At 42.1% G+C, this 263,699-nt stretch overlaps 5 long non-coding RNA genes across 8 annotated transcripts; 2 read left to right on the forward strand and 3 right to left on the reverse strand.

Annotated features, from left to right (window-relative positions):
• Nucleotides 1-26,449: 26,449 nt before the first annotated feature.
• Nucleotides 26,450-196,061, reverse strand: LOC136790746 (uncharacterized). 2 transcript variants are annotated; one of them, XR_010831256.1, is made up of 5 exons: nucleotides 195,512-196,061; nucleotides 188,331-188,457; nucleotides 68,055-68,272; nucleotides 36,554-36,661; nucleotides 26,450-28,603 (listed from the first exon to the last, which is right to left on the reverse strand). It is a non-coding gene; the product is annotated as an uncharacterized lncRNA (long non-coding RNA). The 2 variants fall into 2 exon arrangements; XR_010831255.1 differs by lacking the exon at nucleotides 26,450-28,603 and adding an exon at nucleotides 36,018-36,144 and having other exon boundaries at nucleotides 195,512-196,060.
• On the reverse strand, nucleotides 117,293-123,054 carry LOC136790745 (uncharacterized). 2 transcript variants are annotated; one of them, XR_010831254.1, is made up of 3 exons: nucleotides 122,951-123,044; nucleotides 117,862-118,005; nucleotides 117,293-117,416 (listed from the first exon to the last, which is right to left on the reverse strand). It is a non-coding gene; the product is annotated as an uncharacterized lncRNA (long non-coding RNA). The 2 variants fall into 2 exon arrangements; XR_010831253.1 differs by lacking the exon at nucleotides 117,862-118,005 and having other exon boundaries at nucleotides 122,951-123,054.
• Nucleotides 123,057-128,574, forward strand: LOC106047361 (uncharacterized). Its single transcript, XR_001213727.3, has 3 exons — nucleotides 123,057-124,471; nucleotides 127,074-127,135; nucleotides 127,857-128,574. It is a non-coding gene; the product is annotated as an uncharacterized lncRNA (long non-coding RNA).
• Nucleotides 188,820-219,730, forward strand: LOC125183214 (uncharacterized). Its single transcript, XR_010831257.1, has 5 exons — nucleotides 188,820-189,791; nucleotides 214,078-214,250; nucleotides 215,645-215,842; nucleotides 216,645-216,832; nucleotides 219,599-219,730. It is a non-coding gene; the product is annotated as an uncharacterized lncRNA (long non-coding RNA).
• Nucleotides 217,216-241,493, reverse strand: LOC106047353 (uncharacterized). Of its 2 annotated transcripts, XR_010831251.1 has the most exons (10): nucleotides 240,223-241,493; nucleotides 230,606-230,681; nucleotides 225,816-227,843; nucleotides 225,605-225,682; nucleotides 225,432-225,507; nucleotides 222,258-222,385; nucleotides 220,834-221,103; nucleotides 219,581-219,734; nucleotides 217,672-217,835; nucleotides 217,216-217,448 (listed from the first exon to the last, which is right to left on the reverse strand). It is a non-coding gene; the product is annotated as an uncharacterized lncRNA (long non-coding RNA). The 2 variants fall into 2 exon arrangements; XR_010831252.1 differs by lacking the exon at nucleotides 225,432-225,507 and having other exon boundaries at nucleotides 227,667-227,843; nucleotides 240,223-241,476.
• Nucleotides 241,494-263,699: the final 22,206 nt, after the last annotated feature.

The following is a 263,699-nucleotide window of genomic DNA, read 5'->3' on the forward strand; positions in this document are numbered from 1 at the left end:
ACTGAAAGATACAATGGTTAATATTTGTGTTTGATACAGTTCTTTTTTCTAAATTAAAGAACAGGTTGTTGATTACAATTTCAAACTCTGCAAGTAAAATGCTACACCACTGTGAATATATTTTCAGCTATTATAAAATTACATCATTAATACATTATACACATAATAACCAGACATTTGATAATGAAAATTTAGTACCCAGTGCTAACTCAGAAAATCAGCCAAAAAAAGATTAGATTTCTAACACAGTTAAAAGCATTACATCAGATATGTTAAAGTTCACTGAACCTGTGTGTGCACACGTGTGTTTAACCATTGAAAATATAAGTGTTTTACAATATTGTAAATGAAGTGTCTTTATTGGGTGAGCTAAGATACTGTTAAGATCACTGGAGATAGCCTAAATTGCCAATCCCCTGGTTAGATACCTAAACGTAGGCTTGGGCTACCCTGTCCAGAAAAAAGTCCACCACACGTTTTTGCTTTTTTGTAACAAGCTGCACAGCAGGCCTATCTCTTGGCAGGTGTCAGAAGAAATTTGACCTCCTCAGGCTCTGATCATGCAGTGAACTTTACTTACCTGTACCAAGCCCTCCACCTCCAGCCTCTGGCTAGGAATGAGATTCTAATGAAGCCTGAGCCCCTCTGTATGACATGCTGTAGATTACTTGACAAACATCATTTGGAGTGCTGTGGATTGCATTCCTTAAATTACATGACAAAACTAGGGAGGGAGATGGTCATATCTGCCAATACGCATAGGTACATTTGATTCAATACCACTGCTTTTGAAAATCTTTTGTTCTGATGGCAAAGAGAAGAACCTGAGAGCAGTAAACATCCGTTTGTCTTGTATAACTCATTGTGTGAAAAAAACACAACACCAAAGAGTGAACAAATTCATTCCATATTTGGGTGGCTAGATAATGTACATTAAAAGAGCCTTTATTCTAAATCCTTTAGTTCAATGGATGACATACATTGTTTAGGCTGTAATTAGATTGGAATTGTACCTCCTATTCCCCTGACTATTCACTCAAAAACAGCATTTGCTGTGGTTGCATTCACATTCTTGTTCTGCTCCCTCTCTACAGCTATTTCTGGCAAGTGAGTTTCCTGGCAGGGATGTTAATGGAAGCAGCAAGTTTTAAATTAACATTGGAGAACACAGACAGAAAGTGGATTTTAAAACTCATAAACACAACTATTCATAGTAGAAACTTACTTTTAAGAATTACTCTCATTATAGTCTGAATTCAGTAAAGTGCTTAGGAACATACTTACCTTTACGCATTTTCTGAAGTCCCTTTGAAATTTCTGCTTTAATATTTCCCTGAAATGGAACCTCTGTCTGGGGAGAGAAACAATACCTTGTTATAAGTGATATGTCTAATAAAAATGAATCAGCACAGCTTGCATTTTGATTGCCAATTACTTGCAATCAACTGCTCACAAAAACTCGCTGATCAAGAAAATACTTCTAGAAATATTCATTACAAAAATTGAGAACTTCAAGTGCATATAGGATAGATTATCTGTGAACAAGTTCAACTGAATGTAGGAAAGAAAACAAATATTGCTTCCTAAGCAGTGAGGTGAAACTTAAGGTACTTTAACAAACTGTTTTGTATCAATGATTTATTTGGCTGTTATTATAAGGCTCTACAAACCAAACATTCAGTTCGCTGTTTGAATCACTAACGGTGCAATTAATACCCCTGGTAAGTTTTTAGAATATGTTACAATAAAATGTTTTATTTGAATGCATCTATACTCACCATCAAAAACCGTCATTAAGTCTCAGTTACGACAACTGCTCAGAAGTGAAGTCAGACAAGAATATATCATAAATACTGAAGGAAAAATTAAGCCTATAAAAAGCATGGCAAGTAATTGGAAAGGGAAGCAAGATAAATATTCAAATCCATTTCCATTTCATGCACATTTCTGAATAACTATGAGAATGGAAACTATCAGAAAGGCTCAAATGGCCATTAAAAAAGTAACTCTGACCCTAAAATGTAGCCCAGAATTGAGCTGAAAGAATATGCTTATTCAGCAACTTTGTTATGAGAGGATGTTCAAAAGATTCAAAGTCAGAAACATTCAAGTTCCAGTGAAAGCTGAGAAGCTTTGCAAACCCAATTCTCATTTGGGTACTAAAATCTTTGACTGCTTCTTGAGAAGGTGGATAAAATACCAAACGCAAATTAAAAGTTAAATTTTTCCTTTTTTCCAGATTTTTTTTTTTTCTGAAGAGTGGTTTTCAAACAAATAAAAGTTTTTAAGGGAAATTTCCCATTTTAGTAGAATCTTTTCAAGCATTTGCTGAAGGATAACAAAATGGAGAATATTTTCATTTGAGGAAATGGAAGTTGTGGTGGGCTTTCTGAAGTCTGAAAAATAGGACCTTTTTCATAGAAAGCACGTACTGCTCTGTGCAGAGATACTAGATCACCTATTAAAAACACTGAGTAAACAGCTACTACATGGAAGTTTAATTCAGTGGCATCTCCATCTGAAAGCTATAGCATTGCCTAGACCACCTCTGTCCAGGATCCTCACTCTTCTGGATAATTTGGAGGTTAAGCAACATGTACGAAATCACTAACTTCCAAGAGCAAAAATGTTAGGTGACCACAAGGATGCACCTCCTTTCTCTCATCTACTAACAGAGTCAAACTCAACACCTAGCACACCATCTACACAAAGAGAGCAGCCCTTTAGTAAATGTAGGATTATGAGAGCGGTGTCACTGTTTCAGGAAGTATTTCTGAATGGATGCATATGACAGCAGTACATTCAGACATTTCTTACTCAATTATAAAGGAAAACAAGCACAAGTGTAGATGTGAGCACGAGTAGAAAAAGCAACAAAGAGGTTTTACTGCTGACTCCAAATCTTGCCATTGTCTGCTAAGTGTAGCAGGTCATGGCACATTACACTTTATCATCATGCTGAAACCATGGCAAAATGCAAGGCAGTTATTACTGCAGAAGACAAAAGCCTTGTACCACTGCTCCCAGTGACATTCCCACTGTTGTCTTACGGTGTGACACCATTTATCGTTCTATTATTTCCTTCCTAAGAGTAAAATATCATTTGTATTAAGTAGGTGACAAAAGCTTTAACTTCTTCTAAGAAGGAGAATGAAATTAAGAAGAAGGGGAATTGGATAATGGCTGTATTATTCATAGGAACGCATACCTAATTTATATAGTGCTGCTAGTACGCCATCTAAAATTGCTGTAACTCCAATTAAGCCCATTTAAGTAATGAAAAGGACTACTCTACTGTGTCTGAATATTAATTTCATGGTCTGATTTTCATATTAGAAAGTAAAAACATATTCCTAACTCATACAGTGATTTTACAACAATTACTAGCAAGACTTTCCAAGGTGCAAAGGTCCTTCCAAACAATATTATTCTTAGTTTCTGTGACTAGACTTCTAAATACTGGACAGCATATTGGCAAAAACATCAAAGAGATATTAAATCTGCATGAAGGTACATAGATGCCTGACTTTGTGAGGAGGGGGCAGTTTTAGCCACTTTAAATAGCCCACAAAGACCCAGAATTATCTGCAAAATACAACCTGCAAGTGTATCTAGGTTGGAAATTCATGAAGTTAGGTAATAGCTTTGAAAGACTTGGGCAAGAGAAACCCTTTAGAAAATGAAATACATAACAGTAAATAAACAAAAGCTGACTTCAAGCTTTACACAGAATTCTGTTTTTCTACAAGGATGCTAAGGAACATTAGACAATTTCAGTTCAAGAGAAAAAAATACCATTTATGTTGGGAACCAGATTTGGATACGGGGTAACCTGCGTGTTTCCGAAACACAGTATTTAAATTGGAATTCATTGCATGATATATTAAAAAAGTATTTATTTCTGCTTCTTAACCAACCCCAGAATTTGTATCACATTACTCTAAAATGGCCTGGATGCCCCACCGAATGGTGTGCACACTCAGCTTTAAACAAGCAACTCCCACATTCTTAACCCAACTGGGTGCACGCATAAGCATGTGCGGGATGGAGTCCCGTTTCAGCAGGGACACAGCACAACTTACACACCCACGGAAGGAGTGGTAACTGCAAGGAGCTCTTTGGGCAGCTAATGACTCCTGCTGCTGTACATCACATGGCAACACAAGTAGGAACTAAAGCAGACGCTGTCTGTATCATTAGAAGTATTCACACACTTAAATGCATTTGCACCTTTTTTTTTTCCCTTTTTTTTTTTTTTTCTTTTTCCCAGTCCATTAGTTCCCTGGTAAGTCATATGCAAGTAATTTTCTTTTGCTTTCTCAGTTTCTTATCCCTAATGCTACCTCTCACAGGCCATTTCTCCTTCTTTTTAGCTAGCAACAGATAAAAGAAAGCTATCGAATACAGTTACGGTGACATTTTAGAAAGCTTGAAACTTCTGAAAGTAGAGTAACACTGAATACATCGCAACAGTAAAATGTGGCATCCAGTAAGCAAGTACAGAAGGAATCTGGAGATAAGATGGATGCAGTGGGAGTTAGTTAACGCAAGGAGTTAGGGATGCCATCATCTGCACTGCTGGTGTAACACAAACCGTCCGACTCACCTTACACAGCCCAAATCCGACTGGAAGTTTCACAACGAAGTGACGTGATTTGGGGACCAGCGCTGACACACTGCCTGCTCTTATGTGCCCTAGGGAAATGAAGTCACAGACTCAAGAGAGACAGATATGCTCCTCACTGTTTAAGAACCAACTCTTTTTTTGTTCCTGGATTTGTACTTTCAGTTGATGGTCAAGAGAGTAACTGCTAGGTGTATAAATACTTCTGGTCATGAATAGAAATAAAAGAGCAAGGATGAGCAACTTCCTATGAATTTTGGTGCCTCAGAACATGCCATTGTGCCTCACATTCTGCTATCAAAAAGAAACTGACAGCACAAGAACTTGCCACAGCATACCAGACAAGACTGCACAGACCCAGCTCTACATACAAGGAAATGAAGAAACAAAGAGGGAAATAGCATACATGCCACATTTTTCTTGATCTTCTAGTGCATAACAAGGGCTCAAGCTGTCTGGTCAGCCTTGAATCTTTCCCACTGCCTTCAGAAACACACACCTTTGCACAAGGCATATCTACGTGCCTGGCTTTCTGTGATTAAGATCCCTCTTCCATACCTCATACCTCCCCTGTCATAAATCCTTCAGCTTCATTTTCTCTTGTTCCCTTCAATTACCACTTGCGTATGGATGCAATTCTCTTCCTGCTTAGGCAGGCAATTATGAAAAAGTAGCTTTTTTTTTCTAAATTGGAGTAAGCATCGCGAGCCACGAACTCCCACCGGCCAGGCTGTACAGCCTCCAGCTTGTTTTTCTTGGAGCAAGGGCAGCCTCCAATATTCTGCAGCCCAGCTGCACCCAGGGGGGTGTTGTTCCAGCCCTCCTTTCAGATTCCCAGGTTGAGAGGCTGGGCTTTTGATGGAAGCAGCAATGTCAGAGGGGCCCCTCCAAAGGAGGATTTACAGCAACAAAGTCTAGCTCCTGCTCTACCCCAAGGCTGGCTTCATACCAAGGTTGCCAAGCTGCAGGAGTGAGGCATCTCTGTCTTGCCTTTTTTTTTTTTTTTCCAGAAATTATCTTGACTGTTTTTTTCCCCTACTTGGGTAAGGCAGAAAAGCAATTTTTCTAATAATCATAGGACAGAAGAGCCAGCATGGAAGAGTACAGGATGACAAACATGTCTTAGAACAACATGGTCACACACATAAATCTCCCAGTTTCCAAAGGAAAAGCTGAGGCAGGGCAGCTAAACACATGAACACAAGGCAGAAAATGGCCTTAATTAGGAGGAAATATTTGAATGTGATGCCCAGACACATATTTCAAGGATCTAAACCCCCTTCCTTGCCCATCTTGGATGTTTAAGCCTCTGCTGTTCCTTCTGCTAGCACTGCTCCTGCTTTGCTACCTACCTTCGGTACCTTCAGTACCTTCGGTACCTTCACAATTAGCTACCAGAGCTAGCAGGTTTAAAACAGAGCAATGACTATCAGATACCTTCCTTTAGGCACCTAGGTATAAAAAAAACACAGCAGTTTAAGAAGGAGCTAACAGGGTTATGCCCATACTGAAAAACCTCCAAGCCCTCCTAGTCATTCCCCAGATATTGCAGCACAAGGCTTGTGAAAAGAAGAAGTATAGAGAAACAAAAAAAAATTAGCAAGAAATAGATATGTATTAAATACCCATTAAAGCTCACATTTTAGAAGTACAGGAGTGAACAGTTAAGGTCAGTCAAGCTGTTAAGAAATGTGAATGTCTAGCATTTGTGCCAAGAAAACTTTAAACTAAGTAACACTGCTTTGTACAGTATCAAAGAGAGGTCGAGAATGAGATGCACACATTCATCTTGTGATGAATGGATTATAAATAGACTTTTAAGATGGCAATAAAATCATTCATTACACTTTTTAAATGAAAAGTTGGAGCGAAAAAAGCAGTCGGTGTAATATTCACCCTGAATAGCCACAGCTGGCAAGCAGCTGGATTTCAAATGGGCTTTCTCTCCCAAATGCCAAAAGCACTAATTCATTGCTGTGACTCTGCCTATGTGAATTACAGCTTTTGCAAACACTGTCTGTTAGCATGATATACACAGCCCCTACGTGTTCTGTGCACAGCGCACTGCATTAATCTGTGAAATGGCAAAACACAGGGGGAGAGTGTGACCTACGTCAAAGCCATCACTACAAACATGGCATTGACAAAACTTCCTACCCAAGACAAGCCCTGATTTCTGAAATTGTCCTGCTGGAAACAGGAGCTTCGGAAAGAGGAGGTAACCTCTAGTAAAATCAAACCACTGCATCCACACTTAGGGAATAATACCTTACTATTGAAGACTATTTTTCAGATATATAGAGAGTCAAGCACAAGCCCAGACTCCCAGCCAACCAACATAATCAACTCAAAGTGGCAAAGCTGCAATGATTTACACTGAAGTTTTCTCTCCTTACACTGAACTTCTTTCTACAATTACTTCTGGAATTAGTTATCAGATTCCGTAAAAGTGAGTAGTACCCAAAACGTATCACCATCCTGCCTTGAAAAAATAAAAATAAAATATGCACAAAATGAGCTGTGAGTCTCCACTGGCAAAGAACAAGGTTGTAAGAGCCGTTACAGCATCTACAAGAGCAAATTTCCACCGAGTATTCTGGATAAGCAATGGAATAGATTGCTTTGGGCTTCTCTAGACCTAAGGGGTCTTCAGGATCTTCTGCCATAAATAACTTCACAATAATGCTGCTGCAGTTGCAGTCCTCTAAGAACACAAGAACATGATAAAGTTTGCAATTACAGATCTGAAGATCTATGTCTATCCTTTCAAAAAGAAGAAAAAAACAAAACTACTATATTCTTTTCAGCTATAAAGGATAATAAATAAAGCTGGCCCTGCATCACTTCAGTGCAAAGAGACTAGAGGAAGGACCTCTTGCAGTTCCTTCCAGTCCTGATTTCTGTGAACCTTTGACTCTGAGATCACAACACAGAATACATCCTTACCATTCAAGACGAAAAGGGACTAATAAGGACTGTGAGTCAAAGGATCTGAGGAAAAGGGAGCACAGATCAAAGAACTACAACCTCCTATCGTGCTAAGTCCCTGTGGACAGAGGTATGCAGTAAAGTTACTGCAGCTGCTGAGATCATAACTGAAAGGCAGGGCAGATGTATCCTTGCTGTGCCTCTGTAACATCAACCACAGTAGGGCTTGGGCATCCATGCCCCACTGCAAATAGCAGTGACAACAGCAGCTGTGTTAAAAGCTTTATTTAAAAATAGAGCATATGGACATGCTCATACTGTGGCAGCACAGTATGTTCAGGAAGGCTGCCAAACAAAGATATGTTTGAGGAAAAAAGCCCCCAAAACAAAAAGGAATAAAAGCAGTCAAGCAACAGACTTATAACTGGCATCTTCTGAAATGATGGTATGAGTTCACACTTGGCCAAGACCCTGGAAAAAGCCTTCCTTTGATTGTTACAAGCTGCCCTAAAAACATTCCTTTGGGGCTTGTCAGTGAAGTCTGCTAACTAGTGTATTAGCCCATCTCGCTAAAACAATGTTCATTTATCACAATTAAACTCAACTGGTAACCTTTGCCCTAAACCTACTGAGTGAAATAACAAGCACAAAGAAGAAATTACTGCGAGTTCAATAAAGAATACCATCCCTACAGGTATTAAACACATTTCTTAGACAGCATACTCTGCATACCAGGGACATAAGAGCCTTGTACTGCTGCCTAGTGCTGCCTGTTGTACTTACGCATCCATTAGCATAGTATTAGGGCATCCTGCGGTCTTTAGCCCGTTTCTTGGTTTCCTGCATGATTCCTGATGCTTGTATCCCCAGGCTACGACTGAAAGAGCTAAAGTACAGGCAGGTTGACTTACCCACATTAAAACGAGATCGCTGCCAGAGTGTGGAGTTAAAGCTACATCTCCCACTGCAGACAAGCCTGCTAGCACTGGCTAGCCTCCTTCCGCAGCAACAGAAGTGCTCGTATAAAATTTTGTCACTAGGCTGGGGTGGTGACGGGAATTCCTGCAGTATTTACATAAACCTTGGGCTATCACAGTTTCCCCATCTGGCCATCTAATCCATTATCCAGGGTAAGAAACGGTTTAGCAGCTGTTCTGTGGCAGAGACAAAAGCTCACAAATAAGCACAAGGTACATGCCTGGGTGACACCAAGAGCTGTATCGGGCTACCCAGAGAAGAAGGAAACGCTTTGTCTAGAACACAACGCCCAAGGAATGAGCATCAGTAGAACAAAAACCAGGCCTGTTTTTAATTTGTACAGCATTAAGCTAAATGAGGAATGGAACAGGGTCCCAGACAGTACGACCCATCAGAGGTCAGCTGATCCTACTCACAAGGAGCCCTGCACCAACACCAGGTGGTCCTTATGGGCACTTCCACATCACGGCCCTTCAAGGTTAGCTCGGGCATGGCTCAGCCTCTTCCCTAGCCAAGTTCCCCACAACATACTCTCAGTCTCACAGCATCTGCAATTCAGTCTTCCTGAGCCAGAGCTCCACGTACTGGACTTAGAAATTTCTTTAGTTGTTTTTTAAAATCATGTCAATTTTCAGCATTTGTGTTGAGGCAATTGTTTCACGGGAACCTGGGTAACATATACCACATGGTATACGAGAATCATGACGGGGAGAGGAAACATTGTTTTCATTCAGCTGTATTTGTAGCCTCCAAGTTCCAAACAAACCCTTGAAGATGTTACTAAAGAGGCTATTTAGCTAACTTTAAAAGAACTCATATATACTCTACAGTAAAACATTACCCTTCCCTGATTTTTTAATTATTTGGAGCTTTTAGACTTGAGTCACTCCTGCTTGTTTTGTTTATTTTTTAATTTATTATTTTTACTATTTTTTAAAATTTGTTTTTATTTTATTCCTGCAGTTTCTAGCACAGTCCAAGATGTATATCCTAGGCAAAAACAGACAGACGTTATTCTTAATTTTGTTTCTTAACTCTGCTCATCCAGGTTTATACCCTGTGCTGTAACGTAGGAAGAGCAGACAAATCATTTCAAGGCTGGAAATAGTTTAAAAGCCTTATAGAGCCACAGGACAGACAGAAATCAGGAGTCCAATGAATCATATTTATTGTCAGAATTTTCTTTTCGGACAAGCTTTGGAGACCTGAATTGAGATGAGACACTGATACCTGAACATGAGGCACAACTTGCAAAATCTGCCTTCTAAAGACAGTGGAAAGTATGTAATCTGTGTTTCAGGATAAGATTTTTTCCTGTTAATCAACAAGGACTTTCTACATATTTCTCACAGTATTTCTTTTTTGTGTTTGTCTTGATACCTGACCTCAAAAGTGAAATAAACCTGCTTGGTGCTTATGTGACCCAAATTTAGGTATTTTCTCTTCATGCATTTGGCATCGAAACTGTTCCCTCTCTTCAAATATTAAATGTAAGCAAATACAGAACTAAAGGAAAAACACATGCATTTCTATGCTTCCTTTTTATCATTTTCACAACAGAATTTCTTTTAGAGGCGAAGATATCTTGCACCCAAACAAATCAATGTCACAACACAGACCTTCGAACAACAGACAGCTTGAACTCACGCTTCACGCTCAGATACTTTTTTGTTTCCCCACTGAAGAAAATTCAAGACTGAACGCTCTGATGTTGGAAAAGACATTCTGTAATGTTCTGCTGTAACTCAAGCTGGCAGCACACATATATCCATGGCGTGAGGTACAGGTAAGCAGCTGAGACAGCTGTCTGGTTGGTTGGGCGGGTTTGGGATTTGCAAGAATAGCTGCCAGGACAATTTTAGTCTCAGGGCCTTGTCACAGCAGTTGCAAGGTGCGGAGCACACAGACATTTCTCTGCTGGGTTCTTTTGGAGAACAATAGATGATGGAATTTGGAATAGATGATGGAAATTAGCACCGCAGCAAGTTCACAGTGGAAAATGGAGGTGAGCAAAGCAAGCTGAGCCCAAGGGGTAGATCAAACAGTAATACAAGACATTCAGAGTTGCAAAAACACAGGTATTGTGTCAGCTTGCAAGCCAGATGTGTGCATCTTGTGAACCTACCACTGCATGAAAAAAATGTTAGAATTGAGGAGATGTGTTGCTTTGGGCAGGTAATGGCGTGAATAAATAAGGAAAATGAGCATGCATTTGCTTGTATTTATATTCTTAAACTTCGTATTTCCTGAGTTACAAGAGAAGTCCATTTATCCATCTCTGCCTCATCCCAAACGGATTTAAACAATAGCGTGCTTTGAGCTGGAGTGCAACCAGTGAGGTCGAGCATACCTCCATGGGAACGGAGCATGGACCAAGGCTGATGTTTGTTCTTTCAGGCAACGGAATCTCCTGCAACAAGATGTAAAGCACCTCTGGGAGGTTACAAACACCTTCTCTGCACTTTCACCCTAGGAATGCAAGAACCTCGCAACCTATCCCCCTGCCATTCAAATGTAAATCCCCTTAGCTCCCTTTTATAACACAAACAGCATATACTTAATAATAATAATAATAATAATAAAATACCCTAAATAAAGCCCCTGTATGTGAAATTCCGTTCAGGGAAAGGATAAGCCGTAAGTGAGAGATACTAGAAACATGACTTACTGCAGTATTAGAGGGTGCAAAAGTACAAGACTTCGGAAGGAAGAACACAAGGAGAAGCTCCTAACTATTCAGGACAGCACCTGATGACAAAACCAAGGGCACATCAGCATTATGCAGATTGCAGAGACTTTCTTCACTTGGAGCCCCCAGAAAACAGGTTATTCTAGGACAGGACAGTAAGGGAAACAGTGTAAGTAATGCCAAGCATTTGACACCTGAAATATCAAATGTAGGAAGTTAGACATCTGAGAAGGCAATCTTGCTCAACAGTTTCCAGAAAGTGGTATGGAAGATGGTCCAAGCAAGAGATACACTCCAGCCCTGTGAAAAAGGATCTGGAGGGTTTTGGTCAACAGAAAATTGATTATGAGCCAGCAGTGTGCCCTGGCAGCAAAAAGGGCTAACTGTCTCCTGGGGTGCATCAAGCACAGCATTGCTGGGCAGTTGAGGGAAGGGACTGTCCCACTCTGCTCTGCACTGATGTTTCCTCACCTCGAGTACTGTGTGCAGTTCTGGGTGCCACAATATGAGAAAGAAAGAAAACTGTTAGAGAGTGTCCAAAGGAAGGCTACAAAGACGGTGAAGGGCCTAGAGGGAAAGACGTATGAGGAGCTGCTGAAGTCGCTTGTTTTGTTCGGCCTAGAGAAGAGGAGACCGAGGAGAGATCTCATTGAGGTCTACAGCTTCCTCACAAGCAGAGGGGAGGAGCGGGTGCTGATCTCTTTGGTGACCACTCATAGGACCCAAGGGAAGGGCATGAAGCTGTGATGGGGAGGTTCAGGCTGGATGTTAGGAAGAGGTTCTTCACTGAGGGGGTGGTCGGGCACTGGAACAGGCTCTCCAGGGAAGCGGTCACAGCACCGAACCTGCCTGAGCTCAAGAAGCATTTGGACAACGCTCTCATGCATATGGTTTGATTTTGGGGTGGTCACGTTTGGAGCCAGGAGTTGGTATCAATGATTCTTGTGGGTCCCTTCCAACTCAGTTTATTCTATGATTCTATTCTACATCAAAATAAAGAGGAACTTCAAACACTTGGTTTATTTGCCTGCCTTTTCACTGTACAGTTCTCCCCTCTATACCTTTTCAGACAGAATAGAGAAGGTGAAATTGTACAGTTCTGCTGGTCTCCAGCTGAAGCGTATAATTCTCTTCTCCATATCAGCATCCAGCTCTGGTGGCTCGTGTATAATAAGTAATTGCCACTTCACATTCATAGGAACCATTCAGGAAAAGAGACATTATCTGTTTAGGAGCTGGAGAGAAGTTGTCAGGGAAGCGACTGCACTTCCCAAACATTCATCATTTGTTACCCCTCATTTTCTGTCCCCTCTCTATCCCAGTTTCACCATTTGCTCTGTCTGCATCTGTCACAGACAAGTGACTGATCTCCCTGCCTTACATGAGGCATCACAGGCTTCCTTGTGCCAGGCTTTCTCCCTTGAGCGGGAACACAACACAGAATACAAATCACTTTTTGCAGCTGTACTTCCTTACCCTCAGAAATGTCTCTCCAGGGTCAAATCCAAGCATGTTTGAGAAGCTGCGCTAATAAAAGCATGGTCAGCAACAGTGCAGTACTTGACTTCGCAAGACACAAAACAAACGGGGTCCTACTGAAAAAATGTGTGTAACTCAAAGTAAGAAGCCACCTCTTTGGGGAGCACGGGGACCGTTGATGAACAAGAGTTTTGCTAAGTCCTAATCAGGGCTTACTTCCAGGACCAAGTCCATAATTCCTCTAAGAAAATTAAACAGGGTGCAATTACCTGCATGTCCTTTAAGACTTACGAGGATTACCTTTAGCACACTAAGATACAGGTTGAGATGACTACAGAGAAAATATTTCTCTTTTCCTCTTGCAAGGTTGCTCATTTTGACTGTAGAATCATTCAAACATGGATAGTTGAGCCCAGCTTTCATTAAGCAATCTGTGGGACAACTGCCCAATACTTGCTAGCGTATTTAGCTTTCCTTAGTACTGAAGACCTGGGAAGGCTCAAGCAAGTCATGTTATCTGTGATAACATGTGATAACAACTACATTCATGTCCTGTCAGAATCAAAGCCAATCACCTGCAGCACATACTCATCACTCCACGTGCCTGTATCAATTACATGTCATCAACTCACACATTTAACTACCTTGAGACAGAAACTTTCATCCCAAAATGTGGACACAGAGGTAGCAAAACGGGAAAGTCAGCCCCTTATTTCAAATGGGATTATAGACCAGCTGGGAACAGAAATGGTTCCCAAACTCAAAGGCATCCCATAATTTATTTGTAATTTATTTATGAGCCTGTAGGAAGAGTGTCCCAATATGTAGGTTTTGAAGGAAACATGTTAAACAAACTCCCTAGAGGACCCTTGTAAAGAGACAGGGAATAAGACTTAGCTTGTCCCGACAGAGAGGGTTCACTAAATGAAATGCAGGGCAGACTAGAAGATCAAGCTCCTGACCATCAGTCAGCTGTATCACAGGATTTGAACTGCGCACACAACAAAATCATTCACAAAAGAAAAGTGAGTGATGGGAGAAAAAAAAAACAAACAGGAGGCAAAAATCCAAAATGTCAACTTAAATCTTCACTCAGTTCTAATCTAAAGCTAGTTTAACAACACAGGGATGAAGATTACAAAGAGATGTTAGGCAGATCTTTGGTTTAATAAACACACAAACAGCAACAACAAAAATCAATATTGGGAAGGACTGGCCTGGAAAAAGAACGTTGCACCAAGGGGAACTCAGCAATTATCTAAACTTCACTAATGGCAGGTCTTCCCATCCAATTCCATTTTTTGTATTTTTCAGTTGTTTTGGTCTCTGAGGTTGCTCTTCTTTTTAAAACTAGGGAGCCCTGTCTCATTGCAGACTCCAGACCCTACCACAATAAACTGATTATATTCATATTAATAAGAAACTGTCTGTATTATCTCCCTGTAATCAGTGCACTAAGGGCCATGGCCCATGCCTGCTGTCACCTACACTGAATTAATGAAGCAGATGTACTCAGTTTTCAAGGTAAGAACTTAAAAAGTGAGAAAGCAGAAGTATGATTTTGTCAATGTAATCAGGAAGCTGCAATGGAAACAAGGGAAATATCAATTATGCAGAGCAAGTTGGTAATTATTTATGCTGCATTATTAAAGAGACACTACAGATTGCAGAGATTTCTGGAATCAGATGGACTGCTACCCCACTGAATACAAGCAAGAGCAAAGTCCCAGCAGCTTATGCAGATAGAAAACGGTTTAGAAACCCAAAGAAAGTTTCAGAATCAAAGTAGATGAAAATCACTCCTGCAGTTGGTTTACCTTGATTTTTTTTCCCTTAACTTCAAAGAACAACCACATAAAGAGGTGACAACTAAGACGAGATTGAGAAATAAAGGATCAATCTGAACTGCCCACATATTAATGATGAATTAGCTAGGGCCATTTCAAGAGATAAGATCACTGACCAGAGCACAGGATTGTCCGAGATCAACATCACCTGAAAAATCCTATTATGATCCTACATCATAAATACAAATGAAATAATTTCCTTCAAATAGATTTGCCATGAATAAACGTTTCATTTGAAATAAGATCTTGTCTCTTTCTCACGAGCCAAAAAATGTATTTGTAATAGCTAGGTACTCACTTCAGTTTGCTAATTTAAGCAAGAAAAACATTTACTTTACTTTTGGTAGCCACTTTAACAAACAACATTGCACTTCTGCAAAAGAGGTCAGTGTGCCAGCTGAACTAGACCACAATTTCTAAGGAAGCCAGGGGAAGTTCAGCACTCCTACTCTAGCAGCCTGTGACTTGGTACTGTGGTTGAAGAGACCTTTATCCTCAGATGGACCCTTCTTCACAACTTTCTTGATAACAGTGTTTTTTTTCTTTCAACAGTCTTTTGACATTGGCAACTCCTCAAATGCATTCATTCAAAATTACAGTGTGCATTTTTCTGCAATTCCTATGAAGGAGCCTACAGGATGCTCTGAGCAGGTGCCCAGTAGTCTGAAACCTTCGGTTTGTGTATCACAAATTTGTGGTGCCATCCATTACTTCCTTCAGGGTAGCTTACTAGGCTTGCTTTACTGGGAAACCACTGCAGCCACTGCAGTCTCCTGGAGAGACCTGAGTTACCTAATATCAAGCCTTAAGGGCTGTCTCTTCTGCTAGACAGAAACACTCCCTCTTTTTGGTTCAACAGAAGCCTGCTAGTTTTCCCTTTTCCTTCACTGCACACTCTTGCTTGCACACTTGAGGTTAAACAACCTGCAAAATTTGGTGTTCTCCTCTGCTCAGAACACAAAACATTATTAGTTGGCTTGTATTCTTTTGCAGCTTGTGGCATTTTCCATTGCCTGGACCAGGTAAGTAGTTTTGAACCAGGTACGATCCACAGGGATCCGTGTTTCTGGTAGTGCTCATACATTTTCATACCCTCTCACAGTGGTACATTGTTGTTGGCAAGGCGAGAAGATATGTGGACACTTTCAGATGAAAGATGTAAAGACACCATGCTTGATGGAAAAATTTATATGCAAGGTGCTTAAGAGGAGTCCACAACGTGGGCAGGTTCTATTGTTCTGGGATTTCTCTTAACATCTACAAAGTTTTTAAAAGCGTTCAGGAAATAGAAGCGAGCAATTATATTGCACATAAAAAGCCGTGACAGTCTCCTCCTGCCTTTGACAGTGTGGCAAGCTTAGCAGAATTCAATTAAAGTTTATAGTGCATTTTACCAGGAGGGTAATTTTGATGTAATCATAAACAAAATCAGATAGGAAGGTTGTCATAATGGCATCAAAGTATTCAGAGACGGTATATAGGGTCTTCTCTGTGCATTTCATGTCTAAAACACATTTCAGGTTATCCCTGAAGGCCTCTGCTTTGGCCTGTTGGCCAGATAAAGCCAGCTTCGATAGCAGGAGGAAGAATTTTACCCAGACTCCAATTTCTGGTGCTTTCTCAAAATGAGAGACAGTTTCACTTCACTTTTTCCCCATCAGGTTCTCTAAATGAGCTTCAGGATTCAGAGGTTAAAGATTTTAATTAAAGACGTTCAAATTAAAATCTAACAACTCACTGTCACTTTTGTTAAGTTGCATTAAAAATCTGAGTCTGCCCTTTGTCATCATTACCACCTGGTTTTCTTTGGAGTCACTGCCAGAGGACCTAAGGAGAGGAGTATCCCTCAGTATTTTTTACCCCAAATCAAGGTGTAAAATATCTATTCCGCTTTTTCCAGGGACTTCTGCAGGCCCAAGAATAGCAAGCTCACAGCCATATGCAAATGATGCACACACTTCAACAGCGAGGACTAAAAACACCACTGTCATTTATGGATTATTTTCAAAAGCAAAAATTACACCACCACCCCCAGCAACATAAAGGCAAAGCACAACTGAAGGACGTGATGTTGCACATCCTGGTAACACTGCTTCACCACAGCGCCTAGGCCTAAGGGCCCGTGGATAAAACACCCACTTGCTTACCAAGACGTGAAAGAGCTGTGCACCTGCACAAAGAGCCCCGACGGGAGACGGTGGGCTCCGGGGCAGCGGTGTGCTGCAGTGGAGCTGGGGATGGCGGCGGGCAGGGCTTTTCGTTTTTTTAGGGCTTTCTTCCTTCCCCGAGGCCCCTTGAGGCAGCCGAGGGAGCCGCCAGGGCCCGGCAGCCCTCGTGAGGGCGGCTGAGGAGGCGCGGGCGGGGCCGGCAGGGCCCCCTGCCCGGCCATACACAGCCGGGCCCTGGGGAGGCGGGGATCTCACCGCTGGTTTCCGCCGGTGTTTGTAACCTGCTCGTGAGGAGCCCAGGATGTAGGATGCCATGATTCCTCCCTAGGTGCAGGACCCTGCATTTGCCTCTGTTGCGCTTCGTGAGGTTCCTCTCTGCCCTGCTCTCCAGGCTGTCCAGGTCTCTCTGAACGGCAGCACAGCCTTGCGGTGGATCAGCCGCTCCTCCCAGTTTTGTGCCACCAGCAGCCTTGCTGCAGGACTGGAAGCAGGGCACGTGCGTGCAGAGTTAAGAAGCCAGTAGTGCCAGCACGCTGCTATGCCACCGCTGCTCAGGGCGCTCGGCTGGTATCTCTGCGTGGCACGTGGCTACACTGCGCACGCACAGCAGGTTGTTCCAAACCAGCCCCGCTTGTGGGAAAGGAAACGTGTGAGCCTGGGGCTCTTTCTTCTGCAGAGCTGCATGGCAGTGCACAGAGAGCAGCAGCAGATCCCTCAAAAGGGTGACGCAGAGAGCTGTTCCTCGGAAGTAGCAGAAGTCTACAGGTCTTGTGAACCCCTGTTGGCTGGGACCAATGACACCAAAGAAGAGAGGAAAGTGGTTTTACTGGTTGTTGTTTATTATTATTATTGTTCTTGTTGTTGTTCGTGTTGTGGCTTCATCTTGAAGTACCTGTTGGGCAGCCTTCCCGTCCTCAGACCGAGACACCCCTTGGGGCTGGGGGCACAAGAGATGGCACCTCCTCATGCTCCAAGGGCAGGGGCAGGTGCTGGGGACGGCAAGGAAGGGCTGGCACACCACTCGAACACCAGCAAGGCTTTGATCGACTGCTGGCAGACCTAGCGCAGGCCGGCCGTGCCACCCTTTCCCACAGGTGGGATATCTGCATGCTTCGCCCCATCCCAGCTCCTGTCAGGCATGGGGGGCTGCACCTCTTGCAGGGAGCCACGTCTGTGAGAGGTTGGGGGTAATGGAAGACCCCCAACCCTCCCAAAACATTGTTGCCAACCTCTGGTAGTACATGGACCCCAGGAATGAGATGAGGAGGGGGCTGGAGGCCAGGGCACAGGAGGGGAGGCAGAGGGCAGTCCCTGTGCCCAAGGGGCAGCCTGTCTCTCTGGCAAGCAAAACGTCCCAAGAGAGGCACCCTCAGGAAAGGGGCCCTCAGCCCCCCTGACCCTCCTCCTCCTTCCACGCGAGGGCCTCTTTCAGGCCGCACAAGCCCCCTCCCAACACGGCCATGTTGGGCCTGGGGCGTGGCGCGCCATCACAGCGGCCATCACAGAGGCCTCCTGATGTCACAGTGGCATCTGCCCCCCCCCCCCCCCTTTGTCCTGGGGCCTATAAAAGCCTCTGCGCCTGGCCCCCCCTCACTCATCTCCCAGGTCCTCTGGCGAGCACCAACCATGGTTGGTATGAAGAGGTCCTGGGTTGATGGTTGCCCACCCCTTTGTGGGAGCAAGTGGTTCGCAGAACCAGAGAAGAAGTGGAGGCGGAGGAGCGCTGGCCGAGAAGGAGCAGCCGCGGCGGATGGTGTGGAGCCCATGGAGGTGGATCCACCTGCGGAGGAAGAGCTGATGGAGGTGGATCCACCTCCATCCTATCTGACATGGCACAGCGTCATCGTGCCAGGGCTCCCACCAGCGAGACCATACCATCGTCTTCGCAGAAGCGCCCGGACTGCTCCATATTCCCGGCCCTGCCTCCGCCTCCGCAAATAGGGGGGAGAGGCCATCCAGTTACCATCATGCAGGCTTGCCTGTAGGATGGCCTCTTCCCCCCCCCCCCCCCGTCCCTTCCCCCATCCCCACCTCTCCTGTAGAGGTGTCACCTCTTCTGCACGGAGTCCCAAGCAGTGGGCAAGAGCGCACTCGGCTTCCTCTGGGCTGCTGCACCTGGGCGACAGGAGAACCCTTCCGAAGGCCACGCTGGGCATGGGGTGTCTCGGCCTGAGGACGAGAAGGCTGCCCAAGAGGTGCCTGAAGACGAAGCCGCGCCCTGCAAGGCGGTGCACAGAGAAGAGCAGCAGATCCCTCAAAACAGTGACACAGACAGCTGCTCCTCTGAAGAAGCAGAAGTCTTCAGGTCTGCCTGGAAGAAGCGCAGGAGTGCAGCATAAAGGCCCTTCAAGATGCTTGGTTACCAGTTCTTCCCAAGACGGGGCAACAAACTGATAGAATAATCATAAGAAAAATAATAAATAAATACATTACAACAACAACAAGAACAATAATAATAAACAACAATCATTAAAACCACTTTCTTCTCTTCTTTGGTGTTATTGGTCCCAGCCACCAGGGGTTCACAAGGGGTAGGACCTGTTAAACAAATTTGATTTCCTTTTATGATAAGATCACCCATCTAGTCGATCAAGGGGAAACAGCTGATGTGATCTTTTTGGATTTCAGTAAAGCTTTTGACACAGCTTCCCATAGGATCCTACTGGACCAACTTCCCACTGGACCAAACGTCCAGCATCCAGCTGGACAAAAACATCATACGATGTGTGAATAACTGGCTGACGGGTAGGGCTCAAAGGGTTATGGTAAATGGGGCCGCATCAGGCTGGCGGACGGTCACCAGTGGGGTCCTCCAAGGTCCATTTTAGGGCCAGTTCTCTTTAACGTTTTTATAAATGTTTTGGATGTAGGACTAGAAGGTGTTGTGAGCAAATTTGCTGATGATACCAAACTGGGAGGAGTTGTTGACTCTGTTGAGGGTGGAAAGGCCTTGCAGAGAGATCTGGACAGACCGGAGAGCTGGGCGATCACCAACCGCATGAAGTTTAACAAGAGCAAGTGCCGGGTCCTGCACCTGGGACGGGGCAACCCTGGCTACACGTACAGACTGGGCGACGAGACGCTGGAGAGCAGCCCCGCAGAGAGGGATCTGGGGGCTGTGGTTGACAGCAAGCTGAACATGAGCCAGCAGTGTGCCCTGGCAGCCAGGAGGGCCAACCGTACCCTGGGGTGCACCAAGCACGGCATTGCTAGTCGGTCGAGGGAAGGGATTGTCCTGCTCTGCTCTGCGCTGGTGCGGCCTCACCTCGAGCACTGTGGGCAGTTCTGGGCACCACAGTACAAAAAGGATGTGAAACTGCTGGAGAGTGTCCAGAGGAAGGCTACAAGGATGGTGAAGGGCCTAGAGGGGAAGACGTATGAGGAGTGGCTGAGGTGACTGGGCCTGTTCAGCCTGGAAAAGAGGAGGCTGAGGGGAGACCTCATGGCGGCCTACAGCTTCCTCACGAGGGGCAGTGGAGGGGCAGGCGCCGATCTGTTCTCTGTAGTGACCAGTGACAGGACCCGAGGGAATGGTGTCAGGCTGTGACAGGGGAGGTTCAGGCTGGATATCAGGAAGAGGTTCTTCACTGAGAGGGCTGTCGCGCACTGGAACAGGCTCCCCAGGGATGCAGTCACGGCACCAAGCCTGTTGGAGTTTAAGAAGCATCTGGACTGTGCTTTTAGTCATAGGTCTGAATTTTTGTGTAGATCTGTGTGGAGCCAGGAGTTGGACTCAATGATCCTTGTGGGTCCCTTCCAACTCGGGATATTCTATGACTCTATGATTTTTACCCACAATTTGAGTTGATTTCAGCTTTCCAATGTGAAACGAGCTTCATCAAACTCCCCTGTAAAAGAAGGAGATCAGTATATGCCCCTGTTACAACAGACAAAAAGAAGCCCTGAAGAAACACCCAGAGTATCACTACTGAGTGAGAAAAGCCTTGCTAAATTGCATGCTGTAGGCTCTTGCCATCTATGTGCTGTTGGCAGTGAAAGTTCTTAGCCAGTTTATCTATATGTTACTTCAGTGTACAGACTTCAAACTTTTCTAGAAGCCTTTAAACAATGTAATTATCATTTGGGGAGGACAGAAGAAGGAAGAAGATGGAAATTATATTTCTTGCCCTCAGTTTCTGAGGTAGTAAGAATTTATAAATACGAGAGTGACCACGTGGTCTCTTATGTTCAGAACATAAGGGTAGCACACTGGGTCAGGCCAAAAGTCCATCTGAGCCAATATTCTTTCATTGACAACTACCAAAAGCAGATGCCTAGGGGAACAGGTAAGAACTGATCCACTGCATTTGGTACTTTCACCTCTGAAGAACGTCCCCAGGACTCTGGGCAACCATTTACTCCTTGCATGTACTCATTATCCAGTGTTTCACAGAAACCAGGACATTTTTAGCATTCATGACAGGCTGTTACAAAGACTTCTACAGTGTAATTAAATTTCATGTGAAGAATAGTTTTGTTTCTTTGGAATCTGGCCCACAGTTCTGGTATTGAAGGAATACTTAATTTATGATCCTTGCCTTATCATTCAGCGTTTTTAACCTCCATCGTACTTCCTCAAGGTTGCCTTCTTCCCAGAGAAGAGGCATGGAAGCCACTTCACAACTCTGCTGGGTTGCTACTGTTCTCTGAATCTTTTCCACACTCCACTATGTCCTTTTTGAGATGAGGGGACCAGAGTCATGCCATGTTTTCAAGATACAAGCAGGCCTCAGCCTCTTACAGCACCATGATGATGTATTTTATATTCCCTTCTATTCTAATTTTAATATTCCCAATATTCCCAGAGGCTAATGGCTTGTCCAGAGTCTCATAAGGTCCTTTCATAATTTTTCAGGCAGCCTTCATCTTTGCTGTTAAGAGTAACATTTGGTGATAGTACTAATGCACATTCGTAATAGCAATTCACACCTTTTCCAGCTCATTTATGTATATACTAAGAATGAATAGATGAATATGAATGAATATCAGCATTGATTCCAGCACAAACCCTCTGGAAGTCCACTGGCAATCTTCTACTACTGTGAAAACGGATCACGGAGTCCTGCGCCTGTTTTCTACCTTTTAGGAGTTCTCTTTGCATGGCTAAATGAATGGTTGTATATGCAACTCTCATATGCTGTAAATACCCTGTTTTCTTAAAAGGCTTCAGGCTTGAAGTCTTGTTGAAAGTTCTACTAAAGTGTAATTTCTCTCTGCCTTCATGTTTCTTAAGAAACTTATAGCAACAGACAGAGAAGTTTCCAATCATTATATGCACAGGGAACTAGAATTTTTTCTCTACTTGTGTAACTGGGGTTGGTTTTAGGTTGTGTTCCTAAACAAATTAATATGATCTAAGAAAAAAAAAAAAAGTTCTAACTCAAATAGAAACCTTACTTAAAACTTCTGTAAACTTTTTTTTAACAGAAATTAAATCTACCGTCTTGCACACACATCTCAGTGTGCGCCCAAATCTTAAAGCATGTTAAGCATCATGACTCCTGAACAATTTCCATGTGGTAAACAACAGCAGCACCAGAAGGACAAATGGCTGTGATGATAGACAACCAGGTTAGCTACTGTCCTGGGTGACAGGAATAGCAGCCCAGTGCAGTGCTGCTGCAGTCTCACTCAGTCATGCAGAATGCAGAAAATGGGACGTTCAGAGTAATTTTTTGGAAGCTGGGTGCCAGGAAGTGTTCGGCACTTGAGAACAAGATTATAAATTCCTCCCTAACTTCCGTCCTGAGGCCCCTGCCAGCTAGCAAAACAAGATTATCAGCTTGGAGTCTGTATTGCCAGACTGAACTGCTGGCTGTGCCAACCTCACCCCATTTTGAAGCACTCAAAGCCATCTTGGGTATTTCAGCCAGTAGTGTGGCAATTTAGACGTGCTTAAACCTTGTATTTCACTGACTTCAACACTAAACATCTTGCCTTTTCATTCAGGAACTTTGACCATAAAATCAAAAAGAAGTGCAAATAACTCTTTGTATGGAGTTATGTTTGAGACAGATAATGTGGAATTACAATTTCATAACTGAAATCTGAAAAAAATACTAATTCATAAGTTCTCCGGCAGTTGCTTACTCTAAGGAAATTGGGTTCAATTTTCCTCTCACTGACACTACTCTGAAGTGTCAAGTAACTATTAAAGTCAATGGAGCTATACTTAAATACATCCTCTGGGAACAAATTAGATATACAGTTTTCATACCATGCAAATTTCCAATCTATTTCTACACCATTAATTGTATTTTTGACATCTGCCAATGATCTGTTTAATCCAAAACTACCATCTTTGCAGTGGCTATTACTGCACTCTTACAAACAGATTTCAGGCAGGTTTTTCACCTACATCTCATCACTGGGGGAGGCCAGGTATCACAGGCTTCCATGGAATCTGAGCTCCTGAGCCTTTCAACTCTGAAAACCTTTTACTGAAGAAAATGCGCCTTAAATTAATGAAAAGTAGCAGTCATTCTCTTAAGGTTTTTCTTCAGCCCATCACTGTCAGTTTTTTAATATTTTAAAAGGAAAACCAGAAAATTGCAAGTCAAGTCTCAAAACTGTAATTAACAGGAAATGCTTTGGCTATTTATAGCTGGCTATTCCCACTTAGCAGGCTATATTAATTTGCTTTTTATTACACCAATCTCTTTTTTGTATGGAAGGAAAAGAGAAAGTTAATCTTGGCATTAATGTTATCAGATACCGGGGAGGGGAACAGTCATAATAGCTGCATCTCTGAAGATGGAAGTAATATTCAACACAGCCATGCAAATCCACAGAGCAAATTAAAGTCTGCTGGCTACCTTCAGCACGGCAAGGATCTATACTTAGTTACCGTTACGTGCTTATATTGCACAATCTGCAATCCTGGTAAAACACTCAAGAAAGCTTTGTTTTGATTAGGAAAAAACACCCTTTATAAGGCCTGCATTACGTGGTACTATAGACTGCACCATTACCTTGAAAAACATCCAAAAGCAAACCCACAACAAACCATCAAAATATTTTTTCTCTTTTTCCCCTAAAAGAAATAACTCATGATAACTCCTTCCCCCTCCATTTATATTCTTTCTGCCCTTACACATCTAATATCCATACTAATCCTTTAGGAAAACGAGAGCATAAATAATAACAGCAGCAACAACAAAATCCAAACAAAACAAACAAAAAACAGAAGAACTAGTCTCAGAGCATCTCCATAGACCTTTCCACCTACACTCTCAACCACCAGGAGAAGAAGAAAAAGAAAAATGCCTGAGATTAATTCTTATCACCAGCTCTGCAGGGCTGTCATGTTAGGGGCTTCTGAAGCAATCTCTTCTGCCTCTTCCACCTGCAGACACTGGAGGTGGCAACAAGGGAAAAAAAAGAAAAAAGAAAATAAAAGTTAAAGCTTTATCTACCAAACAGCAATTAAATGCAAAGTGGCAGTGCCTGCCTTTACTTGCAACACTTGGCAGCAAGAGCTGAGACTACAGCAGGACAGAGGCTTGCTTTCGAGTTCCTAATTGCTCTCTGCAAGACAGAAGACTGAGCAGTGGCTCTTACCTTAACCCCTTCCTTCTAGCCGTATTTCTCATCCCTCTTAGCTTTCCCATCCTCTGCTGCTTTCTGTCCCCAGCTTTCCTGGCTTGTGCAGCTCGCCCCTTCTGCACCATCCTACAGCTCAGGCAGCTGGTGGCCTTCCACAGGAGGACAGGCTGTAACCAGCCCTGCTCCAGAACTGCAATTACGTGTGCTCACGGAAGCTCAGCAGGAGCCTCAAGATGCCTCTGCTGAAGGCAAAATGACCCTGACCTCTGCCACAAGAACCAATTCAAAGCCACTGCATTGAACACTTCATGTTAGCCTAGCTGCTTTCCATATACACCCTAATCCCTTGTCATTAGATCCTGTCTGCGTGTTTAGGGTTGCTGTTCTAGGCCAGGCAGGTGAGAGCTGAGATTTGTCTCACACACCTTCCACTTCACTCCTGAAGCAGACGAACGGGTCTGAGGTTTCATTTGGTCATCAGCCAGCTCCTGAGAGTCAGACACTGGGAGGGACAAGTAAATGGAGTTACTTCTTTTGGAGTAAACAGACCCAAAATAGGCAAGTGGGACTACTTGTGCTGGGCACTGCTATTAAGACAAGAAATCTTGGAGGGGAGTGGCAGCATGATACAAGTCTTATTCAATGGCAGCTATCTTATCCCCCAGGAAATATCTGTTAATAAGCAGGACTGCCTGGCTTTGGGAACATTCAGAAACCCACTTTGGATGCATCTGAGAGGAAGTCCACGGCAAAGGAAGGCAGGACTCCATGTGAGAGCCAAGCACGGGAATAAGGCTAAACCACAGCCAGGAAGCTCCAACAGAAATTTTCTTGGACTAACAGATCGAGAAGTCAGCCTGCCTTGGTTACCAGAATGTCCACGTAGGTTCACACACTTGCACAAACACACACACACATTATCTCTTCACAGACAGTTTACTCAGCATCTATACATTAAGATAAACTTCCAGACACTATCATTACTTTGCTGTTATTTCTGAGCAGCACACTCAGGCTTTATACTATCCCTGGCTCCTAATCAGAAGCAAAAAATCTGCTGCATGACGCAATTATATTTCGCTTTCTGAGCACACATTTCCTTCAGCATTACTGACATAGAAAATTCTAGCTGGAGAGTTACCCTAAGTAAGGCATAGATAAAAATTCTCAGTCTACGCCAAAGTGTCTTTTTATTTGTTTTGTTGGTTTTGTTTGTTTTCTAGAACTTCAAAACCATATGGGTGGCTCATATGCCACTTTGGAAAGGTTAAATGAATAGGGGAGTTTTAAACATCTTGAACTTCTTTCATTTAATCTCATCTCCTTTATCATCATTTCTGCAATGACTCCAAAATCCCCCTGGCACTCAGCAAGTGTTCAAAAGGGCAAGAAGTGTTTTAAGACATCACTCCTTGAAAATCAATTGAAACCACGGAACAAATGCCTTACTTTAGCTTGGACAGTTGTTCAGAAATGTTCCTGGGCATGACTCTACTTACAGATTTATAATTTGCTGTGTTCCCAAGAACTAACATAAGCAGCTGGAGAAATGAGATTCATCAGGCTCACACCCCTGCTTCTTATTCTCATGGCATCACTTGGCCATGACCCCTAGGCTGGAGATAAGAGCCCTCATTCAGCCAAACAATCCAGATGTGCAAGATGACCTGAAGGACCAAATCCTCTGGAATTTATTAGCCAGAAGATGCTAGCTCTGTGCCATCTTCCTTTCTCATGCAATTTCTGGCAAACCTGACACTATCTCAGGCAGTTCAGAGAAGCAGAATACGCCACTGTGTCCTTCTTTGGATTATCTATACAGATTTCAGTTTCTAACTACGAAGTCTCATGACCTAATGGATGACTTAGAGGCAGTTTTGGGGGCTGGGAAGAAGGTTGGGAGGGTGACCAAAACAAGCATGAGCGACAGAAATATGGTTATTTACAGGCAGGCAAAAACCACTCAAGACCAAGACAGATGTGTTCATGTTTCACATACTATATTAAAAAAAAAAAGAAAAAAAAAGACAAAGCATCTTAAAGAGTTTAACAATTTGAGCTAACAGCTAAACAACTAAAAATCACGTGCATACATAGTCAATTCATTAAAATAAGCCATTACAGCCAAGCATTTCCTAATCAGATAATTAGCAGCCTCTAATGCAATTAAGTTTACACAGCCAGCAAGCATAATTAAAAGACATCACTGAAACAGAACCATTATCAAAGGATAAGGGTCTTTTGTCTGATTTTCATTTTTCTTTACAAAGCTCTAGCCAAAACTCTATGTCCAAGGAAAACATGTAGATTCCATTTAGATGCTAGATGCATTTCCACAGATGATCAGAGGTTATTTTCAAAGTGTAAGATGAAAAAAAAAATCCATGTAAGTGATACTGGAATATTTTAAAACATTATTATAATTACGCTACTGTACAGTTTTGTCACAGCTGTTGGCTGGATTTACCACCTATCAGCTCTACCAAAAGCTGGCTCCTACTCTTAGGTCCTACACCAGGAACAGTGCTAGGCTGCAGCTCAGGAAGACTTAAAAGAGCAGCTCCTCCAGCCACGGGATCTGCAAATGCAGGAGATGTGTGTTTAAATAGAGAACACACAACATAAGCCTTGCTTTCAGTGCTAAAGAGTTTACCAGCAAGCATCTCCCCACAGTAACAGCATCTAGGAGGAAGCAGGCAGTTTCTGCCACTGGACTCGTTGAGTACATCTTTATTCAATACCTGGACAGGCAAGTAGCTGCCACTGGGATCTAGAAGAAGCAATGAACTCTGCAGAAAGCCTTAGGGCTTATTAAAGTTTCAAGTCCCACAGTTTCCTGCTCTTAGCTTTGTCACATGCTCACCACTTCCACTCTAGTGGAACCTTTGCAAATAACAACACCAGATCCCTGCTGCCCCTTGAAGCTTAGGTTGCAGTTGGATCCAAGAATACCCCTGGTCACTGTTTTAACAGTTTGTTCTGGATTATATTTCCTTTTTCTTCCTGGACAAGGAGATCACATGTATTTTCAGGCTTTGCTACAAGTGTCCGTCTCATATGTTGTTTCCCGTTGCATCAGCACAACCCACTTACCTCTGACTGAGCACATGAAGAGAGGAACGTGTGAGAGCCTCCTTGTTGTACAGAAAGTTTTCTTTAAAAGCCAAATCTTGCAAGGTCCCAGGGCAATCCAAATCCTTGTACAGAAGAATAATACCTGTATAATAACAGTTCCTGAACAGTCCCAGCCTCTTTCATTCAGTAGATTTTTTCTTAATAAGAGTCTATGTCTGAACTGGAACTCACTTGCGTACCATCAAAATAAAGATATGGGGAGATGGATCCTATCCTACCTGCTAAAGCTGCTGGAGAGAAATCTGACCCATTCTCCAAGCTTGCTGTCCAGGCTTATTCTCTGTAGATACAGGCCCAGAAGTTATGATGACCTCTACAAAACACCGAAGCCATGACACCTAGCTTAGAACAGACGCCACACTAGTAGGAGCTGAGGTTGGGTGACTTGCACACTCTGCTCTGACACAGAAGGACTCGAAGACTGAATTAGGGCAACTGGGTGAAAGCACCTATGCTACAGAGGAAAAGCTGTAAATTCGTACAGGTATCTTTGCACTGTGATAAATAAACATGGCTGTTGTCTTGCCTATTTGTGCAAAAATAGTAATACAATTTTTACTCTATTGAAATATGGAGGTTTATTTACAGTCACTTAGAATTGAATCAGGTCCAGCTGCCACCTGTGATAGTGCAATTTAAAGCTGCAGTGCTCTATGTAATGCAAAAGGAAATAAAAGGGACCTCGATAAATATGCAGTGCTCAAAAGGAACCACAAAAGCCATGAATTCTCACCAGAGGAAGGAGAACTTGAGGAAGAAAATAAATAAAAATCACTGTTCTTAGCATTTGCAAGTCACTCAACACCAACAACCAGGTTTCGCAAACCCAAAAGAGGCAAGTTTGACTGATGGACAGTGTCACATTTTAGGACTGTTCTGTCACTCGTGTAACCAAAGAACTAAAAAGAAACAAAGAAAATTGCATGGCAGCCACAGCAAAGCACAGGACAAAAGCTGAAGTGACTAGAACATCTGTGAACTTTTAAACTTACACGAAAATAAAATAAATTCAGCGACATGTGATGACATTTAATAACTTTCAAATAGTTTTTAATGTAGGGTCTTTAAAACTTGAAAGGTTTTAAAGAGATATGTCATACAAACCCTGACACATACAGACACCCTATTCATTTCTCACTCCAGGCTGGCACAAAAGGCTGTCTGCATGGAGGCTCGCTCATAGTTGACTAAGTTAATCATCTTTTCTTCCCTGTAAAATAAATATCTACAGTTAGACCTGAGAAGTCTCAACAGCACAACAGCAATCCTACTTCACACTGTGTGGAGAAAATATAAGCACTATTTACCTTTTTTTGTATAATTAGAGCCCTTATGAATGGAGGGTAGAATACTATGATGATGTAAAGCAAGCACCCAAGCCTTTGTCCAGTTCATGGTTTCCTTTAACACCGTGGTGACTGCAAATCACAAGCAAAGCTCCTCTGACCACTTACTAGCGTCACGGGACAGCATGTGTGCTCTCATCAGCTCTTTCATCACTTATTACATTTCCCACTGCTGAGTGCAGAGAAAGCAGTGATTCATCTTGCAAAAGCTAACATCTTTCTTCCCAGAAAGGGAGCTTGATCTGAACACAGCTTCACAGGCCTGGTGGCTTTCTGGTCCCCTCAGGCAGGCCTTGTATGCTTAAGAGAAAAACAGAGCTGATGTAACAACCAGGGTCTCGGGAAACTGGCTGTGGTAGTTAAAAAGAGCAGGGGCCCACACTCTGCGCTATTTCTTTATCTGGGAGTTCTTTGCTAAACTTTTTCACCTGAAACCATTAAACCTTGAAAGAACATGCACATCTGATCTGCTCAAGTGAGTAATACAGACCTTATATGCCTCCACCACCACCACCCCCATTTTTACAGGTGAAGACGCACATCGGGTGGAAAATATCCAATCTCAACTCAAGATTAAATAGAGAGATTGCAGGGAAAAGAAACCAGCCATGCAGGACAAGAGAGAAGGCTGTCCATCGCTCAGTGGGAATGTAGGCTTTCTTCCGATTTCCTCCTGCCTGAAAAGGGAACGCATGGGTTTTTGAAGCTCTTCCCCTCTTTCAGCTTTCTTTCCATTGGCCTCCCCAGGACAAAATCCCGAGCAATGAGAATGTGGAGCAGTCCTCCCTTCCGTTATCCATTAACACACTGATTTTCTGAACCATTATTTCCCATACAGCTTTCTCATTTTGCAGCCTGCTGCACACAGTGATAGTGTTTTACATTTTTCCATGCTGCTGGAGCAGTGGCATTTACTACTGCTTTCTAATTACCTCTTTCCGCTAAGCAGTGTTCTCTAGTCTTAAACAGCATAACCTCCTACCGAATAAAGACCTCTTTGAAGTCCAGCTCCTGACTTCTCCCAAAGAGTTCCACAAAATCGTGTTATTCTTCGCTGGAGTATACAGCAACTAATGCTGGTAGCAGAGTTCTGATATTGATCTTCTCTGTCTAGTTAAATTTGTGAGTAATAGGCCGTAAATTTAAGATTTTAATGGGTGGAAGTCAGCTCTCTGCATACTGTACTTGGTTCTTGTCTTTTCTCTCATCTAGCAAAGCATCTGACAAGGGATTTTTAAGTATTTTTTTAAAGTATTTTTCTGCTTCAGCTCAGCATATGGCAAACTTCGAAACAGGAGCCGAAGTTTCATGTAAGAAAGTGTAAGCAATGTTTCAAACACATGTTATGTCAACACCTTTCTCTGTCTCGGCAAACCTGGGAGAAAGCACTCAATGCAAATCATCCCTCGAGCTGCTCCCAGAACTTTAACATGTTGACTTCAGCGCAGGCTTCCTCAGGTTTGTAAATACAGATTTATTATTCTTTGTGTGCTTCAGAGCGAGTGTGCCCACACACCTGCTAAATAAATACTGCTGTTCCCTCTCATACAAACACAGAGCTTAAAATTATTTGTTTCATCCAAAAGGATCACAGAAGCCTGCATGACTGATTACCCTCTACACATTCAAATCCCTCCCCTTTTTTTTTCTTTTATATGGGTGTATATAAATTTATTTATATATATATATATATACACACACACACACATATATATATATATATATAAGGAACTCTACAGCCTAAGGGCAGCAGGATCTTTTACCTACCAAGGTTTTGCTCACACATCTTTCCCCATCGGATTGGGAATTCTGAGGTTCCCAAGCAAAATGAACTGTTTTGTTCTGTCTTTTTCGCAGGAGCGTGTGTGACCCACACAATTCATAGGAAATTAGTTTCAGGTCAGAAAAAAAGGAAAAGAAGGCAAGGTTAGGAGAAGAATGGAGGCCAGGACTCTGTTTTGAGCATAGACTAGTCCTAGCAAAGAGTTAAATATGATTTCTAAACCCCATCCAGACTTCCCTTATGGCAGAGTAGGAAAATGTGCTGCATTATAAACAAACTTCTGCTGCAAGCCCAGGGCCCCTGCAGGCTACCCTGTTAATAACAAGTAGCCTGAACTACGCAGCCTGGTTTCCTACAGTGTGCTCTGGTAACAGATTCTCCAGTGCCTAATTAAAGTGGCTGAGCTCCTGCTGCCCTCTTTGCCACTGCGGAGGCATCAATTTGGATGTCATTCTCCTCTACCCCATCACAAGTTCTCAGGTATGCTTTAGGAACATTTTATTTTACAATCCCTGCCCTTCAGCCAACTTTTGTTCTAAGCGGCGAGTAAATGCAAATGCTGCTCAGGAAGCAGAGAGGCAAGCAGTCTTCCTAGCCCCATGAACTTTGTGTCCTTGGGAAACTGCCTGCCACCTTCTGCTTTCACAGCAGTCTATGGCCCCGTGGTACCAATTGCTGAACGTGTAAGATATTGGCAAGGATGTTCTTCTATGGCTCAAGGAGCAGATGGGCACATGCTGCCATGATACATTTGTCACTGGGAAGAAATGTATCACGGACTGCACGAGAACCATTATTACTATTATTATTTTAAATCACCTTTTTTTCAGTACCTTTACTCTGAGATGGAGACATTGCACAGTGTTCCCACGTCCCCACCACCCCCTGAATGGCAGTAAAGCCAAGTGTTGGCTGAAGTCTGGATCTGACAGCGACAACAAAATATCAGCAGTGCTTTAGGAGGAGCACGGCTCTCACTTCACAAAAGGGTACAGGCCTGCATCTTACCTGTCACCTACAGCTTCATGCAACAAACTGCACGTGCAGTAGTCCACTGAAAACTATGAGATCTTCTGTTTGAAATTCCTTAACGTGCTTTTCACAGAAATACTGTTTGATGTGGCCACAAGTCAAGGTTTGCAGTTCCCAAGAAAGGAGAGCTCTATCACAGTTGGAGCTGATTTTTCAAGTTTTTCCCTCTCTGGCAAATCTCCCCCCTCCCCACCCCAAGTCCAAAAAGTTTACCTGTAGCTATCTGACTAATCAGAGGAATGAAGCCTACTGCACACACTCACCTTGAAAGCTCACTTCAGTCCAGAGAGAGAAACACCACTGCAAGCCTACGAGTAGGCTCCTCTGGCTGTTTCTAGGTTAGAGTTATTAATTTATAACTTAGGGTTTCAACTTAATGAATTGCTGTGGTACAGTTAAAAGGGTGTTTTGTGATGGTCATAACTTCACATCCACAAAGTGTTCCTCCCCTGCCAATAAATATAAATTGCTCTATCATTGCGGACAGTGTCAGGAAATGAACAGGAGATGATCAAATTGACTTGCTTTGCTCTTTTCCCCTGCAGCTGTATGTGGTATCCATTCAAAAAGTAAACAAACAAGAGTACAAACTGGTTTGATTGAATTACCTGTGATTGGAAGGATGTGCCTTTAGCCCTCCAGCTCAGTGCTGCCCAGCTGCTTTAATTGCAGCCAGTGGAAAAACTCCCTTTGATTTTAATGGGAAGTAGCACAACACTGATGCTGTGCAAATCTTGTCCTGGACATTGTAATATAGCGATTGCAAATCATTTGTGATCTCCATATTCAATACCAGGGACTGTGCTACGTAACGCAGACTTTCATGACACGTTTACTATGCCCAAGCACCAATATTATATTTACAGTCCATGAGTTTCTGTTAACCTCTCTAAGTTATATGACACAAAATCATTATTTAGAAATCACACAGCAATTTGACACGGGTAGGAGGGGGCCCAGTGTCCGCCTAATGATCTCAAACAGCATGAACAAGGCTAGATGAATAGGGATCGTTAGCCTATTATTTACACAGCATTTCTCAAAGCACCACAGAACTCTACCAAGTAAATGAAGAACATAGGCTGCAACACAAGGAAAGGGGAAATAATGAGTTTTGGGAAGAAATTTAAATTATTCACAGAAATCTCAATCCTGCTTCCTGCAGAGAGCAGCAATTACTACTGCTTTACATGCACACAGCACACATATTCCTGTACTGAAACAAAACACGACTCTCTAAATCTTTGCCATCTTCCTCGTTTAATAATACCTTACTCTGTAACACCTCAATATGTCCTCAAAATTACTGGTACACTGAATCGCATGGCTGGGTAGGAATTCAGACTTCAAAAGAGAGATTTAGCCTGTGAGATGATCTCAGTGCTTTGCAAATAAAGACATTCTGGAGTAGGAAGATGTGTCAGGTCTATAAAACCTCTTTTTGCATAATACATCCCCCCCAAGTGAAACATACTTCTGAAATCAAAAAGAGGATGTTATTTACCTTTTTTGGACTGCAGCCTGCAAGTTTATAACGCTGCATTGTAAGAAAATTGTTTCCAGCTGTCTGCAGGAACTGTTGAGTCTTGGTGGAAAACTCAAAACAGAAGCCAGCTTGTGGGCCAAGGTGGCAGGGCTCTGTCACAACAGGGAAAAATGCAATTGCCCCAGATTATAGACAGTATAGGGACATTCAACCCACCACACCACAGCTGCCTCAAGCCAGATCTCTATTCTCAGCTTCTTGCTACCAACCTTCCACAGGCAGCAAGGACAGAAACACACACTGTCCTCACGTCCCTTGCCCTGAGATAGTTGCTGTCAGCTAGCCAGTAGGTAGCGTAGATTGCTTATCCTCCAATGCTTTGTGGCAGGAGCGATGAATGCATATTCCCTATGCCATGTGCCAGGGGGAACGATGCTAAGAAGAAAGTCTGATGAGCAATTTAGCAGATGCACAAGTAAAGGAGGGCCTCCCTGCCAGGAAGGGGAGGTACAGACCTAGCGGGGCCTCTGTGCTCCTGCGGTAGGTACCTGGCCTCAAGGAGTGAGCCAAGATCGAAGCAAGAACGGAAAGAAACAAGCAAAGCCATGAAAGCTGTGCCTCCTAGCAAGGGCTCTGCTAGTAATTTATTTATTTATTTATTTATTAGGGGGTTCTTGGACTGAAAACCTCTGACAATGTTGGTTTATGGTGACACTTCTATTTCTGACAGCCCAGGAACACTATGATTTTACATAACAAAAACCAGTATGGTTTTTCAAAACAAAACCAACCAAAACAAAGAAAGAAAAAACTATCTAAAACAGCTAATTTAGTTGTCCTAGTTCAGCTTCACACTTAACACAGCATCAAATACAACAGGTAGGCTGCGGGAGACATCCTAAAGAGCCTGCAAGCTGAGCAGACACAGCAAGAGGCTGTCTGGGATCCGTCAAGTCAAGATGCCCTGTTGTAATACATCTGCCAGTGCCCAGCTTCCAGTCCCTTCGCTCCTGTTGTCTGTGATAATAGCATCAGCGATGCAGCAGTGACATCGACAAAGGAGAGGTAACCTGCCCAGTATAGGGAGGAATGTTAATTACAGGTAAAGTTTTGAGCATCTAAATAAAGCTGAGCACGTGCTTCATGGTCACAGCCTTAATACAACGGTCATCCTCATCTCTCATAAATAGCCTAAGCACTTTTTTCTCTCAGAAATGTACCAAAGACTATAAAACGAGGTGCTAGAACACTTAACTGCTAGCGCCCAAGCAAACAATATTATTACAGTGTATGTAAAAGTCTCCTGGGGGATAGGTTGGGCATAAAAATTCAGCTGGATCATTAGGAGCCGATGATTTAACTGAGAAAGCAATATAAGTCTCCAAGTTGGCAAGAGAAAGACATAAACTGAGTTGGAGAAATTATTTAAGGACTAGCAGACCAGTAAGGGGGGTATTTCATTGCACTGCAAGATACTCTGTATCATAGGAAAACTGCAATTTATTAAATGCAAGTTGTTAGGGTTTCACAGCTAATTCTTGTCATGCCAGTGACATTAGTATTTTTTATAAAAATCCCGAGACAAACAAGCATGAGCAAGAGTCAGAGGAAGCCAGGAGCTCCGAGTACTGACCCTCCCTCTGCTCTCAGACAGAGCAGGCAGCTTTGGGGCCTACGAACACTGTACACAATTTTGTATGTGTGGGAAACAACCTCCTTGCACTCCACACAGCCTGAGGATGCAAAGGATACTGCACTTGGGTGCCAGACGGCTGCATTTGAGTCACTGGCAGGAATGGGATGAAAAATTTTTCTTCGGCACATGCATATCAGAGTCCAAAATCTCATTCATTCGCATCCCAGAATATCTGATTTAACTTCTTGACACAGCTTCCTAGGGTTGGCACCACACAGATGGGCAGCCTGCACTGTCAGCCCTCTTCCCCCTAGCCCCAGAAGACAGGGGGTGCCTCCACCCTTCACCCCCAGCTTCCCAATTCCACTGCTCAGACAAAACTGCCAATACCGCAGAGCACTGACAGGAGATCTGAAGGAAATGCATCACACCCGTTATGTTTAGGTAAGATAAAACAATAAAACCTTAACTCTTCTTAAACAGCTGCAGACATCAGACTCTCAGCAAGCTCCTGCTGGCTCTCAAGGAGAGCTTAAGTCCAAATGTCACCAGAAGGCTTTGAGAATGCCATCCCAGAAGCAAACAGCATGTATATAACGTACACAAAAGAAACAGTTTATTTTTCTACTGATCCATATATCTAAAATCAGCATGAGATGGGAACATGTTTGGCTTCTTTCCATCTTCTCTTTGGCCTGGAGGACTGAGGCAGAAGACACAAACACAGCAGTGAGAGTTCCTGGGTGGCAAGGCAGAAGAGAACACCCTTGCTGCTGCCCACAGCAGAGTATGAAAAGGAGCGTGCTGCAAGAAACAGGATTGCTTTTGGCCATGAGAGCCAAACCCTATACCCTGACCTGGCTGCAGAAAACAGCACTGAAGGCCTTGGGTTTGGAGTTCACTGGAGCTCCACAGTGACTTCCTACTGCCAGTGATGCTGTTGGACTTTTGCAAGGCCCTTCTTGAGCCAAGTCACTCTCTGTGTTCCTTTCTGATTTACAGCAATGGGAGTCAAAATGGGACAATTAAACATCACCTAGCAGTGTCAACGGGGAGTTAGAAAAATGGCCAGCATTTGTGCACTGAGTCCTGCTGGAGGTGGTTCGAATTTCAGAATCAACTTTTCAGTGAGATGACTGAAAGCAAAATGGGAAAATGGTACCTGGGTAGACACAGGATTGTCAGACTGCTATGAAGCAGAGCACGGTCACTTCTGAGCTACATTTTTCCCTGCTCTGGTCAGGGAGGATTCTTGGAAAAAATAAAATGTTCCTAAAAAGCTTAAGGGAAAAATATATATATATATGTATATATATTTGATACATATTCTTTCAGCCATGGAAACATTTAAGGAGTTCTGTGAAATCTTTATTTCTGTCATCTTGATGCTAGCAGAAACACATGGTCTTGGTAACTGCATTATGGTTTAGATTCCCAGAACTCTGTGTTGAAATGGGAAACATGAGCCCTAGAAAGACCAATAACATTTGTAAGTATACACAACACAAAATCCATCATCAAAATATTACCAGCTCTAACTATGTGACAAATACAGGCCTTGGAAGACTGGATTTGAGCATCTCCATGCTGTTCATAGACAGTAAGGAGTTGACAAGTTTAAGCAGAAGGGCTTATTTCTGACATGGTCCCTTATGTTAAAGGTGTGTGCTTTGGAGTTTACTCAGTACATGTTCGCAGAGTTACCCTTCTGATTTGTAAGCTTAAAGCATATCATCAATATTCACTGTACAGTTTTCATTTTCTGCTGAGGATTGAGATTCTGTTTACTGCCACTCAAAACACAGATGAGCTAAAGCAAGAAAAAACGATGGGCATTTGATTTTTCAATATCAGTGAAAATACTGATATGTGCCTACCTTACAAAAACATCTTTCTGGATTGGGCTTTCAGGATGTTTGCAGCTTCAGGGACGGGCACGCAGCTATTCATCAGAGGTGCATTCTTCCAGAGAACTTTCCTGGTTTCTGCAATTAAAATTGTTATTAATCAAAATCTGTTCAGTTAAAAAAAAAAAAAAAGTTAAGTACTTAAAAAATTATTTTTAATATGCTTAAAGGAGTACACAAGAGGAAGTGGCATAGGAAAAAAGGTTATATAAAAAAAATTCAGAGAAGAGTAATTATGTTTATGTTCATTCAGAACATCCCAAACCGAAAGAACTGTTTAGCAATGAAATAAAAAATTTTGCTTCAACACTTTGATACAATTTTGCTTACCGAGGTTGAATGGTCTAACACTTCACAGCAATGACTTATAAATATTTGGAAAAATCATTCATTTTCTTGTTTAAAAATCTTAAAACAATTAAATTAAACATCACTTTTCAAGTATATAAATGGAAGTTAAAACTATCTTTAGCTGGAAAACATATTTAAGAAATGAAACACTGTGCTTCTGCTACCCAGTGTAATTTCATCTATATTTCAAAAATGAATTTGTCCCTGTTCCCTCAGTCATGCATGTGTTACTACTGTCACAAATTGGGATCACGTTACTATCCCAAAACTCCCATTCAAGAGCAGGCCTACTGTTATAGACTTAAAACACAGAATTGTACATGATTCAAGGAAAGAATGTATGATTACTTCCCCCACACACGCACTGCAAGGTCCACAGGTTCCTTGGGTTTGTATAACCAAGAGGAAAAAGCAAATTAACTCAGTACCCAACTGGAGTCAAAAACCCTCTACTCACCTGTTGTTTCCTATGTACCTGGGCTACTCCATTATATAGCAATTTCTTCCTAAAACAGCACTAAATCATTCTTGTACTATTGAAAGATGTAATGGAAATGTCTTCAAAATAACAGGAAATCTCACAACTGAAGGACATGTCCAGTAATTAGGATTATACTTCGGGATCTTGGGCACCAGGGAAAACAGCTAATACTTTAGTCCTTGCGTGGTCTGGCTATGTTCTTATGGTCTGACATCACCATCAATTAGTGAATGAGTTTGAGTGAAAGGAGAAGTTATTTCACTTCTCTGCCTGCTGGATGAAGCCAACAGGTACCAGATTTCAGATTTTGAAAGTGTGTTGATTTTTTTTCCTTTATAACAAAGGCAAATGCTTTAATTTGGGCTGGATTTTTCACAATTATGCACCTAGTATTCCCGTTTTCTTTTGCTTTAGCAAATCTTAGCAGAAAATAAAATCAAAATATTATTAAGTGTAGTGAATTCTTCTGGTGTAGCTCTTATAGCTATCAAATATTTACCATTCTGATACCAAATCAAGCATTTTTGCTGCAAGGAAAGATCAGGCATTACTGGTGTGAGGTTGTTGTTGCTGATGATGATACATACTGATGCAGCGTAACTAGTTATTTTTATTAAGAAGGAAAAAACAGACTTGGAGCTTTCCGAGTGTCCAGACAGAAGAAAGCACATACAGAAATAGTTCCACTATTACAGCGTTTACAGACCCCAGTGGGAATGAGTGTGCCATTATGCCAAAGGTTCACTAACAGGGTGAAAGACAGCTTCCCATCTAAAAAGCTAACAGAGGGCACTGAAAGGTGAAGAAAAAGAAGAACAGACATATATACTGGTGCCACAGAGAGATGGGCCAGAAGCCAGTAAGCACTGCTGCCCTACAAATACAGATGACTGTTTTCAAAGCTACTTCAATGAGCTCCTGCTTGCAAGAGGACACAGGAGCTATCATCTCACTGAAAAGCAATGCATTTTGCAGCATAGAAACTTCAAATAATGAGGGTAAGGAGGAGGAAGTTCAAGCAGTTTTAAGCACCCTTGTCCCCCTCTCAGAGCTAGAGGGCCCAGTGTCAGCCAACAGCCCCTGGGGCAAGGCAGCATCTGCCATTCTAATCTTCCCCATGGGCAGAGGGATTTACCAGAGCATCTGCAGCACTCGGAGCATGTCCCTTTGATGGTACAGGGAGAATCTCTGGAGATGGGTTGCACAGTGGGTTCCTGGACACTTGGTTTGGAGCTATTAGAAACCCTCAGTGGTCCTGTGGTCTTTTAATACAGTCAACATAAAGCATCCAGATCAAGACCATGAGACCCAAGCGGTTTCTGTAGGTAGGAGAGTTGAAGGCATAGCTCTACAGTGCCTGTATCTTATGATGACCACAAGCCAACTCCACCTGTGTCAAACCAAAAGCCGATGAACCATCAGTTTGTCTCAGTAGCAGTGCTGCTCACCTACAGTAATGTTATAACGCATGCAGCATGTGGTCCTGAAATGACAACACAGATACATTTCCTTCTTCATTCTGTGAAACATTCTATTATCAACTCATGTTTTTCCTATACATTTTAATCCAGAACAATCATTTTTCAACTGAGATATCAGAAACCCAAGTAGCCAAGATGTCCATGAAATGAAAGTTTATGCCTGCTAGATATACTGTGCTTAGCTTTTCCATGATGCCTGCCTTCCTCCACTGATGACAGAGATCTCAGATCAAATCCAACAGGATGCACGCCATCCCCACCTCCCTTTCCCCTTTGACTATCAAATCACTTGACTCTCAAGTCCAAATAACCCCTTTCCAGACTTGAAAAATCATAATCCATTTGCCCTGCTGGAATTCAAACATGCAATGCTGGCAGAAATAAGAGAAAAAAATAACTCAAGCTGCACGACAGAAAGCATAATAACCATACAACCACAATGTGTAAATGGGGCACGGGGCGTGCTGCTCGTTCTCCCATTCATATTTACCACAAGCTTCTCACATCTCTCCATCCTGTTTCGATTAAAAAAGTTTTCAGAACAGTTCTCCTTGCATTTGTAAATGAATCCTTCAAATATACAAATAGCTCACTGATGCCAACAGTCCAGTTATGTGCTTCTCCCCTGTGGGATGTGGAATACTTCCTGAACTCAGAAACAACCAACAGCCATCATAACACAGACAAAAAAAATATAATAACAATAATAATAAATAATATTAAAAAATAAATAATATATATATATATATATATATAAACCCACCAACAACCCACACCACAAGATGCCTCTTTTTCAGGCTGTTTTGGGACTAAACAAAGGATTAGGTAGAATAATAACCTTTTAGAGAGTTAATGGAAAAACAGAATAGGAAGTTCCCCATCAGGGAAGATTAATTGGGTTATGTCCAGATTATACGGCTGATTGCTGGGTAGAAAATAAATGTGCTGACACACGTGCTTGAACATTTCTCCTGTTTTGGCTTCTGGAACCAGATGCAGGCAACTCTTAAAAATATTTCTACAGTTTTTTTAAGAGTTGGATCTCCAGGTCTGAGTACAAGGTCAGTTCCAGAAATGAGCTGATGAAGACAGAAAATTTAATAACTCAACTACATGAAATTCTCTTCTGGAGTAGATAACTAAAAATATAAACAAGAAGGGTATGGCCCCTGAGAGAACAGAGCTGACTGCAGCGCATGGGTAGCAAGATACATGCAGCCTCACCTGGAACTACAACCAAGAGAGGACTTTGGCACCACAGAGGACTGCAGCACAATTACCTACATCTGCAACTTAGATTGAAATTACATGAACTGCTTGACTGGCACCTAGTTCAGGAGGTGCCACAGTTCAGTTGTTGCCTACCTGACAGCTGAAGCTGTCCTGTTGTAGACTCCTGGGGTATGTCCACCCAGCACGGTGAGGTGCCAGATTAGGCTCACCATCCCAAAATGACCTCGTCATGCACCAGGAGGCAACATATATAAAAGATAGGTGTGTCACCGAGTTAAATCTCTTTGAGCACTCTTCAGAGACAATGAGCACCTTGGTCGTGGTTCTCAAATACATTCTAAAAGCCACACAGATTTTTAAGGCACTTACATCCTTTGGATTGATCTTGAAATGCAAGGGAAGACTTGTCCCAGGTGTGAGCCCACATATTTGTATATCCATAAATCAGACTGGAAGTTCTGAAACCACCAGATAGCCTGAACAGTGTTGTGAAGTTGTTAGTATCCTAACAAAATGGACAGCTACGTGGCAAAGTTCAGGGTGCCAAGACAGGAACACATTGCACTTCTTGTGCTCTTTTAGAGAGAAAATTAGCTTTCAAATTGGTTGAAAGCTGATTTTGCTGGAGGCTAAGAAAGTACATATAGCAAAGTTGTCCCACAAAATGCATCATGTAGAAGTTTATACAGTAGCTGCACTAGAATGGACAAATAATAGGAAATTCCAAGGAAGAGTTGGTGGAGAAAAGGCTTGTTTTCATACACAGAAATTCTGAGCGCACTCAAATGTGCAACACAAAGCAGGTCCTTGATGCAGAAACACCAATCATGTAAGTATCCAGCGATGCAGAAATAACAAACAATCCATGGAGAACTTGGGTAGAAAATCCAAAAACACCTTATAATTATTTTTTTCTAAGTTTCCTTAAACCTACAAAATACTGACAAAATTTAATCACTTAGATTAGGTGTTCCAGCCACTTAGGAAAATACAACTGTATTCTTCCGTTGCAAGCATGGGTACTTCTTGGTGAGCAAAGGACTCACAGTAAGGGAACCTTGTTTTGTTGGAGTCATGCAGGGGCTGGAAAGCACCAGCAGAAACCATTTTTCTGTCTGAGTGACATACTGACATACCAGAGCAGAAGACAGACCCAGCATTCCCTCCACAGCAAGTTTCTCATCCCAACATTGAATATTCTAGTGGAATTTCAACTGGCTAAAAATCATGGCTACTGATTCTCTGGAAATTGTCTTTTTTTTTTCCCCATCAAAATTTTGTTTTCAATTTCATTAATTCAAAGCTGAAAATAAAAATAATAATAATAATAAAATAAAAAAGAGAAAGAAAAAAAAGTGGTTAGAAGTAGCTCTCTAGGATCTTGCAATTGATCAGCAAAACGGATTTTCCTCTTCCCACTAATTCCAACCACAAAACAAAGAAGCAGAGCTTTCCACCAAGTAGCTGTAAGAAGGTATGATAGGAAGGATGCCACAAATTCTTCCTGATATATCCCTGTGCTGTTAGCTATCATACACACAAGGACTCCTTGCCAAAAGTCCAAGATTCCAAATGCTTTTGATTCAAGCAAAATTTCAGTGACTACCAGACATTTAAAACTTAAGGAATCAGCTCTTCACAATAAAATGCCATTTTGCTTTGGAGATTATGACTGCAGAACCACTCTAAGAACATTACGAAATGGCCCTGCAATGCTGATCAGAGAAAACTGACTGGTGGATACTTCTTACTGAGACCCCCACAAGGAACATTATCAAAATTCATTCCAACAGCTACAGCCTCAGCAGAGAGATTAAGGGCTAAGTAAATGGCCCACAATCTCCCCCAGCTTTCTTTTACAGATAGCTGCAGTAATGCAGCAGCTGTGTTGTCCTCACTTGCACACTGTCTCTGTTGTTTGGATGAAAGCAGAGCTTGAGCCTGTAGGACTGTCATCACATTTTCCTCTGGGAAGAGTTTTGTGCAGACTCTCTCTCCTTCTCTTCTCTTCTCTTCTCTTCTCTTCTCTTCTCTTCTCTTCTCTTCTCTTCTCTTCTCTTCTCTTCTCTTCTCTTCTCTTCTCTTCTCTTCTCTTCTCTTCTCTTCTCTTCTCTTCTCTTCTCTTCTCTCTTCTCTTCTCTTCTCTTCTCTTCTCTTCTCTCTTGATAATACTGCTAAGTACTGTTAGTAGGGTATTAATCTATTGTCTGTCATTCACACTCTGCTCCTCTCAATTCAATACACTATTAACCCTGACGATTAAAACAAGAAGTCAAGAGTTGCCTGGCTCAAGCGGTGGTCTTAGCCAGCCAGCCTTTGTGAGATGTTTTCCAGATGTATGTTAGGACTGAAAGAGTAGGAAAATTAATGACATAAAAGTCTATGTTGTCCCTTTTAAGCAGCATTCCAAAAAGGCACAGTGACGTGCCTCAGAGATGAAGTGATTAGATTATCACTGGAGAATATGGTATTAGTTTGGGGAGTTGTGCAGACATTATTATTTCTTTTATGACAGCAGTTAAAGAACCCATATCATGCACCGTGAGACCTGAGATGGTGATTATACAGAGAGAAGGAAAAAGAAAAATCCCCACCTAGGGAGTTTACATTTGAAATGATACTCAGGTACACTAATTATTATGTTGCCTGACATTTAATCAATCGCTGAACAATTTAAATGCCTGACAGAAATGAAATATCTCTGTTTTATTTATGTATGAGCAAGTTTCTAGCAGCAAAAACTTAAAACCCTATAAACCAATTATTATTCCCATTACCTCATCCTGAGTGACTCTCTGGGATGATAAAACCCATCTTATTTGGACTTATTGCTGAGAAATAGACTTCTAAGGCATAAGGTTCTCTAGATGGATGCTTTTGGGGAATTAGTTGAACAAGAGAGATTTAATCCATCCAAAAGTCGGTATACTTAAATACATGATGAACATAAAAAACTTATTGCTAATCCAAAGTGACAGGTACTAATAGGGTACTTAGTGGATTAATAGCTAGCATGCTATGCTGCTAGGACCATGCTGTTTATTTCAATCGTGTGCTTGAACGATGCAAAAAATAAACTCAGTCCCTTAGGCACATTTAATTTAAGTGGACAAAATGCATGGTTGTACATCTACACAGGCAATTGAACCTGTAAGTTTATCTTTAAGATGCCATGTTACTTCAAGCTCTTGAGGAAAGAGTCATAAACCAATTCTGGAAGAACTATCAAGCAGCTTCATGTGGAGGTTTTGCTGGTTTTCATAGCACTACCTTTTGGCAAAGAGAATTTTTCAGCTTTATAGCACTGTCTCCCCAGGTCTTAATTAATACCATGCACAGGTGGCATGCAGGATAACCACAGTAAATCACACAAAGGGTTATGATTCTCTGAAGAACTGTTACTGAAGAGAGTCACATCATAAAACAATAGGCTAGAAGGATGAAACTGTCACACACTACCCATTTCAGTCGTGGTTTTTCACGTCTGCAATCTTTCCTTCTACAGAAGAAATCAGACATACTTAGCCAGAGGTCCAACCCACTAAAAAAGGGGAAAGAAAGAAAAACACACCGTAAGGTTCTGTCTCACTAATGCTTTCTGTGATGCAAGGTGCTGAAAACAGTTCACATGATGAGCAGATGATATCCCTCATACTCCTGGTGTATTTTTGCAACCGCTGTCTTGATGAAGGTAGTGTCACGCTACTAACAGCTCGCCTCTGAAACCCCCTGACTATGTAGCACCAGAAGCTACACAGGCCTGATGAGTAAAAAGTAGAAGGCAGTCATTCTCTGTGATTGACAAATAACAATCCTCCTTTTTTTCCTGTGACAATGCATTAGATAAGGTTGCAAATTTAACCTTCATGACTTAGGTTGCATGTTTTTCTATGGTCACATACACAAAGTCAGCAAAAACCTTCACTTTTCTGAGTACCATTTCAGAGTTTCTGTTCTCAAGGGATTTTTTTTCATTCTGCTAAGAAGTTCTGTCCTTGAAATCCAACTAATGGACTTCCATGCAGTGGGAATTCCCATTTCAGCACACTCTGAGCAGTAACAGTGAAGGATGCATATTGTGGCGGTTTTACTCGGGTGGGCGACCGAGCTCCACCACAACCGCTCTCTCATTCCCCCTCCTCAAAGAGGAATGGGGAGAAAATACGATGAAAAGGGCTCAAGGGTTGAGATAAGGACAGGGAGATCACGCAGTAATTATCGTGACGGGCAAAACAGACTCAGCATAGGGAGGTAGTAAGATTTATTGCCTATTACTAACAAGCTAGAGAGTGAGAAACAAAGGAAAGAAAACAAAAGCACCTTCCCCCCCATCTACCCTCTTCCACCTCCTCCCCCCAAGTGGCACAGGGGAACGGGGGAATGGGGGTTATGGTCAGTCTATAGTGCTTCTTCGCTGCTGCTCCTTCTCGGTCACTCTCGTCCCCTGTGCTGTGGGGTCCCTCCCACGGGATGCAGTCCTTGCTGAACTGATCCGGTGTGGGCTTCCCACAGGCAGCAGCTCTTCAAGAACTGCTCCAGATATGGGTCCGTACCACGGGGTCCATCCCTCAGAAGCAAACTGCTCCAACCTGGATCCCCCACAGGCAGCAGCTCCTGCCAGGTCACCTGCTCCTGCATGGTCTCCTCTCCACAGGCTACAGGTCCGGCCCAGAATCTGCTCCGGCAGGGGTCTTCCACAAGCCACAGCCTCTGTCGGTGCAGGTCCACCTGCTCCCACCGTGGTCTCCTCCACGGGCTGCAGGGTGGAACCCCGCTCCATCGTGGTACTCCATGGGCTGCAGGGGGACAGCCTGCTTCACCATGGTCCTCACCACAGGCTGCAGGGGACTTCTGCTCTGGCGTCTGGAGCATCTCTCCCCCTCCTTCTTCATTGACCTTGGTGCCTGCAAGGCTGTTCCTCACTCCTCTCACTCTCCCAGCTGCTGTGTGTGGCAGCATTTTTTTTTTCCCTGTCTTAAATATGCTCTCACAGAGGCGCAAAACAACATCACTTATTAGCTCAGCTCTGGTTAACAGTGGGGCCCTTACCAAACATGGGGCAGCTTCTAGATCCTTCTCACAGAAGCCACCCCTATGGCCCCCTGCTAGCAAAACCTTGCCACGTAAACCCACTACACATACACAGAAGACTGAAGCAGAAACGCTGATGACAATGGCCAACAAATTCTGCCCTCAAAAGCCACTGTTGTAAGCAGATGCAGCATTCACAGCAACACACTGAAGGTTCATCTAGCTCAGTTTTCTGTATCTAGCAGTAGGAAGACAGTAGAAAAATCACAAACATATAGCAGTCCTTTTACCAGTTACTTTCCCATATTCTAGCAATCAGCAGATTCTGGACTTCCTGAGCCAGAGTTTGTACCTATGTCTAATGTGCTCAGAGTTTTCTAATTTGTTTAATCATTCACAATGTTTTACTTCGCACTGAAGAAACTGAACTGTAAGAAGTAAAGGCCACATTTACATTAGGATTTCCTCCACTTGTAACAATCTTTAGTACAATTGTTGCATTTTGCCACTGGTACCTTTCTAAATGAATATACTTTGGAGGAGCTTCCAAAGTCTTCTGGAGCAGCTACACAAGAGGCTTCCTACATACAGACAACACATTTGATTTGCCAATGGTCATGTTGGAGATTTATAATGGATTAAGGAATTGGTTGAATACTGCTGGTCAGTTTTTGTTTTTTAAGCTAAAAAGTATATAAATTAAGAAAAAAAAAAGAAAAAAAGAAATTATCTGCAGACTTCACAGAATCAAACAATTATTTTCAGTGAGAAAACTGAGAAGATAACTAAATGGGTAGAAAAGGTTTTAAGACAGTATCATCATGGTTCATGTACAAACAACAGGAAAGAAAGCTCACATTATAGGCCAGAAAAAAAAAAAAGAAGTAATTTCTCACTATACAGAGAAATAGCCATGCAAAGATATTAAAAAACGTAATGTCTGCTTACAGAAAACTCAAGTAAGTGTACCAAAAACAAACCAAAACAAAACAACCACCCACAAAGCTGTTCATGAAAGTTTTGTATCAGCTAGCCATAAAGTTAATAGAAAGTAGCAGAAAATGCTAGTAAAAGGAAAAATACACTGTCAAAAACCTCAGAGACTGAAAACCTCTTTGACTGTGAGTCTATGATTTCACATTTTTAGCAGATACTGTATTTTACTCATTCCAGAAGAAAACCAACTTCAGCAATTTGTGTACTAAGATTTTTGAGCAGGAACAAACATACTGCTAAGCAGATTTTAGCAGAACTATGCCCAGATATTTATAATCAAAGGAATCTGGAAGCAAACTCAACTGCTGAGAGTACTAGATAAAAAATCCCATCTCTGCAGCAGATTTCATTCTCCTTGGGCCTTGGAAGACTCTCTCTAGAAAGAATAAAGTGATCATCTGACCCAGCAGTCATTGCCCAAGCCAAAAGCTGAGCTGTTGAGAATCCCCCTTCCTTAACTTGAAAGCTAAGTAAGACTGATTTTCCAATAATTTTTTCATTTTCATCGAGAACCTCCAAAGGAAAACATACTTGGTATTTAGAACTTACTAACTGGAAGTTCCGAGGTAAAATTATGACAAACTGCAAGCAAGCACTTGATATTTATTTATTTATTTATTTTTGCTGCTGCCCTGTGTTCTGGTGAAAATCATAGTACTAACTGAACACAGAAGCATGACTTTGCAATTTCAGGTTAATAAACAAATACTTTATGTTTCAGTAAAATTTTCAGAGAAAATCCTTTATAGTGCTACTTCAGAGTCCATTGCTACTTGTTACCCATGGACTATGTGATAGTTCTTACCGTATAACTTGCACCCACCCTACTGCACAACCAGGCATGGTGCAAGGATGCTAAGAGCACTCTCAAGGAGAAGGATGACATGGAAAACAACTACATTACAGCTCTGACTCCTGTCAACCCAGCACAGACAAATATACTTGGAGATTGAAGAGACTGGCGTAAGGACCGTCTCCTGCTGCCCCTTAGCACAAGCTGTTACTTTGCTGGTTCTGTCTGAAAGAGTGCCTTCCTTAGGAAACTTGCTGGCATTACCTCGGGCAGCCTGTTTCTTGATGTTTGCGTAATATCTCAAACAAAATAACTTCATAACTCCATGCGAAAATCCAGATGCAGTGTGAGGTACAGCAGTACACAAGCCATAACCAAAATTTCTAGAGTCCCAAATGTGGACAGTCCTATACCACTGCCAATCCGCCCAACTGCATTCATCACAAAAGGTTTTTAGAAGGAGAAGATCTGTAGTTTGATCGGGCATCTGCTTCTGCAAATCAAATCTTGTTGCAACTGTTTTGCAAGATTTTTTTTGTTGTTTATTATTCTTGTTCCCTAAATGAACTCACAAAAGAAGAGATAATCCTTTGTCCATCCCACCACTGCTCCCTCTTTTATTTGTACGGGCACATACACAGTTTTTGCTAGATCAAAATCATCCCCTTCCTCCCAAGAAGCTATTTGGTGAAGTGACACAGAATCAGCTCTACCATCACACCGTCTCAGAAAGAAAATCGGCAGGTACAGCTGTTCCCAAATGATAATCTACTCACACAAGGATTACACACTAATTAGAAAGGGTTGAATAGATTTCTAAAGAAACTGTCCAAAATGTCAATTAAACACAGCCTGAGTTTATTATGATTTTCACAAAACTAGGGTGAATTGGTTTCATCAGCATTGTTCATTCTCACAGTCCTTCTTCTGTTTTGAGTTCTGGCCAAGGATGAGAAACAAAAGCACCAAAAATGTCATTAAGGGCCAAAATGGTGTTCTTGTTGAATCTGTAATACAAACTTGTTCATTATCTAGGCCACTCTCATTCTCTGAATGAACCTGATCTCTACCATGCCACGTCAACCTCCTCTCTAATTCAGAATTCAAGAAAAGCTGCAGGGACAGAGTACCAAACTATGGCTCCAAGGTTCCCTCTACACAAGGAAAAAAAATGTTCTAGTAATTCCTGAAAGCTTTTAAAAAACAGTTTAAAGCACTGAATAGTATCTATTACTTATTCCCACAGAGAAGAAGGAAGTACTGGGGTTACAGCTGTCCTCTCTCCTCTTTAGTAGAGAAGCACAGGTCATAAGGGCAATTATGGATCCCTAACCCTAAGTGGGTTAGACAACACTTAAACCTCTGTTGTATAAATGAGCGGAGCAACAGTCCACTTTGAAAACATCTTTAGATTTCAAGGCTGTAGGGATGGTGAGCTCATGAGAGCTGCTGTAGCATTGTGGGATTTCACTCACTGAACACATAACCCATAAGTGATTCAGGAAATACTTCACTGCAAAATATCTGATCTTGATTTGAGATATTTTTTTTCCAAATGAGAATGTTTAATCACCCTTCCATAAGTGCTTCTGTTGCCAAACACCCTCACATTCCTCAGGCTCTCTCCCTCCACCTCAGCTGGATTTCTCTAACATGAACTCCTAGTTGCTCCCTGAATACTGGCTGACCTGTGCCTTGGCAGAGGTGTCATTTCATCTCCACAGTGCAATTCCACTCAGGAATTCTTCCAGTGGCACCAAGATAGAAGCTTTGCAAGCTGGAAACAATACTGCTCTCTTCTATCTAGAAAAAATAGTAATGGACCGGAAACCGGACTGACGCAAAACACACTGAATTCTGGCATATGGAAGTAGCAAACTAATTAGATCACAATAGCTTAAATGTTCCTTTTACTAGACTGTAAATTTGTTTATTATTTGATTTATTACAGACAATCTGTTGAGGAAAAAATTCAATCGCTAAGCGTTCAGTGAACCTTGTGTGGTCAATTATCTGCTATTTCCCTTCATTACTGTCTGTTGTATTCTGTTTGACTGTCTTCAAAAATAAATACCCCTAATAAAATAACTGTTTTCTTAAACGCACAAAAAACCCTAGCTGCTCAGATGTCTATGAGTGACTTTAAAACAGCCTGGAAATCATAACTGCATGAATCCTACAATGGGACCTGAGGTTTAAGAGTAATAAGAATCAGAGAATCACAGAACGGCTCGGGTTGAAAAGGACCTTAAAGACCGTCTAGTTCCATCCACATATCTAGCTCTCCATCAGAACATAATACATGAAAGGATGTAAGACATTTATTAATAATGGTCACATTCTGATGCTAAATGCAGCCCTTTACTGAAAGCTGTGAGGAATCCGGACGCTTTATATAATGGGATCCACTTCTTTGATTGTTTGCAGTGAAATCTGGGAGCACTTGTTTCCTGGTTCAGAGGTTTTATGAGTGGGATTAAAAAATCCTTCCCAGTGGGAAAAGTTTGTGATAATGTCATCATTCTGTGTATGTGCTAAATGACCAATGCCATGAATACACTTCCTAAACATGTTCCTGTGCCTGAATCCTGAACTTTGTCAAGAACTAAGACACATTTACAGACCTCTGATGAGTATAGAATCATAGAATCATTAAGGCTGGAAAAGATCTCCAAGACCCAACCATTCCCCTACCACCAATGTCACCCACTAAACCATGTCCCTAAGCACCATGTCCAGCCTTTCCTTGAACAACCCCAGGGACGGTGACTCCACCACCCCCCTGGGCAACCCGTTCCAATGCCTAACTGCTCTTTGTGAGAAGAAATGTCTCCTCATTTCCAACCTAAACCTCCCCTAGCGCAACTTGAGGCCATTCCCTCTAGTCAGGCCCCTCACCAGCTTCGTAGCCCTTCTCTGGGCACACTCCAGGGTCTCGATGTCCTTCTTGTAGTGAGGAGCCCAAAGCTGAACACAGTGCTCGAGGTGCGGCCTCACCAGAGCAGAGCACAGGGGGACGATCACCTCCCTGCTCCTGCTGGCTGCACTATTCCTGACACAAGCCAGGATGCCGTTGGCCTTCTTGGCCACCTGGGCACACTGCTGGCTCACGTTCAGGCGAGCATCGACCAACACCCCCAGATCCTTTTCCTCTGCACAGCTTTCCAGCCACTCTGCCCCAAGCCTGTAGCACTGCATGGGGTTGTTGTGGCCAAAGTGCAGGACCCGGCACTTGGCCATGTTGAACCTCATCCCACTGGCCTCTGCCCATCGACTCAACCTGTCCAGGTCCCTCTGCAGGGCCTTCCTACCCTCCGGCAGATCAACACGTCTCCCCAGCTTGGTGTCCTGCAGACTTAATGAGGGTGCACTCAATTCCCTCATCCAAGTCATCAATAAAGATATTAAAACAGGATGGGCCCCAACACCGACCCCTGGGGAACACCACTTGTGACTGGTTGCCAGCTGGATTTCACTCCGTTCACCACCACTCTCTGGGCCCGGCCATCCAGCCAGTTTTTAACCCGGCAAAGAGTGTGCCTGTCCAAGCCATGGGCTGCCAGCTTCTCCAGAAGAATACTGTGGGAGACCGTGTCAAAGGCCTTGCTGACGTCTAGGCAGACTACATCAACAGGCTTTCCCCTCACCCACCAGGCAGGTCACCTGGTCACAGAAGGAGATGAGGTTGGTCAGGCAGGACTTGCCTTTCATGAACCCATGCTGACTGGCATGATCCCCCAGGTTGTCCCCCACATGCTGCATGACTGCATTCAAGATGACCTGTTCCATCACCTTTCCTGGCACCAAGGTCAGGCTGACAGACTTGTAGATCCCCACGTCCTCCTTACAACCCTTCTTATAGATGGGTGTCATGTTAGCAAGTCTCCAGTCATCCAGGACCTCCCCAGATGACCATGACTACTGACAGATGATGGAAAGCAGGCCAGCAATCCCATCTGCCAACTCCCTCAGCACCCTCGGGTGGATCCTATCTGGCCCCATGGACTTGTGACAGTCCAAGTGGAGCAGCAGGTCTCCAACTGTTTCCACCTGAATTGTGGGGACTTTCTCCTGCTCCCCATCCCAGACTTCCAGTTCAGGAGGCTGAGTACCCCTAGGATAAGTGGAGATGAGGTCCATCCAGAAAGTCAGAAATGCCCCACTTGCTAAAAAACAGGATTTTTTCCTGTTTCATGAAAGATTTTACATTCCTAAAGACAACCTTGTGCAGACTCATTGCAAATCAAACAAAAACACTGAATTTAAGTAGTCCTCAAAGTGATTATTACTTTTTTTTTTTTTTCTAATTGCAATTCCACAGCTGGAAATCTTACCAAGGTCACCTTGGTTAAATTATATTGACTGACAAGAAAAACAAATAGCTAACTACAATAACTCCAAAAACTGTGTAACAGTTCAATCTGCTTGAGACACTTAAAAGAGACGAGGGCTTCAGGATCTTGGAAGGCAGAAAAACAATACAGTCTGAAGGGAGAGACTCAACGCAATAGAAACTGGCAGGTGACACCAGCTTCATTATAGAAGCTGTTAATTTGGATGCAACACTGTCAATAAGAATTATACTAATGAAACTGTCCTCCAAAATGTCAGTCAGTGACTCTGGTAAGGTTTGTGTATGATTTTCTAAGCTGGCCTAATGTTTACAGTTTGATTCACTCCCTACGTAATTTCAGATGCCTTTCTAATTATTCCCTTCTGTAAGAGTATACCGTACAGAGACAAAAGCAGATGGAAAAAAAAATACAATGCAGAGAATAACTGAACATTTTTTTTTTTCTGTACTGTGAGTGCATTTCCTTGGAGCACTGGTAACAAGATCCGTTTAAGCACAAAAGTGATGTGAATGTACTACAGAAAAATAACATATTATCCTTGCACAGAAAAATAGCTGTTTTATTACATTTTAAACTGTATACAAAACAGCACTGTTTATTAAAAAAATCCTCAAAAGTTGAAGAGCACAGAGAGCAAAAATTGCACATCCTCTTAGCACAGCAGTTTTGTGGCAGAGCTGGAAATGCATAACAGGCACACAGGAACTAGCATTTATGTTTCAAAGAAGAGGCCTTCAATCTGGACTCTGGATAGCACTGTATCTTACATTAAGATTGTTTTACATGATCAGGATTGCACATTGCTTTCCGTTAAGCATCCTTGAAGTCAGTGCAAGTCTTTGCTTTTAACTCAAAGAGACAGTGGGTAAGGCTGCAGGATGCATTTATTTGTAAACAGGAATAGAACTTTGGTAGTAATAATGGAAGTTGAAAGCTCTGTTTTGATGGATAAAAAATATTTTAGCCATTTTACAATGTGAACACCACCCCATTGTTTTACACTACATATCACTTTCCACCAGGATTACCATGTGATGATTATTATGAGGAGAATGAGAATGGTTTCCAAGTGGCTGTTACAGTGAAATCAGGATATGGGTGAACCGTTTCTTGGAACTTGCAAACTGCATCTCAGGCAGGGACACAAAAAAAATACACATACGGTTGCTGTGGAGAATCCTTTGCTGACTGCCATAGTTTGGAAAAGATTTAGTTTACACCTGATCTAACTGCTTCTCCATTCAGGTTCACCACTGACTTTAGCACAATTAAGATAGGCCCAGGTCAAACTGTCTGGGAAGTCGTACTGCTCCAGCACAAGCATGCCTTGCTCACAACATGTACATTCAGTTCCTTTATCTTATTTGTTCATTCTATTCAGAATCGTTTTGATCCTAATTACTCTCTGGAGATACCCAATATACATCCTAAAAAAAACCAACCAGTTTCCCTAAGAATTTAAGTCTACCCCAATCAGATGTCAAGTGATTTTTGAATGAATTGAGCAAATCTGTCCATGTTCATTCCAGCTGAGATACAGTTCTCACATGAGAATGAGACTAGTTTGATCCTTGGGGTCATCGGGGTTGCTTGGAAGAAGCCTCCCTTGTGCTTCTCACTGCAAATTAAGGTTTGATTCCCTCTCACCACCACCCCCATGACGTCCTTTTATTTACCCTTCTCTCAAGTCTACTTACAATTAAAATATTAAACAAGCAACACTTCATTACTTTGGTCTCACTCACTCAAAAAAAAAATTAATAAGAAAACCTCAGGGGGAAGGAGAGAGGGAGAGGAAAGCCCAACTCTTTGTCTAGACAGAACACATTTCTGTGTTTCACACACACTTTCTCGACAATAACTCACAGCAAAGAACATGCATTCGGTGACATTTGGAAAACAATGCGATTTTAATTCACAAACCAAGCAGCTTTGAAACCTACCATTTAAAGTCTATTAAGTCTGTAGAATCCAAATGAGTTACTGGACAATGTTCAAGCCTCATATGAGATTAGGACTTCTTATTTTACAGTTCCATAAATGCACAAGAAGAAACTTTCTCTGATCCCTGGAGCAGGTATGACCTATAAAGGAGTGATAAGAGATGGGCCAACTGCCCAACATCTCACAACCGTTTCCTGCTTATTTGTATAAGCTGCTTCGTGGATCAGGCATCCTCCTGCAGGAACTTTGTTAACCAAGGCCAGCTTTTGGAGACTGGGAGCACCCTGAGGACCACTCAGCTCATCATGCTGTCATAGGCATGACCAGCATACCATCTGATGCTGACTTCTTCCAGAAAGCTCAGGTCCAGGCTCTCAGGCCCTACTGGGAGGTGCACCCATACAGCATTTGGCACTTACTCTGCTTTAGAAGATGGAGCTAGGACTCAGTGACAGGATCTAGGCCTCTAAAGGGAAGAAAGGGAGCCCTAGCACAGACACTCAGCCATCCAAACTGTGCCGTTGTTGGAATAATTTTCACATCAATTTTGCCAGGTCAGTTAGGATTATTCCAAATAGTATTAGGACACAGCAAGGGGATTTTCAGGGCTCGTTCCCATTTGGTAGATTGGATGAGGCTATCATCTGCGGAGAGAAGAATTTAGGAAAAATTGATGTGAGCTGAGTCATGCCACTCTTGCTTAACTCTTACAGCTAGGAAATACACCCTGGTATGGTTTATTTAACAGAAAAGGCAGCAACTTAGTATAGTTGGTTGTCGCAAGTTGTCAGGGCCCAAGCAAGAGCCCATGTGGTATGCCTGAAGTCAGCCCTGCTGCTGCTGCTCTTCACGCTTCTGCACTGATAGCAGTCCTTGCTGGTGCCAGGCTGGACATACTCACCCATAGCTTCCCAAGCAAAATGTTGCCATGTGAATGGCCCCATGGCCTGTCGTAGACTGGTAAGACTTCACTCCCCCAAGCACAGCCAGCTAGATTCCTTGTGCACTGGGTCTCAGCATAGAGGCTGCTGGGCAGCAGTCAGAGCGAGAATGAATCCTGCCCTTGTTGTCCTGTGATGGATGGGGAGTGCCCAGGTGCAACCCAGAAGCTTCACAGCCGTGGTAGAGCCAGGACCCGGGCATTTCCTAGGGCAACTGGGAGGTCCATGAACCAGTCCAGAACATTTCCCTGCACCCACCCACACCCTTAAGCCCTGCAATCTTGGCTGTGCTTCCAACCCTAACTCATGTCTTCGCCTTGCAAATACAATACACTCAGCAGCACAGTCTGCTGCAGGAATAGCAGGGTCCGGGATCATTTCTGACCCATGTTCATTTTTCTTCAGGGAGATGCTGGACTATAAACATCATTCAACAAGAGCAGCGTTTTCTTTCCTTTCCACAAAGAGGCATTTAGCTAGGCTTGGCAGAAGGAGGTAAGCCTCCGGGAAGACATTATCCTGACAGCAAACACTGGTGGCTGGCTTTGTGTGTATGAATGTGTGTATTTGGCAGGCTCTAGATGCTAAATAAATATGGGTTATTAATAAAGCGCTAGCTGGAGATGGAAAATAAGATTGAATGCTTCATCTTCCCAGAGCTGTTTCAGGATCTTAGGGGGGAAATAAAGAACAAAGACAATGGAAAATGGAGAGCCATGGGGGAGGGGTTGGGGGGAAGGGAATCCAATAAAGAAGAAAATAGCAGCAAGGAGGAGGCAGTAAATTTGTTTGGCTGTAAAAGAGGCTCAAGAAAACAAAGGGTAACAAAACAGCACTGGTAAAAACAAAACAATGCCAACCACCTCCTGCCTCCCAAGACTGAAGCCAAGATGTGAAATCACACTGCCTTAGCCAAGAACGCTTGCAAAAGACTGAGAAGGAATGAGAGACGAGGAAGTAATCTGAAAGTGGAAAAACAAAATGCAAGAAAATAAGGCATAACATGTACAGAGAAAGACATCCTAGCAGAGGGACTTTGAAGTGCTGCCAGGATCTACAGAAATGGCACTGAGACCAAGGGGCTCTGCTCCGGTGTTCACCCATGTCGACATCCTAGCCAGCACAGCTGTAGGCTGCACCTGCTGTCCTCTACGGGAAGTCAAAAGCCTGAGCTTGAAAGAGCAGTACCAGTGGATTTTCTCCTCACTGTGCCATTTCCGTAACCTTTTCCAACTCACAAAGTAAACAGATCATGGATCCACATTTTTGTATCCTCCTTCCTATGAACTAACCATTCCCCATGTGCACTATTTCTGTGTCAGTATGATAGTGTCCTACCGTGACACTATGATAATCTAGCTTTCCAAACATTTAGTACTACAACAGTTTTTAAATTTAGTCTACATGTATTTTAGCCTAAGAAGTCTTTACTTTCTTATACTTTTCAACTAACAGAGGGCTACATTTATGGGTCAAATGGCAAACTGCTACATCTACCTTTATACAGCTATATTTCATTTATTTTTGCCAAGCAACAAAGGACCTCATTAATTAGGTCTCTTGGGCCTAGTTCTCTTCTACTTGTGCCACAATGTTCCTAAAGCTGTCATACAATTAATAAAGGCTACAGCTTAGAGTTGCTGCCCTATGTTTGACCAAGGCTACAGAGTGCTTCAGATTGGAGTGCCTGGACTTAATGGTCCAATTCTCTAGGCAGATGTCCTAGGATGCAGTCTGATTTTCAGAGACAGTATCCACAACTCCACTGGTTTTAATGCCAGGATTGCCCACATAAGAGGTTCGAAATTTGGATAATTTATATTTCTTTCATGCGGAAGTGGAGTCCCTTACCCCCAGGGTTCCTGAAGCTTAACCTGATGCTAATTCTTTTACTCTGCCACACACATAAACACATCATCCAGGCTTTGACAGATTACCTCTGTGCTCCAAGATGAGGAGCAAACTATCTTTCAGGACAACAACATAAGAAAAAGTCTGCCATGCAAAATTGCCTTACTAGTTCCATAGAATCATAGAATCGTTTTGGAGCAAAAAACCTCTAAGATCATCAAGTCCGACCATTAATCCAGCACTGCCAAGCCTACCACTAAACCATGTACCTAAGAACCACATGTACACATCTTCTAAATATCTCTAGGGATGGTGTCACAACCACCTTCCTGGGCAGCCTGTTCCAATTGCTTATTGCCTGGGAGAAGAGACCGACCCCACGTCATTGCAACCTCCTGCCAGATAGTTGCAGAGAGCACTAAGGTCTCCCCCGAGCCTCCTTTTCTGTAGGCTAAATAACCCCAGCTCCCCCAGCCGCTTCTCACAAGATTTGTTCTCTAGACCCTTCCCCAGAGTCCACACCCGTGTAACACAGATGGGCTCACTGTCTCGTTTTGCAGAAATCCAGCTGTGCTGCTCGCTATGCCAGGGCACAAAGCACATGCACGCAGCTGCTCCAACAGTCCACGCAGGTCTGATGGCCCATGAAAAATTGATACGTACAGACACATAGAGGCCAGGACACGCGGGAGGCATTGATCTTGCCTCACACATCCAGGTCAGCTATGTACGAGGAAAATGCAGCAAACCTACCTCAACCATCAGAATACCAATTATTCACCAGCACCCAGCAAGGACCTCCGTGGGAGGGAAGGAAAAAAGGTAGGACAGCTGAAAACCTGGCTACTGCCAGCCTTACCGTGGAACACTGCTACCAGAAGCAGGTTATTGAAAAACAGTTCACATTCCTACAAGTGTTGTTCAGGCAGAGACAATGTACAATTCCTTTGCCTTCCTCCTCACAGAAGGAATACCTGATACTCCTGTAAAGGTCAATGCAAAACGTTCAATATGAGGCATTTTAGGTGGCTCTCAGCCTTTGATGTTATTTTAGCACTCATTTCTACCCCCATATTTTCTACTCAGGTCACTAGCTCCACCGTTCCATGAAAACACTAATTAAACTTTGCAAACATTGCATGATGGTGCATGTACTTCATGGGCCTTCACACAGTTCTCAGCTGAAAACACAGGAACGGGTGCTTCTAGTAGGGCTATATCAGTACAGAAAAATGAACTGATTTCACAGAACTCTGTGACTTTGCATGTTTTTTCATAAGTATGCCTACTGAAATAAAATATACTTATGTGGCTAGCACTCATTATCCACTGCCAGCTAATTAAGTGGAGGTCATTTGTATCTTCAACTAGCTGTATATACTGTGTATCACTCAGAAATCAGTTTTACACAACAGTTCTGTTTTAAAGGTGACTTCAGAAAAACAGAAATCAAGGCATTGCTACATACAGTGTGAAAACAACAATGGCAATTTCACTTTGTTTTATTATTCAAAGAAAGAATTTCCAAGAAAAACACCACTGGAGACTAAAACACTATTAGAGATGTCTAGCATACGAAAAGCTCAGTACAGTGAATGCTAAGCAAGAGCCTCTGCAAAAAGTTACTGTAAGCTGCAGAGGTGGTTTCAATTTTTCAGGCAGAACATTTGAAACATCTTTTCCACAAAAAGCAAGGAAACAAACAAAAAAGAAAGGTCTTGACAAAGGTTCTCTTCTGCAAACTTTACACTCCCTTTGCTCTTTAGTTTGTACCACAAAAGGACAATTTGTCTCTTTAGCAGACAAGGGAAGATTAGCTCAAAGCCCACTGAAAAAAAACACACCAAAAACAAAACCCGAAGAAACAAACAAAATAACCCACCTTCCTCTCTTATCAGTTAACTATCAGTGTATTTCAGCATCAGTATGCATATAAGCATTTTTGAACCCTTCTAGTAAATAGGCAAGCGCCAGCTGAAATCCTTCATGCTAACAGCTTTACTTTGAGCCTCCTCCCCCCTAAGGCCATCCGTATTCCCAACGGGGAGAAGCCCACTTGCTCACTGTGCTCCCACAGGTGGCTTTGCTTGGGGTCCCGCTCTTGTTTTCCAGGGTGCCACAGAGAGGACCCTGGGCTGTGATTCTGCCTCATGCTTATCCTCATTTCAGCCAGTTTGCTCTCTGGGAAGGAAAAGCAAGGTCAGTTGTCTCTTTCTGCACCCAGCACAGGCAGCAAAGCAGAGAGGTGCTATCCTGCAAGGTCCTTGCCATGGCACTTGGGGCAAGAGTGGTGGGGGCTCTCTGTGCCCCCTAGCACTTCTGAGCTACATGCTTTCCTGAATCCAGCTCAGCACCAACACACCAAGTGAAGGGCCTGATCCAGGCAAGCAATCAGCCCCACTTGCAGGATAAGCCCTGCTACAACAAAGGGATTACTCACATAAGTATAGGCTGCTCCAGTGACAAAGAGCTTGCAAGATACAGGTTGCAAAGAGAAGAAGTGTATCTGAAAGCACCCTGCACTCCACACGTAGCCATTCGCAATTACTCTCACACCTGAGGACATGCTGCTACCACCAAACTCTGTTTGACATCTGATGTTACGTTCTCTGCTTGTCAAATGTTTCCTGCAGCCTAAGATGGGAGAAGGATTTTCTTTTTCCCTTCAATTAATCTGGTTACTATCAAAGACACACATATCACACAGAGTGACACGCAAGGCAAAAATTAAGAAGACTGGTGATGAATCCCCTGAGACACCTCTCTGCCAGGTATTCCACCCTTCTTTCAGCCAAGATTTCAGAAATCTTGTAGTGCACGCTGCCTACAACAGAGAGCAAACCTTCAGATGATTCGTGGCTGGGGATTTCTGTCTGCCACTGCCTGTCACCATATTGCTCAGCGGAGCTTATAAGCTTGCTGAAGGCAATAAATAGCTTCCTAAACCCAGCTCATTCATATAGCTCATGCTTTGATTTCACGAAACAGCAGAATCCATAGCCAACATAACCCAAATAGAACAAAACTCTAAATGCACTTTAACAAAAGCCTTTTAGCTGCAGGAATTAAAAATGTATACAAGGTGATGTCCCTGTGGGTTAGGATCCGTGGGAAGGCCGGCAAGGCTAGCATCCTGGTGGGGGTCTGCTATAGACCGCCGAACCAGGATGAGGAGACGGATGAGGAGTTTTATAGGCAACTGACAGAAGTTGCAAAATCGTCGGCGCTTGTCCTCGTGGGGGACTTCAACTTCCCGGTCATATCCTGGAAACACAACACGGCACAGAGAAAGCAGTCTAGGAGGTTTCTGGAGAGCGTGGGAGATAGCTTCCTGACGCAGCTGGTCAGTGAACCTACCAGGGGTGGTGCCCCGCTAGACCTTCTCTTCACAAACAGAGAAGGACTGGTGGGAGATGTGGTGGTCGGAAGCTGTCTGGGGCAGAGTGACCACGAAATGGTAGAGTTCTCTATTCTTGGCGAGGCCAGGAAGGGGACCAGTAAAACTGCTGTCTTGGACTTCCGGAGGGCTGACTTTGAGCTGCTCAGGACGCTGGTTGGCTGAGTCCCTTGGGAGGCGGTTCTGAAGGGCAGAGGAGTCCAGGAAGGCTGGGCGCTCCTCAAGAAGGAAATCGTGATGGCACAGGAGCGGTCCGTCCCCACGTGCCCAAAGATGAGCCGGCGTGGAAGAAGACCGGCCTGGCTCAACAGAGAGTTGCGGCTGGAGCTTAGCAGAAAAAAGAGGGTTTATAATCTTTGGAAAAAAGGGCGGGCCACTGAGGAGGACTACAAGGATGTAGCGAGGCTGTGCAGGGAGAAAATTAGAAAGGCCAAAGCTCATCTGGAGCTCAATCTGGCTACTGCCGTTAAAGACAACAAAAAATCCTTTTACAAATACATCAACGCGAAACGGAGGACTAGGGAGAATCTCCATCCTTTACTGGATGCGAGGGGAAACCTAGTTACTAAGGATGAGGAAAAGGCTGAGGTGCTTAATGCCGCCTTTGCCTCAGTCTTTAGCGGCAATACCGGTTGTTCTCCGGACACCCAGTGCCCTGAGCTGGTGGAAGGGGATGGGGAGCAGGATGTGGCCTTCGCTATCCATGAGGAAATGGTTGGCGACCTGCTACGGAGCTTGGATGTGCGCAAGTCGATGGGGCCGGATGGGATCCACCCAAGGGTACTGAGAGAACTGGCGGAGGAGCTGGCCGAGCCGCTTTCCATCATTTATCGGCAGTCCTGGCTATCGGGGGAGGTCCCGGTTGACTGGCGGCTAGCCAATGTGACGCCCATCTATAAGAAGGGCCGGAGGGCAGACCCGGGGAACTATAGGCCTGTCAGTTTGACCTCAGTGCCGGGGAAGCTCATGGAGCAGATTATCTTGAGGGTCATCACGCGGCACTTGCAGGGCAAGCAGGCGATCAGGCCCAGTCAGCATGGGTTTATGAAAGGCAGGTCCTGCTTGACGAACCTGATCTCCTTCTATGACCAAGTGACGCGCTTGGTGGATGAGGGAAAGGCTGTGGACGTGGTCTACCTTGACCTCAGTAAGGCTTTTGACACCGTTCCCCACAACATTCTCCTCAAGAAACTGGCTGCTCGGGGCTTGGACTGGCGTACGCTTCGCTGGGTTAGAAACTGGCTGGATGGCCGGGCCCGGAGAGTTGTGGTGAATGGAGTCAAATCTGGTTGGAGGCTGGTCACTAGTGGAGTCCCCCAGGGCTCGGTACTGGGGCCGGTCCTCTTTAATATCTTTATTGATGATCTGGATGAGGGCGTCCAGTGCACCCTCAGTAAGTTTGCAGATGACACCAAGCTAAGTGCGTGTGTCGATCTGCTCGAGGGCAGGAAGGCTCTGCAGGAGGATCTGGATAGGCTGGAGCGATGGGCTGAGGTCAACTGCATGAAGTTCAACAAGGCCAAGTGCCGGGTCCTGCACCTGGGCTGCAACAACCCCAAGCAGAGCTACAGGCTGGGAGATGAGTGGCTGGAAAGCTGCCTGGCCGAGAAGGACCTGGGAGTATTGGTGGATAGTCGGCTGAATATGAGCCAGCAGTGTGCTCAGGTGGCCAAGAAGGCCAACGGCATCCTGGCCTGTATAAGAAGCAGTGTGGCCAGCAGGTCGAGGGAAGTGATTGTGCCCCTGTACTCGGCTCTGGTGAGGCCGCACCTTGAGTACTGTGTTCAGTTTTGGGCCCCTCGCTACAGGAAGGACATGGACGTGCTCGAGCGAGTCCAGAGAAGGGCGACCAAGCTGGTGAGGGGTCTGGAGAACAAGTCTTACGAGGAGCGGCTGAGGGAGCTGGGCTTGTTCAGCCTGGAGAAGAGGAGGCTCAGGGGCGACCTCATCGCTCTCTACAGTTACCTGAAAGGAGGCTGTAGAGAGGTGGGGGTTGGTCTATTCTCCCACGTGCCTAGTGACAGGACGAGGGGGAATGGGCTAAAGTTGCGACAGGGGAGTTTTAGGTTGGATGTTAGGAAGTACTTCTTTACCGAAAGGGTTATTAAGCATTGGAACGGGCTGCCCAGGGAGGTGGTGGAGTCACCATCCCTGGAGGTCTTTAAAAGACGTTTAGATGTAGAGCTTAGGGATATGGTTTAGTGGAGTACTTAGTGTTAGGTCGGAGGTTGGACTCGATGATCTTGAGGTCTCTTCCAACCTAGAGAAATCTGTGAATCTGTGAATCTGTGAATCTGTGATAAAACTTGGTAATTGGTCAAAAGGCTTCCCTGTCTGTGATGTATGGGCTTGGATTTGTTTCTCAAATCCATTCTAGCTGATACACTGTGGCCAAATATTGTTATAAGGGATGTGTGGTGGTAAGTAAGAACATGTTGTGATGTTAAAAAATTCTACCTATGCCGGTGAACGAAGCATTGTTAGAGGAAAGCTTGTGAAAGAATTCTAAAAGAGGTGTCATGCATAGCACAGAAACCCCAACCCAGCTAAACTAAGACAGGGATTAAATTTGCACCCTGCAAGAGGTTCCACAGAGATCAACAGGTTGCTGCAGGATTTTACTGTCATGAATTCATTAGTCAGAAGTTCATCTATCTGAAAGATGGAGCATATTAATGATAATTGCCAAGCAAAACAGAAAAACAAAGATTTGAATTGTATAGTTTCTGTCTATTCTACTTCCAATGATTTTCAGATCATTTGTTCTGTCCTACAGAGTCAAATGGATGCTTGATAGATTGAACCAATTAGTACAGGCTTTTTGTTGACAAAGAGAACAAAGCAGCAGCAAAAAATAGTCTGCTAAGAAAGGAGGGGTTTCACCCAAAGAAATATGCACGCAGACTCCTGTAAGTACATCTAGCACCATTTGCAGCAGTTACTCATGCAAGCAGTGCAGCAATACCCAGGGGAGCAGGACTCACGGGCACCAGCGGAAATTGAGTGATACTGAACAGCCCCCGTGGTTGACAGAGGGTCCTGTGAGAGCTGTCCTTCAAAAAAACATAAAGCCCCCAGCCCCTGCCTGAAAGAACTGTTACTTACGTTGCTTTGCACATCTCGGGAATCCGACCCAAAGCGAATGGGAAAGCAAGAACACCAACTGCCTTTGTAAAACAGTATTATTTTAGCCTCCTTGGGGAAAAATTTATTTATCCCCTAAGTACAGATCTCAGTAGATAACTATAAGTGCAGCTGTTCCTGTTTAATCCTCCCCACTCTTACAGATAAACTGAAGCCTCTCCAAGCATCTGGCTCCTCGCTATTGATAGGAATATTCATGCTATGAAAATTACCTTACAAAAGTAGGGCTGGACATGAGAGGCAGAGGAACAGCAGCACATCAAAAACCTAACTCCTGGAAAGAGCAGCACAGGCTCTATGTATACAGAAGGTTTTGCAGCATGAAGCTATATCTCAGAATAAAGAACACCTTGGAGACACAGAGACCATATGCTCAAACTCAGTCAGAAGTTAGAGCAGACGTAAAGGCCAGGCTCTTCTAACAGCACAGGAGAGCACCGCTCAGCCCAAGCTCAGGACTCTCAAATGCAAAAGATTCGCTGCTACATCATCACAACATTGCTTTCCTTCCCACCTTCAACCACCTGATAGATTCCCATTCTTTCTCCCTCAGTCTACCCTGTACTAAAATGACGACCTCCCCTTTTCCTACTGCTACTCTTAAGCAGTCTTTGAGCCCGCAGCAGACATTCTGCAACTACAGCCTCTCTTTTTCCATGCTCCTTTCTGCTCCACACCATCAGCCAGACTGATGGACTACCAGCTCTCCTTGCCCTGGCCCACAAAGCTCCCCATCAGGGCTAAACCCTGAACTGCCAAACACACTAATGCAATTTGTTTATGTCTATATCTGGGTGCCACATACACAAAAACCCTACCTCGGGTCCCTGCCATAACAGTTTTCCATGAGAAGGTTCACCAGAAAGGTGGGATGCAAAGGTGAACCAAGTGGTCTCTGAGGCAGAGTCCCTGTGCATGGTTATCACAAGGATGATACCACCACCTCTTACCACGCCAGCAAATATAAATCAAGCTACAAAGACTCAGCAGAAAAGTGTGCCAAATGTACCCGCACTCGAAGCAGCAACGCTAGTGATTTGTACAAGAAATCAGATAAGTTGAGAAGAGTTTATTTTCTGTTTATGCTACTGATCTCAGTCTCCGGGCTTATCTCTGCAGTATCAGATGAAGTGACTGTTAAATAACCCAAGCTGACAATACGGGCTCATGAGAACACTTTTTCTTGGTCTGGAAGTGTTAAAGTAATCTCTAAATATGAATTTCAATAATGAAGGGCACATGCCCAGTACAGACCTATTATTTAAGGCATAGCAGATCCCTGCACTAAATCAGGCCTACTTACATCTGATAAATACCAGGGAAAAACACTTCAGAGGAGGAAGCAACAAACTAACCCTTACATATTGCTCCTTGTTAGCAGTTCCTAAAGCAGTTAACAAAATGCAGTCTAGTCTGTGCTACCAAGGAGGGAAGTAGAAGCATAAAGAAAGGGAAATGGCTTGTAATCAGGAAATTAGATCTTCTGAACCACCCACAGTCAGTCAGCTGTTTTCTCCACTAGGATGCTCTTCTAGGCAAGCACATCTCTAAATGTGATGCCATCTTCTTCCACAAATAGATAGAAGAAAGATCCCCAAGGTCACTTTAAGAATATGAAAAATATCTTCATTAGCAAAAGTCAAAATATTCTGATTAACCATGCAAATGAAATCCTGTCTGAAAGAACACAAAATGATTAAACAGTATTAAAATATCAATGGGGCACTAATCTGGTAAACATTTTCAGTATGCAGAAAAAAGCATTCAGGTCAAAAACAAAGTTAAGACTTCCCCTTACCACCGTGTCACTCAGGGAACTTGAAGCAGAGCTGAGCGACTGGCTTTGGAAACAAACATCCAACACCTTGCTCAAGTCTCCTCCTGTGAAGACACGGGGAAGCATTTATTCTGTTTGTGGAATCAGTGAGGCTTTTTTCCCCCTCACAATTTGGCACCGGTGTTTGGTTGTGCAATGATTTCCATATGGTTATCACATCTAAACAGGAACGAATCAGTATGGTACCAACTGGTTCTGCTTACTTTATGATTTAGCCATGACATTGCTTTTCGGAGAAGATGTTTGGCAGGGGCAAACTAATGCTTTTCAGAATAGTTTTCAGCCTGTCACTGAAATCAAAGGCCCTGTCAGTAGGAAAGGGAAAAATCTGGATTCATTAAAAAGAAGCAAGGTCAGAACAGCATGGAGAGAACGCTGGATCATATAGATGGAACTGGCAGCAACCCTAACATTTAAAGTTGTCTGACATGTCTCATTATAAGACCTTGTTTTCAATTACTTACAGCTTTGCCAAATTAACTGTTTTGCCAGCAATTTCCTTTGCTAGGTGTATACCTCAGACTGTTTTTTTTTTTTTTTTTTTTTTTTTTTTTTTGGGGGGGGGGATGGAGATGAGGCTTCAGAAGAAAATGTTCCATTGTTTTGGAAAATTGGAAACAGACTTTATTACACAAAACACATTTGTTGTCCCCCTTTTAAAAATAAATAAGCAAATCAAATTTGAACATTTTTTTTTTCACTGAGTGGCAGTCCTGTTCTGGAATGCAGCTCACAATTTTGCAGTAGTTTAGAACTGAGGAAGTTTCCATTTTCCTCACAGACAAATAAATAAATAAAAATCCTGGAATGCAACATGGATAGTGAAGTGTTAGAAGAAATTAGCAACTCTGCAGCAGTGTCTTGTGAAGGAGAAGACTGGGCAGTGGGATTCACTCCTGAGAAGTAAAGGAGGCTGTTAAAAGGAAGCATCTGAAAAGAGGAAGAGATGTTTGCAAAAAACAAAGCCAGATGAGAAACTCCAAGAAAACTGATGCAATCAGCTGTAACTGAAGACTCAAGAGAGCAGAAAAACTGGTGAACTGAAGAGGAAGCATATGATAATGAGGAGAAACCACGGGGCTCAGAGGGAAGACTGCTATGAAAATTGCACCACTTGGAAAGAATAACTGGGGGGAAAACCAGCAAGGAGGATCCCAACATACATCTGAAACAGGAATTGGGGCTGCTTTTGCATTCACAAGCTATGACAGACAAAGGTCTGTGCTGCTCATCCAGCAATTTCTGTGTAGCACTGTACAGTAGAATTTCAGCTATTTTATACTGTTACAAATAATCATAATAAAGAAAGCTGAAGAAATGACACGGTTTTGTTAGAGTCAAGCACTCAAAATCTAGGCAATGCAATGTCCATATAAACTTGATACGGACCGTTCAAGACACTGCCTTTGCTGCAGAAGGTGCTACTAGAGCTGATCTCTGTTCATCAGCGAGTACCACTAGCAATGTGTGCCCTCATGGCAAACACTGGGGACTTCAGTCAGTCCAGAAGCTGTGCTTTAGGAAGGAACAGGAATTACTGACAACAGCTTAATGGCACCACAATAGCTCAATTCCAGAAAGACACTGTTTTTGAACTAACCCAAAATGCATCCTTTCCTTTTGATCTTTTCAATAATCAAAATATCTTTTAAATGGATGCTTTCCCCAATGAATATACTCACTTAAACAGCATACTTCTCAGCAAGAGTCTGATTCTTAGCACTAAAAAGCATGTAAGTATGATTGTCTAGACCCTGAAGAGCCAAATCTAAAAATAAAAGCAGAACCAGAACCAGAGAAGTGTTTCTGTACTATGGGGCTTAGCTCTGGCCAGTGACAGCTGGGGGGCATGCTCAGGAAACATGGTGTCTCAAAGCACAGAAGAAAAATCAAATAAATAATAACAATAATAATATAAAAAAAATAATAAAAGGTATAGGACAAGCAGTACTAGTTACTGCAGTTACTGCAGACAACACTGATGTGGCCATTGCACCCCAGAGCATCCACAAGACAAATTCTTTAGATAAACCCGCATGACACAGGCTAAAGAACATATGCTGCCGCCCCCTATAATAAACTTTAGACCTCTGACAGAACAGATCAACATCCACAGAAACCATAACATGCTTTTTGCAGAAATGTGGTATGGACTATCTCACTATATAAACTATATCACCAGATATCACTAGATAAACTATATCACCAGTTTCCTAGAGGTGGGCAACAGCGGTGGACTTCTCAGATGAAAATGCCTAGTTTTTCTTCTGATCATCTCAGGCTGACAAAGGTATCCAGGAGCACTTAATAGGGTAAATCTGGCATAATGTGAGGAGAGGTTCAGAGCATAAGACATGTTTTCTCCAGCTTTCACACACCTGGGACGGCCACAACAGCACAAGGCACTTACCCCTGACAGAGCACACCTAGATGTGGCAGAACTGGAAGAAGCAGCAGACAGACACAGCTGTGAATAAACTCCCTACCTACGCTTTGCTCTCTTAGCATCACCAGCAAGAATTTCTGGAAAGGATTAGAAGTGTTTGCAAAATGTTTTACACCTATTGGCATGCTTTTCCTGCAGCAGCCCTTGAGCTACAAGGGGAAATAAGCATAAAACCAAAATTCTGTTCATCAGTTTCCGTAGCTTCTCTAAGAAAACATTTTCCAGTTTGAAAGGGGAAGATCATGTTGTCACTGGAAGCACAACACACATATTTTCTCTTTTAAAGGGCAGCACACATTCCTAAGGCAGTTCTCATCATTGCACATAAAGAAGCAGGCTGAATCCAGCACTGCTGGTGCTGGGAACTATGCAAACATTTAGGGTTTTTCATTTTTCCCAAGCAAAAATACCTAATTATGGCAGCAGAGGTAATGAAGAAAAGAAAACCCACTATCAGAAGGCTGATATTTACTCAACTGGGGTCCACACCTGCACTGGAAAATTTCCAAAGATCTGTGAATTGAGAAGACTGAAACTCAATGGTCTAGAAAAAAAAAGCACTGGTGTAGAAGTCATGCATAACGTGGGAAACAAGCAGCTCCCTCTGGAAGCCTCGCTGCAGTATAAACTACCTCTCAAAAGCCCCTGTTGTCTCCCCTTTGGCTTTCCAAGCTTCATAGCATACCATACATCTTGCCAAGTCTAGATCATGGGTAGGTAATTAAATCCTGGTAGGGCAAGTGGCAGACATGTCTTACCTGCCTCTCTTGCTGATGCAATGAAAGATTTCACATTGGGGTTATGCATCACCAAAAGTCCACACACCAGTACTTCTATTTCAGGACCAAATAAACAACTCTGAACAGTTGTGGTGAGGATATTAAACGTCTTGCTTGAAGGCTTAAGTCATAAGAGAACCAAAGGAGAAGTGTGGGACAGCAGGTTATACCCCAAATGCATCCTGCAGAAGGACAGCCACCTTCCTCTGATACATCTGGTGCTGGCCACTACCACAGCCAATGACCACAAGTAGACAGGCCTCGGGTCTCATTTGTACCAGTCATATCTGTGCTTTTCCTTTGCAATAAATGCTATTTTTATCTTTACTCTTCTGTTTTCTCTACACCGTACATTGATATGCTTTGGCAAAGCATGTAAAACTGGCTTTATGTAACAAGAAATTAACATACCTGTTCATCTGAGAGCACAGCTGATCAAGAAACCAACTCCGATCCTTCCTGGTCATTGCTCCAAAGAGAAAGAACCTGCTAACATCATCTCTGAAGGCAGTCTGCTACTTTGCTTGGTTCCAACTTCACAGAGCTTCCTCAGGAGGTTACTGACTTCACAACCGTTCTGGACACAAAACACATTTCATGTCCTGGAGCTCAGAGACATCCAGGAAGTCCTGAAAGACAAAGGTGTTACCCCATGAGCTGGACTACAAACTTCTGCCATATCATCACGATCTATAACTTCCTCATGGAGGGAAGCAGAGGGAGAGGTGCTGCTCTCTTCTCTCTGGTGACCAGTGTTTGGACCTGAAGGAATGGCATGAACCTGCATCAGGGGAGGTTCAGGCTGGGTGTTAGGAAAAGGTTCTGCACCCAGAGGGTAGTCGGGCACTGGGACAGGCTCCCCAGGGCAGTGGTCACGGCACCGAGCCTGTCAGAGTTCAAGAAGCATTTGGAGAACGCTCTCAGACATGTGGTCTGATTTTTAGGCAGTCCTGTGTGGAGCCAAGAGCTGGACTTGATGATCCTTGTCCTTTCCAACTTGAGATGTTCTGTCCTAAAAAACATGCTCCAAAAGTTTACTAACTTGTGCATGACTTAAAAATGATATTGTAAGTGAGAAAGACATCTAGCTGAAGATATAAATACATCTTATGAGTATAGGTACCAGCAAGAGATAAAAAACACCACTAAGCTCCTTGGTCAGGTTGATGGTTGGACATCATGATCTTGATGGTCAGTGCCAATCTAAATGATTCTACGATTCTGTAATCATTTGGCTAGACCCAGAAATGCTGCTCAACATCTGTGAAGATTTTTTTTTTTTTTGTAACTTTTCAATTCATGGTCAAACAATAAGTAGAGCATGAACCTTTGGCATTTTAAGAGGGAACGTTGTCTGAACCTTCCCACACAACTTCTGCAGTGTGCAAAAACAGTAGTGTTCAACATCCTATTAAGAACAGTAGCCAGAAAACTATAGGGCAAATTTTATAATCACTAACATTTCATTTACTTGTGCATTCACCCATTTCATTTTCTTTCAGAAATCATCTTCCAAGGAGAAAATTTGCAGTAATTTTTATGTGCAATGAATTACTCACACCTTCTAGGACAATAAAAATCAATCACCGCATTGTTCAAATTCCTGTTGATTCGTGTTCCCACTAGAATACTTACTTTCACTTTTATTTTAGACAAAAAGAGAATTTACCCTAGTAGTTCCAATCACTGGCACCTGAGAAAGCTGCTAAGATCTACCAAAGTAATAAGAAAACTCACTATAATACAAAACCAAATAAAAATCACATGTTGACAGCTGACACCCTCAATACAAGTCTTTTCGTCTCAGGGCTCAGTTGTATTCTACAAAGGAGCAAACTAAAAACAAACAAGGGGCCTAGTTGCTACATCCTTCCTGCTGATGGAAGGTCCATTTAGTCCACCAAGAGAGTGCAGGGTTCATGGCTTAATTATATTTGATAGTTTTTATTCTCAATCTTAATTAAAAAAAAAAATCAAGAAAGAGAAGAACAGGCAAAGCCTGGAAACAATGGTCACAGCTATGTCATATTTAAATAAGAACCAAAACAGCTCACCCAAGGCAGACAGACCTCAGTTACGGCCATGTTTTGTTTGACCATGCATTTCTATGGAAATCAGCACTCATGATGCTACAAATTTAGTTCTCTAGAAATTGGAAGAAACCTGATGCAGGGAGAGAGAAAAAAAAAATTAAGAAACAGAGACTCAACTTTTTTTTCCCATCCAGAACTTTCCTTTTCAATCAAACTCCAGTGGGAAGTGCATGATGAAACCCTGCTGCCAGCTAGAGCTCTGCCACACACACCACTCCAAGACTGCAAACTCATCTCCTGAGGACCCCAGAGCCCTCAGGACCACACTTTGCACTACTTTGATGACTGCAGTTATGGCTAACATTCCCTGTTCAATGTCAGATATTCTGCTGCTTTCTTAGCTAGATAGTCTCCTTAACCCTCTTTAGTTTAATATTAATTTTTGTGTAAATGTTTGTTTTTCCTAAAACAAACAAATAAAATATATGTGTGTGTGTGTATACACATATTTAAAAAATTTCCAGTGAACACCGAATGAAAGAGCATTTCAGTTTTGCAAGAACAAAGATAATCCTACAGAACAAAATTCCAGGGAATTTCCAGTTCAGTTTAAAAAATTAATATTTTCTATAAAACATTCAATTTAATGCCTGTAGTTCTCTTCACCTTTTTTGGCACCTAACTTTGCCACAGGTTATTAGGTTTCTGTAAACTGCCTTTACAAACCAATCAAAGCAGGCACGAGAAAGAGCACTTCCTGACACAACATGCCGAATTCTTACACTCAATTACTTCCAAGTAAATTTTTCACCAAAGATTTTAACAAATTGATGGTTAAATCTGTTAATTGCAATAAAACGTATTATAGGAATTTCAGCACAATACAGTAAATAAGTTTGCAGCTATATTTATCTCCTCTGATGTTTTGAAAAATGGCACAGTGAATCAGCCCTGGAATAAGTGATATAGTTATAAAACCTGACAGGTCACACAAATGATTTGAGAATGTAAGTTACACTTTCATGTATGACTTAAATTTACTTTGAAAGGTTATTCGAAGCACAACAATGTGAATATATACCTAGTAAGTCAGATTACCAAGAAGAGTCCCAAAGAGGTGTTTCTTACTCCAGCATTGTCCACTGACAGCCTGGACAAAGGGATACGAAGTACTCTTCCAAAATTCACAGATGATCTGTACGTGGTTCGGGGTCATGAGCAGGCAGAATGACAGAATCCAAGTAAAAACAACCTTGACGAACAGAAAATTGGTACTTTCAATGTATGAGATTCAGTCTGCATGGGAAGGTTTCTGCTCTGGGAAAGTGATGCACAAGTTCAAGATTGTGGAACAAGCTGGCTGAGGAGCACCTACAGCAGAAAATCCCTGGGGGGCTATCAGGTAGCATAAGGTCTCCACAGACTAGCCCTCAGCAAGTCAAAATAATCTGTCACAGGTAAGACAAATGTTTTGGCAGGAGATGTAAAAAGAGTAACCTAAGCAACAACAGACTGCTCCTAGTCTCAACAGCAGCGAGCTCACGGAAGAAATGTTCGGCATGGTTTGACAATTCACATAGGACATGGACAGGGCAAGAGAAGGCCAGAGGAGGACAACAAAAGTCAACTACAAAACATGTAAGGAAGGACTAGAAGACAGGCTATGACCTGCGAGGTCACTGCTAAAAGTTTGTTAAATACACAAAAGGTTGTTGCAAAGGGAATGATCTGTTTACCACAGCCATGAGAAAAAGGTCAAGAAATCACGGTCTAACACTTCACAGATACATCAGACTTTGGGGAAAATATTCCATCAAGAGTGAACTAAAATTGCTTAATAGGGATGCCAGGCTTTCAGCTCTGGGAGTTTGGAAGGATGGATCCTACTAAGCTAGCTGTGCAGAAGCAGCAGCAAAATTAGGCTAAGACTCCTCTTCTGCAGCTTCTTAACTACAGGGAAGTAGCAGAACAGCTTCAGCAAGAGTGGGTGTTCCTGCCCACGTCAGGAGGCTTGGAATTAGGTGATCTTTAAGGTCCCTTCCAACCCAAACCATTCTGTGACTGTGTGACAAGGCACATAAAAACCAGAGTTAGAATTCAATAGCTCATACTCAGTGACACAGCCTTCTCCCTTTCCACTGCCATATTCCCACCAAGGCAACAAACACCAGGCTTGCTTGTGCCAGTGGCCTGAGATGCTCTGACCTGTGCTCTTAAGCCATTCAGTAACATAAGTTATGGAGGAATCACCACGGGATGTAAGGAGGCAAGGAGTCCTGATGAATGTTCACGAAGGGCTACAGGTTTACAGAGATCCCGGTGAAGATTAGAATCCCCTGTCTTTTGTTCTCTCCCAAATACGTCATGCTGCTCATTTCTCTGCCTACAAATACACAAAGGATTCCTCAGAGAGGCTTACATACTGTCCGTACATACACAGCTATACTTCTTCCCTGCTCCTTCACATCACGGGAATAAACAAGCGGCTTACTCCAGGATTGCACCTTCCTTTTTCATCTGTGTTTTGCATCAGCTTACTAGCCAAGGACCAAATGTCTACATCTGAGCACCTAGTGATTTTATTTGCCATTTCAGACAGCACCTGCTTAGTTAATCTCATCTCCTTCGCACTTCATTTTGCTAATGGGCACCTAAACCTTTCCAAAATGTGCAGTATCTTCAAATATTAGTACACAAATGAATAGTGCTGGCACACAAAAAACATTTTGCTGAGCACAGGGCATGAATTCTGGCAAGCTAATACACATATACTGTAATTTTAGCTTGATGACATATGGATATTTCAGACTAGTTTTCAGCAATGGCAGTGCTATACACACAAAATATTGATATAATATTTTCCCAGATACCAAAAAATCCAGAACACTACTAAAAATGCAATTAATTGACTCCTTAATCCAGATTAAGGAGTAATTCAGGCAGTGCTCTGAAACACCGGTCAGGACACAAACATGGGACTCGTTCTTTCATTATACAGAGTACCTTACATATTAATAGGTTTCCAACCTCAGACTGACCAGAGAGACTCAGAAATGCATCCAGGCAGATGCCACAAACGCTCTATTTGCCAAATACAGAACAGAAAATGTCAGGGAGTTCAGGCCATTCACAGCTTCTCTTGCTGGAGCCATGTAAACTGCAGCAGCAGGGTGTGGAGAGGCTGTCAGAGACCACTTACATAAGGCACAGGTCTTCATGCTGGACAGTACATGTAGGTTCCTCCATCCCCTGTGTGAACATCTCTCCTCTTCCACAAGGCTCTTTACATTACGGTAGGGTTTGGCAAAGCACCAGTCAGCATGATTTAGATTTCTCACCCAACTATTTTTCACGAGCATGTTAATTTTAAGTGCTCTAAACATCTTTTAAAAATCAAGTTTGTTTATTTAGAAACATGAGTAAGACATGAGGATCCAAACTGGGGCCTTGAGGAATGTTTTCTGGATCCTACCTAAGCTTCTGGAAAGGTATCTGTAGACTGGCTCTAGGCTGCTTTCTGTTCAGTATCTTACTTAAACTGTTAGACTCACTCCGTTGAAGTCTACAAGGGCATTGAGCTTCCTTTACTGGCTATGCAAAAGGTAATCAGACTACCAGAATATGGTCCACAGCTTTCAAACCTTCACCTTCTTTCTCATTTGGTGATAAGAAAAAAGGGAGGTACTGAAAACTCAGGAGCTCTGTGTAATATCCAGTGCTGTATTCAAACAGCAACCAAAACAATGAAAACCATATTTCAATGAATGAAGAGCTAAAGGTTACAATCCAGATATATTCTCTTTAGTAGCATCTGATTTTTATCCAGTGAAAGATACAATAAAAAAACCATTGTTTTTACCGCTGTTATTTCTCCTTATAGAGAAGCATGCCTGGAAAAACAGTCCAAATCACTGCATCATCTTATAGGGATGCTACATTTATTGAAAGATTACTCAGAAGTCTGGTAACACTTCTGTAGTAAGGGTCATTCCTTTACATACAACAGGTATTAATCACCTACTTCAACTTCATCATGTTCAGCAAAATCACAGCTGGGTAAGCCCTGAGCTGCTAAAGCTCTTCTATAACAAGATGTTAATTACTTTACTTTGTTGAGGGGTGAAAGCTTAATTATTATGGATTTGTAACCCCCGTTTGGCACTTTGGAACAGAATTTATAGTATTTCTTTCAATCATCAGGTAGTCAGGCTGTGTCATACACAAGGGGGTAGTATAGCACAAAGGCATAATCCTAGTTACATCATGTTGTAAGGCATGCAGAAATAGAAAAGCAATGCAGAAAACATTGGAGGTAGCAATTCCTTCAGCTTTCTTCTCTTCCCTCTCGCAAAAATAATCCATACCAAATCTGGATGCACATTTTGGATTACATTCTCCACAGTTGTAAACCAGTCTTTCAGTGACTTCATGGAGCTCTGCCAGCTTATGTCTGCTCCAAGCCTGAGCCAAATGGAAGTACGAAATGCTGTCTGTATTTTACCCTTATAGAATGTTCTCCCTTCACCTAGGTAAACATCCTCTAAAAGAACACACAAACTACCTCATTCCAAAAACAGAATTATTTCTGCTTCTTTTGCAGTTATCTCTTATCAGTTCCACTAGCAGCAAAGCAGAAGTTACCTGTTATTAGCCATTGGGCCTCAACAGAAGGCTGTTCTGTCTGATCATGTCATATATAAATTCTGGAGGATCAACTTGGAATGAAACCATAACAACTTCCTTACTGGGTTTAATGGTAATCTTTACGTTGTCATCTTCACATGTTTAGTATAAAACTCATTTTCCAACATAAGGAGATTAGAGTTATAAGGAAATAAAGTACAGAGAAGAAGATAACATTGCTCTTTGGCATGAAGTAAAGTGAAGAATTTCCATGCAAGGCACACATCTCAAGAGGAAACCTTTACTGGCCAAACTACTTGTAAATATTTTTGTTCCAGTCTCTTGCTGTACACTCTCGAGATCCTCAAGTTGATTCCCCAACCAACCACAAGACTTGAGGCATGGCTAACATGGTGAACACTGTTGGTTTGAAGTCAAGTGGCACACGTGTAAAAGAATACAGCTGCGCTACATCCAGGCAGCCTGGCAACGCCAAAAATGCTTATTTTCACCTGGTAAACTTGTTAATTGTGTTTGCAGAGTCTGTAGCAACTTTTCTCATCTTCAGTGCTAAAATGCATGTGAAATATTATTTTAATTTGCTGTTTTACAGACTCTGAGGGCTTCTGCTCCTCCATATGGGAAAGCTGTGCTATACTTCAAAATGATGACCAGAGACCAAATGGAGACTCCACTCCCCACAAAATGGGTAGCCTTATTTCCTGCTATCTGCAGCTGGCACCGCGCAAGTTCAGCCCCTGAAGGACTCCTTGGTATGAAGAGAAGGGAGGAGGCTTTCCCTCTGCATACTAAATTAACTCTAGAGAATGGGGCAAATGATACTGAATGAAGAGAAAGCGGCACTGACCCAAATGCCTTCCTCATTTGTAGCCTAAAGGATTTAACACAGGGTTTCTGTCGTTCCCTTGAGAGACTAGTGAACCTCATTGTTAGGAAATCTTACTTGACATTTTCTTTAATTCTCCTTCAGCCTATTTCTCTTAGTTACTTTGCCTTAGCACAGCCCAAAAAGCAATTCTTGACCTTTTCTCTGCATTAAACTCTTGAATTTCACTTTAGAAACACTTCTTCAGAGGGAAGTTGACCTCTGACAAACATGCACACAGAATCAAACCTAAAAACCTCACAAAAACAAACAAACCATTCCGTGTGAAAGCATTGTACGTGCCTGACTGTGGCTTTAGTTCGGCAAGCCCCTGTCCCCACCAACAGCTCAGGTTCCTCGAGGCACCACAACCCTTCCTCACCAAACGTCCTGGCAGCACACTGGGGCGAGTCTCTGAACTGTGGGGTTTGCAGGGAGGATTTACAGAAGAAAACAGATGGGCAAGTCACCTGCACAGCAACTTCCATTGCAACAGATGTATGAAAACCTGTTCAGGACTGCAGTAAGATACACACACAAATCCTCTGAAAACAAGGTACTTAAATGTACAATACATATACTGAGAAATAAGATAGGTGTTTTGAGCTTTTCCATCTAAAATGAGCCCAAAAACTTGTGGCTCTGAACTATACAGCTAGGTTATTTAGCAAAAATGCAGTTGTATGGGATCACAAAGTCTGAACAGAGTGTGATTCAGAACACCTGTGTCATCGCAATTAGCATGGCAAGATCTAACATCTACACAATGAGGGAGTCAGTCCCTTTCATTTTAAGGGTTCCTTTTCCTCAAGTCTTTTGTCCTTTCTTTGCAAGAGACAATTTATCACATTTGCTGAATAGAACATTATAAGCTATATCACGAGATAGCAAATGCAGCACAAACTACTTCTGAACATGACCTTTCTTATACAGGTACAATTTATAATGCATATACAATTTACAAAGTTTTCTGGAACTCATGCTTCAAAAACTAAAGGTGAAAAGTGTTACCATGGCTAGCAATTCTGTTATTTTTAAAGGATGTATTTCCTACAACAGAAATGTTTGACCTTAACTGAACAAGCTCTGGTTTTAACAAGGAGTCCACACTTTTAGATATTTATATTAAAAATAATTTAAAAAATATCTTTACAATATCCTGCATTTCCTAGGAATCTTCCTAGGAATCGTCAACATTTTAGGATGAAGACTGTGATTTTGTCATGTGTTTATATATAGTGTCACTAAGAGGCATCCTTGTCACCAGTCAGGTCTCCTAAACAGGTAATATGAACAATGAATTTGTAGAATTCTTGTCCCATAACTAGACATAGCAACTGCTTTCAGACAGTCTCTGAAAGTTTCCTTTTAAGGAGCTTTCTCATTTCTGTTTTAAAGTTAAACCCCAAATTGGTGAATATTGGTGTATGGCTGTCCCCAGCTCCTCTCCTCACTCCCCCTCCTCATGGGAAAATGACCACTGAAGGATGTTGTCTTCAGGTATACATTATGAGCACTACTGCTCGAGGATATATCAAGGAAGTTTTCTCCCTTCCCATCCGGAAGAGTAGTTACTTCAGATAATTATGAACTGAGTTTAAAATACTGTCTTGCTGTCACTCCCCATATATCTCATGGAGGTTTCCACTGCCATGGTATTTCATCTTCATGGACTCTTTGATCTATGTATCGCACAACTACTGCAGCTAGCCAAATTGATTGGTTGATACGATGGTTTTAACAAGGATTTCTCTCCATTCTCAAAGAGAATTTTAATCCACATTGATAGTCTGCTTCCTGCACTGGGTGCTTCCATTAGCATGTAACTTCACTTCCAAGGAACTAATACTGTCATTTGTATAGACTTTGTATCCAAATACAGAAGAGTCCATTTTTTTTTTTTAACATTTCACCAAGTTTCTAAGATAGATGTTGTATCAGCATCTTCAATTATATCAGACATTTCCATTTGTTATGGCTACTTCCTAGTCTTCTCAGGAAGGTTGCACACATTTGGAGTCAGGCTGGATGTCTCCATGGCCTGATAATTTGTGACTTCACATTTTTCAAACTTTGCTGTTGTTGTTGTTATTCCCCATCTTATTCTTATCAGTTCTTGTCCTGCTTATTGTCTAATAAAATATTTTTGTAACTTCTCCCTGAAACGATGCTTCGCCCATCACCATCTCCCCTCAACACGTCTACATTGCTTAGCTTTCCCACACCTTTCTTTTGAAAAAAAGATCTAAATGAGCTTTAAATTTCAAACAGCACCTGGCTGGTTCAACATAGGTTCTCTCTCCCCATACAGCCTCCATCTATCCCAATTTTTCCTCTTTTTTTTTTTTCTCTAAAGGGTATGATGTCCTTTCCCTATGTTATTTTCCTTTACTCCGCAACCTGAGATTTCCCAACTCCATCTGTCCCTGCATGTGGCACTGGCAGCATTTCAGAGAATGCTATCACATACTCTCGTCTCAAATCTTCTACCTCAGGCCTTGCTATTGGATTCTGTAACTCATCTTTTTCCTTTCCACTTGATGGGAACATGCATGCAGAGACCACAAGTAACTCCACTACAACATGACAAAGGCTGTGCTTGCCAGACACACACACACACACACACACATCCAACTAGTCTCTACACAGCTCGCACTGGCGTAAAAAGTCTTTCTATCTACATGTGTTATAGTCAAATTCCCAGTTTGATAACCTACCTCCTTCCAACAGCTGAGATATAAGTCCCACCTACATTATTTTTCTTAGCTATCATCCTTGTCAGGTCCTGTTACTTCCCCACATACCATCAGCTCTGTTTCCCCCTCAAAGAATTTGGTTTCTGCATTGGCGCTGTCTTTCCTAACACCATCACTTTTAAGGGATAACACATGACCTTGAAACCAGGACTGAAATGAAGTGAAAATTTCTGAGCTACATACAGTTCTGGTCTCCACAGCAACAGAGTGATCAGATCCATGCCCCCTGCTGTATTTCAAAAGCAAGACATAAATATTGCTTAAATAATACAGGGCTGTGGAATCAACAACCACACATACTTTTAGTTTGAAATAAACACGTTCTTTACCTCCTTTTTTAAAAGAATTAGTCCTACCAGTGGCGATACCAAAACTAGACCTCCTTCAGCTTTGCCTTTCCTTTGGTTTCACTGCTCAGTTCAGACTCTCCCTCGGGTATTAATGCAATTCTTCCATAAAGTGTAACATGCACAGGGAATACAAACTTCTCTTAAATATGTCAGGACTCTCCGAAGAAGAAAGAGCTTTTGAGGTCTGGCTCATCTCCTCTAACGTTTTCCAACATCTAAATACAATGACATCTTGAATTAAATTAGAAAGCACATAATGGGTCAGGTAACATTAAGAGGTGAACTTTGGAGGTGGATATGGCGTTGGGTTCTTATGACAAACATTTATTTCACCAGGGAGATGACTGATAAAATTTTGGCTTAATCTTCCTTATCTGCTAAAAGAATAGCAGGTTGTAGAGGTAGTAGAGGTTGGCCAATCAAAAGAATAAAGAGACCCCAAAACAACAGCCCCTCTATCAATGCAGATTTTAAATACTAAAGGCATGTCAGTAGTAGGAAAGCAGACTGTGTGTGCAAGTAAGCGGTCTGATTTAGAAGCTAATAAACAAACAAAAAAAAATAAATCTTTGCATGTAATGAGGAACACTTCTAAAATTACCCCTTTCAGACATCAATAGCAGTACTGCAGGGCCTTGCTAATCTCTCCCTCCCCAAATCACAGTCACCTACTTTAGATCATTACAATTAGCACCAGCACCAGATGTTCATTTACACCTTCAGAGATCCAGGTTTGTAAACTGAACGCTTCTGTGTTATGCTAATGTGATTTTAACACTCTCAACAGGCTTCTTGTTTCTTTCTCCTCCGTTTTAGAATCTACTGATAATTTTAATCTAAGAATATTACTCCTGGCTCTAGAATAAACTTCAGTTTTGGTATCATTTACTGGGGTGACCCAGGTGCCTTGTTGGGGGTGTTTGTCAGCACACACTGGGTGCCAAGGACATCTACACGCAGATGACAAATATAACAGAAACTGTGGGGAACCTTCAACTTTCTGGATAACAAAGGTATTCAGATAACACAGTTATCTGTTACATACTTCAAACTTTCCTCTAGAATCTTTGATAACTATAAGGCTGAACAATATTAATTTTTCAAGTGACAAGTAGGAGGCTGAAACCTTAGTTCAAAGCCAGAATCACATTTTGCCGAGCACATACGTATTAGGATTTCCAAATTTCCTGCAGCCCGTGTCCCTGTGCACCCCAGCACTTCTGAATATTTTAGGTTAACCTCCTTTCTGTAGGCAAAGTTCTACTCTGTTTAAAATGTAGGCACTGTGATGCTTGACCAATCTCCATAACTTTACCTTCCAAAATCCGTTTGTCCTGGTTCCAGTTAGGACAGAGTTAAGTAGCTCATAGTAGCTGGTAGGGTGCTATGTTTTGGATTAGGATGAGAAGAGTGCTGATAACATGCTGATGTTTTAATTGTTGCAGAGCAGTGTTTACACCAGGCCAAGGACTTTTCGGCTTCTCGCTCTGTCCTGCCAGCGAGCAGGCTGGGGGTGCAGCAGGAGCTGGGAGGGGACAGACCCAGGACAGCTGACCCAAACTGGCCAAAGGGGTATTCCATACCATCTGGCGTCATGCTAAACAATATATAGGGGTGGCTGGCCGGGGTGGGGGGCCGGCTGCTCGGGGATACGCTGGGCATCGGTCAGCGGGTGGTGAGCAATTGCATTGTGCATCACTTGTTTTCTTACACATTATTATTTTTAATACTATTATCATTATCACTATTATTATTATTATTATTGTTATTATTATATTCCTTATATTCCTTATATTCCTGTCTTAATAAACTGTCTTTATCTCAACTCACCGGCTTCACTTTCCCGTTTCTCTCCCCCATCCCAGAGAGGGAGGGGGGAGGGTGAGCGAACGGCTGTGTGGTGTTTAGCTGCCAGCCGGGTTAAACCACAACACCGTTTGATCCAAAATCCACTCAAAACCAAGATGTATCCCTCTGATTGAGTCAGTCCTGGACAGGTATTGAGACTGCAGCATCCCCTGAAAGCCACTGCATTCTGGTGATTACTCAAGTTCCAGAGTCAGAAATACCTCTTTAAAAACACGACAGCTCTTCCATCCACGAGTTTTCTAGGATGAGTGTTTCAGATTCTCTTTACTGGAAATTGAGGATGTTGGCCCAGTCTCACACTACCTCAGGAGGTGTTATCATGGTCTTATTAATAACAAATCAAGCCACTTCTTCACTTCAAAAAATTAAGGGGAGAAGTTTTTTTTTTTTAATTTTTTTTATTTTTTTTGGGTGTGTGGTCTTTCCCAATACCTCGTTTTCCCTACCTCTTCAGTCATTCTGTGTCCCAAAAAGCCCTCAGCTACTCAGCCACTTCTTATTTTAACTCAGCAGAGGTTAATGTTGGACAGCAAAGCGTGGACGTGAGCTCCTTTTAGCTCACCGTCAAGTATAAGATTATTGGCAAAAGCCAAGATCTTCATTAGAGGTCTAGCCAAACAGTTCATCAAGATATTTACTTCTAAAATCAACATGTAAAATGACACACACCTTAATATAAGCTTTAGGGCATGAGAGGCAACCTTGCTGACCTTAAAATAATCAGCCAAACCAAGCTTCACCACATAAGGCAAATACCTGGCATCCCCAAGAGGAGTTTTTAGACCAGTTTGCAGATGGGCATGACAAGACTTCCAATAGCCCCAGCTTTGCACTGAGATGTATGACCGGGGTGGGCATTCAGGCGAGCCTGGGGACACCTCAGCATGCACAGCATTCACCTCCCCTGTCCTCACTCAAACTACCTCTGTGGGAATCAGAAGCAACTTTACTCAAGCATGGACAGGAGATAAACCATTGCTGAAAAATGAACAAGCTGAATGAGTTCCTAGAGGAGCCCCAGAGAGTTACTAACCTGGAAAGATGGTCATCAAATAAAAAGATGCTTGCGTATTTCTGAATCACAAAAGAGACAAAGATGCAAGAGGAGCAGAGAGATGATAATCAACAGCACTGCTTGAAAGGTACTAATGCCCGATAGCTAAAGAAACTGTTCAGTGTAAAAAAAGTTTTTGCTACATATAACGGGTGATTTGAAGGTAGGGAAGACATAAGGTGAACATCACAGTGGAGGACTAATGCTATGTAACAATTTGACAAAGGAAGCAGAAGTTTCTTGACCGGCACTCCTATTATTAGACCAAATCATAACTTTACAAAGAACCAACTCTTCAAACAAGCTCAGCAACCTGAAGCTCCCAGCTGATCTCCTGAAAGCCAGAACAGCCAATTCTGAAATTTCTGTCACTTTATTTACTCGGTGCTCTCAGCAGGAGCTACAGTACAGAGATCTGGCCCCAAACTCCCATTATCCAGCCCACGTAAGACTCCCTTCTCCACCCAGAGTTTTACCTCTAACACTATTAAAAGGAAAAACAAAGCACTCAATGAATTGCAGTGGCTTTTTCTTTTCTCCCCTCCTGTAAAGATGTTGACTAAGAAGAATCAAAAGGAGTGTGATAGAGAAAAACAGCTGCTGCTGTTTTAGATTAGCCTTACAAAAACCTGTTTAGTCTGAACACGATGATGATGAATTAGATAATTAAACTGCACTCAAATTATAATTGGAAATATCTTTTCAATTACAGCCAACCCTGAATATGTATTCCTGATATCTGTTCTTTCATGGCTTATACTGATGGCGATCTCTAACACGCACCTTCTCAGTTAAGTTGGTTGGATGCATTAGACATTGCTCTCGTGCCTACACGAGAGGTACACATGCAGAGGTAAAAGGACACAGAAAGGATTATTATTATAGCCAACATGTCTCAAAAGCTTCACTAAAAATATCAGCCACTGGAGTGGATTAAACCCATGAGTACTGAGTCTCATACCCAAGCACTGACAGTGGTTAATGCCAGATACCTCAAAAGAAGATGCACGGAAGACTTTTGGACCAAGATACAGAATGGCATCCTCCCAACTTTGAATATGCAGATGGTGATCCCTGTTGAAGTATGTTTTGTTTTAATCTCTTCCAAAATTCTCTCTTTTGTTTAGTATTTTCTCTTGCCAGTACATAATCTAGTTATCACTGTAGTATCCAAGTTTATCTTTAATTCTGTTAAGATTTTCACCTGAAATGAGTTTCATAGGTGGCAGAGTGCAGAAAAAAAATCACTGCCTTTATACAGGTTTTTACCATGTTTGTTATCATGGCTACCTTTATCTAGAATTCTTCTGGCCTACCTACAGCCTAAAGACAAAGTACAAAAATCACTGTAGGGATGGGTAAACCCTTCCTGGGGACATCCTGGGCATTTCAGCAGTCAGCTGTTAGGTTGCCATGAACTTTCTTCCTGGTATACTGACGAGTCTATGAAAAAAGAAATTAGGCTGCAATATTCCTTTTGACATTGGAAAAAGCTGAGACTGAGCAGTTCCTGAGGTCACCAGGCTTTCTTTTTTTTTTTTTTTTTTTTTTTTGAGGGTGGCTTTTTCCACAGATGGGAGAGGAAGGAGTTTTCGTTTATAACAAAACCCCACAATGCTGGACCATGAAAGGGTTTTAATAGCTTGCTACTTTGCATTTATCAGGAGTGTACTGAACATGTATCACACAGGTGCTAATGAAAAAGAGAGGCAGAAAGACCAGGCATTCTTCGGATAAATAGTTAGCTATTTGAAGTAACAAAACAAAGAAATAACTGAAAGGCTTCGGCAATAAACGCTTAACAGATGATGCACTGACAAACCACTACAATTACAAAACGTATTTTCAGAATAGTATGGTTAGCATAATGTACCCTGCATGCATTAATGTATTATCAAGGCACTTGTAAATCACTTTATCAATTATTGAACTGCAATAAAATATTTATAAATGGGCCCTTAATATCAAATGCAACCATGACAATTTGTAACTGTGGAAAATGTAAGGGAATGTGTTTATCTTTTCATTAACAGAAACTTGTGGAGTGTTAATAAATGGCTTTGCTTTAACTCATGCTTCGCATGCTTCTATCTTCAGTAGTTCTGACTTCTAATGAAATACAAGTGAACAGTTTTGCCATGGTGTACCCAATAAAATAACCCATTTACAAGAGCATTTTGATATTGTCATGAATTACAGCCACTACTAGGTAAAGAAACTACCTAGTTTAAGTGGGTAAAACTGTAAGGAGATCTCCTATGAACTCTTTTTGGACTTGTTACTCGCTGTAAGAACTGGTTTGAAACCATTGCATTTTTTCCATTTGATTTTGAGGCAATCAGCAGAACACGTAAGAACATTTTCGATGAAATGTGTGTGTGCAGAAATACTCTGTTCAAGATAAATCAAAAAGTTTTCACCAAGGAGAAAGAAGTTTGATGACTGTCATCCCGAAAAGCCTGAGGAGATCCAAGGTGCTTCCCCTGCCTCCTTCCCTCCTCTTCCTTAAAGAAAAACAAGTAAACAAGACCATGAAATACCTAGGGCAAAACCTGGCCTTTCATTCCGAAAAGGTGATTTGGCCAGATGTATGTCACCCAAGAAGCCTTCTCAAAGGTTCTGTTTAAACTCCAGTGAAAGTGGACATTGCTGTTGAAACAACCTCAAGAGTCATCACCATTGTCCAGCTTCCATAAAAATAAAACTTAAAATTGCAAAAGCCAAGCGACAATTATAATAGAAACAGTTTATAAGGTGTCTTCTGGATCCCTGAATGAAAATCGTATGCTTGCTTTTTATTTTTACAAGGTTAAAATTTCCAAGATATTCTTCCATAACAAAACTGGAACAAAGTAGTCAGGCTACTATTAAATCCCACCTTGGTGGCACAGGCAACAGGGCAAAAGTGAATAAAATCTTCCCAGCAAGACATGACTGACTGCATTTTTAAGTGGGAATCTGCTGGTTTGCTCAGCACAGTGGACATGACAGGGCTTTAGTCATCCTGCCCTCGGGTTAATAAAAGAGAAGGCAAGGGTATACAAGAAAGGAGGACTCGACTACCATTGACAAGGGACTGTAGGCAGATATGTGTCTGACAAACTTCCACCGTCACCGACAGACTGTACAGGATGAAGCATACAGCCAGCTGCACAAATTCTTCTGCCAAGCCCTCTGGCCAAAACTCAGAGGCTCTTTGCAAGATCACTGTCAGAAAAGGAGTTTCTGAGAACCGTCTTTGCTCCCATCACCACAGCCACAAAATTGCAGCTGTCAGAGAGATTCTGTATTGTAAACCAGCTAATCACAACCTGATTGCAGAGTCCAAACATCATCTGGAAGCCTTAAAGTGCTGCAGAGAGCATCATTTTACATTGTAAAACAAATTGGTAAATACGGGTATGCTTGATGGGGGTGAAACTACCAAACAAAAGTCTGTGTTAAACTCCTCCTGTCCCATCTCACGGGGCAGGTTCGGGAAGCTCTCAGAAGCAGGGGGATGCTCTGACACTCATTGACGTGCATGTGGCTCTTCAGAAAATACTAATACTTGCTTATTTTCAATGTTTCCCTCAGAGAATAAAACCTTAGAAAGCCACAGTGGATGAAAATGGATGCATCTTGTTAATCTCAGCCTAGGAGATCTAGCCCTCTCTCTCCAACACAGGTTGCCAACTGCTCCCTTTCTGAAGGCCTTCTCTGGTTCATCTTGCTGTGAGCAAAAGCCTTTGGGTAGAGTAGCTAAGACACAGCTGGTAGAACTGCCACTGCAAGCTCTTTCCTGCAGGGACAGCAGCAGCGTATCACAAAGCCTGAAGGAGTCGAGTGCTTGGATGAAGGGCAGCCTGGCCAGATCCACCGCACTGCTTTGTCTGCCGCTTTCCTGAAGGGTGTCCAACCTACTGAGTATGGCTTGCACTGGGAAGTGCCAAGACACGGTGGGTGAGTAGACCAAACCTCCATGTATCTTGCCCTTTGGGAAGATTTCTACTGTTCTTTTCAAGTCAGTCTCCAGCCATTTTTAAAGGAGATAGACAAGGGAGGAAGAGAAAACACATTTATGACCACTTCTTCTGGTCTCTTGAATATCTCGGCTGACCCTTCAGTTTTTCATGCTGGGCGACAGTGTTTATTGCCCGAATACTCCTTCATCCTGATCAAAAATGTGGAGAACTACCCATGTTCCTAGGTAAGGTGTTCGGTGGTTAATTACCTTTACACATACCGTTCCTAACAATGTTTAGCGTTGGCATCCATGCCCTGAACTCTTATCAAATTTAAACAGCATTTTGAAAACCTGCAGTAACGAATTAACCTTGAATTAACTTTGCTTCCACTGAAATTAATCCTGAGCCTCTAAGACTACACAGCTATGTTCCCCACATACTACTGGTGGCACACATAAATTACACACTCCCCAACACCATGCTGACTGCTTTACTGCATACAAAGAGTACTAGACTTTCTAGTTCACCATGAAAAGCATTTAAAGTGTCTTAGCTCCCCTTTGCCACATATCAGATACACAACCACAGCAAATTTAGTAAGAATGATGGAGTAAAGTTAGATGCCACTGGTAGCTGGAGCAGTTGCTGACCCTACCCACAGCAAATTCTGCCTTCAGAAATTACTTGGCCTCCTACGAAGAAGCTCCACAGTGGTTTGCAGCCCAATGTATTATGGTAAATCAAAAACAGTGCTGATTTACTTTAATGCACTAAACAGTAAACTCCAAAATTTTTTTCGGAAAAAAAAAAAAAAAGCTACTTCTTTTTGGGTGGCTTTCCAAGAGCTGTAGCTTCCCTGCAGTGGCACAGAGTGGCACGACCTCAAGGTAAGAAACGTAATGGCATGGGACAGACAAACAAGTATAATACATATATGTTGCAAGCCCAGATGTGCCCTGCCACTTTGCGTGAGAACTTTAATTCAAGCCACCTGACAGCTGAGCAGTTATAAGAAAAGCCCAATTCATCCATGTTCAATGTCTGCCTGGTTTTAATAAATGGGCAGAAGGCACTGAAAAATGTCAGTATGCATATGAAAGGTCTACAGCTGAGATAGCCGTAACTGAAAAAATGTCTTGCAGGCATCTGTCTCCCTTGTCATTATTTTCCCTAGCCAACACATGGTTGACTGGGGGCAGAGCTGATGCACATCAGAGTCAATAGCACTCTGATCATAAGCCCCAGTAAGAGCCTGAGCTGCCCCATAATCTTTTGATAACTAACTCGCTACTTTGGCATCTTCATGTTTGTTGTGCACAAAAACCAGGATGAACAAGGAGTATGCTGCCTACTGCCACAAGACCAGCACCCACGCAGGCTTCATCTTGTAGGAAGGAAGAGATTCCTTTTAGAAGCTGAAGAGGTAGGAAATGACTACCCTGGCTACCCAGCACCCTTTTTTATTATTTATTTTTTAATTAAAGCTCTAGTCTGAGATCCAGTTCTTTTTCTAATAAAGCATTATTGTTTCACTAGCACCACAAAAGTAACTGTCTGCAATTTCCTAAGTGGAACAAAGGGTTCCTCTATTTTCCTCTAGCAATTTCTGCAACCTTTGTTAAAGAACTCATTACAGAAACACTTCTGAATGAATGACAGCACCTAATGATATTCTTCTTACGGCAGCAATACACAAGTGGGACTATTTTACCTAATTTTTCTGCAATGGCAGAACACCCCTGCCACAGTTATGCTAACTCAGGCTACCCTCATCTTCCCTAGTTATTACAATGACATTTAAAAAGCAGATCTTAAATAGACCCAGCAATTATCTGGGGTTTAGCTAACAATGCCTACATGATAGTTATGCTACACAGCAAAGATTGTGCATCCTTTACATTGCAGAACAGTCTCTACCTCACAAGACAATAATTGAGTTAGAAAAAGGGCTTTGTGTACCTAATGAAAGTATGGGGGAAATAATGGTCAAATTTGGTATTAAAATAACCCTAACCTAATAACTTTTTGGATTTTCTTATTTTACTTTTTTTTTTTTATGACAATTAAAACCTGATTTTTTTATTGAAAGTGTTTTTTTTATTTTTTTCTCCTTACTCTGACCAATTCTATACACTGTCTGCAAGTCCTGTTGTAAGCCTAGACTAACTACCACAAGTTTGGAACTCACTGTGTCATCTTTGCAAGTCTTAGATTAGAAAGACACTGTGAGTCTTTAAAAAGTAAATCCCATAATATTTAAAATTTACCAGTAAGAAGCTTTATTTTCTCAACCTCCCTTCTCAACCTTCCCCAGAATACTATCAACTCCTCATTAACAAGTTTTTAATCCAGTTCATCTCATATTCTGCCCTCAACATATTCATCCTGCTTTATTAGGTATCTGCTGCTTTTATGATTTACCAGGACCCAAACCAACACTTCAGAGAGGAATAGAAAAAGTACCTCCATTAACAAACAAAAAAGTATCTGTACAATCCCAGTGTCCCATACAAACAACAAGAGTCTGCCTACCTTGAGGGTTAACCAACCTAAATCTCTCTGGGCTCAGTGGCATTTTTTTTTTCAACTGTCATTTATGCACTGCTATGGCATGACATTCATTAAAAAAAGCAGCATGACTGAAGTTCAGCAACAGATAGCGGTGTCACAGGATAGATCAAATGTTCCAATATTCAGCACTTGAGATGGGATGCAAACAGCTAGCTCATTAAACCCAAGCTAACAAAATTGTTGTCGTGTCTTCTGTTTTCCATCTGCTGCTGAAGGCTTCATTGCAAAGTTGGGCTGATAACTCAACTCTCCTGTTTTGCCACAGTTTAGATTTGCATTTCTGCTCAGGTGTAATGCTCCTATTCAAGAGAAAATGTCATCTCTACAAATTTTGAAGGGAAAGTCTGATCTCTCTCCAGGTTACAAGACACCTCCAACACAACCACCAGCACAAGAATGATATTAAAGACATTCGCTATTTCTTGTGGGTCACACAGAAGTTATCCATGTTCAAATTCCCCTCCTGTTCCTAAGCTGACAGATCACAAACACATCAGGGCAGAGGTCTCAATCTTTGAAATTATGAATGAGTTCTTTTATAATCTGTCTTTATGCCTTGAACTAGCACTGGCATTTGGAAATCAGAGAAGCTATAACATAAACAAACGTTCACTCTCAGTGCACTGAATGTACACTTGCAGTACACATTCAAATGCACTGGTCCAAATATACAATATGTAATTCTCGACAATCAAAATAGTCATTAAATTGGCTTATGAAGAAAGGAGCTTTAGAAAATGCAGCTTTGGTTTACTGTTAAAAACAGGTCTGCATGAATAGAGAATTCTTCATAGAAAACAGCACGTTACTGGAAAGGAAGCAAATAGCTGACACACCGTCAGGAATCATACCCTACTTTCCCTGCTTGGATTGTGTCTCACAGCTGGAGAGAAGTCTTATGCAATAAAGATAATTGCCCACCAGCAAAGACGTAAGACCTATACAGGCAGCCTCTACTAGCCCTAAACAAATAACTGCTGACTTCTCCTTCTCTCACCATGCAAAAACAGATGGAATTTGCCAAAACTCTGAATTCAAAGAAGGTACCAGAAAAGGAGAGAAAGCAGGACTGGACAGAAAGCTGTGGACATATTAATGTGTTAACCTTTGAAAACTCAAGCTGCTTTTGTTTTTAAAAAGCTCTGAGTTCTGAACATGGGTTATTAGAAGTAAAGCAATGCCAGCTCAAGCAGAGGCACACTTACCCTACGGTAATTTCGGAGTCACTTGCTCACAACCTGAAATACATACAAAGTCTGGTTCTACATGCTTGCCTGTTACACCACAACCTGCCTCAGGCTAAGGCACGTGGCACTTACAAACATACTTGCCCACAGTTTTGGACATATGAAGGTCAGCTTGGGACGACAGGGACAGAAGAAACTCTGCAACTGGAGGTTTAGGATGCTATCAGAGACTTAAAAAGGTGAGTCCAAGGAAAGCTCCTCTAGAATAGGAAACAGAAAAACATGACATTTAAGAGAAAAATACTGTCTCATAAAAGCCATGTAGGCTATTTTAAGTATTTCAGTAAATACTCTCAGCGATATGGGCATTGTCACTATCTCACTGAGTTTGTTCTTAACATTTAGACTGATCCAATGAGGCAAAGGACAGAAATATAGACAACAGAGGAGGAAGTTAAACATCTGGCCTCTCTTGAGGACATTTTCACTCGTAAAGCATTTCTTAGCCATTTCTTATGTTTTTAAACCTTTCTGATCTGAGCTTTAAAGGGCTTTTTCGTTTTTCTAGCTACATGCTCCTCATCACCAGAGAAGCTGTCACTGTACAGTCACTAAAGCAGATATAGCCCCAATACTTTTAAAGCAGAGAAGTATACATACCTGTATTTTACTGTTTTCTAGAATAACCACCGCTTTGCATCTTTCACTGAGATGGGGGACCCCACTTCACTCAAGATCACCTCCACTGCTATGAACTGCTTTGCTTACAACAGTAATAATATCTGTGCTTTTCAGAATACTTCGGCACTGCTGTTACTGAGCCCATGTAAAGCTTTAGCTATATTTTCTGGAGATTCAGATCTTATTTCAGACATCAGAACCTAAAAGCCCCCATTTTGTACAGGCTCCTTCTACCTTCCTTTTTGAAAAGGCTTTGAAACAGAAATGAAATCCAGTCCTCTCCCCTATATATTGACCATCACAGCAGTACTTCGGAATCCCTTCTAAATTTATTTATCATAAAAGGCTGATCAAGTAGCACAATTTCTCCTGATTTATGGGGTGGGGCAACAACTGCAGAACACAGTCTTCGGGGACACCCTCAGCTCCTCTGGAACCAAGCAGTCAGTCAGTCATTCCAGCTATACCAAGGTGCTCGGTGGTGCACACACTCCCAAACCCAAAAAATCTCAGACAGGAGCACTGACCACAAGCACAGCTGCAGACCTTCCAGTCTGCTGATTCTGTCCAGAGATGCAAAAGCATAAGATGGAAGTACTCCTTCTAGAAATTATCCTTCTATTTAGTGCAGCTCTGGTCTCCCAGACAAGTTAGGGTGTGCCTAAAACACAAAGCTAACAAGCCTTGATGTGAATCCTGTAACAGGGCAACAGGATGCCAGTGTGTTTTCTTAAGGCTGTTTAAGAGCAATAGCTGAGCTGCACTATACAACAAATATGTTTATACACACCTTTTTTTCTTGGGTAACAGAAGGAGACCAATTATCATCAGCTATTGAAATGAAACTGAGAAAGAATGTGAAAGAAAACTGCTAGGAAAGGATGAAGATCCCTACTACACTAAAGTTTAAAAAAAAAAAAGACACACCTCCTGAAACCTCCTGTAACTACTTGGCAATCCTGGAGACAACCACTTTAAAGCCAAGTTGACAAACTTCAATAGGAGATGAGTTTTGACATTCAGAAGGAGGAAGATAACTTGGAGCAACCTAACCAAACCAAACCAAACCGAACCAAAGCGAACCAACAGCTTTCCACAGCAAGATGGGAATAAAATAAAGGGCTACAGGCATAAAGAAAAATTCCTGCCACATCTTTGACCTGCACTCCCAAGGAAAAAATCTCGGCAATCTGGAGAGCAACCATCTTGGGTAGTCTCCAAAAGAATACAAAAGAAAGGAAAAATGCTTAAGGAAGGAGAAATGCCAGGGGTGATTCCAGTAGGATTAGACCTCAGGTACTCACCCTCTTTCTAATATGATATTCCTTTCTTGTTATTATTTAAGAAAAAATTGAGTTTCATTTAAAATAAACAAAACCCACAAACATTTCCAGAGATTTCATTTCAGTTGCAAAGCTCTTTAAACTGGCCCATGGTCTCACAGCAAGTTTATTTTAATGCAAATTCCAAATGAAATGCATGTGATGATGCAAAGGGTATTTATTTCTGAATAGTTTCCAGCACTGTTTTGCATTGAAAACAAATTCTATAAATAAGAAGAAACTACTGTATCATTTTGCTTCAATCTGATCTGGATTCTCATTCAAGATAAACAGGCACAAATTTACCAAGGCAGTGGAGCTGAACCCACTTACACTGCCTGATACTCAGCTCCTTATACGTACCTTAACCATGTGCAATATAAAATGCAGGCTTCAGAGTGGTAGTTAGGAGGAAACATGATTCTGCTGTAAAGCCCAATTTGTCAGGGCACTAATGCTCCTCACTACCACATCTATGAAAGACTTGCTGAGGATTCCCTGATGACGTCACTGATGTAAACTGATATTTATCATTTACGCCAACCCTTTTCCTGAAGCATAAACATTGTAGAGAACCAAGGAAGTCAGGGCATTAGGAGCTTGGGTTTATTGATTTTTAAGCACCAAGGGTTGCAGGCACTAATAAACAGAAATATTTGCAACAGAAGAATTATTTGGGGCAAATACAGAAAACTGAGCAGTCCACTGATGCCCTGCTCAGTAACGATACCACCAGTTTTGGAGCTATTGTTTATTTTATCTGCAGTGCCAATGTATTTGTCTTGCAAAGCGATTCCCTCTGGATTGAGCTAGCAAAGCTCAGCACTATGGACAACAGTGATCAAAAAGGAAAGTCAGATATACCATGTGACTAAAAAACCCACACTTTCAAACTGCTTGATTGTAGATACCCAAATTTTACTGCTCTGCAATGGCCACGGGGCACTTGATTCCCTTAGGTTCCTTGAAAAATTCCAGAGCATATTGCTTCAGCCAAATCAGTTGGCATATTTCACTTTAATGTTGCAATTCTGAGGAAGTCCTTCACTCATTCCTTTAATCCTTTACAGTGTGAGAAACATCATGACTGCAAGTGGGCAAAACAGAAAGTTTGGGTCTACAGAGATTTGAAACTCCTTCCTGCTAGCAACAAAACTGCCTTAGCTCAAAGTCCTTCGAGCTGCAAAACCTACCCAGCACAGAGGGTAACGTCACGTGCAGTCAGCCCAGGCTGATCCTGCACTGTCATCCCTTCTTTGCTGAATAAAACCATTCATAGCCACTTGAGTTCCACCAGACTGGTGTAACTAAAGTCAAAATATTCATTGTGTTTCAATGTACAAGGTTTCAAGAACATAAATTCAAATACAGAACAGAGTTCCTTTATTTTGGGCTACCCTAACACACCATTTCCTTTTGGAATATCTTTCCCTAGGGAGAAGAAAATCATCATACATCAGCAGAACCTGCAAAACCAAGAACCATTCCTTGTGTGCTGTAATGAGAAACAGGATTAATCTGTTCTAACTCGGAGTGTCAAAAGGGAAAATTCATAATTCATAAATTCTCATTAAAAATCATCATCCTATAACGGTAGTTAGTTTACAGATGACAAACCTTATTGCTCAAAACCCTCCCGTAATGAGACAAAGTTGATATATCCAGATCCAAATCTATCCTGTTTTGCATGCACTACTTTTTACATTAAATAACTAAATTTGCTGACAGCATTCTCCCAAGAATTGGTCTTTGTTCTTCACAGAATGTTGCACCTTTCTGTTTTATACAAACACCATGTAATTTTTATTTACTCCTGTTCTCATAGACGCTCCATTCTTGGTTAGAGCTGATTATGTGATATACACCCAAATGCTTCCTGCTAGGTCGATCAATATTTTATTTACAAGTTAACTGCCTTATTTACATTGGGGCAGAAGCAAAATGTTTGCTGAAACACTGGTGCATAAATAAAATGCTAAAGAAGAAGCCTGAATAGGAAATTTTATCTAAAGAACGCTGTCTGTCCCACATAGAGTACAACTGGTACCTTGAGTAAACAAAATCACAGGGCTAGCATTACATCATGTTATAACATCTGCTTCAGGGGCCTCACAGACAGCCGCCTACATCAGAAGTACTGAAAGCCTGCTAATTACAAGGCAAAAATCAGCACGAAGAGCTGCCCTCGCATTTTCACTAGCTATGCAGGGAACAGTTTCCCTTTCTTGGGACTCTCTTGTGTTCAAGGATCTTCTGTCCTGTATCCGGGCAGCATGGGTATTTTTTGAAAGGCTGCTTTTGTTTTGGGAAATTCTGTTTTTGTGAGGAAGTAGTATTGATGAGGAAGGGGGAGGTCAAAATAGAAAAGGAGAGGAAGAAGATATAAGGAAAAAGAAAGAGGAAGGGAAAAAAAGGAAAAAAAAGAAAGGCATTTCCCAGAACAGCAGGTATCTCAGCTGATTAAACACTCCCTTCCATAATGTGGCAGGAGAACTCGTATGAATTATGTTCTATGACAGCACATAACTTCGCTTTCCACGCCCCACACATTTACCTTTCTTCTCTTGGCCTTCCTAAAGACTCTTGGCTTGAAGCTCTATCCAGAGCCTGAGAAGCCTTTTCCATAAAAGCTATTCTCAAAAATGGCGCCTTCTGGTTTCGATTCAAAACCAGCTCATTCAAAAATTCCCAGTCAGTTGTAATTCTACAACTGAACGGTCCTGAGAAGACATGATGTAGATACCTCTAAGATCAATTCTGTGTGATCAGAGTCCTTTTACTGCCTAGTTTCTTCTTCCTGTAAAGGTCCTTCAACAGCAATCAGGTCACCTCCCAGTCTCCTTCCTGATAAGCCAAACAGATGGAGTTCTTTAAACCTTTCACCCACCACGTATTTTCTCCAGCCCTCAGCACATTTTTATGGTTGTTTCCTGCACCTACGCCATTCTTCTAACAATTTTCGTATTATATTTAGGTATCTAAATAAAAGCTTGAGCCTACCTTCTAGGCATCTCTTATCAGAGAAATTGAACACTGTCCACCTTCAGTGATTATAATTAACATAGTCTCACATTCTGTACCGCTCAAATTAAGCCTTCTAACATGTATGGCACTACAGTGCATTACTCATCCTACAAATACATCACTACATTTTTCAGCGTTGACTGTTTTCATTGTATCACCCAGTCAGTGTGTTTTATTAGCTTACACAGGAGCTCTTAGCACTTTTTTGACACAGTGTTGACTACTGTGAATGCTTTACATTTTGGCAATCCACTTCCTCCAGATTTTAATTTCAGGTTTGTTTGTTTGTTTTTTAAGTCACGTTCTATTTTTCCTCAAATGTAGTATCTGCACACTTGTGTTGAGGTAAACACTGAGATTTCCTGTTTTAAATATATTTTTTATTTTTTAAATATTTTCTTTCAGGCAGGGTAACATAAAAATCACAGAAACATTTATGCATCTGCCTAAGGAAAAGAGACTAAATAAAGAAATTTCATAGCATCACAGAATGGTTTGGGTTGGAAGGGACCTTAAAGATCATTTAGTCCCTACCCCCCTGCCATGGGCAGGGATACCTCCCACTAGACCAAGTTGCTCAAAGTCCCATCGAACCTGGCCTTGAGCACCTCCAGGGATGAGGCAGCCACAGCTTCTCTGGGCAGCCTGTGCCGGTGCCTCAGCACCCACATAAGAAAGAATTTGTTCTGAATATCTAATCTAAACCTACTCTCTGTGAGTTAAAAACTGTTGACCCTTATGTCAACGCTAAGACTTTTCCAGGTAAAAAGTCTCTGTCTTTCTGATAAACCACTTTATATACTGAAAGGCTGCAGTAATGTCTTCCCAGAGCTCACCTCATTTTAGAGGTGGGACTTCATCTCAGAAAGGAGATGAATAGAAGTAGAACACAAACAGCATCACAAACAGAAGGTCAGGTAGGAAGTTCCCATTCTCCTCAGCACAAAACCCAGAATCACAGCTAGCGACAGGAAAGCAAGGGGACAGACATCACGTCTCACGTGCTAGGACCGATTTCAGCCCTTTCTCATGTGGGAACAGGCAGACATGGCTGCAGGTTCCAGCCCACTCCCTCCCCAGAGCCCCCCCGGGCACAGCAGCTGCCCAAATCCACCAGCAATATCGGGTGCTCCCCTCAGGCTGGCAGTCAGAGGACCAGGGCAGCCTGAGGGATGAAGGTCCCCCCTTCACCACTGCTCTCCTGACTATTACCATGGTGTCTCCAAACAACAAAATACGCTTTCTGTCTTAAACTGGTGCCCACCTATTCCATGACATGAGTCTTTACAGCAAGACCTCTTCACATCCAGACCAGACTTTCTGGAAGAAACACTCTAGCCAGATGCTGGCTTCTGCTTGGAAATAAGTGGACGAACAGGATTGTAACAGAACATTTCAGGAACCATAAAAGTGCTGTTATATAGTACCATTTTCCATGGTGAACTAGTATAGGCAAACAAAGAGTTTTGAGATATAAAAACTTATGTACTAGGAGCAGCAGGTCAGGAGAAGGAACAAGGATAGGTTTCTTATGCTTACTGTAACATGACAGCTTCCCGGATCCCCTGTTTTTTGTGTGAAATGTCATAAAAATCCTGCATTGCTTCCTAGCAGCTCAGTTTCTCTTGGAAGAAAGTAATTAAATAAGGAATAATGCTACTTGTCTACTCCATGTAACATTTGCTGATATCAAGGGGCAACTGGATAATGAACTGCATTACACTGTGGCACCTGTGCAGTTCTGCAGCTTGTTCTCAGTAGCTGACCTATCTTTTGTTCTAGAAATCAATAAACAATGATCAAGAAAAGGGTGAAGACTGGGTTTGTCGCTTATATTCTGCAGAAAACTGAGAAGACAGCGCCTTAAAATAGCCAACTGCCCATCCCACTAGCTCCACTCCTGAGATCCCAACCAGAACAGGAGAAGAAGATTGTGGAAGTATCCTCACTTGACTTGCTAAAAATATTTGCAAAATAAAGATTTGCAAACTGCCTGGAGTTTTTCTTTGCTTTAAGTTCCTACTTCTGCTTATCCACTACAAGCAGTATGTTTCACTTCTCAGTGCTTTGATAAGAGAGTAATTCTGGTGGCAGTTTCAAGCTTGCCAATGGAAGGGAATATTTACAGAGGCACTTCTGTTATTCTAGTTGGCCACCCTGTCTTCCCAATGTTCTGTGAACACTGTGCAAGGTCCTGGGCAGTGATCCACAGCAGCTTGTCTGTGGAAGCACTAATCTCATTACAAATCTTCATGGTTAGGGGGCCAAATATGATTCTATGAAATATTTTGGGGCAATTTTGAATAAACCCGACTGAAAACAGAGGGAGACAAGGACTTGGGAAGGAAGGCCACAGGACTCTGCAGATGGTGCACAGAATACCAGCAGGAGTGCAATGACTGTTTATGTAAACAGCCTGTGCCGAGGTCACATGAATATTCAAGAGCCTGATGAAGCCATAGAAATCTATGAGCGGGCCTTGAAGAAAAATCCAAAATATCCAGCTTCAGCAAGCAAAATTGGAAAAGCCCTAACCAAAACTCGTAACTATTCAAAGGTATTCTATAAATACTCAGACTAATTAAACATTGATTTCATTATTGTGAACATGTGGGCTTTGCCAGCTTTTGTTTTGTTTTCAGGTTGAGTAGAAGAAACCTTTAATTTTATAGTAGTAAACAGACTTGTTATCCTGAAAGTAAGTTTGCCACGTAATACGTATCTGGCCAAAGTCACAGATACTGGTGGGTATAAACCTGACGAATTGTAGTTCTGGTGACACGCAGTTGGTATGGGCTTGGGCCAAGCACTCAAAACCATGGTTAGATACTTCTCCATTGGCCTAGCTTTGGCTTATTGTTGGAAAAATAGAAGACAGTTTTGGGGAAAACTTGTAAGGTTTTGTTTTTAGTGTTAAAGTCCTTGCCTCCGTTCATGTTATTGTTATGATCAGCTCAGTATGATTCCTGTCTTGTGCCATGGTATTCCAGATCTGTGTGGAATAATCTAATGTACGGTGATTAAGGTTGGACCAGATGATCTTAGAGGTCTGTTCAAACTTAAACGATTCTATGATTCTATAAAAGGGAGGACACTCAAACCCAGACTTGCCCCATCTGACTCATGGTGCATAGCTGAACCACTTCAAGAATCAATGCAGACAAAGAGAGAAAAAGGTGTGCTGGATCACCCTCTGCAGAGGCCAGAGATTTGAACTGCTTTCCACATCTTGTTTTTCTCTGTTAACAGAGGTATAAGACGAGCAACGTGGAAGCACTCCCGGAACTAGCTAATGCACTCCCAGTTAAGCACGCAGCAATGGATGGGATAAGCCTCAGCACACTGCCCCATCCTCCACAGGCACCCCAGTAAGAGATAAATTTGCTGCGTAGGCACAGAGGACTTGAGCAGCAGGGTCTATAAAGCTCAAAAGTATCAGCCTTAGAACCCAGGGGAAAAATAAAGGATCAAGATACTCGTGTCAAGACTTACATTCGTAGAGTAACCTGACTGCATGATAGAGGCTCAACGTATTTTTCTTCCACAGCTCAAGAGCTGAATCTCAGGGAAAGATTCCATTAAGCCAATCCCTTCTCATCTTCTCCACTGCTGCAGTAAGTGGCTGTGAAAAATTAAGCACAAATGGTAAGTTCCTCTTCAGGACTTACTCCACTGAAGGCCATACTCCCTTATGAAGGGAGCTTCTCTTTGACATCTGCAGCCAGAAGTGTTTGCATCTTTTTCTGTCATTCACAGGACAAAGTGCCCTGTAAATTTTAAAGGGGTTGCAAATGGACTTCTCTTGTTAATGCCCTGTCTTTAACCATACAGGAAAATGCAGGCCACAGTATCACAGTGAAATGACCTTTAAAATCATCTTATGCTGCAGTGGAAATGGGCATGATGCCCCAGGGCAGGGCTGAGAAGCCTCTGGGTCAACCACTGAAAGTTAACCGTGACAGAGAGAAAAAAAAAAGATGGAAAAAGAATTGGGGATCTGTGGGGAGGCTAGGATAAACAATTAATCTGTCAGTAAGTTTGATGTGGGTGTCCCCCCCACCCCCAATATGAAAAAATAAATTAAAAAATATATATATTTTAAGTGGCTTTGGGCTGAGAGTATTTCAAACTTCCTGGCAAACTGAAAAATGTGTCTGTATTACATTCTTGGTTCTCAAGCCTTTCTACGTAAGAAATTTTGTCATCAAATGTGTTTCAACAAAACACTCAAATTCTGACAAAAAACTTTCTGAAAAGACTGAGAAAACATTGTAGCACTGTAAAAACGTTCCTAAAGAACTTGGATACCCCAGAAGTTTTCCATTAAGTATTTGAGTTGATCTAAAATTGCATCTGTGGGTGGAATGAATCTACTGAAGAATGCCACTTGGCTTTTGCAGAGGAGGAGGAATGGAGTGCCTGAATCTCACCCCAGGCAGGTACACTACAGGAGCACAGGGAATGGAATAGGCTGGGAAATGTGACCTAGCAAAGTGCAGAAGCAATAGAGCAACAGAGGGAAGCAGTTCTGTGGTCGGACACGTAAGCTACATTTGGTCAGAAAATGCCCGCTGCAGCACACAGCAGAGAAGGCAGTGATTCTCGCTGTCCTACAGGAATTGAGGACAGAAAGCAGTGTAAGATTTGCAAAAGGAACTAAGGTCCAGGCTCTCACCAGTGCTTCTGTTCATACTCACCCCCTAAATAATACAAAACAGGCATAGAAACACAGGGCAGCCAACCTGACACCGAACATAATACTTGGCAACCACAGCACCCTGAAGAGTGACTAGCAAAAATCACACACCTGAGATGCAGTCCTGAGAAACCCGCACCCTTGGCAAACGTTGCCAGCAGGAAATACTAAACACAGCTCACCTGAACTCGCATCCCTCTCAGGGGTGATGAGCCCTACATCCCCAACCAAATAATCCCTGCAAAGGATAACCTATATATCTCTTTTTTTTTCCAGGCAGTGGGAAAAGCTGTGGTTTCAAAGTGCAGTAACCAGGGGAAGTCCAATCCACATCACTTTGTGTATCTTACGGACTCATCTCCTTGCTCTCACTGGTTGTCAGCCCCACTGTTTCCTTCCTGCATGACTGAAGATGAAGAAACTTTAGACAACAGCCGAGTCATCAACGCATTTTCCAGAATGGCAATAAAAGGGATTTAAATGGGATTTAGATCCCCTTTAAGCTGAGGAAGAACTGTCTGGAGGTTTCCCAGTCACCTAGTGAGTGCTGTGCACATGAAGCCCCTCAGGAAACCTGGAAAGAATTTAATAGAGCTAAGGGTGGAGCAATGACAGTTATTGAACTGGGTCAGTCCTGGACGTAAGACAAGTCCCAGCTACGTTTCCCTTAAGACCCTAGGGAAAAAGAAAGATGATAACTTGCAATACCTTTGGTCCTTGCATCCAGCTTGCAGCTTTTTCTAATGACATTTTGGGATTCTGATCCCTAAATTGCTGTGAAGTTTTGCTTTCAGCACCTAAACATATTAGGAGGCTATTTCTGAGACACGAGGAAACTCAAGGCTCCAGGAAGGACAGCAGTACTTCAGATTGATTGGTACAAAAATCACTCTTCAAAATAGGACACGGGCTTCTAAATAGCCCCAGGCAATCAGATAGTTTTAGCCACTACAGATGTTCTCTATATTAAGCCCTCAACAAAGGTTTCAATCAGCAGAAACCAAGGTTCAATGAAGGGCTGAACCAAAGGCCTAACCCTTTAAACAGTCAATTTAGTGCCATGAAAGATGACATTTATTGAACTCCTATTTCTATCCCAGCAATCCTATGGTGCTTGAATCTTAATCCATTGTTCAAAGGCTGATTGGAGCAAGCCTGAAATAAAATGTTTGAATAAAACAGAAATATCAGTCATAAAATCTGCTTTCAAGTTTTCTGGCAGCCAGTGCAACCACAATAAAGCAGAGGGCTACGTAAGAGTACACTGGAATGGTTAAGACCATTCTTGCTTGAACTGTAGCCATGCCAGTTGTAAGCAGTCTTCTCTAAAGAGACCTCAACATGGATAAACATGCAGGTTTTTTTCAGCTTACAGTGGGCAGTTTCAGAGCACTGATGCAGTAAGGTAGCTTTTGTTCCCTTCCTCTCCTGTGAAGCCCCGTTCATGACAGCCAAGCTTACAGACCATTTTCTAGTGAGCACTGTGGGGTCTCTGCAGCTGACAGGAATTAACACCTGTGAGTAAGACCCCATCAGCAATGCAGGAGTACAGAAGCTTCGGAGAGATGGGGCAAAATCTGGCATCTTCCTTGCTCACCTAGAGCCAAAGAGACGCCGCAAGCTCCTAGGGATGGTCACTGCAGCCTACAGTAATGCTGCACAGACTCACGTGCAAATCAAAATCTAGTGACCCGTCACCACATCTGGAGAGCTAACCCAGGCCCGCCGAGGTTAGCAGCAGCAATTGGATGAAACCAGCAGTGACAGCCTATTGCAGGCACGCACTGAGGGACCTCAGTTCAATTACATGCCACTGCTACATCCTCCTACCCCTCCACACCATACGCTCACAAATCACAGCCTTCAAGCATTTCTTGCACGCAAATAATGAAATACCACTGTCTATAGTAATAGCTCATGTAAAGACAGAGTCTTCTGAGGTAAACCTTGGCACTGAACAGCAAAACTTTCGTTTCTCTTTGGGAAGTTTGTGAAAATTTGTACTTAGGAATGACCTAGCAAAGCCCAGTTCTCCTTTGTGCTGCTCAATCCCAAAGAGAGGAACAAAGAGAGTAAACGTGTATTCTTCCAGGACGGGAGACAAAACAAGGCCCAGCAGCAGCTACCAGGCTGGACAAGCCCAATGGAGGTAACTGCCTGGCCGAAACACAAAATGGCACACACTCATGCCCCTTCCTCAGCTGCGCAGGAAGATCAGAGGGTAACGACCCCATTTCAGGAATGCCACCAGCAGTTACCCGTTTGACATCGCTGACAAATCAGACTCCTGAATTTTAAAGGCAGCACCAATTACCCAACCCTTTTGTGTATCATTAACAACCTGGAAGCTATTCATCTACCTAATTGCAACAGTAGCTTTGTGTCTGAGGACAGGACTTCAATCGTTAATATCTGACAGCCACAGACTTCTAATTACTATGTTTTGGAGTTAAATGGAAGTGGGGAAAATTGACAGGCAATCCTTCAGCTATCTCCACCTCAACCTAAGAGAGCTCTTACTCGCCATCCAACCTTAATACCCCCTCTTCTATTTTTCATCCTGGAACAGCACCCCTGTGCTAATCTAGCACGAGATCAATATTCCAGTAATCATTCGCAGAAATATTCTTGCCTGTTAACTGCAGGGGAGAAAAAAAAAGTCAGTTCAACTCTGCTATCACAAAATATACGTAGGATGAATAAGATTCAATTTTCAAACTCTAGACAGTAAGAAAATTAAGGATAGATATGAACTGAGATGAAAATTGAAGCACAATGTAGATTTGTGTTAATGAAGAATCAGTTAATAGGAAAATAGTGAAGGAATAAATTGTGAGCAGGTGTTAACAGGCTAAGGCTTACACGAAACTAAAGGAAAAGGTCATGAAAGACCACCAATGACCACACTGTAGCCCATGAGATTCATTCAGAGACCTGAAAAAGCAAAAGAATCATACAGCAGGAAAACCTACAAGTGTGCTTTTGAGCTCTCCGAGATTGCAGTTCTAACAGGGGAAGAAGTTGCAGTTTGCTTTTCCGATGAAGAACCAGTTTTCGTATGGGAATAAGAAAGTTCTCACATGAAATATGAGAAACAAAATGGAGGTCTGAAGCTATATTGCAAAAGTTAGCAGCAGAACCAGGACCCAAACCTTAAGGATATATTTGTCATTATATTACCTAGTAATTGGGATATAGTGATATACTATTGTATTTATAATACATAGACACACACACACAATTTATATATTGGCAAGTTTGCCAATATATTAAAGGGTGAAAGTCTTCCCTTTCCCAGTAACCATCACAAGACCACAAGAGGTGAAGAAAACATGATTTTTTATCTTCTTTCTTTGAGTGTAATGGCCACCTGACTTCCAACTTGCTTGAAAGAACCATTACTTTCTGCATTTATTATCACTTTATTATTTTACTGCACCACATGGCTGCACACATAATTAAGGATTTAAATAATGAATAGATATTAGCATTACGTAAATCATCATAATTTTCCATTAATGTGAACTGGTGGTAACTGCCTGTGAATCACAAGCATTAGAAGTCAGACAGTCATACATTTTTAAATTTGAAACTATATACCTGTTATAAATTACAATCAAAGCAGCTCTTTTGACTACTCTTAGATTGTTCCCAACTCAATCTGTTGCACATCTGTTAGCAAAACTTTATATCCGAGGCCCTCAAGAGAATATGGAATATATTAGTGTCTTGAATTAAGACAGCATGGAATGTTCAAACCATGATTATCCCAACCAAAATTAAATCCTCTGAGTTAACATTATGTATGTCTATTCAAATTACATTTAGCTAAGGTCAGTTATGAAAAACAATTGCCATCTCACCACTTACTGCTCTCATCCATCTTTTTTAATAAACTCATTACTGAGATATAATTGGAGAGGTTCGCTTAGCGGAGCACTGGAAAGCATTACATTTCTTAATTCTTCTTGCACTTCTTGCTCTATTTCCACTGTGGCTTGGGGCTTAGCCTGCTGACACCCCAAATAATGAGTGCAACAGGCAGGCAAGACAACAGAATCTATTCTGGACAGTACACTGCACAGTTTTCTTGTTCTACATATATATTTTATCTATATGTATTGTCGGTTTTTATATATTTTACCAGTTTCAGTGAAAGATACTGAATGAGCAGCAAAGGCTAGTGGACACCCTTTTAAACCACTCTGTAGCGCTCAGGATTCAGTGATAAGGTTCACTATGCTAGCTTCACAGTTATCCATACGCAAGCTGTATCACTCATCAGGAATGAGGTCCTTAAACTGTATTTCTTATGACATAACCTCTTTTTACATTCGAAGAGACCAGAAAATCCAGTGCTAACAAGACTAGTTCGATGATCATGCGAGGATTTGTAGAACAGGGTCTGGAACTGGAGTCTAGGGACTTAATCTCTTCTCTCTCTTTTGCTTCTGCCAGCACAATAAGAACTACAACAAAATAGTTTTGCAGTCTACAGTGTTCTACCTGATCCTACCCTGTTCGGCAGGGTAGGACTGGCTGTGTAAAAGTCTGCTGAGGGAAGTTCCACGTACCATTGTTTTACAACAAGATCACCCATCTAGTTGGCCAAAGGAAGCCAGTTGGTGTAATCTTTACGGATTTCAGAAGAGCTTTTGATACTGTCTCTCACAGTATCCTTCTGGACAAAATGACCAAACAGGTCATATCATATTTGTCTAATTGTGCCATGGTTTCCAACTCCTCCTGCTTGTTTCCCATGCTGTGTGTGTTGGTGTAGAGGCACTTCAGCTGGCTATTGGTCATGTCACATTTTCAGAACCCTTCCTGATTACACTGGGACAGTTCACAAGTATTTCCCTGTTGTTACCTGGAGTGATAGCGTTCACTAGTATTCTTTCTTCACTCAGAGGTGCATCCCATTCCCCCACATCTAGTTTAAAGCCCTCCTGATAACGGAAGAAACACTGAAAAGCATCTGTATCCACCCTTAAGCTATTTATAATTATATAGCCCTACTGTATATTCTGCAAAATTATGCTTTCCAGAAACAAATACACACAACTTGGTAAACTATTCCTTATTCAGAATCCTATCCATGCCTCTGATCTTTGCTGCTTGTCTGAAACTTCCTAACTCTCCAAAATGGTTTCTGAGATCAGAGGACAAAACCTGCGCACATTTCTCAAGGTATAGCACAATGACGTTTTCTGTACCGCTATTTTTTTCATAGCACCCAACTCTTCCTCCCCTCCCCACCACTTCCCAGCTCTGAGGTGATGTTTTCATGCAATTAGTTTTCATAGCTGCAAGACTGCTGCTTGGCAGTAATGATTCACTCAGAGGCCATTATTGTGTTGTTCTCCCCCAGCGCATCCTTCTGCTTTTGTCTACACTGAATTTCATCTGCGATTTTAATGCCCATTCACTCAGTTTTATAAGATCATTCTGTAAACCTTCAGACAGCCTTTGTCCTTGCAAACCCAAGTAACTTCATATGAGAAGCCAGCTTTATCACTTTAATGCTCACACCCTTTTCCAAGTTGTTTATGAACATCACAGACCTAGCAGAGAATCCAGAGATTGCTAACCTTTCACCAGAAGAGCCAAGCATTTACTGATGCTTTACCTTGCCCACGCATCCAAGTGCGCAGACTGCACGCCGAGGATTAATCACAAATGACAGGGATGCAGCTGATTTATGTGATGAAAAGCCCTAGCACCAACACTCTGAGTAAGGCAATAGTTTTAATTACAGTGGATTATAATGTTTGTAACTTAGAATCACAGAATCATGATCAATCAAACTTGTAGTCGCAGATCACCACTCAAGGGATGGTAGCCTGCTTTGGCAGTGGAAGTGAAACCTCTTCATTAGTCTCTGGGTTTGTCAGACTGGTCTTAAGCAGTTCAGGTGCCCAGATCGCCTTCCACCAGTTTCCTAAGCAGAAGCACTAGCATTTGCACTGCACTAGAACCAGCCTATCCAACTATATCTTAACTGGTCTTCATGTAGATATTTCAGATCGAGGTTCAGCATGTCTTAAGATGCTCTGGAAAATCATGGGAGGTTCGGGTTTTCTGCACATGCACTGTAAAGCTGATCTGCATAGGTGCAGGGCATTTTTGTGTGATTTCTATCAGGCAGGAACCTCTTTAAATCAACTGCCTGGCCTGAACTGCTCAGCATCCATGAGCACTTAGCAAACAACCCTAAGCTCTTTCTTGCCCTCACCAACACAAGATTTCTGTGTGAGATGGACAAGATGTTTGCAGGAAACCAGACAGACTGCAGCAATACACTGAAATAGCGACCCTCCTAAGTACTCTATGTTAGTCCCACAAGGTGTTGTCTTTTCTCAGATACAGAATAGAACGCTTGATAAAGTAGTGACATTTTGTAATGAAGCCCATGAGAACTGACAAAACAGCGCTGAATGTTATCTGTATTGCTTGCTTGTGCTGAAAGTGCTGCCCAGTAACCCGATGCTACTACTTAGTATTACAGGTTGGCTTTACCTTCTAATGGATGAACTTGACTACATCAGAAAAAGAAGTAACGCCCAGAGAAATTATCAGGTTGAGCTAACGAAAGGCAGGCATTAGATACTGGCTCACAACTCCGACTGCTTCTTTTCCTGGCACAACTCCCATAGATGATGCACAACAAAATACCAGAGGGAAGTTATGTGATCATGCTCCAACTGCAACACAGGGTTGACTGCCAATAATATGCTAATTCTAATTAGGAATATCAAAACAAACATTTGCAAAACGTCATTCAATGAGCCAGTGCTCCACAAGTCCCTGCTGCTAGTTAGAAGCTAGGGAGTTAAAAACGAAGCCTTTTCATCTCTCAGCCCTGCTTTAGCTATTATTGTCACTCTGATAAGTTTCAGCACACACAAAAAGCAGACAAGTTGTTGATCAATAAATTTATGTATTTTTAAAACAACCACAGAATTTTCATGACTGATTTTCACTAACTGGGAATTCTACTAATAGCTGCACTCCTTTCCAGTCTGCCAACCTCATACAGCTAGACAAGTACGTAATAATATGGGTGAACAATTGGCAGACAGAGCTCAAAGATTTACAGTAAATGGGGTTACATCAGGCTGGTGGCCAGTCCCTGGTGAGGTTCCCCAGGGCTCCATTTCAGGGCCGGCTCTCAATGTTTCTATAAATGATCTGAATGCAGGACTTGAAGGCACGCTACGTTTCTGGATGATACTAAACGAGGAGCTGTTGAGTCCCTCAGGGGTGGAGAGGCCTTGTAAAGAGGTCTTTACAAATTAGAGGGCTGGACTACCACCAGCAATATGAAGTTTAATAAGAGCTAGGGCTGGATTCTGCACCTGGGACAGGGCAATCCTGGATATATGTACATACTGTGGGATGAGAGGCTGGAGAGCATAGGGAGACTAATGTAATTTATTGCCTATTATTAACGAGTTAGACCTGTGAGAAATTCAAAACAAACTAAAAACACCTTCCCCTCCATCCACACTCTTCTACATCCTACCTCCGAGTATTGCAGGGGAACAGAGAATGGGGGCTGCAGTCAGTCCATTGCACTTTGTCTCCCACTGCTCCTTCACGGTCACTTTCTGCCCCTGCTCCACGCGGGGTCCCTCCCACGGGATGCCGTCCTTCCCCAACTGAGCCTGCGGGGGCTGCCCACAGGCAGCAGCTCTCCAAGAACTGCTCCCACACGGCTCCATACCACGGGGTCCATCCCCCAGGAGCAAACTGCTCCAGCACGGGTCCCCCACGGGTGGGCGGCAGCTCCCCCCAGACCCCCTGCTCCTGCGTGGGCTCCTCTCCACGGGCTGCAGCTCCGGCCCGGGGCCTGCTCCTGCGGGGGCTCTCCATGGGCCGCAGCCTCCTCCAGGCCACATCCACCTGCTCCACCGGGGGCTCCTCCACGGGCTGCAGCGTGGAGATCTGCTCCGTGTGGGACCCGTGGGCTGCAGGGGGACAGCCTGCTCCACCAGGGGCCTCTCCACAGGCCGCAGGGAAACTGCTGCTGCCTGCCTGGAGCACCTCCTGCCCTCCTGCTGCACTCACCTTGGGGGCTGCAGGGATGGTTCTCCTCACTCTCCCAGCTGCTGTTGCACAGTTTTTCCTCTTTCTTAAATATGGTCTCACGGAGCTGCAAACAAAATCACGTATTGGCTTGGCTCTGGGCACTGGCAGGTCCCTTTTGGAGCCAGCAGAAAACTGGCCCTTATCTAACATGGAGCAGTTTCTGGACTCTTCTCATGGAGACCACCCCTGCAGCACCGCACTACCAAAACCTTGCCACGTAAACCCAGTACAGGGTGCCACAATATGAGAAAGACATAAAACTGTTAGAGTGTCCAAAGGAAAGCTAAAAAGGTGATGAAAAATCTAGAGGGAAAGACATGAGCAGCAGCTGAGGCCCCTTGGTTTGTTCAGCCCAGAGCAGAGCAGGCTGAGGGGAGGCCTCATGGCGGCCTGCAGCTCCCTCACGAGGGGAGCGGAGGGGCAGGCGCTGAGCTCTGCTCTCTGGGCACAGCGACAGGACCCGAGGGAACGGCATGGAGCTGGGACAGGGGAGGGTCAGGCTGGGGGTTAGGGAAAGGTTCTGCACCCAGAGGGTGGTCAGGCACTGGGACAGGCCCCCCAGGGCAGTGGTCACAGCACTGAGTCTGTCAGAGTTCAAGAAGCATTCTGTCAATGCTCTCGGACGTGGTGTGATTTTTGACTGGGGCCACAAGTTGCACTCGATGATCCTTGTGGGTCCCTTGCAATTTGGGATATTCTATGAAAAATATATCTTCTAGAAACTAAAGGTGCAAGTGACTGAGTTGTAAATGAATCCCTGCCCAAATCAAGTTTCACAGTGTCTTTGCTCTGCAAGAGCAGCAAGATCAATAAGTGGCCAGTCTTTTCAAAACTGCCCTTTTGAGATCAGCCATTGCCCTGGGCACTGCTGCCAAATCAAACAATCCTCTGCAAAGCAATTCTGAAAGCCACTTCAGCTCCAGAGAAAAGAGAAAAACTTGTAACAAGGATCATCAGACACACACAGGCAGTATGGAAAGTTTCACTTCTCACACAGAGGAGACCTAAGGAACCTGCCCTAAGGGTCTCCTGAGCTCTCTTGAGCACCAGTAATACTGATGCAAAGCCTGACGGAGTTTAAGAAGCATTTGGCTGAAAAAGAGCATTAAGAAGCTCTTAGTCATATGGTCTGAATTTTTGTGTAGACCTGTGTGGTGCCAGGAGTTGGACTGGATGATCCCTATGGATCCCTTCCAACTCAGGATATTCTATTCTATGATTCTACTCACAGCCTTAGCACCTCACTCAGAGGGAGTTCCAGTATTTCTCCTTCTAGACCTGGAAGGAACCTGTCACAGCAGAAATGGAAAAGACAATGACAGGAAGGCTGTCATCAACACAACAAGATGCGTTACCAAGTTCAGGGAGTCCCACACCAGCAGCAACAGTTATCCTTCTCCCCAACATCATAAAACAAACTTGCAATCATTCCACATAAAAAGGCAAGGTCTCAAAAACTACAGCATGCAGCAGAAAGAGCAAAAGAGATCAAAAGTATACACCAATGTTAAGATCCGTGAATAGCAGGGGAGTTGTTAAATGAAAATACTCAAACAGTCTGACAAGCAGTCTCAGATACCACTATACAGACAAAAGAAAAAGTTTGGACCACCATTCAGCTGAGACATTAGCAATATTGAATGGGAGTAATAGTCTTCTGTATGAATTTTTATTATTCCCTTTGAGTCATGGAAAGAATAAATATGAGGTTTCATTTCACTTTAATGATTTTCAGAATGAGGCTCTGAAGATAAAGTCAGAAAATAAACTGTTTGGGTATCTATTTTAGCTTTACTGTCATACTGCCTCTAATCCCCAGTCCTGGATGAGGAGATCTCAGCCTGGCGAAGAAAAGGGCCTGCCCCACATGTAATCTATTAGGTAAGAAATGGACAGGCAACAAAACACAAGGAAACAAACTTGTCAGCAACATTTGTTGGACTGAGCACACCAAGGGGAATAATTAGACCACTTTATTTTAAAGTACTTAGTTAAGAGCCTTGGAGAAGTACAGTGGGAAAAGTAATGGTATTTAAGTGCTTCAGAGTAATAAAATTAGGATATAACTAGACCAGAAATTAGTGGATTCAGGGAATTTTCCTACCACTGCCCAGGCACTGCATAACTACCAAAATGAGCCTAAGTCCAGACTGCAACAGAAATATTAACTTCCTGGTTGTGTATCATAAGTATCCATGAGGTCAAAACATAGTCTAAAAAATTCCAGTCAAATATCTTTATCATGGATGAACATTTATCTGAGCACCCCTAGATAGCATACACTATCAGATGAGTATTCAGCCCCAGTCCTTTCAGCTGAATATGTGAGTGGTGGGTGGAGAACTCAGAGCAAAGAACTGTCCCTTAAACATTGTGAGAACTGCAGCTACTGTCAGCAGATGGTGCCAGTCAATGCTGAGGAGAATCTTTCTGATTTAGGCCAGCTTGAACATTGGGCCATTAAAGTTTCATTGAAGAGGCTGAAATTCAATACATTACACTGAATTTTAGCCACAAGTTTGGTGACTTTTAGAAACATAATACCTTTAGAAAATGCACTGATTTTCCTTTTTTCTTAGCATTATCAAAAAAGAAACCTTATCTATGCATTCTGATTCACATCTCACCTAAAAACAGCTGTAGCTTGCTATTTTTTATTAAGGAAATATTTTGCATAAGGCTGACATTCCTAAGAATTAGAAGCTATAATTTCTGCAGAAGTGCAATGCCTTGAAATCTCTCAGAACCTTCTCATCCATGAGTTCGAAGCAAGGAGCATTTTGTATCCCATGACACATAAAGGAGCAATCTTATCTGGATAGCTAACATCTCTGTGACTATTTGCTCAAGTTCAGACCAGATTATTTTCCTGATCTTGTCAGGCCACACAAATCCATGAAATAAGCAGAGACAACAACTCACATAAAAATTGCAGTTGGGTCTTTGCGTAGCTGCTAACCTGTGATTAAAGATGGCCTAAACATATCTTTGTCATCATGTGTATTCAATTTTAAGCATTTTTCCATAAACAGGCCTTGTTTCCATCTTCTCTTCCCCCCCCTCTTTTTTTTTTTCTTTTTTTAATTAAAGCTTTTCTTTAAGACACTTCCTCAAATGATCCGAGGAGTATTCCCCAATGATATTTTACTGTTGAGCAATAAACTACTCTTGGTGCTTTCCAAGATCTCTTGCCAATGTAACCATGGAGACCTTGCCAGCTGCTAGAACATCTTGAGGAATTTTGTATCTGTCTCAGTAGCTTCCCCAATGACAAAATCATTATTCAAAAATGGAGTCGCAATGGCTGCAGGATTTTTTGTTGTTGTTTTTACAACATTTACTAGCTTACATGCATATTTTGCCAACTGTTGCATTCATTGCACATTATTAAATAACACTATTTGCTATTTGCGTAAGAACAGCATCAAGGGGAAATGTACAGAGGTTACCAGGTAAAATGCATGCATTCTAAACTGTCAAAGGTAAAAGGCTCCAACACAATTCATGATATAAAATAGTACATAAAAACGATGAATTAGCTGAAACAAAAACCTGTATTCATCTGCCTTCAGATGGTGTTAGAATACAGCTACTGAATTAGAGCAGCGTGAACTTTCAAGTCAAAGAATCTAGAAGCACATGCCAAAAATTAAACTTAACTGCTGAAACTATAAATGTAAAAACAGGTTCTGTTTTTCATCACCTCCTTCCAGCATCCTTCATGTGGAACAGGTCAGGAAGCATAATTCAAGCAGGATGCCAAGAGAAAAAGTGGGTGGGGGGAGCACAATTACCACCATTTTCTTAGACCTTAATTGCGATGTTTTTCCACTCATGCTGTTACTGATGCTTCACTGAGATTCTGATTCCATAACAAGGCAGAGAAAAAGACCCTTCTAAGTCCTTTCCTTTCCCCTTCTTCATTTATTTATTTTTATCACACTTCTCTTTCCTCCACAGGGCATGGCTTGCGCAAACAAGGCAGAATCTTTTGCAGCACTGCTACATACCAATAGATAAAAGCACAGTGAAAATCAAAGCCTTAAACATCCTATAACAAAGTAGCCCAAACCAAGCTAGTACAAACTAGCCATGACGAACAATGAGCCACGTCCATTTCTACAGCACTTAGGCTACTGGTAATGCCAACGCCAGGTGTAGTTTGTTTATTTTGCTCTTGTTTCCTCAACCCTCTGAGAAGTATTCATTCCTAATTCCTTTCAAGGAAACCTGATCACACTTCAGGAACAAGAACTCCAGCAGTTTTAGCCCATCTCACCTATTTTGTGCTCTTTTTCAATCTTTTAATACCAACAAAAGGCTTCAAAAGTATTCCTCCTTTCAATCACTCTGAAGAAAAAAAAATAAACAATATTTGCTAACTACGTCTTACTGTTTAACCCTTTACATTTCTAACGCTGCAATCATATATATATATATATTGACTTTCCCTATTGCATGTATAAATGAAACGTGGCAACTACTTTTAACAGGCATTTTTGCCTATGCACTAAGAGAGTTCAGGCACATACAAGGCTCCCCTACTTCTGACCCTATTAATTCACCGGTGTTGTGTCCACACACAGCAATAGGCAGCCTCCATCACAAACAGCTTGCATAAGCTAGAGACGCACAGATTGGGTTCATGGAGAAAAAATATCTCTCCCCAAAACTCTCTGCAAAACTGTCTCATAGATCCTGTCCACAGCAAGGCACGTTTCCTGACATGGTCTGGGGCAACTGATCCTGCTGGTCTGTGGTACAAGATCCAAGAGAACACTGACATCTTCAGACCATTTTAAACGACATAAGAGTGTGTCAGGAAAGGGACAGAGCAATGCAAACACCATGAACCTGCCTGTGGTCAATGGCAAAGCACAGCTTGGCATTGCTGTGGTCATGGATATTGATTGAGAACGAGGAATGTTGAATGGACTGTAAAGAGAAGGCCTGTCATGAGATGCTGAGACCCTGCCAAAGAGCCTGTCAGGATTGTAGCGACTCTTTGAGAAGAAAAAAGAGGGACAAATCTGCCTAAGTGAGCCCTACCACAACCAGTTTTCCACCACCACCTCCAATGAGCTATGTCACAGGGTTTACCGGAACTGCAAAACACTCCTGATAGTTTAAGGTACTACAGCTTCTAGGTTATGTTTCTTTCTAGACTTCCCTCCATTCCTAAAATTGGTTTGAGACCGAGTAGGAGCTGCACAGCTTCTGGGGCTTTTGTAGCAAAGACGAGTCATTCCCACACCACGCTGTCAGGGAATGTCACTGCCTCTTCACAGCCTAAAAAGATAGGGCTTGAGATCTATTACAGGTAGCAGAGCATTTGCCAGAGCTCTAACTTTACTTCCACAGTATGCGAAGGCACCCAGTTATTACCTTTTTTTTTTTTTTTTGCTGTAAGGTTAGAATCTATTCTAATATGAGATATATAGTTCTCATGCTGTACTAACATGCTGCAGCGATGTAGAGCTGTCCAACTTAACAGCTACTCTTGTTCTACTTCAAAGGTCTCAAAGGAAGCTGAAGCATATCTGTTAAGTGCACAGCAGCTTGTTAAGCATGGGTGATCTTTGCTGAAGTAGCTCTCTCCCTGCATTTTACTAAGATATATTTGTCAGTCAAGAAAAAGTTGGATACTGCACCTTTTTGAAAGCTTGTAAGGAGAGGATGCTAAACACCAACAGCTCAGAAATACCCAAATCTGTGCTAGCCAAGCATTTCACTCATTTATTAGCCAACAGTTTTCACATAGATGATGTGAGCAGGCCCTTCGTATGAATTGGTCAATGGACTCTACAGCAGTAGCCCTCACAAATTTTGAGCTATTTCCCCCCCCCAAAAAACTTCTCCCCATCCCATCCACCTGAGCTATCATAGGACCTAGTCAGAAGTCGTAAGTGAGCCTCACATGCATACTTGCCATAAACATTAGATAAAATTAGGTTGCTTATTTATTTTGATGGGAATCACAAGACTTAGGGTAGGAAAAGACTTCATACTTGAAGTCTAACCATTGCTTTACAAGTGGAAGAGAGCAGGCAAACAGCTTCCTAACAGTTCAGTCATGTGCAGAATACATGTATACCAGGGCAGCCAGCCTTCCAGGTGTCCAGATGACATGCAGTACTGGAGAAGGGCAGGAGGTATCAAAAGTATGGGCTGAGAAAGGATTAATAATCTGGAGTAGAAAATGAGAAATTGAACAAACCCCCTACTACAGCTCCTTGAGCATGTTCTCTTGCTCTAGCAAAATGTCTGCTAAAGGGACAAGGATAGAGGATTCTGTAGGAGCAAGCTTCCTGCCCTAGGTAGTCTGGTATTAGACCCAGTTTGCCATGTGAGAGAAACAGAGGAGAGAGAGATTTAACACAAGGAGAGACAGATTTAACACAAATACCTTTCAAAGATGATCTGGCAGCAAGTAAGCATGTTCTTTCTTTTCCTTTTCTTCACTTTTGTCACTATAATAAACTTATTTGCATTGACTTTGCCTATTTTGTATTTCGTTAATATCTTTAACTTGACCTGAGTTAACTTAACCTGACTTTAAACTGCATAACAACACAGCAATCCATTCTTCTGTGCTGATAAATTTTCAAAGAAGAAATATCTTCTAGTGAGAGGTGTAAATCAGGACAACCCTAGCAGAGTGGGGCAGCAGGTAGAAAAAGCCAAAAAATAGAGTCTTGGGAGAGCACATAACACCCTGAAATCATGTACTTATTTTTAGCTTAAAGGGCAAAAGCCGTACCTTCTCTATAGGGGAGGAAAAAAAAACAGTCCTCTCAGCCCTACATAGATATCTTAGCTTTAAAAGGACAGTGAAGCAATCCACGTTTTTTGCAAGTGTTAGCTGTGAAGGTAAACTCTTCATTTTAAACTCACCCTGCTAATTCATGAGAAGATTAAAAACTGCTCTGGCATGACTAAGACTTTAATTGAAGTTCATTACCTTGAATTAAAGAACATCCTTTCTTCTCCACCACACCCCCCACCCCTCTCTGTGGCAGCAGTGGCAAGAAGCCATCCTATTCTGAGAGCATGTGTAAACAGGCTCCTCAAAGTGCCCGTCAGCAGCCTGCCAAAATTGCTAATCCCAGTAACTTCAGCAACAGGAAAGCAAGCCCAAGGCTGACCACTTCTGAAAAGCCTCCTTGGTTCAAGTATGTACAAAATTGTTCATCGTGATTTAGGTAAGTCTGCACCTTTCCTATTGCCCTCCACTCTTAGATGTGGTCCCTGTAACTCAGAATTTTAGGACAGCCTGGAAAGTTTTTCTCCTCCATTCACATATGACACTGACTTCAGCTTAAGCTAGAATTACTACAACAGATTTAGGCTAAAATGTTAAATTTTGATGCTTCCTTGTGAAAACGTCAATTGGATGATGCCAAAATGTTTAGAAGTGTTTACACATAATATGAATATTAAAGAATTTTAAAGAATTTGAAAAAAATAGATTTCAAAGGCTTTTCATTTCAAATGCCCTGTTGGTGTGTGTTTGGTTGGTTGGTTTTGGGGTTTTTCTCCCCAGCAACAGCAGGAATAGTAGCAGAGAATGATACCAAGGCCATCTGAGCTTTCTTAAGTAAACACCAGCTATGTAAAACATATTCACAACGTATAAGATTTTTAAATTCGCAATACATAAAGAACTTTTAATCAGACTTCCAGAGGAAAATGTAAAGCTGAGGCCCAGATCAAAAGGGTAGATACCATGGGAAAACATATCCCGAAAAAAGAATTAGCAATCTCTCCTTCCACAAACTACTGATTTTAGATCACTTTCAGCCATGTAGCCTCCAGGTGATTATCGCTGGATTCACAGCAAATGAACCCCTCACAGCTCTCTTCAATTTCCAATCCTATTTTCTACCTGTAGGCTTTACCCCAGTGATTGCTGGGCTCTAAACACCACAGCGCTTCAGTTTAATGGCACTCTAGCTTAGCAAAACTCTTCATGGTCATTAAGAGAAAATGATTGAATTAATTCAGGAACTCAAGAGCATTCAGCTGAACTGATATTAAACCTCAAGAATACATGAGCCAAAGTCCATTTAGGAAAAGAGAAGGTAAAAATGGATAATAAGAAATAGGCACAATTCAGTTTTAATCGAACCAAAGCATCTTAAGATGAAAACACTCTAATGAAGCACTTAATGACTACTTAAAATTATTTTAACAACTGATGACTTCAGAGAGTTTAAGAGATAATTTCCCATCAAAAAGCTTTATGCAAAGTCACACCACATATCCATTAAGTCTAGGAATTTAGGTTGAGTAACCCTACATAGCTACTTCACAGAAAAAGGACATGCGTGTCTTCTAAAGGAGATGGTAGTGTTCTGTGTTTTATTTATTTACATACACACAATGAACTAATGGGATTACTTTCACAGGAACATAAATTCATCAGATATAAGAAATTAAGCCCGGTTCTTTACAGTCTGCACAATACTTACCAAGTCCAGTAGAGCCCACAGTAGCAATACGTCCAGACTCCCCCAGACTAAATTTCACAAGCAAGAAACTACTCTCAATGTGATATATAAAAATTTTAAGTCCTTCAGTAGCAAACAGGTCAAGACTTCAAGAATCAGAATGTGATATAAAAAGAAGGATCGTGAATGCCTAAAATCCTTTAAATGCCATGGACATTGTCAGATAGAAATACTAAGCTAGTTCTAGTAGTGAACCAGGCTCCATGTTATAGAGAAATCTGTCAACTGGTTTAAAACAGAGCTTGTAGCTCCCTGGGGGTTCTGAGTATGGTAGGTGTCCATCCTGTCTGCCCCCACTCCCCATTTTTCCAGGTTGTGTCAATATCAAATTCTTACCAGGAAGGTGGATATGGGAAGGAAAAAATAAAACACCACCACCACCAACAACAAAACTTTAATGATACCTTCATTTAGGAGACTGCAGTATGCTCAAAATAATTAGTCCATTTGCTCAAATAAACTCACACCCTTTCATTCTGGCCTAAGCTGTAGGTAGCAAAATCCTATTTATTACCTCCTCCTATATACGTTTTATTCCCTCCCATTCCTCTAGTAGCTTAAAAAAGTAGAATGAGGAGAGGTCAAAGGTATACCCACACCTACTTGGTCCACTGGGTTAGCTAAGTTATTTGTTTCCATAGCAATGGCACAAACAGGTGAAATCTGGCCAGCATTACAGTTCATCTTCGATCCCCTACCCCAAATGCTTTTCTACTCAATTTACAGCTATACCAACTGCACGCAGTTTTCAGCAGGAGCAAAGATCAAAGTCACGCGAGCTCCTCAGCAGAAGACATTGCCCCACCAGACCCCATGAGACTGCAAGTCCCAGACAGCTGTTCCAGATTTCTCCCTGTCAGCCTAAAGTAAGGAAAACTTGTTCCTCAGCTGGTCCAATCTTTGCATTTTTCTCCACTGCAACGTATTCTCTTTTTGTTCCTCCTAGAAGTCAGACAATCCCACCAACCTTCAAATATAAATGCCCTCACTCTTCTCTGTGACCCTTCTGACGTTACAAGGACTGTAACTGTTACAAAGACCGTAGGAAGATGACTATAAGTCGTCATCTTATTAACCACAGGGCTTGGAATTTTCCTGTATGTGGTAAGCCTTGCTCTACTCAGGCAAGCATCCAAGAATCTGGACTCTAGGCATCATAAAGCTGGCCCTCAGCTAATGTGTCTGCATTAGAATTATGTTATATTACCTCACAGTATGAGGAGTGCTGCTCAGCAATTCAGCTTTTCATCTAAGCTAGTCATGTACTAAAGTGGCAATTCTTATACCTGATTCTCAGCAAGACAATTCCTTTACAGATGTTTTCATGGCAAACTGATTTCCCTTGTGTTTCACTGTAGTTACAGTCAGCACTGTTAATTTATTTTTCCTTCTACAAGGCAATAAACTGTTGCACGTTTTCCCTGGAAGGGAGAGATATTACTGATTTATGTTGCATAACAGGAAAGTCTGATACCAACCATTGATACAGATGAGCAAAGGCCACTGCAGAATCTTGATGGAGTCAACACAACCTACTGAAAAATATCACTAGCTTAGCAGGTGACAATGACATCTTCTGCCTTAACGTTTATCTTCACTATCTTCAGAGCAATTTATTTGCAGTATATTACTATACTTAAGCTGTATCTTTAGGGAAGTTATGATGCTTAATGTTTCATGCTTGCCAACTGTCTGGAATTCAGCTCAAAAATTTCCAGGTTATAGCAGCCATTCGCAGTACAGCTCCACGAGCAGTAGGATTTGTCATGGTTGCAGCAGCTTGCAGATATCACGGACATGTACAGCACTTGCAAAGAAGAACCCCTCTCCCAAGTATCAATGCAGAAAGGCAAGGCTTCCCATGGTCTTGAAAGTGAACAGGAAGAGATGATCTTTCAGGACTTTTCACTTCAGACATGTCAGACTGCTCAGAGAAGAAGCACTCATCACCGACTGTCTTGAAAAGCCTAGAGGAGGTTCTGTTTGAAGTTTGGACATCTCTGGTATCTCACAAAAAAATTACAACTCCAGATTGCCTCAACCCACACACCATGTTTAGGTCTGCCTTTATTTATTTATAATACCCCATGATCTCCCACTGAGTAATGCAGGCATAGCAAAAGGACTGGAGTGGCATTGCTTCCTGTCACAGCACTTCCAAGTAGCCTTGCCACTAGGAAAAAAAAAAAAACAAAAACATTGTTATGTGATGACACAGGGTTAACTCTGCATTCACGGGTTCATCGTAAGCCTACTAGGAGGCAGTCAAGAAGGCAATGCAATGGTTCCAGATAAAGAACCTCCCAATAAGCAGGGCAGGAGACTAGTAAACAATGCCTGCAGTCAGTTGAAGAGACTGCTTTCCCAGAGCCATGCTGCTCTTATGCCAAGCTTAGGAAAGAAGAGATCTAATCGACCTGGCCCATGGGGATTGGGACCCAACCTACATGAACAGGGAGACTGAAACAGGACAACAGATTCCTGCTCAGGTCTAAGACAACACTAGTGTTTTCCTAAGTTTCCAGGAGATAGCAAGCCTTAGAACAGATGGAAGTATACACGTAGTCTGTTTTTTATTTTTATTTTTTATTTTGCAGGTTCCTCTCTGTCAGTCTTACCTGTTTCCCTTGTTATGAAGATTTCACAATGCTTTGGTTCAGTTATGTTGCCGTATTGCACAATCGATAGCCTTTGCAGCTCTCTTGAGAAAACCTGTGTGTTGCCCACTGAGAAGTCATTGCTGATCCACACAACACACTGCTCTAGGAAAGAATCCACCACAGGGCTTTACCCTTGGGTAGGGGAGAGTAAAGGGTTACCCTACTGTACGCCTGTGCCCAGAAGGCAGGCAAGGTCACCACTGCACTTTGCTTGGCTGATTAACCAAAACACATGGGATGGAGAGGATATAAGCTATGTTTCATTATTAGACCAGTTACAAATGTTTAAAGTTTTTTTCTTTGAAAATAAGTCAGAAAGACATTTGTTTTTGACCAAAAAAAAAAAGGAAAGAAAAAAATGTTTTGGAATATAATACAACAAAGACTATTTCTTCCAGACTTCCCTCTTTTGATTATTTTCATTAAGAAAAGAAAGTAACAACAGCAAAAAAAAAGCAGAGATGACAGATGACTGAAGCCAAAATATTAATCTGCCAACATTTACAGCTTTGTCAAATTATTTGTTAAAAAAATCTTACAGAACAGTCAATTGCCTCACAAATTTAACTACCTACAGAAATAATTTTTCAGATAAGGAGAGCCTCACCACTAAAGGAAGATGTATTCTGCATAAGATGGTAACAGTGAAATTACTTGTATGTAGGCACAGAGATTGTACAGTTACAGTGAAGAATTCAGTGTCTGAAAGACAGTAAGCAAGTAGAGGCCTTAAGGCTGATTCTATCTGTTGAACACATGGCAAGCTCAACTGAAAGGCAACTCCTTACACCTTCCATTTGTGAAGAAGTCAGCTATGCTTTGTCTGTGCATTCACCCAAAATGCTCAGTCTGCTTCTTGTCAAAGTAATACCAGAGTCGTAGCCTCACATGTGCCCTGAGACTTTGGTAGAATTAAAAAAAAAAAAGAAAATCATAAAAATTTGTACCCCTTAGGAATTAGAGTCACTGAAACCAGCACATCATAAAAGAAGCATGCGAAGAACAAAATATATTTTGTTCTAGTTTTATAACAATAATGCTTCAAAACTTTTGATTTTGTAAATTTTTTGTTTTTGTAAATTTACCATTTGTATGCTATAAGCCAAAGAAGTTGACTGATCTCGTTATAATGTATTATCTTCTTGCGCTGTGTCTTAAGGAGCAGAAAAGTATACAATCACCGTATGTGTCCCTATTATGCCAAATAATGTCTCAGACCATAAGACACATTAAACAAGATCTGAGAAAGGTTTCAGATATGGATTTTCAAGGCCTATGAGGGAAGTGGCATGTAAATAGAGAAAAACAGGACCAGTGGTTCCATGAAGAGTAAGGCTAGTCATTCATGCCAGGGAATCCACAAAGGTGAGAGCAATAAGGAAGTAGATTCCATTCATTCTGCTGCTCAGAGTAAATGGCTGGTCCTGCAGTAGCTTTTACACTTGAACTTGCTGAGGTGAGGTCCTCTGTTACCAGAAATAAAGCACTGCCTTCAGAAGAGCTTGATGATTATTTCTTCGGGGGTGTATTTGGATTTGCATTTTTGAATTATTTTAAAAGTCTGGGTGCACCTCTCAAATAAGCACTTCCTCTTAGATACCTAAGAGACAGATGAAATAAGAACATAAATATCTGTCCCACAGTGTCCCCATACAGATCAAGGATTTTGTTTTATCAGCATTTCACAAAACAATACTGAAGGAGAGGGGGAAGCAATGTCTAGTGCTATAAATTTCTCCTCTTAAAGAGGGAAATTAAAGAAGAAAAGAACAAGGTAAGTGAGCAAGATCAGAGATTTAGCAGTGGAAGAAGGCAGAAGTTCAATGTTTCCTACCAGGAACATGTTGGGATATCTCCAGACTCTGCTATGAAGTAGGGACATGGACATCGTGTATCAGGTATATACCAGATCCATCAGTGGATGTTATCATCTCTACAAAAATTGTTAAGGGCAATGACTTGTCCACAGAATACCCTTAGAGAGGTAATATTTTGTGCAAAAGAAGTATATAAGATCTTCCAGCTGCCTGCACATTGCATTTAATGTGGCTTTTCATTGCAATTAACAATTTACCCAAGTAATTTCTTTTCTCTGTGGAAAGTAGGATAACTCAGAGTTCACTGAATTGACTCAGCCCATAGCTGAGTCAGAGGTGAAGTTTTACAAAGCAGTGAGAACACATTCAGGCAGTTAGTAACAGCCTGGGGAAAAATAAAAATAATAATAAAAAAGCCTTAATCAATAAGAAGTTAGGAGACTGGGAGGATTTCCTCATTTCTGTTTCAGTGTTTGTTATTCACCACATCCACCACCACTTCACACTGCCATTTCCCCAGCAGTGCTATTTCTATTTGTTCAATATGCTGATTAAGCCTCCCACAGTGCTTGCAAAGGTCTAACTGCTATACCTATTTTCTAAGAATGCTCAGTAAAAATTAACAGAAAACTGTTAATTTTTTTGTTAATAATCTGCTATCATAGACTGTGGTGAAACTAGGATCAGCTTTAGTAAACTGTATGTGAGGCAACCAGTAGGCTTAATAATTCAAAATCAGGTAGAAGAAAAAGGACCAAATAACTTCCACTAAGTAACACAGTACGCCTTCTAATAATTTTTTGTTGTTGTTTTTCCTGAAAAAAAGGGGAAAGCTTGAGAACATGAAATCCTCTGGCTGCTTTAATTTATGAATGCTAGTCTGATAGTGGTGTTTTTTTCCCTGACTACAGGGAAAAAAAAAAAAAGGAAAAAAAAAAGTTTTATCTTTTGTGTCTTGCACACTTTTACTTGCACAACAGGGTGCCTGACAGCACAGTGCTGAGCCAAGAAAAATAAACTCTGTCTCCTGGCTAGGCTAATTGACAACAGGTTTAGTTCTATGTTGACATGGTTATACTGCCTCCAGACTTCGTGACAGGTCTGTCAAATGTAACTTGTTATTTCTGCCTCACTACTTCTGCACAGAGAAGACATGTCCAGTGTCTTCCTACACACACTCAGTTGCACCAGTTTAATTTTACTTCTGATGAAAGTGGGTGCAAAAAAAGTGGGTGTCCAGGCACAAGTAAGAAATCAGCTCTAAATATGTCTTTTAAACTGAAACCAACTGCCTTTGACCAAAATGCATGTAATCATAGAATCATTTAAGCTGGAAAAGACCTTCAAGATCAAGTCCAACCATCAACCTGACCTACTGAGTCCCATCACTAAGCTATGCCCCTTACTGCCACACGGGCAAATTCCTCTAAGCTGACTTAAGTGACTGAATTAAAGATTTGTGTAGATCCCAGGGCTACTGCCTGTCAGCTCCTTCCCCTTTTCCTCATGCTCTAGTGTGGTTATTATTTCATGATGGTTTACAACAGAAACAAATGTCCCCACTTGATAACTTGCTCAGGCAGAGAGTGGCTAGTGCACTGGCTACACTCAAGGCAGATAGCAACCACAATATCAACTCAAGCTAGGTGCTGAGAAACTGACAGAGGTCTTGCTCAGCAGCTGAGGGCCAACGGAGCATGTGCCAAAAAACAATATGACTATTAGTCCATCATCTTACCCCATAAATAGTGAGCAGACCAAGAGTCCTCTCAGCTCTTCTGCATGACATCTGGCTGCATGGCAGGATCTCCCCTTGACTAGAATCATTAAGGTTGGAAAGGACCTCCAAGATCCTCTGGTCCAACCATCCCCCTACCACCACTGTCACCCACTAAACCATGTCCCTAAGCACCACGTCCAACCTTTCCTTGAACAACCCCAGGGACGGTGACTCCACCACCTCCCTGGGCAACCCATTCCAATGCCTGACTACTCTTTCTGAGAAGAAATGTCTCCTCATTTCCAACCTGAACCTCCCCTGGTGCAACTTGAGGCCATTCCCTCTAGTCCTATCACTGGTTCCCTGTGAGAAGAGGCCAACCCCCAGCTCCCCACACCTTCCTTTCAGGTAGCTGTAGAGAGCAATGAGGTCTCCCCTGAGCCTCCTCTTCTCCAGACTAAACAACCCCAGCTCCCTCAGCCGTTCCTCACAGGACCTGTGCTCCAGGTCCTTCACCAGCTTCGTAGCCCTTCTCTGGGCATGCTTCAGGGCCTCGATGTCCTTCTTGTAGTGAGGGGCCCAAAGCTGAACACAGTGCTCGAGGTGCGTCCTCACCAGAGCAGAGCACAGGGGGACGATCACCTCCCTGCTCCTGCTGGCTGCACTATTCCTGACACAAGCCAGGATGCCGTTGGCCTTCTTGGCCACCTGGGCACACTGCCGGCTCACGTTCAGGCGAGCATCAACCAACACTCCCAGATCCTTTTCCTCTGCACAGCTTTCCAGCCACTCTGCCCCAAGCCTGTAGCGCTGCATGGGGTTGTTGTGGCCAAAGTGCAGGACCCGGCACTTGGCCTTGTTGCCTCTCAAGGTCCTGCCTGCTGCAGAGATCCCTTCTTCCTTGTGAGAGATTCCTTGTCACAATAGATACTCAGAAACTGATTAATAGCCTTCTAAACCTCGTAAGTTTCAATAAGATAAGTATTTTCAATATATTAAGCTAGTAAAAATATATTTTTTTCCAGTGTAAAAAGTTAGTGATTTTTTTCACTAAAAACTTAATAAACTATTATATATTCTGTTGCCCCAAGACTATGTTTTCCAAGTCACATGAAATTAAGAAAAATATGATTTTACTGAGAATTCATTCTGTCCCAAGCAACTTTGCTTTTGAAGAAGTCTGGGTTTTGATACAGAACTAATTTTTTGATCTAAAACCAGCTCACCAGCACTCAGTGCTTCCACATATCCATCAGTTTGCATCAAAGAAACTGAGAATTATACTTGGAAGGGATAAGGAAGAGTTAAAAATATGTACCATTTTCCAAGGAAAAAGTGTAAAATTTCTTTAGAGAAACAAGTATAATTGCCAGGCATTGATAAATTGTGTAAGGAACGCTATCGATGATTCATACCAGTAGAACTTGCTGCTAAATAAACTCTGACCTTGATACTCAAGAGACCCACTTAGAACATCCTGCAAGACAATGATATATTTCTCCCCACTAACCTTTGCAAGCAGTCTGCCTCTTCAGCTCCTTGAAACAAGCTAGTTCCAATTAAAGAGGAGAAGTGGAACTGTTTCATACATTTGTTTCAGTGACAGGATACGCAGGGGTTATGATGTCATAGTGCCAAGAATATCGGGCAGGAAAAGCTGGGTATGGGCTTTTTTTCAAATTTCAAATATGTATTGTTGCAACACTGCAGAAAATATTTCCTTCTTTATGAAAAAACCTGAGCTGTCAGAAGGAAGGTGAGGGAGAGAAAACGATTCAGAAGATAAAGCCTAGAGCTGAAGGGAGGTAGTTGTGTCCACATTCCTGTCCCATGCTCACTGTGCAGAAACAGGCAAGTTATTTCACCTTCCTGCCATTCAGGTTCTCAGCTGCAGTGTGGAGAGAATAATAAAAACTTTCTACAACTTCTACAGTGCTAGGCCCTACCTTCTGTACGGTGCACTCACAAACAACACAATTTGGTTTTATGTTACCAAAGGGATAACTCCCGGTAAAGGAATACTCAACAGAGAAGACAACCACGAGATGGCACAGTCTTCAAGGACAACTATCTCTATGAGAAAATGGAAGTACTTCCCACTAAAGGCAAGAAAGACACTGGGGAGAACAAGAACAGAAAGAGATCAGTAAGCTTCGGACCCCTTGGTCTCAGTGTCTGAACCTGAGTGAATCAAAATTTTGGAAGGGAGCCTGCAGCAGCCTAGAGGGAAGGACCCCACACTGCTACTCTGTTGGCCATGCTCTTCTGTCCCAGTTGCATTATTTATGCCAAAATATTGAAAACAGGTCCAAACAGCAGAACAAGTAGAAATCACTACCTGTGAATCTAGTTACTGAACAAGTTGTCTGAATTTCTATCGAATGGATAAGGAAATGTTTAGGGTGGCATCTGTGTCCAGAGTCACTTTTCCTTCACAACTGGAAAATTAGCCTGTAAAATCTTACCAGGTGTATTTAAGGCTTTCAGTAAGAAGCTGCTGAGCATCCAAGCCACAAAACGTGGCCTTGATCCTAGACCTTCAGGCAGTCCAGGCTTAGGATTCAAAGAGCAGCTGGGATGGACTTACTCAGCGTTGAGCAGCAAGTTCACACAGCAAGAGGAAGACAGGTGCAAATGTACTCCTGGAAAAGAGTAGCCAAGAAGCTGGCACAGTTTGCTTAAGGAGTTGAAGCACGGAAAGAGGCAGGAACATAAGAATAGGTGACAGTGATGGAAGTGAATAGGATGTAGGGGATGTTTCATAACATAACATTAGAGAGGCATTAGCATGTTTGAAAGCAAAAAGACAGTGACTGATGCAGAGCAGCAGTGGAAGGATGTAGGAAATAGCACGGCTGGTGAGGACAGGGAATAAGCAGAGTCAAGGGATTTGTTTTCATCCTGATGTATGCTGAAAGGAAGTCTCAAAACATTTATTTTCTCCTGTGAAGGAAACTCTATTCTCCAATCGCATTCAAAAGGAAAAACAAGGCTGGTGAGGACTCAGTTCTGAACTTCCCCAGGATGGAAGGTGATTGATTCAGGCTTGCTTCTCTTTGTTTTTTAAGTGTGAGTGGCATCCAGCTATGCCTATTACTATCAGTTAATGATAACAGAAATCAAACCGTAAGTTAAAGCCAGAAAAATCCTTTGCATCATGGCATTTCCTCTGTGAGTCATTGTTGCCTGCAAATGAGGACTTCTTACCATACTCCCAATGTACATCAAGTCATTAACATTTCTGCTTTTGCCTCAGCTGTAGAGGAATAGAAAAAGGATAATTTCAGATCATTCTCAGAGTTTCAGAAATATATTTTAAGAGATTAAGGTAACAAACTTTTTTTTCCAATTACCATGCTATTTTTCTCTAAGATCAGTCTTGTTGTGCCATTAAAAACAAACAGCAATTTCAGGTATTTGTGGTGGATCCCACTGTTACTGTACTTGTTCAAGTTAACAAAGTGACATTCTCTTTCTCCTGCAAGCAATGACAAGGACCATTTAAAAACACTGATTGCTAATCTTACAAGTAGAAATGCAGTATACATAAGCAATAACAAGCAGTAAATAAAATTTTCTTCCTGTCTCCATCCTTACTTGTACAGAAAAAGTAATTTCAGCTGGTTGAATGCTGGATCCCTGTCCTCCATCTCAGAAGTTTTGTGTTTGTTAAAGACACTGCAGAAAGTTTCATTATTAAATGAAATTGGTAAATGAAAGTCCAAGCTATTAGTTTCACTAGAAGAAGAATGGTCCTACTGATCTGTTCGAACCTAAAGGCTGTTACTACAGACACTAATTGTTGTAGGCTGTTTCCTCCTGCCTTCCAGGTCTGATGCTACTATTCTCAGAAGATTCAAATTAATTCACTTGATTTGTTGCTAACCCTTACCAGAACAGACTTTTATACATTGCTGGTGCTTTAAAAACTCACATAGCAGGTTTCCACAGTAAATTTTATATCCTAAAAAAATAAATAAATACAAAAAAAAAAAGAAAAGTAGTACATATAATGCACAGAAACTTAGTATTTAACACAGACTTTTGGGTAATCATCTGTTTACTTGAAGGGGTTGTGCATTTTCCGTTTCTCTATAGCAGAGGCTTCATTTCCTACATGCTGAAGACTTTTGTGTTCACATGCATAGATATTTCAAATCTAGAACCAAGCCAAGACCAAAGACATGTCTCTGGTTCATAGCAGTCCTGTAAAAACTCCATTTTCAGTTTAATATGCAACGTTAAAAGTGTCCTTTTTAAATAGGGTATACATTATGTTTCTATTTTCATAATAATGATAGTCTCCACTTTACTACCTACAGGATATATCATCTCATATAATATTAGCAACATAAACAATCTGGGCCTGATCTATGGAAGTTAATGGGAGTTCTTCCCACTTTGAAAAAGATGCAGTGAAATCAAAATAGAAAATGACCTACTTTGAAACTAAAGATGCGATGGCAAATGTTTATGTGCAGCATAAACATTTTAATATGAAAATAAAGAAAGACCAAATTTACTATTATAAAACTCTTTGTGGCATAGGAAAGGGTATGTACAAAGAATGAAAAAGTGGTAGTAAATTAAAAACGAAACCAAAAAAAACACAGAATTCTTATTGTCTCTAAAGCAAAATCTTTGTTACAGCAGATCTGATTACAAAATAGAAGCCCTTCAAACTAGATGCCCTTTCCAAAGGAAATATCGATGTATAACAGTGTTTAGGAGGAAAACAAAACAAAACAACAACAACAACAACAAAAAGCCAGTTTCTCGTTCCAGTCCCAAGAATCCAATCAGAAAAAAATGGGAATTTGTTGGGTGTGGGAGTCCAAGCTGGCTGCCTTACACTGCAGTACTGACAGAAGCTAGCTGCTTCTGTTCTTCCTCTGGTTGCTCAGGGTAGCAGGTCTCAGCTGTTAAGTCAGCCTTCTCCCAGGAGAAGTGAGCACAGAGATAAGATCTATCTTCTAGTACAGATTCCCAGCAATAACGTGAAATTTCCTACAGGAAAATCATCTGAAAATAATTTCTGAAAATGTCAAGACTATGCCTAACAAGTATGGGACAAAGGTTGAAGGTGCATGTCCTTTAGAAGAATTTCAACTACATTTCAGGTGGGCTTTCAAAACCATTGGCCTGGCCTGGATTAAAACCAAAATGTCTCACCAACTGTGTCAGCTTGGTACGGAGACTGAGACATCCACCACACACATACATAAACATTTCAAATTAAATGCTAAAAAAGCATGTTTTGCTCTGAACTTCAGCCTTAACACTACCTCCAAATTGAAGGTATCTGTAGGCCAGAAACTTTGAGGCACTGACTACATCTATATTTTCAAAAAGCTGTGGCAGACCAGCATTAACCATATCCAGAGCAGCTGGTTACACAGATTCCCAAGTACCTGCCTTGTATTGCTTTTGCAGAAGAAGAAATATCTGCAGTGCATCTGGCTGAGGAGCAAACACCTCGATGGCAACTTTAAAATATGACCACAATACTCACTTCAGCTTCCTAGTATAAGCAATGAGTATTAAATAAAGTTTAAATACATATAAAGTGGGTAAAAGATGATAATACAAATGCCTAAAAGCGGAGCTGAAATATCTCTGTCCTTACTTTGTAGTACGCAAGTTCACTAACACAGACCCAGCAGGCTGCAGAAGTAAAAATGACTTCAGATAATTGGTAAGATACAAAGAAACTTCTACTTGGACAAAAACATAATTAGAGTGTCCTATCCAAAAGGAGCAGCACAAAGCAGGAGATCTCAGAGCCACTGTGGTGCCATGGAAATATTTTAAAGGGGAGATTTTTGTCACATCCTTCCACGTAACATTGGAAGCATTCCAATATATAATATCACTTCACAATAAAAACGTAACATCTTTGAAGCAGCGAATATCTTAGTATCCTTTGGAGGGTGTGGGGGAGAATGTAACAGAGTACTGGACCTCTTTGAGAGTTAATTTAACACACCGTAAAAATGATTACACTTACAACAAGAAGAATCCAGAGATGAAACAATGACGCATGATACAGCAAATTACAGAGATTATATTAAGTGTTGACATTATTGGTGGTAATACTGCAACATGCAATTTGCAACATCATGCCCTAGTTTATTTCAACACGGAAGAGAGTCTAATAAAAGCAAATCAACTCTCACTGGAGCTGCAAGTATTTCTCATTTCCCAAAGCAATGCTTCAATCCTTCAAATCCTCTCTCTAAGAGGGGATCAAAATTGTGACTAGGAAATCTGGCCAAAACAGCACTGACAGCCTAGGAAGTGTTAGAGGGCTAGGGCTGGTGGGTTTATGGGTTTTTTTTTGTTTGTTTGTTTTTTTGTTTTTAAATTTTGGGTTCAGCTTGAACGAAACTCAAACTTCTTCCTTCCTTTCCTCTCAGAAAACCAAGATGCCCACGCTGATTCCAGTTCCATTCGAGCACACAGGCTGGATTCAAGCCTAGCCCCACCTGTACCAACTCCCCAGGGGTCTGACTCCATCTCTCAGAGCTGCCTCCCCTTCACCCAGAGAACCCCGAGGCCTCGGTACACAACTAAACAGCTCAAATGAAGCAAGCTCTATTTTTCTTACACGTTTACTTTCAGCCCAAGCCATAATATGCAGAGAAAGCCATATGGCCAGCAATGACAAACACGAACATTTGTCTGCAATCTCAGATGGTTTTGAAGTGGCTGTGAAGAAAAAGGTCAGCCCCTCCTGACACTGGTTTTACATCCCCACTAATGAGGCCATACATACACATTTGGTAGTTTTTTGCTCTAGAAGGTTTGGCAGCCTCATGGAGAATAGTCTTCACTGCAGCTGGAGATTTACAGTCTCTGGGAGTGCTCAGCTGGACACGTACCTTCCTTTATAAATCTCTTTCCTTTTGGGACGTGGTCAGAAAAACAGTGACATGAAAGATATGTAGCTATGGGAACATGGAGTTTATCGGTAGTCTCCGTATCAGGAGACAGAAGAAGTTCAGAGAGGAGCACAGTAACTTGGTCATGAGAAACATGAAGCTTCATTCAGGCACCTCAACGGTAGCAGAAAAGGAATTTTCCAATCAATACACAAGCAGCAATCCTCATTGATAAATCAGGTAATAAAAGGGATAGCCACAAGAGTCTTGAATATGCCTAACCATCTCGGATAATCACTGACCTCACTGAGATCAGAGGCAAGTTTCTGGCCCTTAGGCTCAGGATCTTCCACCTTCAGCTCTCAAGGCACAGCTACCCCACACCTCATCCCCCACAGAAACTGTTTTCCTAGACAGAAAGCCATCCCTGCGAGGTCAGGGATGCCATTGGGAAAGCACTGATAGGATTCTCGGTGGATGTCCCATAAATAGCCCCCCATCTCAAATACAGTTCTACTCTTGTATCACACCACAACAGTACCAATACTAAAATAGGTAATTAAGTTAACTGAGAAGAACCAGTCTTCTGACCACTAAGCTCCTTAGGGAGCAAACTCTAAATTCAAGTAGTTATCCCTCAGGCAGCAGTAAGAATTACAATAATCCTCGTGTTAAAAAAGAAAAGTATTTTTTTTTTTTCACAAAGCTGGTGGATGGGAATAAATTGTTGTAGGGACTAGAACACTGATAGGGAGAAAAAGGGGGGGGGGAAGGAGAGGGGAAAGGATGAAGGAACAAAAAAAGTACACCTGGAAAAAGACTAGAAAGATGCTGATGTAGCATGGTCTTGTGGGCATCCTTTGTCAGGCACGTTCCCTGTCTTTCCTGACTAAAAACATTTATTTTTTCTGATTATAGAAAGAAAAGAGAAGACTCCGTAATTATTCATTAGATACAAACATAGAATAAATTGATCTTTGCACATCATATCACTTCAAACTTTAAATACACAGAGACATGTGGTTAAATCAATATTCTCAAAGGAGACAACACTCTCTAATAGCTGGCTTTAATAACCATAATTTTGCAACCCACAGTGCTTTGAACACAGGAACGAATTAACCATGGCAAAGCCAAGTCCCCCCAGGAAGGAGGTCAGCATTAGTATATCAGAGCCTTCTTTCAGCTGTGGAAACTGAGGCCAAGGGATTACTGGCAGCATTTACAAAAGGAGGAGGCATTTAAATACCATGATCCCACCGGCTTTCTGTCTACACTTACAAGCCTATTTCACTTCTGAAACACCATTTAGAAAATGAATTATTTTAATGGCCAAATTTCTATAAGCACGTTTGAAATCCCTCAAGACACAGGTAGTGATCCAGAAGGTAAGTAACAGCAGTCACTAGGAGAAGACTTGCTATGCGCCTGTCTTGATTAAACAACAAATTCCCTCTTGGAGTCATATAAAGGAGAAGCACTGACTCTAAATTGAAACTGAATTTATCTCCTTTTTTTTTTGATTTGTTTTGTTTTGTTTTTGGTCACATCTCCACTTGAATTATGCATTCAGGTCTGGAACTGCACTCACAGAGGCTAATCTCCTATTGGTTTCCTTGCTAGACAGCTCAGTCCCTATTCCAGCTCTAATAACTATCAGCATGTGACATCTGTGGATCAGGATGTGAACAGATTTAATGATAACAACATTGGAGCAAGCAGATCCAAACAATCCCAGCATGGACACAGCACTACCAGAAGATGGAACAGAACCACTACGTTTCTTCAAGAACACAAAAAGAAGAACAATAAAGGCCACAAAAGGCTGAGAAGATTCTCTAACTAAGCATCTTTACTACAAACCACAGTGGAAAAAGCTCCACACCATTTTCCACAGAGAAATGTATTAGCAGACAGAACAGAGCCCAAGAAACAGCTACATCTGGGAAGATTTTTCCTATAACACAGAAAATCAGGCTTTATTTTTCTTGCAGATAAGTGTCCTTTAACCCTGTGGTCTGTCAGACACCAGGACTGTATTTTTGTGATGCACTTTACTCAGGAGAATATTGTGTTAGGATACCCAGGACCCTATCTCTCTACCCAACATTTGTCTTGGGGTTGCGTGCTTCCTTTGTCTCCTGTTTCTCTGTTGTGACCCTTTGTACCATTCAGAGACAAACAGGGGAATTCCAGATGGCACTGCACTCAAACACAGCAGTAGGTTGCCACAGACAAAGATTTCCAGGTATCAGAAACACAGCACCAGAAAAGTAAGAGGAGTTACTCGTGGCACCACCCACAGAGAAAGCACTTGGCTCCCTAGGGCTTGTTCCTGTGCTGAACCAGCTGAGCACAGCCAGGTACAGTGGGAGGGACACACGAGCAATTGTCTGCACTAAATGCCACTTTCTGAAGTACCAGCACCACAACCAAAGTTTTCTATGACCCTTCTGAGACTCAGTGCATGCTGAAATTACAATACAAGGAGGAAATGCCAGTTAGTTCAAAATTCATCCACGAATACCACTGCCATTACTATGAGCTAACCGTTTAATTGTATCGCTCAATACTTAACTCCAGATTTCTGAGCTCACAGGTTCTTGGAGAGAATGTCTTTCTCTACATACACGAGCATTTGAAGAATTAGATGCAAGGCAGGGGGCAGCCATGCCAGAATTTAGAGGAACTATGAGTAGGAGGAGTATCGTAGGGGAATATCTGCCCTGTAAAATTGAAGCCAAACAATTTAGCTGCATGAGGAGAGGTTTGTGTTTGCAGCAAGCAGTAGAAGCCAAGAATAAAGCAGTAGCACCACATTTTCAAGACCGATTTATCAGTCATAAAACATCCCTTAAAATATCTATCTTGTAGGTACAGTTTGATCTTGCATATAGTTATTTTCTGACACTTAATAGTGCAGATAAAGTTTCCAATATGTCCTAAATCTGTATGTGCATTCCCTTGCTTTACAGCTGAAATTGCCGAAGATGTTCTGGTGCCTGATAGCAAATGAAAGCAGCAAAAGCTCTGTAATCTCTGCAGTAGTGAAAGGTCTCACTGAAGGAACCTGATGCTATGTCAGGGACATTTGCAATAATCACATTTAGGAAGGGAATGAGACACCACTTGTTCGATGTGATTGAGTCTATTGCAGAGACTCATACTAGCTAATTAATCACCAGGATTGCTGAAGGGGAAGAATTCTTTCCAGGCAGATTTATAGGCGTAGCAGGAATATGCCTGAGAACTTTGTGCTCTCCTTCTGCGTGTGCAGAAAGGAGTCAATTGTGAGGCTGGCACTTGCATTGCTGATCAGCAAGTGCGCTAACAGCAAAACACAGTTCTGCTGGAGCTGGGAAGCTTACCCCAGCCTTAAATAGATAAAGCCCTTCTACGAATTTCCTCTGCAAAAGCGGAGATCAAAGTTGAAAAATTGTATCACATATCAGGCTCTGAGCTGTAGTGACAGCTGGAATAATCTGTTCAGTATTTAAAATATTTTAAAATTCACTTCTATTTTTAGAGATCCTGATTTTTGTCCTCCTTAAGCCATACAAAAAAATATGCAGATTGTCAACTTCCTACCATTAATGCAGATGAGATCTGCTTTTATTATCAATAAAAATTAGCTGTGTACCTTGCAAAATCTTCCAAATCACCCTTTTCAATTTTAAGGCCCAGATACTATAAAATTATATTCACATGCAAAATGGCAAGCTTACAAAGAGCATTGCTGCATGCAGGCGAAACACCAGTGATCCAATCAATTCCCAGGGGAAAATGCACCCTTCTTTCTCCAATGACTCAAATTCCAGTAGGAATGGGATTTTCCTTGCAAAAGCCAAGTGCATCTTAATCAGTGCAGTAAGAAAAGTGCAGGAAAATACTGTATCAAAAGAGAAAGAATGCGTTATAGAAAGATAAACACCAAAACAACAAGACAAGAGGCAGGCTGACTCGTATGTTTGTTCAGCAAGTTGTGTAGACACCTACAGCCTTCAAACAGGCTGGACTGGTTAGAACTTGTTCCAAACTGAGAAGTTTTTTAATTGAATTCAGTGCATAAGATATTAGACTAAAAAGTTAGCTGGCTAATTATTCCATACTCAGGGAGGTGCACAGTATAACTGCATTACGACATCAAAACAACCCACTACAACTACTAAGTGTTGATACAGATACAAAGAGTAGACAGAATAGCAAATCCTTCCGACTGGGTTTCTGACAGAAGTATCTTTATCTTGATCCTAACAAGACAATTCTGCCTAATCCAGCTATACACACAGGTTTTCAGCATCTCAGTCATCCTCCTTGGCTGTTGCTGCATATGTGGACTTCCTCTGAGCTTCCCTTCTGGTAGTTCTGCTTTCAGACCACAGAATTAATGTTTATTTCTTATTCATAAATTTCCCATAGCATCCCGAACTGAGTCATTTCTTTTTTTCCAGATGCTTACTACTACCCTAAAAAAAAGCTGCACAGGGTTTGTTCAAGGGAAAAAGATGAGTGATTTTCAAGAAACATGATAGCATTTTCTGAAAGAATCTATGCCTTGAGGCACAGCAATTGTGATTGCCTGATTGCGTAGCAGCACAAGTATCTCAGGGCTTATATTCTTTTGTTGTTAAATACACCATCAAATTGGAAATGGAGGAGGGGGGGGCACTCCTTACTGTGTTGCTTCTTCCTCCTCCCTCCCTTCCTCTGCCCCCTCACCTTCTAACAGAAAAGTATTCCGTAGCATTTCTCAGATGACAATATTGAATATAGGTTTGCCCATGATGGTTCCAAGTGAAACAAACATGACCAAAGTACATTTACATGAAGACCAATTCCAGGAGACCCTGTGCTTCAGGAAAGCAGTGAAGCATATGACTATCACAGAAGAGATCAATATATGCTTCAGTAACTTTTCTATGCTGAGGTTTTAAGGATATAATCCAGAAAAATTCTCTTGCCCAAGTCCAAGTACCTTTCCTAGCTGGCAAAATATATTTTCTATTTCAGTATGTATTCCAGTCCATAGCAGGTTGAGCACAATCTTTTTGAAGATTTTTTCCTTTCTTTTTCCTCCAGAGAAACACAGCCTTCTTATACCCAAGCAAACTCACACATAGCCATTCAAGTGGAAAGATGTTGTTCAAGATATTCATTTAACTCAGATGAAACAGAATCACCTAATCCCACAAGAATCACCTCATCAGCTACCAGAAATTCAGGAGTGGGTGTCCCCTCCTTGATTTCAATCACAGACTCCTCGCAGGGCACATGGGGATTATTTTGCACAAATTGCAAAATGTGGTGCAGTGGAAGATGTCACAAAAGATTGAACCCCTGAACTGCTTATATGTGAATACACAGGAAGAGTCTGTGTTTGCTGGAGTAGGGTCTTCTTAAACCCTGCTCCAAGGACCTGGTGCTTAGGGACATGGCTCAGTGGGTGATATTAGTCATAGGGTGATGGTTGGACCAGATGAACTTGGAGGTCTCTTCTAACCTTAATGATTCTATGATTCTCCTTTAAGGATCATTCACTTCCGGTGGGGAAGAGGAGTACTATCTGTGTTGCGATGCACAACTGAGAATGATTTAATGGAGTATTCCATTTGGTTCCCATCTGAAAAATTATAAGGTAAGAATATGCATCTCCCCAAGAATAAACTGTGAAATTTATTTAAAATGTATTTGAGAATGCTTACAGTCACGTTTCTGAGCCTCCTGCTGGTGGCAGTGATCAGGATGAAATAGTATTAGTGACATGAACAGCATGACAGCATTATGTAAGAGATTATGAAGCAGTTTCAAACCTGCTTTGATACAGCATTAACAATCAGCAGGAAAAAAAAAACAACTTTGTTTAATATTTCAACAACATGTTTAAAAGTTAAACACTTTCATTCCTCTGATGGTGTAAAATCCTGAGCAGTACTGAGATGGAAAAAGAAGAGGGAGACATGTTGAGTCTTTTGTCTAGAGTGTAGGACTGTCACAGAGATCTTTTCAGAAAACCTCCTTGCATTTTCACAAGATGGCCAACATCAGCAGAAAACCTGACTAGCAGCTGTTTCCACTGCATTTCCTTATGGGTACAACGTTGCTTTCCTTGTCATTCTTATACCACGAAAACTGTATATGCAAATTAAAGCAATTTTATAGAGCCTGAACGGAGACCTCCCTCTTCACTTCCCTCCTCAGCCAGCTGCAGAGAACAGTAAGGTCATCTCTTAGCCTCCTTTTCACCAGACTAGTTAAACCAAGTGTCTTCTGACTCCCCTCACCGAACGTGCTCTCCAGCCTTTTCACCAACTTTGTCTCCCTCCTTTGGATGCATTCAAGCACCTTAGCATCCTTTTTACGTTGTAGAGCCCACAGCTCCACACAATATTCAAGGCGAGACCACACCACTGGTAAATGTGAGAGAATCACCTCTTTTGGCCAGCTGTGTTTAATGCACAGGTCTTTATCTCACAGTTGGACAACTTGTCCAAGAAGGGTGCTTTGAGGAGCTGTGTTAAAAGCCCTGCTAAAATCCAGAAAGATGTCTACTGCTTTCCTTTCATCGACTAAGTGGGTGTCCTTATCACAGGATGAGATCAAGTTACTAAGGCTGGACTTTCCCCTGATGAACACATGTTGACGATGCCTGATAATAGCTTTGTTCTTTAAATGGATTTCAGTGGCACCCAGAATAACCTTCTCCATATTTTTTCCAGGTACTGAAGTTTTGACTAATAGATCTTTAGTTTCCTGCGTCTTCTCTCCCACTCTTCTTGTAGATTGGTATAACATTGGCTAGCTTCCAGTCAGCACAGACCTCACCAGACGCCCAGGACTGATCCCCTCATTCTGGAGGCTGGGTGCATGTTTTCCCACTATTTTAGCCATATGGAAGACAGTGTCTATCTCAAAATGGGGTCAGACATTTTAAAGCCTCTTGAAAAAATGTATCACACTCTGAGCCATTACAACTGGCTTCCCATCAGACATTTCATAACAAAATGAGAGTAACATACTGATTAACAATTAGTATTTTTCATTATTGTGTGTGGATAATAATCAAGCAATGAGGCTACTCCATCAGTAAAGGAATTGCACCACTGTCAGGACACACATTGCCATTTTGGGCCTCCAGGGATCTTTCAGATCCGTTCAAAAAATTTTAAATGCCAGAAAAATTGTTTCTTTCCTTGGCATAAATCTAGCAAAGTACATTAGCTCTGTTATTGTGAAGCACACGAAATTTGTTTTGTTGAAGTCACCATGGAATTGTTAACACTGGAGCTGAGACCTGCCTACTGTAGAAAAGGTCACAGGTCTCAAAGTCTAGATCCTGGCAGGGATTAGGGAACACCACTGCAAACATTTTCTTGCCATTTGCCCATGAAAACCCAGACTCATCTTTTCAAATGTCTTTGTCATACTTTATTCTTGTGCTCTATGAATCAAATTATCACTCACAAAATCATCATTGCATTGTTGTGCAATTAACTAAGTTTAGATAATTTTAGGTAACGACTGCTATATTATTTAAGTATTCTTACTACGAGGAAATATGTGAACAGTCCATTTCCTGCTGAAAGTTTAATATATTTCTAATAGGCAGTTTATACAGTTTTTGATGGCACACTAAATCATCTAGTATTTAACTGTGGCACTAAGATTGATTCTGCTTTGCAGTGGGAATAGAACAACTGAATGCAGACAAGAGTGTCACCTAAAGCTGAAACATGCATAAGTTAAGAAATAATGCTACAGTACTAAATCATAAAAGAATATGGAATCTTATTCCTACGAAACTGAGCTCAAGTAGGATAAACAGCTTCCTGGATCAAGATACAGAATCCTGACTAGGGTTCTGATTTGTTTTTTTTCTCCTCCTGGCTGTCCACTTCAGGTCAGTGAAGAAGGAGGGGGAGGAGGCGCTCCAAGCACCAGAGCAAAAGTTCCATTGCAGCCTGTGGAGAGGCTCCTGGTAGCACATGCTGTCCCCCTGCAGAAATTAGTGTACCACAGCAGAGTAGATAGCCATGCTCCAGCCATGGAGGAGCCCATGGTGGAGCAGGTGGATCTGACCTGAAGAAGGCTGCAGCCCATGGAGAGCCTCCACCGGAGCAGACTCTGGGTGGACCTGCAGGTGTGTGGGAAGGAGTGGAGCAGGCGATCTGGTGGGAGCTGTCACCTGTGGGGGGGACCCAGGTTGGAGCAGTGTGCTCCTGATGGATGGACCCCGTGGTACGGACCCATACTGGAACAGTTCTTGAAGAGCTGCTGCCTGTGGGCAGCCCCCGCAGGATCAGTTTGGGAAGGACGGCATCCTGTGGGAGGGACCCCATATTGGAGCAGGGTAAGACAGCGAAGTTCCCAAGTCCAGTAAAGAGGCTGATCTCACCAGACAGATCTGAGCATTTTCCATCGCTTCTCACTGCCTCTCTGCTGAAAAATTTTGCTGCCTTCCACCACCAGAGTGTCTTTCTCCAACCTGGCTTGGCCCTCATGCAATATCCCAAGCAGACAAAAAGCCCAGCACACCTGCAAATGCACTTCTCTGGTCTTTCCCTCCTGATAACGTTAAGAGGTCCATGCTCAGTTGCTTGCCTAGAACCACTTTTCCTTGCTCCTAATCCTCTCCACATACTGTAAGGAAAGCCCAAGACCTCACTCAGAATTAAGAATTTCCTTACACCGCATAGCCCTATGCATTAAATATCACAATGTTTAAACATAATCATCTACGTGTGCAAGGGCTACAAACAGGGAGATATTCAGATGCCAAATGGTTGCTTATTTATTAGGTGCCTGAAGATACTTAAAAAAAAAAAAAAAAACAACTTTGGGTGTATGGTGGTTTTACTCAGCTGGGCAGCCGAGCTCCACCACCCCTGCAGCCCCCTGCTACCAAAACCTTGCCACGTAAACCCAATACAGGTGCCACGATATGAGAAAGACATAAAACTGTTAGAGTGTCCAAAGGAGGGCTACAAAGATGGGGAAGGGTCTAGAGGGAAAGACATATGAGGAGCAGCTGAGGTCCCTTGGTTTGCTCAGCCCAGAGCAGAGCAGGCCGAGGGGAGGCCTCATGGCGGCCTGCAGCTCCCTCACGAGGGGAGCGGAGGGGCAGGCGCTGAGCTCTGCTCTCTGGGGACAGCGACAGGACCCGAGGGAACGGCATGGAGCTGGGACAGGGGAGGGTCAGGCTGGGTGTCAGGAAAAGGTTCTGCACCCAGAGGGTGGTCAGGCACTGGGACAGGCGTCCCAGGGCAGTGGTCACAGCACTGAGCCTGTCAGAGTTCAAGAAGCATTTGGACAATGCTCTCAGACATGTGGTCTAATTTTGGGGTGCTCCTGTGCAGAGCCAGGAGTTGGACTTCATCATACTTGTGGGTCCCTTCCAACTCAGGATATTCCCTGATTCTATGACTAACTACAGGGGACACACAGCTAAGAACTCCTATGGATTTCTCTAGGAGCTCTGTACAATAAAGCCTTCCCTTCTCTACTGGCACACTTTGTATTTCCCTCCTAGGGAGCTCAGTTGAAAACGTCAGTCATCCCCCGCTACAGAAAAACTTTGACACTCTTAAGTTTAGAGAATGCACTGAGAGAATCTGTAATTATTTATTTATTTATATTTCCTTTATTTTTAATCCTTTGATTTGCAAGAATCACTGCCTAAATTTCCTGGCATAATAATTATAAATACTTCATGATAGTATATGAATGTAAAAAATTCTATTTGAAGTTTTGATGAGTCCGTGATGAAACATTCGCATATTGTGTTTTCACTCATCTGGGGACTTCGATGCCACAGTCATTTTCAGAGGATAAAACTTCTATGTTACTTCCCCCTTTCCTCATTATTTATCATTCCCTTTTCTCAGCTCAGAGTGCCATTTCCCAGCAGAAAATTCTGTTGATTTTAGTGTGAGTTACACACTTAAAAACTAGAAGGAACTGAGGTAGGTTCAGCCAGACAAAGAATATACTTGGCAAGAATGCACACATATGAAAACTTATTTCAGCACCAGTAACATCAAGCAAATGACAAGCTGGAAGCTACCTGTACCCCTGACAAGTGGAGATGGCTTTACAGCACAAGAGTACAACATAGCCCACTCTGTACACAATTCTGTTGGGAAAAAGAGAAATAATTTCCAAGACCAAACCACTGCTTAGCCCTGAACACATCATCACAGATGTGTATACTTCTATTTCCTCAATTTTCTCTGCTGGTCTCTAGAGGCTAAGTGACAGGATTCTTCAATACGTGTCACATAAAACCCAAAACAAAGTATTCATGTTAGTTGCAGCCCCTGAAAATAAAACTGTAAAGCTACCAGCAAGGCAAGGTTGGTTTTCAGTTCTGAATTTTGAGATGAAGCTACACCTGGAACCACAATGTATCATCTCCTCTGCGGAGCTCCTGCAAAGGGTGTGTGGTGATACTGAGAAGAGAACTCATCCTAAAGGATCGCCTTGGACTAGACATAGAGCATAATAGTGCAAAAGCAACATCCAGGCAAATGCAATATGGAGCAAGTAACTTACAGAGAGTGAGAGGGAAAACAATACATAGAATGTAAATTCCTACCTGTTTATCACTTAAAATGTAAACAGCAATTAACTCTACACAGTAAAGTCTGTAATTCAAGGATACTAGCAACTCACAGTCATGAGCCTACTTGCACAAATGAGAACTCACCTAACACAAAGCAAGATTTTCCTTAGCAGATAGACCATAGGAAGCAAGCAGATGCCTTTCTTTTTCAGAGATCAGATGAGCAAAGGCAGCATGGTCAGAACAGAAATTCTAGTCTGCATGTACAGTTTAAGTGGAACCACGTAGGTGACTTCCCTATGAACAAGGAATTTACTGATTTGCACATATAGTCACCCAATTGCACTTTAGCAGCAGCCTTCTGATAGGATATTGATGAAGTTTTGAGATTAATTGAGAAGTTGCAATGTGGGCCCTATATGCCTTTTCTTTCCCATACCACACTAACAACCATTCATCAGGCCACTAAGCAACCTTTGCAGTTCATACAACAAATGGCTTGAAGTAGGCAATATGGAAGCATCAGGTATCAGGAAAATGGGCTTCTGAAGTAGCAGCATCAAAAGCATTGGCAGCAATGAAGGAAAAGGAAATGTTATCTTAAATAATCACAATGATGACAGGGGTTTCAGGAAAAGAAAATAAATCCTCAGTTTTATTTCAGCTCCTCAAACATCACATCGGTAATTCTGAAGCAGAGACTAAAGTGTATCTGTAACTAGCTTTATCTTTATTACAAAGTTAGAGCTTTTATTGCAATTGTCACCTAAGCTTAGAAGTTCATATTTACATTTTACACAGTGCTTATGATTTGTTTACAATGCCGGCATTTTCAATCCAAGCTCCATAAAATATGAAGACAGAAAGACATAGTGTACAACCAGCTACAGAAACTTTCAAGCAGTCCACTAAAGCTCCACAAAAAGGCCACTGAAGTTACCAGAATTTAAATGCTCCAAATAAATAAATAAATAAAATAAAATAAAATAAAGATGACAAGGAACAGCCTTGTGAAATAATATCTCCTTTTGCTTCTTCCCTGAAATGATCCATCTCAAATTTGCTTTTCAGGTTAACCCAAGAAAACAGATCTGTCATTTTTAAACTAAAATAATAAAAATAGTTTCTCCTTTGAAATCTTCATTAGCATGCATTATATCCATTTCTAGCATGGTAGCAGTACTGACATTTTTAGATTTTCATGATTCTGAATGTCAAGCTCAGAAAGAAGTAAAAACCACAATGAGATTATTCCTTTTGAAAACATTCTTTAAAAATAAAAGACAGAAATTCTGATGAGAATGGTGATAAAGCAGCCAAATCTTGATATGAATAACTATCATTATGCTGAATAGTGAAAGGAAAGACATATAAAAAGACCTTTAAAATCACACAGCCAGTTGCAAACCAGACTGTGACTACTGGATTTCTTACGTGATGATTGCTCTCTGAGTCAGGAAAACCACACGTGCAATCCCATACGCATAAAAGGATGGAAAATCAGAGGCACTTTTCCTTACAAAGAACTTGATTCATTGGGCCTTTACATAATTCACAGCACTGAAAGTGCAGAGGATATCCAGAGAAGTGTCATTTATGACATTTTTCCATTGCCCCAGTTTAAAAAAAGCTGCTAAACAGGATTATGTAAATTATGTGAATACGCACACATTTAAGTATGGACACAAACCTCTGCCATTTCTGAGGCACACGTGCCCTTTCACATTTTTTATGTCACAAAGAACATAAAAACACTACTGCCAAGTTTTTAAGTCATCACCACTGCAAATGAGCTTTTTCCATTTGATCATTAATTTAAAAAAAAAAAAGAAATAATAATAGAGTACATGCTACTTTTATCCCTTTTAAAAATACCTTCTACTTGATGCATTATGTTTTGCTATATACCAGTCAAATTAAGCAGAGGCTGGCAACTACATATGGCAACCTGATTAATGACTTTTAATATGATTTATGGGCTTCACTTTAGTACATTGGGTCATTCTGATTTTTTAATATATTCCTACAGATGTGAATGAGCACCACATTAAGTTCTGCCTGAGTAAAAAATTTCCCATTGAGATTGAAATGACTGAACATTTTCATTTAATGAGGATTGTCTAAGGGTTTGGGATGATTTTTTTTTTTTTTTAAGGCAGCTCAAGTGCCATCTAACAGATTTTCAGAAAAGCTGATACCAGCAAATACCAGGCATTTTAAAGACACTAATAGCTATTGAAGTGCACATCTAGGTACCTGAAGCCTACAGAAGATTCATGCCTTTTCAGATTTGGTGGTTCTCTGGGGCTGTATCGGTCTGCACCAAAGTCCACTGACACCACTTTACTACAGCTGAGGTTTCTGCCCAGCCCCTCTATGTTTTCACATTTGCATTGAGCAACAGAGCCACCGAATGTGTATGCCCCAGCAATAAATGGTTCCAAATCATTCTGCATCAAGATCAGCTATCAAAGACATGGAGGCAGAAGAGACAACACCAGTCTCTTTGTATTTTTTCCTCCTTACAGAAGGTAATAATAGCAAAAGAAGAAACAATGGGATCCAACATTCCCTCTCCATCTCTCACCCACTTTCAGCAAATGCTTATATTACACACGGAAGAATGTCTGGATTGAATGAAATGCTTTGTTACACCATTGGTTGTCTGGAATGACGAGGATCAGTTGATTAGAAGTCTTAGGGAAATGCAATTTTTTCATTATTATTTTTTTTTTGCCACGAGATCCTGCACAGACTTCTTTTTGTTTTGTTTTGCTTTGTTTTACAGTTCTGCAAAATTGAATGAGAAGAAACTAGTTTTGTCTTTAAAACAGCTACAAATGCAGCATTACTTTGGAGCTTTCTCCTGGCCCTAATACTGCTTCTTTTCATGTCAAACGACAAAAAGAACTAGGCCATTACTAAGAACTCTGAAAATCGAGCTCACTATTGAATACTTGAATTATCCAGCTTCTTTCTTTTGACAACAGTTTCAGAAATAATATCAGAAAGTAAGCTAAAAAGAGGGTATAAACACAGCAGCAAAATATTTGTTGGAATTCTGAAAATTTATAACCAGTCTCTACAAACCAGAGGGTAGAGGGAGACAATGGGCTAAAATGGAACCACAACATTTTCATTGTTTTTCTTTTTTTTTTTTTCCTTTTTTCAGTAAACATGCTTTGGTCAATTGCAGATATTTCTATTTTAAAGAAACACAATTTTGCAATACCCTTGCATTATGCTTGCAAGAGCTTTTTATTATATCTCTTTCCCTTACAGTTTTAGGCAATGTTTGGGCCTATCTGGCAGTAAAGACAATTCAATTCATTAAGCTTAATTATATGGGATTGGAGTCAGGGATTAGTTTATTGCTTAAGTGTACACAGTTATTATTACTGATGTTAAGAAGGATATTTAATCACTAAGAGGATCCTACTGCATTATTGTTGGTGACACTGGCACCAGATTGCCAAAATTGTGTCTTCAGGGTTCATCAGCATCACAGGACGTTTCTCGTTTTGTTCCTTTCAACATTTTTTACTTCCCTTTGTTTTGTGGACCAACACAGGAAATACGGGAGCGGGCCTGTTCATCTCATTTCATTGGGGAAAATTAGCAAGCACTAAGACTCAGGCAAATCTTACCGATACAACAGATTTTTGTCCCAGGACTTCAAAGTCCAACAAGTCAAAAGAGGCAACACACAAAGATGCTTAACGTTGAAGTTAAAACTGATGCAAGTTTCTTCATCCTTCATTCACAAACCGAGGCAGAGTTTGCAGGTTACAGCCTTCAGTAAAACCTTGCGAGGCAGTTTCCCATCCACCATACAGTTAAGGCTGTTTAGTCAAGGACCAGGCTGCGTTTTATGTGTTTGCAGCAATTCTGGATGCTTCTGTCTAGTTCTACCTTAGTTGGTCAGTGTGGTGTACGAAATACTGTCAGGAGAGTCTCCAGACTAGGGGGTTAGGAAATCAGTCTTCTATCAATGGTCTCTTGTCATCCTCCAAACCAGGCCAAATGACACCAAAGCAATAATCTGCCATAACAGAAAGCAGCAACTCAAACCTTTCCATGCCTTTGACCTTCTGGAATGTTTCCTGTCTTCACAAAATCATTATGATCTTGCCAGTGTTTGTTTCAGGACAGTTAGGTAATCTACGTCCATTTTAAAGGGCATGCCAGAACAAAGTTGATGTGCCCTATTCTACCTTGTCTAATTTTAAGCAAAGTTGCTGGACTCTGCCCTTCTTTATACCTAAGATATATGAACCTGTCAAGTAAGTACGATTGTTTTTAAAAACTCTCTAAAAAGAAATCCTCATCAATCCTGAAAACAGTAATATATGTTAATATTCTGATACAAAACTGAAAGTGCATCATTGTTATATAATCACGAGGGAATAGAAACACAGAATTAAGTGTGAGGTTATTTGCTATGTGTGTTCTCACAGCAGGTAATGCTGCAGCTCACTGTTCTGTAATATACTGCAGGAACTGTTCAAAGACAAGAACGATACTTTAACTCAACTGTTCATCATAAACTCATTTGGCTGGTAATAAACTATTTGTCTGGAACGCATTACACCAAATGATGGTAAGCTACTTGATGGGCAAAAGTATTATAGAGCTCTTACAAATAGCTTTCTTCATGAATAACTGAGAGGTTGCTTATTAAAGAAAAGATTTCCAAATATGGAGAAGGAAAAGAACTTGCAACCAAATCGTTTTTTTATTTATGATACATTAAAAGAGTATTTTTTGTTCTAGTCTACTAAAAGAGTTTAATGCTAAACTAAATTTTGTTTTCTGTGATATTCTTTAACTGCTTCTAAAAGTTCTGTTCTGTCTAGACCGTTTGTTAAACAACAACAACATCCTGTTTAACACAAGCAACTGATACGTTTTATTTCTAAAGTCTTTCCTCCATTTTACTGCTATCAGCTGGTCTCAAGCTCAAAATACCTCAAAATACATTCTAACCTGACTCCCCTCGTTGGGGGAGAAGAAGAAAAACTACAGAACATTGCATTCAGAAGCAGAAGATAAAAAAGAAAAGGCCTAAGTATCAGTAGCCTTGGTCTCATTTCCCATCCCCTGGGGCTGAGCTCATGGGAATATTAAGTGGTTTTCACTGCAGATTCATTTTGCAGCTTCTCAGCCTTTGAAATGACATAAACAATGCCTCCGCCAGCCACAGGAGGAGTCTGGTCTATGCTTCCCACTTAGAGCAGAAATGGAAACTCAAACCAGCTATTGGACATTGGCCGTAGAGGCAGTAACTGTTGAGGATACTACTATTATCCTAAGTTTCTGTTTATTTAGTCTAATTAAAGATATGTGAAATCAGCAACAACAATATTACTCTAGGGCAAAGAAAACTAACTGATCATAAAAGGGCTTCTTGTGAGAGAGAAGAAAAAAAAAAACAAACGATTTTGGAGAGCAGATTCCTTCCTTCTGTATTTTACGGAAAACTAAACATGTGAGTAAAGCTCAAAAGGAAGCAGGAGTCGTACTACTTTCAGCTGTAGCAAGGAATTTTCTCTTGCAGTTTTTCACAACCCCATCCAAGCTCTGGAACCCACATGCTTACAAAGGACGGCTTCTCATCTTGTGCTGTTCTAATACTTGCTGGCAGGCCTCAAAGACTGCAGAGATATATTACCAAACCATTGCTCTCTACATCTGTGTTTTCTACCACAAGCAGTATTAATAAAAGAACTATTAATAGACAATAACGATCTGTGAAAATATTAACATCATCCTATTACTAGTCTATGATTCAAGCAAGGCCAAGTAATCTGAAGTACTCGGGTTTGATCAGGGTATGTATTTCCTCCTGTGGACTACACAGCTAGCCTGCAACTTTTAACAAATAATTTTTGGGGCACATGCACAACATGACATCGCAAGGTAGTCCTATCTCCTCCCAGAGTGCCCTTGTCTTCAAGCCCATCTATTTTCACTGTATCTCAAGGCTTTGGTGTGTGCTAACTTGTTTAACATGGTAACATTTTTTTTTTTAAGAACTTATTCACTGGATATGAATTCTATCTGTAACAAAATTTAGAAGGGAAATGCGAAGATGCTTCCCACGTAAAACACAAAACACAAAGCTTCCTAATTGCACTCTGTGGGCCCTACATTTGGGTACAGAGCCAAATGAAGCTGCATCCTAGTATAAAAGGTGACTTGGTCCACTGTGCGTTAACAGCAAAGCTACATGACTTTCAAGTGCATGCTGTCCTCAAATGCTAAAAATCAGGAAACACATGGTGCCTGAGATTAGGAAGCCAGGAGGGATGATGACCATTTCCTTCATCTGATCTTTTTCGTGTCATCATCCATGCCTCCTAATAACCATGACAAGCTCATGATGACCGTCAAATCCTTAGCAGCTACTTTACAAAGTTAAAGAGTTCATCCACATGATAGTGAAGTTGTACTAGTGCTTAGTTACCTTCCCTGACAAAACAAGATGTGCCTTATTCCTACCTGCTTGCCAGTTTTTATTCAGCAGGAACAACTGTAATTTTTAAATTCGAGTTTTCTGCTGTTGCTAAGCTTTCAGTCCTACTGGTGGATGAATAAAATGGCTCCATTTAATTAGCAAAATAAGTTCTACAGGGACAGCAGAGTTACCAAAAGAGCCAATACTGTAGCCTGTAATTCCAGTGCAGAGCTGGACAGCCCATCTGAGGACACACGCAAAGAAAGGAAGAACCCAAGGGGTGGGGAGGGCAAAATTTGGAGGGCGGGATGAAGTTTCAAGCCATTTGATTGCCACTTCCATATGGGCAAGTTTTCCCACATGCCCTAGCAACTTGCACTTGGAAATATGCCTGACTAATTACCTTCACTTGCCAATACTCAGAAAGTGAAAAGTATGTGCACAGAGTGTGCAGCTTTTATACAAACGCACGTACTTTGCTGTAAAAATGCTCTCTTTGTTCCTTACTTAAGTATAAAGGTGATAGCATCATCCAATCAAAGGAAGAAGCAAGAGCAGTTCAAGGAGAGAATTATTTTTATTGTAAATTTCCAGAGGGAATTAACCAATTTTCTGTATTATGATAGAATCAGCATATTGTAGATTGAACCTGTTGATAACGTCAAAGCAGAAGAGGCGCTCTCAGATTTGTGTGTCTGCTGAATCTCAAACACAAAAGGCTGCCTTACTTTTGTTTGCTCGGCCATTTTTTCATCAGCGTGCACATTATTGGTCCTTACCGTGGTTGCGGCGAGCACTTCAGCCTGGCTGATGAGAGAAGTGAAAATACCCCTTGAACCTCGTATGATTCAGTACTTGGCAACGACCGCCCGTCCCAGCAATGCATGGGTGATGGAGAAAGAACAGGAAGGAAATGAGATCATGGCCATAGCCAAAGAATTTTTTTGAGCGTGACTACATACCACACTGTTTAAAATAAAAATACTTATTATTGCTATCCTACAACCTAATCCTGAATATAATTACTTTATACAGAAAAGAAGTTGGCAGACAACCAACATAAAAATAAGGGCAAACACAGAATACCTAGGAAAAGCAAGAGAGCTCATAACCTTCAAATCCCACTTTTCTACATTCAATTAGCATATATATTTTAATAGCTGCTGCAATGTTCAGGAAAATGACATAGTACCCTTCTGGATATATTTTATTGAAACTGGTGGATTCAGTGGTAGATTTAATGAAATAAGCATTAAAGATGATATTTTACTTTTAGTTTGAATTAATTTTTAGAAGAACAGGTATGAGTGAATAGGAAAAAGAATGGTACTGAGCTACTCCAGTAGCAAGCTGTCATTTTAATCTAAAAGATAAGTAAATTTAGTAATATTGCAGAAATGGAATGCATCCTAACTTCCTGCCAGAGTTCCTGTATTTCTTACTGTTCTCCTTTCTTAGAGAACAGATGCAGCAGACCACTGCACCTTCTAGTCTTGAGAGCAGTAAATAGGACAGATCCAGTTTCGTAGAACTGAAAATAGCAAAAAATAAAAAATAAAAAAAATCAAGTAGCCACAAACTCAGGGTTAAGTACTGCACCAGAACACCGGTGGTACAGCCATTTAAGGACCACTTTGACTTTCTACCCTTAAATCTGGTATGAAATACCCTCTAGGACTGCTTTGTTATTTAATCTTCACTGTGGCATAGGAACACAATAACCCCTGAAAACTTGTTTCAGGCATTAATTACCCTGATCATTCAAACCGAAGCTGCACTTTCAATTTATAGTTACTGTATATTGCAGCACCTTCATATGGTAAAAGGTATCTGGCTATCCAATTTTTCAGACTTCCAAATTAATATTGCTAGACTGTGATCAAATTATTCCACTTTTTCTTTGAAGAAATAAAATACATCAAAAAGCGTGCTTATAACAAATAGCTCAATTCTCAGGATCTCAATTAGCCTTCTTGCACTTCTCCTCAAACTTCTCACTCCTGCTTACGCTACGGACATGAAAATTAAAGATGCATTCCATTAATGGTCACACCAGCACCAAAGCACAAGTAATGTAAACGCTGTTCTCCTATTGTGAAGTGCCATTTATGTATTCAGAATTCATATAAGTCTCTTGACTCATAATCACAGCGGGGCATCCATCATTCAGTATTGCATCCATCACCCATCATTTGGGCCAACCTATCTAGGTTCCTGATAGACACACATGTACTTCTACAGTGATTCTAGATTCACTGTCCAGGACAATAGAGTGATCACATGCAGCCTGCATGGGTTTAAGAAAGGCATGTCCTTGCCTGACTAACCTGATTTCCTTCTATGACAAGATGACCCACAAAAGATGAAGGAAAGGCTATTGCTTTACTAAAACCCAGGTAGACAACATCATTTGACAATGTTTCCCCAAGGCACTCTCCTGGAGAAACTGGCAGCTTATGGTTTGACCAGGTGTGTAACTTGCTGGGGGAGGAACTGGCTGGGTGGCCAGGCTCAAAGAATTGTCATGAATAGAGTTCGATCTAGTTGGCAGCAGGTTACTACTGGCATTCCCCAGAGCTGAGTATTGGGGCCAGTTTTGTTTAACATTTTTGTCAGCGGTCTGGATAAGGAGATCGAATACACCTTCATTAAGTTTGAGGGTGCTAGCAAATTAAGCAGGACTGCATCTCAAGTACTGTGTTCAGCTCCGGGCCCTTCACAAAACAGATAGAGTTTCTTGAGCGTGTGCATAGAAAAACAATGAAACTGGTGAAGGGAATAGAAAACAAGACATATGAAGAGCAGCTGAGGGAATTTGGGTTGTTTAATCCAGACAATAGGAGGCTGAGGAGAAACCCCATCGTTCTCTAAAACTACGTGAAAGGATGTTGCAGGAAGGAGGATGTCATTCTCTTGTTTCTGGTGATGATAGGACATAAGGAAACAGTCTCAAGTTGTGCCGAGGGAGGTGTAGGCTGGATATTAGGAAGACTTTCTTCATGGAGACGGTAGTCACATATTGGAATGGACAGCCCAGGGCAGTGGTGAAGCTGTCATCCCTGGAGATACTTAAGAGATAGATGGGCATGGCCCTAATGGACATGATTTAGTGATGGGACTTAGTAGGTCAGATTGATGGCTGGACTTGATGATCTTGAAGGTTTTTTTCCAACTTAAGTGATTCTATGACTCTATTGTAGTTTCATATGGACCACATTGATTTTGTACATTCCTGTTTAAGTAAAATGTCACGCAATACCATCTCTGCACTAAATCTCTTCTGCAAAATGGATAATAAAAGTACTTTTCTGCTTCACAGAGATATGAGAGCCTGTACTGAAACACTTTCATACTGTGGCATTAACAGGCAGCAAAGCGATGCAGATGTCTGTTTTAAATTAAGACCATTCAATTTTTTCACACACAAAAAAAAGTTCTGAAAAGCACTTACTGCTTTAGAACAAGACCTTACTGGTGGGAAAGCAGCGTGAAGAGATTTGTGTTTCTGAAAAGTCAGGCCCAAAGACTTCTGTGAACAGTCCTGGAAAGAGAGACCAAGTACTGGAGACAGTGCTTAGTCAAAAAAGCAGGCAAAGACCTGGCGTCATCAGAGGGAAATGAATGCGAATGCTAAGGGAGAAATTCTAAGTAGGTGCAGCGCTGAGGCAGCAGACCTGCACCAATCTAAATCCCTTGGTGCTATTGCCTGTTGAAACCACATCTTTCTACTGGAACCTTCAGAAAGAATCCCTAATAAAATCCCCAGTCTATGGGTGTACAGACAAAGTTTCAAACATGCTCATCACCTTGCAGCTCCCTTTGTTCTCAACGGGGAAGCTCTTCCCCATTGTTCTCAGTGAGAGCAGCTATGAGCACTTCCAAAAGCCTAGCCCGTAATCTCAGAACCCCTTCAATTTGCAGGATCAAAAATAACTTTCACAGTGCATAGCTTTACAGCCAAGAGGAACGTAATTCACACCGATGCTGGGTAAATAATTTATTCATGTATTTGTTTTAAGTCTTAATGCCTCTTTTAAGCAAAGCAATAAGGATCTCTCTAGCAATGTTACTGTGCAGTTTTAATACCCAGAAATAAATTAAAGAGAGTACATACTCTAACAAAAAAAAAGGGAAAGCATTTTTTTCTTCAATGCAGTACATAAGCTGCAGAATTGCGTTAAGTACAACTGATCACCAAAAGCTCATATGAATGAAAAAAGAGGTGCATTTTTAACATTTGATGGAGCTGTGCGATGTCCTATCCCTGTAACAAAGACACACCAGAAGGTTCTTGCAGTCTCTCTGATCAGTAGATTTAAGTAACAGATTACAAAGTCACACAGAAGGTTAGTAGTAAAAATGTGAAGAAAATACAAGTCCTTCTGCACTCCCTTCAGTATTCTGCCCACTAATAGTTAAGAAATCAATAGTGAACAATAATAATGAAAATAATTTAATTCTCAGAAGGCATCTTCTCTTTCAAGGGCCAAGAAAGGTAATTAAAACGTGCACCCTCCATAAGACAGGCAGATTAATCTTAAGTTTGAACAAATTTTACATGCTTTTGTCATTGTCCCTGCCATCCCACCCCCTTTTTAAAGTATGTATCCATCAATGTTCAGATACTCCACTCAACTTCAAAAGGAAAGTAGCATCCTTCTGCACACAGAAAGGAAGATTGTGATGTCCCGTAACTATCTCCCAGTACAGGTGTATCTTCCAGAGCCCAAGTCCAAAGTGCTGTGACAAAGCTCTCCAGACTGAGCATCTTGGGAGCTACATTACTCCCCACCTGGAGTACTGTGTTCAGCTCTGGGGCCCCCAGCACAAGGAGATGGAATTATTAGAACAGGTCCAGAGGAGGGCCACAAGGATGATCAGAGGGCTGGAGCACCTCTCCTATGAAGACAGGCTGAGGGAGTTGGGGTTGTTCAGCCTGGAGAAGAGAAGGCTCCAGGCAGACCTTACAGCGGCCTTCCAGTGCCTAAAGGGGGCCTACAGGAAAACTGGGAAGGGACTCTTTGTCAGGGGGTGTAGTGGTAGGACAGGGAGTAACGGCTTTAAACTAAAAGAGCTAAAAAGGTTTAGATTAGATATAAGGAAGAAATTCTTCACTCTGAGGGTGGTGAGGCACAGGCACAGGCTGCCCAGAGGAGCTGTGGGTGCCCCATCCTTGGAGGTGCTCAAGGCCAGGCTGGGTGGGGCCTTGGGCAACCTGGTCTAGGGGGAGGTGTCCCTGCCCGTGGCAGGGCGGTGGAACTGGGTGATCTTCAAGGTCCCATTCAACACAAGCCATTCTATGATTACCTGCTCCACCTGGCAGCAAGCACTAGGCTCCATGATTCTCTAACTACCAAAAAAAAAAAAACCAGTGAACAGCCTCCTGAGGTGAGTCAGATTCCAGGTAGGAAATCACAGTTTGCATGTGAACAAATCAAATAGCTCTGCATCTGGGGGCCAGGGTAACTGAAAAGCATCTTGGAAGATTGCCTAAGCCATCCCCTTCCTCTGCAGAAGTATGTCCAGGCTTTTCCTATAAAATCTCTGCTACCTGAGACTCAGCATCATACCCAGGCAGTCCAAGGCCCTTACCTACTCCCACCGTTACAAAATTTCACCTAACAAATCTTATCCAAACCTTCCTTTCTGAAGTTTAGGCCTACCACTACTGGTCCTATCAGTAGAGCAGCCTTGTATATAACCACAAAAAGTCAGAGCTCTCCTTTGATTTTTCCTCTGTAGGAAAACCCTTTCCCTTTACCAAAAGCAGAATATTACTTCACAGTGAGAGACAGACAAAAAAAACACTACTAAATGGAACAGCAGAAGCTCCACCAGTTAAGATGTGCCAAGACAAACAGACCAGATAAAAATCAGTTGCATTGGGAACAATTTGACATTTAAAGGAAAGTATTTGAACTGAATAACCCACGAGGAATATTCCAGTTCTTTGAGTCAGGGAACGGCTCTCAGAACACTTCTTTCATTTTCTTTTTTTAAGGGTCTTGTTCATACAGATTTTACGTTGAATATGCTTTGCCTGTGTACAGAACCTAACGCTCAGAGGCCTGATCTCTGCTGAGATTTTTAATTGTCTTTTTAGCAAGAATGCAAACTAAGCTGATATTTGATTCCAGTTAGTGTCAACAGCTTATCTTTTGAGCATCCTGACTGTCCTCGACGAGCTAGAAATACCATCTGAGTTATGATCCATGTATGTCTCACATTTACAGAGCACTTCAGAAATTGTGAGCTAATATTTACCTTATAAACCGATTTTGAATCTACTTGTTTCCTTCTACTAATTGCAATATAGTTAATTTGAAAACAAGGTTATATTTAAATCTTTCAAGCTAGAAAATTATTACACAGCCATGGGGGGGGGGGGGGGGGGGCGGGGGAACAGAGAATTATTTCAAGAACCCAGCGTATAACATGCTGTGTCTGTGAATAAGCATGCTAATCCTTTCCTGCTTTTATTTTACAAGGACTCAGCACCAGTCTATGCAAATGGACTGTAATTATTCTTGTAACCTACAAAGACCTCGGATGTCAGTATCTGGTAGAAAATCCACAGAGCAGGTAGCTGTGATTTTTCTAATTTGACATATTCCTGTTTGCTAAAGAGTTTTTTTTTTTTTTTAATTGGAAACTTCTCTGGTGTTGGAGAGATGTTTTAATCAGGCATCAATCTCCAACTTAAAGATGTAAAACAGGAAAAAATGAATTGTGAAACTAAAACACTTCTACGTGATGAATTCCCAGCTAGGTCCATTCAGGAAGATTTATGAGGAAAGATTTATATATTTAACTACCTTTTTTAAAAATTAAGTAATATGTCTTCTGAACATCTTGCTTTTCTTTATCACCTAACAAAATAATGTATGGCATATCATCTGCACATTGTCTCTTATCATGTAATCTGAATAGGGAGGGCTATGATTTTAAAAGAGATTTTAGGACAGTTTCCAAAAAAATGTAAAATAAAATAATTATCCTCATAATTAGGTCTGTAAAAGTCAGGTACATAGATCTTTTGCCGTATTGCATACGACAATCTTGCTTTGGGCAAGAAATCAATGCTGGACATTCGCAGCTCTTCTTCTATATCAAGCCTGCTTAAAATCATTTGGCAAACTGGGTCTTTCCAGAGTGATTTATGGCAAGAGGGTCACAGTCAGTCCTGGATGCTTTGGGAAATTCCACCAGGAGCACCCATGTCTTCATCAGTCATGAGGTACTGCTCAGGATCTGCCGCTCTTCTTACTTGTTCTACAGTGTCTCTGCCATCAATAGCAAAGTTTGATTTCTCTGTGGCTGCTGAGCCATAACTTCACCTTTCCCCATGATATTTGGGCTCAAGACGACCCCTCCACCCAGATAGGTGAAGACAGACATCCATGAGGAGGAACAAGACAATTCCTGCAATTTTGTTTCCCAACTTAAATAGAGCCTGAATGCTTGTTTGAGAAGTGGAAGGGCTAGAAGAGTAAATACGCTCCAACAACATTTTAGATTCTGTGATGAAACAATCTGATTGCTATAAAAACAAAAGGGCTATAGAGCTTCTCATGCTGTCATCCTGGTAAGACAGCTGCTGCTCTAAGGAAGCCAGGCTTCTGTCATAAATTAGATTTCTCCTCTTTTTTTTTTTTTAATTAATTTGATTTTTCTCTCTCATGCAAGATGAGATCATGGGAGCAACCTGAAACTGACCAACAATTAGAACAACGACAAAACTTAGTAGTTATTTTTCAACAGAAACCCAAAGAAAAGCTGAGCAAAATGCAGACGTGTCAGATACTAGGCCTTTTATTCCTTTCTCATGCTCTTTCAGTGCCTTTCCACATTTCCCACAGCAGACGACAAAAGCTGGACCTTATCCAAAGAAGAAACCACCCTAGCTAATGAAGGCATGATCTTTCCATCCCTGCTTAAGCTAAAACAAAGACGACTAAAGGCAATGTGACCATATTTCTCTGCACATCCTTCCAAATCCTCTCGACTCTCTCCCCCTACCTTTTATCCCTTTTAGACTGCTTGTGTGGCATCAAGCGTGATGAGATAGAAGCATGACTGAAGCATGCAAGCACCAGACTGATACAAGGAGATAACATGAACACAGAAAGCTACAAGGAACAAGTGAGGCATGACAGAAGTAGCAGTGCATCAAGTTAAGAATTACACTGGGTTTACAGCCGCTGCAGATCACCAGAGCAGCACTAGTCAATCAGAGATTTCACACAGCTCAGGAATACCAGTGATCCTTATAGGAGACTTTTTGATCTAGCACACAACACAACATTATCTTAGCTAGTATATCCATTTTTAAAACATAAAGCTTGAGATAAAGTACTGAAATATACCTCTGTCTTCAAAGTGTACTTTCACAGTCTGTGTACTTTTCATAGCCTTTGAAGTTCTAGAGCCAAACTTCAAAGATAAATGAATAAACAAATCCCATCTCTGCTTGGATAATTTTTCCAAACTTTACCTATGCAAAAATTAAATGAGGTCTAGGTCTTATGACTCTTTCAGTCCCCCTTTTAGGGGAAGTATTTCCAAAACATTTCGGTCATTTAGGAACTAGGGCAACTTAATGTGCATAGACTTTGGAAGAACTAGGAGGCTTAAAAAGCTTAGATCCTTCTGAAAATTCCACCATCTCCACATTGCAATCTACTTTGATCGCTATCAACAATTTTCTGTGGTTAAACTGCCTCCTCGAAAGCAGTAAACTAACTGTCTTCCTGAACAAGGTACCGCACACATCGGTCATTTCAAATTGCTGTGCTAATGTTTCCGTTCAATACATATAACTAATCTCAGCAATAAAGTCTCTGTTGGTATGGACAGGGTAACCAGTGCCATGTAATCATATATTTGTGTGAAGGAAGTTAAACAGATACCCACGGACTGATGTTAATCCTGATACAACTGACAAATTGACACAGGAGTGAGCTGAGAATATTTTTCCTGCCATTTGTCTATTTGTTCATAAGAAACACAGCAGCAACTCTGTTTGCAGATGTGCTTGATATATTTAGATTTCTTCACCTGTGATACAGACTTACAGAAAGTTCTTATTTGGAATAACAAGCAGACGAAATAATTCAGTATGGAATAAACTGTAAATAGCGCCAGATTCTCAGGGCAACATGGAAAAGCAAAAAGAAAAGGTGAACAATTTCTCGTGAAACTAAGCAAATGCATTATTCAGTTACCTGCTATTTAATTCACCCACTGGCATTCTCTGCCTCTACCCAGCAACTGCCAGGACAAGCATTTCTCTTTGACATACTTACACACCTGCTTCAGACAAAGGACTTAAACCACCTGACTGCATTTTATTCCTGCAATCTCTCCTGCATCATAAAGAAGAGATAAATATTTCCGAAGTTCATGAACTGCTAAGGAACCCCAGTTTCCAGATGAAAGTCACTGGGAGGTAGGGACCCAAATGTCTTGAAAGATTTAGGTTGTTAGGCCCCTCTGTGCCACTCAGATGAACTTTGGTTTACACCCACTTAAAAGCCTTTGAAAATGGGTTTAAGTGCTTAACTCGCATTGACACTTAAAAACTAGGTCCATGCTCAGAGTAAAAGACTGAGCAATAAATTCTCAATATTATCCTTGTTGTTCTTCCTAGGTTGGATACTCACTGGGGACCTCATCCATTCATTATAGCTCTCCAAATCAGGTGTTGCCAGAGGGTAGATCTTGCAAAAGAATCACAGCACAACAGAGCGTCTTCTTGTTATTCTCTGCAATAGGCATATCTCCTAAAATTACCTGGAAAGTATATGACCAGAGCACCACTCACTAATTTCACTTGGTGCTGAATTTAAGGGACAAATTGCTCAGTTCCAATTACCTAGTTTAATTCAGATATTACAGAAGATGAAAAAGCAGAAAGCCTCTCTCAAACATTACATCTACTGTAACTCTTTTGATTCCTACTTTTGGACACTCGCGTTGTGTTTTGATGCAGTGCATGATGCAGTGCATGAAACAAACCAGCATAGCCTATGCCAAAGGTAACATACCAGACATTCTGTCAGGCCACACAAAAAAGCACGCTGCAGTTTGGGTTATCAGGAAAGAATTTCTACCAGTGGTAGCATTTTACATGTCAGGTAAGTTTGCCTCCACCTCCAACTACACTTGTATTCGGTGATGCTGTTAGAAGGTTGAACCAGCCTAATCAAGATTCTCTCCAGGCCTTTCTCTTCCTCCTCCCATCATAGACCCCTCTTTTCTCATTTCAGCATAGAGGCTACAGGGGCTGTGGTCTCACTGAGCGAGAAAAGCACAGATCTACTTTGCAAGAACATAATACCTGGCTGTATGATCGGAAGGATCCAGCCTGTCCACCAGGATGCAAAGTTTTGGCCCAGCTGAGGCTTTCTCTTAGGGAATAAACCATGTAACTTGGCAGAGGCTGCCTTACCTAACTTCAGTCAGCTATCCAGCCTATGCCAGTTAAATAAGCCTCCCATTAGGACCCAAAAGAGGCATCACCAAAAGGCAACTCATTTCGCCCACCAAGATATATTTTGCTCTACAAGAAATCTTATTCAGACATAGGAAGGGCCTAGACAACTAGCTCAGATGGTTGCCTTACCCTGGGAGAGATCACAATCCCTCTTGGTGACTGACAATGAACTCTGAGGTTCCCACAGTATCAGTTGGGACTATCCAGATTATTCTGCTTTCACCACAGAAGACAATTGATGGGGCTCTTCTCAGGACAAAGAAAGAAACATCATCTTGTCACCTGTACTACATCTCTTTTCAACATGTTCTTCAACTGCTGTGACACTAGAGAGTAGACTGTGAGCAAATACCCTCTGAAGTGTTCCTCTTATCCTGAAAGCTGTTCAAACTCCCCACTTTTAACTGTGCCTGAAATCAGCTGTACCACTTAACGTTAATCATTTTCTCATGCATCTTCCTCCTGCATAGTAGCAGAGCCATCTCAACAGGACCATCGCACAAGTAAGACTTGTCCCCTTCTCATCACCAAGTTCCCAGTGCATCAGAATATTATTGTCACACCTAATAACCTATTCCTACTTCCAACCTAACTCTAAAACATGCTGCACTTAGCTCTTTCCTACTATTCTTTCCCTGTGCCACAAGTCTGGGATGCATCCCTGCAAGGCGGAGGAAGTGAAAGCCTCCAACCATCCATGCCAATTTCTTATCTCACCCATTCAAACCAAAGAAAGAATTTTGGCAGATCTCCTGAAAAAATGAAGACATACTTCAGTATGTCTGTGACAAATGAAGTTTTTAGTAACTCCATGTCCAATTAAAACTTCTGTGATTTAAAGAAGAAATGTAAGAAAGGGAAACATACATGACAAATTATAGAAGCCAGATTGTAGATACAGGTTGCCATGTATCTGAGCAATTATTACATGTTGACTATTTATTACCTGTTGCAACAGATTACTTGCATTGTAATCATTTTTTCTATAAAATCTGTGGTAGGAGCAATCACCAGGTTCCACCACCAACAATTCTGTTGCATTTTAGAGAAAGCCATGTAATAACATGAAAGGGCATCACAGACTCTGACCTTGTGGAAAGGTTGTTGTAAAATGAATCACAGGAGCAGGCCTTGCACACAAGGCCAAACATGCATCACTGACAGACACACAAATATTTTCCTTAAATCCTACTCAGAGACTTTCAAGACCAAATAATTTCCCTTCACACTTTGAATGTGACAGTAGAATAAAGCACTGTTTTTGGTCTTTTCTTCCATTATTTCCATGCAGATAATCATAGAAATAAAGCATTAACTACTTCACAGATATGCTGACAGTATGCACACAGATGATGGGCAGGAAAAGCTGGCTTCAGGAGGAAAGCCAAGTATTTGCATGAGTTTCAGCTGGGCCAAGAGTTTGATAAAACAGAACAAGCTGCACCTCAGAATTCAAACCTTGCCACAAACACCTTCCACTCATGGCTAGGTACTTCAGAAACACTCCTCTCTACCAAGAGTATCTGAAATGAGAATAAATACAGGATAGCTATAAAGCTATATGTAACACAATAATATAGACCAAGTGTGCTGCTTAAAAGACAGTTCAGAAAAGCTCAGCTTGCTTTCCACTGCTTTAGAGTGAGGAAACATGCTTCGACCACATGAGCCAACAGAGCTCCAAATTGCTTGGTATTTGAACAACTATCATGCAGAGACCTGCAAGGAGAATCTCATTGAACCATGAAGACAATGAAAGTAATTCTTTTTTGGCCCTAAAAAAAAAAAGGTTTTATAAAGACACCACACTTGGACTTGGCCAGCCTCTTGTGTCCCAGGTGAGTGTCCTAATTTACAAGCCTAGAACCTCAATCACTTTAACTTCTCTCTGGGTCAGTAGCATTTACAGAAAGTATAGTAATTTCTTATATGACAGGCAGCTGAGAAACTCACACTAGATAATCTTGTAGACTGATTTTCAACAGAAAGAAGAAAAAAAAAATCCTAGCCCTAGCTCTGAATCATGTAAACCAGAGCCCTAAACCCTACCTCCAACAGGGGCCGAGAAGTATCCCAACTCATAAGCTATTCAATGTTCAACCAGAAAAGAGAATTTCCACCATGATTGAGGGATGGTGCCAAATCCCTAATATGAATTTCAACATTTTGGAATGAACAAACTTTGTCAATACTTTCAGCAACCACAAAAAAATAAGATTAAAAATTAATCATTAAGAGCGGTTTGTAATTCTGCATTAAGTCTGTTATCTTCTCTTCTGAGCAGTTTCACTAATTCTGAAAGGGGTTAATTCTGCTGCCAGTGGCAAGATGCTATCTCTTCTTTCTTTTTAAGTAACCCACCAATCAGGCCAGGAAAAAAAAAAATATACACATGCCTATGAAAGGAACTCAATAACTGGGACTGTTCAGCCTGGAAAGAGGAGGCTGAGGGGAGACCTCATGGCGGCCTACAGCTTCCTCATGAGGGGGAGTGGAGGGGCAGGCGCCGATCTGTTCTCTTTAGTCACCAGTGACAGGACCCGAGGGAGCGGCTGGAAGCTGCAACAGGGGAGATTCGGGCTGTTATATCTGGAAAAAGTTTTTTTTTTTTTTTTTTTTTTTTTTTTTTTTTTTTTTTTTTTACCAAGAGGGTGGTTGGGCACTGAAACAGGCTCCCCAGGGAAATGGTCACGGCACCTAGCCTGCCAGAGTTCGAGAGAAGCATTTGGACAACTCTCTCAGACACATGGTCTGATTTTTTTTTTTTTGGGTGGTCCTTTAGGGACCCAGGAGTTGGACTTGATGATCCTTGTGGGTCCCTTCCAACTTGGATATTCTATGATTCTATGAATTCATACCCTTCTGCATCTCTAAGTCCTTAAGATAAACTACAGAGAAAACTCGTTTTTTTTTTTTTTTTTGGTTTTTTTTCCTATGAATCTAGAGATTTGTACCTAGCCAGTAGAGCTGCCCAAGAGCCAAACTGATGATGCTTGTGTATGCCCTTCAAAAAGCATGATGATGGGCTTTTAAAACACTGCAGGGAGAGCCACCAGAAATGATGAAGCGGTTAAACGTTAAGTATCTGCTGTTGAAATGATTAAGATGCCCTAACTGATATTGGCAGTAGGGGTTTTGGGCTGTGTTAGAAAGCCACAACTTCATCAGGAGTAAGCTTGAAAGAAAAATTAAGCTTTTTCTCTTCTTCACTGACATAATGAAAGCTTTTTACCTCCCTGTTCCCATCCATGTAGGTACAGTTACAGGTGGTTTTCTTTCCTAATCATCCTTGTAAAACACTTTTGCAGGATGATTTCCTTGGTATTGTCTGGCATTTGAATAGCACTTTTTCAGTTCCTTTTCATCTGTTCAGTCTGTATTATTAGATTAGATGAGCATCTTTATGGAGTATTCTCTGAAGCTATTTTTTCATCCCTGGCTTTCCTCAGCACTTATAGGCACAATCCGTAACAAGGTAAAGGGTAAGGGAGCTATTGATTATAGCGCTATCACCACCAATACCATCGCCATAAATAAGAGATTTTAACACAAACTGGCCATAGGACAAAACTGACAGGATTGGTTCTGCTTTGCCTAAAGAATATATATGCATGCAAGGGCTGTTGAGCAACTAACATTCATCTGCAGACTTACCAGTTACACTACTTTGAAAATTAGTATAAAATGCTAAGCAACAGCCTAAAAATGGACAAAGGAATGAAATCAAGACAGAATGAAGAAATAAGCGCCCAAAGAAGCGGTATTAGGTACCTGCCTCACTTTGGCCTTTTGTGCTTAGATTCTTTTGGTGAAAGCTGTGCTGTTCAACTTTTTCTGCAAGCTTCCATGGGTTTTATAAGCTACTTATACTATACATACAAGATGCACCTGATGAGATTCTGTTTCAAAAGATCAATCATCATATGACTTGTGATCATCACATCTTGCATTATTCATAAGGAATTGCTTTTTTCACACACCCAAAAAAAAAAACAACCACACCAACAATAAAGCTTTGGGTTAAAAGCCATAGTATTGTATTTCACATTGTGCTTTCTTTAAGGTGGCTGGATGATTCAGCACATGGTTATTTAAGCACAGGCTTATTAAGCACAGGCTGAGGCAGTTGGGGTTGTTCAGCCTGAAGAAGAGAAGGCTCCGGGGAGACCTTACAGTGGCCTTCCAGTACCTAAAGGGGGGCCTACAGGAAAACTGGAGAAGGACTCTTTGTCAGGGGGTGCAGTGATAGGACAAGGGGTAATGACTTTAAACTAAAAAAGGGTAGAATTAGATTAGATATAAGGAAGAAATTCTTTCCTATCAGGCTGGATGGGGCTTTGAGCAACCTGGTCTGGTGGGAAGTTTCCCTGCCCATGGCAGGGAGGTTGGAATTAGATTATCTTCAAGGTCCCTTCCAACCCAAACCATTCTGTGATTCTTCACTGAACACTCTTCAACCCCATTCAAGACAGCATTTCCTTCTTCAGGGGCCTGTCACAGCTGCGAAGGATTGTGGTATGATGCTAACCAATACGCAGAAAATTGGTATTATCACCATTACTCAAATAAGGACTGGAGGAAGGCAAACTGTGTGAGGAGCATTGTAATTACAACCACCTAAACTGAAACATGAAGGATTTTTGATTTTACTCTTCAGGGCATGTAAGATAATGCAACTCTATATAACCAGATCTGTTCCCATCTGCTGTAAAACTAAAAATGACTGACCACTCAATGCTATAAGCCAAGTTACTAGGCACACTAAGTTGATTTAAAAAATCTGCTTGATAACATTACACTACAGCTTTTTATTTACTGGGACGAATCTAAACACATGGAAACTTTTGTCACAACATCACTAAACCCAGGAGTGGTGGGTGCAACAGCTGAGCTCTGCTTTGAATAAGGCCTACTACTGTATTTTCAACAAATACATGTGGAGTCCAGTTTTCCACATATCCACTGATACCAGACAAGGTTAATGCTTGCTCAGCGGGCAGCTAATGGGTATGAAGGCTGTTTCTTTTTTAAGGGTCAGCCAGATCACTCGGAAACATTTGCTACGCTTACCTCTTCAACTCATGAAACTCTGCAGCTATGTCAGTGAGTGAGCCTACCAAGAGGTGGCACTGGAAGGACACCGTTTGGAAGAAGCCAGGCAAACTTCTGCCCCAGTCAAGGCTGGTGAGAGCTTGCACATAGAAAACCCCAGGAAACCCATGAATCGTCTGTTTCAACATGTTAACTGAACACTTCCACCTAGTTCTGCAAGCACATCACAGTAAAACTCATCACACAAAACAAAATAGATGCATACTCCAAAGAATGAAGGGTTCATGAAAGGTCCTTTCATTATTTTTTTTTTTTAAAACACAAGTACTAAGCACTAAGAGAAGCTAGCTTCAATTATGTTCTTTTCACCAAAAGAAAAGTTATCAGAAGAACTATTTTGCTATTTTTTGAACAATGCTGATAATGAATTGGAAAGAAAAAGGCCAATAGCAAGACATTCAAACTTAGTTTAAAGCTCTATTTAACCTTACAACTCTGTACAAATCTATGACAATTTCTAAGGTTACTAGTTTGCTTTTAGTGAGCTTAAACCTAATACACAGGAATGCATATTTACCATGGAAAAAATTTCAGCTACCTACAAATGGGAGAAACAAAAATTTACAAATCACGGTGTTAGAAGAGTTCCTATAATATTACATATGGCAGGGCACCCATACTTGTAGTAAGCACAAATTATCATAACAGTATCTAAATTAAATTTTAGACACTTTGCTAATGAAACATTTCATTAGTATCCATAACAATACGGATCGATGATCCTGAATCAACTTATTGGAAATTTGTATTCTCTGGGAAGTTTCAGAGGCAAGTTTTTCTCTCTGGCTGGTGAAGAACAGCTCTCATGTCATCAGCCCTCCCTTGATCTTCCCCAGCAAACCAACAGTTTCTGGTCAGGCTGTTTTTGTTTGTTTATAGGCATTCCAACAAAACAATTTACCGCAATATATTTAAGTCCTAATCCTGAGGGAATTTATACACACGCTTTAGTTCATTGTAAATGAACAAGCTGCTGCAGTTAATCCGCTCATAAGTAAATCTAAGTGTGTATATTTGCATGACATGGACTCTAAAATCAGACAAAAACTTGGCCATGTTCAATGTAATCACATGTAATAGCATCTAAGTACACATTTGATGCATTTTGTTTATAGTTTATTTTGAATAATATATTTCTGAATTAAGGTTGCGTGTGCTGACTTGTGTGCAGTGGCCCAATTGGCTTTTTCTCCAGACATATTACAAGATGGAAATAAAAACACCTGGTTTAACTGACATTTGAGGTTAGGTTGGTCACTCGGTTTCATCACAAGGAAAAAGTTGTAATATAGCCTTTATAAACGTTTACTAAATATTGAGCAAAGTCTTTATTAAGTGACTGCATAGTTTTGCAATTCATCATAATCAAGAAGTAATTCATTTACAACATAAGGTAATTCTTACGACTAGCAGATGATAACCGCAGTGGCAGAGTTTATACTTGACATAAATTCCTTACAATCCACACCTAAATTACACCTCTGTATGTGCACGCTTAAATCTGTTTTATTGTCATTGGGCAGTAATAAATTTGTTGGTGGGTTAATTGATTATTTTTGGTTGGTAGGTATTTGGTTTATTTGTTTGATTTTTTGCTTCCAATGGACATCACAATGGAAAGAAACAAGTAAGACTGAAAAAATATCAAATGCTTCATAACCATCTGTACAGCAAGCAGATGGAAACTCATTTCTTTTGCCTGTGTGAAGGCAAAAAGAAAATATCTGAGAAACAAGTTGAACTCACCAATTTGTTCCAACACAATGTTATCAGAGTCTGTCACATTTCAATTACCTATGTAATCAAATCATAAATGAAAAATCACACAGCATTCAAAATACCTCTAATGTTCCAAGTCAAAATATATTTTTTTTAGAGAGGGGTAACTCACATCGTTATGCTTCAAATTGATTACCACAAACTGTACCTATAATTAGATATAACTAATGTAATTTAAAGAAGAGAAAACTAATATTTGAAACTAAACACTGTAAGTAATCTTGTTGCCTTCCAGTCAGTTACCATGTAGAAAATGTGCTGTCTCACTAATTTATTATTATTAAAAACATCAGACTCTTAATCAATTCTGAGGACATAACTATGTTTCTAAAGTAGTATCTCACAGCTGTATTTCAAAGGAACAAACTTTTTTTGTTTGTTTGCCTGTTTGTTTTCTGAAGTAAAAAGCACACAGTTCCTCCATTATTACTATGAAAGGACGAATCAGAAGAAGCAGACTAGGAGCTGCTGCAGTATAACTAATATTATAGAAATCTGAAATTAAAAAAAGGAAAATTTCTATGAAGGTTAAATGACAGCTGCTGTTATATATCCAAAGCAACATTTGGCATCATTACAGCTAATACCTTTCTTAGAAACCTCAACAATTCCTGCAAGATTCAGGCGACGGGACACAACCGTTCAGGCAATATTCTCTAAGTACCACCTCCCCCAAGTCTGTCAGATGTCTCTCTTCTCTGACTGTCATTAACATGATTAGGACTTGACATACAAACAGTTTTTCCTTCCTACAGCAGGTATAATGGGTTCCACTACCTTCACACTAACCTCATGTTATGGTCTCATCCACCCAACAGTTTCAGATAAGCAATGCTACCACATGCTAACTGTTGAGGTTTGCACAGCAGCCTCCTTTGCTCCATCCATAATAGCTGAAGGAAGAACATCACATGCCTGCTAGTCCCCACGGCCAAAGTTATCAGACATAGGCATTTTTCATCAACTACCCAAGTAGGAGGACTGAAAGAAGAGACCCTTCTGTTAGGACCATAGTAACAGTCTCTGGGCCCTCTCAAATATTAAATGACAAGGTTTCTTCTTCCTCTTAGCCACCTTCCAAACTGTACAGAGTTCTCTCCTCCTGCACTTTGCCTGCTACAGCCAAGTCAGGAAAAACGGCTGACCAAGGAATCGTCCTGCTCTTCTGTGAGCAGCAGCTCTTGGTGCCTCTCCCTGCTGCCTCCCAAGGGCCCCTGGCTGGTGACAGAACATAACCCAAGGCAAAAAAAGAAAACAGTGCTACCTTAAAGTGCAGTTCTCTGAAACAGCAGCAAGTAAAATTTCAGCAGAACCTCAGGAGGGGTACAGTTCACATACCAAGCACTGCTCAAGCCTATGCCTCACAGCACAATTTGGTTTCAATTGCTTAAAAGAGTCGAACTCATGCTTGGCACAAATTAGCAACATGGCTTTCATCTCACATATTGCTGGAATATAGTAAGACTGTGCTCTTTTCCACATGCTAGAAATTATGATCGTCTCTGTCTAGTTGCCCACAGCCAAAGAAGAAACAAAGATTATGTACTGCTTATTACCAGGGCAAGAACAGCACGGCAGAAACAGGTAGGGCCTGTACTGCAGACCCGCTCTGAAGAACCCCACGCAGGACCAGAACTTGGTACTTCTAGATTCAGAAGATATAAAACCACAGTAACATGTTATTACAGGATGAAAAAGTCTTACTGTGCTAGCACAGGCAAAGCTCTGTTCTCTAAAGCTACGCGTCTGAAGCTCAGGACCACTGCAAGCCTCCATTACAATCTCCCAGATGATTTGCCATGCTGTTATACTCCCTGCTGGCCAGTGAGCCCAAGATACTGTGGTTTCCAAAGGTGACTCGTGGCCTGAAGGCTTCACATGAACAAGGAGACATACCAGGCATTTAAACTTACCTGATTTAATCTCAGTTTTCAAGCCCTCTAATACGAGCCCACGACACAGCAACACTTCATATGGAGCATGACTCATCCACCTGTACGGAAATGGTCTGAGACCACCCACTTCTACAAAGGCCACCAGACACTACCTTCTAGCAAATAACTTGCCAGCATAACTAAATTTAAACTCTTGGCATCACACTGAAGTACCATCATGCCTGAATTCATCACAACTTACAACAGCAGCAGCATTCTGAGGAGTATATTCACAATTTTCACTTTAGGGTAAGTACTGAATGCAGACCCCTTCTCCCACACAGAGAGAAATGGAAGAGGAAATCTTGTTACAAAGATGACTGTCATACAAATAATTCTGAGCTTTTGTGAGGCACAGTGCTCGCTTTAAAAGCCAGTTACACAGCATCCAGAGAAAAAAGTTATGTTTTTCTACACAGCTGTAGTCATTCTATAAAATTGAACAGGAAAGAGTAGCACCAACTTTATTTCTAATTTCCTCCTTAATGCCAAGTGCCCAAAAGCCAAGTGCTTTAAAGATCTCAGTTTGGCAGCAGGGCAAACCATAAAATTACAGTTCTTACTCTTGCATCCATACAATCTGATCTAACATTCAGGCAAAGTATTTTCTGACAGACCCTAGTGTTCCCTTTTTCACCTTGCAAGAGCAAACACCTGACTATTCAGAAAATTAAAACAACAGAGGTGGGCAGCAGCAATACTGTAACACTTGATGCAAGTTGGGCTTCAGCAGGTTCACCCAACTGACCCACAATTTCCCATATTGCAGGCTCTGAGCAAGCATCAATGTCTGCAGTCATGCCTAAATCTAAAGCCTTCCCGTCCAAATGTGAGCCTCTGTGGTGGAGAAGGCAAAATACAACACGTTTCTCACTAAGAACCAGTATCCACAAGGATAAAGGCATACTATGAAACATCTCAGAACAATAGGTAAGACCACTGCTCCCCAGCGTCCCCATGGCAGGGTGTCATAGGGTGAGGTAGCTGCTAGGGAAGTGGCCAATATCTCCATCAAGCCAAGATCTTGTTGCTCAGCATCTGTCAACAGTTTTTCTGTTGGACTGAGTTTAATTCCATGGACAACAAGGTAAGAAATATAAGAACCTGGTACCGTATAAGCATACACCCAAGATATGAAATGAACACAGAAAATCAGTTGTCTTCTGCCATAGAAGAAATAAAAAAAATACATAAGCACAGAGCAACGCTGAGCATGTACACGTAATTAAAGAAATAACCAGAGATATTCAAAAGTCTAACACTAACGTTTTACAGGTGCTTTTTAGCAAGTTAATCCACACAACAAGGATGGTTGCTCACACTTGATATTATGCACACATGAACCATGCTCTTTCAAGAATTTTACCTCAGTTTCAACTGCTTCGTTTTGGGGGGTGGTCTTTCCCCCCTCTAAAAATCTCTTGCTCTACGACAAGAATAAGTTTGCATCACACACCGATATGTGGAATATGACCATAACACTGTGAAATAAGAAAACGTAACTGGAGTGGGGCAGGGGAGAGGAGCAGAGCTGTCCTCTGGGAGAAAGAAAGTGAAGTGGCATCAAAGGAAAAACTACTTTCTGTAGACTGAGAACTGTTATTGCTCCAATATTTCATTTGGTGATGTTATCATTGAAATTCTCAGGAACTGCAACTTGTCAACCTTCAATGCACTTTTCCAATAGTGTGATCACATTAACCTTAACCTAACTGAAGGTCACCACACACACACTGAGAGCGAGAGAGAGAGGGAGAGAGAGAACCGGATATTGCAATTAGGGATTATATGCAAGGAAGAAAAGACAGACGCAGAGAAATTAGTATTATGCTCTTATAGCTCCCATGTTGATATTCAATGGCTGATGTTGAGTTTTAGTGGACACATCATTGGTTTGTTAATAGCAGCAGCCATAAAAGCCTTAATGAAGCCCCCATATGTGCTCTGGCCACATAAGCTAAAATCCTGTATTCTTGTTTCAGCACCTTAAAAAAAACAACAGATCTTTCCTATGTGTTCTTTTTTTAATTATTATTTTGTTGGAACATTAGGTTCATATTTTGTTTGCCTTTTCCTGTCACTAGCTTTCACTTTCAGTATTCTGATATCCTGAACTGTTAAGAGTCAATGTGTAACAGCTCTCAAACTTGGTTGTCAAAATACTGGAACAATTTTCTTGTGTTTATCTTCTTTGCTTTCTAAGCGTTTGCAATAAAACCTGCTTCCAAATTCAATGTTTGTGTTTAAGAGGCTGTAGTATTAGCTAGAGAGGCTCAGAGTGCAATCCTGGTGATATTACATACCATGAAGCTAGCGCAAAAGAAATCCAGAGCTTTCTATAGCCAACTTTTTACTATGTAATGCGGGAACAGACATTTATTTTTTTCCCTCTTACTCCCTCTCTGAGAGACAGTTCATTAAAAAAGCATCAGAAATTGCTTTCTCTTTTTTTGTGATGGATTTTGTGCTCGTAAGAAGTGACAGATAATGTTGGTAGCTGATGTTCAGTCTTTGGGATGTTCATCTGCCCAAGAAGCCATCCCAATTCCCAGTTCACCAGTCAGGTTTATAAATCGTGCAGCCGCAAGTTTTGTTAAATGGAAACGCGATGATGTTCATTGCCACAAAACACCATCTCTGAGCCTTTGACACCAGTGATTTAATAAGTTCTTCTCCATGCTGTTGCCACAGGGTTTTAAATAGGTCTTCCTTACAAATTATCATCAAACAAGACACAGGGCACTAAATTGCCTGCCATATAAAAACTGCCAACATTCAAAGCACTTGTCATGATGCCATACAACAGTGACCTGCCAACATAGGGCTGTTAAGGAGAATGCAATGCCTTTTATCTCATTCCACTGGAAGCACTGGCAGTTCTGCTCCACTACCTCCAGTGGCAACACTAACTTCAGAAAGTAAAGATCACAGCTGAATTTCACAAGACAATTCATGCAGTCAGATGGCACAATTAAATTAAGAGTCATCACAGACTCACAATGGAAGAACTGGTAGCAGAGCACAACCATGTTCCTAGGTTCTTCCTTCTAACCCACTGCAGACCTAATAACCCACCATCCTTATCCTCCTCTGACAAGTCTAGACTGTTTCAGAACATGCAACACAGCTGCAAAAATTCCAGTGAGAGAACTGTACACAGCCCACTTCAAAGTCATTTTGCCAAAGCCCGAACTGATTTTTGCCAGTGTTGAGAAAGTAAAGATTTGCTTATTTTACATGCACAAACACCCATTTCCTAGGAAAGAAAATAATGTGGAAAATTGAGTGCCTCTTCTGAGTTTCACAGATCTCTATGACAGGCTAGTTCAGAATCACAATAGCCTCCAGAAGCCTGAAGTCTATCAAAAGAGATTTCAGGGCCCTGAGAGGATGACTAAAGAATTCAGGAGCACAGATAGTGTTTTCTTCAGTCCTCCCAGTAATGGGGACAGACAGGAAAAGAAGCAGGCAAGTCCAGGTCAGCAGTGCCTGGCTCCAGGACTGGTGCCTCTGCCAGAATTTTGGGTTTATAATCATAGAAGAATCTTTCAGATGAGAGATCTGCTGGCACCTGGTGGGACCTACATGTCTCAGTGGGGGAAATGTTTCTTGGCCTATAACCTGGCAAGACCAATTGAGAGAGTTATGAGGTGGGACAAGTCTCATGATAGGAGTGCTATCAGCTGTTCAGGAGGGACAGGCAGGGCAAACGAGGTGGAGGTGTGGCACTGTACCTGCAGGAGAGATTGGACCGTACGGCCATTGCCTTTAGGGATGTCATGGTAGAGAGAATCTGGGTGAGGATTAAGGGGGTGGATAGCAAGGCAGATGTCACTGTAGGTGTACACTGTCAACCACCCCACCCAGGACAACGTCATGGATGAGCTGCTCTATAGGAAACTGGGGGAAATCTCAGGATCAGTTGCCCTCATCCTTCTGGGATACTTCAACTTCCCACACACAAACTGGGAACATCATAGCGCTGTGACAAGGAAGTCTGAGAAATTCATAAAAGATGTTGAAGACAATTTCCTGTTACAAGTACTGAGTGAAACGACTGGGAAAGGTGCCCTCCTGGATCTGTTGTTTGAGAACAAGGAAGGCCTTGTGGGAAAGGTGACAGTAGGTGCCTGTCTTGGCCATGGTGATCATGAAATAGTTGAATTCAAAAATTTTGGTGTAAGGAGACAAGGTCAGAGTTGCCACGCTGGATTTTAAAAGAGCAAACTAAGTTTCACAGGGAACTATTTTAGCAGTGTCCCCGGGGAACTGGCTTTAGGAAAAAAATGTATATACACATATATATGACCTCTGGAAGCAAGATCTGGCTTCACGAGGAGATTACAGAGCTGCAGTTTACATCTGCATGGAGAACACAGGAAAAGTCGAAACCCAGCTGGAGTTGACAGCGGCCACTGTGGTGTCAAAAAATAAAGTTTTTTTTCAAGTATGTCAACAGCAAGAGGAGGTCAAAGCAAAACACTGGAAAGACACTTGATGCAGATGGTCAGCTAACAAGTAAGGACAAGGAAAAGGCAGAGGCATTTAATGCTCTTTTTGTCTCAGACTTTAATAGTAATGACTGTTCTTGCCCAGACCTCAGAGTTGGCAGCCCACAACTGGGGAAACAGTGACTTTACATCTGCGGTCATCAGAAGTGTAAGGGATCAATTGTGTCAGCTGAACATTTATAAGTCCATGGGGCCTGACAGAGTACAACCCAAAGTACTGAAGGAGTTGGCAGATGTTATAGCTGGAGCCCTCTCAACAATTTACTGGAAGCTAGCCAAAGTTATACCAATCTACAAGAAGAGTGTGAAAGAAGACCCAGGAAACTGCAGACCTGCTAGTCTGAACTTCAGTACCTGGAAAAATTACAGAGAAGGTTTTTACTAAGGTGGGCAGCCAAGCTCCACCACAACCACTCTCTCACTCCCTGTCCTCAAAGGGAAAGGGGGAGAAAATACGAAGAAAAGGGCTCAAGGGTTGAGATAAGGACAGGGAGATCACTCAACAGTTACTGTCATAGGCAAAACAGACTCAGTATAGGGAGATTAGAAAAAAAATATTGCCTGTTACTAACAAGCTAGACCAGTGAGAAAAAAAAAGAAAAACTAAAAACACCTCCCCTCGCATCCACTCTTTTCCACCTCCTCCCCCTGAGCAGTATAGGGGAACAGGGCAATGAGGGTTGTGGTCAGTCTATAGCACTTCACCTCCACCACTCCTTCACGGTCCCTCTCTGCCCCTGCTCCACGTGGGGTCCCTCCCACGGGATGCCGTCCTTCCTGAACTGAGCCTGCGGGGGCTGCCCACAGGCAGCAGCTCTTCAAGAACTGCTCCCACACGGCTCCATACCACCGGGTCCATCCCCCAGGAGCCATCTCAGGACTGAAAAACATTCTTTCCAGAAAACAACACACACATTCCTTGCTGCTTCCACCCTGAGCTGTGCACTTGCTAGGCATCTGTTAGCAAATATGGCAGGTAAGCCTCTACGCAGGAGCCAGCCTCACAGTGAAACCAAGCATGCTGGACCAACCCAGCTGTCAACGGAGCAAGCCAGCTGGGGGAGAAACTTACCTTAATATCAACCTACCTAGATCTGTTGTACGTAACTGAGCTCACCTATGACACGCTGTCCAGCCACTGTGACAAATAATTTGCTTAAAAACTGTCCAAACCACTTGAAAACAAACAGAAGCTTAGAGACACGTTATGAATGACACCGCAGCCAGGTAATATTCTGCATGATTTACGTTAATTGCAGTGATTTACACTGCATGATTTACATTAATTGCAGCAGAGTTTCAGTTGCATCAGGCCCTAAACCACGGCCTGGGCTGTAAATGTTGTTGCAAAATGCACTTAACATGTTCATACCTCCTGAAGAGATTAAATAATTAAATTAATGTCCATATGGTAATCTGGAGGTGAAAGAGTGTATGGACATCCTCTCCTGACTCATAAAATCCAGACTTCTACCACCGTAAACACAGTTACAACCATTAAGTGATCTAACTCCATTTAAATGCAGTTTGGTGATCCCATTGCCCCCCTTCAAACACATACAAGCTCACTGGGAGGCTGTTCCAGAAGTTCACTCCACTTCTATACAGCAAAATCTCTTCCAGTTTCTGGTCTAAGCTAAACCTGCAGTCAAGTTGTGGCCATTTGGCCACATGTGCCCCCCCCCCCCCCCCCCCCCCCCCCCCCCCCCCCGGTGTTGTCAAGGAACTCAAGTAGCTCATTTCTTTCCCCAGCTTTTAACTCCATCTATTTAGAGAAAGCTTACTTTGTCTCTGGTCACAACGTGCCTGGTTAAAAAGTCACCTTTTCCTAGTTCTGTAGTTCTCTGAAATGAGACAAGCTTTCCCTTCAACACCGTTGCCCCCGCTGGGGCACCCACCTTCCTTGATCAAGAGACCCGATTTGCACACATCATTCTCCATCCTCACCTCTAGTAATTAAATCACTTATTTAAGAACAAAATGGTACACTGGGAAGAAAAAGTCTTCAACTGTGGAACACCTTGCACAGTTCCTAGTGATCACTGACCATCTTTCTCTTTGCTTACTCCTCCCACATACTCTTCCAATAGCACAAAGGGCCTAGTAAATAGAACCCATATCACCTTGAGCATTTCATTTCAGGACACTGTGGAACAACTCAGTTAAGGCTTTTGGACTGGAAGGGGGGAAAGGGCTGGTAGCGTCTTTCTGAAAGGGGACAACCATTCTACAGAAGCATTTGAAAAGTCTCCTCTGAAACCACATATACATTGAAGGTTCTGCTTAGACTTGATCCAGAGCTTGGTCTCTGCACAAAAAAGACAGTGTTCACATGGACTCAAGGACACCAATCATGCACTTATTTGCACACCAAAATTAAAGTCTAGCAATAGATAAGCAAGTATGGGATGGGTAGCACTAGAAAGATATATCTGAACATGGGTAGCTGTAAGTTAGTTCCTTGCAGGAGCAGTTTGTGGTCTCTCTTAGGAAACCACTGCAACCTGCATTTGACTTCTCAGGAACCTAGGCTCCCAACACAAGATATAAATGCTAGCTACTCTCTTCAATCCATACCTGAACATTACGACACATAATAAGGTCTGATTTTTGCATCTGTCAAAGAGTAATAGTGAAATGCTATTTTATTTTCCATTACACCTCTAACACTAGAATGCAGAAGGTACTCTTCGTTTATCTGTTGACACCACAGAAAAATTTTAGGCTGGTGCCTCAGAGAGTAGAAGCTGAATTTCCTCTACTCCATAAAACCTGAAAGGTATATCTTCAAAGCAAGTACTCCATTTATCCAGAACTATGGAGTGTGCAACTTCACACATCTATCAGCCAGTCTATAGGCTACACTTTGCAGTGCACTGCTGTGTTTTCTCAGCTAGGATCATTTTGATGAACACAGTGTGAGTGACTAGCAGAATTTCATTCAAGCCCAAACAGGAGGGGGGAACAGAATGATTATGAAAGTGTTTGTCTTCTTGGGCAACTTTGAGGCCCTGCTTCCCAAGAATTGGCCTAACATTGCTTGCTTATGGGAAGCAGAGAATATCTTTACTCTTCTTTTACTTCCAGACAGTTTTTTTTTTTTTTTCCTTTTCATCAGATTACTCCTATTTCAAACCCGCAAAGATTTTTCCTCCATCTCTTTCCCCCACCATCCTGCTGAGGAAGTAGAATGAGAGAGCAGCTGTGTGGTAGTTAAAACAAAATGGGGGGGAATGGATCCTTGGACTGTGTGCAACCCAAAGCAACTGAAATCTGTGAAATTAAAGTGGGACAAAGAAACTTGCTGAGCAGCGTGGAGCTTTTTAGGATTCCCATTAAAAGGCTGCTTCACTCAGCAGATCTGAACATTCCTTCTTTAGAAGCTTACCTTGCCTCAGTGCACTGTTTTGTCCTTCAAACAAAACAAATGACTAGAAGTCTTCACTTATTCTTATTTTGCCCTTATAAAATAAAAATAGAAATAAAATAATAAAAAAGAAGAGCAGACCGGCCAACCTAAAGACGGGAAAAATATGGTAGACTGTCCCCATTTTTCTGTAGTGAACTCAGCTCTACCAGGGTTCCACTGCCACATGGGCCACATAGTTTCAGTGTTTACTGTTAAGATGCTTTTCCTAGTATTAACCTTAGATTTTTATTGCTTCTAATTAGGTTAAATACTTCCTGGCTTAACCTCAAAGAGAGGCAGAAGACGTGTTCATTGCCCTCCTCTTGCGAGTGCTTTATACACTAAAAGAGACCTCGTTTTTAGATTGAACAAGCAGTTGCTTTTCTTAAAGGTAAAATTCAGTAACAGTTACAGCTTACCATTCTTAGTAGAAAGGGATAGAGGTTACTGTGAGACTCTGAGATTAATCTATATATTCTTGCAACACTCACAGGAATGCCTAAACCAGTAATCTAACTGGATTCTTCTATCAAATAATAGAATAAGTACCTCTCCTAACGTATACATTCCTATCAATGCATCTCAGCATATTAACAACTACATTTTCTGCAATGGCATTACCTTGTTGCCTGTACTATGTACTCCAGTACACCAAAAATTGTTCTCGCTGTTTCCCAACCTGTTTTACAGCTGCCTGAGATTCCAAGGGATTGTATGTGTCCAAACTGAAACCAAATGGCTGAATGCCTTCAGGCTCAGACCTTCTTTGTGGCCTTGGGTAATTGTTTTACCACTCATCACTTTGGAAGGCAAAAAGCTAAACCAGAACACTCCAAAGAGAACTAGAAAAGTTCATGACAAATTAATAATGTTTACACACAGCAGCTGGAGGCAACATCTAGCAAGAAGCTCCATAACTAATGATTAGTGCGATGTCATTTGTAGCTGACCACCTCTTACTACTTGTCAGCTCCAGTCCCTGCCAGACAGAATCCAGGGCTACCAGACAAGTTCAGCTGTCTGCCTCTTACATCTGCCGTATGTCCACACAATGCATGGAAGCAGATCTCAGGAAACATGTGTTCGCTAATATGGACATCTGTTCCCTAAACACAGTTGACTTCTCTGAGATGAAACCATGGCTCCACAGCCTCCCATGTCTGCAATTTAATTAGCTCCCCGCACCTTCAGTCCGTTCTTCCACATTGCAGCAACTTCTCCGTGGGCTCAATTTAGAGAACAGTCAGGGTAGCTGTGTGAAATAGCCAGCAGTCACACTAGAGACAGGCTAGCTTCATTTGTTCTGCTGAGAGCTAGTAAATTGGTTGGGAAGCTGTCAAGTGTTGAAAAATTGTCCACAACAGTTTCTCCTTATTTTGAAGAATGCATTACTCATTTGATCTAGGTTTTTAAGCCAATGAGATTTTTCAAAATATCAACAAGAAACATACACTTTATTTATAGAAAAAAACACATAATCCAAGTATTTGAACAAAATGGTATCAACTTTAAGTTCCAAACTGGATTCGTTAATCCTGAAGTCTTTACCCTGTCACCCTTCAGAGCTAGATGAACGACTGGAAAACAGCTCTACTCCAAGTTCAGCCCAAACTTCCACTACTCCACTGCGAATTCAGCAACTGGAGCCTCCTCAGAGCAGGGACCACAGGGCTTCCAGTGCTCCCAGACTCGCAGTTTCACTACAGCGCAAAAGGCAGGGTGCTTTTGGAAGGAGGAGCTGTTAGAGGACAAAAATGCCACCTTTTCCCAGTCACAACCTTCTCAAGTGTCCACCTCACAGCAGGATCACTATAGAGAGCTGGAGTCCACCTCTACACCAAGCCTTGGCCCAGATCCTGAGAATGATCAATGCCCTCTGTCCAAATACACTGTCACCTTGCTGTACCAAGGAATGCATGCACTCCCGGCCCTATAACCAAATGCCTCTGATATATATGTCCTTGTGACACACCTGGGAAACAACTGAGTGCTATTAGCCCTTTTTATGCAGGGGTAATGAACTAAAAAGACCAAGGATTCATCCTCAAGGAAAAATTGATGTGTTCAAGCATGTATGGAAACTTAACAGTGTGACCAGTACCTGTAAAAGTTTATGTGGAATGGCAGCTCACATAAAGAGCCAAGGTCTTCATATGCTGTAGCTTTTCTACAAGAAAATTAACACCGTTGTTCATTACTCGGCTACTCACCCATTACTCACTGAGTTTTCTATTCAAAGTCCAAGCAATGTATCTACAGAGTCATAAGGAATTCATGGCAAGGCCATCTTTCAATGCAGCTCAAGTGTATGCCAATTTCCTCACACAGTATATGGGAGGTTCACATCCTGGAAGTCTATTTATAAATCAATTGCAAGAGCAAAGCTTCCTCTTGACACGGATATTCTCTGCGTGCTGCACCAGGCAGGTGAATGTGGCTGAAGTGACAGCAGTTTTACTTCCTAAAGCCTCTTATTTCCACTGTAATTAAAATGCATTCACAGATAAAAGGCTTGTGGTTAGATTGAAAGGAATAGAAAGATCAGGCTGCAAGTGCCGTGCGTACTCTTCAAAATGGAAAGGTAAATCAAGTTTTAAATTCAAGGTGCTATTTTTGGAGTGGATTTGGACACATTTCCACTCTTAACCAGAAAAAAAAAAAAGGAAGAAGGAGGAGGTAATGTCAAAGTTCAGCAGCACAACATTAAAAACAGAATCTCACTTTGGCCTCCCAGCAACTGATTTAATAACAAAGGCAGACAGGAAGCACAATAACGCACTTTGGCTCCTTATTATTATAATGCAGAGCATTTAAAGTCTAAATTGTCTCACAAAGGTAAGGTCTCATCAACCCCACAGCATGGAAAATTGAGATGGGAAGCAGTCGTCTGATCTGCTCCGCTCCAAGGCAGGAAATTGGCAAACACAGCATATTACCCATCAGACTATACCTACAGGGAGCTTACTGTGGACTTGGGCCTTCTACTATACAAAGAGATGCACAAGTTCAACATTCAAGCTCCAACGTATCATAGTTTATAATTTGTTAATGACTAGTACTGGTAGCAAGGCTTAGAGGGCTGGACAAAAGTCTCAAGTCCTCACAGGCCTGTTTCTGTTGCTAGTCCATTTCTGCGTTCATGAACTGTGTCAGGTTGTGCCCAAATACGAGACAGCCTGCTGCAGGAGGTCCTGGATGGACAGCAAGCAGATCCATCTCCACATGGATCAGATCCTGTTTCTACTGTGGAATCTAATAGGAGACAAGTCACTATTTGCAACACTTCCATATAGAGGAACTCACTGCCCAATACCACTGCCACGCAGAAGATAAACTTATCCTAGGGAAGCATAATTATCATTACAGCAAATCCTGCACAAAATTTCCTGAGGCATTACCACAGGGTAAAAAGGTTATGATCACTGACAGTGATAATTACAGCTAACAGAGAACTCCAAAATAGAAGTGTGCTTTGGACTAACCAGCACCATCAGATCATTGTTGTTGACAGGACTTGACCACATGGAAAAATTAAGACATTTCAACACTGCTTCATGCTAAAGTGTATGAATTCTCTAGTTCACAGCAGGTGCAGAATATTGATCATTATTCTATTCATAATTCTTTCAACAGAAGAGGTTTTATTAATTTATTAATATATGTGGCTGTCTCCCAGATAGGAACGTAGCACACATCATCTATATCTAACCAGTCTCAGCCCTGATTAGCATGTTTTCTTCAAGATCTAAGCTTTCAGAAGTCTCATAACAGAAAAACAAAACAAAGCAAAACCATTGTTTTCCACCTGTTCTTATAGGGAAACAATGCTGACTTATAGACAGGTTAGAAACCCAGCATAACTGGGGGGTGAACACCCTACCTGTATGAATGCAATCTTAAATATCAAGAAGTCCTCAAGACTACTCATTTATAATTCCAGCCATTCCTGATCATTCTTTGCTCCTAAGTTACATGGCATAGAGTGCACTTGATAACAAATTATCTCCCTTCGTCTCCTTGCCAGAAGAAGAAAGCTGTCACTAAAGCAGCATACAGTATATTTATTCTAGAAAATACATTTATATCCTTAAAAATGAAGCCTCCTTGCCTAAGTTTTGACAGGCCCTGAAACAATTCTGCCAGGCGCTTAGCTTAATTTAAAAATAATAATAGTAAAACACACACGCACTGCTGTAACAGGCTAGTAAAGTTATGTATTGAAAAATATGGCTATGGGAAATGCATGATTAGATTTGAATAACTCCGTGACTAATGTATATTTGGAATGGTATGCGTTTCCAGTGGGTATGTACACACCATATCAAAGAACGGAGGAAGAGATGAGAAATGAAGAAGCAAAACAAATCCATCGTTCCCCCATTTGGTACTGGGGTGTCCAGCACTCATGTCTAGAACTGGCCCAGAGCTAAAGAAAGAAGCGCCGTTCTTTCATATCCCATCACCCTGAACATTTTTTTTTTTTTTTTTTTTTTTTACTTCCTCAGAACCAAAACGATCCTCTAGGTGACACAGAGATGTTTGCATCTGTGATCAACTGGAAACATGTTTCTTGTAGCTGTGGATGATCATACACCTAGGTAAAAGCCAACAGCATCCTTCAGCTCTTCACAACACAAATTCCCTGCTGTAGACACTATCAACATCAGCACGTGCACAGAGTTTTCAGTTTTCCTTCAGATCCTACAGAAGATATTTCATTTTTCCTGTCCATCATCCTCTCTCAAACATGCCAAGAGTTTCTACTACTTTTTAGCTTCGCCTGTGGTAGAATTAATTGCACTCCAGTAACACAGTCCATGCTCCAGTAACACATGTACCATGCAGTTGAGTACCATGAGAAAAAGTTAGTCCAAACCTATTCAAATTATTACAGGCCATCTGACTGCCATTTGAATGAGGTTTTGCTGTTGTTATTTTTCTCAAACTGATCACCGACACAGCCAAATGTCTTTCAACTATCAGAGTTCCCTCTACTTTTGAAGAGAGTAGTAATGAAGGGGTTCTGAACACAATCTTTCTGCAGTCGTGCTACAGATACTCAGCTTATACCAGGAACAGAAGACAGTACTCAAAATCTCACTTAAAAAAGTAAAAAACATGCACCCCACAACACCCACCAAATCCCTATCCTTTGGCCATTCCAGAGAATATAGTTGATTTCTAACCTGGGAAACAAGCCATGTTGTTTGAAACAAGTCATAGTGCAAAGCACTATGTGATGTTGTCTCCCAAAAGGAGAGAAAGATGCTATTATTTTTTATTTTTGGTTCATGTCTGGACACTGCACTCTTATTCCCATTTTCAGAGAAATTTGAAGGATGTACATTTCTCACAGGAGACAATCGAAGCTTTGGGGACCCAAACAACATTCCTATGCTGAGGAATGCAACATGGACTGCTGCAAGAACTCAGCATAGGAAGAACTGGAAGGGGAAAGGTGGCAGAGTCAGCCTCAGTTCTTCGGTGGTAACTACATAGTTAAAAATACAAAACAAATACCAACACGTCCAGGAATGCCTTAATACCATATCTGAGTTTGTGTCACCTTTGACAGACCTGAATCTCAAAAAAAAACACACCTGTACTTACTTCTGACTATCCAATATATGTACTTTAGTCTGGATTAGACACATTTTCAAGTCTTTTCTTCTCAAATAGTTGCTTATATGTCTTCACTTTTCTTTAAGATAAATCCCTTGATCTCACCATCTCTATCATCAAGTAGATAGAACTACTGCGGTTATTTGCTGCCTCCATGTGCAACCTGTAGAGTTGTCTTAGCCTCTTCCCTGTGAATCCAGAGAAGGCATTTTAAGCTACTGTTTTCATAAAAGCTGAAGATTTTCATATGGGCCATCTCTTATGAATGTTCGGGCTCACTGTTCAGAAGTTTATATTAAAAGTCATTCCCAAATATCATTTCAGCACAGAAATCTCTAAGTCTACCCTTTAGGAATCTCCTATGTCAATCAAGTCAATAAATAGACCTTCATTTATCAGAAACACTGTACACTGCTGGGCCAAGTAGTTCTTCTCATTACTATGAAAAGCTGCAGTTCAGATTAAAAAACAATGACATTAGTTATTATCCATTCTGCATCTCAGCATAAATAGACCCCCCCCTTTAAATGTACATATTCTGCCAAATAGTTATGAGGCTGAGTTTCTTTTTAACTTGAAGAATATCAGTCACTATCCAAGACACACTAGTAATAAGGTCAGCCAGTGGACAAACTGAGAAAGAAAACCGTAAAGCTTTCTGGGCCTCCCACTCACCACAGCATAGTATTCTCTGCCCCTGCTTTATCATTTGTTCACTGGTTGTTCAGAATATCAGCTCCTGAGCAGGTCTGTGAGTTCAGACAGCGCAATACCCTGCTATGCAGATGGACAGCACGTAGTGCTAGACACAGAACTAGGACTCAAATTAGCGGGGCTAGTATGATAAATTGTCAGTGCGTGGCTTGTCAGAACATTCGTTTTCAAGACAGCAATTTATTTTCTCTTTAAGATATGCTGCTTGTACCCATTTGCATGTGAAATGCAAATGCAATGTACTTTATATTCACTAGGGAATTGTTTCAGAAAATAAACATCTCAAGTCCCAAGCCAAAGCCATGAGTTCTGTGAGGGAAGCCAAAAAGGGAAAGTATATGTCTGCCCCATATTTTAAAAGCTAGGGTTGACGATTTCACACAGATAACATTCGCCATACGCCGTCACCTGCACATCACCCTGACAAGTCAGCTAGGTACCTGCATGGAATCAAGGCTCCTGATCTTCGGTAATACCCACTTTAAGTTAGATTCTACCATTGTTTCCATTGAGGTGGTGTCATGGCAAAACAGAAACAAATGAGGATCCTGTTGTCATAAATACAGGATACAATAAAAGTTTTTTGCGCCCAGGAGTTCTCAAAGGAAGCCTCATGTCAATCATAACCAAAGAAAAGGATCAAACAAAATGCCAGAAGTAGGATAATCAAATAATTAAACAGCATCGGCTAGCACCAGATCCACATTCCCTCAACTTTCCCTCAACTACAAAGACTTCACAGCGAGCAATCAGCCACTGCCAGAAAGCTGAGCATTTGGGAGCAACACTGAAACGTCTTACACATTTGAAGTATTGGCATTTATATGGCAATGTAATGATCTGCAGCACTGGCAAACGCATCATGACAAACTATTATCCATACTGAGACTCCAATCAAGTCCCTGTTGGTAAAATCTGAAAAAAACTATTTTATAAAGCTTTTTGTCAAGCTTTATCAATACCCACATGTAATTGTAAATTCAGGGTTTAAAAAACCCTGAAAAAAAAAATCACAAATCTAGCACTACTCAGTCAAGGGGACTACAGTAAGAGAGGGATTCGTGGTTGTTCTGCTTGGATTTTAAGAGGGCACTAGATGGCAGCTGACTGCTTAAGCTTCTTTAAGTTTTGTTTTTGAAAAGTCTGCTAAATCAAGAGAGATAAGCCATTAACTTTAAAAGGCCCAAACGTTACTCCAGATCATTTTTAAACTGAGTTGTTCTACATACTCAGTGGTAACCATGAAGCTTTGACTTTCCTTGAAAAACAAAGATGCACTCATATAATTTCCAAATCACTTGTAAATCCTGAATCACTTTCCTCCCACCTATTCAAGGGGCTATTATGGTTGTAGGCTTTATGCCAAGGTCATCAGTTTGCACATATTGTAGATGTTAGGATATTTTACTAGAGTTTAGGGATGGAAACCATCCCTTGCCTATTGATTTGATAACTAAGATTTACTCCTGAAAAATCTACATTTTCTTTCCAAGTTGAAAATCTAAGGCCATATGGTTGTTATATAAACACTTCACAGTGTCAGGTACATACAACTATTAATTACTATGGGAGAACCCTGCTTTTCTAGCTTTCAGTCTGAACTTTATTTAGTGCAAAGCATTTTGTCTTTATGTCTTCTTGTATTTGACATGCCCTGAAACTGCTTAAGTGCCCATAGAAATGTAAACGAAGCCATGAAATACTTCAATAATTACTGTGCCTGACCTCTGGCAAAGGATTCTCCTAAATTAAAACCTATTTGAATGAGCAGACCTTGTAGGAAAACATCCAGTAGGGATTAAAAAACGTCCAGAGTCAGGGACAACCACAGCCTTTGATAAATTGTGCTGTGGCTCATTACCCCATAGTAGGGTTCTCATTCTGTTTCACTACTTGAAAGTCCTCTCAGTCCTACAGACAGTTTCAATGCTTGGTATTTTCATTCCAGTCTGCCACAGCAAGTCTGTACAGCTCGGAATATGACCGTGTGCTGACCCATGCTGGCTCTAATTCAGCAAAGCACTGAACAGCATACTGAGCTTTAAATAGGCACTTGTTTCCACGGCTTGACTATGTGGAGTCACTGCTACCTTGACCAGTAGAGACCAGGGATCTGATCGGGACACCTATGAAAAGCATGAAGATAATCTTTTAGCTGGGACTGTAACAGATTCCATCCACTATCAACCAGGGAGGACCTCTTCTATCTGTTGGTAATTTGCTCCTACCAACAGATTACATGGTCACTTCACAAAATCTGGAAGGAATGCTTCTCTGGTCTGTTAGATAAAGGAAGGATTTTCATACATCAAACAATACGTCTGAGTATAGGCACTTTATTTTCCCCAGAACTTACTGTCAGAGGAACAGTACTATACACACATGCACAGGAGCATGCCACAGTTGTTTCTTGAGAGCTCAAGATTTATTAATTATTGCAAATGATGCTGTTGCAATCACATGACTCCAAGAGTCTAATAGATAAAACCTCTACTCAGCTGATCCAGAGATTTATGTCATGTCAGCGAAGTAGTTTTCCCTCACAGGGATGTTGCAAAAGAGCTTAGGTTGTCTGTGCCATGGGCACTACCTCTCCCCCATGACCCTTAGAGGAACTGAATGTTAACTTCTTGTGTCCAGCCAAGGCCAAACAAGAATATATGGACACTCCAAAAAATGCATGTCCACAAAGACAGCAAGCCTCTTAAAGAGAACATACTACTTCACAAATACAGCTGGCAATTCTAGAAGACAAAACTTGGTCACTGACTGCTGATCTAGTAGCACAGCCTCATTTACCATCTTTCCTTCCTGAATGAACACCTCTTTCATCTTTTTTCCTGCATGCTACCCCTCATTTTGCCTTTTTATTATTTCCCTTGCCTTGAAATTAATCTACTCATTCTCCAATCTAACTTTTTGTGCAAGCAATTTGTACTTCTTATTCCTTCATTCAACATCCTAGAAAGTAGCTTACGTTAGGGACAACAACAATAAAGAGAAAATAAATTTCTCTAATGAAAGCAGGCTGTGAACGACTTCCATTGAGGTTCAAAAGTCTCCTCCTCTACAGAGTTGCAAGGATAGCTAAAAAAATAATAATAAAAATAAATCACAGTTTGTATTGCATTATGGTATGCATTTGAATGAATAAAACACAGGTGAATGCAACACCACCTTTAACACTAATATTTTGATCAATACGTTTAAAAAAATCAAACCTCCTGAAAAGACAAGGATCCCCACAAACAGATAATTCTCCACGACATCCACAGAAATATATATATATGTTTTATTATTATTTTTTACACAAAAACCTTACATAATCTATAATGGGTTAACTTTTCTCAAGTATTCTTATTAAGCAGTCTCAGTCCCCTTGTAAAACCAGAGCAAAACCTGGTTTCTGTCACAGAAGCCACAGTCCAGTGAAAGATTTGCTTTCTGTTGTGTCTATGTTAGCTCTTAGACTACGCTTTTCATTCCTGCAGAAATTTTAATTGGGACCATAATTAGTCTCCACCTCCCTGCCTTCACATACCTTTTCCCAGCTCCTTTTTCAAAGTGCTAGATCCTAACAATATTAACATTCTCCTCTGGAACCTCTTGAGATCCTAGCAGTAATTTCATGCACCAATAATATTTTGCTGAAAATAAACAGACCTAAAACATTAGTAACTTGGGAATTACCAAGAAGTCACACGTGTCCCGATGCACAGCCAAACTGCCTGATGACCTCTATAATTACGTCACTCATTAACATATCCCTAGCCAGACCAATTTGCCTCTTGGTGATGGAAAGCATACCTATCCAGCTAAGCAGACTGAAAAGGTGTGACCGACAAAGGCAATGAAACCTAATTGGATAGAACCCAGGTGCCATAAAGATTTAGGCACACTGGATTGTTTTCTTGTAAGGGCTGATGATCAAATTCCAAGCCTACAGCAGGAAACTCTTATTTTGTCTGGCACAGGTCTCATATTATACTTTTTAAAGAATTCAAGTCACCTCTTACATTTCTACTAATTACAGGCCAACCTCTACCAGACCATTCTAGACAGAGACATGCAAGACTTCACTGCTGTCTAAAATGAGGAAACTATTCCCCTGCAAAGCACTAAGGTCTCCATATCCATAACCCTCCTTCTCAACAGGCAACATGGGAACCTTGGTCATGTGCCAAGGAATGGGTGAATGCCAGAAGAGGAATACGTTAAAAATAATGGAAAAACAAAACAAAACCAAAAATATCGGGGCTTTAATCCTCCAAGCACTGAGATGCATTCAGAAGAATGAGACAATCTTCATCCATATTATATTCAGTAATCTCTTTGCACCAGTGAAACACTTCCTGTCATCCTTTACAGCATAAATGCCTGGTGTTTCTTTTCTCCAAATTATAAAAGTTGACACATCTGCACAAAGGAAAAAAAAAAAATAAGGCAGCTAGCATTTTAACCTCTAGACCATCTTTCTCAATTGCAACAGAAACTTCAAGGTTTCAGGCCTTGAAAGAGATTGCTTAGGGTGATGTGGAATCTTTGTTACCAGAGTGTTTTTTGGAACTTTCCAAACAAACATGCACCAAAGAAATATACAAGGGTATCTTTCTCAGGTCATGGGAATGGAGTACCTGGCCTTTGAGATTCATCCTTAAATAATTTTCCTGTGATTCCACATCATTTCTTAAGGAATTTTATAACAAAGTAAGTAGTAGATGGACAATACATGTTTTCCCCTAAATTCTTCTTTGCTTTCCAAAAACTCAACCACAAAACATCTTGGTCTGAAAAGGTCATTTCCTAAAGATTAACTTTCTCATCTAAGGTAGTCCAATGCAGAAAGACAGGTACTCCAAAGTTCTGTTCAGATACTGCCTTCCAGATCAGGCAGGTTGAATCAGCCTCTGACACATTCTCTGCCCAAAGACTACTGGCAGAGTCTGATTTACTGTTTTAGACCCAAATCTAGCTACAAAGGAAGATAAATCCTTCCCTTGGTCTGGCTCAATCAACAGGCAACTGGAAACAGTTTCTAACACTAACAGGCAGAAAACACTACAATATTCTAGATCTTAAAGCAAATTACTATATTCTTAAAATATTTTAATTCAATTCCTATTTCTTTGGTCTTAAATACAACCGAACTCACTTGTCTCCATTTTAGACAACAGACATTTTTCTGAATTTTCCATTAAACTAAAATGTGGAGAATGATTTTGTGGTTTTCATCCGTTTTCTTTTGGTTTTAGTGGCACATTCAAATCTACAGAAGAACAATCACTTGCTCTCATTATATTTCAATCTTCGATTACAGCACTACAGAAAAAATCTTATTTTGAAATTGCTTTTCTAATGGAAATAAGTCAATCACAATTTATTGAGTTCTCGAACTCCAACTACGATGGCAAACACTGCATAAACTACATCAAGATAACAAATTACAGTAAGTAATATCCAACCACAGGAATGTAATTATGCAGTTTCAGCATTTCTTATCAGGACAGTTGAAAGAACTGAAATGAATTTGAAGTCTACACTGAGTTGTGTTACATCGAACCTGAGATCCATCCAACGTGCCAGAGCCCACTGGATCCAGGCTTCAGGATCAAGCTCTGCAAGACGGTAAATGCTTCAGGAAAAAAGGCGTTAAAATATCCTCACATCCTAGCCTTTACAGATTCATACTCATTCTCATTTCTGTTGAGAAGAAACTGGATTCCATTTCTCTTTCTACACTTACCAGTATCATTAAATACTATAATTCTAAGTATTAAAGACAAATCTCTAGTCCATCACTCCAGCACTAAGGACTGGGACACATCTGAGCTGCCTTTCTTTGCTGGACAACAGGTATGGATGAAGCAGAAGCAAACAGATACCTCACAACCTGTCATGCCATATATGAAAAGAGTAGGAGTGCACATATCAACAGTTAGATAAATTATGGCCCGACAGACAATGGGTTGCAGTAAGACTCCTAAATGATGCCAACTCTCTCCATCAGACTTTGCTATGACCCTGAGCCAACTGTTTATCTTCTTTCCCCTCTCTATCATAACAGCTCAGATTGCAGCTTCTTTAGGAAAGAAATGCATCTATTTACTTAGCATAAAGAGTAAGAGACCCTTATCTTAATTTGATCCTCTAGGCACCACTGTAATTACAAACAACAATAATCAGTGGAAATGATCAAATAATTAATATGAAAAAACACTGAGATGCATCTTATAAATTATTCAAGCAGCCACAGTTATTAATAACTTCCTAGATTACTGAAACTAAGCCAACAATAAAAATTATTATTTTTTTTATTTTTCCTTAACCAATTCCTTCTGCTACCATCGTTCTGTAAGACAGAAAACTACAAAGGCACATTTAGCAGCAGTGGTATCCTCACTGAAGTTAAGTGTTGCCTTTGGGTAAAAAGTTTTGCAAGGGAATTTTTCCATTGCAATGATTTGCGAAGTCATATTTGTGTCCATATTAAATTTTATAGATGCCTTTTTATTATTTTTAATTACCAAATATAAATTTGGGTCCTATATTACCCGCCACACCATCTTAAAATAATTCATAGAATCATTAAGATTGGTAAAGACCTTCAAGATCATCTGGTCAAGGTTATGCTGTCATCTCGTAACTCTGGAAATTTGTAATCCTAATTCAAGCACTAGAAATATAACATGTAACGTACATCAAAAGAAACAACATAATGCCAAGCACAATTTTCTACTACAATAAGCTGGTGATTGGCTGAGCAGAAAATTCATCTTTTGTGTTGTATGCATCAGTAGACCATAAGTGAAGATCAGACCTCTATCAAATGCTTGAATGATAATGACTCTTGTGAAGCCATTTCCAAAGTGTCAGAAGACAACAGAAATGGTTTTCTGAAGTCCTGAAGTCAATTGTTGGCTCTCTAGAAGTCAAGGTAACAGAGAAATCTGGTTTTGCTCACTTTCACATTGTTCTCAATATACCCAGCCTTGGCTCCAGGTCCTCTGCATTCCACTTTGTTTATCAGAACAAAGTGTTCCTAGAAGATGCAACTTTTGCACTGATCCAGAATTACAAGGGAAAGCAGCAATGAAATGATTTAGCTTCCAGAAGCCAAGAGAAGGGAACTTACTTGTATTTTACATAACCAAGATGGTTAAAAGGCCAGGAACTCCATGCAAGATACTTCACAGTTGCATTGCCTGGCAACCTGTTTGTAAGAACTCTGTTTTGCCACACTGTGCTTTATGGTTTAACCCAGCAGGTAGCTAGTAGCCACTTCCTCCTCACACCCACCCAGCAGGAAAGGGAAGAGAACTGGAAAAAGGTAAAACTCATGGGTCAAAATAAAGACAGTTTATTATGACAGAAAACAAAAGGAAAATAATAAATAATAAAAAGAATATACAAAAAATGAGGTACAATGCAATTTCTCACCACCTGTTATCCAATACCCATCTAGTCCCTAAGCAGCAGCAGCCCTGCCAGCCAGTTCCCTCCAGTCTTATTTTTCAGCATGACACCATATGGCATGGAATATCCCTTTAGCCAGTTTGGGTCGCCTGTCCTGGTTCTGTCCCCTCTCAGCTTCTTGTGCATCCCCAGCCTCCTCACTGGTAGGGCAGTATGAGAAGATGGATAGTTCTTGACTTAGTGTAGGCATTGCTCAACGACAACTAAAACATCAGTGTGTTACCAACATTATCTTTGTCCTAAATCCAAAATAGCACCATATCAGCCACTATGAAGAAAATTAACCCTATCTCAGCCAAAACCAGGGCAGCATGACACACCTAACATACTAAGGATTTCACAGCCCCGTGATTCAGCTTTCAATACAATTATATTGTATTATATCAATGATGCAGACTTGTCTTGTAAAGCAACCCAGCACATACTGATGAAAAATACCATTCATTGAGTCTTATTATCATTGTTTCATACTGAACTATAATTCCACTTAGTGGGAAGACAGCATGGCACACAAAGGTAAGAGAGAATCTGCTCACAAGTACCAGGTTCAGCCAGCAACACCTATTCAGTATAGTCCTGGACTACAAATGTCAATAAAGCAATAGCTTTACTGAATGCACCAATGTATGAATGTTCCACATTTGGCTCTATGAAACAGTATGACCTGCATCATCTTCACAGCTGTCTCTGTGCACACATCTAAGGAGATGGCTCATTTATATAGCTTTCTCCAAGATAGAAACAGTTGAAAAAGTAGATGAAGTCTGAAGACTTGCAGTTTTACAAAATTTGCCAAGACAAAATTATTAGTTGCTACACGGAGGACGCCTCCACTGTTCTCAGCAGCCCACGTTTCATAGTTTTCCATAAAACATTCTTGAACAGGACCACAGGAAAAAAATGTGTCTGCCTCCACCCCACTAAACGGAAAGTGCAATTATGTTATTTTTCATTATCATGCAAGTGCTTGAACTGCAGGAGCACCAAACCCTGACGATACATGAAAGTGCAAGGAAATCAACATACAACATAAGAAATGAAGCACAGGTCAATGGCTTATGGAAAAAGTTCTGCTCAAAGAAACAACAGAGCAGAGACTAGCCATAGTAGGAAGAGAACCTGCAGTCTTACATCAGAAAAGGCACCCTTTCATGAATTACACAGAACAAGGCACTGTGCTAATACCATTTCTTCCTGTATAGTCAAACACCTGACAGAATGTAGCTAACAGCAGAAAAAACGTGTAGTGAACCCTTGGAAGAGACTTGTTAGCAAATCTAGTATTACTGGTACTGAAAATTACTAACACCAAGAAACATTTCAAATGTATTCCTCACACTTTGTTTCAGAGCCCATAACTTTGCTGTACTGACATGTGGGCTATGAATATCCACCCAAGAAATAGCACATAGCAATACTACCCCTTCCCACTCAATAACCAAGACACATTTCAGACCTATAAGGAAAATGAAGCACAGTAGAATCACAGGTCCTTTTTTTTTTTTTTTTGGCCTTAGGACAATTACCACTTTGTGACATGAAAAGACTAGCACCAAGTTAATAACTCCAGACACTAAGTTTTCACCTTTATCATGCTTAGCAACCATGAAGTTTTGCATGATCTTTAACAATGTGTCCCTGACTGTCCAAGTTGGAACACCTAGTCAAGGAACAGGAAGTACAACTGCTGCTGCTGCTGCCGCCGCCTAGAGACTGGAGTTTGACACCACAGAAGGAAACAAAAATTTATATAGCTAAATAATTTGATTGAGGTAATAAATGAATATTTTTACTGATTCTAGCCTGACTCCCTCTATGACTGAATCTCAGCTACAGGATGAAGCCAATAACAGTAAAATGTACAGTGATGACTCAAATAACATTAAGTATTACTCTAAGAAGCAGCCATTGCAAGTAACGATTGAAAAAAATAAACATCTCTTACCGTCAGAGCAAGATACAGACGGCATGCAGGTAGGAAACGTACAGGGACTGATTCTGAGAAGCACAACCAACAGTGAACAGCTACCAGTCCGGCAAGTGCACTCTCTGCCCAGGCTGCGAAAGGGATCCTATGGGGAAAAAAAAACACAAAACATGATGATGTATCTAAAACCCTATGAGACCATATACATAGAAAGGGACAAGCGATCAATGCAAACCCATGCATAATCAGAAAGCTTTATAATTGTTCAGCATTGATTTGGAAAGCTTACCCACCTCTTTCTCTTTTCAGTGGTTCTTCAGTTTATAAAATCATATTGCTTAATCTTCCACAGAATCATTTAGGTTGGAAGAGACCTCCAAGATCACGTAGTCCAACCTCTGACCTAACACTAACAAGTCCTCCACTAGATGCAGAGCTTAGTGATATGGTTTAAACATCTTTTAAATACCTCCAGGGATGGTGACTCAACCATTTCCCTGAGCAGCCCATTCCAATGCCTAACAACCCTTCTGGTAAAGAAGATTTTCCTAATACCCAACCTAAACCTCCCTGGCGCAACTTTAGCCCATTCCCCCTCGTCCTGTCGCTGTGCATGTGGGAGATTAGAGCAATCCCCACCTCACTACAGCTACCTGAAAGGAAGCTGTGGAGAGCAATGAGGTCTCCCCTGAGCCTCCTCTTCTCCAGACCAAACAACCCCAGCTCCCTCAGCCACTCCTCACAGGACTTGTGCTCCAGGCCCCTCACCAGCTTCGTAGCCCCTTCTCTGGGCACGCTCCAGGGCCTCGATGTCCTTCTTGTAGTGAGGGGCCCAAAGCTGAGCACAGTGCTCGAGGTGCGGCCTCACCAGAGCAGAGTACAGGGGGACGATCACCTCCCTGCTCCTGCTGGCTGCACTATTCCTGACACAAGCCAGGATGCCGCTGGCCTTCTTGGCCACCTGGGCACGCTGCCGGCTCACATTCAGGTGAGCATCAATCAGCACCCCCAGATCCTTTTCCTCTGCAAGGCTTTCCAGCCACTCTGCCCCAGGCCTGTAGCGGTGCATGGGGTTGTTACGCCCCAGGTGCAGCCCCCCACCTCCGCCCCCCCCCCAAGGCCCGGCTGTGTAGGGCCGGCCAGGGGGCCCTGCCGGCCCCGCCCACGCCTCCTCAGACGCCCTCACGAGGGCTGCCGGGCCCTGGCGGCTCCCTTGGCTGTCTTGAGGGGCCTCGGGGCAGGAAAAAAAAAAACTAAAAAAAAAAAAAAAAAACCCTGCCCGCCGCCATGCCCCGCTCCACTGGGGCACGCCACTGCCCCGGAGCCGATCGCCTCTAGTATTACAGGCAGACAAAACCCACATGCATACAACGTGAAGGAACAGGTGTCAGGAAGGAGAGTGCTTACTGCCTGTAACAACCACACACCCACAAGGATGGAAGAAGCTTCAGAAGTCACACAGTCAGCTCCTGCATCAAGGTAAGCTCAGTTTTGCCAGTGTCATAACTGATCAATATTTGCCTGACCTGCTATTAAAGACCAGCCGCAGAGACTCAGATCCTGACCAGAAAGTCTAATCCACTGTATTTTTCTGTTGGAAAACATTTTCCTAATATCTACCTTTTTCTTCCAGAAATTTAGGTCCGTTAAGTCCTGTGCCATTCACAACATTTCCCTCCTCTTTTTAAAAGGAAGCTTCTTCCAAAGATGTTGATATTCTGTAGATCACCATTACTCTTAAGACAGGAAAATACACCCAAAATCTGGCAATACACCTCCCTGTCATTCTAGTGACAAATTAAACAGACACTGAAATGTTACTGTTTTGGGGAAAACATTTTCCCTATTGTTAACAAAGATGTTTGTACATCAGAGTTTTTGCCTCTTGCAGTTAGCGCTACTTACTTTCTGGTCAGCATAAGCTCATTTACAAAGTCTATTTCTACAGAACATAAAGTTATACTAGGAATAAAATTTAGTCATTTTTATGTTATAAACATACCACAGAGGAAAGTTTTTGTCCTGTTTTTAGCAACAAGCACCCCAAAAATCTCAAAAGGTGAGTTTTCATCAGAAATAAATGAAGCCAGTCACCTTTTTTATTTAAAGGAATTTAAAAAAAATCCCTCAAAAATACCAAGGAGAAACATACGACTATAAACAATCCCCCTGCCTACTTTGCCTTCGCTGCATGTCTTCTATGCAAGGCTTCAGCCACACCTCCAAGGCTCTCTGGGTCATTGCAAGCTCTGCATGAGCCCTGAGATGCCGACAGTGTGCCCATCTGTCACAGCAGAGGCCAAACTGTGCATTCACTTCCTGCACTTTGCAGAGCCCTATGGTGACCTTCCATCTTCCCAACAACCCTAAGTCTTCCAGCCTTCTCACGAAGTAAGACACGTATCAGCTCTCTTTTAAGAGATTAATTCATGCATGCAAAAAGTAAATCCACGCAGGCGTTTTTATAAGCAAGCTCTGACTCAAGGTAAGGGAAATGAAGAATGGGACTTTCTGGCAGGTTTACCATAGATCTGAACAGAAACAGAGTTAAACCAGTGATCTCTACATTATATTCACCAGTGGTAGTAAAATGTAGCATTACTAAAGCCAAAAAAAGTTCAATAAAGATTAAGGAAACTATTTAAAAAGAAAAATAATGATAATAATAATAAAAAAACAGCTATTCATGCTGTCAATTCTTCAAATGGTCTGATAAACCTGAAGGCAAACAAGCATTCTGAAGCCTGCTCCTCAGGAAAAGTTAGAGTAACAGATTCTGGGAATTTCTCACATATGTTGTGATCAAATGGCTAGCAGTATGTCTCAGAGTTGACATGTCTACACAGAGATGGCAGCAAGCCTTGCAGAGCATAGTTTTTGCTCTTGAATTGTCATCACATCTCTCCTGGTCCAACTTAGTAGTCTGAACCCAGGAGCATTCATCATTCACATAAGGTCCTTCCTTCAAAAAGTAAATGCCTGACTAGTTTAGCACAATCTCTTTCTGAGGGGTGAGGGATGGAGCCCCTTGGTGCAGAAGAGATAGCAAAAAGCAAGTGTTTTATTTTCAAAGTAAATCTGCTTGGAAATGTATTTGCATGTGTAGGATGAGCTTTAGCACATAGATCCTTATACTCGATAAGCATAAAGCTAAAAAGAAGTGTTTTTTTTTTTTTTCTATGAAGGGAACACATGGACAAAGATAATCTCACATCAAGGGCAGCTCTGCAACTGCTGGCCCAAGGGGCAGTCACTGAGCACCAGCTCTTCATCTTTTCCATGTACAATGGTGCAAGTCTGTTACCACACTGCCCATTGCACCTACTTGAAACCTAGTTGTGAACAAGAGCACTTATCACTAGAACAAGCAGGCCCTCAGCTTTCTTTCCTAACATGACTTTAGACAAATCTCCCACCTGCATTTTAAATCTATAAAGCTCTTCTTTTGAAATGACACTAAAATGAGGCTTGTGGGTATTCAAGATTAGCTTACAGTAAATGGAAATTAAAGATTAGCTCTCAGTCAAAAATAGTGGTTCACAGTTCTACACGCAGCTTGCAAACAGACTCTGGAAATATAAGACCCTAAATAACAGATGATATTGCAAAGTGAGTGGATGCCACATGGTGAGATACAAAACCGTCAAGGAAAGACGACATTTTGTAAAAAGTAAATAAAAATGTAGTACCAAAAAGCGCCTATATTTATTTCATACCCCCATAGGATTTGGTTTCATTCCCAAATGTTGCTATACCAATAAATCCTCCTTCCCTAGGAAGTTACAGCAGCACAAAGGATAGAGGAAATGACACATAAACAATCTGTGTGTTGACAAGAAGGCAATTTTGTAATATGTTGTTATTTATGGGCAACACTTAAGCAGATGGAAGATGCATCAAAATGAGAGTTTCATTTAGAACATGCAGGCCATGGACAAGTCTCTGCAGAAGTGGTGCGCCACGGGGAAAATACAAGGAACTGCATTCCAACATTTAAAAGACTGCATTACAACATTTAAAAGATACACATTGTATGTAAGGAGGAGCGTGGAGCGAGGCCTGAGGTGCACCTAGCTGTGAAGAGCCCTCTTGCTTCCAGAAGATGCAACGGGCAGATCATGTGGTCGATCATGCTGGAAGTCTTCACCAGCACTGAGCCCACAGTCCAGATTTTGCAGATGGACCTCCCTGCCATTTTACTGCTCCTTACAGGTAGAAGTCTTCCCTTTTACAAATGAAAGTCCTGAAAGGCAGTCACAACGGTGAAAGCAGCTGCAGGATTTGGCCTCCATTCTGCGCACTAGCTGACTGGAATTGCATTCATTACTCCACTTTGTTCATGAGATCCCAGAGGCTACAGCAGGGGGAAGGAACAGGCTGGCCTAAAAGGCCAATGAGCAATTTCCACCCAAACTCTGAGTAACACAGCATGCAGCTCCCCATGAATGCACTCATTTTAGCTGCATTGCTTTCCATCGCATTAGCTCATGCATGAAAGGGGGAAATAAATTAGCAAGGGAAAAATATTTATGCCTCCTCCTCTCCCTCCCCACTATTTCATTTGATTCTAAATCAATTTGGAAGCCCTGCTGGCTTCAGGGCCCTGAAGTGCTGACAGCCTCAGGGAGCTTTTAATATCTGAGTCAAACTCTCTATTTTCCTCTCAATTGGCAAGGACCCTTAGTCATACCATGGGACACAAGAGGGAGGAAAGCAGTTTTAAAATAGAAGTCTTTTTCTAATAACCAATTTCATTTCCTGATCAAAGCTGAATTTTAAGAGTTTCCCACCCACCATTGAAGCATCCGCACACAATGCTAGGATAATAGCCATCTCACCCCCCTCCCACACCCTCTGGCAGTCTAGCTCCTCACGTCAGATGATTGTGTTTACCAAGGGTTAGGTTTGTAGCTTGGTTTCCCAAACAGTTATGTGGTCTGAACGTGCCTTTCTGTCTCCCTCCGCTAATTCCGAGCTCATTAGCCTATTTCAACTGCTTTTGGCAGGAAGGAAGAGGCCTCAAAAACGCTTATGCTTTTTGCAGGAATCAGCTGCAAAGGGAGTGAACAGGCCATTTAGGACCTGGCTGAGGAAAAGGTTGTACTGTGAGTGCTCCCCCTGGCCGGGCACCAGAGAACCTACATAGGAGATGCACCTCAAGGAACAAACTCATAGGAAACTAAGGTTCATTAGCTGTGCTCCTCCTTGAGCTATTCTTTCTCTTCCTTCAGCTTCATCCAAGTTTCATGATGCTAAACACCAATTCAGCCTGCAATATTTAACAATATTCCGTGTCCAGCAAAGTACTGTATGCAATGTGGGAGGATGCGGGGAAGCAATGAGCAGAGAGCCAAAAGCACCAATGCCAGCAACAAGCAGTATCACAGAAGGACTCTTAATGCAATTCAGGTTCCTTCCACCTTGTGCAGCAAACATCATGCAGCAAACATCAGACCATGTAATAAAGCAGTGCCACTGCCAAAGGAGCCTGAGATGCCCTCCCTTCCCAGCAACTCATTCTTATCCCTGAAGCATGTTGATATAAGCACCTGATTTCCTTCAAGGATTCATGGGGCAGGGAAACAGTCGGGCAAAAGAAAGCGTCTGCTGATTGTGTTGATGTCCAGGCCCAAGCATATAGTTCACAGCACAGCCACGTTGTATTCATGCCAGGACAGAAACATTCACAATAAGAACGGGTGGGAAAGAAGCCGAGACTAGGGTCTCCTTTTCTTTTGGTGATATAGATGGCTCAAATGCACGGTAAATTTCAGAGCCTATTTCTGGAGGTGATACCTGAGGTCTGTTATGTTGATAACTGCTAGACAATGCTCTCCATGTGAATATAGAATCAGCTACCAAGAAATACAAGTTTAAAATACAGTTTTGGTTTGTCTGGTACTACTTGCAAGCTCAAGTTAAATTTAGCTGATAGATACAGCAGGGAGTAAAAGACAGTAGAAATGAAAACGGTCAAACGAACTACTTAAAGATGCAGTACTTTGACGCTTCTCTTCAAAGTGTTTTTCTCTTCTCCAAAATTTGTGGGTTTTTTGTTTGTTTAAGCAGTATTGTCTCTCTCCACCACTGAAACAGTGTTTCACCTAATACTTTTTACAATTTTTGGTAGACTTTGAAAGGCTGAAGTTTCTGCTTTACAAAAAATATGGGAACAAAAATTTTCACTTTCAGATCAATAGGAAAAATATATTTTTTTTTTTTTAGAGAAAAGAAATCTGAAATTCCCTGAGAGCTTCTCTTCTACAGCTTTTCACAACTTTGCATCATTAAACTACAGAACAGGCTTGAAAGAGTTGTGACTTCTGCTTTGTAAAAATGCAAGTAGTACACTTTTAGGTGTGAAGCCTAAGAGGGCTTAGTACAATTTAAGAGAGCTAGCTCATAGTCAGTACTGAGACTACAGGCATGCATAGCATTAGCTTAAACACACAGGTTAGAACAAGCCCAAACATTAAAAGCTAGAGTGGAGAATACACATAATACAGACTGTTAAAATGGGTTGGTTAAATGGCTTTCTAGATTTGTTTTGGCACTGGTAAACACCCACAAGGTGATTTAACAGTAACACAGCCATAGCAATACTGTGACTGCATTGCAATACTGATGTCAGGGAAATATTTTACACAATAGCCTCCTAGGAAGAGTTGCCCAGTGTTGTAGCAGGGCACATCCCCCAGTATTGTTTATGAGCTCGGCAGCAACCCAAATATGCAAAAAGAAGTTAATGTAGAATATATAAAGAAGCAAGATCAAGGTTTTTTCAAGAGTCCCTTTTCTCAGGGGTAATGATTATTAAAAACCTTGATTTGCTAATCATAAAGGTTAAACTAATTTTAAAAGCATGAAAATGAATATGGATTAGATACTGTAAACTACCTTGTCTCATTATTCTACATCTTGATAGAGATGACTGCTTTGGCTCTACAGGAGAAAAAGAAAAGTGAGGGAAAGAAAGAAATACTAATTCATTTCTTCCATGGTTTTGCTCAATACCTCCAGAGGCGCACATCAGCAGAAAGCAAGCCCCACATCACAACAGTCCCTTCACCCACACAGGAGTCCCCACTGAGCATACTGCAGAAAAGAGAAACAAAATCCAGGTTTTCTGATCAAAAGACAGGAGTAAACACAAAAGCACAATGCAGACATGCTAAATATGACCTCCCCTCTCTGCTTACTTTAGGGCTAGACCAGGCCAGGCTAGGCCAAGGGCAGAGGCACAGAGTGTTATTTCAGAATCCACTCCCTTGGCTTCTGGAAGGGTGATTAAGTCCCCCAAGCATTAGGGGCTCAGGTGCTGACCATTAATTAGGGTTATGTGAGCCCCCACCCTTCCCTACCAGCTGACATCAATGGCCAGTAGCTGCTGTGGCTATAGAGGCTATGGGAAGCTTTTAGAAGCAATAGGGAATGACAAGTTACATCTCCTCCTCCACCCCAATTAATAAAAGTTACAAATTTATTAACTAATAAATTACTGAAACACCAGGTTAGTTTCGCATCGAACCTGCATGCGTGGCAAGCTGCCATTTGTGTAGAGCAGTGCAAGGGGATTCCTGGGCTGCACCTTGCATCAGGAGAGATGTAAAGAAACAGACTTCTGAACAGCAAATAGCCTACCATCCAAATAAAAGGCATGAAATGCCTAATCATGGTGCTGGCAGAGAAGAAAAAAAAAACATCTTTTTTGATGCAAACAGGATATTTTAAGTTCTATTCACCTCAAAGCTTCCAAAATGTGCCCTTCCTCTCAATTTATTTCATTCTTACAACGTAAGCAGTAGTCAGAGTATTATGAAAATGTTTACATGAGCTTTTCAGATGCAAAAGAAGAAAAAAAAAAAAGAGTGGAGAGGGCAGGAAGAGGAGAGGAAAGGCCAAGGAGAAGAGTGGTCATCCACCAGACCATAAGAATCACAGAATCACAGAATCGAAGGGGTTGGAAGGGACCTCGAAAGATCATTGGGTCCAACCCCCCTGCCAAAGCAGGTTCCCTAGAGCAGGTTGTCCAGGTAGGCGTCCAGACAGGCCTTGAATATCTCCAGAGAGGGAGACTCCACAACCTCCCTGTGAAGCCTGTTCCAGTGCTCCATCACCCTCACCGTGAAGAAGTTCTTTCGCATGTTGGTGCGGAACTTCCTGGGCTCCATTTTGTGGCCATTGCTCCTTGTCCTGTCCCCACAAACCACTAAGAAGAGGTTGGCCAAATCCCTCTGTCTCCCACACCTCAGGTATTTATACACACTGATAATATCCCCTCTCAGTCTTCTCTTCTCCAGGCTGAACAGACCCAGGTCTCTCAGCCTTTCCTCATAGGGAAGATGCTCCAGGCCCCGTATCATCTTTGTAGCCCTCCGCTGGACTCTTTCCAGGAGATCCCTGTCTTTTTTGTACCGGGGAGCCCAGAACTGGACACAGTACTCCAGGTGAGGCCTGACCAGGGCAGAGTAGAGGGGGAGGATCACCTCCCTTGACCTGCTGGCCATGCTCCTTTTAATGCCCGTCAGGATCCCATTGGCCCTCTTGGCCACCAGGGCACACTGCTGGCTCATGGCCAACCTGTCATCCACCAGGACCCCCAGGTCCTTCTCCTCAGAGCTCCTCTCCAGCAGGTCGTCCCCCAGCCTGTACTGATACATGCGGTTGTTCCTTTCCAGGTGCAGGACTCTACACTTGCTCTTGTTAAACTTCATTTGGTTTCTTCCTGCCCATCTCTCCAGCCGGTCCAGGTCTTGCTGAGTGGTGGCACAACCTTCTGGCTTGTCAGCCACTCCTCCCAGCTTCGTGTCATCGGCATACTTGCTGAGGGCAGACACTATTCCCTCATCAAGGTCATCGATGAAGATGTTGAACAAAACCGGACCCAGCACCGACCCCTGGGGAATGCCGCTAGTCACAGGTCTCCAGCCGGACTCTGCGCCACCGATCACCACCCTCTGAGCCTGGTTTTTTCCTTCCCATCCCCTGTTTATTGCTCATCTCACCTGCAGTCCCAATTTTTCACATATAAAATGCATGTGGCAATCTCAACTGGCAGAAAACAAGGGCCAGAACATATCAAATTCATTGATTTACACTTGCTTTGCCAATGGTCCTCTCTTCCTCCTCCGTAGTGCAGTACAACTCACGTGGTCATAAAACAATGAATAACAATAATAGAAGTGCTCTGCACACATTCTAACTCGAATAATTGCTTTCTGTCTCTCTACATTCCCCCCAAAGTCTCACCAGACCGCAGCGACTCCCATTACTTACTTTGTTAACATGAAAAAACCCAAGCTCTTAAAGCAACACATCCCCAGGGACATTAGGAATGTATTTACACAGCAGAGACACCTTGGCAGCAAACGCCAGCATCCCCGTGGCTGCCTTCAGAGATACGGCAGGGAAACAATCGCAGCAAGGAAGGCTTCAGCACATTTGCCAGGTATGGACTGACTAGGAAAACCAGGAGGGCTTTCAGCTCTTGCTCTAAACATCCAGCTTGTGTTCCTTCACTGTGGTGCTGCAAACTCATGTGCTCCCAGAGTAGGGCCAGCTAGTTGTCTCAGGCACCACCAGTACGGGCTTTTCTGGCTAGCAACACCAGGCCAGCTGCCTTAGTCACCTAAATATCTACCTAGCTCACTGAAAGCATTTGTACCCTTTCTGCAAGTATATATTTAGTCCTTGTTGGTACGTTATTACTGCCTTCCTTTCCCATGTCAACACAGAGCAGTACACGTTTTCTAGGCACTGCTATAGGCATGCTCATTTTACTACAGAGCACCGAAACAAAATGCCGAAAGGGTCCGGACAGAGACGATGTTGGCAGCCCTGTTACACACCAAGTGCCTCACTGTACAGTTCCAGCCATTTATAGAGAAGTCAGATTTACAGAGAAGTGAGCTGGTTCACTGACCCTCAGCTGTTTGCTCAAGACCCTCCAAGATCATGAAGACAGAAGAGGTATCTGCAGCTCTAAAGGTCTAGGTTCATCCTTGGTCCTTCGCAGTTACTCAGTCATCCTCTAATCCTTTCTCACACAGACCTATCATGTGCTTCCTGGCCTAATCTCCCCCATAAAAGAAAGAAATCAGTAAAAGAGCCCTGGGAAACAGTAGAGAAGAGAAAGAGGTAAACGGTTAGAGATTTGAGGAGATAAGGTTGGAGAAGAAAAAGAGATTGGTAAGAAACGGTGCAAGGTAGACAAACCTGGGAAGGCCATGTATGGTTTTATACTGAAATGGAACAGGGACATAAAAGGTGGGTTGCCAAAAGCTCTGTGTACTGGTCTGCCTCTTCTGTTTATTTTAGTGATAACACTCGTACCAATATCAATGCTCAGGTCAGTGCTAAACAGTTGAGGAGCTCCCCACAGGGAGTGTGCAACATAGATTAAAGTTAGCATGCAGAACTGGAGGAAAAGGGACTCAGGAAAAGAAAAAGACGAGGGAGAATAGGATCCTGCTGTGCTGGAAGACGTGCTCCTTTGTGATTATACACGCTCAGCAAAGTGCTGTTAGCTTTTCTCTCGGTCCTTGAGAGAGGGAAAGTCCATACCTATGCAACCATGACAACAGCACACAAATACAGATTATCTGCACAGTAAAATATGCACTTTAAGAGACCAACACAAGGCCAAAAAAAAAAAAAAAAAACCAAAAACCCAATCTACAAGGTTTACAGCATGAAACTATGAAACTCTTCAGTCACTGGACCACTAGTATGAAGCTGGCCACCACTATAGTCTCAGAAAAACTTCAGAGGTTAGTTCACATTTATTGGAAACATCTAACCACTTTTGGTATGTCTAAAAAAGCAAGCAAACAACAACAGTAACACTAAGCTGTAATTTCTCTCTAAACTTCAAAACTATTGATGTTTTTAGTATTGTCATTATAGCTTCAGTCTGGTGTAACCCTTAACATCTGAAATGGCTGCATTTATCCATTCATCACCATCTGCTGCCAGAAGAAGAGTGACAAATAACCAGTAATGTCACTCAGCTTCGTTTGAATGCTGTTGGAAAAACAAGAGCCACTGTTCCCAAGGTAGCCACACCACACCAACCATGTCCTTCCGGCTACAGAAGAACATCTGTGAAGCCTCAGCACAGCCTCCCAGTCCCAGCCCTGGCTTTTCCTTGGTGATTCACTGGCCGCTCAAGTCCAGCAGAACCCAGTGCATCGGGCTATTAAAAGGTTAGCTTTGTGTTAGGGAGAGGTCTGTAATATGGCCAAATATGCCTCAAAAAGGATTTCATCTAGGGCCCTGTGGGAACAGCTTTGATACTCTGTCTGTAATGAGTTATTATTGCGAATCTTAATATTGGTTTATCATCTAGAAGCTCCAGGCAAGATCAGGCCCCCATAAATTTTTGTGTAGCACGCTGAGAGAAAATCTCTGCTGCAGACCTCTCTGGTAGAAAGCCTGGCCCATTTCAGTGGAGCCAGGATATAATCTCGAGCCAAGAAGAAGGCAGAAAGCCACACAACACAGTAAGTCTCCAGGGGAGCTTGATGGAGAGTGCTGGACTCCAGATTCGCACTGTGATGCACCACTCGGCAGAGCACTTTTCCTCTCCAAGATGTAGCTGGTATGTCAACAGACTGATCCCTGCAATAGCAGCTTTGCAGAAGGGCAGCACTGGGCAATACAGGTAATTCTCCTGGGCAAAGAAACACGCAGGCAGGTAGCTAATGCCACCTGCCCCTGACAGCCTTTCACATCACAAGTCTTCTCAGCAGGGCAGCTCCACTACCACTGCACGTATTCCCCGTTACATCGGTTTGTGTGAAAGCTGACTGATCACACAACCTATTCAAAGCCTTGCGTGAGGGCTCTCAGGGCTTGGTGGTGAGGAAAAGAAACTTAATGCAATTTGCCTGCCATCAGCCACAGCTGAGCAGCAAGAGATACACCAAAGCTACTGATCCAGCAGTCTTAGGAGGGGAACAATCGATGGCCACTTTGGAAGCATAACATCCTGCTTCTGTACAACGTGGAGCCTGCATTTACTAGGCCATACATCGAGGCTGATGCATTGGCTTGTGTAACAGGATGATTATTTTAGCTACTGAACCTGTAACTTTTACAGCCAAAGACTCTACGTTCAAGCCCTGTTGTCTACAATCCACCACAGGGTGCCTTACATTATACTATCTCTGTACAGTAAGGGTTACCATGGCTTCCAGCATCTTATATTGCTACTTTTAAATATCACCATGTCAACTAAAACTCTACAAGGAGTTGCTGTGTTTCTCAAGGGATTGGAAGTTCATGCTTTATGGCAGTAATTACATCTTTTTTTTTTCTTCCTGCCACTGGTACAAAGTGAAATGCAAACCAGAAGCGGTGCCATGCACAAAACGGTGCTTGGGGTTTTTCAAGTCACTGTGATTCATTCTTGTGCCTTGTCATCCTTCCAGATTAAAAAAAAAAAAAAAAAGAGAAAAAAAAGAAAAAAAAAGTGACATACTTCTCTGTAAAGTATAGCTAGCACACAGTGATCATTTCTGACTATACTAAGGGCGGATTGTCGTTGCTATGACAATACAGTAAAAAAAAATGGAAGGGTGACTCCTGAGTCCATGTAAGCCATCCTCATTCATCCCCACATCACTTCACATTTGATGCAGAAGCTTACTCAAAAGGATCACTTCTTTTAAAGAAAGAGGAGGGCTGGAGGGATATACAGTGCATTACTTGCAAGACCAGGAGATTAAAGTTTGGGAGCTCAAGGAGGGATTTTCAAAACAGCTCAGCTTTGGTGTAACTCTGCTTTTAACACAGCAGCGATAAGACTCCCATTGTCTACAAAGTGCAAAATGCTACTATTTTCCTTGGTGAAAGAGGATCAGCAGCACGTGGTTTCAAAAACGCCCAGCAGTTCTGAAGTTGTTTGGTACCACCGAAACATGTTTTATCGCTTCATACATGTGTTTTAATCACAAAAGCTTGGAGTCTAACAGAATTGCCTGTCTTAAGAAGACAGGACACTGGCTGCTATATACGTATAATAAATAGCCTTTGACTGAGACCTAACGACCCTGAGTGGGGACTGTGGCAGTTTGCAGAAGCTTGTCCTCGTTTTTCCTCAGCCCATCTCCTGGCTAATGCCTGTTGCTGTGCTCCAGAAAAAAAAACGAAAAAAAAAAAACCACTGTATGGGAACAGATGTGATATACCTAAGGAGATGGCAAAGGACAAAACAGAGACAGGTTAAGTGAAAAGACTTGGAAACAAATGTCCCTATCCACTGTGTCTCTATAAAATCTTTCCTCTTGCTTTCCAACTTCCTGAACAAACTCTACCCAATGTTGAGTGTCTGGAAAAATACACGTATCTACAAAATGAAGGAAAAAAATAAACCGGGAAAGAACAGCAGAGCACTGTGAAGAGCAAGTGATGTTGTGCTGTACCCAGCAGAAGGGATGGTGAAAGTTTTTAACGGCAATGTGGCAAAGAGAAGACAGAAAAAGGCTGGTGGACAAGAAATCTCATCAGAACAGAGGCAGTACAAGAGAGAGGCAGTTCTTTTAAGCCGATAATTTGGGGAGGGACCCCAGACAACAAGACCAGTTTGCATCTGCTGAAGGTACTCTCTTTGCTTACCACCATAGGCCCAACCATACCATCTACATTTGCTTTCTGGATGGCAAGCAAGCTGAAAGGAGAAATAGATTAAAGTGTCAAGGGATCACAGAAGCCCTCTAAGGGTACACGCTTCCCTTCCAAACTCAAAAATGCTGGCAGAGGTAGTGCCCACCTTGAAGCACAGCAGATACTGGCATGGCAGCGATGCTGGATATCAGTTCACAGTCACCTGTTCTTTACAGGCACTCAGGCCCACCCACACAGCTAGATTTGAAAGACCGTTGCCTAAGCAGACAGCTCTGAGGCTCTACAGCCACAAAACCACAGAGGCCATTACAGAGGGTGGTCCGTAAGCTTGGGTCAAGTGGTATCCACGACCTGTTGTTGCCCTAGAATTTACTTCCACGTACCACAAACTCCTAAAGCTAAGGTTTCCTTTTTTCTCTCTCCTGTTTTCCTCTTGCCATTTCTAACTGCATGATCAGCCCTTACTGTTTTTTATTTGTTTAAAATGAAATGAGCCTAAGGCTGTGCTTGGTTTCTGCATATTTTATTTGATCATGCTGTACTTCAAGTATTACATTCCTTCAGTGATGTCAGGTCTCAACAGCTCTGCTGGAGCTCTAACACACAGAGAGGACAGATTCACTGCCTCATATATTTTCAAAGGATTTTTTCTCTTCGTTCACTGAGAATTATGCAGGAAGCTCAGGCAGAACCTTCATATATTCTGCAGAGACCTTTAATTATAAGTTTCTAGGATGTATCCAGCTACTAGATTGTACCATTTGAGGATAAAGTAAGAGAACGTGGTGCCCCTTTGCCCTACCACTTACACATCACTTTGAGTCCTTAAATTAACATTGTGTGCCTGCTCTAAAGGAACACACGATCCTTAACCATGAGGTATGCATGCCCCTAGTCTCATCCATGCAGGTCTCTTGTTTGCACCCTACACACAGCCCTGCTTAGCTTTTCGCATCAAATTAATTAGGCCTCCTACTCATGTGATGTGGGATCCTTTTAGCTTGTCCCCAGTGGGAAGAAAGAAGTTAACCTCACATTGCACAAACTCGGTGAACAAATTTGAGAAATACGCTAGCCTGGCTTTGTCAGTAAAAGTCAGGAATCCTCATAAGGGTGTAGCTGCACTGATAAAAACATTTATACCAGTAGTGTTTCCCTAAGATATACTGTAGTATGCATAGTACAAGTATAGCTAAATTAGCTAGGCTGGTTTAGGCAATAGCTGGGATATTGCCAAAATATCCTATGACAAAACCAAGAGCTAGAAACACAAAAGAGGCAAAGTGACATGCCCAAAATTTTAGAGCAGTTCAGTGGTAAAAGCAAAGCTAGACTTGAATTCTCAAAACTCATAATAGTGTCTGCCCATCACATATTGCCATCTCCTCGTTAGGACTCTGCCTCAGAAGTCAAAAACCTCCCTTTCCTGGTGTTCAGGGCTTTCCCAGTACGGTGTCCCAGCTGAGATGGGATTCTGACACGGCCAGAGGTCAGGAGCATCTTCCTTCCCTTCAGATAGCACGGGTAAGTTCAGGTAGTGCTTACAGACTGAACTGTCACAATAACAGATCACAAAAAGCATGTTCTGAATGAAGTTAATCTCAGGCTTTAGACACATTTATCTCCTTTCGAGCCCAACAGCCCTTACCTCTCACTCCGTAAAACAGACAGAGCTAAAGCCTATGGCAGTTGCCTTCACTTAATCACTAGATCATACAGCTTGTGAGGAGGAATGAGTCAACAAATCACAGGCATGGCCAGGGCCAAGAAACAAAAGTAGTTTTAAATGTCAAAGCAGACGTCTGATAAGCTCCTGGTGGCTGGGGTGAAGAAAGCTGCAGTTCAGGGAGGAGGGACACACACTACGCAGTTTTTTGGCAAGGCAACGGGACGTTCAAAATACAGTCGAACTTGAGCAAGGATGCGAAGAGCAATTGGGGGGACAAAAAAAGGTTGGGGGACAAAGCCAAATAAACAGAACAAGAAAGTCTCTCCCTCACCTTTTCTAAGTTCCAGCCCCAGAGAGAAGCGGCTTCAGCCTTGGAGACAGCAGCAGCCACTTCAGCAGGCCGTGGAGGGGCTAATATTAAAGGTTAAGCCAAACTTTCAGGACCTCTTTGCAAAAGTGTGCAAACACAGTTAGAACTGATACCCACGCACTCTAAGTAACCAAAAGTCTTCAAATAATTCTGCAGGCCAAAGAGATGAGCTTAGGAAAGGCAAAACAGCAAGGAACTGTGGAAGGGACTTAAAACAAAACAACAGAAGAAAATCCCCAAGCACTGCAGGATGCAGAAATGACATTATAAACCAATGTATTACAATTACCAATTAACAGTTAAGAGCACCAGCATCTAACTTCTTTCTGGAATAAACTCAATGCACATGCCAGATGCAGATGTATTGAGTTCATTCAAGCATATCTTCCTTCGCATCAAAACCAAATCTGTACCTGTATTTCAGTTTACCTGGTGGCATCAGTCGAAGAGCAAAGAGCTTTGTTTACTCTAATCATCTGAAACTCCGCGGGAGGCTAGAGCTGCCTAGTAAGCTGAGTCTCACATTTTAGAGACTGTGGAGCTTTTTCCTTATGAAAATTTTGGCTTCAGAATTAGTACAAATCTTACACTTTGCACACAGCAGGGCAGGAACAGTCAGTATTTTCTCCTACCACCAGGATAAATTCCTTGTAATGCTTACGAACTAGTAACACTACTGAAACCATCCCATCCACTGCTATTGTTGAATTTCCAGCTTAATAAAGGGAGAGGAGGTTTAACACCAGCTCAGGGCTCCCAGATCTCGCTAGAAATAGCAGCTATATGGCTATATGGTGTTCTCTCTAATGTAAAGGAGAGGAGCACTCAGCTGTTTCATGTCATGCTTGACAGTAGCTGTCAAACAGTACGATTGGGTGAAGCAATCAGAGGCAGTGCTCTAGCTACATCATAGCCTTTGCTGTTTCTAACATCACCTGGTATCAAAAAGGGGTCTGGAAGCAAGCTTAACTTGTTTATATTGCAAGATAACCTGAGAGAAGGTAAAAAGTCGTAGAAAATAGAGTTTGGTTAGTTCTGCTACATACTGAACTGTTTATTCCAAGTAGCATATCCATAAATATGATTTCAGTGGAAGGTTTGATGAGCTGTGTTATTTAGGTAACTCTAGGCAAATAGAGAACTGCTAGAGGCAGCCGGTTCCCTAAGGCCTGTATTCATTTGTGTTTATTTTGTGCATGTGTTTGAGTTTTGTTTGTTGAGTTGAAATGACCTGAAATTAATTTCTGTTTTACATTATTGGAAAACTTCATTCTGTATTCCAAGAGGAAGTACTGCTGATTTGGGGATGAGACTCTGCATCTTCAAGGCATAATAAAATGTTGACCTGTAGCCTTTGAGAACAGAGCACACCTACAGAAGTAGCATTCACATTGTCCCCTTGCATACTCACACACACACACTTAGCTAACAGCTCCGCCAAGAAGCTTCCTACATGCTCACAACCACATAAAATAAGTGTTTTTCTTCCATGAAACACTTCTAATTCATTAATTTGACCAATTTTGTTTCATGTGGTTTATTCATTTCATTCCTACCACTTCATTTTTTGGGTGAGTTTCCCCCAAAAGTAAAGCATTAGCAGCTTCCTCAGGAATGGGAAATTTCATCTGCTATTGCACAGGTTCCCAAACCCTACTGCTCAAAGCCTAGCAGTGGTATTTTTATTAAGAAAAACAAAACTCAATTGGAAAGTTAGCCATTTCATTAACAGAAATTAGAACACCATGATTTTGGCAGCATTAGAACAGAACTGTGGCTAAAAAGCTTATCTCTATAAAGAAGTGCAGGAATGTTATGGAATTACATTGTTGCCATTACGGAGTTGAATTTCACACTATGTTGGCTGCAGCATCAAGAGATTAACTATTTTCTCATTTTATGTATTTTATGGAGACTCAAGCTGCACCTCTTAGGGGTTTTACAAGGAAATACAAGAAACATTTATTTCCAGTTTATTAGAAAATGTGAATAAATTTAATTGTAACAATAAGTGCAACTGGAAATAATGGTTGGTAAGAACTGGACATGACTAAAATTCTGGATGAGAAGTAAAATTTAAATTCTTTTTGATACCTGAGCTAGAACTACATTGCAGTGTGTGATATGCAGCACGAGAACTGAAAACAATACTGAAAACTATGTGGAAGAAACTAACGGGAGAATGACCGTAAGAACAGAGGGAGGATAAAAACAACTTTCCAGGAGGCAGATGACGTTCACATGCAGTACACCACTCATTATTTTTCTTCATGCTGTCCCACGCACATGTGAATAATGCACCCAGAAATGACTACAACAGAAACTCAAGATTAGAAACACATCCTGTCACCTTCCTCTGTTTGAGAACCATAATATCCAGAAATCATGGCACAGTTTTGTCTTTTTTTTTTTCCCTGACATCTTGTTATATTCTGCATTTGAGACATCAAAGGGCCATCTCGTCACATCTAAAGTTGGGTTGCTCCACTAGTGGATGAACAACGTAAACCCCTGAGCTCCTTCTGAACTTAGCCTCATCTCTTGAAATTCTTTTGGGCATCCAAAATTATCTGATGGATTTAGATCTCTAACTTTCCCTTGGCTTCAGCTGTAGCCATTCAGAGATACTGAAATCCAATTCTAATGCAAATCTACTTTATCTGAGGGCAGTTAAAGCAACTCATTTCTTTGATTGTAGCTTTTAACGCTCTAGAGATGTCATGCTTGTATGCACTTGCGAGGTGCACTTTAGTGTACCTAGCTCAGGGATGATGTGTAAAAACATCATCAGTATGGAAATAATTATTACTTATGAATTAAGATTAAATGATTTTGACTTCAGGGAAAAAAATAATGACCATAATAGAAAACCTGGTTACAAATGCTGTGATGTAACTACAATCTCTGAAGGACAATGTCCCTTCCTAGAGTAATTACTCCCCACTCTCATCTGGAGGGAAAAATAATTGATTTATGGTACATGATTAATACGGTTCTACTATATATGCTATTTCATACTGTGAATATTTAGCAAACCTTTATGATGACTTTGTGCTCAGCAGGGAAATTCTCTTTGCACATCCATGCAAAAACAGCCCCCTTAGCTTATGAGACAAAGGCAAGGTGTCAGGTAAAGCAAAGGAGATACTAGTAGTTTTTATGGTAGAAAAACAATTCTCTCCGCTATTATACTTGATTTTGTAATTAAGATTTGAAATTCCTCATTGGAAACCACTGCCACCAGTAATCCTTTTAATTAACCAGTATCCAGAATCCCATAATTTCTGTGTTCTGCACATTAAACCAACTGAGCACTTGCGTGTTGTATTTCTTTAACATTTTCACTTTCTGGGCTGGTGCTTCAGAAGAATTAGCACTTGAGGAGCATTAACCTAAGGAAAGACAGACGATGCTTTAAGGTCAGTCTTCAAGCCAGAGCATGGAATGAATTTGGCATCCACTGTGTCAATGGAGATCTGCGTTTATCTGTATGTAGGAGATGGATGTATGCTATTTTATTACTATATCTCATTACTGATTTTATTAGGTTCATTTTGCAGGTTTTCAGAGGGGATGCTTTTTTTTTTTCTTTTTTTTTTTTTTTTTTCCCAGTATTATTATTCAATGCCTTCTGGAAGCTGATAGGGGGAGCTATTATCACAAAATGTCAAATGCCAGTAATGCAGAGACATACCTTTCACTGCAGTACAGTGGAAGTAGATTCAACAAATTTGGTGCCCAGTCAGTACTGGGAAATGCTGAAAGCAGTTGCAGGGAAGGCAATTGTGAGACTGGTGTGATGAGAGAGACATTTTTCAGTGAAGTGGAACAGGCTGAAGTGATGCTCAGAAACCCTGAGAAGTATTACATCTAATTAGTGTGGCTGTGCAAATGATGTAACAAGGCATTTGAGAATGAAACTGAATAGCAGTTGGATAAAAGATTAATAATCAGTATGTCTGACATCTATCAGATGCCCAAGAGAGGAAAGGTCCAGATATAGTAATCCACACTGAAATAAGATGGTGCAGATAGATACTGGAATAGTCAGTTAGAGGGAGTAGATGAGCAGCTGCAGAGTGGAAAGCTGAGAACAGATGAAGTCCTTACATGTGCATTTCGCTTTGGACCACGCTTCTGGTGGCTTGGAAAGCCAGCTGCCACTTTGGCATCAGTGTTTTTTCCACTGCCTTGAGTATGATCTCTTACTTACCCAGAGTAGTATTTCCATCCTGAGTGCTAAATATAGGAAATTCCCTTTTCTCCTTGTCCTCCTCCAATATATTGACATTATTGTGTTGAGATGGTATTAGAAACACAGAGGGAATTTTTCACTTTCAGAATTATGGTTTCAGATTGTCTGCAAACTTGGGAGGAAATAATAGACTTATTTTCATGTTGATTATTACTTTTTTTTTTGAAAAAGTGAAATAGAAACATAATATAAGAGAAATAGATAATCCCATAACTCATGAAGCTATGACTATATGCACCAAACTTGGGCCTGACCACTGGGATGTAAGCATGTCTCAGGATTCAAGTTTAATGTGTTATTTTATGGCTATTATTTTTACAGTTAAAGTAAGGGATAAAGGATGAACTTTGCATATAGGTCCGCTCAACAAGAAAAGTGTAAACTGCTGCTTTGCCAGAAACTTCAAAGCGACAAGGGCATCAGCCTTCACTCACTAGCCACAGGAAATGGCCAAAAATTCAAACAAAATCATCCCATTGCTCTGCCAAGACCATGAGTCCAAACGGATCATAAGTTATTTGGTGAGGGAGGGAATACCTCTATTAATATTAAAGAAATTACACTAACAACTCAGTTAGAATTTGCCCAATGGGCAATGACCAGACCTAGCTACAGTGATTAAAGGACCTCATTCATATCTAATGATCACAGAGAGTAATAATCTCATTGTAAGAGGCAATCAGACACTTGTTCGCTCTTATCTTTTCTCCACATGTGTAGTTACTAAGAAAGGATCTGCCTTTGATCATTTTTCCTGCGTTGCCCTTTAAGTCATTTCATTAAAGGGCCAGAGTTTCCTGGATTAATGGTCATTTGTCATTTCCCCAAATCAATTTTGCCTCTAGTCTGTTGAGACTTCACAAACATTTCCGCAAATGTTTTTCAGAACTTCGGTAGTTACAATGGTTTCTTTCTGAAAGAGCACTGTATTTCAATAAAATATGTGCCATACTAAAAACACTTCCTTCATGGGGAAGACTTGCATTGTCTCAGGGTAGCACAGCTGTTCTGATTGTTAATAAAAGAAATTCACCCCTTCATATCAGTAAAGGGCTGAAATTCAGAGGCTGTGCTTTTCTTCAGCATTCGGAGTTACCTGGGAGACTGTATTAATGCCATCTTAATAATTGGACCCGACTCTTTTCAGCAGGGATATATTTTTTATTATTTTTTTTTCTCAGACAGAAGGAACTTTTCATTTTTTCAAAAGCACAAAATCGGGGCGGGGGAGTTCAACTGCTCCATTCCCATCCTATGCCAAGACCGCTCCCCTTTCAACTCCAGCACGTTTACTAAGAGGTACAACAAATTTAACATAACTTCACAGAGAGATCTCATACCACTTTAAACCAGACAATACATCTTCATCCACCAAATGTAATTTATCCCACTTTTACAGTGGTGGTATAGAGATAAAGAGACGCTAAGCATTCACTAATTGTGTTTTACTTGTTGGGCACCTACCACAAGACACTTGTGGCCAGATTTTCAGAGTGCTTTTGAGGCCGGTAACTCCGGCACGTAGATTTGCAAAGCTGTTAGTGTGTTAGTCATTAGGGTAACACCAGAGACCCCTCTGAGGCTCTCTAAATATCAATGCCAAAGTTGTTAGATCGTGAGTGGTACCAGCTAAGAGCCTGAGCAGGCCTTTTTACCTCAGCAAGTGAAGTCCAGGCCTAAACATGTGACCAGCTGGGCCTTCCCCGACATGAGGCCTGGGCAGGTGCCATATTTCTCATCTCTGCTGATCAAGTGGCTGCTCTGTAGTTTGGTTTGGGCAGGTGAGAAGACACATGAGCTTGGATATCAGGACAGACAGTTCCTGTTAACGGCAGGGCAAGAGCACACATGCTGCTGCTAGCAAGCAGTAGTAGGACATGACAAGTTGCCCACCCCTGACATCCCTCTTTAGTTAAATCCATGCTAGAGCTGAACCTATATACTCATCACATTCATGGGGATTGACCATATTGAAAACTGGGGCTGTCAGGGTTTGCTCGTGGTCAGTCACAGCACTGTGCAAGCCACAATACCACATTCTGGTCATCTCATTAGATACCTTCATCAAGCACAATTGCAATTTGTAAATGTGATCGTGTTGCTTTTATTATTTTTGTTTTTAAAATAATAATTCACCTAAGTGACTCCCATCCAATTGACAGGCATATACAGGTCACGCTTCCTTCAATTCAGGTGTTTCAGTTCAATCAGCACTCAATTCTTTTCAATGAAACCTTCCAGAAGTAGGCTGGCCAGGACCCATGAGATGCAATTGTAATAATAAATGCCAGTCTTTTTGAAGTAGGTCTGAAATGCCTGACTGGCAAGACAGAAGGCAGCAGAGAGCTGAGGAATCGAATCTCATAAGAGTGCTTCTTAAACCCAAAGTGATGTGGCTACCAAGCATCTCAGTGAAACAATAAATACTATTTCACACAGATCCAGAGAAACAAGGGATCCAAGGAAATGTTTCTCCAAGCTGAATGGGCATTTCCCAGGACTTGTTGATTTTATGACCTCATCTGTGCCCTTAGCTGTCAGCAAAACAGTGCTGAAAGCTCCCCATTTAAAGCAGGCCATAGCAAACAGAGATTTACCGTCTGTCCAAAGCTTGTATAAATTTACTGTGGGCAAAAGCTCAACAAAAGCTTATAAAAGAGGTACCTGTGGCTTCCAAATTAAGCTCATTTTCTCTAATTAGCCTCCTTTTTCACAGTTTTCCTTTTTCCTCCACTCTTAAAAAAAAAAAAAAAAAAAAAAGCTGCAATACCGTGAATGCCATAAAATTCATCTGCTTTTACTGAGCAGAGACTTGACACTTTAAAATTTTGCTGGAAGAGAAGTACAAACTTCTAGCTCTATTGCAAAGCAGACAAGGGAAAACAGGCACTCTGGTTGACTTGGATGTAGCGGTCAGAAATCTTATACGTTTGCCTGTTACTAATTTCCATCTGGTTATATTCCAAAAGAATCTGTCCTCTCCTTGGACATTAATTCCCATCATAATTGTTCATTGTTTGTAGGCCAGTTTCTGTGTTACCCCTCTCCACTGACAGACCAAAATTCATTTAATCTGATAGAAGTCTTACTGAAAGCAACCAGTACAGAACATGTTTATGGCAAATGCTGTCCTTGTCATTAGATTATCATTGCAAAGAAAAGGAGGCAGGCAATTTGTTCATTAACTTTAAGCAACTGCAAATAAAAGACTGGTTTCCTAGGACCAGTCTATAACAGAGGAGCTCTAAGCTCCTAAAATAATTATTTTAATAAGCAGCTTAGGAGGAGTTAATGGCTCTAGGAACTAGAAATGGGCTACAAAGCAAAGAATGAGGTGCTCTGTGAGCACCCTGAGTGCCCTGTGCTGGGTTTACCCTGAAATCTTGTCTCTGTGAAAGCCCAGTTCATCTAGCCTAGCTTTAACCTCTCTCTGCAGCACTGGGAGAGGCATGTACAGAGAGCAAAAAAAAGAAAATCTACAGTTAAGTTTGGTGCTCCAGCTGGATTCATCTGGTCCCAAGAGCATCTTAGCTCTCCCAGCTGTCCATGACACAAGGCAAAGGATACCTTCTGCAACCTCCCATGGGAACAGAAAGCATAAATTGGCCAGAAAACCACAGCCCGTGACATGCAGCAGAGCTATCGCGTCCTCATTTTCAGCAGTTTCACATTTCAACCAGTTCTGCCTTGCATTGGGCACGTGCTATTTTTTGTCTCAGAAGAAAGGTGAATGCGGCCCATGGCACTGGGGTTTATTTGCATATCCCTTCCCAGCAGCAGCTCTGCTATCTGAAGAGCTAACTCTTCTTCCCCACCGAGGCAGCCACAGCTGCTCCCTGCTGTGGGTTACTCATCCATCTCCAGATCTACTGCTCATGTGAGTACTCCTGACATTTCTCAACCGAAGTCAGAACTGTAGTTAATAACTGCTCTTTGCTAACATTGGTTCTCTTGGTTGAAGCAGATCTGAGGAGATGGAGACTTCTGAATGGGAGAAGGCAGTGAGCAGGATGGACGGTGATCTCTGTGCAGCATCTGCAGTCCAAGGATGCTACCCAAACATACCTTCATTTAACTTAAACTCATCTGTCTCCACAAGGCAGTGAAAAATCACTGTGCTTTCAAACAGTCCTGTACCCTGACTTAATTGCAAGAGAAGAAAAATAAGTCCAACCACCAGGACTGTTAGCTGAATCACTCACAACTTAGCCTGCAGGAATGAGGCTGGGTAGGCAGGGAGGCTCTTTCTGCTCCTAATACACATTGATCTATTCACTGCATGCTGAAAACCTTCAAGCTTTTATTCTGTACCAACAAACAGTGCAGTCATTTAGGTTGTACCAGATATTTACCCCCTCCCTATCTCTCCTCGCAGACATGAATACCATTATGAATGCAAATAAAGTACCTGTGAAAAACAAAGGGTCTCACAATCAGTGAAATGCAAACTGGGTTTAATAGAGCAGGCCTGGAAAATCTTCAGTAACGAGTTCTCCATAAATGTATCATACGGAGGCAACGTGCATGTAATACAAGATTTTGAGTTGGCTCGTTTGTTTGTTTTAGCAAAGAGAGTTATTATCAGACTACTTTGAAATGTTTACACTGAAGATGAGGTTTTCTCTCTATTTATTTGTTGTCTGCAAAATATGTTCCATCTTTTCACACAAGGATCTTGATTTGTACCTGCATCCAAAGCTAATGATGCTGACCCAAAAATAATTCAGTAAACCTCTTTAAAAGGACAATAATAAATTCCTTCAAGATAAGGGGAGAAATTTAGGACTAATAAGCCAAAGAAATGATAGATCAGAGAGGATTTAAAAATCACCTAGTTGTTGCTCAGCCTAATTTAAATACAGGAAGAATATCACATTTCATCTTCATCTTCCATCTTCAAATTTAAGAGCTCCTTAAGTCCTCCTTTATACCTGAAGTGTCACTAGCACATACATTAATGCTGGCAAAATCCATTTACCGCAGGCAAGGTGTTCAAGTTCATCTCCTTGTTTTCCCCAATTGTGTTAATTTCTCTCAATGTTCTTTGTTTATAGTAAAGAAACAAACAAGCACTTTGTGTTCATTAATCTGAAGTTCCTCCCCAGTCATTTATGTGCATTTTGGGACTGTGCTTATGAGCATTGCCAGCATTCAGCCTAACTGTGCTTTGAAATCCCCAGCTTATTTCGCCCTTTGGACATGGCTCCTCCATATCTCACTGAAATAAAATGTAAAATAACCTGGCGTACCTAAACACATTTCCTAAAAGTACTCAAGTCTTCTGAAAAAAATGAAGCCATCCAAATTTTAAATAGTAATTAAAATTAAAAATAAACAAGGACTTTGTCAGAGACTCCCAGGCATTACTGTTCAAGGAAAGCCATACATCAAGGAAAGCCATACATCCTTTCCCATCTTCCCTCAGCCATAGAAAGAAACCCTGGGGGAGGTGACTCACCCTTTTGCAGCATCCTGATTTGTATCCTGATCTCTTCCCTAGGAAAAGAGCATCTTCTGCTTGTATCTGAGGAGGAGATACAGCAGGAATTTACCTTACAACTTGATTCTTTGGGATCTGACAGGGCACATGCTGTAAAGAGTGGGCCTCCTCCCTCTGCTTGGGCACCAAGTCTCATGAAACCAAGATCCTAAGGCATCTGCCACCTCAACCAACTGCACCTAAAATTGGCCCATTCAGTCAGATATTCCTGAAGAAGGACAGGAGGGAGTCAATCACTTCATACCAACCTCATATCCTTAATGATATAGAAAAAAAAAAAAAAGTCTTTCTCAGACTCCTATTCTTTACATTTCCTTTTTTCTTTTATTTCCTCCCCCCATATAGACATAGCCCTGTGACATGCAGCCATTCACACTCTTCAGAGAGGGGCCAGACAAGTCCATCCCAGCAGACATCCTAAGAAAAGCAGAGGAACCTTTAAAATTGTGTCAGTTCATCACCGAATCTCAACCTCCCCGACTAGAACTGTAGCTCCTTACAACAGCTGAAATACCGGAGTGAGTTCCTTACTGGTGTTAATTAGTTGCTCGCAGTTGATTTATACTTGCTGTCATCTGCTCCAGTCTAGCTGTATTTACAGTGCTGCGTAGAACATACCACTGGTAAAAAGCTTTGGATATTCCCTGCGGTAGCACAACCCTTCATCATTCAGCTATCGTATCTACAAGTACAAACCCCAGTGTTTCTGCACCAACACTCATAAGCACCCCATGACCATCCTTGGCTTTCCAGCACCACTTTGGTCCCGTTTCAGGAGGTAGAGGGAGGGTGCTCAGGTCCTTCTGCTCTCTTCTCCCTGGTACCCCCTCATCTTTGCCCAAACTGACCTGGATCCTGCAGGGAGCTCAGCTCACCTTTCTTTGACTTTTCTTTCTTCAGAGGGGCAGCGACTGGGAAGCCAGAAATCAGACTTGAAAATGGGTCATTGCTCTACACCTTTAAAGGCCTGTAATGTGGGTTAAACCTGTTTTTAAAGCTCATGGTGGTTGTACTTCTGTATGGGTCAAAACCTACTTCAAGATGACTTCAAGAGTTTTCACCCATACCTCACACCGTGCTCCACTTTAAGGACAGACCTAACACTAAAGCCTTAGCTACATTCCATGTGCTGTTAGCTATACCTTTAAGTCCCTATTGTTCAAAGCTTCGGTGCACTCCCATCTATCATTTCTTCCCCTCATCTCCTCTTCCATCATAGACCACAGCTCTCTAAAACATTCATTTCTTGCTCAAGCCAGAGCCTAACTTTTCCCTTCCCCTCACTTTGCAAGCCTTGCTAGGACCCCTCTTGGTCACATGTATAGTCTCATGGGGACATATGTAGTGGATGGTGACATACCTGTACCTCTCCATGCTGACAGGCTTCTTCTCACAGAATCACAGAATGGCTGAGGTTGGAAGGGACCTCTGAAGACCATCCGGTCCAACCCTTCAGCCAAGCAGGATCACCTAGAGCACATTGTGCAGGATGGCATCCAGGTGGGGTTTGGATATCTCCAGAGAAGGAGACTCCACAACCTCTCCAGGCAGCCTGTCCCAGTGCTCTGTCCCCCTCACAGTAAAGAATTGCCCTCTCATATTGAGCCAGAACCTCCTGTGCTTCAGTTTGTGCCCATTGCCTCTTGTCCTGTCGCTGGGCACAACTGAAAAGCGACTGGTTTCTTGTGCCTGCTGGACGAGCCCCAAGCAGGTGGGAGAGCACAGAGGACACAGCTTGTTTGCAAAAACACTGACAGTAGAGGCCAATAAATTTAGTTCACCAGAGAAAGAAAAAAAATAACAAAAGGATCTTTTGCCACTTAATTGCTCTTTTCTTTCTTTCTTTTTTTTTTTTTTAACTGCCAATTTCCTGCTTCCTTCTCATTTTTTTTTCCTTTTTCTTTCATCCAAGGCTGTTTTCTTCCTGCTGCCTAAGAAACCGAAGCAAATTGTTTTCAGTGGATCTATCTACGTGTGTGAAGATAGGCATGAGCAGAGCTGCTCATAAAATCAGCACCCTGAAGAGATGAGATCATTTCACACGTGCTGTTTGTTTCCCGTTATACTGGGGAATTTACAGTGGCTGCTGGCCACTATAAATACTGGACTGGTATGAAGTATTTCTCATATATTTTACCGCAATGTTCACTGCTGTGTTTTTGTCCTAAGAGTCATTTGATTTGTTGTAATTGATTTGGGTGGGTTTTCTTTCCTAATTAACTGTTGTTATGATGGAATGATGCAATCCTTTTCACAAACCAGAGCTTAGAAATGAAATTTGGAATAGGGTAATAGCAGGAGAATGGAGGAGAGCCTTACCTACCAGGAAGGCCTACTGATGGACTGTGAATCCAATTAGCTGTGGCATTTTTTGGTGCTGCTCTCATTAGTGGTGTGAGTGGACATGCTCAGTTTTTCTGTGCTTGTGGTCAGCAGCCTGCAAAATGCATTTCTTTTTAAGACTTATTAAAAACGACATACATCAAGAAGAGCTCATGAGCTAACGTTGTGGCAGAACTTGCCTTTTGCTGGTGGTTGCACACATCTGCCCATCACTAGCCCTACTAGCAGAAGAGTGAGGCCATGGAACTTGGCACACCTGCTGCCATCTCTGCAGAAGACTTCATCTGCACAAGGGCACACACACAACGGAAGGAGAGATCAGGCAAGGCTTGTAGAGAGAAAGAACACCCCAGTTGCACTGCCAACCAGTCTTGATTTACTTTTGGATGCTTAAGTCCAGGATCAAATGCTGAAAGGCAGGCTAGAAGTGAAAGCATATCTCACCATTTATCCTTCTGTCAGGCCAATGCATTTACCTTTGTTTAACTGGAATGCATGCTGTTTCTGCTTGCTTATTTTCAACAGAGGGTTGAGAGTACTAAAAATGTCTACATTCAAATCTTTTTCAGTTGTTAACCATGATTTTGGGAGGGGACTGAAACCAGGACTTGCAGGATTTTTTTTGAGAAAACATTTGCCTTTCCTTGCCTTGCCTCGCCTTGCCTTTCACTGGGCCTGTTCAGCCTGGAGAAGAGGAGGCTGAGGGGGGACCTCATCGCACTCTACAACTTCGTTGCGAGGGGGAGTGGAGATGCAGGTGACCTATTCTCTATAATCACCAGTGACAGGACCTGCGGGAACGGTGTTAAGCTGAAGCAGGGGAAGTTTGGGCTGGACATCAGGAAGAGGTTCTTCACCGAGAGGGTGGTCGCACACTGGAACAGGCTCCCCAGTAAAGTAGTCACTGTACCAAGTCTGTCTGAATTTAAGAAGCGATTGGACTGTGCACTTAGTCACGTAGTCTAAAATTTTGGGTAGACCTGTGCGGTGTCAGGAGTTGGACTTGATGATCCTTATGGGTCCCTTCCAACTTGGGATATTCTATGATTCTATGATTCTTTCCCTTCCCTTCCCTTCCCAGAGATGCCAGGCAGTGAAAACTAGGGTTTGGTTTGGTTTTGTTTTAAATCAAACCATAAATTATGCGTATTTGACAATTTATTATTAAAAAATTTTTGACACTCCGGGGTTCAGATGCTGCAGGGTGTCATTCTCTTCTGCAGAAAAGGCTCTCGACTTGGTTTTATGATGCACCAAGGTCAGGACTCACATGATGTCATTGCCCTCCCAGGAGTCATTAAGGGTAGCCTGAATGGATCAAGCCAGGGTACTTTGGGCACCTGCTTTGTCTGTCTAGGTCAGGATTGCAACTTCTACAAGGCAAAATAGAAGCATTTCTGAATTAAAGTCTTTCTGGATATAAACCAAAAAAATAAATAAATCCATTTTGCACTAGAATATTCTAATACTGAAATTTCCACAGGGGAGAAAATCTCTGCCAAAAACAAAAAACAAACAAACAAAAAAACCAACCCACCCCCCCCCACTCAAAAAAAAAAAGAAAAAAAAACATTTCTGGGCACAACAATCCCTTACCTAGAATGAAAGATATTACAGAAAGTCTTTTCCATTTAGTTTCAAGCAGACAAGCAAAGATAAGACAATGGCAAGCTTTCCTCAAGTCACAGCCTCTATGTCATTATCCATTTTTTCCTTTTATGGAGATGTCCATGCTGGGAAAAAAATATGGCTGGCTTTATCTGAAACAAAAATGAAGTTACAAGGAAGAAGTAACATTAACAAACTGTTCAAACAGTGTTTAGTAAGGAGCATAAATGATGCTTTCCTATTGGCAAAATATCTCTTCTGATCCTGGGTTTCAAGAAATGCTGGGTTTGTGGATGATGCACATAGAAAACAAATGCAGATACGCTTATTCTTTTTTTTTGGCCCTGAAAAATGTTGTTTAATTAAATAACCAGAAACAATTTTATTCAGCAAGAGTTGATCCTCCCTCTGCTTTGCTCTTTCTTGTTTCCTTTTGCTTCTCCAGTCCCTTAATAACAGATGGGCACAATGGTGTTAAAAATATTCCTGGCATTCCCAATGGCAATACTGAGGAGACCTATATGCTGCTATTAACATTAATTGGCAACATTGCCCTTGATGGACAAGCTATTATCTTCCTAAGCTTTAGTTGTCCCATTCTGAATACTTATCTTTATCCAACTGGTAAAGTCAAGGTCCCACTCTATTGTTTTCTCCCACAGAGGGTGATTTATTTGATAATACGGTTTCAAACACAATTTCTTCCTAAATTGTCCTATCCATTCCATTATTTCTTTTCTATTATCTCCAAACTCCAAAAGACTAGGTAAAAAAATTAGGTGCCAAATTCACTGGAAGTTTAGAAACTCAGACTGACATCTCTAAATCCCTTTGATGAGATTCTGTGATGTCCTTCTGTCTTTCCAATTAACTTGGAGTGGTGCAGTTGTGATAAAAAGATCTGGTCAGTATTTGTCTTCCAGACATTGTGTAAATAAAAGTATCTGTATTTCATCTACACTTAGTCATTGTCACAGTTGCAATGCACATTTTTTATTTGATAAAGGTCATGCTTACTTCCTTTCCATGCCAGAGACACATTCTGCATGTGCAGAGAGTGTCATGATTAAATAAAATTTAAAATAGACTGGAACAGGTACTAGTCAAAATGCTCTTGGGGAAAGCGGTGATGTTTATATTATCAGGACAGCCAAATCTTTAATGCTGTGATACTGTCATAGCAGTTCACAGCTAAGCCACTTTATAAATGTTAAATTCTAAGGAAATGGAAATTTGTGTTGTACTAGTTTCAGAACGTTACTTCCACATGTCACTTAGATCCTGAAAGTGCAGTCGCTGTAAAGCAAAGAACTTTTCCAATATAAAGAGGTAGGTGTCGGGATTTTCCTTCTATGTTTGTATGAAAAGCTCAATTTTTGCTGCTCTGTTTTTTTTCTTTCTTTTTTTTTTTTTTTTTCCTGGAAGTCATGTAAAAGTCTTTCTTCTCAGCATGGTCTTCTGATCACAGGAAGATATCTGGGGCCCAGTTCTGCCAGTGCATAGACAAAAACCAGCAAAAAAAACCATTTCCCTATTGCCTAAGGAACAGCTATTTGAGGCCAACACTGTCTGTTGACCAAAACTCATCATCTGACAACAAGACCAAAAGGCAAATTGATTTTGTCTGGCTGGCAGGCAGGCTGGAGCGCAGATTCTGCAGCTCTGCCTCCTTGGCCCCATTCACTAGACTTTGCTCAAGACAGACAATTACAGAACAGGCACAGAAGCTGGCAAATTGACATGATTTTTTTTTTTTCACTAACACAACCCCTGGGTGTAGCTAGTTTGCTCATTTTCCATATACCCACTCTAAAGCACTGAGTCTATTTAGCTAGGTAGGACAGGGTGAACTCTGTTTCTTTGTTACTGCCTTGAAAGCTCTGTAATAATGCCTTACCATTTCTTCTTCCGCCAGGTGAGAGCCCTTCTCGGCTTTCAGGCAACATCTTGCAGACAGCCAAGAAGAGACCCGTGTGTTCAGCGTCTTGTAATAACTTGAATTCTTTGCTTTACTTCAAACTCGTGGCTTTCTCAAGAGCAGGGTCATTGTACTGAAACAGAAGAGAGCAAAGCTCCAAGCTATCAAGCAGAGTACAAGCAGATTAGGAAGAAATGAAATTCATCAATACAGTGCCCTCGTGGTCAAAAGTTCACTAAGAGAGAAGGGAGCTGTACGATGCCCCCATCTCCTTTTAATTGGTTTGGAGCTGTTTCCTACCATGCTCAAGCAGATGTGGTGTCAATAGAAGTCATGCAAAAGCAGAAACTTTTAATTATTTTAAAATAGCCTGCGTCATCCTGGGGAGCTGTACTTAGGACTTGACAGGGAGAGAGAGAGGAAAAAAAAAGAGAATGAGCTAATATTTGCTAGACTAAATCTCTGAATTTGCTTCCAAAATATTTGTGCCCACTGTTTATTAATGTAAGAGTTAAGTTGTTCAGCAGCACATAAGGAAAAATAAAATGCTGTAAGCATTTTTGCAAACATGAGTATTTGTGGCAGAAGCATTGTGCGATTACATGGGATTTATTTAAATCCTTCTCTTAACTCAAAAAATTGCATCTGTCTGGCAAGGGAAGAAACAGGTCATCATGCAACCTACTGCAAAGCACAAAACAACTAGCTGTATATTGGGTATTTGAAACTTTGGCTATAGGGCAGAAGTTAGACTGAAATACCTTTGCCACAGTGTAGGCAAACCCATATTTGATATATGGCCGCCATGGGACAGATCACAAGCTCACGATAATGTTTAGCAAGAATGAAACTTAGCTACAGCAGGCTCACCTGAAGATAAGCATCTCACCTTAGCACAATGAGCAACAAATGCATAACCAAATGTTATGAAAAGCAGAAAACTTCCTGTCTACCATCATGGCAAAAGTGTTTTCTAACACTGATTTGGCATTTCTCACAAATATTTTATTGACCCATCTTTCTTAGCACTGTGAAATTAAGCCACAACTGAAACCCTCTGGTTAAACCTAGCTCCAGGTCCTACATTATCCAAGTACCTCCAACCAATATGAGTTTTTAAAAGTGCTTACTGTTCATTCACTTCCCACTAGGTGTTACGAGGCACTTTGCCACTGAGTCCAAAAAGAGATTAATGAGGCTACTACAGCAAGCTTTGAAATACCCCAACCTACCTTTGTGTTCTGCCTTATGAAGCAAAAGAAAGATCAGAGGAAATATTTGTTGCTGATCAAATATTGATTTATTACAATAAAAATTCTGGCCAGTTATGATTATCTGCCAGCCGTATTTTTGCAGGGCTGCTCTTGGTACCTATGCCTCCTGGGACTTAGTTTAGCACATCAAAGTGTCTGTCAGCACCAGTAGTTCTTTGTAGCACTAACAGGATCAGTTCAACAGTAACTCCCCTTGAGGACAAATGTGTAGAGCTGCTGAAAAGCATCCTAGAAAACAAAACAAACAAACAAACAAAATCTTACCAAAAAAAGAAGAAAAAAAAAAGACGAGTTTGTGCAGGATGGGGCAATAACAAAGCAGAGGAAAAAAAAAAAGTAAGCACTTGCAGTGAAGTCTCTAGATTTTTTTCTTATGACAAATACCCTCTTTTCAAATTTCAGAAGTGACCTGTAATGTTGTAATGTTTTACTTTTTGGCAACACCAAGTAGCCACAGCTAAGTCTGATTTCTGCAAATGCCCCCACACGGACTCCTTCAGGCAACATGGGCAGTCCTTCTGCAGTCTGTGGACAGTCTTGTCTATCCAAACAGCGTAGTTGGTGCTCTCCCCTCCCTATGGGCTCTCCAGCTTGGCACCATACAGAGTCACCAGCTGTCCTGGGACACCCAGATGTGTCTGGAGGTACATCCAGTAATGCCCAAGCCCAGGCTTCCAGGTAACACAAGTACACTTTCAAACGTGACTTTGATGACATGTTTGAAACCATGCACCCCTCACCTAATGTATCAGGTGTAGGATGCACTTAAATGCCTGCAGAATTAGGGCGCTGCTCGATACAAAACATACTAATAACCATCCTGAAAGCTTAACTGCTTCATGCTATAAATAACTGATTGCCTTTCTCCCCTGTGACTGTTTGTGTATTTCTTTAAGATTCTCAGTTTAAAATAAACACAGACAAAAACAATACATTAGAAGGTGCCAAACTGTACATAATGGAAAGGCATGTGGAAGAGCGCACGCTATTTCTGAAAGGCTGACAGACTCAGGCAATGTTTTTCTTAGTTTAATAATAAATAATCATAACATTCAAAGCACACGTATTGCATTAACAAGCACAGGATGACACGGAAAAATGCTCAGGTTTTTGGCTGGTGGAACTTACTTGCACAAACTGTTTGCCAGAAGTGACAGTTCGAAGGAAGATGGGAATACATCTCCTTGGATCATAGGGGCCTTTCATCTAATTCCTAATTACTGTAGGTGCCCCTCATTTGTCTGTTGTTTTGTGTTGACCTATTTTAGTCAATATGACTTCTGGTGTTTTGCAGCAAGGATCATTGTATGGGAGTCACAGTGAAAAAAGGTCAGGGACTACAGCTAAGCGAGAACTTTCTAACCCAGAGGGGAGCCCAGTACCTTGACCAAGGTGGAGCTGAGGCTGGGAGTCTGAGCAACAAGGATGGCCCAAAGGTAGTCCAATGGTCAGGAACATTCAAAGTCCATCAGGCAAGGAACAAGGCAAACACACACACACAGAAGCGAGTCTAGATGAAAAGAAATCACAGAGAATACACTACAACTGAGTCCAAAATAGCAGACAGGTAACTCAGTCATGAGAGGCAACAAGACTTCAGCAGTAGAAAGCAAGAATAAAGAGGGATCTATAAGAAACGCAGCCACAACCAACTAGCAGGCTGAACAGCAGAGAGATTACTCTTGGGTTCCTGAGAGGATAAATTGCTTGAGATTTCCAACTGATGATGAAGACCCCATTCTAGGCTCCCAGTTTCCTTGTTTTCTTAAGTGTTGGATGTTGGTAGATCGGGACATAAGTGGATGGATGTCTTCTGGTCACTTTGGACAGAACATTTGTTACCCATGACAGCAAAGGAATGGACACAGCAGGGCCAGACTGTGTTGCTCTGGTTGGCTTTTGATCCACAGGATTACATTGCTGTTCCTCTCCATTTTAACCAAAAGAAGACACATCACAATGCACTCTTATTATGGCCTCACATCTTCCCACAACCTTCCTCATCTGGAAGAGCTTGACAGAATCCAGCAGCTGCTGCTCCCAGCTCACCTTCATTCCCTTCTCCTGTTGGCTTTTCTTCCAGCTCTCAAAATCAGAGAGGCTATTTGCTTCACTCCACACAATGTGGCTTTGTATTTTGTTGGGCTGCAAACCGTGCTGGCATTCATGTTGACTTTGTTTTATTCAGCTGTTTCCCAGCCACACATGTACAAAAGCTGTTTTTATCTTTCACCTCTCATTCAGATGTCATATAAACCTCAACTTTTCTGAGCTGTGCTTGCTTTATGACCCGCTCACTCAAAGTTGGCAGGTGTCTGCTGCATTCGTGTTGGGAATTTGTCTCTTATCTTCATCAAAACTGTCCTGGAGATTTTGGTCTAGATGACACCTTTCATATGTTTTTAAGATATCATCTGGGTTTAGCCAGGAAACCTGGACTGATATGACAGCCCACCCTACACAAAGGTAGAGCCAGACAGTACAAGTGCATGGGATACCTGTGGATGTATCTCATCCCCATGAAGGCAAAAGGAAGATTTTCTCCAGAGTACCGTCCTCCATTCACGGTTTGGATTTCTCAGTGAGCTTGAGTAACTAACAGGTAATGGTAGTACTTAACTCAAACAGCAGAGCCTGTCAGGTGCAGAGGGGAAAGCTTTGTAGAGGGAGCAAGGAAGGAGCAAAATTCTGTCTCCAGAAATAAATGCTGAGTGATGTCATACTCTGCCAGCGTGGCGGCCGCAGCTGGAAAGCATCCTGTTGCTTTCTAAATGTGAAAGTCATTGTATAGTTATATTTCATAATCATGTACACCTTACATTTTTAACGTTGCCGGGAAGACTGTTTAAATATCTTAGCACAAAGGGAGTGTTTGCAATAATCCTGTCTCCTGAAGAGACACAGCCCATAGAGCTCAGGATGGTCTCTGCTGCCAACTCTCCTTTTAGCAAATGAATTCCCATCTGCAGGGGGGTGGGGGCTGTGCTGGAGAAATTTCAGAGAGAGATAATAAGACATTTCTCCACCAGAATTATGGCTGAATAAAATTTGGCATAAATTCAGCCTTGTCTAGCCTAACAAATACCTGCTCCTCAGTTTTGTTAACTGGTTTGTCATAGTTACACATACAGGCACACCTGTACACACACATGGTGCTTTATTTATTTTTTTTTTTGACATTTTAAATTACTAAGAACAGAAATAGTACATTAATGCCCAGCCTGTGCAATCAGTACCCTTCCCACTAATGTTTTCCTCCTTGATTACTGATTACTCCTTACTGATTTCATACTGTTAGTACTCAGTTTTACCTTTCATCTATTTATGAAAAAGTATACATGCACAATTGTACACTAGTTTTAGACAACATTTTGAATGTAAAGCTGATCAGACAATAAGCCTGTTTCTATTTCATGGTAGCTATGGAAGTTTTGAACTGTAGCGTGGAGCATAACCAAACCTCACTAGATGCTTTTTGCAAAAACTGAATCTCATGTCTTTTTCTCTCCCCTGCTGCCCATAGATCGAAAGTTAAAAGTTTTCCTGCATGTAGCCTTAGGGCTACTCCATTTATATAAGCTCTTTCTAGTCCTTAGTCTGAATTAAGGCATGATTTTTCACCCTGGATGTCTGGAGCTGAGAGTGCAAAGGTCTGAACCTTTTTTTCACATCCAAAGCTAGTGTGCTAAACCCCAAGAGTTTAAGAAAACAGAAAGATGTGGAAACATCACTAAAAGGAATGCATAGCCCAGAAGTGTTATGGTGTGACGTGACATCATATACTGGCTGAGACTAGCTTAAACAGCAATGTTCTTACTGGTTCCTGTACAGTTTAGCTGAAGGCACCTCCTGTAAGCATCAAGAATGGTTATTGAATTGCAGACCATATTTTGTCTAGGGATCTACTAATGAAATGAAATCATTTCTAGGACAGATTGCAGGCGCCAGCTTTTCAGCTGCTGTAAATCAGCATAGCTCCATACGTTTATACCAGTTGAGTGTCCAACACGTGTCCACCCCTATGCCTAGTTCATTAAGCTGGAGGAGGAAAGGCGTTTTGAGGATGGGGTGTAGACCCTGTATTAAGTGTCAGTACCCCACATATGCTTACTTGTGTCCCTTGCATAGTCATTTGGTGGCAGACCTGTAGAGTGTATTCAGGACTGGACCCAACATTGCGAAATTTGCTTGGCCTCTGGTTCAGCATTTCAGTTGAAAGCAACCAGACTCCAAAAGCTACCAAAACTTGTTGGAGGAAAAGACTCCACATACTGCCTTAAAATAATTTATACAGGAGGAAAAATACAGCTTGGGGCTTTCAAAATGTGTTCACTTTGTACAGACAGGAGTCCTTAGCATGCTGGAACAGAGCAGAGCTTGGAGGAACATGGTTTTACAATGTCAGAGTAAATTAGAAAAATAGATAAAATCCCCTCACAGTTCACAGTTAAAGAATAATCATACAGCATCTGCCTTCATGTCTGAGGCTGCATTACAATGAAGGACACATTCAGTCTCGCAAACACACATTGCCAGCATGGCTTATCATCTCCTACCTCTCAAGCTGATCCTTCTGCCTCAGTTAAGTAGTTTTCCATTGACTTTTTCTGTTCCTCTTCAATGCAGCATGAGCTTTTGATGACATTGGCAGTTATGAAACTTCTAAAACTCAGATCTTGTTTAATATGAGGACAATCTGATTTTATGGTATCTTTTCTTTTGTACTTACCCTGAAATGGTTCAGCCTTTTTGAAAGGACTCAGACCCCTGAAACAGAGATGGATTTCTCTAGAGTTCAGCTCTACTCCTGTAAAAGTCAAGAAGAATGGGCAGGGGGGGAAGAGAAATGCATTACTGAACACATACCACTTCTGATATTCAGCCCCTCATTTACTTACATAGAGATGAGGGGTATTGCTAAAATCTCTTTAAAAACTCACTGATTCAAAAGTTTATACTTTCATATCAATTTCATGGTCCCTTCTGTCTTTGAAGAAACAATAACCTTTCCTCCATAACTTAACCCTCATTTATTTATCTTTGCCTTTTTCCACCCTCACAACCCTGCCCCCTTATATCTAGCTAGTAGCCAGTTTCTTTTAAATATCACCTGTTATGAGGAAGGTTGTTAACCTGTTACAGATCTCAGCTGGATCGTTACATACCCCCATCTGCTCTTGGTAATATTGCAACTCTGGAATTGTTAGTAAGTCATTACAAACTTCCTTTCCCAGATACTTGCATCTTTCATGGTTCTGTTACAGTGCTGCCTTGAAGCTTTTGGGCACTCCTGATTTATATAGGCGTGTCGGGCCACAAAAAAAAAGGCAGTTTCCATAAGGATGTCCTGCAGCTCCTTAATGTGACCTGCACAGTGCAGAGGATAATGTCTCCCCAGCATCTGTGTAAAGCTGATTTTGTCAAAGAGAGAAGATGTGACTCCTCTGTGGTCATGCATATGCATGTATATATAGATATATGTATATATCTATCAAGAACCACCTCACTCCTTCTCTTAATGTTCATGATGGCACCAAAAGAAAAATACTCAGGGATTCTGCAAGGCTGCACCTCCTCGTCCCACTGCTCACAAGTGCAGAGGCTTACGCTCTTGCAGAACAGAGGTGACATTGACAGAGAAGGATAGCTGGTGCTCAGGGAGGGCAAGCACAGCTCAGTGCTTGCATGCCACACTATGCTGCTTTGAAGGGCTGCAGCGTTAAAACCCTTAGGTCAAAGCATTTGCTGCAATCTGAAATGCTTTCCCCCATGCTGCTTTAGGGTCACCATCAGCAGATGGCAGGAATCACAGCTCCTTTAAGCCCAGCAATGATTCCTTCCTGTGCTCTGGCTAGCTTTGCTAGTAAGCCTCCGTGCTGGATCTTGATGCAAATCTGTGGTTTAAAGCCACTCGCTGCCTCTTTACTAACTGTCAGCACTTGGTAATTGTCTTAAATTTTGCTTTACGTCACCATCAATGCAGAATGCTATGGCAAACAAATACAGTGGAGGAGAGCATGGTAAATAAATCTTCAAAGACCTGTTTGTATTAACTATCACAAAAATATCTGAAGTGTTGACAAGCAGAAATCAGAAGACTGATTCAGACATGTGGGGCAACCATTAAGAACATGCTTAAATGGATATATAGGTTTAAATGCCCTCCTGAACCTGGGACTAAATATTTGCAGATTGAATCTGCGCTGATTAGCACCAATAGCCATGTTAAATTTCCACTGAGCTCATAATATGCTCCTCCTTAATAGAGTGGCAAGGGAGTAGTGTACCCTTACTTCTTATTCAAACAATTATGAAATTATTTTGATTCCAGAACTAATTAACTGGACTGTATCTTAATCATTCGTACTAGTATCATACAGACTGTAAGCAAGCTATCATATGATTCCCTACCAGCCTGATATATTTCAATTTAAATGTAACTTAATAATTGCAGCACCAATTAGTTAAAATGTAAGTAGGAAAAAACATTGGATGGAGACATCTTAATTTAAATATAATCCATTAAGTAAAAACTGCTATTCTAATTAGTGATAATGTAGCACAATTAGGAAATAAAATTTGATTGGTACATTGGAATTTAAACTTAATTAGTAACTGCTATTCTAATTAGTAAATGCAATACGTTTGGTGCAGGGTTTTGTCAGGAAGAAGTGCACACACAGTAGAGATGACAGCGGGGAAAGAGGCATGAGGAGATTTGAGGTAGGTAGTGCAGAGTAGAGGAGTTCAACCAAAGTCAAGCTCAACATCCTGTATGAACCAGCACTGACCTTGCAGCAGGAGAGGTTTGATATCACTCGAAATCCTTGACGTGGAAGAGAATGTGCCATCACCTTCAGGTGGTCTGCTCCCATGGTTAAATACTTCCAGTGCCCTGATTGAGAGCTTCACTTTGACTTTTACAGTTTTGTTTCCAGATATGGATCAGCAGGGCAAATTTTGATAAACTAGGGAAAATAACTGTGGAAGTCAGTTGTATCAGAGAACTCAAGGTTTTGAATTAGGAAGTGTCTAGGACAGCTTTATATCAAAGGCACTAAAACTAAGACAGATCTGCACTCTTAAGAAGGGGAGAAAATTGGAGAAAGGAGCTTGAGACCTAGCTCGATCAATAGCCTTCTCGGGAAAGATATTACAAATTTTTGTTTTAAAATGAGAGGGGAGGAACAATAACAAAAAAAAGGCATTGGGTGTTTTTTTTTTCTTTCTTTTTTTTTTTTTTTTCACAGAATAACCACAATAATTACAGCATCTATTTCCTGGAAAACAGTTCATTTAAACTTCTTGCTCGGGATGCATATTTAGCACTGTTTTCCATTGTATTACTTTGCATTTATTGACACTGAATTCTGTTTTATCAAGCAGCCACTTCCTGTCTTCAACTCTTCAATGGAAATTTTAGTTTTGTTTTTCTGGGATAGCATATTACTGCTGGGGAATTCTGCTGCTTCCCAATCACCTTTATTCCAGTTGCCTCTGACTTTGCAGAACATACCAAGTCCTGGTACTGATCACTAAAGGATGTCCCTTTTTTCTTCCCTTCATTGCTTACCTTTTAACAGAGAGAAAACATTGTATAGGAACAAATCCATTACAAATAATTAATATATAGGAATGCTATATATACATCAATGAACATTTTCACGTATTCCATGGCTTTGGTGGAAGAGTCTTTGTCAAATGACTTTCAATATCCAATGTTTTATATTGATTGGATTCTCCTTATTAATATATCTGTTGCTACAGAGAGCTTTAATAGATTTGCATGGTAATAACTTCCCCTTATAAAAACTACATATACTTTTTTTTTCCCACTGTATCATATTTGTCCAAATGTCTACTCATTCCATTCTTAATTACAGTTTACACCAGATGCTCCCAGACTTCACTTCGAAAACATATGTTACATTTTCCATTCTCCTGGTACAATGGGCTATTTAAGGAGCACATGAAAGACACAGCTGGTAGGTCAGCACTTTCGTACTTGAGTTCCTTTACACCCCTTGTGAGAATTAGTTAGTACTCACAATTGGTTACTGTTCATCTTGTTAATTTATTTGGAAACCTTTTGTATCAGTAATTTAATTTCTGATTGCTTGTCACAAAAGCATCCCAGAAAGATGTTGCAATGTGGGAAAACTCCCTCGGTTCCAAAAATAATTAATTTTTTATGACTTTTTATACATAGTCTGAACTTTCTGATTGTCCCCTATTGTGACTCAATCATTTATTACCCTTATAGACTAGATGGCAATATCCTTATTTCTGATGTGTTTGGGAAGTAGAAAGTATTCTCTTGTATTTAGCAAGAAACATCTTCTTGGCTCTTACTAGAGTTCAGCATTTAGCTTTCCAGAATTTGCGATTTCTTTGGTTTTGGGTTGTGGTTTTCTTTTTTTGTTTGTTTGTTTGTGTGTGTGTTGAAACAGAATTTCTATGTTTCCTTAGTGTCTTCTTTTAGCACCCTGTTTAACAATAATACCTTTATTTATTTATTTGTTTATTTTTATTTTATTTTTTACGGTGGATAACACATTTACTCTGAACTTCTACTCTGCCATACATAAATGTATAGATTACAGAATAAATGAATGCTGGTTAAATCCAATAATTTGACCCTTTCAACTGCTCCTTTCATGTATTTATTCCTGCTTGGTTTAGCTACATGACTAGAGAGTAAGCTTTCTCCTTCTTATTCATTCTTTTTTAAATTTTCCGTTGTGAAGTTAAAAATCTGGAAACATATTTTCTGTTTCTGGATGTAAAGGTGGAAGCAAAACACTAGTATGCATCCCCTGTGAGCAGCATGTAGTCCACTGCCTTCATGAACAGGTTACAAAAATATCAATTAGAAGCTTTATCGGGATAACTGGGTTGGCTTTAGGCAAGTGTGGGGACTAGTTAACCATAAATAGTTGCTTGCAACGTAGGTTTTTCTGCCACTTTACAAAATATATGAGGGTTATAAACACCATATAGAAAAAAAAAATATTTGTTTTTTAAGCTGAGGGCTAGAACTGGTACAAGAATAAATGTATTTAGCAAAGTCATGAATAAATTAAGGCTGCCAATTAGAAGGCAGTTCATTCCTATCAATGACAGACTTCCAGACAGAATAGTAGTTTAGGAAAACGCTAGTTTCAATATGGGGATTCCTTAATCTATGGGAAAGATCATGGGATTTGCTTTCTATTGTGGAAGAACTCAACTTGCTAACTGAAAAAGATCCAGGTCTTCAGGATGTTGTTTTTTTTTTTTTTTTTTTTTTTTTGTGTGTGTATGTGTGTGTGCGCGCCCTTTTCTGTTGGATTAGAGAATCCTACCCTATGAAAAAACTTCTGTGCTTGAAAAGTGATTCAGGATGTGATTCCCTCCAAGATCACCCAGCAAGGAGCTGAAATTCCTCCTCTAACATTTGTCCAATGCCCCTCCTGCACAGATTGGTTGTCTGCTTTTCCAGTACATATTTTAAATAGGAGAATACATGAGCCTTTCAGTCCCAAGGAAAGATGCCAACCCAGCCAGCAAAATCTGCTTGTATTTTGGCCCTGCAGTGTCATATAGCTGTACTGTCAGAGGTGTTCTGTTAAACCAAACACTCTACCGATTTGAGTGCACAGAGATTATAGTCCATAGTAAGTATGTAAAGATACTTGTCTGGTATTAGGGACTCCTTGAAGCAGAGGAGATATAATCACACCAAACCAACCTTGATGGGTTTTTCCCTTCCGTGAACTTGTCTAATCTCTTTGAACCCAGGTATGTTTCTAGGCTAGCCCATGGTACTGAAAAAAAAAAAAAAAAAAAAAAAGGCTGCTTTTGTTTGTACTGGATCTGCCACTTGGCAATTTAATGTTCCTAGCTCCTGAATTATAAATACAATTGACTTTCACCTCTCTACCACACTTTCTATAGGTTTCCCTTGTATATACCCCAGGAACTTCTTTTCCAAACCAAAGAACATTAGGCCGTTTAGTCACCCCTTATATAAAGCCATTTCATATTTCTGATAATCCTTATTGCCTTGTTTTGGACTTTGCCCAGCTCTGCTAGATCATTTTTGAGCTAGACAAACTGGAATTGCACACAGCGCTCAAGATGTAAAAACACCACACATTTAAACAGCAGCCTGAGGGTATTTTCTGTTCTCTTTCCCTAATAATTTTTAGCATAACTGCTAATGAGGACTGAGCAGATGTTGGAACTCCAAGACCTCTTTCCTTACTGGTAGCAGTCACTTCAGAGCCCATAACTATATGTGGGAAGGTTTGAAGATTTTTTACCCCATGCAGGGCTGTTGTTTCTAATGAGTTTTTTACATCCTGAAGAAAAAAAGGCTTTGAGTCACCCCAACTGGCAAAATGTCATCTCCAGCATATAATTCTCTAACTGATATGTACCAGAAACCACTCACAAACAGTTACATCCACCCAGTGTTCCAGACGCCTTGTAAACCTGGATTCTGGATATTTCTCTCTTGCAATGCTCTCTCCGCTAAAGAAACTCACGTAAGCATCTGCTTAATACCACTGCTGTTAGCTAAATATTTAAGCACATGGTTACCATTACACTCCTAGCAAATCTTCTCATCTCCAGGAACATTTCAGCATTTGCTTGAATTTAAGTGTAAACTTACGCACTTTCTAAGTGGAGTTGCCTTCCTGAAAAAAGATCTTACTGAATGAATTAACTAAACAAACCCACACTTCCTAAATCCTAGGTTTTCTCCTACTGGGAATGCATGGAGTGTGCATAGCTTAAGAAATGAACCCCGTGCTGAAATCACCCATCAGAATTATTTTACACCAGCAAGTGCAAATGTGTGCCTTCTTAAGAAATGAGAGCTGCATCCAAGACAAACTTTGCTAAAAAAGGAGCTGCAGACTGAGGGGAGATCTTGAAACAACCACAGCAGGCTACCAGGTGCACACATAGAATAGAATCACAGAATGGTTTACGTTGGAAGGGACCTTGAAGATCATCTAGTTCCAACCCCCTGCCACGGGCAGAGGCACCTCCCCCCAGACCAGGTTGCTCAAAGCCCCATCCAGCCTGGCCTTGAGCACCTCCAGGGATGGGGCATCCACAACTTCTCTGGGCAGCCTGTGCCGGTGGCTCACCACTCTCATAGGAAAGAATTTCTTCCTAATGTCTCATCTAAACCTACCCTTTTTCAGTTTAAAGCTATTACTCCTTTTGTCCTATCACTGCACCCCCTGACAAAGAGTCCCTCCCAGCTTTCCTGTAGGCCTCCTTTAGGTACTGGTAGGCCGCAATAAGGTCTTCCCAGAGCCTTCTTTTCTCCAGGCTGAACAACCCCAACTCCCTCAGCCTGTCTTCATAGGAGAGGTGCTCTAGCCCCTTGATCATCTTTGTGGCCCTACTCTGAATTTGTTCTAATAGGTTCATGTCTTTCTTATGCTGGAGGCCCCAGAGCTGAACACAGAACTACAGGTGAGGCCTCATGAGAGCAGACTAGAGGGAGAGAATCACCTCCCTCGGTCTGCTGGTCACACTTCTTTTGGTGCAGCCCAGGATATGGTTGGCTTTCAGGACTGCAAGCCCACAATGATGGCTCGTGTCAAGTTTCTCATCAACCGACACCGCCAGGTCCTTCTCCTCAGAGCTGCTCTCAGTCCATTCTCGGCCCAGCCTGTATTTGTGCTTGGGATTGCCCCGGCCCAGATGCAGGACCTTGCACTTGGCATTGTTGAACTTCATGAGGTTCTCACAGGCCCACCTCTCAAGCTTGTCCCAGTCCCTCTAGATGGATCCTTTCCTCCAGTGTGTCAATCGCACCACACAGCTTGGTGCCATCGGCAAACTTTCTGAGGGTGCACTCAGTCCCACTGTCTATGTCATCAACAAATATGTTAAACAACATGGGTCCCAGTATTGACCCCTGAGGAACACCAATCTCCACTGGGACATGGAGCCATTGACTGCAACTCTTTGAGTGTGACCATCCAGCCAATTCCTTATCCACCAAGTGGTCCATTCACCAAATCCATGTCTCTCCAGTTTAGAGACAAGAATATCATGTGGGACAGCGTCAGATGCTTAGCACAAGTCCAGGTAGATGATGTCAGTTGCTCTTCCCCTATCCACCAGTGCTGTAACCCCATCATAGAAGGTGTCACCAGATGTGTCAGGCACAATCTGCCCCTAGTGAAGCCATGTTAGCCATCACCAATCACCTCCTTGCACATCACATCACCATTGCCAAATCTGAATCAAGATAAAACATCAACCTCTCTCTTTAAAAGCTTCTCTGACCTTGGTTTAATGCCACAGGAGCCCCTTGAGGTGTATGCACATCAGATTAATCGCACTCGTGGTTTTAAAAAAGTAATTATTGAGCTTTAGATTTCCTCTGATAAGTCAGTATTCGAATCAGATCACTGCCCTGATGTTCTGCCTGCTTTTTGTTTGGGAAGCAAGAGCCATTTAATCTGACCTTTTGTGTTTTACTGTGAAAGTATTTCTTCTTGGTCTTCTTTCGCTGCCCAGGACATGGAAAGCCACACTGCACAGAGGTGCGGAGCTGGGAAAAGTCTTTCCCACAGGAACTCCAAGCACGGCAGTGGGTGTGGAAAGCACAAAAACCTCTCCAAGGAGAGAGATGTTGCTGTGACTGCCAGCTTGCATTAAGCTACACAAGCATATATTGACCTGCCTTACCAGTTCAGCACACTGCCTTCACAACCAAAGCTTCAAAAACCTCCCCCAGCTTTTTAGAGCAAGCTCTACCATTTTACTGCATGTTTTTACAGCCTCTAGCACAACAGCATGGTCCATGACCTGAACTCTTTGGCTAAAATGTGATCCCAAGACCTGATCGGTAATCAAGAGGTCCCTGTCAAGCTGGTAAATGTTTTTCTGCAAACTGCCATGGAAAGTAAAGTAAATGGAGATAAGGGACTTGCTCTGAGTCACATCATGAAATAGTGTTTGAGGGAAGAACATTACCTGCCTGTTCTGTACAAATTGCATTTCTCCTCCATCTGCATGAACTGAAATTACAGTTTGGCTCATACAATGGACCTGAAATAAGCACAGCATTCACATTGAAGGACTTGTACCATTAGGCCTTAGTGGATAAGTAGTGTTTGTTCCCAGAAAATGATGGTCATGTCCTCTAAATGCCCTTTTGCAGTGATGTATTTTGATTAAGGATCCTGAAGAGCCCCTGATAAAGAGCCAGCGTGCCCTCACACCAAGCACTAAGCACTGCAAGAACATCTCAGCTAATTTCAGCTGTCAAAAGATTAACGGCCTCGTCACAGCAGTCACCTGGGTACACTGCACTCAAGGGAGGTTTGCCGCTCTGGCAGGCTTCGCTGTCCCCCAGAGATACCTGCCTCTCTGCAGGACAGGGTGATTCATGTTATCCTCAAATAGGCACGTAAACTAGGGATTTGCATCACATTTTGGTAATACTTCTCTCTCCTCCTCAGCCCCTGATGACTCTCAAGGGAGCCCAGATACCCAGGACTGACCCCAGGGCCAGGTAGTTAAAATAATTTAAGATAAAACCCTTGCAATGAGCTTTTTCTGGCCCCAAGCAGCCAGCCACCTAAATCGGGTAGATCTTCAGCAGAAAGCTCTACGGCTGTCAAGCCTGCTCCTCTGTGCAAGACAAATGCCATCCTCACTTACAGACATGGATTGCAAGTAATTGCATTTCAGACAAGATTTTCTATCCTTGTCTCCGCCGAGCCACGTGGGGATGTTCTCTTTTCAACATACGACTGAGCATGGCTTTGGCATGTTCTGTGCAGAGTATATTTGACATTTTAATTGATGGCATTTGTTAATTAAGAAGGATAAATGATGACAGGGAGAGGGGAGGAGATCTTATAAAGAATGAATAATAACCTCATTCAAAAGCAGGTAATGAGGTACCAAGCTAAAAATATGTAATAGCTTGCAGAACTGTCTAAATGTTTTTCAGAAATCCAGCGCTGCCTGTCTCTTCTTTTCCTTATCACAGAAATGTCAAGGAGCCAAATTCATCAACGACTCCTGACACAGGCTCTTTGCTCAAGGATTTGCTCTCAGGAAAGGCATACGGACCTTAGTTTTGCCAGCAGTGGCCACGGTGTAGATCGCCGTTTGCCCTTACCTTTCTCCCTGCTGGCTATCACCACAGTGTCCACCATGCAGAGGATGGGGCCACCATGCTGGGGCTGGACGGGGAAGCACCAAGCAGCGTCAAGGAGGAAGGAAATGGAGTCAGTGGCATGGTACTGAACACTGATTCCCTTTCAGAGGCACTGGCTGTGTTTGGGGATTGTTTTCCCTGAATACTGTCTGTGTGCTGTGCAAAGCCCCTTAACAGAGATGAACAGAGCAGTGTCTGTTAGCCAAGATGTTTGCTCTACTGAAAAGCAGATCCAGAAATGCCTTGGGTCTTGCTCCTGTTCATGCAGACACACGGTCAAGAGAAATTGGAGGAAAGGCCAGGCAGAGGCTGGAGAGGAGAGAAGGGCAATTGGTGCCACCTGACATGGGGAGAAAGGATGTCACATCCAAATTGCCCATAAACTCCTCAAATATGGTGTTTAGCACAAAGCAGGGCTCTTATCACCATCAAGAGGCAGACTGTCTTTCCTCTCTAGCTTCAACTACCCTTTCCCACCCAGCTCGACATGGCACTTCTGCCTCTCCTTCTTCCCTTCACAGGGCCAGGCTTGGCTCAGAGATGCTCCCTACTGCCCTGAGCATGGCCCAGGCTCACCTCTGTCTTTCTGATCTTGCCCTCTCTCCTCTCTGCTCTTTGCACTCATCTGGAGAAGCACTGGTACCTATTTCCATCTCCGTATGAGGCATAGTACAGTAAATTCTTGCATCTGATATGGGCGAGAAAGGCTGCACACGTGGAAGCTCTTTACCATGGTCTATAATGAACATACAATGTATGCTTCCTAGGACAAAGGGTGAGACAGTTTACAGGAGGTCTCCACATCAAGGAGCACAGCAGTGAAGTTGTGTTGTTGGAGGAACCAGCAATGCACCAAAAGATCCCACGCCTCCGTTCTGGCTTTTCTTGGGAGTCTGGGTTACTGTCAGCAAGCCTCCCACTTTCACCAGGCCTCTGTTCCCTCCAGTACAAGGGGGAAAAGCAAGGATGAGCATAACCCTATCCAGGGCTGGGAGATGATCCCAGTACTAGGGCAGTGGCAGGGGTTTCCACGTGCAGATATACTGCAAAACTGCCAGAAAAGTTCATCTGAACTTAAAAAAAAAAAAAAAAAAAGAAAAGTTTGCGGAGGTGATTAAACCCAGCTCCAGATTGGTGCAGGCTGATTGTTTGTAATTTTTATTTTTTTTTCAGTATTTGTTTTAGGTTGTTTACTCAAAGTATTCATTTGTTTACCTTGTTGTTTTTCCACTCCCTGCATCTGTTCATTTGTTTAAGTATGAGTCTCCTCATTTTCCACTTCTGTTTCCTCTCATTACAGTGGAGCATCTGCTTAGCACTTAAAAAATCAATCAAAAATAATCTTATACCGTGGAGCAGAAAGTTTTCATGAAGTACAATTGAAGAATGATTATTATCTGCATAATCCCCTTTATTATTACTGTTTGTTTAGACTCCAGCTTGACAAAAACTCTGGAAAACCTTGGCAAACCTTTTTTGGGGAAAAAAATGTGTGGGGAGAGGATGCTCTAATAGAATACCAGTGAGAAAAAAAATCAAAGAAATGAGACCATTGCCTTTCCCTTCCTTCCATAAATCTTTTCAACATCCAGCTTGAGAGAGGAATAATCTACAGAAGTCTAGGATGTTCCCTGCTAGCTGGAAATCCCAAGTCAGGACAAGGCTAGCTGTGACCTGCCTGTGGAACCTCAAATGGAAAGCTCAGATGGGTACATTAGTGCAGGGCTCCTGGGAAACACAATATGACCATTGCCTCCAACAGCTCCCCTTCCTTGCTGTGCCCTCCTCTCCTTCCCCCCATCCTTGACCAGCAGTTGCTGTGGACACTCACAGTCCTCGTCCCCTTCCCTGCTGTCTGGAGGGGAGCCAGGAGAGCATTCCTTCATTCTTGTGCCTCCTTTCTGGTGCAGAGCCAAAGCTCTCACTGTGTACTTGCACTGAAGAATCTCACCTGACCTGGTGAGGATTAGAGGGAATTGTTTTGTTGATTAAAAGGAAGGCATGGGGTCTGGGATAAAAAGATATTGGGAGCGCAAAACGTGACATGACACCAAGAGTCTTCTTGCTGACTTCTGGCTGCTATGTTGGGAGTTTGGCATGGGTGATTAAACAGCTAGATGAACCTCTTTCAGGGAGGGCTTGTGCTTTTCCAGCAGGCTCCCAGCCTATCTCCAGGTCCTGCTTACATCTAGGAGCTCATCCTGCTGCCAGCACTCAATCCCCGTGATTCATGATTGCACACGCCACATCCCTAGCTCAGTCCAACCTTCCAGATTGTTTATTTCATTCCGCATCCACTGCTTTCAAAGAATTGTGAGCAGTGACTCATTAGAGATTTCCCCAAGCAGGAGTGCAATGGGTTAGTTGTAGTAATTCTAAAGTAATAAAAACATAATTCTCTATTTTCTCCCTAGGATGTGATCACAGACTGCACTAATATCTTACTTCCTAATGTTGTAGACAGGTCTTCTTCACCAATCACTTGGACTTTTCTGGGTCTCAGTGCCCTGTTTTTGAACTTGGATGGCACTGGGGAGCCCAAATATTCAGAGGAGAGCAAGTATCACCCTCAGGGCTGCTTTCCTCCAGCACATGTCAAAATGGGAAATGCAAGGAAGACCTTTAGAGCTGTGTTCAGCCATGGATTGGCCTCCCCTCTGCCACAGGCAGACAAGCTTGCTGTGTCCACGAGGGTGAAGCTTCATGGTGCCCATGTGGGGATGTGCCACCAGCTCACATTGCCACCAGTATCCAGTAAAAAGCTGTAAGGAGGTTTAGAAGAATTTGCTCTGAATCTACAATTGCCTGAAGCACCTGTGCCACCTGGTATGAGTCTGGAATAGTGCGTCTGCCCTAAGCATGTTGAGAGAGGTAGGATGAACCTACGCCCTGTGAATAAAGAGAAACTGTAGCAGATCTGTACTCATTCTGGGCTGTTTACTCAGGCACTTCTTTCACCTCTCACCAGACACAAGATAGGGAAAGAGCTTCTACAACACAAGATAATGCTTACTATATAAAAGTACTGTTCCTCTAATTAGCAGAGATATTCAAGGTAGTGAGTAGAGGAGAGCTTTTTTCTGCCTTATTCTACTGTAAAGATATGCTATCATTGAGAACATCGCTTAATTAAATATTAGAAACGAGGACACTTTGAAATTAAATAATTCTTTTCTCTAACATTTCTTTCTAATGTTCAAATATTGGTCAGAGAAAAAGATAGCCCTGCCACAGTCATCTGGTACTAACTGGTTTTTTATTTAGTTCAGTATTAAAGCACAAATTTTGAGGAAAAAAATTAATTCATTGCTCTCCAGTGTGGACAGCTAACAACGAGTAATTGTGCAGAAAGAAAGAAAACAACCCGAAGTCTTTGTAAAGCCCAACATCTGATCTCAGTATCATCCATCATCCTTTACAAAACTCTAGCTGACGCAGGACATACATCTTTCCTATGATAAAAAGACATACATCTTTCCTATGCTTTCCTAGTATTAAAAAGCAAACTGAAGGTAGGATTTTCAAAGGTACTTACTTCCTTCTGTTCTCTCTAAATTCTCATTGAAGCCACTGCTAAAATGCGTACTCCCTTCCCAGAGACCAGGACAAGCCAAGCACATTCAAGCACCCCACATATATAAAAATCAATAAATGCTTGTTTGTATCATCTTGATTGTGTTGGGTTCATGGTATAGAGACCCAAAGGTCATTTGGACCAACCCAATCCACTGAGGTTACTCCTCCCTTCAAGTTGTCTCTTTAGCCCATGAAAAAGCTTTTCCCATGGTCCTGGTTGCTCAGGAAGCAGAGGAGACCCTGCAGGTGCCTTTTTCTCCTTTTGGCTTTGTTCCAGTTCACAAAGGTATAGAGAAAAGCAGCTAGAATCCCCAAGGGCAGGAGAGAAGAGTGGTGGGACTGCTTTGGGGTGCAGTGCCAACTTCCACAACGGGGGCTTGGCAGCCCATGTGGCCATCCCTGTGCTTTCTTAGACAGCATGCACAAGCATGAGCCAAATTTTCTGAAAAGCAATACCAAGACTTGTGTCAACACCAGCAGGAGCTGGAGGAGGGCTTTATACATGCCTGGTGCATCAGGGAAACATGCAGTTGGGGATAAAGGACAAAGACTTGCTCAGGCCTGCCAGAAAGCTGAGAGTCTGGATGCAGAGAGCAACTGCTGTCCCTGTCCTCCCCTTGTGATGGTCTTGCATGGATCTGGCACGGGGTTGCTGGTCCCCATCCCAGCTCCTGCATCAGCAATATTATGTGAGCGAGGATGATCACAGGGAAATTGCATGTGTGAGACTTCGCTGGAGAAAACCTTTACAGCAGACACTGTACAGGTGTGCTTTTAGGAGAAAGGGATGGGTTTGACCATGTAAAAAAGCAGATTAGTAAAGACAAGGCAGGTCCTAATTTCTGCTCATCAGCCAATCGTTTCCTCTAACAAGCTATATTAAAAGTTATAGACTATCCTGTTTTGCATGGCTGGTTTTCAAACATATCATGCTCTGGGGACAACACTCTTCATGGGAAGACAAAGGAAAGGGGAGAGGGGGGAGCAGAACACAAAAGGAAGCTACAAAATCTCTGGAGAATTAACACACAAGGAGGTGGCAGTCTCTTCATTAGTACTGAATAGGAGCAGTTTCAAAACACATGAAACACTTGCAGATCCTTTTGTTACACCATCTGTTTTGTCCGGCTATATTCTCATACTAATCATCTTTACTCCTTGTGAGTAAATCCCTTAGGAAAAAGCTACAGAGCATGTTTAAATTTATTAAAACTATCACAGTTTATTAAGAGTCCATACCCAGTATCTTCTCCCTTATGCACCTGCTGGTGCAGAGAGAAAAATGGTGGTGATTGCAAAAAGGTTTCTCTCATCTCTATACCTCCCACTGTTATGGGAGGTATAGGCAGTCACAAGCATTGGATTTGCTGTTATGTCTTGTGCACATCCACTGCAACGTGTAAAATACTGCACCAACATGCCACGTCTTTCCAAAGACCTTGTCAGAAGATTAAGAAAAGGTGCAGATACAGTTAACAGCCAGTCTAAGGAGAACAAGGATGTAAATGAGAAAAGAACAGCATCCATGAAAACTCTCAGCTGCTCTCCCATTACCTAGAGCAATGTGTTGACACAGCCAGACTTACCAGTCAGCATTGGCAGGCATCAACCACTTAGAGGTCCAGAGCTGACATCTCCCAAGACAGCAGAAGTAGTTTTCTGCCTTCACCATCCTTTGTCAACAGAGGAAAGCAGAAAACTAGGCTGGTGTCACACGGAGCCAGGGAGCATGTGATACACCACATGGCTGAAGGACTTTGTACTCAGGAGTTTTCAAGACAGCTCTGAAAGCAGCAAGAGGAAATACTGAAACAGTTTTGATTGAGCTCTTCAGCTACATCAAGAAGGAATGATTTTTTCAGTGATAGAAGAACAACTCATTTTTTCTGGTCTGAATTATCACACTGTGCCTCATTTTCCTCCCTATGTAAGGAATGCCAAAATATTTTCTTTCTTTATCAGTAGTGGAGGTTAATTTCCGTGCACACAGGGCTGCCAAGCCATGGCCAAAGAAAGAATAGGACTGCAAAGTACAAGACAGAGCTTGGACTCAGGTTCACTGAGCAGTTTCTTCACTGATGTTAACACTACTGCCACTGCTTTGGTTGCAACCCCCTGCCTAAGCCTAACCCACACAAGATGTCAGAAGAGCAGCTTTCCTAGCCCATCAGCCACACCATTAATACAAATCCAGCTTACTGGGCTACAAAGGGCTACTAAGATGGTGAAGGGCCTAGAGATGAAGTTGTACGAGGAGCAACTGAGGTCACTGGGCCTGTTCAGCCTGGAAAAGAGGAGGCTGAGGGGAGACCTCGTGGCGGCCTACAGCTTCCTCACGAGGGGGAGGGGAGGGGCAGGCGCCGATCTGTTCTCTTTAGTGACCAGTGACAGGACCCGAGGGAATGGTGTCAAGCTGTGACAGGGGAGGTTCAGGCTGGATATCAGCAAGAGGTTATCCCAGCTCCTGTCAAGCACAGTGGGGCTGCACCTCTTGCAGGGAGCCACGTCTGTGAGGGGTGTGTGACCCCTAAGCCTCCCAAAACATCATTGTCACCCTCTGGTGACACAGGGACCCCAGGAATGAGATGAGGAGGGGGCTGGAGGCCAGGGCACAGGAGGGGAGGCAGAGGGCAGTCCCAGTGCCCAAGGGGCAGCCTGTCTCTCTGGCAAGCAAAACAGCCCGAGAGAGCCACCACCAGAGAAGGGGCCCTCAGCCCCCCGACCCTCCTCCTCCTTCCACACAAGGGCCTCTTTCAGGCTGCACAAGCCCCCTCCCAACACGGCCATGTTGGGCCTGGGGCGTGGCGCGCCATCACAGCGGCCATCACAGAGGCCTCCTGATGTCACAGTGGCATCTGCCCCCCCCCCCCCCCTTTGTCCTGGGGCCTATAAAAGCCCCTGCGCCTGGCCCCCCACTCACTCATCTCCCAGGTCCTCTGGCGAGCACCAACCATGGTTGGAATTAAGAGGTCCTGGGCTGATGGTTGGCCACCCCTTTGTGGGAGCAAGTGGTTCGCAGAACCAGAGAAGAAGTGGAGGCGGAGGAGCGCTGGCCGAGAAGGAGTAGCCGTGGCGGATGGTGTGGAGCCCATGGAGGTGGATCCACCTGCGGAGGAAGAGCTGATGGAGGTGGATCCACCTCCATCCTATCTGACATGGCACAGCGTCATCGTGCCAGGGCTCCCACCAGCGAGACCACACCACCGTCTTCGCAGAAGCGCCCGGACTGCTCCATATTCCCGGCCATGCCTCCGCCTCCGCAAATAGGGGGGAGAGGCCATCCAGTTACCATCATGCAGGCTTGCCTGTAGGATGGCCTCTTCCCCCCCCCCCCCCCCCCGTCCCTTCCCCCATCCCCACCTCTCCTGTAGAGGTGTCACCTCTTCTGCACGGAGTCCCAAGCAGTGGGCAAGAGCGCACTCGGCTTCCTCTGGGCTGCTGCACCGGGGCGACAGGAGAACCCTTCCGAAGGCCACGCTGGGCATGGGGTGTCTCGGCCTGAGGACAAGAAGGCTGCCCAAGAGGTGCCTGAAGACGAAGCCGCGCCCTGCAAGGCGGTGCACAGAGAAGAGCAGCAGATCCCTCAAAACAGTGACGCAGACAGCTGCTCCTCTGAAGAAGCAGAAGTCTTCAGGTCTGCCTGGAAGAAGCGCAGGAGTGCAGCGTAAAGGCCCTTCAAGATGCTTGGTTACCAGTTCTTCCCAAGCCAGGGCAACAAACTGATAGAATTATCCTAAGAAAAATAATAAATAAATAAATACATTACAACAACAACAAGAACAATAATAATAAACAACAATCATTAAAACCACTTTCTTCTCTTCTTTGGTGTTATTGGTCCCAGCCACCAGGGGTTCACGAGGGGTGGGTCTTGTTAAACAAATTTGATTTCCTTTTATGATAAGATCACCCATCTAGTCGATCAAGGGAAAACAGCTGATGTGATCTTTTTGGATTTCAGTAAAGCTTTTGACACAGCTTCCCATAGGATCCAACTGGACCAACTTCCCACTGGACCAAATGTCCAGCATCCAGCTGGACAAAACCATCATACGATGTGTGAATAACTGGCTGACGGGTAGGGCTCAAAGGGTTATGGTAAATGGGGCTGCACCAGGCTGGCAGACGGTCAGCAGTGGGGTCCCCCAAGGCTCCATTTTAGGGCCAGTTCTCTTTAACATTTATATAAAGGATTTGGATGTAGGACTAGAAGATGTTGTGAGCAAATTTGCTGATGATACCAAACTGGGAGGAGTTGTTGACTCTGTTGAGGGTGGAAAGGCCTTGCAGAGAGATCTGGACAGATTGGAGAGCTGGGCAATCACCAACCGCATGAAGTTTAAGTAAAGCAAGTGCCGGGTCCTGCACCTGGGATGGGGCAACCCTGGCTACACGTACAGACTGGGCGACGAGACGCTGGAGAGCAGCCCCGCAGAGAGGGATCTGGGGGCTGTGGTTGACAGCAAGCTGAACGTGAGCCAGCAGTGTGCCCTGGCAGCCAGGAGGGCCAACCATACCCTGGGGTGCACCAAGCACGGCATTGCTAGTCGGTCGAGGGAAGGGATTGTCCCGCTCTGCTCTGCGCTGGTGCGGCCTCACCTCGAGCACTGTGTGCAGTTCTGGGCACCACAGTACAAAAAGGACGTGAAAGTGTTGGAGAGTGTCCAGAGGAGGCCTGCAAAGATGGTGAAGGGCCTAGAGGGGAAGATGTATGAGGAGCAACTGAGGTCACTTGGCCTGTTCAGCCTGGAAAGAGGAGGCTGAGGGGAGACCTCATGGCGGCCTACAGCTTCCTCACGAGGGGGAGGGGAGGGGCAGGCGCCGATCTGTCCTCTTTAGTGACCAGTGACAGGACCCGAGGGAGTGGTGTCAAGCTGTGACAGGGGAGGTTCAGCCTGGATATCAGCAAGAGGTTATCCCAGCTCCTGTCAAGCACAGTGGGGCTGCACCTCTTGCAGGGAGCCACGTCTGTGAGGGGTGTGTGACCCCTAAGCCTCCCAAAACATCATTGTCACCCTCTGATGGCACAGGGATCCCAGGAATGAGATGAGGAGGGGGCTGGAGGCCAGGGCACAGGAGGGGAGGCAGAGGGCAGTCCCTGTGCCCAAGGGGCAGCCTGTCTCTCTGGCAAGCAAAACAGCCCGAGAGAGCCACCACCAGAGAAGGGGCCCTCAGCCCCCCGACCCTCCTCCTCCTTCCACACGAGGGCCTCTTTCAGGCCACACAAGCCCCCTCCCAACACGGCCATGTTGGGCCTGGGGCATGGCGCGCCACCACAGCGGCCATCACAGAGGCCTCCTGATGTCACAGTGGCATCTGCCCCCCCCCCCCCCCCCTTTGTCCTGGGGCCTATAAAAGCCCCTGCGCCTGGCCCCCCACTCACTCATCTCCCAGGTCCTCTGGCGAGCACCAACCATGGTTGGAATTAAGAGGTCCTGGGCTGATGGTTGGCCACCCCTTTGTGGGAGCAAGTGGTTCACAGAACCAGAGAAGAAGTGGAGGCGGAGGAGCGCTGGCCGAGAAGGAGCAGCCGCGGCGGATGGTGTGGAGCCCATGGAGGTGGATCCACCTGCGGAGGAAGAGCTGATGGAGGTGGATCCACCTCCATCCTATCTGACATGGCACAGCGTCATCGTGCCAGGGCTCCCACCAGCGAGACCACACCACCGTCTTCGCAGAAGCGCCCGGACTGCTCCATATTCCCGGCCATGCCTCCGCCTCCGCAAATAGGGGGGAGAGGCCATCCAGTTACCATCATGCAGGCTTGCCTGTAGGATGGCCTCTTCCCCCCCCCCCCTCCCTGCCCCTTCCCCCATCCCCACCTCTCCTGTAGAGGTGTCACCTCTTCTGCACGGAGTCCCAAGCAGTGGGCAAGAGCGCACTCGGCTTCCTCTGGGCTGCTGCACCTGGGCGACAGGAGAACCCTTCCGAAGGCCACGCTGGGCATGGGGTGTCTCGGCCTAAGGACGAGAAGGCTGCCCAAGAGGTGCCTGAAGACGAAGCTGCGCCCTGCAAGGCGGTGCACAGAGAAGAGCAGCAGATCCCTCAAAAGAGTGACGCAGACAGCTGCTCCTCTGAAGAAGCAGAAGTCTTCAGGTCTGCCTGGAAGAAGTGCAGGAGTGCAGCATAAAGGCCCTTCAAGATGCTTGGTTACCAGTTCTTCCCAAGCCAGGGCAACAAACTGATAGAATTATCCTAAGAAAAATAATAAATAAATAAATACATTACAACGACAATAAGAACAATAAAAATAAACAACAACTAGTAAAACCACTTTCTTCTCTTCTTTGGTGTCATTGGTCCCAGCCACCAGGGGTTCACGAGGCGTGGGTCTTGTTAAACAAATTTGATTTCCTTTTATGATAAGATCACCCATCTAGTCGATCAAGGGAAAACAGCTGATGTGATCTTTTTGGATTTCAGTAAAGCTTTTGACACAGCTTCCCATAGGATCCAACTGGACCAACTTCCCACTGGACCAAATGTCCAGCATCCAGCTGGACAAAAACATCATACGATGTGTGAATAACTGGCTGACGGGTAGGGCTCAAAGGGTTATGGTAAATGGGGCTGCACCAGGCTGGCGGACGGTCAGCAGTGGGGTCCCCCAAGGCTCCATTTTAGGGCCAGTTCTCTTTAATATTTATATAAAGGATTTGGATGTAGGACTAGAAGATGTTGTGAGCAAATTTGCTGATGATACCAAACTGGGAGGAGTTGTTGACTCTGTTGAGGGTGGAAAGGCCTTGCAGAGAGATCTGGACAGATTGGAGAGCTGGGCGATCACCAACCGCATGAAGTTTAACAAGAGCAAGTGCCGGGTCCTGCACCTGGGACGGGGCAACCCTGGCTACACGTACAGACTGGGCGACGAGACGCTGGAGAGCAGCCCCGCAGAGAGGGATCTGGGGGCTGTGGTTGACAGCAAGCTGAACATGAGCCAGCAGCGTGCCCTGGCAGCCAGGAGGGCCAACCGTACCCTGGGGTGCACCAAGCACGGCATTGCTAGTCGGTCGAGGGAAGGGATTGTCCCGCTCTGCTCTGCACTGGTGCGGCCTCACCTCGAGCACTGTGGGCAGTTCTGGGCACCACAGTACAAAAAGGACGTGAAAGTGTTGGAGAGTGTCCAGAGGAGGCCTGCAAAGATGGTGAAGGGCCTAGAGGGGAAGACGTACGAGGAGCAGCTGAGGTCACTGGGCCTGTTCAGCCTGGAAAGAGGAGGCTGAGGGGAGACCTCGTGGCGGCCTACAGCTTCCTCACGAGGGGGAGGGGAGGGGCAGGCGCCGATCTGTCCTCTTTAGTGACCAGTGACAGGACCCGAGGGAATGGTGTCAAGCTGTGACAGGGGAGGTTCAGGCTGGATATCAGGAAGAGGTTCTTCACTGAGAGGGCTGTCGCGCACTGGAACAGGCTCCCCAGGGACGTAGTCACGGCACCAAGCTGTCAGAGTTTAAGAAGCATTTGGACTGTGTTCTTAGTCATAGGTCTGAATTTGTGTGTAGATCTGTGCGGAGCCAATGTGTGGAGTTGGACTCGATGATCCTTGTAGGTCCCTTCCAACTCGGGATATTCTATGATTCTTACTGAGGTGTCAGCTACTACATGAGGCCCAGGGCTGAAGCAAGGTCAGCGCAGGCACATAGTCCTTTCTGCCCACTTCTCTCTGAGGGTGGTAACTTCTGGAGGCTGCAATTTCCCAAAGCCACCAGCCCTTGTAAACCACAGAGCACATCTGAGAACAGTTTCACCTCGTGGCTTGCGCTGTAAGAGCTATGCCAGGCTTGGTTTGTATGGGACAGAGTCACGTGACAGTTGAGCACATCTGAGTTTTCCAGCCAGAAACGAACAGATACAATTATTCCTGCAAAACTTTTTTTTTTTTTTTTTTTTTTCCCAAGCTTAACTCGCTCCATCCAGTCAACCGCTTTAATCTGTACTGGCCAGTGACTCTCTGATGAAAAAACTTGCTTCTCCTTGAGGAGGGTGCCAACCTAACTGGACTCGTGCAAAACCCACTGAAACATGAACAGGCCATCTAGGGTTCTCAGAAACCTGTTCCTTTGTAATTGGTTTACTTAGTGACTCATGCACATATTCACAGAGTATAGGAAGGCTTCCCCCTCAGATTTGTTCACAGTACATACAGCTTTTCACCTGTAATATAAAAGTCTCTCCCCCCCCCCCCCCCCCCTTTTTTTTTTTCCTTTCCTGAATTAACCAGGCATGGAAAAAGGGGGGATCTGGCTGAGTACCACAGCTAAAGGCTGAAAATCACACGCACACAGAGAGTGAGCAGGGACATGCCAAAATGCCATATGGAGGGTAAACAAGCTGTAGTGACCTTCTCGGGCTCTATCAAATATTCATGGGAAGTAGGCTCGTGGGGATACAAAACTAATAATAATGAACCCACCCAGCATCCTGGCACTCTGGTTCCCTTTTTCGCAGTGCTACCTCCCCCCTTGCACACCAGATGCCTGCCAGCCCACCAGGTCAGGCCAGACCCAAACCAAGCCACCTGGTGGGCTCCAGCCCATTGGTAATACTTGAAGCTAAAAGCAAAGAAAGGGTTTAGTGTTGTAGGGGATTTATTTGCATCCAGGCCTTTTTAAATGAGAGAAGAGGTTGGCTCCAAAAATGATGCCAAATACGGTGGGAGAGAGAAAACTGTGAGGCCTTCAGGGAGACCTGGCAATCTGTGGACTCCATCACATTAGAAGATCAAGATGGCTGTTTTGCAATACCAGTGTCAATTTTTTTACATTTATACCTTAAACAAAGACCTAGGGGGTTTTAGCCTTGTGGAACATGTTCATTGGGTACTTTCTGGACATCGGGGAAGGCACATATTGCCAAATTACCGTCCTCAAACATGAAGAAAGTCATTTCATTAAAAGCCAGCCATTCAACCTTAGCAAGTTACAGTTCTTGAAGGATGTCAACCTTGAGTTTTCATTCTGCAGTGCATTTCAAAGGAAAAATGGGACCTCCTATACAGATAGCTGGAAGAATGAACTACACAGGATGAGATAATTTTACCAAAGGACAATGATCTATTTGAAAGCAACAAGGATATGCTGAATGGGAATGATTCAAATTACATTGATGTGAATACTTAGGAAAACTAAACATGCATAAGTCTTAGCATCATCAGTGTTTTCAGCTTTAATCTCCTAAAAAGAAAGGGAAAAATGGCAATGTTGTCATTGCTAGAAAGACAGCAGCCGTATCTTGATTTCAGTATTCTCTGCTTCTCTTTGAACTGTTTTCCTTTCTCCTACATGCTTCAAAGCTAACAAAAGGTATTTTAAAGTAGATGCTATTGCCCAGAGGTGAAATGGAAAAGAAAAGCAAAAGAAGAGTTGTATGAAGACAGAGGGCAAAAATAACTAGACATGTATAAAAACAACCTGGTCCCCAATAAAAAGAGTTGGAAGCTTTAAGAAAGGGCTTAAATGTTGCAGAAAGCAGCTTATATCTCTTGCAGTAACTACCTGAAGGTGAACATTTAGGAGCCATTTGCAATATATACTTTTATATATATTTACATAGTAGTATGGCTGTAATTTTAATCACCTACCTTATGCTTAGCCCATTAATTCAGTATATATGGACTAACATCTAATAATCCAGACCTTTGAACAGATCCAACTGCTTAAAAAAAAAAAAAAAAAAAGAGCCATCATACATACAGGGAAAAAAAAAATCACAAACAAACCAAAAAGCAGCAAACAAAAAGAAACAAAAAGCAACAGGAAAAGAGATAAAAGCAGAAAATATTTTTTCTTTGTTGTCCTATGAAGTTGCTGCAACAAAAATCACATTCATTTGCGGCTTATTGGTGGAAAAATTTGTGTTAAAGTATTGGGAGATGTTAAGTGAGGAAGGTCAAAGTGAAGGCAAAACAAAATCCTGCAGATACCTGGGAAGAAAAGCTTGAAGAGAGGAGAGAAAAGGTGCTGAGAAGATGATAGGAGCAGATGGGTATCTGTGAGGTACCAGGGATGAATAGAAAGACGAGAGCAAGCAGGTAGCTGTACAATAGGGCACTGCAATAATAGCTTATTGTTGATCCCGATGTTATTTTAACCCTTGGGGTGTTTTGCTCTCCCTCATAACCTAGGCAAATGTTTTCCTCCCACAAGCAAGCACATGCACTCAGGCATGCATATACATACCTCTCTCACACAGCCTGGATCACGAGCAGCATCCACCACATTATCAGAAATGGTCTTTCTTTTTGGCCCAGCGCATCAGCAGTTCTGGAGGGAACGTCCTGTTATAATTCCTTATTTTGTCCAAGGAAACTTTCCTTTCTCCCCACACCAAGGGATCTTGAGCATAGTATTATGTACCAAATGACCTCTGGAAATACGGCTTGCTTTGTTTTTTAATTCAATCCACCCTTCTGTTCACTTTGGTATTCTTTGCTCAATGTCACAGCAAGAACAGCTTTGTGATTACCTTGCTACATGTTTATAATTAATTTCTCTCAGGAGGATTACAGCCAATATTGTTACCAAATGCATTTCCTAAGTATTGAATCAGCATTGGTTCCAAAAAATACATACGATTTATTTTCCCCCTAGGGAGTAGGTATTTGTAAGCAGCAGATTACTGACATGCTGCAACCGGAAAGCAAAATGTATTAGCAATTAATACAGCATTGTGAATAAAAGCCTGCTCACTTCAGAAATCTCTTAACAGCGGCAACTCAGCAGCACCCATGTCATGAAATCTGCCTCAGGACTCAAAATACCAACCAAGGTTAAGAGTAAGAGCAGGGAGTCTAAACTCACTGTGGCAGAGACTATCCTTTTATTCTGTCTTTGAACAGCACTTAACAGACAGTAGTCCTGCCCTCCGCCTGGTGCTCTGAGTGCTGGCACAAGGGATGTAGGGTAGTGCATGCCCATGAGAAAGCTTCGTGTGTGTTGTAGAAGAGCTGAGGCCTTCTAGTGGGATAACTACCAGAACAAGTTTTCTTTTTAAAACCACCGTTATTTCAGAGGGAAATGAGAGATTTCTTCTTCCACAAATCAGGAGCTTCTCCCTGCCCTCCCCTCATCAGCTTTCTGTATTATTTTCCTTAAAACTCCCCTACATCTGTGAAAGAATAGCTTCTGTTGATATCGTCCTCAAGCAAAAGCAGCTTTTCCCAGGAACACTAGCTTCTGAAGAAGATATCTTTAACCAGCTCTGAAGTAATAAAGCAAATAACCATGGCGTGATCTGGTATACCTTGTAAATCAGTAACCCCTCAATACGAAGGAGCACAATAAGTCTCACAGTCCTCGTTCAGTTGAATAGAATCTTACCCTTCCTTGCTGAGCCATTCATTGAAAGGAGCAAAAGAGTAGTATTTAATTAAAAAATACACACTGGCTCATGAACCCAAGCCATGGATGCTTGCTAGAAGTACCTTCGTGAGCCTGGAGCAAGCCGTAATGTCACAGCCCATGCCCCTGCATGCATGCATGCTCTCTACAAAGCTAGTTGCACTGTGCAAGGTTTTTTGTTTGTTTTTCCTTTAGTGCAGCCCTAGAACCTCTTCCAGGGGTCTTGAAGGAAACAGTCTGTGCTCAACACACATTCTTCCTTAGGTTTATCTTTATGCACAGACAATGCAGGGAGGAAAGCATGTAGCAAGAGGCCTGCCAGCTGACTCTGTGGGCCTGAGCCTATAACCCTTAAGCCCTCTCCTTTGTTAGCTCCAAAGAGGTTGCAGGTTGTGGGAGCACAAAGATGAACAAGCCATCCAGGAGCTCAGTAGCACGGGAGGAGGTTGCATTAAAGAGTGTTGGCAAGCCCCTGCTCACAGACAGTTTGAAAATCAATTTCTAATTGCCAGTGTAGGTGCGACCTCAATTGCTTCTCACACAAACACTTGAGATATTGTACAAGAAAAGCTGCTGAGAAACAACCAGTGAGGGCTTTTAGCCCTTTCCAATAGTTCTTGGTCAGTAGGGCTGAAATGGTGTAAAGTGGATCTGCAAGTGGATGGCAAGAGTCCATCCCTCCCTCCCTCCCCTTTATTCGCCCATCTGTACAACCAGTATGTAAACCTTTACTGGATGAATAAGGTAATTTGCAAATGTTAGTAAAACATTTTGCAAACCAAAAAAGGGAGAGAGAAGGAAGGTTTCAACAGTGTGATTTTCCTTACCCAGTGGTAGCTTTTACAGTAGTCTTAAAGCGTGTGCCCAAGGCTAGTGGTAATTGGTGCACGGGGGAAGCCCAAACATCGCCGAGATCTCCCGGTGGATATCCTAATTGTTACAGCATCCAAGCTCTCACCTAAGGAAAATGGTCTGCGAGGTTTTTAAGATGTAATTAATAACATTTAAATGTCAACAGCCTTAACCTTTTCACTACCGTTTGCTGAAGCAGAACATCCAACTCCCAGTGCTCACGGTCTGCGGTTGCCCCAGTACCCTTTGATGCACTGTGCATTCGAGAGGATGGCATGTTACAATTAAGTCTGCAGGTCTGGATTTTGAAAAAAGTGCTTGGATGACAGGAATAAGTGAGCTATTCACCTCCAAATTGCACCAGCAGGACTGATGACGGTAATGCCAATTAAAAAATACAACATGAAACTTGTTTTCCCCTTCCCTGACCCCAAAGCTCACATTGCTTCATGCTGTCTTTCTTTTGATAGCTATGAACTTGGAGTCTGGCTCTCAGCCAGCTTTGTGAGTTTTTCAACATTTTTTTAAAAAACTTCATGTGGTAATGGAAGCTCCTTGGAAAACGTGTACAGCAACTCAGCTTTTGTCATGTGGTATTGACTACAATAAAGTTAAGGCTATTAAACCACAAGATCTTGACAAAACTTCTGGCTTTTGGTCTTATTTGTGAGTGTACTTGCTGGGAGATATTACTGTATGCAAGCCTTGTTCTTCTTCCTCTTACCTCATCTTGTTTGAAAATGGGATACTGGGCCACATGGACCCAACGTCTGTCCCAGCAGGACCATTCTTACAATATTCAAGACATACAGGACAAAAAATCACTAGACTGCTGATTTGTCTTAAAGCATTTTGCTAAAATATTTCAAAATGTATTTTCCCCCCTTGTTTTAACTAACAGAACAGATTTTCCAGCTGATGATGTCTTGAGTTATGGCACATGCATTCACTTGGTAAGAAATGGTAATGCCTGCAGCTTAGCAGGAGTGTACAAATGTGTTTCTCATAGTATAACCTCCAAAGTAGGGGGAAGTCAGTATTCTGAAGAACAATTTAAACAGAAACAGATTTGTTAACATACAATTTGGCTGCTTGCTTGAAAGTCATGGCAAGATGAATTTCTGGGTTGTTCGTTAAGGCAGAGCAAGAGTATTTTGTTTGCTGCCCCAGGACGTCAGCTCTGAATACATCCCTGCAGCACAACACATTTTAAACCTGGATTCGATGCTGCAAACTGCTACTGTTTGAAACAGTGAGCTGGTCCACAGGGAATCAGGATAACAGGGCAAGAATGACAAAATTTCAAAAATAACTCATTTTGGGTTCTCTGCATTTTTATTCTTTGATGTCAACAGTTTGGAGAGATATATTTTATGTCCCTTCCTGCACTGTAAAAGCAACCTCCTGGCTGGGAGGACCCCAAAGCTAAATGAATGAAGCAATATGTAGGGATCCCTGTAAAGGGTGTAAGTTTCCAAAGGTTAACTCTGGTGAATAAAAGCCTAGGTCTCTGCTTTCCAAGTGGTAAGCTGTTTCTGCATATTTATTTTTATTTATCTGTTTTGTTTCCCACCTCTCTCCAGCAAACAGTTATGAGGACAGAAGAATGACTCACGCATTTCGGGTATCTCAGGTAAGAGGAACATCTTAATTCTCACTGTGACACAGTCTGACCTCATCCTCTTCAGGATGTTACACTCAGTTTATTCACACCCTCACAAGGGAAAACACATTTCTCCATACATTCACTGGGAATTGCATACTACTGTATGAATTTTTATGTAATTTTATGTACCAGTGCCTAAAACTTGTTCTAATTACTCTCAACTTTGACAAGAACATGAGCAAAAATTCAGCATACTGAAACCAAAAGGGACCTGGATCAGATGCAATCCATGTGTTGAGTATGTAAATTGCCCCACATAACCATATCTCATAATCATAACTGTATAATCTGATTGTCTGAGTCCAATTATTTTAGATACTCCTAACAATCAATAGAGATTCATCCCTATAAACGTATTTGACCCCTTTTCTCAATGAGGCATGATTACACACATAACAGTCCTCCATTAACCTTTGCTTAGGTTGGAATTAGTGATCAAATCTGACATACAAGTGATGGAAAGTTGCCAGGCAGCCTCAAAAATCCATCATCAGAACGAACCCAACACTGTGGCCCTTTCAGGGAAAAGAATTTCACCTGACAAGGTGGATATTAAAAGATAAGAGAGGATTTATTGATCTTTCATTTCTCTCTACTGCTCTGTTGTTAATTGCAAATGTTACAAGGAAAAGTATTCAGAGTAAGCGAAGCTTTCCAATATTAACCTCAATAAGTGAATTAAGCAGCAATACTCCGCATAAAATTGGAGATCACTAATGGGTCAAAAAATGCAATTCATTCTTGCTCTGGGCAATCAAGACTCTCAGATGATAGACCTCTGCAACTTACTGCAAGCCTGGTAATTGCTACCCATTACTGCAATAATCAGAGTCTGACCCCAGGGATGAGCAATACCAAAATCCTGTTGGATTTCAGTGGCACTGGGGCAGCAGCCCCCACCAACGGGCCTGTCCTTTGAAAAGCCCAGCCAACAAGTCACCCTACACACTTGAACAAGACTAAGTAATTTAAAATGCTTCCAGAAGAGCAAGGGGTTAAAATCATCCTCAGGCTATGCTGCTCATATCATGGTAAATCTGGAGCAGTGTTAATTAACAACCACAAGAGATTCTTTTCCAATTAGCAGTAAAAAAAAAAAAAATCCACACACATGACCATTCACAGGCAGCTGTATTTCAGAAGTAAAGGCATAACTGATGCTGAGAGCTTCCAGGTTAGCCTCCAAATTATTCCTTAGCATTGCAAAGCTCAGATGAAATACAGAATAATTCTTCTACAGGGGCAGGCATCAAGAGCAGCTGTGCAGGCATCAATAAAGTAAAACCAGGGGGCGGGAAAAAATGTGAAGCCTGGAATAGCAAATACAATATTGTTCCTTACCCCAGTGCAATTTGCTTTTACAACATGCAGAATTTGTCATACCTGATTCAAAAGTCTGACGATGCCAGTAGCCTTCCTTTAACAAAAACAGCATCTGATGCTTTGAAAGAAGGCAGAAACACACCAAGCCTGCGAAAGCACACACAAAAAATAACAATAATAATAATTTAAAAAAAAAAAAAGTATATTGCAATGTAGGAAGGTTCCTACACATCATTCTACTAGCTCCTGGGTTAACAGTACTAAACACCAGCTTGGCCTTGCTCTCTCAAGGGTATTCCAAAGTCTAAGGCTAGCTGCAGTGCAAAGAAATAGGTGAGCTACTGATCTCAGCAAAAGGGAAGACTAATCAAAGGTTACTGAAAGCAACTAAAATTGCTAAAGTAGCACTTGTGATGGTTGAAGTTCTCTGCCAGTATCTTTTTCTTTGTATGGCCCTGAGTGAAGCGAAGGAAAACCAGGTGGCTTTTGTCATTAACTTAGTGATGGCACCTAGAGAAAGACTTCAGAGACACACATGGGGTGAGTCTGGATTGATTTTGTGTTTGGCTTGTCTGTCAGAGATAGATGGAAAACAGTGGCAATATGCATTTTAATGAGTTAAATTTTGAGGATACCAATAAACCATGACATATTATGGCATAGAGGTAGTAAGGTCAGCTGTATGAAGATAAACCATATGAGAAATTATAACCTCTAAAGTATGAAAAAATTAACAGCAACTACCTTATATTTGAGCATATACATCCAATTCTGGTTTGAGCCACAAACAGCATGTAGTGTTCATGAGCCACAAGCAGATGTAGTAACTCAATCTAAATTGTTTTCTTCATCTTGCACATGGACTAGATCCTTAAACTTCTGCCCTAAAATCAGCATGACAGCTCACCCACTTGTTGATATGCAATACACTTGCTCTGTCCTTTTCTCAGCACTCTACCTGAGCCTCCCACCTCTGTGAAGCAATGGAGAGGTATTATTCCCTCTTTGCACAGGTGAGAAATTAATATAATAAATAATAATTTAAAAAAGAAATAAAACAGTAAGCCAAGTCCTTTTAAATTAATAGAGTTAGGCATCTAAATAACTGGGTGAATATGGCCATTAAAGAGTCATCTGCTTTTAGGCAGCAATTCCTCCTGCTGTGCTTCACTTCTAATTTACAGATTCAAAGGCCTACCTCCCCCCTATTTTTTTTTACTTTTTTTTTTTTGCAACTTGTGAGCTTGGAGCTGACTTGCACTTTGTGTCCTAAGAGCTGTTTCATGGGTCCTTCAGCCCAGAGCCAGCATCTCCCCTTTTCCACCTGCCACTTACAGCAACGAGCCTATGAAGAGCACACTGCTGTGTTTTAACCCATGATTTAGAACTCCCAGAGCAATGGTCTGAGCAATGGACTTCCCCATGGAAAGCCTGGGACATCCTGGAATAGCTCAAACCATCTCTAAATGGAGAAGAAAGAAAAACACAACAAAACTCTGGCATATCAGGGATGTGACAGACTTTTCCTCTGTGCAAACACAAGTGATTCAGAAGTCCTCTATCTCTCCTTCAAGTTCAGCAGATACTTTGCTTCCTTGAAGCTCTTGTTTCAAACATGTAACACTGTGCTTAAAATACACACACCCATGTTGTACTTGCAGCCCCTTTTAATGAAACCGATGATGCCACTGACCTCAAAGACCACATCTAAAAGTTCCTTGCCAACAGTATTTTCAAGAGAAGATAGCAGGGTGACAACACTGGAGTTCTGCTGTGAAATAATTGTACTTTTTATGTCCTTTATCTTCCTCTAGCACTGATCTTGTGGGCTTCAATGTACTGGAGTTCTCTATAATTCAGTGACATGAATATAAGCACCTTTTCTATCCAGCTACAGCCAGCTAGTTCATATATATAGCCTGGGAGCCAACAGCAACCTACATTTGTGACAGTCATCGGTAGACTTTGGTCACAGAGCTATTCTTGACGATGTTCAGAAAAGGCTTTGTTCATTACAGACATTCCAGAAAGCCATCCAGGATATCAAAGAGCTGTTTTACATCTGCCTATCTCAGTGCTGTTTTGTGTATGTGACTAACTCCCCTATTAATTTCTTATCTCCAGTGTCCCAGTTTCATCTCCCACTATTAAGTTGTCTCCCTGTCAGTCACTAATGATTTCAAAAAAAACCTTTCAAAGTGGTATTTGCTCTTTTGAGATCAACCCTTTTACAATGGAATGAGTGAGGAAAGCAGGCACAGGATGATGCAAAGTATCAAGGGAAGAAGAGCCAAAAGAGCCCGTTAAAAAGAAGTTGCTTATGTCATTCATCCATTTCATACATAACTGCTTCTTTTCCCACAAGTAATCACACCATGCTGAAGATGGGCAAAGTTCTCATTAGATAGCATAGCTCTTCAAAACAAACCCTGTGCAGTGCAGGCATGATTCATAAAGGGCTGTAAGGCGGTGCGAAACATGTTGGCACAACTGGATGCTCAGCAGCATGGGTAAAAGCACATGCAGAAATTATGACAATAGTGCATACTGAAACCCTCACAGAGTTCCTTCGCCCCTAAATTGCTAGGAAGTGTGATAAATCCCTTCTGCAAAATTGGTGTCCCTTTCTCTCTCCCCTCCCGCAGTTTCTGTAACGGTCTCTCTTGTGCTCCTACTTCCTTGCTGCTTCTCTGAGAAAGGACAGCAATTCATTGTGTGCGGGCAAGAACAAAGGTGCTTTAGTAAACCATTCTTTCATACATTTGTGATATTTTATTTCTCCTAGTTCTGCATGTTTGTTTGCATTTTGCGGCTTCCAACAATTTCAGAGGGCTGCATTCATAGTTTATTTTTATCTTGTCTCCATGGCTTGTAAAGGAAGACACAGTACTTCATCCTGCCAGGTAACACAGCAATATTTTTTTTAAGGCATTTTGCTTAAAGTATTCTTTGTTCTTTCCATGCCCTTCATCCTTCACAGCCCAACAGCAGTGTGTAGATAGTCAGACACGCGAATGGGGCAGCGATGCCCAAGATGTACGCTCCTCATCCTGAGCTTTCTGCAGCCTGTGATGCTGTGCAACAGCAACAGGCAAACTCAACATAAATACTGGTCTCTTCACACACAATTTGGCTTCATACCCACCTCTAATGCGCTACCTCCTCCCTGCCTCCATGTGTGTGGCTATACATGGGCACTGACTGAAGGGGGTCATTCCTAACTTGCATCAGTGCAAGGGAAAAGAGGATCAGGCTTAAATCCAACTGGTGCCCCAGGATCTTCCACAATGTATCGAGTGCACGGCAATTTTATCAGCAAGTCAGTCACACAAGTCTAACCAGTTTCCTTTTTAAGTGGTTGTTTTAGTATGTTTTGGCCCACCTAAATGTGTCACATAATTAGGAGTGATCAGCTGAAGTGCAGGCACAGGTGTCTCTGCTTGTTATTTATCTGCGCTGCATGACATTTAGATGGGAAACAGCAAATACCTGTGCAGTGCATCTTGTGACAGCCCCAGCCTCACTGTGGAGGAAAATATTCATCTCAAAAGCAACACAAAGGAGCTGGTGCCACCCTCTGCAGAGCCTTCTCTTCTACCTCAGAGATCCAGGACCCCAAGGAAGGCATCTCCACTTGTCTCACTGCTTAGCCACCATGGAGACAAAAAGATGCAGCTATTCTTTCCTGCATATTGAAAATCAGTTTCTTGTGTACTTTCCAGTACCTGACTGTAAAACTTCAGGGGTATTGATACTGAACTTGGGCAACGGGGCTACGGCATGCTTACGTAGTCCTGCCCATGCCAAAATCCATCTAGCAGCTACAGTGTGACTGCCACCTGGATCACCTCATTTGATCTGGCTGCACTGTGCTTACAGGGCTGGAGAAGTGCTACTGTATTCACCGCTTCCAGCAGGATGTATCCTCAGGGCTAGGAGCAATTCCCTATGATGATTAGCGGAACAAGAAGCCAAACGAGTTTTAATCTAACTATTAACTACAGCTACAAAAGAGAGCTGCTGGGGGTAGGTGACTGCTAGACCACATAGCCCCACCAGTCCCTTCCTGCTTTCTTCTCAGCCTCTTATACCACAAAAAAAATATTAATTTCTTTGAAAGCAGGGACAGAATTACTCTTTATACTGCATTTTGAAAGTGATTGTGAGATTAAAAAGTGGGATCTATTTGCATTCAAATCCCAACAGAGCAGAAAGACATACACTTGTGACTTGTCCCTATTTAAGTCCACAAAGAAATTCTATTTAATCCTGTGAAGTAATACGAAGTAATGGGTCATGACCTCTGATCCAAGGGTGTAAACTGAGGTCCCTTCTTCAACCATCTGGTTGCTAATAGGGAAAAAGCATGTGCAAGAAGCAAGACTTCAGCTGGAGATATTTTCCCATAGTTACATTTAATTGTTTACTCAATGACTCCCATTCATACCCATGGACTAATTCCCATTTGCCCTTTTTGGAGTGGAAATACTCCAGTTCCAAAATCTTGTTTTATTTTAATGCATAGGGCATTCAGAGTAACAGCTGAGATCTCCAGAAACCGTATGTAACCCTTTTAATGTGGATTGCATTGGTTCCACACAGGCTACACTAAACTATCTTATTTAGTAGTTCAAACCACATCTGTGAAAAAGATCACAATCTCAAAAACAAGCTGTTGAGTGGATTGTAGGAGAAAACTTGTTCAGAAAAGAATAGATCAAATCCTTGAAAACCGGGCCCTGATGTTTTCTATTGGCATTGCAAATGTGACTGTAATTGGAAGCTGTCAGCTCTCAGGTAGCAGTTGCAAATTAAGGTGATGAACCAAGGTAAGAAAGGGAGGCGATAAGCAGAGACACACTTTACTGTCTGCAGACACACACTGTCATATGTGAAGGCTGTAACACAGAGCACTATTTATAACAACAATCCTTCGGAAAAAGCTCCTAGTACTATGCCAAGTAGCTACAGGTTTAAAAAGAAAAAGGGGCAGGGGGTGGTGCAGATTTTCACGCTGAGTTTTCTTCCGGTTGCTTTCCCCCTGCTCTGCCCCTGCTGAATTCTCCCTGCAGCTCTGCAGTGGGTTGCTCTGTGATGGTGGGAAAGTGCCTTCAGATCTGATACCACTTGTTGTCCTTCTTCGCCTGATTGTGCAGTGCATCGTGCAGGCCTTCCATTTTCTCTTTGCAAAGTTAACAAGAACTGCAAATGAAAGTACGGCTCATTTTCCTCCATAATCTGTTTTAACTACAATCTCACATATGTATAATAGCACGTGGCTTAGGCTACTGTATATCTCACCAGGATCCTTGCCTTCTGAAGCAGATTTTGATGAGCCACATCTCTGCATGAATAAAACAAGGATGTATTCTCATGACGCTTCGAACATTTTCTCTCAGAACTTGGATCAAAAGCAATGTTTCCATTGTACTGCTAACTCTGCTATGGATGGATCTTCTCTTATTCCTGCTGCAAGGGCAAAATGAGTTAGCAACCTGAATGGGCCAGTCATGCTCCATGTATTACCACCCAAACAAAGCCATCTATTTCCAAATCCAAATTGTGCCTCCATTTACATACAACTGGGTAGATTGGGCTGTACACCAACTAGTCTGTGGGGGTGCCTTGCACTTCACATTAACTGTGGAGGGAGCCTGGATACCCAGGAGCTTGCCTGCTGTTGATGGCTAACATTAGGGGAGATGGCTCCAGCTATTTTGGCCAGGTCCTAGAACTCCTGAAGCCAAACGCAGTCTTTCCTCTGGCAGCTTGGGCTCACACGCCAGTAGTAAAGTGCAATCAGCGTTAGTTCAGCATCCATTTTGCATTGTGGCAAGTGCTTATAACACAATAAAACACCAATTTCGGGGTTTATTTTATTAGCTACGTTAATTACTAATCACCCGATTTCATGTTACAAAACCTACTTTCACCAGCCTCTGTCAACTCCTCCCTAAGGCTGGCATAGGTTAGGGATGCAGCTCTCATTTTTCATGTTGGTGCTCGGACACACTTCTCCCCACTTAAGTTGATTATGGCTAATTAAAAGTTTATATTATAGAAAGACCAGATAAAATGCACTTTAAAGTCATTCCAGATATTTTGCCAGCAATAAAATGAAAGCGTTTCTTCCAGGCCATGTTTTAAATTCAGACTGAAGAGTATTTCCTGCAGTGTTTTATTCCACTGCATGTATATTTCAGGCTTCCTTCTTTTAAAGGAATTTATTAAGCTCAGGAAGATGTCCAGCATTGTGTCAGTTTTGTCTCAGGTTAGTTACAAACAGTTAATGGTGCAGTCAAAGTGGTTTGCAGGTGCACATCCCGTGAAGTGGCTATGCTTTCTTTCCAGCTCTCTTGTAATGCTAGAGCCAAAGATTTGTATCAACCAGGGCTGGGAGTGCCCCACGGTTTTGCCTGCTCCTAATTTGAGGAAGCAGACCTCCTCCTTCCTCATTTGGTGACTTCTCATTTCTTGCCCTATAGGCTAGATGTACTGCATGAAAGTTTCAACAAGATGTTTTGCCTGTGTGCTATACATACATAAGCCCGCAGGCTGAAGGGAACTCATCATAAACACCCTCTGTTACTGCTTTTTATCATAATATGCCAATATCCTGTTTAATATATCTCCCTTAGCATGTTTTACTTTAAAGATGACAGAAACTTCCCATTATAGAGCATGCTGACAGTGAAATAAATCAATAAATAAATTAAAATAAAGGAAAAACATCCTTTCAAATGCATAAAACTGCAGTAACTTCGACCATTACTGTTTTAAACATCAAAAGTTACACCAGTTTCCGACAGCTTTCCTTGATTTACTGACAGTATTTAAGAAGTGCATATTTTATAGCACGTGCTGCTACCAAGCTGTATTTCAAAGCATTCAGCCCACATCGCATCTGCCTGCTTGAGCATGGTGTAATAGGAGAGGACAGCCTATGCAAGCTTGGTTTGATAGTTCCAGGCATATTTTCCACCAAAAATCTCATCAAGTTCAAAGTCCATGATCTAGATGAGGTCAAGCACAGGATAAAAAAATACATTGACCTACCTTTGACTAGGACCATGTCTAGCTGTCCCACTTTTCCTTGCTGGATTGACACACAAAGGAGGACGTTCTCCCTTTATACCTCTGCTTTAGAGGTTCCAGAGAGAAAGCAACGCATGGGATTTTCCTGCTATCCACCCACAGAGACAGTGAAACCCTCCAGACTTACCTAAGATGGAATTGGGATGTCCGTTTTATGGGTATTTTGTAGCTGCTGACCTGATCTCAAGATCACTGAAGTCACTAAGAAGTTTCATGGCATCTTCAGTGACGACCCCAGGAAAGTATAATACGGAAAAGAAGCACTTATTAAGTGAAGGTAGTAAAACCAGCGATTCAAGCAGCATCAATCTCCACAACTTCTGTATCCCATGCCCAGGAGATCTGTCATGAAGATGTCTGTGGGTGGGAATAATCTGTTTTGTTTTCCTACTTCTATTTCTCTCCAGGAAGGTTTTTAAGCATCTCTTTCTTGAAAGCCTTAGAAGGTTTCAGGGTGTGTATGTTGGGGTGTGTGTGGAAAGGCTGGCAATGCTGCCACAATACCACCTAGGAGAGGTACTTCATGATCATATTCCTCCAAGTTCCCCCATGTGGACAGCCCATACCATTAGCAAAGACATCACCTGGAGTTACACCCAGACAAAAGAGGGTTTTTTCTGCCTTGCACCATCATCACAATACTGATGATTGTGGCCCTGAGACAGCACAGTCTTGAAGGATGTTTAGTTATCAGACTTTATACACTTGCTAGTTGGAATTACTAGTTGTTGTCAGATGACACTCGGAAACCATGAATGGCCATGTAACACTGTTAAAAAATAAATAAAAAGGAACTTCATATTTTCACTGTGCTTCAGTCCTTTAGTGGAGGAGAGCTCAGACATATCCTTTCTCCAAAGCCTTGCAAAGCAATTCATGTACCCAAGGGAGCTACCACTAATGATATACAGCAGAGGTGGTCAGGTTGGTGGGAGTTACACAAAGCAGGCAGAAACAGGCAAGGATCCAACCCTGCGTATATTTATAACGAAGAGGAAATAGCTAGAAATAGCTTTTACAATGCCTTAAATGCCATTTTCTTACTGCAACATGTGTCAGTGGCTGCCCAGCTTGATACAAGTGAATATAACTTTGCAAGAGCAACCAGGACTATGCCAGCTCTCCAGTGTTTCTCACAATAAAAAAGCAGTTCCTCTGGCCCTCCTGTGTGACCTCCTGTGGAGAATCCTGCTTGGAAATATCACTAGTGTAGCAGTTCCTCTGAGAAAGGAATGAGTCCCTGTTCACCTCCCTGTTCACCTCAGTACCATGCGTTTGTGTCATTGGCCACAAGCATTCCTACCCAGTCTGGTTTTCTCTGGCAGGGGCAGTTATGTGATCTTGCTGTGTGCACTCTTGCCTTTCCACTCAGAGGTTGTTTTTTAACCTCTCTGGCCATTTGTTCCTAAACACAACGGATGGATCTCTCACAGGCATTTAGATCCTACACGTGTGTGATGGAGTTGGGTTGTAGGTAGGGAAAAATTCCTCCCTCTCCTTAGCCCCCGGGGAAATGCCTAATAAGCGTTATTAAGCATTGGCATATCTGCACAGGAGAGAGGTGGTAGAAAACAGGCTTCACTACCTCCAGTGTCTGCAAAGAAGCCTGGTTTAAAGTACTTACTGCAATAGCCCTAATGCAACGCGCAACTTGTGTTTATTTGTCCTGAGGCAGCAAAGGGCTTTACCTGGATAAAAGACTGATTGGGACTGATAGACCAGCTGTGTATATCTAAATACGAGTGTGAGTCCAAGGTGGTTGTTCTGCACACAAGAAATTTCTGTGCACATTAGAAATTCCCATGCTGCCTGCATCGGTAACATGTCTGTGACTCCAGAAGATAAGACATACACAAGAGATCCAAACGCTGGAACATGAAGATGACTGGAGTGCAAGGCTGGGTTTATCAAAAGTCTATCACGGGCAGATGCTCTGCAGACTTCAATGAATACTTTGCATTTCAGTTCTTTTCAAATGCAGCTCTGTAAACAGTGAATAGTCCCACTGTTAATGACTAGCTTGCTGTATTTATAGAAAGCCAGATGTTATTTAGCTATAGTGGGATTTAACAAGCAGTCTAAGAACTGAGGGCTTTTTTTTTTACATTTTTTTTTACTTTTTTTTTTTACTTTTTTTTTAACATATTTTACCTTTAAAAAAAAATAAAATTTTCCAGCAACTGAATCATTAAAGTTTTGTTGCAACAACAGCCCCTAATAAAAGAGCATCTACGATGCTTAGCAGCACCAGCACAACACAGGACAAGGGGGTGATGTTTTTTGTAGAAAAAGTTACACAATCTGGAAAGGAGACCTGGGTTCAAACAGAAACAAATGTTCTAGCACTGCAGTGATCCTTCATAAATCAGTCTCTCTCCTCCTCCTCTCCCACTCTCTCCTGCTTTGAGCACAAACTCTTTGCAGAGAGGGAGTGCTTGTACAATACACGTGTAACAATACTGGGAATCTTGGGGCTCTCTTGTTGGCAAGAGCATTTTTTGGCATTACTGAGATACTGATAATAATCGTAAACCTCTTCCTACCGATTCCAAGTCTATTTTTTTTTTTTGGTAAAATTAATATCTTGGTCCCCATCAGCTTTAGGTGCCTGCTGTCCATGTCAGACTGCTCTTCATCCAAGCAGCTAGGGCCAAAACTTGAAGTAGAGGTAGGGAACAGTCAAGACAAAAAGGAAGTGCAATAAAATAGAATTGCTAAGCATAACTGAAGGTCTGCTGGCTCTGCCATGGACTGATTCTATGCTCTAGATGTTGCTTTGATAATGCTG

This window comes from Anser cygnoides, chromosome 4 (assembly GCF_040182565.1).
Source record: "Anser cygnoides isolate HZ-2024a breed goose chromosome 4, Taihu_goose_T2T_genome, whole genome shotgun sequence".
Taxonomy (NCBI): Eukaryota; Metazoa; Chordata; class Aves; order Anseriformes; family Anatidae; genus Anser; species Anser cygnoides.